Source organism: Corella eumyota, chromosome 1 (assembly GCF_963082875.1).
Source record: "Corella eumyota chromosome 1, kaCorEumy4.1, whole genome shotgun sequence".
NCBI lineage: Eukaryota > Metazoa > Chordata > Ascidiacea > Phlebobranchia > Corellidae > Corella > Corella eumyota.
The window spans coordinates 10,045,637-10,303,682 of NC_137490.1; the positions used below are offsets into that span (position 1 = coordinate 10,045,637).

The window sequence follows — 258,046 nt, forward strand, 5'->3', positions numbered from 1 at the left end:
TCTCACAACCCCTATTGTATTTTTTCGGATAATTATAACGACAGTGGTTCCAAAATTTGTTGAATCAATGTAATAAAATTAAGAAATATGTTACAATTAACTAGATTTATTTAATGATAACGCAATAATATATTATAAATTTAATATGTTATAATTGAATAATTAATATATAAAATATTTCCAAAATATTGTAAAGTTGTCAATCACGTGTGTTGGCCTATAACGTAAAATACTTATTTTTAATGACTTCACAAACAAAAAGCTTTTACTAGAGTACGCGAAATTAAAGAGAATTGTAAAACTTACAAAATATTTAATTGCACGTTTTTCAGTTTTGTATCCAATTAACTCTTTTTTAACTTTGGATTGTACAATATTGGCATTATTTATTTTGGTTAATAAATTAAAAAAAGTTTAAATCACTACTTAATAATTTTTTTTAAATAAATCAAAGCACCGCAGCAGGTGTCAATTATATTTAATTAAAAACACTTTGACCGTGTTATCGGTCTGCAAACAAGTTATTGATTAAAATGAAAATAATTTAATGAATATAAAAACAAAAATAGTAAGTTCTTATATTTAAGTGAGTTTTTTTAAAACTTAAAAAATATCAGAAACAAAAAGCCTAACTTTTTTATTTATTATATATACATAAACAATTATTTAACTTTAATTTTAAAACGAATGTTATAATACATTGTACTGACATAAAGGTTTGTAATATTTTTAAGATATTAAACTGTTTGATCCTGATATAAATATATAAAATTTAAGAATTTTAAATATATTTTAAATTAAAATATAAACTTTTTTATAATTATACAAAATTTTAACGATCAAACACACATTTATTGAAATGACAATTTATTACTTAACTAAGTTCGAATGCAAAAAAACGATTTTTACTTTTTAATAATCAAACGGTTATTAAAGTATAGTTAACAAAAAATGTAAATGTTTTTACCCATTTTCCGAGTTTTCATGTTATGTCACGCAAATAAGCAAACTTTAAAGGCAAAATAAAGATATTCAATTTTTATTAAATAAACGAGAGTTAAAATATAATTAACAAACAACAATTAACTTTTATACACATTTATATTTTTCACTTTAACACGGACAGCGAACAAGACGATATTTGACGAGTAAAACTTAATCCACCGTACGAAAATATATTATTGGATCGCGTGAATCCACTGATTATTAAATAGATCAAAGGATCGAATAGGTCGGAGGTGTTGATGGTTAATCTAAATGGGTGAGGGTTGGTGTAGGGGTTAATTTATGCGACCTTTTTGTTTAATTTGATATCCGTTAAATATACGTTCGATTCTTGTAATATCCATTTAATATATATTCAATTCATTCAATATAACTCGATCTTTTCGATCCGTTGGTTGATTCAGTGAGATTTATATTTGACAGGACAAGAGAAGACATGAACATTATTAAATCATTCAAGCGGAAGAAAGCGTTAAGGCCCGTTCACACGGCGTACGCAACGCAACGTAACGTAGTGTAAGATTTCGCAACCATTTAAAATGTACAGACCCATTCACACGTACGAAAGTTTGCGTAATTTACGTAAGATTTCGTAAAGTTTTGTAGCCGAAGCGAAATTTACGCAAGATTTCGTAAGCAGTAAGCCTATTTTTCGAAGCATTTTATTAATATTTGAAAAAATCCCTAGTGGTAATAAAAGTAGCTACTGTACTAGTAGCAGAAGCCTTGTTTTGTTGTTGTCCGAAAAATTCAAAATCTATGACAGGCTAACGTTTTATTTGAATCCAATTAATTAAACATCGTTTTAGTTCACTATTCCACCCTAAAATATACTAGGTCTACAATGACAAGGTTGAAAATTTACAATATGTTTAATTATGAAAAAAAGTACAAACTACGCGTACACCCACTAGTCAGCTAGTCTCCAAGTTGTGAAAAGGAAATTTTTTGCTTTTAAGTGTTTATTTAGATTTGCCAACCTTATTTTTAAATAAATTTGCTAAAATCCCAAACTAATTGAAGCAGGTAAAAACTGAAAAAAAAGCCAGAAATTTAAACAAGGTTTATTCTTTAGCATGAATTGAATTTTAGCATAGCAGACTAGCTTTTTAATATTTTGCCAATTTTTAATGTAGAGATAAGGGTAAAATGACGAATTTAGATTCATACAGTAATGCAAATTTAAATGAAATGTTAATTGTGGAGGTACAGGCTTATCCACAATTATATGACCCTTCTAGTCAGTCATTTCATGACAAGTACATGAAAATTAATGCATGGTCAGAAATTTCTGCCACTCTGGATTGTCCAGGTATGAAAATGGATTGATAATCACAAATACACTTAACATTTTGTAGTGTAATGGCAACACCTTCACTTTTTTGTGAAAATTTTTGGTTCGATTCCAAACAAAATGTTCTTAAAAAATTATTTTAGTTTTACTAAAAAATTTGCAATCATGTGTGTAGTATAAGATTTGGCACTAGGCGCAAATCCACATTTTTTCTGATAAGCCTATTGTGTAAATATTAAAAAAATAGTTTCAGTTTTGCAAGAAAAGTGGAAGGGTTTGAGAGACAAGTTTGTTAGGGAAAAAAAGAAAAAGGAAGTAGCTACGAAAAGTGGGTCAGCAGCTAGCTATGTAAAATATTGGGCACTATTTGGCCCAATGTCTTTTCTTAACCCCTACATTAAACCTAGAAGGTGGGCTGTTTATAGTAATTTTAAGGTTTTTTTTTATACCAGTTGTCACATATTGTTACTAAAATATAAAAGTTTTAGAACTTCAAGTAATTTAACATTTGATCCACCCCAAAAACAGCCTCTGGTGGATTTGACAAATTTTGAAATTAGTAATAATGATGTGAGTAATGCGTATTTACAAAACAGTTTATATGTGTAATTAGTAAGACTAGTTTTAATTCAGACTCTTATCAGTGCATTTACCATTTGGAAAGTTTTAACTTTTACCAATGCAATTTGTAATGCTCTTTTTTCAACAGCAGTTATAATTTTGAAGTGGCGTCTGGCGCAAACCAAACTTGTTTTAAAGACACGCCAGAGAAAATTCGAAGTCAGACCAAATTTTTTTAAAGACACGCCAGAGAAAATAATAGTCAGACCAAACTTTTTTTTAAGACGCGCCAGAGTAAATTCGTAGTCAGACCAAATTCTGGATATGATAAACGTTACCTAATTTTAATAAATATCGTACCACAGTGTTGTAAATTAAATACCCTTTAAAAATCATTGCTTTAAGTTAATTTATATATTATTTAGATTAATTAAAATATTGATTAAAAAATGTCTTTTACTATTCATAGCTTTAGTTTTGCCAGTTGCTACACGTCTTACGTTGCCTTTGTTTTGTTTAACTTTTTTTAAAGAGAATAGTTTGTTTTAATCGGCAAAATCCTATAATTTTTGGGTAATTTTAATGTTCTAAAATTGCTATAAAAATTAAGATTTGTTTTTAGCGTGTTTTTGCAAAGTTCTTTTAATTAATTTGTATTAACTTACGATATAAATACAGTAAAAAATAGTAACTGCATTTAAACTAATTGCTTTTTTGTATTAAAGTTTTGTATAGTTGTCAAATAGGTTATATTTAGTTTTCAAATAGGTTATATTAAGTAATTATAAATTAAAAGATTTAGGATTGAAACCTATCTAGTTCATGTTAAAAAAAACAACAAAAAAAGTTACGGTGTAATTAATAACAACTTTAGGCTTTTTTATTGTAAAATAAATATTTAAAGCATTTATTTAAACAAAAAAATATTCCATAATAGGCAGCATTTGATTTTATTTAACTAAAATCCCCAACATTATTAGTTTTTAATTAAAATAAAAAAGTTGCATAATTTAACTTTAATTGCAACGATTTCAAGTTAGATTTTCATTACAGATTATGCTGTTCGTATTAAACAAACGCGTTAATACAAATAAACTTTGGTTTGACTATAAAATATTGGTGGGTTTACTATAAAATACTGGCGACTTGACTATAAAATACTGGCGGCTTGACTATAAAATACTGGCGGCTTGACTATAAAATACTGGCGGCTTGATTATAAAATACTGGCGGCTTGACTATAAAATACTGGCGGCTTGATTATAAAATACTGGCGGCTTGACTATAAAATACTGGCGGCTTGACTATAAAATACTGGCGGCTTGACTATAAAATACTGGCGGCTTGACTACAAAATAACTTTGGTTTGACTATAATGTATATGCAACTTGACTACAAATTAAATTTTGCTTAGCTTTGAACCACTTTACTAAAGTGCATAACTGTAACATGTACGCTACTTGTATGTTTTTATCGTCGTGATGAACTGAAGAACTTTAATTTGGCTATATCCATTAAAATACATTAAAGTTTACAAATTGTTATAAATAATCGATATGTTAAATCGTAATCAATTTTCTGTACAGCCGTAAATGGACATTTCTGATATCGGCGAGGAGCATTTCTTATGTTCAGTCTGCAACATGCTTAAATCCCGTAATGTATTTTACTGCCCATTTCGCACTAAAAAACAACAAAGTAATAAAATTTCTAAAAAAATTTGTTATATCTACAAAACTACTATTCAGATACATTTGCATGACATTAAATTACCTTGGTTTGTTAAACAGCAAGTGACCCCAAAACAATGTTGTTTTGACTATTAATTAACCCTTGCCCGACTTTAAAACGAGTTTGGTCCGACTACAAATTTATTCTGGCGCGTCTTTAAAACAAGTTTGGTCTGACTACGAATTTACTCTGGCGCGTCTTTAAAACAAGTTTGGTCTGACTACGAATTTACTCTGGCGTGTCTTACACAACGGCATGGCGTGTCTCACAAAGCGATGTGGCGTGTCTTACAAAACGGTATGGCGTGTCTATATTTTTATGTTGGCGTGTCACTGAAGCCAAACTTAAGTCATTAGTTCGACTCTCTTTTTTTACCCCACTTTAATATATTCCAAGTACTGTCTCTTTTTTCACTTTAGTTTTTTTTTTAATATTAGTCTGTAGTTGAAGATCCATCTATAAGCTGTGTTGAAATATTACACACTTATTCTGAAAATGAAAACGAGTTGGTTACGTCCCAGCCATCTAAAAGGCGACGTGGACATAAGCAGTCCACCACGGAGTTTGAAGCGGCTATATTGGATTGCCTAAAATCTCCAGGTGTTTATGCTGTTTTTATTAAAAAAGGGAAGTTGAGGTTGGTGTGATTATAACCTTCTTTTAAATTTCAATAGATAAAATCGAAGATGAAGATTATCATTTTGGCCAAATAATAGCGGCCAAAATGCGTAGTCTTGGCAAAGAAAAAAAATCCAAATTACGAGTTAATATATTGCAAATGATTCACAACCTTGAATTTGAAAACTAAATTGAATAAAAAAATATATATTTTAATAATAATAAATAACAAAAGACATGTATGTTACATATAGACTATTAGGTTACAGCATTTATTTAATTAGAAATATTACGTTTTTTTTACATAAAAGTATTAAATTTTGTTTATAATTTGATCTTGCCACGAAACACAGCCATCACTAACAAAGTAGTTTAACATTTCTCTGACATTGCCAGCTGCAGCGGAATGGCGTCTTCTTTGTTGCGTCGATTCTAAAAAATTATTTCCTTCACTTCGCCAAGCCCCAGGTGTAACGTTTCCTCGACTATCTTCGTAGTCTAGGTCACACGAAGAAATATATTTTTTTTCCCTTCGCAGGAAATTATGAAGACAACATGTTGCCTTCACCACTGTATCCACCCGAGAAGTGTGTAAAGAAAGCGGACGTCTAAAGGCTCTCCATTTTGAAGCTAAAATGCCAAATGCATTTTCTACTATCCTTCTAGCTCTTGACAGTCTATAATTAAAAATTCTTTCAGGGTACCCCAAATTTTTTCCAGGATATGGACGCATTAAATTTTTTTCAAAGGGAACGCTTCATCCCCTACAAAAACATGGGGAAGAACCGTTTGAGAAAAACCCAATGTAGTATCGTTAGGCAAACCAAGTGTGTTGTTATCTAGTTTTTTTTCAAATAAAGAATTACAAAAAACACTGCCATCACTCTGCCTTCCATATGCACCGACATTTATATATATAAAATTGTAATCGGCGTCAACAACTGCCATCAAACAAATGCTAAAAGTTTTTTTATAATTAAAAAAAAGAGATCCCGAATTTATAGGCGCTTGTATTTGGATATGCTTCCCGTCAATACTTCCCAAACAATTCGGAAATTGCCATTTTTGGCAAAAATCCCTCGCAATATGAAGCCATTCATAAGGGGTAGATGGTGTTTTTAAATAAATTGGTTGAAGAACAGACCAAATTGCTTCACATATTTCGGGAATAATTTCCGAGACTGTACTTTTGCCAACTCTATAGGAATTGGCAATCGTGCTGTAGGAATCCCCTGTAGCTAAAAATCTAAAAAATATATACATTTAAATATTATTTAAGCTTAAAAGCCTTATTTACTAAAATTAACAAGCACCGATTTAATTTATTTCACCTTAAAGTTATTGCCAGCCTTTCTTTAACACTTATTGGCTTTCGCATTGGTGTAGTTTGTTTTTTTTGTTAAAGGGCCAATTAAATTTACCAAAGAATCAAATTTTTCTGGTGACATTCGAAAATCTCGCTTTTAAAACAAAAGTCGTTATATTATTTTTTAATATTTAAAAAAGGCAATTCGAAAACATTTTTAAAAGTCATACCCAAACTTTCTCTATTTTGAAGAATAGGATGAACGTGATACTTTCTTATGGTACCACACTTGTGATGGGATAGCAAAACTGCCAGGGCAACTTTTTGTTTTTTTGTAAAGGAACGCATTTAAAAAAAAATAATTAATAATAATTAATTACAAGGAGAAACTTTATGTTTGTTACCCAACTATGTACTATTGCAAAAATTAAAGCAGACGACAAGTGTAGCTTTCTTAGAAACGGCCGGTTGCTATGTAAAATAATATTCTACCACCTATTGGCCACGTAAGAATTCGTAACAGTCTGAACAAAAACTCGCAAAGTTACGTAACGTAACGTAGCGCTAAGCAAAGCAACCCCAGCCGTGTGAACGGGCCTTAAAACTTATAATCAAGCATTTCATAAACAAACCAAAAAAATAGTAATATTAATTAGCGAGAAATATATCTTTATTCTTAATAGCAACATACAGAATAATAATACCAAATACAAATTAAAATTTTAAAAGATTTAATTAATGACAACAAAAGTAATCCGTTTTCAAAAAAAAAATTAAACAATAAGAGTAATAATAATAATATTAATACTGTCTATAACAATATTTTTGAAAATCTAAGATTTTGAACCATAATAAAAAAAAGTATATTGCGACATCAAACGAAAATATAAATTAACTTTAATCCTACTTTTCAAGAAACCTCCTTTTCTACAAACCGGTTGAGTTAAAGTTTCGTTTGGCGTGTGGTACACGTGTCATTTTTTTCCAAGATTTTTTTTTAAATTTAAAAACCGTATAACATGGCAGCCGTATTATATACTTATCCCAATAACTTCAGGGCGCAGAAAATTTTAATTGCTGCACAATACAGTAAAAAGGATATTAAGTTAGCTGATTACGTGGCAGGAGTAACCAACCAAAGTGAATGTTTTCTTAAGAAATTTCCCCTTGGAAAAGTGCCAGCTTTTGAGGAGGGTGACATATTGCTTTCTGAAACCAATGCGATCTCATATTTCGTGGGCGATGACATCACAAGGGGGGGAAATAACGAAACCGACGTGTTAGAATGGATTGGAATTGCTGACAACGACATTCTTCCCAGTGCCTGCACTTGGGTTTATCCAACGTTAGGCATCATGCAATATAACAAGCAAGCAACGGAAAAAGCAAAGGTCACTACTAAATCTGTTCTTAACGTGCTAAATAATCACCTTTTAAGTAAAACGTTTTTGGTTGGTGAACGTGTTAGTCAAGCTGATATTTCTGTTGCATGTACATTGTTAATGTTATACACCAATGTGTTAGAGCCAAGCTTTCGAAGTGCCTATGGAAATGTTAACCGGTGGTTTGTTACTTTGGTTAATCAACCTGAATTTAAAGCAGTTTTAGGTGATGTAAAATTATGTGAAAACATGGCTCAATTTGATGCAAAAAAATTTAACGAAATTAGTGGAAAAGCAGCATCAAAAAAGAAGGAACCTGCAAAAAAGGAGGTAAATAAGGTAAAAACCAATGCAGCTGGAGATTCTCTAAAAGTACAACCTGAAGCTCCAGTTAAAAAAGTTGATCCCTGGGGTACTGCATCAAAGTGCAGTTATGATATGGATGAGTGGAAAAGAACATATTCTAACCTATCAGCTGATGAGTATATGACCTATTTCTTTGAGAAGTTTCCTGAAGAATATTCAATTTGGCACTGTAGCTATAAATACAATGATGAACTAGCAATGGGTTTTATGGCTGGAAATATGGTTAGTGGCATGCTTCAACGCATTGAAAAGCTAAGAAAATTTGGTTTTGGAAACATGATTGTATTGTCAGGGGCTGAAGGAAGCAAAAATAAATTTGAGATCGAAGGAATGTGGTTTTGGTTTGGTCAGGAACTTGCATTCGAACGATCCCCGGATTGGCAGACAGACTATTGTTATTATGATTGGAAAAAGTTGGATATTAAAAACCAAGAAGTGAAAGAAGCTGTCAAATGTTTCTGGAATGTCGAAGGTGATTTTGGCCAAGGCAGAACGGTAGTGGAATATGAAGTGTTTAAGTAAAATCAATGAACTTGTGAAAAGTATATCTACAAAAATATGAACTTAATCAAAATTCACTTTTTTTATTTTATGTTAAACATAGTTCCATCGTTTTATAGTTTCAAATTTGTCTGTTAGCTTAACTTTCTTTTGCTAACATAAGAAATCAGTTTATTACTTTTGATTATAGCCTATAAAATATTTTGGTGTCAATTTAAGGTTTAGATTAAATTTTGTTTAAAATTAAAGTAGTAATAAACTAAATCATGTTTTCGTGGAATGTTTGTAGTTTTTGGGCACACTAAAAAAAAGCTTTTTCAATTGCAGGACAAATTTTAGGTTTTAATTAAGCTATTTAAAAATCAAAATCATAAAAATGGACCCAGGAGGTCCAGGGTGGAATGATCCACCTAATCTAACTTACCAAGCTAAATCAGGCCAGACTGGAAGGCGAAATCTTTTGAATAAAAGAGTTTCCCATTTAACCAACCCCCCACCAAACAATCTTGTGGATAAATCAGTGTTAAATTCAAGTCTCCCCCCTCCAATAAGCAAAAATGTAAATGATTATAGCATTAACGAAGTAGTACCAAATATTAATAAAGTACCTAGTTTTTGCCAAACATCTATAAATATATTTGATCCAACTAAACCCAATGTTAAAAACAGTGGATCTACAGATAAAAATGAAAGAATTGATGCTTTAAATAACGAAACAACAACATTGGATGAAACTAAATCTATTGAAAAATGTACAATAAAAGAATTTGACTTGGTATCAGAACTACTTGCATTAACAAATCTTATTTCAAAAACCAATGTAATTAATCTGTGCAATAACAAATCTAATTTAAAAATCGTGGGTAAACTATATTGTTACTTTTTTTAAAAAATAAAATTTTTTAAATTATGTTATGGTTTGTACTACAATAAACTTAAAAAAATATTATTTTGTAGGAAAAAGAGGGCGCTGCTATTACGAAAAAAATAGGTATCTTAAAAAATATGATTGAAAGCAAATCTATTTCACAAGAGGTTTTAAACAAAATGAACAAGTTGGTAGAATTCCTTTTACTTGAATCCTACGATAAAGCATGGGATATACATGTTTTGCTAATGTGCAATTATGTTACAGAGGTAATAGAAAATAACTTCGTAGAACTATTTAAATTTGCTTTACTGCTTACTAAACACTACTTTGTTTTAAGGTTCGACAATGGATGATTGGCATTAAAAAACTAATTACGGAACTAAGAAAAAATTAAATTGTATTTTTATTTTGTTTTTTACTGTGAAATATTGTATACAAATTAAATAATTTGTATTTTCTTGTAAAAAAAAAACTTTTTTGAGTTCTTTTTATTGTGAAGATATATATTGCAAATTGAAGTATTTTCTAAAATAAGAATTGCCCAAAACTGCATTGATATAAATTCGGATTAACAATACTTGAAGCTAATGAAATAATATTTACTTTTATAAAAAAAAAAAAAATTATTTTATAAAATTTTTAAACCATGCTGAAAAAAGTACTTTTATAAGCTGCTTTGAGATTATTATTTTACAGTGTTTGTTAGGTGCAGAAAACTATTTATAATCAGTTAAGATTTTGTATCGGAATTTTAGTAATTTATACCGGTCATAAAAAAACATAAAGTCTTATACAGCATAGATAAAGAAAGTAAATAAAAACAGTTATGTTTACTTAAATTCAGATGACATTTAAAAAGTGCAATAAAAAAGTTAAACAACAGTTTAAACCTAACGTAAAAAATCGAAAATAAAACATTGTATCTTTGCTGATTGCCGTAATTTAAATAGGAAAAAACAATGAACTTTAATTTATGCTTACAAATAAAATCATAGGTTATAATGAAAAATGCATAAAATTTTTAAGAAATATTGCACAAATCTAGGTTGTAGTAAAATTCATTATTTGACAAAGGTTTAAGGGTAGGTGTAGAACATCATCAACTACACTATTTCAAAGAAAACATTCGAAAATTGTAACATAATCAGGCATCATACATGCCCTCCCCTGATTTGATGCGCACATTATCAATCAAATCATTAAAGAGATGAAAAAGTTTCTCAAATGAGGGTCGATTCTCTGGTTCTATATCCCAAGTTTGTTTCATTAAATCATAAACATCATGGGGACAACTTTGTGGACGAGTTAGGCGAAGACCAGTAGATACTTTTTCTACTACTTCTGTGTTACTGAGTGCTCGATATGGCATCATACCACCTAAACATTTAAATGTTTTTAAAAAAATTTGGATTTTAAGCCCTTTTTTGGTTTATTTTTTTAGTTAATATTAATTTATATTAAGACTTATTAGGTTAACCCCAAAGTAATATTAATACTATTTAGCTTAACCCCAATTTTAAGCTAAGCTTTTTCTAAACTTATTTATCAGTTGCATTTTGTGAATTTAAAGCAAGTAGGTTCATAAAAATAATAGTTGTTTACCACTAAACAGTTCCCAAGTTAAAACACCAAATGCCCAAACATCGGATTTTGAGCTGAATTTAGTATAGTTAAGAACCTCAGGAGCTGCCCATTTAATGGGAAATTTACTTCCAAGTGAACTTGTATATTCATCATCCAACACAAACCTTAAAAGGTAAAAATTTTACAACATTTGTTCTATATATATACACGCTTTTTTAATCAATTTTTTCTATGTTGTTGCTGTTAAAAATACCTAGTAAGGCCGAAGTCTGCAACTTTTATTGTCCTATTTCCACCAACTAAACAATTTCTAGCAGCTAAGTCTCTGTGAATAAGATTATGAGATTCCAAGTACTTCATAGCATCGCAAACCTAATAAATATGTAAAGGCATTTACATAATAGCCTTGAACATGATAAATAGTAATTTACAAGTAAATAAAAACTTAAAAAGATAAATCCTTTTGAAGTAAAAAAGATAAACCCCTTCTGTTAAAGCACATAATTTTATCCATCTCCAATTATGAATTCCTTAAGTTTAACCATGATATTACACAAACTTGATATTTAACAAATTATATTTACACACCAGTATTGCTATTCTTAAACCTATTAATTTAAGCCACCCTAAATAAAAGTGGGCACCAACCTGGTAGCACATATCCAACAATTCATCAGCATGAGTTTGCAAATGTTTGTGTTTTCTAATGTATTCTAACAAACAACCTCCCTCCATAAACTCAGTTACAATGCATATTGGCCTTTCCTTGGTAACCACACCATAAAGTTGGACCAGATTTGGATGGTTGAGTTTCCTGTAATATTAAAATGGTGGATTTTTTTTATAAAGTGCCTTATTAAAGTACTTCAACAAAGTAAAAGCTAAAATGATGTAATGTTATTAGTAAATTCCAAAGGTAAAATTATCCATAATACTGCTTACCTTAAAAAAAATTCTTCAGGTATATTACTACTTAAATTATGATACACTAAAAATATTTAAAACAAAAACAAATGTGCTTAATGTAACGGCGTTGAGTAATAATTAGTAACCACCTACTAAAGCCCACAACAGATTTACGTAACACATCATAAATAATAACTTTATTCCAATTTGATTAGGTATCTAATAGGAATATACTTAGTTCTGTAAGCTGTTCCGAATGATCTGAATTATTATAAATTGAGCCATTTTTTATTAAAATATAGATTGAACCTTGATCACTTACGTCATAACTTCCGCTTCTTCTATAAAGTTTTCTTCTTCCATTGTACCTTCCTTCATTATTTTAACAGCAACTGTTTGCTTGCCACGAACTTTACCCATTCTTACAACTCCAAACTGACCTACAATATAAAAAATTGAAGTTCATTTGAAACTAAATGAATAGTTTATGAGTTCATAACTGTTCGAAAATTAAAAGTACCTATTCAGGCAAAATAAGCCTGCATTTATATTTAAACAGCTCTATCAACAGGAACCAATTGAAAATTTAACGTTTTTGTTTTAGAAAAAATTGATTATATTCATTACAAATTTAATTACACTATCGCGATAGAAAATAACCAAAAATGGAAAATACTTAAGGTTTTTCATGAAACAAAAAACAACTTCATAAAACCTAACAGAAATTTACAGTTTTAAAATTCAAAATGAAATTTACCACTTCCAAGTTCCTGTAACATTTCTATGTCCCTTATGTCAATTTCCCACTCTGAATTACTAAACAAATGTGTGGGAGGTTGGCCATATGCATGAAGAGATGTGGGGGCCTGCCTTAATCGACTAATTAATCCTTAAAAAACACATTTACGTTTTAAGTGACTATATTACATACAAAAAATCTTAAAGATTAGCAAAAATTTATTGTTGCTTTTTATTTGTGTAAAAATAAAATAAATTTAACTGATTGGCAAAACACGTTTTTGCTTATATCCTTATAGAGCATATATAAATATATAAAATTATTTATTAATACTTAGTATTTACAATTTAAATCCTTTTTTTGTATGCAGAATCTATATCATTAATGCATTGTCCAAAAAAAAACAAATTACGATGAAATTTAACAACATATATAAATTTAACATATATTACCAACATATTAATTTAAATTTAAAGCTTTTTTTACATATAAACATAAACCAAAAACCAATGACCTAGCAAGATGTTTTAAAATTCTTAATAAGAGTATGGTAAACAAAGGCATATGGTTGTGATTTTATCATGTTTGTTAAAATAAACATAAAAACTCATTTAGGAAATATTTTGTGTTTAAATTTCATTAAACAGCATACATTCTAGTGTTGGTGAGCAAACTGAATGTTGATTTAATCAACATGTGTAAATATATCTATTAGTTTCTGTTTCGAAAATTTATTTTAACAAAGCTTTTTAGTTTATAATCATTTTTGATAAAACCATTATTGTGCGTATTTTTATTGTGTGTATGTTTTGTGTGCTTTATTACCTCCTGCATTTAGCTTATGATAGTTGATTAATTCCTCAATGGTCTCCATTGACTTTTTCTCTGACAAGTAATACAATCCTTGTAGATTGGTTTTTATGTGGTAATGTTTCACAACACTTGGACCATTGACACTTGAAAGAGGTAAAACGTAAAATATAAGGTCAGGTTAACATTTTACAGTTACAGTAAACATATTTAGGATTTAACACAAACAAATTTAATTACATAGAATTTTAAATGGTTAATTACAACACAAAAATAGGACTTTATATTTTTTTATATACTTACAGTCCACTTTTAGATAGCACAGAAAGGGTATAAACAACACCAGGTTGGGTAGAATTTCTTATTATAAAACTTCCTTCTTTACCATCTTCCAACAGTAAAGTTTCTGATCGACTTCGTGACATATCCTTTTGAAACCAACTAATGTATCAAAGTGGAATTAATAAAGCTTTAATATGTATAGTAAGTTTGTTATAAGCCTTTACGGACTATTGTTTATTTTTACAAACTATTTTTAGGCAGTCTAACAGATTAAAAAGGTACACAACAAACCTTTGATTTTCAATGTTGTTTAAATTTTTTTGGTCCTTGACATAGTTAGAAGGAACAAAACCACTTTTACCATAGTTGTTTCTAACCTTCCACCAATGCGCTCTATTAGTTTCCAAAACTGTGTATACTTCACCAACATTCAGAGCAATGTCACCTGGTTCTTGTGGCTAGAAAAAACAATACAAAAATTGCCATTTTGTAATAAAACACAAAAGAAACTTGAACTTGTATAAAATTCGCAAATTTTACACTTTAATGTCCAAATTAAAAGTTACTTAGCCTAAAGGAAATACCAGTTAAGCAATGTGTTACTTGTCTACTTACATGGTTTAACATTACCTAAAAAAAATTTAAAAAAAAAAAAAAAAGTAAAAACATACTTGGAAATCATAAATTGCAACAACCACTTTTTCCTCTTCAACAACTGGAATAGATGGTCTTGGTAAGGGGGCCGCTAAATATAAAAAAATGTTGCACCTATTAGAATGTAAATAAGAAATAAACAATAAATCAAACGCTTTCTTATATTTTTTTATTGAACAAATATATTCGTGCTAACAGAAACTGACGTAATAGAAATACAATAATATGATAATGGGCTGAGACTGTGACTAATTCCACATGCTTACAAATCACTTCCTGATAATACATCAATTAGATTAAACTTATATTATAAATTATAAGTTTTACTAAAAGATATTCTAACTAAACAATATCTACAAACGTAAAAACTAAATTAAGTGAAAACTAAAGTAAATAAAATTAAAAACTAAAAGTGTCTAATAAATAAAAATTTTAAACAAAATGAAACCAGCATATATACAACATAAACAAAAAACTGATAAATTAATACAAAACATACATGCCAGCGTAACACTTTGTTGCACATGCTTAAAAATTTTTTTTATTTCAGCAAGCCTTTTTGATAAACAAAATGTTAAAACTTATTACCAGGAATTGAAATTCTTGGTGGATTGGATGTTTGAGGAACAGATAATCCAACTTTAAAATTATTTGGCAGTGTATCAGTTTTTATTGGAAAATTTGTGTTATCATTTTTATCTGGTCTAGGTAGTCTTTTAGGGTTAGGGGGAACACTTGGCAACTGTTGCTTTAAAAAAGGCACAGGTTTATGATGAGGGTAACTATCAACAGGTTGATGTGATGAGTTAAACTGGTTGCTGGAAAATGTTAGATTACCGCGACTTTGCTGCCCTGGTGAAAACAGGAGTGGAACTGGGGGAGACTTGGAAATAATGTTATGTGTGGGGCTTAAATTGTGATGGCTGGTCCATTGGTTTATGCTTTCACTAATGTTCAATGAGTGAGGTGAAGGATAATTGAATGAGCCACCAGGTTCAACGTTTGAAAATGATGCATGTGGAACAGAAGATATTCTTCCACTAAACATTTGCTGGTCTAAAGTGTTTCTTCGAACATTAAGAGATTCTTGCTGTGAGGGGGGTATTCTTAATTTGTGAGCTTGGAATAAAATGTAATGAAGTACGAAAATATAGCAACAATAGTAAAAATTTACACAGAATGGTTTACATAAAACACTGATATATCAGATAATAAAAAATCATAACAGCATACACACAAAACCAAAAACTTTACCACACTTATGCAAGTTTGCATTGCAAATAAACGAAACTTTCAAATACACCTCGAAAAAAATATTAACAAAAATATGTTACTTTTGTATTTGAAAAGATATTATTTACATTTTAAAAGATTATAAAATCAATTTAGAAAGTGGGTATAAAACTTACGAGGTAAACTTGGCAAAGGCTTATTGTATTTTTCCTCGTTATGTTTACAACCTTTATTTGATTTTTCAGAATTGCCACAGCACTGCCATTTACCACTTTGATATATGCTTGGATGATAAAAAGTGTCTAATTCTTGTCCATGAAGACGACATGCTTAAAAAAAATTAACATAAGCAATAGTTTAAATAGCCTATGTGTTTCTATTTATTGAAAAAATTTAATATCATTCACAAAGCAGGTATTTACTATTTTTAATGGTTGATATCCATTCATCTCTATCAGTCTGAGAACTGGCACAGCAATAAAGAATAACACCATCATCGTGAATAATCTAAATAGTAAACATGCCTATATTTTATAAAGTCGAAACTATTCTGTTAAATTCATACCAGAATTAAACTAATTAATGGAATATCTGTAAAAGTCATGATAATAGTATGCTTTTAACCCTATTTAAATAACCTTTTAATACCATTCCTTTTAGTTTATTCTAGGTATTGCATTTATATTACAAAAACTAGTTCTTAACAAAGTAATATTCCTAATTAGATATCAATTTAGAAATAATAGTGTAACAACATACTTGTCTCAACTGTTTAAAAACAAAGAATTTACCTGAAAAACACTTGTCCTGCTTAGAGCTCCTGCAATTATTGGGCCAATAAATGAAATTGCAGACACGTTAAAACTTCCCTTTATTTTTCCTCTTTCCTACAAATTATTCAATAATAAAACAATGCTTTAAAGTTGTATTAACAGATTAACAGTTATTATATTGATTAATATTTAAATCAGTTAATTTAATCAGTCAAAAAAAAAAACATAAGTGTAGGATCAGGCTGTGAAGTTTGGTTTTTACATCACAAATAAAAATAAATTAAATAATTAACCTTTAACGTCCCTTCATAATAAGATAACTTATCTTGTGTTAGAACAAAAACTCTTTCTTTATAATTAGTGGGACCAATACTCTTTTTTTGTTGTGCCCTCTTTGTCATCATACCCATTTTTATTATCTGCTCTCTTCCATTGATCATACTTTCACTTTCACAAATTGAAATACATTAATTTACAAAATTTTTAGTACCTTATAATTTTTTACAGCAAAAAATTAGTTAAAAAATATCTATTAACGATGCAAAAACATAAAACAGGTTGTTTATATCCAAAAGATTTATAAGTTATAACTAGAAGCTTGTGATCGATAAAAATCCTAAGTCTAACAGCCTAAACAGGAAGCATTACGAGCTTTTTGTAGCTTTATACTGTTATTGTATTGTCGTAGTTGACCGCCCTACTAGAACAGAGTGTTGTAACCGAAGTATGAAACAAGTGCATCCGGATATTTAAAATTAAAAAGACTTCTAACCAATAATATATAATAAACACTGTTTGTTAATGTTTATTATACAATATTGCGTCTAACCTTTATTTTTTCAATATTAAAATCTGTTTAAACTGGATTTATTTTATGAAAATTATGTTTTTTTTTTTTTTATTTGATCATTTTTGATATCAATCTTTATAGGTTAATTAAGACATTCATTAATGGACTGAATTTTAATGCCTGAAATCAATATTTAATTCCTAATAAATAAACGAGCATTTGCAAATAATAAGCAAACAAAAATTAAATTTTTAATACGTTTTTAAATTACTAAGATTATTATATACTTAAATTTTTTAAATTTTACTAAATTTTTACTAAAGGACTAAATTTTTAATGCTTAATTTCAATCTTTAAATTTTAAAAAATAAACACCTATTAATTAGTAATTGGTGATCAATAAATTTTTTGTTTAATTCTATTTATAAATATAATAAAATTTATTAGTATTTAAAATAAACAATAATTTTAAATATATAATTTTTTAATGGTTAAATTATATTTTAATAAACAAACATGTATTAATATCGCAAGATATAACAACAACAAAAATTGAAAGCAAAGTATCAATCTTAGTTTTTTAATAATTAAACAAGTATTTAAATATAACAAACAAGAAAAAGGGGCATTAGAAATAAATGGCTTTTTAAACAAACATGAAGGCAAGGTATTATTAGGACGTCATTACAAATCACAAAACAGCTTTAGTCGGGCACCCACTGCTGCTTTACTTGTATTAGTTTAAGGCTGCGTTTCTACATACACATAAGCCTTTGTAATAAAAGCAATTTGAAAGCGCAAAAATTGCAAAAACGATTTAAGACTTGGTTGTCCAAGCAGAGAAATTACATGTTCACTTAGGCTTGATTTTATTCCAAACTTGTTGAAACGCGCATATTTACAAAGTATGTTTTTTGTTTAAACTGTAAAAGTAAATTATCGAAACTCATTGTTACTAAAGATCAGTGATGTGTTACTAATAAGTAAAAAATTAATCCCTTCCACATTAGTACCAACAGTTTTCTAAATTTCGGAAAATATTATTTATTTGTTCATATCATCTTAAAGTAATAGGTTTTTTATATTTTTTATTGGGGAAGGCTGTGCTGTTATGACGTGTTTAAGCTATCTGTAAACGCCGAGCTCAAGGGCAAATATTGTAGCAATAGAGCGGCTTGAACCCTGAAGCTTTTGACTCGTAGTCCGCTGCCATAACCGCTTAACCACACTTTTAGACTCCAACTTCGTTTATCAACTAAATGGCAAAATTTGATCTTGTTTCTCATCTAACGACTACTTCTACCAAAGTTATTCGAGCGCGCCAAAACCGAACCAAAAATTTAGATTTCATGGCTGCTTCACTAACACATAGTTAATCGTAATGTTACTTTCTGCCTACCAATTTTTAATTTTTATGTTTCGAAATTATCAATTTCGAATCATATTGTTGTCAATAATAATATTATTCAGATTATATTCGAATGTTATATAAGTCGTAAATTTTAAGTTATTTTCAAGCATTTACAGCTCTGAAATTTTAGTACGTTGTTTAAGATAAGATGATACGTAAAAAAATATTTTTCAAAATATTATTATGACTACTCTCTAATTAATTAATGTTTGTTTATCAAATTTAAAATATCGGTACGGGGTTGTTCAATTGTAATCAAAAGTGTATCATAATAGTAATAAATCCAAAACGAAGTACGAATAAATTTTGACATATTTATCAAAAAAAAAAACTTGTTTATTTAAAATTAATCAATTCAAAACAAAAATTTGTTTAAAAAAAATTAAAGGGAAAAACGAGTTTTTAAAATTAAATGTAATTTATAAGAAAAGGGCGCTAAGTGAAAAATAAATAAACGATTTCAAAACATATTTTATTTATAAAATAAATGGTGTTAACCATTTTATAATTAAAAAATATTAACATTCCGTATTATTCGGCCTTTTGTTAATTATATAATGTAATACCAAAACTTATTAATAATAAACAAAAATTAAAATTATACTACCAAAGAAAATCTTTGTATGTATAAAAACTAATCTTTATTTTTTATTAAAACATACAGAAATTTAAATATATTAAACAAACAAATTTTACTTTAAAAAAAATCTTTTTACTAATTTAGTAAAATAATAAACCAATAATTAAGATGTGCAAAACTATAATTTATATTTAAATTTAAAAAAACAAACAGGCATTAAAATTAAATCAACAAACAAAAATTAATTTTTAACCCGTTCTCAAAATATCCTTAACCTAAAATAAAAAACGAAAAAAAAAAACACACATTTGGTAAATAGTAATAAATAAATATTATAAAAAAAATTAATTACAACACAATACTATGAAAAACAACATACCGAAATTGTAGAACTTTATATAAACACTTTTTTTATTTTCCATAAGTAGAAAAAAATAAAAATACAATATCATATGTTTTGAATCAAAGATTTTTTACCATAATTAGTTACATTGAACCCAAAACAAATACAACACTATCTTTCTTGAAAACAACTTAAATTTATAATAATTTTGGAATTGTGTTTAAGAAATAGTTACATGACCTTATAAATGGCTACCGATCGGGGGATAAATATAAAATGCAACTTCTAAAACATCTTCTAATGACATTGCTGATTCCGAATGTTTCTTTTTCTTTATTTTAGGCCTATGCATACTCTATGAAGAAAATTTACCAATAATATAAAAAAGGAAATTTTTTTAAAAGTTATTGCAGTTTAATTTTAACTGTTATTTACTTTTTTAACAGCTTCAACTGCTTCATTAATTTGATCTTGAGATGGAAATAGATTACAATCATTGAAATAGGCTAAAAGTTCTGATTCTTCCACCTCATTCCAAAATTCTCTTTTCTTAAATAAAGCTTTAAATTCTAACAAGAATTGAACATAATTAAAATTAGAATTTTATAGTATATAACAGAAAAACAACAAAACCTGGAACTTCTTATAAATAAAAAACAACATTCAGAAAAGTAAACACAGTGGCTTGGTGTAGTTATTAAAACACAACAATGCATTTTCATTGTTTAAATGTCATAACAGCTTTCAGTTCTATGTGTATTTGCTCATGCTAAGTTTTACGATCAAGTCATATTATCATGATATTCAGAAAAGTAATATTGAGATTAATATGCATTTAATCACACTAAAACAACTTACTTGAAAGATGACTAAGATAGTGAAAAAACTCATGAAAAGTAAATGTTAAACTTGGTTTAAGTTTTCCATGCCGATCTTGTGTTCTTGTTAACACCTCACGATAGTTTATAACTGTTGTTGATAAGTCAGCACCAAGTTTTTCGCACTGTTAAAATTTTTGAGTTTTTGTCACTGACATTAAGTTTTTTATAACTAAGCTGCATAACACAATTTATGCTCATTACCTAGCACTTTATAATAATAATATACTTAAATAATTTAAAACAACTTGGTTATACTTTTTCTCTTATTTTTTTAAGTTGTTGTCGAATGAGCCAACCTCGAACACACTTTTGAATCTCAATGGCACTTTTATGAATTAATTCTTTATCTGGGAGTACTGGATCAGGGTGAAAATTCTAAGTTACAAATATTAATGACCATGACATTATAAGTTGGTATATTAAACAACATAACAGAAAAAAAAAGTAGTTTAACTAAAAATAAGGCTACCATCTAAGAATACCTCGTAAATAAATGTGTGTGGACCAATTTTGTTTATGTGACTCTTTTCTTCTTGTAGGTTTCTCTTTTCAAAAATTTTTACATTTTGAGCCTGATTTTTTCGCATTTCACCTTTTTCTTTAAGCTTATCTAAGTTTAGAATAACTTTGTTTTATCAAAAAAAAAAATTTTCTTTTATTATTTGTTCTTGTTCTAGTTAATACAACTTTTTTGTAAAAAATCAACATTAACCTTTGTAATCCTTTGCCCATTTTAATGTTTCTTTCTTAATTCCAGTAAATTTTCTCGCAGCCTTAACGCGGACTAAATGATTACGATAAGCACGTTGCAACATTTTAACTGCTATCTTTTCTTTTTCAGTGGAAGTTCTATGTTCTTTTTTTTCAGAGGCTTATTTTACAAGTAAAAAAAATAATAAAAGATTATTATTAGTTTTTTTTTTGTAATAACATAAAAATATGCTTTTTTAAAGATTTGTTATGCATTACAAAAATTTAAAAAAATTTACAAGAAAATAAAATCAAGCCCCCAGAATAAACATACCTGCGAAAATAGAGTGGACATCTACATTACGCTCTACTTGTTTTTGTCTGGTGTTAGCAACCATGTCAACAAGAGGGTCTTTCACTTGAGCTTCGCAAGGTATGGGTCGACCTGATACTGGTCTGGACAAGGCTTTGACAGCTAAAACTTCCTCAAATGTGATCATTCCTGATAAATCAGCATCATTGTTATTGTTAACCTTATCTGTGATTTGTGAATTCTCTACAGGAAATTTACTGTCTTCGAAAGATTTTTCAGTAAAAGTTATATTTTGAGTCCCACAACCAATAACTTTTTTGGCATCGTTTTTCACTTTATTAACAGTCCAATCTACATTTTGTTGTTCAGGTAACTCCCGAACCGAAATACCAGAAGGTTGTGAAGTTATTTGTTCTTCACAGCCTTTTATGGTATCATCTAATTCTGTAGACTTGTCTGTACTGAATTGAAATGTTTCAGTCCTGTTTTTCTCGAAATAATATTTTTCCATTTCATCTGGTGAACTTTTATTATTTAATTCCTTCTCTACTTTCGTTGCCAAAGTTACAACAATTTTAATACCACATTTCTTTATAGCATATTCCCTTTCACTGTCCGAAGAAAAACTGAGAAATTCAGAAGGACTTGAATCTTCATTATCTGAATATCTAGGGGAAGACATCTTGGAGTTATTTTCTGAAATTATATCACAATCATCATTAGGCTGACATAAGTTAACAAAATTATTGTTATTTTTATCATCATTTAATGTGGTTTTATCAACAACATGGGTAAACTCAATGTGATTTTTTAAATCGCCTTTTTTACTGTTATCAGTTGATAAACTGTGATCTTCTAAAGTAGATTTTTTTATATCTTCAGTCTCAGTTGATGAAAAATTTGATGTTTTTATTTTGAAGATATTTTCATTTCTATCTTTATTCATTATCACTACAGAGCCAGTTTGTTGGTCTACTATCAATGGTAAATTGTCTGCAATTATTAAAGCTTGTTCTTCATTAAAGGGTTTTTTAGTTCCATTTGTATAATTTTCTTTTTCCTGGACATTTTCTTGAGTTTTATTGATAACACTAGTCTCGGCTAAATTAATTTGTTGTCCTTCATCACCTTTTTCAAGTTTATCATTTTTATCGTTAAGTATATTATTATTATTATTTAAAGTTAGCTTGGAGTCTATGTCCTGATTTATATTGTTAGAAATAATAACATCTTCTTTTTTTAATAGTGGAGCTTCGGTAATAAATTGAAAACTAGTGTTTATAGCCTCAGCATCTAGCTTCTGTATGATAGGACCTTCGATGTTAACACCCTTGTCATCTGTAAACTCCACTTCTTTTTTATTATCTGTAGACTCTGCAATGTAGGATTTATCATTGCTTACGTTTACGTTTTCATCTAGTTTTTCATCTTCATCAGGGATTAAAGATTTCGGTACAAATTCATCATCATTATCATATTCTGAATTGGTTTCTCCATCATCTGTGTAATCAACAAAATCTGTATCTTCATCACTTGAATCCTCATAAGTATTTTCACTTTCTATTTGACTTTCATTTTCATTGACAGGAATATTATTTTCCAATTCATTTTCACTATTATTCCCATTTTGTGATTTTTCAACTGCGATATCACTTTTGTTGTCATGATAATTATCTTCTTCAAATCCAACTTCTTTTTCACAGCTCACTGATTTTAACAAATTGTTAGAAGATTGGGAAGAAATGGAGTTGGAGTGACTTTGAGTAGTTGAATTACTTTTTTTTTCTAGTTCATTGGTACTTTCATTTTCAGATTCAGATAGAGTCGTTCGATGGAAAAGTAAAGGATCATTTCTATACCAAATTAAAAAATGATAAATAATTAGTTTTAATGTTTATTACATTCCAACACATTAATTTTTTTTTAAAATTTAAAAAAAATAAGCACTGTACTAAAATAAGGATAGAAACTATTTTTAACCTTGGTGACAAGTCTATTTCATCCTTGGGGAAAGTATCTTCAAGCCCCACATGTCCATTTAAAGAAGGGGGATCATTAGAATAAGATCGATCTCCTGAAGAGTCTAATATTGCAGCACGACTTATCAGATCTGCATATGTTGTTCCCTCCTCCTTATTTGTATCCAATCCTAATCCATCCAATGCACCACCTTTTTTTGTTTAAATTACATTTTAAACGAGAAAAGCATGCTAGAGACTATAAATTTCAACAATATGCGTTTAAAACCAAATTAAATTGCTTACCAGAAAGCCAATCTTTAAGCCAGTTTTGTTCATTTTTATCCTCACCCCCTTTATTTAGTTTGTTTGTAGCACTCTCCACATCTTAAAAAAAAGATTTCACAAGGCGTAAAACAAATAATTCAATGCAAAAATATGAGAGTTGGTACTGGTAAAATAACTCTTCTTTCTAATATTACCAAGTAAAAGTAAATTTTTAGCATGTTAAATTACCTTCATAGCTCAAAGGACTATCAGACAAATCATCATCAATACATTTAGGAACTAGTTTGTCAACTGTTATTGCCACAGCTGCAGTTGTTCCACAATAAACACCACCTAACAATAACAATTTATTTAAAGTATGACTAATTTGAAGAAAAACATTATTTAAATCAAAAAAAAATAAATGCAAATATATGAAATTAAAAAAAAACTATCTATTACATTTGATATTGACAAATAATGCGATAATTGTACCTGGTGGAATGTAAGTAAGTGCACCCTTTTCTTGATCTGCTGGCATAGGCGCAACAATATTGATAAAAGAAAGTTGGGGAGGCTGAGTAATTGGGTGATTTGAAGTTGCTTGAAGGTCAAACTCAACCTTTTTCTTTAAAACTTGTAAAATATTTTATAAATTATTCTATAAATCACAAACCTTAGCTTTAAATAAGAAAATACAGTAAATGCTGCTACGCAGACTTTTCTTGGTATAAAAAGTTGTGTGTAAATAAAACCTGGTTTTGTTTGCAAAGAAATATTTCCTCCCGTTCTTTTCTTGGCTCTAAGCTGAGCTACATAAGAACTAGCAGAAGAAGAGCCGCGAGAGTTTATATCATTTTTCTTTTTTATAACAGACCTTAATTATAAACAATTTTTTTTAATAAAACAGCAATTATAGGGTATCATTAATAGTTAATTTCTAACTTAATATTATCTCATAGCCAACATCCATTTAAAATGTATTATACATACAGGAAAAAAACAAAAGTTTAATATTAAACTACCTGACTCTCATTGACTCAGCAACACTGCGATGCATTAAAGTTCCACTGGTGTGGTGACTGGCAGCACCCAAAGAAGGTGAAACCTCAGAATAGGCTGGGTAAGAGCCCCAAGATGCTGCTGTTCGGGGTCTACTTGCACCTCGAGTTGTACCAGCACTTCTAAGTGAAGGATGGGAGCTATCAGTTGCTTTAATATCATGTAAGTCTCTGGTTTTAAAATGGCGATAGACAGTTTGAACTGAAAATGTAAAAAATAGTTTTTTTTTTAGATAAAACTCATTTTTTGTTATAAGGCTAATAAATAACAGAAGGGGCTACTATATAAAAATTTATCCAACCATCAGTAATATGACGAGGAGTAAGCCTGGTAGAACATTGAGAAGGAAGACCAGTGACTGGGTTGCTTATTGCTGAATAAGATGACGCAGGACGATTGCTACCTACAAGTTAAAAAATATTAGTGTCGATATATTTCATATAAACGAAAATGGCATAAATAATAAAGCTAGAAAACTTACGTAGGCTTGTTTCGTTTGTTGTCAAGGTTTGATTAAACATATTTTCAGTTGGATTCTGGTAGGAAACAAAAGTTTAAATAAACCTGATATAGTTCTTGCACACAAATTTTTTTTAAAAGTGCCTTACTTTAGGATTACCTCAATGTTTAAATCTAGTGTATTTGTATTTAAACTTTGGTAAGGTACAACCACTTTTTGCTGAATAACATCACCTTCTTGTAGGGCTAGAACTGTTCCTGAGGCCTCTCTTTTGTCATATCCTGGCTCTTTTGTAAAAGAAACAGGAACCATTGGATATCTCCAACCATGATTTGGAGATGGAAGAGCCTGTTAACAAAATGTAACAGGCTAAAGTTAAAAAAAATGTTTTAACGCTTCAGTGTGGTTTATTTGTGATTGGGTAATTTAAATCAAAGAAACTGCAACTCAGTAAAACTTTACTTCATGACAATTTAAATCTTTAAGTTTTTTTTTATAAAATTTACTAGCAAAAAAATAGTTTTTTAGGATAGGTTGTCCAAAAGTTGTCATCAAGTAGATTCATGTCCCAGTTGAAATAATGTGAAGCTGATTTAAGATTAATTATACATTTTTATTAAAATCAATTTTAAACATGTTGTATTTGTTCAAAATGTAATTTATTTGTGTTAAACATAAATATCTGGGGATAAACATTTATAAATCAGTTGACAACGTGTTAATATGTGTTTACCTGTTGGTTAACATCATGCATTTGTTTTCCTGTTCCATCAGCAAGCCCATACACTGAGGATACAGTAACTTGATTGATGGAAGGTTGAACAATTTTAACTAATTTTGAGTGAGAAGGAAAGTGGGATACTTGAGGTTCAATTGTAAAGCTAGTTACATAAAGTTTGTAGTTAGATATTTAGTTTTATAACAAGGGATTTGTGGTAAAAGAAAAACAAAAGTTTGTCCAAAAAGTGCAAAATAAATAATCATTTTAACCTTCTATTTTTTGCTTTTGTAGGAGCTGACATACTTCTATTAGCATTTGCTTCAAAATATTTTTCTTGATTATTTTTACTGTTTTTTATTTCAGCAGGTTCTTGGTCCAAAAATTCTTTCAGGGACATGGTTCGATAGGCTTTCATATCACACTAAAAAAACTTATTAACAAGTTATGTGTTGAATTAAAATAATTCTATTATTATATTTTGTTTTATATATTTATCCTTAATTTTAAAAGGTTGCTTGGTAAGAGTAACATTTGTAACCTAGCATTAGCCCTTAGTTGTGTTAGGCAGATTCCAATAATGGTAAACATTTTGCTTGGTAATCAACCTACACGTTAGTTTTGATGTAGTTTACCCACCCTTCCAGTTATCATTAAACCAGTTGGTATAAATGACCACAATTAATAATTTGCCAAAAATTTGTTTCTAATTTTTTTAAAAGCCCATGAATTGAACCATATAACCATAAACCTCTATCAGATGATTTGATTTGGTTATATATCTGTTGGGTGAACAAATATAATAAATCAATAAAAATAAATTGCATTAGTTACAATTGTGTCTTGCAAATTCGTATTGAGTTTTGGTCCTTGAGACTGGAGAACTTGAGCTGTTTCCTTAACAACGACTTCAGTTTTTTTCTCAGGAAACTCCAAATAGTGTTGCCTAGTTCCATGTTTATGTTGAACATATTGTTGCATAAAAGCTTCCTGTTGTGTTGCATGCTGTAAAATACAACATTTTTTAATCCCTCTTTATTTGAAATAATATTTCACTGGTTAGTGTTTATTGTCCTAAAACTATTTTGTAGCTATAAAAATTTAAAATAAATTTAACAATTATAAAAGTTATATTTTTGCAAAAAATGGTAGTATTATGTGGTTAGATTATTTAAAAAAATTGAAATTTCCTGGAACCTGTGATATTATTGCAATTTTTTTTATAATACTAATACTATAAAAATACCTTATAAAACACTTAAAAACATTTTTAAATTTTACATCAGGATTATTAATTTAAACTATAAGTAAAAGTTAGTAAAACAAGTAAATTTGAGATTGTAATTATCTAAATAAAAACATTTGTGACAAATAATTTATGGTCTATGTTTTATTCAGGAGTTTAAACTAACATCTACCATATTTAAACCAAATAACTAAATAAGAAATATCATTTAAAATTAGCAATATATGTATGTTATCAGAGCCTTTTTAATAATAAAATTTATTAAAATTTAATAATAATTAGAAAAAAGGTTATTAATTTTTTTTATTTTTATAAAAACCTCATAACAAAACTGCTTAAACATCAATAAATTTGCAACTCGATTCGGATCGGTTATAACATTTTTTTGATCGTTTGTTTTCTTTATTGAAGGAAAAATTTGTTGCGTTGGAAGAGTGACATGAAGCTCTGTTTTTAAGGAACTACCTCTTCTCTGCTTGACTTCATTTTTGTGAATTAGTTTAGAGAGAGATGGTGTTGGGGAGATCTTAGCCCAAGATAATTCATGTTGCACCTTAAGAAAAGTCAGCTTAACTAATCTAACTCAACTTCTTTTTTATAAAGTTTATTTCTCACATTAAAAATAAGTATGTAATTAATTAGGTAAGCCCACCCTTTCAATTGCACTTCGTGTTCTAGGTTGTTTAGAACTTGGATTTAAAGAAATACTATTAGTTTCATTGCTACTTTCGGCATTTTCCATTTCTTTGTTTTGTTTTATTTTTGGAGGCGCTGTCATTGGTCGCTTTAGCTTGCAAGTTCTATTTTGTTGATATTTATCATCAAATTGTGCCAATGAAAAATCGAAATCATTGATAAAGCTCTGCAAATTTTTTTTAAATTAAAATTTTAACTAAGAGTCATTAAATAAAAACTAACAAAAATACTTTTTATTCACCTGATTTTTCTTGAATAAACTGTTATCAATACTAGTAAGCTTATATTTAGCACTTGGACTAAGTATGAATTGTGCATTTTTTGCTGTATTTTTATATTTCATCTTTTCTTTTAATTCATAAAGCTCTTTAAGAAAGCTTTCAATGGTCTAAAAGGAATACAATAATTTTAGATATATTTCAACTAAAGTGATGTATGATAGTTTATATACATTCATACTATACTTAAAATAAATAAATCAGTTGCATGGTACACTGGTTAACACAAAGTACTTGCAGGATAATGATTAATCTTATATTAATATACATTTCATCATAAAGAGTGGGTATATATTTATATATAAAAGTAATAAAGACACATACTACAAATCAGACATAATTTAATATGACCTTTAGTTGAGTTTCAGCTAAGCTTGTATTTTTTCTATTATGATTTCTTTTGGACTGTATTGAAAATGATCTATTTTTCTTTTCATATATTTCTTCCGTTATTTTTTGAGCCGATTTAAAATACTAAAAAAGCAATAAAATACATACATATTTAAATTTTTAGATAATATTGGTTTGTTTTAAAAAAAATCTTACCCCATCAGATTTAACAAGAACATGTTTGTTGCCTTGAAACCAAAGATATACTTTTTTCAATGCAAGGAGCTGTTGTTCAGCTGTACTAACAGATTTGTCACCCAAACTTATTGCAACCTCAAGTAACATTTTCTCAAGGATGGAATAAAATATTTGATCCTGACTTTTTTGATGTCTTATGTTTTTCTTGCCTGTGTTAAATTTATGTAAAGTAAAAACTATTAGTTTTTGCTTACATAATCTTGAGAGTTCAATTAATAAGGCTAACTGCATGGGACTTTTAAATTTACAAAAAACACTTCTACTTGAGTTATATTTAAACAACATATTGACAAACAAAATAAAAATACAAACAATAAAACCATAAAAAAAATTAGCTTGAAAACATTTTCTTACATTAAGATTAAAATTTTAATAAACAAACAAGCAATTAAATTCAATTAAACAACCAGAAATAGATTTATTTATTGTGTTATTAAGTTATTTATTTCTTGGTCCAATGACGAAAAATCTTAAAGCAACCTTAAATTTCAACAAAAAAACACCTGTTAATGGTAATTAGTAATATTAAACTTTTAAAACCAGAAAAATGATGTCACTATAATATCATAATACATAACAGTCTAAAATTTCAAAAAGACAAAAAGTTATATAGTACTGGAAATACTTAAATAAAGACTTTTGAGACCTCAGAATATAAAATTTTGAATAATAAGCTAACAATATGTTTTAAACTCAAACATTTTAAACCATAATTTTTATTAAACATTAACCACTTATAGTTATACTTTGTATAATTAATTTAAACATTGCAAAAATCAAAATACCTGTAATTGCCCTTACTGCGAGTCCATGTTTAAATCTTTCCAAGGACTTAACCATGCTGTCAAACTCGGCCACTTTCATAAGTCGACTGTCCTTTAACATATTTGTCTCCTTGTCAGAACCAATCATTTTAATGAATTAAATTTTTTTAATATTATTACAATTTGACATTACGATATAGCTTTTAATTTTTAAAAAGTTTATTCTTTCGACTAAAAAGCATTAAGGCATATTTAAAAGAGTTAAAATTTATTCAGCTTTTATACTGTTTAGTATGTAAAGTAATCTTAAAAACCTAAAACTTTGGCACTCTGGGGCAACCTTTTGTTATACTGCCCCAGTATTATTTATCGTTATTAGTTTTACATGTTGTTGTTCTCGTTTCTATATAACCAAATAACAATCTTGCCAATCAGTTTTAAGATTAGTAGGAGTCATACCTAAGGTAGCACATTACTCAAGAACTTATTTAGTTAGATGTTCGCCTAAACTGCTAAATAATATATATATACTGGTTAAACAGAATACACCCTAACCTATTTTAAATACATGCAAACTTTAATATTTTATAAAAACCTAATTATAATTAATATAAACATCTATATGACTTCACTCGTTTTCCTTTAAAGGAACATAATCTGATAATCAGATAATATGTATGTGACTGTAGTACAGCTGTAATTGTCATTGAGATATTTTGGCTTCGATTGTGTGACTATGATGACTAAACCAGCAAAAAGAAGGTGATAATAGGTTGGTTCGCCCGGCGTTGAGTTGTCACCAGACTAAATTGAAATAAAACAAATTTCAAAATTAGAAATTGTGGCTGGTCCTGTTTGTCTTTGTATAATTCTCACAACAATCTTAACATGGCGTACATGACAACCATAGTTTTTGGAGCATAACGGCAATAACGGTATCCGGGCATTTTACCAAATAAATTTATTCTCAAAAAAGCGAAATTCTAAAAAAATATTCAACTGATACTTTGTAAAAAAATTTAAATTCATTTAAAGGTTAAAATGTAAAGTCTGCTTTTTTAGAGTAATGTGTGGTGTATGAATTGATAACTCATGTAACTTGATGTAACTAAACTACCATATTAAACCTGTTTTTTGTTTATATTTGGTATTTAAATAAAGCTACATTTTAACTGAAAATATAAAGTCAAAAAAACTTTTCTACTACAAAATGAAGTTTGTTAAATATAGGAAAAACTGTTTTATTTTGGAAAAAAGACGCAAATTTTAAGCATAAACTAATCTACGCATGAAAAATTAAAATTAACTGTAAAGTAAATAAAAACTAATTTAATTTATCGCCATATTTGTTGTGTCCTCCGAATAACGTTTTTTAAGGGATAGAAGCATTTTTGTATTTATAACGTTTTTATTGCAAGGTTGCATCATAGATATTACATTGTAATATCTATGGTTACATCTACCGTGTTTTTTAAAAAAAAAATTAACCTTCACAAATAATAAAATTAATACGATTATAACAAAACGTTAGATACAAAGGTGCTTGTTTTGCAAAAATTAATAAAGTTGCAAATATTGTATTTATTGATAACAAACTAGTTGCGTAAAAACAGGCCTGACTTTTCTTAGCGGTAAATAGACCCGAACCCACTTTTTGTTTTGCCAACGAGCTGCAATTGTTAAATTGTAATTCGTAACATAAAGTTATTTTTGTATTTAGTTTGAAAAAGTTGTTGAAGAAATTGTTAAAAACATGAAATTGTTTTCGATAACTGTATCAGTTTAAAATGTTATATCTCATACATCATACCACTATTAACTACATATTATTTACGTTTAACAAAGTGGCAATATTTCAATTAAGTTTAACGAGCATTTGTTACAAAAAAGTACAAAAAGAAAAGAATAAATTCAGATATAAAGAGAAATTATTTCTTACAGTGTATAAAATGATTAACAACAAATGAATAAATATTTAAAAAAGAAATATACCATATGTCTTTTTTTATATAACAAGAAATATTTAAAGGGTTTAAAAAGTAACAAAAATATAAAAAAACGCGATCACTATCTTTTAACAACTTTTTAAAAAATTTTAACAACTTTTTAAAAAAGGTCTTTATTATACACTAATAAATTTTTGGAAAGATTTTTGAGAGTGAAGAAACAAATTTAAATATTTGTATGTAATAACTTGTAATGTATGTACGCAATTATATAATTAATCTATAACAGAATACATTGCAGATACGAATTTGCCAATACGAATTGTTTCTTTCTGTGGCGCTAAGCTCTCTCATACAGAGTTTTAAACCGATACTAAAAATATATTATATAGCAGTAAATTTAAAACATCCCTTTGTTCAGCATTTTCTTTTTCTAGCCTGGCGACCGAGTTTTCGAAGTTTTCGTCTATATTTTGTTCGCCATGGTAAAACCGATGTGTTTTTATCGATTGAAAATGACCGCCCGGAAAAGTTTCCCAATAAAAGGTACTTTCGCTTTTCACGAAGGCGAGGGCACATACACGCTAGATAGCGCGCTCGGACTTTAATGTTGACTGTTCTTCGTCCGAACCGCTTTGTTTTTTTGTATATTCGCATAACATTAAGTCTCATCTGGGCCCATTTTCCATTGTTTGTGATTAATTCAATTCGAGCTTCTACAACTAAAAAAGTAGTTTTGTTATTTTAACTGTACGCTAACAGATAAGTTTTAATTAATATTTTGTACAAGTTTCTTTAAGTTAAAATAATTAATAATCTAACTTATATTTTAATATAATTTACCAGAATTAGATATTATGATTTGGTATTACATAACTAAAAGTAGCTTACCATAATCCATTGCGCAGAATTTAGCGATATCAACCTTTACTGATGTAGAGGATTTCTTGCAGGTTGGGGCAGTGCATGTTAAAGCTATAGAATACAAGTACAAGTAGCATTAAATATTTTTTAACTAAAATATGGTTTCTATAGTCTAAAAAGCTTCAAATGTAACCTTGACAAACGAGATGCTTAAAAAACTTACGTGAGGTTTGTTCAGGTTTAGTAGGTGGATAAGGAATGCCTGTAAAAGCAAAACCTTGGATTAAAATTTTTTTTAATAAAAATAATAAGAAAAAACTTTAAAGGTTAAGGAAAACAAGTAAATATGAATTTGTCTTAATTTCTGCTAAACTTGATTCTTTCAACAATGAAAACTACAATCATTTCGTTTAATTAAATACATTGCGCATTTGTGAAAATTTGTATAAAGATTGTTTGACTAAAATTAAACATATACGCTTCAACATGCAGCCATGCAATATATAAATAACTAAGGATAAATTATGAACCCCGCCATGCTTATTCACCCATAACGCGCATAAAAATGCATTTAAATTATGTTATTGGAATGCTGCAGCCATTGTTATGAATCAAGTCTTACAGCGACAAGACAATAAACAAGTAATTAGTTATATATTTATTTTAGTATTTTAATATAATTTAAAACAAGTAAGACTATTACATTAAAACATTGCTTAAATTATTGCTATAATAGCTCATACACATAACAATAAAATAGCAAGCAGCGCCTATGCTTTGATTGGAATCGGATAGTAACAACCAGCGTTATTTTTTTTTCTTATTTAAATAAACCCAAATGTGTTTTTCTCATGTCCAAAAAAATCCCATCGACCTCAAACTGCAAAGACGCTGCTTGCGTGTTAAAACTCTTATTCTTAGAAAACGTACAAGGTGCTACGTGTGAGCGGGTCTGTTGATAGCCCTTCGCGCAACGGTTGCACTTTTTCCCGGTGACCCCATCTTTGCACGGACATTGTCCAGTGGCTGGATTGCAAATTTTTCCGGCAGACCCAACGAGATGACACCCGCAAGCTACACAAATATCCAATTAAATAACTTGCATTCAATGAGTAGAAAAATATTTAGTACGTTATGTTATCGTGTTAATTTAAACGCCACATGCAAGCGCTAGAAGTATATGATATTGTTTATAAATGTAAATACATTCTTACTAATCGAAAAAGTGCCCGGTAAGGATAAATACGTGCAGATGTAATATAAATAAAATGTCATGCTGTGGCAATCTAAAAAATAAACTTTAAAACCAGTGATAAAGTATTTTTATCTGCCATTTTGTCAGTGAAAACGTGCAAATAAGAAAACGTGCAAGCCTTAAATGCATTCTATTGCAAAAGTTAAAACAATACAATCGCCATATTGTTAAAAAAAAATCAAAAGAAAAGGGTCTAAATTTAATATTCAAGTAATATAAAATACATAAAACATATAAAAAAATGATGTTGAAAGAACCAGGATATCGGCAACTAGTTATAGAGATTATAGTTTAGAGTCTTTAAATTTGTCACTTTGTAGAAAGATGTACATGATTAAATTTTACAATTTCCGAATCGTTGATGATATAAACCAAAAATTAATATTTTATATAAATTTTTTGGGTGAAATAATTGTCAAATGCGATATTGCAACCATGCAGTTTTTGTGACTAGTGAACTTAATACTGCGCTTATATTTTTTTGGCAAAAATAAGCTGTGACATGCGTATCCAATAAATAGTTAAATTAAAAGCATTTAATTAACTGTAAATGTAGCTTACTATATTTTTTTATACCAACTAAACCGACTCGTAAAATAACAAAGAAAATATTATTTTTTTGAATGAAAGGTGGTTATGTCTAATGGAATGTTGTACACGTCAACGTTATTGAATAAAATATAAAAGAACGTCTGTTTTTGGTGGTGAAAAACACTAACAACCACCTGACTATTTTAAATTGTTTTTAATTCTGGTATTTTTAACTTAAGAGTATAATAGCGCAGAAAAAACCAACATTAGAGGCCCAGACGTATTGCTTATATTTACTTATCACCCCACGCAGGAAGCGACTGAGTTTCCGATACCTTATTCTTTGTCGTCAGGTGTGAAAAACATGGCCTTTTGTACATCTTAATACATATTACCCGCTAAGGGCTAAGATATAGGGTGTCAGATAACAAGGCGTAGGCCTAAACGCTATTCAAAACCTGCCTAACATAAGTGATTTAACCACCGCTAACTATGTAGCACTTTGTATCGCGTTGTTTACAAGGGCTGGCCGGCTAATTTCTCAGCTGCTGATTTAAATTACGTTGCTTTTTGTTATGCTCTTTCCCATGGTTTACATATCACTATTTTAATGTGAATTGTGTTAAAGAAATGTATGATCGAAAGTTGTTACGCAACATAACTGTTTCGGTCGCGTGAATTAATATAATTTTTTATGTAATGAACTATCATAAAATAACCTTATGTTTTTTTTTTAATTATTATTTTTTTTTATATTGGATTAAACAAGTGTATTTTAGATGCTATTTAAAAAATTATGTTTAAATAGTTTAATTGTTACATTTTTCTTAAACAATATTTTAATCGATGATTTTTATTTTGAGGTGGACGATTTGAATGACACTACTAAGTTTAAAAACTGCGCGAACATCGACTACCTAGTTAATGTTGAAATATAATAAATGTGTTTAAAAAAAGCCGAAAATTAAATTTTTTGGTAAAAGTTTAATATTATAAATCTTTTTTTAAACTATTTATAATATTTAAACTTATAAAAAGTCAAGTCGCTTTTTTTCAAATTCTTAAAACTTATTAAGTTATACTTAATAATTCAAGTAAAGATATATTTTTATAATCAATGCTTTACAAATAATGATTATTGTAAGTTAAAAAAATATATAATTCGCACAAACTTTGCTAAAAATACTCTACATTTACTTACGTTTGCAGGCACGCTGTGCAGAAAATCCATTGGTTTTGTTGTTTTTGTAATAATGATCTTTACAAAAATGACAAAAACGACCGGTAGTGTGATGGCGACATTGCTGGCAAACCCCGCCGCTTCTTCCACCCGATTTGTTAAAAAGTTCGGGATTAAATCGACATTTTTTTGCATGTTGGTTACAGTTACAAGCTAAAGCAACAATATTAATACCTTTATTTTTAAAAAGTTTTAAAAATGGGCTAAGTTAATTTTGTGTCAAAACGATAATTGATTGGCATACTAGTTTAGTGTTAAAATTATAACAAACAGGAAATGACATTTTAAATTTGCCAAAAATACTGATTTTCATAAATAATTAAATTAAAAGAATATATTTGTAAATGCCGTCTACGTGAGCTACATTCTGTTTGTATCGTGCCTAACGTTGTTCAAAAAAACTATATTATATTGTGTCATACGTGCGTGTCTAACCCAGGATTGCGTGTCAAGCTGAATTTATTGAAATTCAAGAGGCCAATAAAGATAAACACCAAACAAATAAATCCAATTTCAAACGTTATTTAACTTTATGAGTTGTTATATATTTACACAGTTTTCTATTAGTAAATTTGGACATTCAAATTTAGACTGCGTGCAATATGGCATGTTAATTTATAAAATAGTTTGTAATGTAATTAAGTTTGGTCACCCAAGTCAAGGCAAAATAAGTTTAAATTAATTTTTATTAAAAACTGTCGGAAAAGCCTTCACAAACAGAAACTGTTAAACGGCAGATGTCAATTTAAACTCAATAAACACTCGTGCTTTTTAATGTGTTTTTGTTAAGTAACGCGCGAGGACTATTGGTTTGTTTGTAAAAGTATTCCGATGTTGATAACAGTGCATTTAATAGCTGTCTGTGATAAATTTAATCGCTCCTTGATTGGCATTTACGGGCTAAGTGGATTCTTATGTCAGTTTTGTGCGCATTTTTGGACGCGAAAAAGTAAAGTTTATCGCCGCAAAGATAAAAAAATATTATTGTTAGACAGTTTTCGTAAGAAAAAATCCGGAAGAGAGAGGCTCGGTCAAATTTTTTTTAACATTAACGAGCGCACGTAAATCACATTTTTTGTTTGACGGTTTTATGGTTAATCGTTTTTGTTGTCGGCAATTGACTTTTAAGTTTTAGAATAATTTCCATCTGTGTTCGATCAGGCTGCTTGCCTGAACTGTTTAATAAATAACCAAACCAAAGCAAACATGTATAGTGAGAAGGATAGTTGAGCTGGCTTTTAACGACGCCACGTTTTAATTCGAAAGCTAATAAAGAATACATCATAATCAGACGGGACCTCATCTCATTAAACATTGGACGGGCCTCCTGTAATGAAAGGACAATTCCTTTTTGACGGGTTCCATTCATGGCAAGTACACTGGGGCACAACTTCAAACAAGACCCTAACAATGCCTTCGTGTGGGCAGAATAATCAAAATAAACAAGTGTGGGTGGAAAAAGGAAAAACGCTTTGTGCTAATGCGAAAACGAGTAGCTGGTTATATTGACCTTGTGTTTAGCGGTAAATGGAGTTAAATATAACGGGGTGGGTTTAGATAAAAGATGGCCAAATGTCGCTAACACAGATTTGCTTTAAAAACATGTTAACAAAGTTTTAAACATGTAAAACATCTGCGCTCGGATTTGTTACAGATTGACGCGTGAAACACAAGTCATATTTCTAGAAAGCCGTGTGAAAAAAGGAGTTCATAGTCAAACAATAAATAAACAAAATCTTTCATTGTTTAGCTGACGCTTACTTAAAACCGCGATGTAATTTATAAGATGTACATTTTAATATTTAAGCTTACCTTGGCATTCATTAGCGTTTTCTTGTGTGGCGCGTTTCCATGGTTTGTCAGAATGGAAGGGCTTGCACTTTTGACAATCTGTCCCAGCCGTACTATGCTTACAATTACACATCATTTTGCCATCTTTTATAGAGCATGTAGAAGCATGTCCGTTGCATTTACAAGTTCCTCCAATCCCTATATCATTAATAGCATAATACGCGCTCGACCCAATAAAACTTTCAGTCTCGGAAGATTTTTTTTGCAATGCAACAAGTCTTTTATAGCCTCGTTGACCTGCTGAGTCCATTTTAACCAACTTGGTTGCAACGCCGTGATCTTCGAGCGCCTTGACTCCACTTCTGCGAGTAAGTTTCTTACCGGTAAAACGGTGAGTCTTAGTTGTAACGCTGTTTACCTCTAAAAGCGATATCCTGATGTCAGTTGCAGTGACCCAATCTTGTAATATAAAGCTCCCTGCTAAGTTATTTTCGGAAGGTCGACCACTTGCTGGGTTAAATATAACCATGCCTCCTGTTAAGGGACGTAGACTGCTAAAATTTTCAGAGCATAAGACCTCTTGGTCTATAGTGGTGTTTAATTTATTCGGCATGTTAAATCGTTGTTGACAATTGCGGGCAAAATATTGAAATGGGACCCAAGTTCTCCCAAAGTCCATTGACTTGTAAATAATCATAGCCCCGGGTCTAGGTGAGTTAAAATCAAGAAAAACATATGCGACCTCATATTTATGTCCAAACGATATCGTGAGATTGACTTCTTTGCCTCTACTTTCTCCAAATATAGATTGAAAGGGTTTAGACTGCCAAAAAGTAAGGTTGCCGTTGTCGTGTATATCTGTTAAATAGCGAGCGGGGTGCGCGTTACGACCCCTTCGATCGCAGGGTTCACAAATTCTTTTTATAACCTTATTTTCTTCAACCAGGCGGCAAATTGTTTCTATAGCGTTTTCGCCGCATGTTTCAGACACAGTCACTGACTTTTTTTCGGCAATTCCTTCGAATCCAGGATTGCACTCTTTAGCTGTCCCATCTTCATTATAACAATCGTCCCTGTTATCTCGTCTTGCAAAGACGTTGTGTGAAAGTAACAAGAAAATCATAAAAAAACGATTAACATTTGATATTTTCGTAACGATGTAAAAGTTCATTGAAAATTGTTTATTGTGCGATTTGAAGACCATTTTACAATTGTTTCTCGTAGTGTGATTTTTATACTAAATAACCATTCTTACAAAATTTAGCAATAAACTTTTTTAATCAATCTGTAAAAAAACAGTAAATTTTTTAAGTGAAAATAATGTCAATCAAACGTTAAAAGTACTAATAAAAACTTTAACACGCAGTTAAAAAAAACAAATTAAAAACACTAAAATCACTCTTTTTCGTGTGTCGCTGCTCAGGTTTAAGATAAAAGAAATACTCTAAAAACGCTTAGCAGCTGTGGACGGGGACGTAAGCAGGTGCTACCCTTACAATAGCAACAATTCCCGGCTAAACACATCAACTCAGGATTAATTTTAAAGATATTTGGAATGGCCAGTTTTCAAGGGGCCTAACCTCGTTTGATAGCCCGACACTCATCTTTGCTTCTAAACGCGTTTTTTGTTGTACACACGAACTGTTCGAACGGAAATGGTCGCCATTTTGCCTGTGTTTGCTTTAATAATGAAGCGTGATAATAACATAGTTGTAAAGATCTAATAGCGTGGTATACTACATTTTTTTCTTTGTAAAAAAATGTCGATTTATAATATTATGACTCACTAATCCTGAAAATAAAACCTAATTACTGAAAATAAAACCTAAAAATTTTGCTATCCCAAAATAATGATAAAAAAAAAAATTGTAACTAATACGCAATGCTTACCAATATAAATAAATAATCTTGGGTTTGCGCAAAATTATTACATGAGTCTGTTAATTTTTCCTGAATAGACGCGTGTTAGTCCGCATAATCCTGCTAATGCACTGAAATGTTTGTTTTTAAATATCTCTATTGTGACGAACGAGGCCATCTTTTGTTACGTAATATGACATCTAAGTGTTTTTGGTCGTCATTATTTTACATCGAGGTGGCAAAACCGAAACGATTTCCGACATAATTTTGTTTTATTTGATTTTAAAACCTAATAACTTTTATAAAAATGTCTTATTAGTTCTTTCCAAAAAATATTTTTTAAGTGAAAACTTCAAACGCAAGATCTGTCTTTATGCAAACGCAAAACAAAAACTCGTGTTTAGAAGATTAGCCTAAAGATCAAATGACTAAGTTGAGGGTAAGATTTCTGCATCAGATAGAGGGGAAAGGGGTCAACTATAGCATCCGCCAAATAAAATATTTCCTACAAGCTACAAAAGTAAAACATTTTGTTGATGTATGCTTCAATAAAAAGGAGAAACGAAACTACAAACAAAATCTATTTTTGTAAAAATAAACTATTTTAAAAACTTCGGGATGTAAGGGCGCAAAATATTTATGTCAATTTTTCATTTATTAATTTTTATGGACTTATTCGTAAACTATTTTTTTATTGAGAGTTATTTTATTGGCAACTTCGGCATCACGTCGTGTCGTAGTAGTAAAATAACACCGAATAAAGGTCGCTATGGTTCATTGCAATGAAGTAAACACACATACTGCACCAAACAAACTACAACCGTTTATCTCGTCATTATAGAATCTATGTAATCAAATCACCAGCTATAATTAAACTTTATTCATGCTATGTCGTCCAGCCCAGCAAGTACAAAAAAATTTAAAAGCACCTAATGATTTTAGCCATAATAAAAAACACACAACACAGTCCCTTTCCGCTATATTGTCCCGTTTTGTTAGATCTCGAGCCTTATATTTTGAAATTCTTTAATTTAATTTTTTTAACCGTAATAACAATAACACAAAACAGGACAACCGAACTTACTTTGAAATAATACAAATTCATAATCATATCGTATAAAAAATAAGAACCTCGTCATACAAATAAAACAATTAATTTATTAAATGACAAACCAACACTAGTAAGGCTTTTAAAACATAAATTAACAAACGAGTTATTCGTTGATGGCAATGGCCAACAATTCTTTTATATCTTACAGCTAACGTTAATAATTTTTAGTATACAGTACAGTTCACAGACAGCGGTTATAAAACAAACATTTTTCTTAATATTCGCACTAAGATTCAGATTTATTTTTCGTAAACAATTAAGTGCACAACATTTTATCGTGGCCCATTACAGTGTTTCCAATTAAAAATAATGCGTACAAAATAAATATGTGATATATCAGGTCCTTTTAAAATCAACTCGCCAACCATTTAAGTTTAATCGACTCCGACTTTTTATGCAGCGTTTTATAGACTGTAAATGAGATTATGACTTGACCATTGTTAGTTGAAAGATTTTCAAGTGTATATAATTATAAGGTGCTATAAGTAGCAATTTTCACCGTCGTGCTAAAAACTAACTTATTAATTTATTGTTCGCAAATCACCGCAACTGTAAATTACGGGGCATAAAATGGACATTATAAAAGTGTACCTGTCACGTGATCAGAATTTTATTGCCCTTTATTATAAAAAATGAAATGTTATAGGTGTGTATTTAACAAGTGAAAGTTAAACAAAAAACAATCTTACTGCAAATACTTAAAATTGAAGTGTTTTAGGTAAACATTTATTTTCATTAAGTTTGCTAGTTTATCAACTTTTCATAATAAAAAGCTTCTTTAGTTTGAAGTGCGATGACGTTATTGCTTTGCAGCTAGCACCGAAGTCCTAAGCCGCTATACGAAGTTATGTACACTCGCAGTTAATATTTAGATTCAATATGCGCTGTGTTTGCACAGCCGTATTAACTTAACAAATACAAATCACGTTTAAAGGTCAGGATCTCGATATTGGAATTAAAAAACAAGTGGACTTTACGCATAATTTTTGATCAGGGAACTGTGACTACTGTGTGAAAAATTGTGTCTATACTTTATTTGCTAGGTCAAAGTTATGTTGGTAAAGCATACATCATTTAGCCAGTTTGTCATGCCTACTATTTCTAGACCTTCTACAATTACTAAGACAAACGGTAACATTGCTGTGAAACGTGATTCTTACACAATAGAAGTTACCGTTTAAGACATTTAAAAAAAAAACTCACAACTTGTCCATCTTGGACAGTTTTTCGTGATATGTTTAAAAAAATGACAGTTGATACATATAATAGCAAAGCTATCAATCCCATATCTGCTAAATTGATCCGTAAATACCCTAAAAATACCTATTTATTGAAACACCTGTTTTGGAAAACTGTTCGAGTTTTCATTAATTAGCCTGCGGCGGGCTATAGTCGCACAACGCGGTCTGCCACCACACAAAACTTTTAATATTAACAACTTAAACCTTGGCATTAAATCAATTTCTTCAAATTTAGTAAATATACTGACAAATTTAATCCGGCTTGTACACGAGTTAACCTTGCGTACAGCCTGGTAAATATCAATAAATACGCTTTTATAAACTGCCAATACCAATCAGCCTTTTAAGTTAATCCAATAAATCTGGTATTAAAGAACATCAAAAATGCTAGGCTTTCAGTCTGTCAATACACAACTTACATTTAGCCCGCGTTAAATAGTAAGTAAGAATTATATATTTACGTGATCTATTACTTTTTCACAAGTACCAGTAGACTGAGATACGATCTGAGCTATACAGGTGCGACATCTTTGATCTCTAAGTAACGACAAAGGTACGCTACAGCTGTGGTAACGGGGCTGAGGTTATATATTACACGGGCCCACAACTCTCTGAATGGGGCAGACATTCGCTCTGTCCACCCGTCTACGATCAATCTTACACCACACTTTTATTTGTGTTCTCATTATTTAACCAGTGACGAAAGACTACTCAAAGCGTTAAACACATATTTCTAACAGCAACTTATACCCTTTAAAAATAACACTACAATTTTTAAATCGTTAAATTTGTTTCTTAATTTAAATTAGATAAATCAACAAAAAGTTGGTATTACTAAACATTCTGTTCTACTAGTAACATCTTGGCCTTTCGTAATAATTCTAATACTGACGGCGTTTTTTTAATTGTTTTCTATCGAAGTCGTTTTTTTTTTCAGCATTCTGGTGGCCTAATGTTGCCAGTTTTGCATGACGAACCTGGCCGACGATAACGATCTATCTATAGAAACACGCGCGTTCGGAAACACTTAAATTGTTATCTATGGTCACCATCGCGAATTGTCCTTCGGTGTGAATTGACACACGAGTTAATACTTAGTCTAATCGAAAGAAACTATTAAATTATTATAATTATACACAAATTTCAGCTACAAAGTTAGCGCTGTATTTTTTATTATTTTAAAGCCATCTAAAACGCGAATAAACTTTTAATTTGATTTTAAGTTGAATAGCGTCAAAGTGGGATCTTACGGAGTAAGGGTCGTACTTCAAACTCGGAAAAGGCCCTCGACTTTATTTCCAGTTCACTTTAACAATAAAACGAGTCGGCAAAACAAAAACGCAGCTACGGCATTGAAACGCGACGTGGGCACAAAAATGATATGCTGATGCAAATACAAACTTAAATGCCAACTAAACTAACTTTAAACAAACCAGTAACAGATAGCGTAAAGTAGTAAAGAACAAACGCACAAAGCAAAAATAATCTTAATAATATTTTATATCTTTTATATCATAACATCAGTTTTGGTATAGATTAAGTAACTTGTAAAAAATAAAAAAACTCGCGGACTTCATTTAAGTGGTTGTATTCTAATTTTTCTAACTGACTGATACGACGACTACTCATTCAATCAGTTACGTATTCGTATAAAAAAGATTCTGATTCAGTCGTGCTTTTTTCTTTTTACGCAACAAAAAACGAACCAGGCAGTATTTATAAATCAAATCCCTTTTTCTAACAATACAAATGCTGAAATCCCGCTGCTGTTTGGGTTATGTAAACTAAAATACAAAATACATTTGGTTAATAAGGAAAAGGTCAAGTTATAATGACATTACAAAAACGGCTTAAAAATTTGTAAATTTTAATATTTACAATATCGTATTATTTTGCGCCAATTTGTCTGACTTTTTGTTTAAAATATTTTATAAACCCAGGGAATGGTTTTAAAAATTCATAATCATTTTTACAATGTTCAAAAAAAATATCATTTGTAAATCTCTTATTAGCAAACATTACACTGCTTAAATCTATAAGATGCCTTTTATTTAAGATACGTGTAGTCATTTATTGAATAAGTTAAAATACTTTGTTTAAGTTCAAAAACGTAATTTTGGAAGAGTATAATGAACACGCGTAAGTTAAAATAAATAATATCGCAATATGACGTCATTTAGGAAATCGTGAGTTTTGTTGGAAAACTTTTATTAAAAACCACTTTGTTGTCAACACGTCGTCTATATTGTGACACCCAGTCTGAGAATAAAAATCTATAATTTTACTTACGTAATTCCGTTACTACGATTTTAAAATTAAATTTTTAAAATTAATTTAAAAAGATGGCGGTAGATTTGTCAACTTAGGAAATTGTTATTATGGTTCGAAATCTTAGATTTCGAAACATATTGTTATTGTCATTATATTTATTATTATTATTATTATTATTGTTTTTATTCTTATTTGACGAATTTTGAAAGACGATAACATTTGTTCTTTAAAACTAAAAGTTCTAAATTTTTAGTATGTTTGTTATTATCCCAACGAATCGCAAACCTCCTATTAACGACATTTAATTATCACTAATTACTAATTAATATATTTTATTATTAAAATTTAAAGATTAAATTTGCTGAAATTTTAATATGTTGTTGGTATTATTATTTTGTATGTTGCTATTTAAAATGAAGATTTAACTCCAGCTAAATATCGTTTAATCATTATTTTAGTTTTTTATAAAATAACGAATCAGTGTGAGTTTAACGCTTGAATAATTTAATAGCGTTCTGGTCGCCGTCAAAAATCGTCCTTTTCGCTGTCTATTAAAGTAAAAAATATTCGTTGAAAATTTAAGTAAAATGTTAAAGTATAAGTCAAAAATGTGTAAAAATTTTTTTTTTTAACTGTTTTGTTATTATTATATTTTAATACTTGTTTGATTACTAAAAAATTAAGATCGGTATTTTGCTTTTAAATTTAGTTTACTTTTCTATTACAATATCAATGTATGCGTGTTCGTTTGTTAAAATTAGGTTTAAATATAAAAAAGTTCATATTTAAATTTATAATTTAATTAATAAACCTACTAAATAAATTATATTTATAAAAAAGAATCATTGTTTTTATTCTTATTTGCTCGAATTTTAAAATGATAACTTTTGTTTTTTAAAACTAAAAGTTCTAAATTTTTAGTATGTTTGTTATTATCCTAACAAATCGCAAACCTCTTATTTACGACACTTAAATGTCACTAATTACTAATTAATAGGTGTTTGTTTATTAAAATTTAAAGGTTGTTATTAATTTTTTAAATCTTGTTGTGAATGGTGTTTTGGACAGTCGTATTATTACAATATAACACCCAGCTGTTTTGTTAAATAAGTTATGACGTGTTCAAATTTTTTTAATAAATATTTTTTAGTAAAAAATTAAAAACTCTGAATTGCTAACGACACGTAGAAATATTAACAAAGCTTTAAAATATTTCCCGCTTGACGTCCAATGCCGAAAATGAGTTTGGTGATCAAAGTTTTGATTTCGTGGGAACTTTGACAAAAATGTCAAAATAAAACCCGTGGTTGACAGATCAACCATTTGTTTGTTAAATATTTTAATTCTATGAATTCAAAATTTTGAAAGAGAAAAATTACGAAACAGAATAAGAATGCCCCCATATTTTTTGTTTTGTGTAATAACTTGAAGCAAATCTTGAAATCAGTATAGAGAATGCAGTTTTGGACCAATTTTTAAGAGCATTTAATTGTGCTTCGATGGAGCGCAATTTTTTTAAAGACAATTGTAACCAGTGTTTTACTCAATTTGCACGCGATTCGTGAAAGTTATTGCAGGCCACAATATCTTCTTTACTGTTTAATATTCTTTGTTTTAAAGATTATTAAACCTGTGTTAAAGAATATCTATATTAAGGTTAACAAAAAAGTTGATTTTTGGGTAAAATGATTTTTATTAAATATAAATATTTAAAAGTAAAATATTAATTCTCAAAACTCGAAAAAATTTTAATACACTGTTGTTTTTGATTTTTGACAGTACGCCTAATATTCAAATATAAAAGATAATTTAGCGTTTAAATGATAGTTGTTAAGTTTATATGTCGCCAGATTTCATAAAACTCTTTTTCATCTTGTATTAATGACATTCTTGAATATCGTAAATTTGTGCTATAAAATTTATTCTGTCTATCATTCATCAAGATGCATTTAAGTTTTTTTCGATTTAGTGACAAAAACGTCGTTTTTTACATACATTCGTATTTGCGTTTTTATTTAAATTTTGTAAGTGAGTGTATTTTTAATATTTTTGTTATAAGTTTTCTATTGTTGTTGTAACCAAATAGTATAATTTGTATTTTATACAATGTTAAATCCCATAACATTTTGTTTTTCATTTATGCTAGTAATCAAAAATTAACGCGCATATTGTTTTGTCAACAACGTTATTAATGCGCTAGTTAAATTAGATGATAATGTATTTGTATATTTTCTCCCTACGATCGTGAAAAAGGCGATATGAGATTCAACTACACAATCTGTTATCCTAGTCAAAATTAAAAGCAAATATATATGCATTGTTATCGTAGTTCATTTAACTAAATATATTAAAACAGCTTGAGTAATTTATATTTCATATTATTGATGTTTGCAATGTGTCAACTGAATGTGTTTTACATAATAAGACATAGTTATTAAAAATTAATGAGCTGGTTTTTGAATGGAGTGCATTTAATTGTTTAGTTTAGCGGTTTGACTAAATGCGTGCAAATGCGTTAGAAATTTTGATTCAACCTCGTAGATCACGTGCCTTTTAAAACACAATTTTATGCTATGGAGTTTGGTAGGCGATGTATACTTATGTCCAACTTATAGGTCTACAAAATAAAAAACTGCCGTTTGTGGTGCGCCGGTAAATTATTACGAGAAAGTATAAGTTAAAAATTACGACCATATCACTATCGTAGGGCGGCCTATCAACTATTATAAGATGAAGCATAAAAAAATAACACCAGTGCTTTTAAATCCATCTTTATTAGACTGAAAAAGATTTAATTATCGTGAGAAACGTTGGTCACGCCAATACCAAAATTGTCACACAACTGAAAATAATTTTATGAATTTGCCGCCTACAACTTAGCGCGCTTTTATCTTTAACCTTAATTTTATTTTCCCAACACTTTTCCACGGTTTGCGGACAAGTTAACGTGATTTAAGGATTCTGAGTTTGCCTACTATACACATATGTCTACCTCACACACAGCGTGGCTCCGTCCAATTCCATTTCGTCGCCGAAAATTTTTTAATACACTTCTTTCACGTTTAAATAAGATAATCCGTTATATTTGACAACCGTTGTGACTGTGTTGTTGCAATTAAGAAAAGATAGCTCGCTGTGTTTTGAAAGTTTTTGACGAATTAGAGTGGTGTGCATTTAGCCAAGCGTTAACTGTACCAGCATGAATAAATAATGTTTTAGGCTTTTAATAAGTTGTCTTACTATACCAACCGTTCGTCTATAAACAATTTTTTCAAATGATCAACTTATCAACCAATCTGATAAACAAAAAATTACTCTTAAACAGGTGTGTTTTACAACCAAATCGGAATATTAAACGCTTTGCACATATTTATTAACCAAAACGTAATAGAAATTACGATTTTATTTGCTTTTTAATTTTAAACAAACTATTGTAATAATACTGTAACTTCATTATTTCCTAAAAAAACGTATTTCCATATAAAATTTAAAAATTGTTTTAAAATAGAAAAGTAATAACACTTACTCTTCCGTTGATTATTATCCACGTCCTTTATCATAGATATTACACTTGATAATGACGTCATAATGTGCAATAAGCGGTATAATATCACAGATAGCTTTGTAATACGAATACTTTTACTAGTACTAGCCTGTATTAAATAACGTGCTATCGCAAATATCTTGCACCTGTATGTCTGCCTAAATCGAATTACTACTTACCTAAAATCATTAACATATTTTAGACTAACGAAATTTTATATTAAACCTTAGTTGGATTGTATATATCCCAAGTAATTATAGTTAAAAATTATAAAAGCCTATGCTAAACTAAAACGTTGAGTTAGCAACCTTTTAAACTTAGGGGTCACAAACGAATTGCCATACTCTAAAAAGTAATAAACTTATTATTTTAACTGCTTTGGAACAAAAGCGCGAGATCGGCAAATATATAACTTTGCGGAGTCATTTAAATGACTTCTAAGTCGTGCGCGCACATACAAATAATTAAGATCTTTAATACCAAGCATAAGTTATTACCCACTATAAACAATTAAGATATATATATATATATATATATATATATATATAAATCATTAGTTTGCCGTAACAATACAAATAGATGTGTAAGTTTTATTAAATGGAGAAAAGAATGGTTGGAGAGCCGTAGTAACTTGTTCCATGGGTCTGATCTGCACGAAAACAGTTTGCGAAACCATACACAAGGCTATTAAAAAATGGTAAACGACCTAAGATGAGCACGGTTAAATGAATTATTCTTTGGTTTTATAATTTTAATTTTCTGAAATGCGTTTTCGCTGTGCTATACCATTGTTTATCTTAGTTTTATTTACGTACCAGCAACCCAGTATTACTCTTCCCAATTTGACATCCTGGTAGTGCGGCAAGTGCCAAAGTGATGTAAATATTTATATTATATAAACATAGAATTACACACACCCTTTTTTACACAAACCTTAAATAAAAATAAAGTGTGTAGGCTACGTTCATAAAACACTTTTTATGTTAATAACTGTGTAACTATAATTTTTTTTTAATTTTAAACACTTAATACCAGTAAACATGCAATCAAACTACACTACTTTGCAAAATCTTTTTAAATGCGTTATTAGTTTCTATTTATTACTGTCCTCTTTTTTAAACGCCTTTTAATTTTATTAAATCTAAAAGTATACTTCTTACCAATTCTTACGATACGTTGATCAAAAACTAATAATATTTTCTATTAAAAGTTTATTTTACGTAATTGTTTGTGTATTATTCGAGTAATATTGCTCAACCTAGCCAAATCGCGTAACCGCACACTACACTAAGTTTTTGCCCATCTGACTGTGTTTTGGGCATTTCCTTAGTTTTACTTCGGTTTGTTTTAGTAAACAATAAATACGAAATCCTATAAAAAAACATGTTATTAAAATAAATTCACCCACAATTATTCTATAACCAAAAGCGCAAAATAGACTTTTACTTTTTAAACTTCATGTGTATCATATTTGTTACGTCATAATCTACTAATGCAACACTTCTTAGCACTACATCTAATTATCTAAAACGTGTTTACTTATCTCGAATTAAAGCCAGTTTACAAAAAACTAAAAACAATAATGTGTTGGTTTTTAATCAGAACAACATACTAAAAATAAATTACAATTACAAATAAAGTTTTTTAATTTGCAAATTGGTTATTTAAAAAAAAATTAACACTCACATCCTTCACAGGCCGCTATGTTAATATTAATTTTCTCAACCAAACATAAAACTTTCTGTGGTCGAATATAAAAATAGTAAAGCCAAACTGAAAAACAAATTTTTGATGTAATTCAAGCCGTAAAGTTTATGATGCATTAAACTTTTAACTATCATTTTGTAAAATAATATTTTAGCCGCGGATGTAAGAATATGAATCATAATATTTTACAGTTTTCTTTGGAATTTATTTAAAGTAAAATATTAAAGCTTATTTGGACACAACGAATTAAAAAAATTAAAAAGGTAATTTATTATTTTGCTTACCTAGTTTGACAAGATCTTAAACAACAAAACTTTTATGAATTTTTACAGGTTAATAAAAAATTTTAAAATATTTTATGTTATAACCACAGCAAGGTCCTTTATTTAACTATTTAAACGTTTTTAGTTCAAACTGTACACAGTTTAAGATATTTTTTGCAAATTCTCTTTGGGTTAAATAAACTGTAAAAGGTCTCTAAAAACATCACATTCCTGTAACCCTAACTTAGTTTATTTTTCTGTGTTACAAAATCAACCACATTAGCTTACACGTTAAAAATTAAACATTACGAATTAAAACAGATTTAGTAGAACGTTTGAAAGGTGTAAATTACTGGTCTTAGATAGCAAAATAAATCGAACTACAATAAGAGCTATTATTAAACACTTAACATATTCGATTGTACACTTAACTAAGACACCAAACTTTAAGTCATCGATAAAAGCGTAAATTCGTAGACTATAAAAAACTATAAGGTTTAATTTAAGCCGTAGAAAAAAAAAAGATTTAACACATAACAATTTAAGTTTTTTTCTTAATTTATATGTAGTAAAACGGAGTTTGGTGTTTAGAATGTATATTTTTTTTCTGCGTAAAAAATTTTGCATTTCGAAGGAAAAAATAAAAATTGTTTTTTTTTGTTTTCAGCTTTGTTTAAATTTAGGCTTTATGTTAAACAAATTCGGTATTTTTGACTAAAATATTACAGCGTTTAAAATCCACACCTTAAAAAATGTAAAAATGAATTTGCCTAAAATACAGTTAAGTTATCAGCTAAAATTGAGTTTAAGGCCATTATATACATCATCGTAAACCTAACTTACCAATCACACCTTCACAAGTCAAGCTTCTATTGATCGTTCACTTTTGATGGATTGCAATTAAATGGTCAAGTATACTTCGTTAATACTGGCCACCTGTAAAAACACCTTCGATTGTCGCTAATAAATTATTCCTCGAGTTTTTTCACGCAAGAATTCGCCATTATTATTCGAATGTTTAGAAACGTAAAAAAACAAAAATAAACGACATGTAATCCAGCTTGTTTCTAAACTTGATCTATATCCATCTTCATTGGTTTGATTTCACGGCCAGTTAACATATATGGGGTGGTTTAATGATATTTTCGCTGCACCTGGCACAAGAATGTGCCAAAAATTGTAACTTTTATCGAAGGTTTTAATCTCGTATTGACGTTTTATACTAAAAATCAAACTATTTAAATTTTTTCTTCAAACGCTTAATACTGCCGTTCCAATGTACGTTTGTAAATTAAATTAAACTAACTGCTAATAGCTAAACAATTAATGACATTACATTGAAAACGCTAACTTAAATTTCTGATTGAAATTGACAGTCAAAAATGTACATCTTTGTTTTTTTCTAAAAGCAGACTAGTATCATTTGGCTATATCGATAATTAGATTAACCGTAAAGTTTACCATAAGACAGTTTAGTGGTGACCTCTGTTCTATAATTATACATAATTATGTCACCTTGAAATTTAATTATACCAGGTGTTTTTTACGGTTTGGTCGTGTATAAGACGCACGCTTAAAAACGAGACAATTCCCCTTTACTATTACGATATGCGACAAGCAACTACTTGATATGTAAACATCAATTTAAATTAAATAAAGTTTATTCGGAACTAAGTTATTTTTCAGACACCAACTTTATAATAAAACAAACATAGCATATTATTAAAGCCTAAAACAACTACTTGTAAGATAGATGTTAATATAATTCTGTCAACAACATTGCCATTTCAACGAAGATAATTGAAAAAATTACACTAACTGCCACGTTTACTTATCTTAAAAAGTATCCTTACTGTCTTTTCCATTATTATATTGATATGTGCTTGTCAACTTGTTGTTTCGTGTACAACAACTAATTACAAATTCAATACAAACATACTTAAACGTTACAACACACACAGCTTTAAGAACCGAGTAAACATTTGCTCCATGTAGATTACCAAACAAGACAGGCAACGCTAAAGCAGCTGTGTAAAGAATAACTCGAGTTTAACCTTGGTAAACAGTATTTATTTAAAAATTCTTTCATAACTTATATTCATTGGAAAAAACTCTAAAAGTTTAGCCTTTTGATTTTATACTAAATCAAAAACGACAAAGAGGAGTTAAAGCCTTTTCAGGTGTTAATTTTTGACATTTCTTCTCCACGTACACTTATATCGACAAAGCTTTAAACTATGTGTTATAAAAAAAAAACAGTTGCGATTTTTCTACGGAATTTGATTAAGAATGGGATAGTAGGCAACTGATGCCTAACTCGTGGGCGTAGCAATTGTAATTTGTAGAATTAGGCGTAATATTAAGGTTTATAAAGTGCCAGTTTGTGATTCGCACCTGCACATGTTATCACCTAAACCAGCAATTTGAACTCGATTTGTAGTATCATCTTGCAAGTTAGCACTACCCCTCATAAGTTACTGAACGCAAATTTTAAAGTTTAACTTATTGCCATTTTATTTCAATGTATGAAGTTTAAACTTTTTTAAAGGTGAATGGTAAAAAAGGTATTTTCTACGTAAAATAGTTACGCAACTATCTTTTTGTGTCAAATAGATGTTAATATAATGTCTGTTTCGCCTATTATTTATTTTTCGTTTTGATTTTTAAGATGACATTTCTAAAAAGTATAATGAAGGTAAACACTTTTTACTTTATACTATTTGAAAAAATAAGAAGCCAAAGTAAGTCAATTTTACTACAAAAATTAACGTTTAATATGACAAAATGTTCTTTTTAATTATGTTAATAGATTTTTTGGTTAAATAAGACTATCAGTTAAGTGCTTAATTGCTAATGCGGGTTTCCAACACCTGTTAAGATAAGATAAGTATGTTTAAATATTCATGTTTGCTCATATGGTATAAATTATTAATTGTGTACCAAGCGAATTAATTAAGGCTTATCAGTAATTAGCACCTTTTTAACACGTGAGAACTAGTTTACTATTACAATGCATGTGCATAAACTATCAGCCTTTTTTGTTGATGTTTTTTTTTTAAATCAGAAAAAAAGTTGTAATTTATCTTATTTTAACATTAACGTAGCTTGGATTTAATATTTAATCTTTATTTAATAAAACGTAATAAAATAAAAAATTGTCAAAATATCTTAAAATTTAAATATATTTTATAATTTATTTCGACACAAACTAAATTTCTGTTCCTGTACGTTAACAATCCCATCAAGCAAATTTTTTTTTAATTTATTAGACGAAAGGTGCTGTTGGGACATGTTTTCGATTAATCTGCAAACGTCAAGCTCAAGGGCTAATAGTGAAACATTGGTGGGAATCGAACCCTAGATCTTTCGGCTTGTATTCTAAGGCCATCTATACCACACTACCTGACTAAAGTAATGAATTTTTCATATCACCTTAATTGGATTGACTTTTGTATTTTTATAAGGAAAGGGTGTGCAGTTAAAGCTATTTGTAAACGATAGACTCAGTTGCCAGTTGTGCGGTTCAAACCCGAAACCTAAAATAATTACGATTTTTAACGTTGTTCTAAAAACGGTTCTATGCTGACACTTAGCGACCAAATTTTAATATTGTAAGACCGCGTATGATAGCACAAATGCAAGACCACGCAAAGGCGCTAGAAAAACATAATAACAAATTTTATTTGACTTTTAGTTTAAAAAAAAATAATAATGCCTAATTTTAGTAAAACAGAAAAATTAAAAATGATCACTTTTACGCCCATCGGTTTTATTTAAACTCCATACATTTGGTTTGGTTCAAACCAAATTAGTCCTACTATTCGCCACGTGTCGCACATAAGGATAGATCACGAGTCCAAATTCACGATGCTTGAGTTTTGGGTCCAGGTAATAATATGTTCGCGTTAATGTTTACGTAATAGCCTGGTTAAATAAATAAAACTAGTAAACTAGTCATTTTTTTAAATATTTTTTTCTGTTTTTTTAATCTTTTTCATAATATTTTTTTTATTTTAACAACTTAGGCGGTTACCAACAAATCGCTTGTCGTAATATGGTCAAAAATATTAGCTCGTGCCAAAACGCACCACAAATGGTAGTTTTTTAAATTAAAGACTCGTATATTAGCAATGGTTCGTATAATATTGTATAAAGTTTTTGCAGATTGAGTTAAATTTTATAAATTTATACCACAGTAAACTTAATTTTACATTTTGCTAAATATTTTTTTGTTAATTTATTTTTTATTTTTTTTATGTTTATTATGTTTAATTGTAACAAATAATTTTCTTACAATTACTTAAAATAATTTTTTTCCATTTTTAGCTAATTTGTTTTACAATTTTTATAGTTAAAAAATTAATTTTTTTTAAATTTTTTTATTTTAAAAAAAGTGTGTTTGACTGTTATTATATTAATATTACATAAAATCTTGTATATTAATTTCTATTTAATTTGCATTAGCTAACCATTAATTTGCATTAGCTAACCATATGTATTATTAAAAACTTTTACTTAATATTATAGTATTATAATTCGCATTTGCCTTTATTTATGTCAATGTCAAATATAAATAGTTTTAATTATAAGGATTTAGATGTAGCTAAAATGAGCTGTCATACAAAATTTCACAGAAAGAATAAGTTAAAACATTGTCACGTGAAAACAATTTCCTTGTTTGATCGATATTTCTGCGCAATTTAATGTCTAAGAAAATAGTGTAGTCATGCATATTTTAAAAGCAAAATCGTTGTTTAAATATTGTAATCTTACGAAAATACATTTTTATAAGGTTTTAAACGCATTGTTAATAAATAAACAATAAGCTTGATATTCAACAGTTCAACAGCAACTACATTATTGTACATGAAATAAGTTAATAATTTATCTAAACAAAAGCTATATATTACAACGCTTTCAAAATTAAAGAAAATGTATTTATTCTAGTTTATTGGGAATCAATAAAGTCACTGTTTAAGCATACATATGACGCTGATAAGAAGACTTACAAGCCGCCGGCGACCCACCACTCTTTGACGTCACAACTAAACAATAGTCCCATATTGTTGTGGCTTGTAGATTCGCTCGCATCAAGAAAAGCCGGAAACGTGACTGCCATTCTATTTTGATCTTGAAAATTATGCGTGTTTAAAATTGCTTTTCGATTGACAAAAAACAGTCACAATTTTGAAACTGACACATATTGTCACGTTTTATTTAGAAAGCGACATTTCCTATCAGTTTGATTTAAGTTAGGTTGTAATGATAGCACATTTTTGTTGTTTTAAAATTAAAATTTAATTAAAAATTATTAGAGCTGCGTTAACAATTGACAGGTTTTTACGTTGTGACTTTGTGTCGTTCGTTTTATCTTATACCTCTATTTCCTTTTTCTCTTCAACTTTCCCTAAACTTTTCAGGCTAGATCGAAAGAGAGAAAATTATTTCTTTAGTCGAGCTTAGCAAGTAGACCGTGTCAACTTTAGGAATCTATATGCTTTTAGCTGTTGTTATTTATGACGGCATTCACCGGCATTTTCTCTTTTTTTTACTGCCACAACCTCCGCTCGATAGGTCGATACGAAAAGAAGTAGGCAAACTAGAATTGTGTTTGCTTTGTCTGATTTAGGTTAAGTAAAAATAAAACTTAAGTTGGTCTGTCGGTTAAGTATTTTAAACGTTTAGTGCAACTCACGTTCTCTCATAAAATTGGTTTTAATTTTCGTAGCTGAAAATTGTTGGGTAACTTGAATTAGCTAATTGGGAAAATTACAAATATTTATATTATTTTGTATAATTATAGTTTAAAAGTTCTTTCAATTAGTTAATAATTGTTTTATGGGATATCTAGATATATAGCAGACTATTTGACTAAACTATATGACGTTGAGAACTCTTGATACAGAGATATACAACCACTCATATAAAGTGAATTTTAATTTAGATGTTGATTGTACATATAAATGATTGATTAATTATTAGACTTAATTACTTTCTGGGGGGAATTAGGTTCGTTTTTGTTTGAAATGCACCCAGTTGTTTATCATAAAATTTCCTTACCATTAGAAGGGAATCCAGGTGGAATCGATAAAAGCCATACACGGCAAACAATTGATAGACTACAATGCATACGAAAGGTGATCTACCAATTAAAACTTATAAATTAAAATATAACTACATTGCAATACTTAACACAACATTAAGTTGTGTAAAAACACTTAGTTATGCAAACATATATTTTGAAAATACTGTTTCCGTGTGAATTAATAGATAATATTTATTCAAGCACCTAAAAAATCCACAATCATTTCGACGTACGGCTGGTGAACTGCTAGATTGGTGTTTAGACCCTCGTGCTTTTCAAACCCAATTTCACCAATACTTAATGAGCTGTTTAATGGTAAGTTTTGTCTCTATATTTCTACTATAACATAACTATGTAAAGCATAATTATGTTTTTATTATCTGCAAGGCGTCGTGTTTATCCGCATTCCAATACTAATACGTTCTTATAGAATAGACTTGAATAATATCGATTAGGAGTCGGCAGGTGTTTTATTTAGGCCGACAAGCGGAAATATTAAATTTCTTAATGCTGACGCTCTAACAAGTCTCGTACTTATAAGGGTATTGTACAATTTTTTTAATACAAACAAATGTTTGTATTAGAAATAAATTTTTGTTTTAATTGTTTTTTTGTTTAAACTTGAAACGAAAAAACAAAAACTTAATATTACAATAATTTTTTTTTGTAATCATAACGTCACTGGAAGTGGTTTGTCAAACCCGAAATATTCATAGAAACTTTAAAAAAAAACAATTTTTCACAAATATTCACTATTCGTCATCTAAACGAACAAATATTGAGGATTTAAAAACAAAATGCATTCCAGAGCATTTACTCAGAATTTTTTTGTCTCAAGTAGTGTAGGTGGTCCTCGGCGCCATTCGTTCGTTTCAGTTTTATACAAGAATTTTTCTCTTTTTGTGTGTTTCACGTAATATTACTGAAAGGCGTAATATTTGTACGAGGTAATGATTCGAAACGGGTAAAAAGATTTTCTCGCCTTGTTCAACAAACTGATTAATCGGAAATATTTAACATATACAAATATAATGTTTACCTAACGGCGAATTATGAATAAAACTTTTTAAACAAAAAGTTTCAAAACAAGTGCTAGTAAATATTTTTTTTTGTACCCATTTTATTACTATATCGCGTAAAAGCAAAATATTGTTTTCTGATTTAACATCTCTTTAAATAATATATTGTTGTCTTTTCGTTAATAACATGAAAGTATAAGTATAAATAACAATAAAAATTCCACGTTCTGGCATTTATAAAAAAAAGCAATATAGTGACAAGGCAATTTAGCTAAAGGAAAACAAAGCAAATATTTTAGAGAAAAATTTGTTACCTTTTGCTCTCGAAATTTGAAATCAATATTACGTTAATCATGCTTATGGGACAAATATTTTAAGTTCAAAACTAGCGAAAATAATATTGAACAACCTAAAAGTTACAATATTAATTTTATAATTCTTTATCGTTTGATTTTACCATTTGTTGAAATACCGAAGTGCGCATTTATAAATAATTCTAATTTCTGGGTTAAAAAAATCCTGCTTTTTTTTCCTATTTTTTGGTATGATTTTAATTAATAACACCTTGTTATAAGTATAATATTACATACTTTTTTTAATTTGTTTAAACTGAAAACTGAATAATTCAATGTTTTAGGAGGTAAATGATGTGGCTGGCAAGCCTGGATATGACCTTGAATTATGTTTTCGTTTGCTTACAGTTTGTAACAAGCGAAGAGAAATGCTTCCCCCAAGTTCGTCATGTAAGTCATTTGGTTAACCTTAAAAAGTTCGTGGTAAAAATAACCGCCGAACGATGCATTTTGTTTTTTTTTTATAAAATTTCCTCTTTAAAAATTTTTAATGGATTAAATAATGATGACGTGTTTAAAAACCCTTATATTGATTATGTTAATATTGTTTTCTTATTTAATATTAATTTGATTTAACCATCACTTTTACACTTTGTTAGTTATAAGTTATTGGTTAAAACTCTCACTTAGTTTTGTTTGAACTAGCTATGCTGAATATTTGGACTCACAGTGTTTGTAAGTTAATGGACCTACAAAGGCAGCATCAACAATCCAAAACTATAAATAACTACCATAAAAATGCTCAATCACATCCTGGAAATGTAACAAATGAGAAATTTAATTATTCACAGAAAATGCATTGCCCAAGGTAACAAACAGAATACGACTCTTAAATCAAGTATATTAGGTGCATTTCGGAATTTTTACTCTGATTTGTCACTTTTCATTTTGTTGGTTTGCATTATATTTTATATGTTTTTGTTATTTTTAATTTATAGTACCCTACAAATAATTAAAAAATTGATAGATAAACAACAAAAATACTAACAAAATTTTTTAAACTTAACTTATAACTTGACTTATTTTTTAAGACCTTCAAACGACTGGAGTCAAGATCCACAAATTGGTATACAGCAACCTTCACTTTCAGTCATAACAACTGTATGGGGAATGTCGAAAACACAGACGCCGCCCGTTCATAGTCAATCAACGGCTGCTGCGTTTGCTCAGCCCCATATTGAGGTCAATATGCATAGCACATTTCGACAGCCTAATTCTGACAACACTAACATGTTTGGAAATAATCAAAGAAGGGTGGGACCTATTTTGGGCCAAGATCAAACTTTTGGAAATGATCAGGTTTGAGCTTTTATTGTTGCGTGTTTTTTTTCGTCAAGCCATAAAATATTTCAAATTTTTAAGTTTAGCTAAACGCCCTTGTAATAAAGCAGTAAAGCATACAATAAACACTGATTCTGTCTGTTGAATTAGTCTGTTTACATTGTTATATTGGTTATTTGATCAGGGAAATTGCAACGCGAATTTTTTACTCACAGTGTCTTGTGTTTACCAATTGGTTAAACATATCCTAGTTTATTAATCATTAACAAAATATGTGACCAATACATCGCAGGTTTGGACAGTCTACCTAACGCGCCAACATTCGATTTGGTATAGTTTTTTTTTTTTTGGAATCTCTAAATAAAAACATAGCTTTGTAAAAAGTTTTTTATGATTGTTAGGTAAAAGGGTCTTGCGGTTTGGAAGCGCAAATGTGATATCATATCAGTAAGCCATCGCCCGTCACGAATGATTGGTAATCATAATTGACAGGGTATAGGCGGGCTGATCGTGTTAAAAAGTTAAAAGTTTATTAAATTTTTAATTCAAAATATTGTTAAAATTATAAATTTATTTCAAATTTTTATTTTGTTTTATATGGCGGAGATAAGTTGTAGTAAACTAATAAAATTATAGATATACCGTATTTGGCCTTAAACTTAGGATGGTTACTTAAAACTGTCTGGCACTCTGCCTAATATACTATTCACAATTGTCTTAACTAAGGCGGCAAAAAAGTGTACTGATATCAATATGGTATAAAACTTTAAAATTTTCTTTTTAAATAATAAATTAATTAACAATTAAATGGTAATTTATTATTGTTTTAAAATCAAGTGTTAAGTTATAACGTTACAAGTTATGCCCACAGATTTCGATTTAAAAAAAATTAAATACCGAGTTTAGAAGCTCATAATAGTCATGTCGTAATAACTACAAAAAGTTAACTTTCACTTAATTAATTTGTATATATTTATAATTTAATTTGTCAATTTAGCAGAATCCACCATCAGCGGCTGCGGCCGCCGCGGCCATGGCTGCTGTCGCTGCGGCTGCTACCGCGACCGCTACTGCCACCGCCACTTTTATAAAGGGACAACAAGAACAAGACAACATGAATTCATATAACCCTGTATAAATATTGTTAGATTGGTTAAAAGTTCCAAGTTTAAACAACAAATTATTTATTTTAGTTTTTTCAACATTTTTTTTTCATTTCAACGTTTGCATTTGAATTAACTAAAAAAATATGAAAAAATGTTTGTTTTAATATTTTTTAACTTATGTTAATTTTTGGTATTTTAAGTCAAATAATGTGTACTAAAGACTTTTTTGTTTAGATGTACGGATCCAAAATAAACGACATGCACAATACTATGCACTCAATGATTGTGCAGCAACCATACCAATATAATAACCAACAATTAAACCATTTCAACCATAATATGAATGAAACACAAACCAGTAATTTATCATTTCAATATCAACAACAATATGCTGGAAATAATTATCCAAGTAGTCAGAAAAAGTTGAGCCATTATGGACCGTCATGTTATGAAATTAATATGTACGAGAACGCTCATAGATCACAACCTAAACAAAATGTAATTTAATTTACAGATTTTTCTTATAAAACTTTAATAATATTACCAGTTTCCTTAGCAATGTTTTGTGGCGTTTTCAATATATTTAAAAACTTATTTGGTTATAATTTCTGCAATTTTTGTGACATATAACATTTTAGTTTTAAACTAATTATGCTTTGTATAATAAACTAGACTTTTACTAAAAATGTTTCTTTGTAAGTCGTATAAATTATCTTGTTAACTGTTTAAAATTAAATGTTTTTAGTTTCACGGTAACAAACTCGGTGGAGTGATTAGCAATGGTTTCACACTAAACAGTGAAAACTGCAATCAACCTTCATCTAACAATTTAAACAACTATAAACAACCATCTATGTTCGTTGGACGACAGTTTTCGTCCCAATACTCAAACGAGGTAAAGTTATTTGCAATTAACAATATAGTTTTTTGCGTGTTAAAAACGGTCTTTATTTTGCATTTTCTTGCTTAATATTTTTTTTAAATGGTTTGTAAAAGGCATGAAGATATATTATTGTGTGCTTTTTAATATCAATTCAGTATTTACCCAGTAAAGCTATTTATAAACGTAGTTACAGCATCCTCCTCATGAATATCAGAACATTAATCGTATGACTCAAGAGGTGGGGAACCCAACTCCACCTTTGACACCTGGTACATCTAACCACGAATTAAAAAACTTTAATCATGGTATGAAATAAGTTTGTATTAAATGTTAAATGTAAAAATTTACTTTTTTAATACTAAAAATTAATTTAGATTTTATTGTGCAATGTTATATGTATAATAATATTTTTTTTATTTAAATTTTACCTGAAGTTTAAATATAAGATTTAGACATGTAAAATTAATGCAGGGCGCGAAGAATTGCGGCTTACCTTCCCTGTTCGAGATGGAATCGTTTTAAGACCTTTTAGACTTCAACACAATGTTCCAGTCACCAGTCATGCTTTTCATCTTAGACAAAATGTCTATGAAAAGCTATGTGAAAGGTAATAGCAGAAAATTTATTTTTACATAATTTTGCATATCTTAAATTATAAACTTTTAAATGATTAACATGTCGTTTTGGTTTATTGTAAATTTACCTAAAAATTTAGCTTACTGAATTATTCACCTGGCTTGAATGAATAATTTATGCACGTTTACTTCTAAAAGAATATTCCTCTAAATAAAAAAGCAAATTATGTAATCTGAACATTAGCATTAAGCCTCTGTACATATTATTTTATTTTAGGCCTGATCTCGACCTTCAATTTAAATGTTATCACCATGATGATGCTATGAAACATACAAATTGGCCTCACTCTGTGCAGGTAACTTAAATTAGATTATGCGATATATTTAAACCCTTCACTGGAAACTTATTTTATTTGTAAATATGTTATAACAAGTATTGCTGAAGTCCAAGCAGAAAAAAAAGTATAATTACATGTTTTAGGTCAACGTTAACGACAACTACCTTACTATACCCCGAGGAACCGACAGACAGTCGCACAAGCCTTTATATTTTAAGAATGTTAGTAAACCGGGTAGAAACAATATTAACATCGCGGTTTCTGCATGCTGTTGCGTAAGTTTTTAATTAATAAAGTTAAAAAATTGCCCCTCACAAAAATCGACATTTTCCAACGAAAAATTATTATTATTGTTATCAAATCCTATGCTAATTTCCTCAAATAACTATTTTATAGAATTGTTTTAATTTTTATTTTTAATACGAATTGCAAATGAGATTAAATGTTTTGCTATTTTATTTTTGCAGTCTCATTTTTTTGTGTTACAAATGGTTCACAGACCTAGCATGCGATTTGCTATAGAAAGTCTAATGTTTAAAAGTGTGGTTTCTAGTTCACAATGCATTAAGCTAAGTAAGTTTAAAGATTTTTATTTCCGCAATAGATTGTTACACATAATTACTTTTACTAACTTATTTAAAAAGGTGTTTTTATTAAATATATTACATATGCGCGAGTTTTTGTTAAAAATTGTGCATAACTTTTTAAAACAACAAAGTTTGCATTTAATTTTTAATTTCAAAATTTTCTGTTTAGTTCAAGAAAACTTTAGAAATAGTGCAATCACCGATACCAATTCTTCCATAAATCCTCAAAATAGTGAAGATTTTAATAAATTCAGTGCGGTAATATCACTACGATGTCCCATAACTTATCAAAAAATCAAAATACCTGCGCGAGGACAGAGTTGTAAACATATACAGGTGAGTTTCTTTTGTATTACAACAAGTATTGTTATATCTTTTATATATCAACCAACGATGGACCGAAGTAAATTAAAAATTACCATTTTTAATGCAATTAAAAAGATGAATCATTACGAACACTGTGATACACTTTTTATAAAACCTTATTTTTTAGATTTATAAACGTCTAATTTTATATTTAAGTGTTTTGATTTGGAGGCTTATCTTCAACTTAATACTGACAATTCTACGTGGAGATGTCCTATTTGTCAGTAAGTCTTCATTTTATACCTTTTGAGTAAGGGGATAAGTTTTTATATTTTTATTTGGGAAGTTTGTGTTATCGTGATATGTTTTAAGCGATAGTGATTACCGGTCTTAAGGTTGGTGTGGCGTTGGTGAGGGTTAAACCCAAAACCTTTGGGCTTCTAACCAAATATTGTGACCGATATACTTCACCAACAAACACAAACAAAAAATTCTAGAACTTCAAGTTGTAAAGTATTTTCTGATTGCCGCTAAAAGTTGCAAATGATTTGATTTTTCGTCGCCTGAGGCGCTAATAAGCAAATTAGTATATAAGAATTAGTATAAAATTTATTAAAAAAATTAAAGTAATTTTTATCATTTTTAGCAATAGCGCAATCCTTGAACATCTAAACGTTGATGAATTTATGCAAAATATTCTCCAATCTTGTAGAGATCAAAATCGATACCTAGTATCCATAGATTCCAATTGCCAATGGGAATTATTGCCCTTATCAAATTCTGAATATTCTACTGACAGTAACCTTACATCTTGGAAAAACGATTTGCACCAAAATCAATTTGTTCAGAATAATAAAATATTTGTAAAGCAAGAAAAAGTTTTATCAAACAAAACACCAACGAATTCGAGTCATTTTGTAAGCTCACTGAGTAACAAAGGAAACTACAAATTACCGGCTGACGTCGTTATCAAAAAAGATCCTGACGCGCCGCCAAGTACGTTATACCTTGACTATATAAAATTGTGCAAAAATTTACTGTCAACCAAAAAAAAACATTAGGTTTTACGCATGTCGTAACTTAGAGTGTTTACGTTTAGTATTTTACAAACTAAATTAAAAAAAAAAATTTTAATATATCGACTTAGCTTTACGTAAGACAGCTTTTAACAATGTTTCTTTGACTTTATTAATTGTTGTGTATAATTACAACGTTATTTAGGATTAACTAAACTCAGTTAAAGTTTTTATTGTGTTAAATATAATCAATATATTTTTTAGGTAAGCGGCTTAAGGACGTGTCGTCTCCAGGATTTAATTTGAATAATTTTCCAGCTCCAAGTCCAGGCAGTTATGCAACTTCCCTAGTTTACAAGAAATCCGACTTTTCCCTACATAAAGAAGGTTATATTTTAACACAAATTTAACGTCTAGTAAGGTTTAATAACTGGGTATTGTTTTTCGAAATTTTTCGATTTTTAAAAGCACTTGGTTTTGAAATTGCGCGACAGTACATTTGTTTAAAAAATCAACCGTTTTAAACTATTTTTATTGGAATTATGTTAGAATTTCCGCACAATTACATTAATGAAGATAGAAAACCCGTGTCGTTACCTGTTACTGAAATGGTTTTTGACTCTACTGAAAATATTGCCCGGCGTGATATAGTGCCTATTGAAAGAAAAATCAATCATTTCAGTCATCCTCGTTTGACGTCATCATTGTCGGTAAGTCACTAATTTAGAACTTTAAAATTTATTGTTTTGTTGTTTAAACAAGTAAATTAATAACCACAAATTTCTATTTTAAATTTAAAATAACGACATGGGTAAACAATTTAAAAAATAATTTACAAAACGCTTTAAAGTTATAACGAAAACTTTTTGACGACATTTTTATATTTATTTTCCCTGCTTGCTTGTAAGAATCAAGCTCCAGTTGGTAACACAGTTCCGAACAACAATCCACCATTAGCAAGATCCAACAGCTGCAATGCAAACCCTCTGCAAACAATTAATTTTAATCCAACTCACAGTGACGAATTGGGTTCTGATGTATTGGAATCATTGCTAGGCAACGACGTGATTACGTCGAATGATGCAGCTCTGACATCTTTTGCCCACAATTTAAGCAATTCCGAGAATCACGAACACGCGCTTAATGTAAGGGTTTTCTGTTTAAAATTAAACATTTGTTTGGTTATGACGAGGCCTTTGTGTGAAGTTGTTAAATCCAAAAACACAGATTTGAGGTACTGCCATCGCTGCGGTTTAAAGCATTAATATTTACAGATGACGTGAATTATATCTGAAATAGTGTTTCAAAGTTCAAAATCAAACAAATTTCGACATATTATATTTGCATTGTTTTTATTTTTTTGAAAAAGAAAGTCTTTGCATTTTGCAATATGTATCTATATTTATATATATCTATTTATTTTTTATGTTTTTAAAAATATTGACATACGAACAAAAATAACAGATTTATGGTATTTAATTAAAGTTTTTTTAAAGTTTTATAGCTTTATATTTAAGTTCAAGATTTTTTTATTTTTAGACTTTTAATGAAAACCCGACCAACGTATTTCCTAATTCGAATAACAACATACCTGATGATATATTATCTATGTTTGATGCGAGATCCTAAATTTTTATATGTTTGTCTTCGAGGAAGAATCTTCGTCAGGAAATTATTTTAAGTTCAATTACGTTATTGTGTCAATGATGTTCCTTTTTTATTCGTTTGCAATAATACAACAAATTACTATAAATACCTGGGCAATTATTTTAAGATGTTACATGTTTTTATTTTACAGAATGTGTGGCAATAACTGCGTTTACATAGATAGTAACCTTGTTTTGTTTTAAAAACCGACAAATTGTTTTATAAGTTATAGTCGTAGTAATGACTTTATGCAGGTTGGTTTAATAAGAACAATAATGTTCTCGTACGAGTGACTTTAGCCTAAACAAAAAATTCGGTCTGCGCATACCAAAAAATTCGCTTTGCACATTCCAAAAAAAAGTACGACACAAACTATTTACAACGTCAATAAACGCTTTGCACTTTAAGTACCTTTGGAAGCATTTTGAATGAGGTTAATAATTTTCGTGTTACTTGCTATCGAATTAATAATTAACAAAGTTACACTCGTCGTTAAATTTTATAATCACGCGTAAAAATTCGTTTAATGGCGATAGCACCAACACGTATACAATTTAAGAAAGAATTTATTTATTAAACTTTATTGTCGTATACGTAACTTCTGCTAAAATTAATTCAAATAGAGCGATTCCAAATATATAAGCAAACCTTACTGTCAAATTTATTTTATCGTTTACAAAAACCCCTTTCTAATTTTAGACGAGTTCGTAGGAATTAAGCCACTTTGTTTGCATCTGACCACTAACTAAACAAAACCATATTGTAAATCAATAAAGCCTAAGGGATAATACACTAACCAATTAAAAGGGGCTGGGGTACTGTATTCTATCAAATATATTGGTACAAACACCACGCTTGTTGCGCACGGTTTGACCCAAATTTTATTTATTAATTTGCGCATACAAAACGAGTGGTTACAAAAATATATATATAATATTTCTAATGACAACTTTGCTAAGATAAAATAATATTTAGTGAATAATAAAAGTACGAAAATTTTATGTAGGTAGCGAAAACATGAACTTTTTAAATAAAATGATGTAAAGAAAAATTACCCATAAAATATACAATGTAATTTAAAGAATTTATCGGCCGTATACAACAGCGGGTGACATTCCATCGCAGGGACTTTTAGTAGGAAAGCATTTGTTGAGAAGCGTTGAAGCAGACGGCAACTTCTTGGTCATTTCGCTTTCTGAACTATAATTTTGTACCTCACAAAATGGATCTACGGACTTGATTGTGATATTTTGATTAAACGACTGAGGATCATGATGATTTGTAAGATTTAATTTGTTCTCATCCGAATTGGGGTAACGTACGGACAAGTCTTCTGCACAAACAAAAATCAAGTTTCAGACACGTTTTTAAGATGTTTACAAGCTCAGGGTTTCTCGGAATTAAAAGCCTAATTCAACACGTTTAAATGTTGATATTCTAAAGGAGTAAACACACAAGTGTCAATTTAGCCTTCAATATTTATTGCAAGTACATAATAAATATATCTAAATAAAAATAACGAGGTGTACTTTACACAAGTGCCTTAAATCTGACATGTTATTCGTAAATAATTTGTCCCGTTTTAACAACTATTAATTTTTTATTAATAAATTATGTTGAGTCAGTTAAAAATACATACCGTAACGTTTCGGTTCAACCAAAATCTTCCTGTTTATACTTGACGAGCAAACAACACTTTCTCGCAATGCTTGTTGCGTGTTCTCATTTACTACAACTTTGAAGGAATAACAAAGTGACGATAAATTAGTCTCTGACGCTTCTGGACTCTGCAATGAAAATTTCGTAACAATATTTACTAAAAAAAATGTTGATAAACTACTTAACAACAGATTTTGGCAATGTTTTAAAAAAAATTTAATTTTAATGTATTAAATGCTCCCATTTACCTGATAGGATGTTTTAGAGTGTTGATCTAATTGTGAAACTGAGCTTTGGGTAAAATGTTCGAATCCGAAGTCTTGGTTATTCCTGGAACCTTTAACACAAAATCAATATATAAAAAACTAGTATTATTTGTAATATAAGCATTAATTGTAAATTTAAAACACCTTTTCTTACCAATCAAAAACATTTTTTCTTGAGGGAGAATTGCATTATTTTCTTGTTTAACGTTTGCTGGCATTGAACTGTAAAATGAGTTGTGTGTATTTGGATTACTATTTGTTGTACTTTGATGTGAGTCATCTGACATGTATTGATAGTCGTAATCATGAAGCGAAAAGGTATCGTTTGGCGAGATAATCGAAAAGGGAGCAGGAATCTCGCTGTAGTCCACAGATGGCATTGTACAAGAATTAAACAAACTTTGTTCATTAGTGTCAATATAGGGTTGATAGCCATTAAATTTTTCGGCATTAAATGATACTAGATAATCAGATTGTGTTTGATCTACTTGCATCACAGTTGTTGCAGCTTCTCCCAGACGATCGGCCACCGATATTTGGCTAGATTGCCACGGTTCTATAGCGATGAGTGGTGTTGGATAGTCAACTGCTTGTCGTTGAAATGGCATCGCATTGTGTGTGTATTTGGGCGAGGAGGAAAAAAACTTGTTTGGGTCTTGCACTGGGTAATTTGGGTAATAAGAAAGTTCATGATTCATTTCGACGCAAACTGGTAGGTAATCGTTGTTGAAATTGGCACATTGTTTTGGAAATTCTGTTTTTAAAAATTTAGGATTTTCTGCCTCGAAGAGACTCTGATTCTCGCGCTTGGACACTTTTCTTTTTCGGATCCATTCTAAAACATTTGTTCAATTTTAAAAAATCTTAGCTTCAACGAAATATAGATTTTTTACCATGTTTTGTAAAAATTTGGCCATAAGAGGTAGTATTATTATTTTATTACAATTGCCATATGTTAAATCAGAAAAATATTAAGGGCTGAAACGTGTGACCCGTTAAAATAAACAGCATGGCAAAACAAATATACTATAACCGTTTGTAATTTTTTGTAAAACATTATTAGCACAGTGGTTAAGCTTAAATTTAAAATAAAAAAATACTTACTCTTATTGCTTTTGCATTGTGACTTGGGAAGCATTTGATAAACTCGGTAAGCATCATCCCCCTTGCTTTTATTTAGATTAGTGAGTTTGTAAACATCGCGCAAAGAATTTAAGGCACATCTAAAGTTAGCTTTATGCTGTTTTACGTCGCGCGGGCTTGCACCTATTTCAACATATATGCAGATTTTTTATTAATTTAAAATTCGGGGAAATTTTTAATATATTTTTGTCTGATTTTGATTTATATAAGTTTAAACTGTTTAATATTTACCCAACGACGTAGTAATTTATAAATAATATAGATACGCTATTAAAAAAATGGTAACCTTTTTACTACACAAGGTTTGTGAAATATACGACATTTTTTTAAAAATTTATTGCCCAAACTTAACTACCGAATAATCTTACCTGTATGCTCTGACCACTCACGGAAGAGTCTCGCATCCTCGTCTTCTCTCCAACCGTGTCTAGCCCCGTGTTTCCACGGAATTCTGAAGATCTTTTGAGCTTTGTTTTCCCACACCAACCCTGGATATCTAGGGTGTCCTATTCTCATTTCCAACCAATCTCGTAACCTTAAAAATTCAAAATATTTTTACTAAATGTTTATTTTAATAAAAATTCTCGTTGTGATTTAGATTCGTAGGTTATTGTTTTAGAGTATTTAGCTATAGATAATTTAACTATATTATTATATTGGGATGCAAAGATTCGGTTGTGTATACTGTTTAAATATAAGTTATTTGTTGTTATAGCACCATGAAACAAAATTATTAGCTATGAAAACAATTTCTTTATAAATTGTTAAATTTATAATAAAGTTGAAAATATTAGTAAGTTGGCTTTTAAATCTAAAAAATGACGCTATCTGTATTACATTTTTTACATTATATGAGTATTCTTGTATGCAAAAACGATCGCTTTTAAGCGAGGTCCGGTAAAATAAGCTTACACATCATTGACTTTAAGCAAACAAAATACCTTAAACGTCGATGTTCTGCAATATTACTTCTACTTGAGCTGCATTGTGCATTTCTTTGTATATTGTTGTAAATTGTCATTTTGAAAATTTTTTTAGTGCATTAAATTCTATATATAACTTCCTTCAACCTAAATAAAACTAAATTAAAAAACTGTACACGTTCGCTAAATAATTTGTTTAAATAATTTTTTAATTAAAACTATTTAAATTATCTGCATTTTATTTGTCAGCCAGCGGTTAATTAAATTCTTTTGAGAAAGCTAGATATTCTTATCTCTTGGTTAATTCCAAACGTTAGCCAGGCCAAATAAAGTTTAAATACAAGCCGTTAACAGGTTAATAACTGGTTCAAAAATTTATTATATCGTAAATATTAAACAGTTGCTAAAATCCCTGTTTGACTTATGATTACCTTACGCGTAAGGTTTAAAATGACAAATTTATACGCTGTACCCGCTTTTAAAATCGATTTTAACCTTGCAAACATTATAGAGTACACAATCATTTTGTTCAAATAAACGATGTTTGCTTGTTTTAATAAAACAGTTTCGTGATCATACTATTAGGTTTCGGCAAAATGCATTAGTCTATTACGTCACACTCCTCTTTACTTTTATTTCCTTATTTTACAGCAAGTAAGTGCTCAAGTTTATTGAACTGACATGCATTATTTGAACAAAAAAGTTATTACGCTATTTAGTTTGTTGGGTTTAATTAAAAATATCAAATCGTAAGGCGTACTACACGATATTTTATTTTTACATTTACTAAATTGGGATTGATATTGCAGTACAACGATATCCTAATTCCTAAATATTACAAGATACGTTAAATAATTTTTGAATTTTCGCTACTTCAAAAACGTTTTACCTGTATGCAAGATTAGTTCGGCTATCCAATCTTGTTTTATAGCAGAAAGTTTTAAAAAGTTTGCAGGTGCCATATTTAATCATGTTATTATTATGGAAGCACCTGCTTTCGCATTTGTTAACAATAATATATTCAAACAGATGATACGATACCCTGTTGTTATACGTTTGATTAATCCGGGATATGTTAAGCCGAACCGAGTACACTAGGAATAACTTTCCGTTTTATGATAAGACACCTGGCAGTCACCTTTAAATGTTTAATTATAACTCATTAGTCAATAGCACGCTTGATCAGTAATAAAATAAAAATTTGTCATCAGCGAACCTGCGAAGTCAAAATTTAACCGGTAATTCTGCCTAAAAGGCGATTTAGATCCGAAGCTTTCGTTTTTTTCAGCTGTACAAATGGTTATGATTTATGAAATTATGTAAAAATAAAGTCGTGTTCAACTACTTATGTATTTGTTGTTATTCAGTTATGCCAATGAAATGTTAAATCAGTTGCATTGCACGTTGTAGTTGTTTAATGCGACATTGAAATAATGTTTTTTAAATGATTTGTCAGGTTAAACGAAAAAATAAATTTTCGTTTGTTTAACCAGAACTTCTTATCCTGTTATTACAAGTGAAAAAAAAAACAATTTTCGTAAGTTTAACGAGCCATACGTTTTTTTTCTTATTCCGTGATACTACGCCACAAAAAAATAAACTAAACGTTCAAAATAGACCTTCTCCTGTACAAGTCTGAAATATGGGGGTTTTAATATAAGATAACATTCCTTTAAATAACGCAATTTATTTTTTCTTAAACACCATTTTAACAATAATAGGATTTTGAAGTTATTTTGAAACCAAAAAGTATTTTTTAACAAGAAAATTAGCAAGTGAGGTTGTAAGGGTAAAATATCTGATGACGTTTTTTCACTTTAATTTGACTACACCGAGAATTTGAAGAAAATTTCGTCATGCATAAAATAACAACTTTAAAATTTATAAATAAAAATACATATTGCTTTAGAGATAATATACTACAATATTTTGCAGAAACATTTTCAATTAAAATTCTTACATAATTGCACAATCGTAACATTTTGTTAAAAACTTAAACATTTAAGTTAAATTTCGTTTTTGCAACGGAATAGTATTTATGTTCTTTAAATTTTTACTATGATTTCTTGTTTAATTTTGTAGATAGATAGTCACGTTGTCCATATATCAATGTAGAAGTTAATACCAGAGTTGCCCCAATAGTAAATTTCCTTAAAATTATTTAATACAGTAACCAAATGTTTTAAAAATTCTAACATTAGTTTTAAAAATTCTAACATTATTTTGATTAAACAAGTATATTATACATATTTTTTTCAGAATTTGGCAAATATTTTTTTTTAAAACTTAAATTAAAAATGTTATACCAAGTTGGTTCAAGATCATGGAATACAAAATAGGAAATTAAACTGGAGAAAATGATAGCCAATGAAGTTGCAAAACCTTTGATTACATTATCTGCATACTTTACTACACAAGATACAAGTACCCCACCAAACGTCTAAATGAAATATTTTTTCTGATAAATTTCCTAAAAAGTATTATTTACAGAATATAAAAAATTTTTGCCCTTACCCATTTTTTAAATTAAAATACTACAAATTAAATTAGTTAGTATTATAAATTTCAACATTGCTTATGTGGTTTGTTTGTTGCTAATTTACTTACATGCAACAATAAAACGAACACAACGGTGAAATTGTAGCCTTGAAATAAACCATTATTTTTAATTTGTTCTCCATCTGAATATATCATCGCAAGAAAGGAAAAGAAAATCCCAAAAAGAGCTAAAATAAAATCAATGAGATTTGGTCATTTTAATTAAAAATCGAATGTTTTATTTTTGGTTGTGACAATTTTTTTATCAAAGATAATTTAACAGGAGAAAAAAAAATCCAAAGTTCTAGTTTATAATATTGTAGTCTCACAGTTGTGATCCTACAGCTTGAGTAATAATAAGGTATATGCTTTTGGCTGATTTTCATGTAATAACCGTAAAACACAAACAAGATGTGCCCTATGCTTTATCTTTATTAATAGTCAGTCAATTTGGTACAATTCAGTTTGATTTTAAAGTTCAATGACAAAATACGTTTAAATTCAATTTAAATTCGTTTTTCAATTCGGTATTCAAAGGTTAAACATCTCACATAATAACATACACACATGTCCTATATACCTTATTCAAATAGAATAGAAGTTAGTTGTTATACACTTCAAAGAAATAACACTTAACATATACATGGATTACAGTTAACACTAGCTCATTGGGACCTCAAATCTATACAAAAATGTTATGAAAACTTACAAACATCCAAAATCACGAAAAAGCAAAATGACATGCGGGAATCACATCCGGGACACCAAGACATTAAAACATAGAGATACTAAATAATATAATACTAAATTTTTCTGTAACAAATATATTACCCATTTGAATGTTTCTTATCCACAATGTAAGATTTGTTTTCTTGAGTAAGAATTCAAAACTAATCCCAGCTAAACCACTGGTAGTGCATGCTGTCAGCAAGACTAATAGGCCAAACACGTGATTAGATAATGCAACCTCGGACTTATATTTTGTTTCTTCAGGAAACTAAATATAAATATACAATAATGTGTTAGAAATAAAAATTCTTTTTAGTAGTTTTTTAGTAAACAATCAAAAATTATTCTCGCACTTGGTCTTTTAAGTTGCCTATCTGAGATTTGGATAATATTCACCTTTTAATTTAGCAATTTTTTTTGTATCTTAATCCTCGTTGTGGGAAGGTCAAATGTGCAACCTAAACATAGAGTAACTTTAGTTACTCCGACCCAGTCTCCAGTTGCCTGTGTCAGTTTGGGATATTATAGATCAGTGGTTCCTAACCTTTTTCTAACCACGCCTCCCTTAAGTATTGATAATACCCTTCAATGTACAAAATGTACTTTTTCTCGATTTATCTAATTAACTGCAGTTTTATGACTACTGTAAGTTACCTCTTTCTACCGAAGTTAAGATCTGTTTATCAACTTTTTTTGTGCTAAATTTTTAAATTTGGATTTAGTGCTTTGCCCCCCTGGTTAAGAACCACGATTTTAGATTATAATTGCTCTCTAAATATGCTTCTGATTAGTGCTGGCTCAGCAGGAGTTTACACCGTTTATGGCGCCTTACTCAAGGGCATTACAGCATTAAAGCATTGCGGATTAAACCCACAACCTCATATGGTGTAGCAAGTGTTCTTACCACTACACCATGCTGCCGGTGAATTATTAATAGAACACTGTTTCATAAAATCAGTGGTGATCAATTACTGCTTACCTGGACAAGAGCTACCCCAATCATAAGTAAAAACAAAGATACCCATTGAATTTTCGCCACGGATTTTTTTAATAACAAAACAGAAAAAATTGCTGTTGTTAAAATTTTCAACTGATATGTAACCTGGAAACGAAAAATATTTATTAATTGTTTTAAATAGTTTTTTTGCACCACATACACTTGCTTAAACTTTTAATTAATTTTTTTATATACTTGGTATGTTGCTGCATCTAAATAATTTGCAGAAACAAAGAGAAGGTTATTTTGAATTGCATAAAGGCCGGCAGGAAATGCAATTTTAATTGTTTCCCACCTATTCTTTAATAAACCATCATATATTTCCAACTTTAGTCTTGAAAAATTAAACCCTGTTATAAAAATAAATTAAGTTATATATTCATAGTGCTCTAAATAGTTTAAAATAATAAGTTTGTAAACTAAATTTAAAGCCTCAAGCTTTTAAGAATTTTAATCATATGATACTTAAATGTATATTTCTTTAATTTTTTTTTATAGTTTTGCCACCTACTGACCTAGATGGTTTTAGGAAGATTTATCACTAACCTCCTCAGAAAATATTTTAAACCAGTTGGGTAAAAGGGACAATACTAAAGTCTGGGATGCGGTCTGGGATTAATTTTTTTTTCTGGGATTAATTTTTTTTTTAGTTTTGCCACCTACTGACCTAGATGGTTTTAGGAAGATTTATCACTAACCTCCTCAGAAAATATTTTAAACCAGTTGGGTAAAAGGGACAATACTAAAGTCTGGGATGCGGGATCTTATGTGCAGGACTGTATGTTCTTATGTAAACTTTAACAAAAATTTGCGGAATGAGCGACAAAATGACATTTTTGTACTTTTCTGCAGGATAAATGCTGTATTTATTTAAAGGGCTGAAGGATAATGCAGGATTGACTTTAAAAGCAAAAGCGATTATTAAGCGCAAGAGAGGATTAGAGAGGATAGGGAAGGGTATAAAAATTTTTTTCCGCATTTAGCTGTTTTTTGTTAACGTTTACATACTGACATTTGGCCTCATCATTTCCCGCATCCTGCAACTTTAACAAGTGTTTGCAATGATAAACTAGTAGAAATCTTATGTTTGGGCGATAAAATCAGTCTTTTTGCATATGATTAGACGATCTAATTTAAAGGTGGTGCAAAGTAGAGCTGATGTGAATTTTATAAATTATTAAATAACTAGCATCAACGACCTTTTTTGTATTAATAAAAAAATTGTTACCTGATTGCACAAAAATTACAAGCACACTTGTTATGATTTTTAAACATTCGCTAAGAAAAATCACAGTACTTGAAATATACCTTGGTCCTTCTACTTCGACTGTACGAGTGTATCTTAAGACCGCTACAATTAACGTGTTTTGTATAACGAGCAATAACAAAGCAACATATTTACGACTTATCATTTTCAAAACAAAGGCAAACGAAATGTTTGAATGTTACAAAACACCGCGTAATTCACGAAAAATTAAAACCGAGTATAAGATTGTTAATATGGTATAAAATATGCGAGTCGAACTAATGACTTAAGTTTGGCTTCAGTGACACGCCAACATAGAAATATAGACACGCAATACCGTTTTGTAAGACACGCCACATCGCTTTGTGAGACACGCCAAGCCGTTGTGTAAGACACGCCAGAGTAAATTCGTCGTCAGACCAAACTTGTTTTAAAGACGCGCCAGAGTAAATTCGTAGTCAGACCAAACTTGTTTTAAAGACGCGCCAGAATAAATTTGTAGTCGGACCAAACTCGTTTTAAAGTCGGGCAAGGGTTAATTAATAGTCAAAACAACATTGTTTTGGGGTCACTTGCTGTTTAACAAACCAAGGTAATTTAATGTCATGCAAATGTATCTGAATAGTAGTTTTGTAGATATAACAAATTTTTTTAGAAATTTTAATACTTTGTTGTTTTTTAGTGCGAAATGGGCAGTAAAATACATTACGGGATTTAAGCATGTTGCAGACTGAACATAAGAAATGCTCCTCGCCGATATCAGAAATGTCCATTTACGGCTGTACAGAAAATTGATTACGATTTAACATATCGATTATTTATAACAATTTGTAAACTTTAATGTATTTTAATGGATAGATATAGCCAAATTAAAGTTCTTCAGTTCATCACGACGATAAAAAACATACAAGTAGCGTACATGTTACAGTTATGCACTTTAGTAAAGTGGTTCAAAGCTAAGCAAAATTTAATTTGTAGTCAAGTTGCATATACATTATAGTCAAACCAAAGTTATTTTGTAGTCAAGCCGTTAATATTTTGTAGTCAAGCCGCCAGTATTTTATAGTCAAGCCGCCAGTATTTTATAGTCAAGCCACGAGTATTTTATAGTCAAGCCGCCAGTATTTTATAGTCAAGCCGCCAGTATTTTATAGTCAAGCCGCGAGTATTTTATAGTCAAGCCGCGAGTATTTTATAGTCAAGCCGCCAGTATTTTATAGTCAAGCCGCCAGTATTTTATAGTCAAGCCGCCAGTATTTTATAGTCAAGCCGCCAGTATTTTATAGTAAAGCCACCAATATTTTATAGTCAAACCAAAGTTTATTTGTATCAACGCGTTTGTTTAATACGAACAGCATAATCTGTAATGAAAATCTAACTTGAAATCGTTGCAATTAAAGTTAAATTTTGCAACTTTTTTATTTTAATTAAAAACTAATAATGTTGGGGATTTTAGTTAAATAAAATCAAATGCTGCCTATTATGGAATATTTTTTTGTTTAAATAAATGCTTTAAATATTTATTTTACAATAAAAAAGCCTAAAGTTGTTATTAATTACTTTTTTGTTGTTTTTTTAACATGAACTAGATAGGTTTTAATCCTAAATCTTTTAATTTATAATTACTTCAAAAAAATGTTTTTTTAAAATATAACCTATTTGACAATTATACAAAACTTTAATACAAAAAAGCAATTAGTTTAAATGCAGTTACTATTTTTTACTGTATTTATATCGTAAGTTAATACAAATTAATTAAAAGAACTTTGCAAAAACACGCTAAAAACAAATCTTTATTTTTTATAGCAATTTTAGAACATTAAAATTACCCAAAAATTATAGGATTTTGCCGATTAAAACAAACTATTCTCTTTAAAAAAAGTTAAACAAAACAAAGGCAACGTAAGACGTGTAGCAACTGGCAAAACTAAAGCTATGAATAGTAAAAGACATTTTTTAATCAATATTTTAATTAATCTAAATAATATATAAATTAACTTAAAGCAATGATTTTTAAAGGGTATTTAATTTACAACACTGTGGTACGATATTTAATAAAATTAGGTAACGTTTATCATATCCAGAATTTGGTCTGACCACGAATTTACTCTGGCGCGTCTTTAAAACAAGTTTGGTCTGACTACGAATTTACTCTGGCGCGTCTTAAAAAAAAGTTTGGTCTGACTATTAATTTTCTCTGGCGTGTCTTTAAAAAAAGTTTGGTCTGACTTCGAATTTTCTCTTGCGTGTCTTTAAAACAAGTTTGGTTTGCGCCAGACGCCACTTCAAAATTATAACTGCTGTTGAAATATGCCTGATACGCTTCCAAATATTTATTAACGCTGCCGTAAAAAATCGCTTTTAAAAAATTTTGAAAAAATATTGAAATACTCTTACGACTTTGTTGGTTAATTATTTTAACAGTATTTATTTTTTTTCTCAATTTTTTGTAGCAATAGTGCTTTGTTTTATAAAATATCTAAATATATAAATACACTACCAAATAAGTTTATTAACATTAACTAAAACAAGCGAAGTTTCTAATTTAAAAGTTTTTGGTAAAAAAACTCAAAAAAAAAATTTAAAAAAATTTAACATTTTAAATGTTTTTATCAAAATAACAGATGGTACTCATAAAGTTACAAATAAACTTGTGCAAATTAAATAGAGTTTAACGGGTTAAAATATTTGGAAACATGTGAATATTTCTCAAAATTATATTTTGTTGTTTCTGTTTTTCGTCAGGCGTTATTATTACCAATCAGCTGTTCGACGTGTTCTTATGTTTCCTGATAGTTGTTAAACTCTGCAGTTTTTGGATGATATGATTTGTTTAAATTATTAGTAAAATGAAAAGTAAAAGGACATTTTCAGTAACCAAGATTCGCCTAGTCTTAATAGCATATGTAGCTTTTCAATATCAAAATATGATGTGCATTTTATCGACGCAATTGTCGTTTGCACTAGGCGAATCTTTGGACGGTCCACAGAATTTCCAAGACATCGATTTCACAAGTATGCTTTTAGTAATAACTGTAATAATTTACGAATAGTGCAAAAAGAAAAAGACTTTAATTTATACCAAGCCATAATCCCTCTTTTTCTCTGCATTTTGCATTTTCTAAGTCGTTTTCAAATGTTTTCGTTTTTAATGTGGAAAAGTTGACTTAAAAGCCTAAACATACAATAATATAATTTAAATTAATTCAGTCTTAAGTTAAAAATGATAATTTAGGATCAATACAGCATAACTTAACATTCTTATGCTTAAGATTCATGCCATTATAATTTTTTCAATGGTTTATGATTATTTGTTCATGTTAACTAAAAATTTTCCAGTTTTATTGAAATTAGCGCTGTTTTTTGCCAGATATATCTAGCAAAACCCACAAGTTTTGCCATCAGACTTTATTATTCTGATTGATTACAAATCAATCTGCCAATTGTTTTTTTACTGCTATAAGCAGCTTACCCAAAAAATTTCAGGGAGAGCTAACCTTCTACACTATGCCCTGTTGTTAGTTTCAAACTGACCACCTTACCTCCTTTCACTTTAAATCATAAAATTAATCACTTCGATTAAGTTTTTTTTGAACTAATATATATATCACCTTAATTCATAGATATTACCTTTGTGGACATGTTAGCAAGACAGGCAATGGAAAAGCTTCACGATGATTTAGACAGAGATGATGATGGAAACGTTTCACTAAGTGAGGGAGCCCAGGTATTAATAAAGATAAACTAAAAATAAAATTCTATGTTTTAATTGTTAAAAAAATTTGCAGACTTTTTAATTTTGAAAAGCAATCCATTAAAATAAGTAAATCTACAATCTCAATAGTTTGTTAATTAACATTTCATTTGTCCCCCAAATCTTGTTATTAAAAGTTGACATAGAAAATATTAGTTGCCATAAGGTTGACCCTGTAAATTCAAAAAGCTGACAAGGGTCTAAATAAAAACATTATTAATTACACCTTATTCAATTAAAAAAAGTTTTTGGTTTATGCTTATTTTTCTCGTTGTCTTTAAAATAGGCTTATAGATATATAATAATGTTGACAACGACACTTTTTTTAATAAAACATTTAATTTGTGTTTAAAACAATTTTAATCAACTCTAAATAACTGTTAAATTTTATGAATTAAGCTTTTAAAATATAGGCTATTATAAAAAGACAGATATTATATTGTTATACCAATGTTAAGTATTTTTAATGTTGTTTTTAGTTGTTGTAGGTCAACAAATTTCATTCAACAAAGTTATATGAAATGTAGTAGTATATAAAACATATTATAGTATTAATATTAACTAAGATACAATTCAATTGGTTTTGAACTTCCTGGGTAGATTAAATTACAATGTTTATCATTAGTTTCCTTTTCATTAGGGAATAATTATCTTGTTTCGATAAAGTTAGGGTACTTTCTACATATTTGCTTTTAATAATGTTATATTTAACTTATATTTAAATACCAACTTTAAAAGTGGCTTTTAAATAAAAGTTTTGAAAGTCTAATAATGGCTATTGTTGGTTTCACAAAGAACATGTTCAAGTTAGTTTTTAATCCAAAATAAATTCTATAAGTTTTTTATTAAACCTAGTCAATAGCCCTATGGTCAACATTTTATTTGTCGAATTGCAAATTAAATTTGCCTGCAATAATTTGCAGCACAATTGGTAGTTTATTTATTTTGTAGACATGTAAGTTGGACATATAAATTACTAGGCTCGATTGTATAAAAAAATCTAAGAAAATACGGCAAAGGTGCTGTGTAAAAAAACTTGGTGATATGGAAAAAATGTTAAAAATACATTTAAACTTTGCCACTGTTATGTTTAATTTTAATTACTCTTCTTATAATCTTGTTTTTTTTAACTAAATTTTTAATAAAAAAGGCAGTGTTACTAATGATGGATGCAATGAAAAATTAAAAAGCTTTTTGTATTTTTCAGTATATTGAAGGACAGGAAAAGATAAAAAACACAAAAAACCATAATTTACCAGGGTTTGCCACTGATAAAGATGGTAGAATAACTGAAAAAGAATTCTGGGAAAACTGGGAAAAATCAGCAGGTTGGTTAGTTTATTTAAATTATAAAAATTTGATAGGTTTTATTAACTTCTGTGAAGTTTTATTAAATAAAATATTTTGAATTTTTAAAAAATAGAAAGTTAATAACACTAAATGCAATTAGTGCAATGCATAATAGTAGGACATATTTTATATTGTATGGCAATTTATACATGAGATTAAACGAAAAATTTTAATATGAATAGCTGAGTCTTTATGTAAATAGCAGACTACCAAAAAAATTAACGTGTCATTTCCTTTAATTTAAAATGCCACTAAGTGAAACCAGTTAATCCAAGATTAACCTTTAATATAAGGGCTAAACTTTTTTTAACATTTGTTTAGTGCACAACTGGACTGTTAGTCAGATGGTAGATTGGCTTCATAATGAGGTGGGATTACCTCAATATGGTGACACTTTTAAGCAATATGGTATTTCGGGTGCTGCAATGCCAATGCAAGTATTCTTAAAAAAATTTAATAAGTTTCTATAAGTGACAGCATTGTATGTTTGCTCATGTTGCTCGTAAAACTGTGTGGATTATTTATCTTAAAAACGCATTCGCTCAAGTCTACAAACAAATGTAATTAAAATATAAAAATTGTGGATTTTAGCCTTGCCAATAATTGCTCTATAGTTTTATCACTTGTTAATGGAGCAAAAGAACATAGACTTAAGTTATGGCTTAAAGCAATGGAGGTTGTGCTGTGTGGTTACTCGTCATGTAAGTGGAAGAAAAAATTACAAGCACAGTTCCAAACTCATAACATTTTTTTTTGTTTAAAAAGATTCCTTTTAAATATAGTTTAGAGTATTAGGTCTGTAAATTAGGGCCTGAAATACCACAAATTTAAAAAAAAACTAAACACCAAAAAGTTGTCTAAAACTTGAATAAATTCTTATACTTGAAAAAAGGTAGCTTCATAAATACTTTATAAACCAATTTAAAATTCAACTACTACTATAAGCATTTAAAAAACCTAAGTTTAAACATTGTTATTTTTTTTATAACAATTTATGAATTGTTGCTTTATTTGTAATATTTCAATTATAAATTGTGATATTTTGCAGTTTTACCCAACTTGATTGTGAAATTTGGCAAGTTGTGAGTGTTAAATTGATAACTCACCGCAGAAAAATTCATATTCGTTCGACTGATATAGTTTTGTTTGGTGCCCCTAAATGTAAGACTTTAGAGTGTGTCATTTTGCTTCTTGCCTTAGTCTTAATTTGCTTTACACTGCTTTAAAACCTTTAAATCCATTTAAATCTTTGCAAAAGATTAAAGTCACCACTTTTAATTATGAGTTGTTAACTATTTAGCTAATTTTAAATTTTGTTTAAAATATTTTAGCTGAAAAAAGCTGAATTTAGTTGTAGAGAAAAGTGATGAAATATATCTTTCAATTATGTGTTTTTAATTAAGCACCCTAAACAAATTTAATTTGATAAATATTTTTTTTAAATTTTATTAGAAGAGTGTGATTACTTAATAGATTTGATTTTGCATTTCTAATAGACATAAATCTATACCACAAATTGTAATTAATTATTTTATTTTAGATTTTATTCTGTTGGTTATTGAATAGAATATATATGTTATACTGACCTTAATGATAGCTTAAAGCAAAATACTTTTTGCCTTATATATTGTAGAATGTAGGAATTGTATTGTATAGGATATAAAGTTTGCACACTCTACTGTAGTTTTTAACAATAGCAATGTTTGCCTGTTTAAGGATTAATATTAACATAATTAAAGATGTAGATAAAATTGTATTTCTTAGTTTAAAAAAAAGTGGAATGTACTTAATCACACTATTTAAATGCTCACTCCTTTACATGCTACATTTTTCCTCATTTATATTGGTTAGTATATATCACTCATCATAATATGGTCGCAACATTTACCAGTGGTAATTTAAATGCCCTGCACCACAAACAGCATTTTTTATGATGTAAAAATTGCACTTTAATTAAACTTTACTATACAAATACTGTGCTTGCTAAAACCTATTTTAATTACTGATTATTTTAAATCACTCAAAAATCAAAATTACTAGTAGCATAATCATATCTTTTTACGTGTTAAACCATTCTTAGAATTTTTTAGTTTGGAACTGGGCTTGTATGAGTTTATAAAATTCTTTGTTTTTTGTTTTTTAACTAATGTTTATCATTTTGTATGGCATACAATTTTACACTCAAGGTTCATAATCTCACATTTGATTGTCAGATTTAAGTTAAGTAGCATTAACAATTTCCTAGATTTTAGTTACTTCAAATCTTATTTCTAATGTTTAGCACACTCCGGTTTGCTGAAAGATATATTGTTGACCATATCACTGGGTTTAGCTATTGGTGGTGTCATGTTTGCCGTTCATGTGCAAAGAAAAGCTGCTCTTTCTGTATCTGTTATGCAAGATAAATTGCTCAATTTACAAAAAGAACTGCAAAGTATTGATGATGAAGATATGTGGTATTAAAATTTATTTAGATTAACTTAGTTGTAATTAAAAGTTTTTTTGTTGAATTTTTTATTTTTAAACCTCACCTATGCTACATTAAAAACATAGTTTTAGCATCTTAAAAAAAGTTATCAAAATTTTAACCAAATTACTAAAACTTATATAAAAAGAAATGTACATGAATATAGTACTTTTATATCATATTGATTAATTTTATTGATATAACTATTTAAGGCATAGATAAATTGATTGGTTGTAAATGACTTGATTAATGTTTTGATTTAAGGATTAAAGAAAGGGATAGTTTTCATTCAATGTTTCCCAAAAATGCTGAGGTAAACTTCCGTTTCAAAGTTTGTTATATTTTATTAAATTAAATAGTAGAAAGAAAATCTGTTAAGTTAATAACAAAATATTAAAATATTACATTTATGCAAAATTTTTACTTTTAATCAAAAAATTTTAAAACAAATTTTAAACAAAAAAATGTCCCAAATAAATTTAATACATCATTTAATTTTACAAAACTAAGCTAAAATATTTAAAATATTAAAGGTGTCATCTTCTAATACTTCTCTTGAGAGTGATTCTACGATGCATTCAAAACTTCAAGAAGCTTTAACTGAGTTAGCCGACACTAAATCCTCTCTAGAGGAGGCTGAAGAAAGACTGAAGTTAAATTTTAAAAAGTGGACCCCTGATAAAAAGCTGATAAATTGTCTAAAGGTGGGTATTAGGGTTTCAATAATAAATTTGTGATTTTAGGATATTTGACTATATAATGAAAACAAATTATTAAATGTGGTTGTCGTCCTTAACGTTTTTTTTGGTCTTTCTGTATTTTTAAAGTTTTTTTGTACTTTTAATATTTTTAATTTAAAGTTATTATCATTAAAAAGAGTTTCTGTTAAAGGAAACTTATCAAGTTGAAATAAAATTTCATGATGTCAAAAGAGAAGAAGCTCAGAAAAAGGTTGAAGCAGCAAAGTCTCAGGTTTCTAAACTTTTTAAAGTATTTTACGCAAAGTTTATAATAATATTCTATGTTTATTTATTTATCCTTTTTTTAACTTACGTTTTTTGAAAATGTGTTATAAAAAATGCATGATATCTTAAATAAGTATATCTGAAGGAGTTTTTTTATTAGCAAGACATCTTTTAAAATGATAATTTAATTTTTAATTGGAAAAGGTTTATTGATTACCACAAATTTTGTGTAAGGTTTAAAATGTCAGCAACCTTTTTACTACTCTGTCATGCGTTTCCTGTTCATTTTGTCCAATCCATTTTATTAGTAACTTCCTTATAATAAGTGCACGCCTAAACCTGACTGTATAAAAAAAATTTAAAAAACTCGTTATATGACGGAAATGATTTAAATGGATTTGAATAATGATAAAAAGTTTTATGTTTGTGTTTTGTCTAATACAGATAATAAGATTTATCTTATTATAATGTTTTTCTTTTGCACAATTTTATTACTGTGAAAAGATTACTGTTTGAACTTTAACTTTATATACTGCAAAGTGAACAAAAAAATTAAACCTGTTATAGTTAAAAATATTTTCATGATATACTCAATCTTTGGTAATATGACTCACAACTTATATAGCAAAAAAGAATTAAGTAAAATTATATATTTGTATTTAATACAAATGTTAATTTAAAAAAAAATTTACCCTTACTAAAAAATAAAGTTAACCTTTCTTTTAAATGTTAGACTATTTTTTACCAACCAGAAAACCATAAAAAAACTTTAAATTTATGTTTATTTAGTTTCACAAAATGAAGCGTAGATCAGGAATTTTTAGCTCAGTCCAGTTTATTCATAGTAGACAAGTGGATCGCTTTGATTTGGAAGTCCAAACTGCAAAGTAAATTTTTCTTCTACTCTACAAATACCTGCATTAAGTTTAATTTAGACTAATTTTTTTTGTATTATTTTAACTTTTCTCATTTTAAGATTTTTAAAATAGGTTTCAAATATTTTGTAAAAATTTTCTTTTAAATTGATTCTTTTGCTATTAAAAGGTTTTTTGATTTTTTTAATATATTGTTTTTGTGACAGAGAAGCCCTTAGAGAAGTGCAACATGATTCAAGAGAACATCGTAAACGTTGGACGGATATTGAAAAACTTTGTAGTCACAAATTCACTTACAAACGTAAACTATCCTCTCCAATTACCATTTCATCGTCTAAAAAGCCAGAAAAAGTCGAAAAAAATGAAAAAGTTGACAAAGCTGCTAGTGGAGAGGGCTCCAAATCAGCAAGTAGTTTTTTTGTTTTATGGTGTAGATATTTCGGAAAAAAAATCGTTTAAATTAGTATAAGTAGAAGGCTGTTTTAAATTTTTTAGGATTTTTTGTCTTTTTATATTAAAGCAATAACCTTTTTTTAGCTGTATAATGATGTAATGTAGTTACATTATTATATAAGATAAGTAGCTTTAATGATAAAATAAAGTTTTACTCTATTTAGTGGTTTTAAAATAAAGTAAATTTTTGGAGTTTTTAATATCAAGTAAAATGTTTGATTTACTGAGTATAAATAAATTAATAATAGCTCACAGTTTTGGTTCAGCGCTTATTACAAAAAATTGTTTACCTGACTTAAAACCATTGTAAAAATATTGCCACAAAAATGCAACAAATAATTTTATTAAAAAGGTAATTTTATTTGGAGCAGGGCTGAAATTTCGATTGAAAATGTTAAAAAATATGCTTAACAAATTTCACATGGTAACTTTTACATTTTTTATTTAGTTTTTGGATAGATTAGTCTACCTTGATAACAATATGTTTTATTGTCTATTTTAAAAATTAAAATGTTAATAACATCCAATAAAAGTTTCAGAAGTCCTACCCACAAAATTAACTGATTCAAAACCAGTAATTCCTCACCCTGCTTCATGTCCCACATTAACCAACTTTACCGACCAAAGAGGCCGACGAGCTACAGAACCATTGTAAGTACAGTGGATAGCATCAATTAATATTACTTAGTGACAAAATAAATTTAAATAAAAATTTTCGAAGCTGTTGTATCAAAAAAAAAAAACTTTAAAAATATTTATAATTTTACTTATTCTTATAAGAAAGGGCTTTGCAGTCTAAACCATTATTGTGCTTCTTTTTAATAAATAAATGTTAAAATGACCTAAATGCTAGCACAGCAGAAGTTTGTTTCATTGTAGTGTTTTTTTATATTATACAGAATAGAAAGATCATCATCTGCTACTGAAGGAAAACTACCTTTAAAAGCAAAACAAAACAGTACACCCATTATTGTTGAAGAAAGCTACACTACTGCCTTAACAGAAAACAGCAAAAATTTGGTCAATAATCGTCAAGAAAATAATAATGTAGCTGAAACAAACAAAGCAGAAGTGTCTAAAGGTGATATTTCAACAAAGAAAGAAGAGATAAATGGTTCCATTAAACGTACACCATCATCTGTATCCACTCAATCACATTTACATTTATTAAAAGACAGTGGTCCTAATAGTCAATCACTACCTGACCTAACCATACCAAAAATTGAGAAAAAAAGCAGTAAATCGCCGACATCAGTTAGCAATTTTAAAATGAAAAAGGGATTTCCTAAAGCTTTTTTCAACAGTTTTCGAAAGAGTAAATAGACTTGTTGGTATAATGTGCAATGGGTATTATAGAATTATACATTTTTGGCAATAAGTTAATAACAAATTGTTTAACATTCCGAAATTGGACAGCTTATGTTAATTTTAACATTCCAATATTTCAAATACAAAATGGCTTTTACCAAAAATGCTAGCACATTCTATTTTTTAAAACTTTGTTTATTTTTTTGTAAATTGTGCTTTAATTTAAGATATTAAGATATTTGTTTTATGTTTGCACTTAATACTAACTGTTAAAATGCATAATGAAATATGCTTCAATGCTCACTAGTTTTGCTGTATAACTACAATAACGAAAATAAAAACAAATTGATAATCCTTTATTTGCATCCTGAGAAATAACAGGCTTATTTCCCAATTAGTATACACATTTGTATTTGCAACATAAAAATATTTTAGCTTTTAAGAATTCCCTTGTCTGGTACCTTCTCTAAACTTGATGATTTGTTACTAACAGTTGGCTGTAATTTCAAAATATTTTAGGTTTTTTTTGTTGTATGGGGTATACACTTCATAGTTTTTGTTTAATTACAAATTTATTGCCAAATGCCATTTATTGCAAAATGCCATTACTAAATTCTAAATATTAAATGCAATTACCTTAGATGTAAGTGTATGCCATTACACTATATGTAGGTGTATATAAAACTAATAGGCTATTATGAAACTTGGTTAGGAACAAACACGTCATTTAATGTATAAGCCTTTTTAATTGTTTATCTCTTAAATCGTAATGCGTGCATCTATTTTGTCACGTGACGTAATTATATAAGTAGTAGTTAAGGGTATGTGTATCATCTACGCAATAATAAACTAACAGGAAAGCCAGGTTACAAATAATTTGGTATTGATTTTTTTATTTACTACCCAAGCTAAATGTGTGTTAGCAAAAATATACCTCGTCCAAATCAAATAGAATTGTTTCGTTCATTTCAGTGCTAGCAATACTGACACGGCGGGCCTGCCTTCCAGTAGGCACTTTAAGCTCATTGTTTTTTCCAACTGATATGGAACTGTTTAAATAAAAGATGTCTTAACGTTTAATCTTTATAGCGGAGTTGCAAATGGTATAATTGTAAGCATCGTACCTGAGCCTTCAAACGAAATCAGCAACATATTTAAAAAAACTATCCCCAATTTAAAAAAAATCTACGTTTTAAATTTACCTTGGATCTTCGTACCAACTGTTTATACTTTGTCTACGTTGACTGCTTATGCTTGGTTTTCTTAAGGAATCTAAAAGTATGATCTATCACTTTATAAGAAAACTCATAACCTGATTTATATGGTTAGATATTCAAGTTAAATTATTATTTGTATAGTTTCATATCAAAAATATAATTTTGTTTCTTACTTTGTTCAATTGCCAAGGTGTTCATACTAACTTTTCTTTTATAATCACATTCTGCTTGTCCGATTCGATTACCGTGCCTAATTTTTAATGCGTAGTCGCCATGCTGCACACAAAAATCTTTACAGCAGTCTAAAAATAAAATTTAAAAATGTGGTGTTTTATGACACAATTTTAAAAACTTTTTGGCAAACCTTGTATTATGCTACAGGCACATCCCATTGAGTACATCAGCTACTATTGCAGCACCTCACAAATAGCCTTTGAGTTTTCACTCCGTGTTACTTCAAATTTAAAATTTATTTCACATTTTATTATTTTTATATTTCTACTGTAAAAACAAACAATCAATAAATTACTACGAAAAATACAGTTTTCAATTATATCGTGGTCAATTGTGACGTTATAATGAAAAGGCATTTAATAATTAGCAAACTTGTATTTTTATTTTCTTAAAAATTGTCGTTATTTTTAAACCTAACTTCTGATTTATAAGTAATGAAAATAGTGTGGTATATTAAATTCGCCTGGTAGTATTGAAATATGCTATCAGAGCTGCGCAACAAAAACAAACAACTGAAAATTAAGTTGCGAAAATTACGAGAAGATAGCGATCGAATCTATAAAGGTAACCAAAACGCCATTTTGGAATTAAATTCGATGGATAACAGTCGCCCGATTAACTCTTCTTCATCAAGGTAATTAATTAAGCGTACAGTACGTGGATGTGTTGTGGAAGTAGCTAGTATACTTTTCTATTCTTAGGTTGTGGTTATACCAAAACAATAAGTTAATAAAAAGTTAAAATATTACTCATTAATTAACGTTGTGCTGTAAAAGCTGCTTCAATAGAAAACGGTTACTAATTGTCCTTCAAACACAGTTTGTATAAATATACACAATCTTTCAATTAATTTATTCGCGGGTGTGAAAAGGCCACAGAAAACTACATATGTGAATAGTTTGCTACAAAATCAATGGTAAAATTAAACTGTATTAATGATTTTTACTGATTTTAGATATACTTCGTATGATGACACCATGTCTTCAAGAAACGCTTCCGCGCCCAGATATAATTCGTTATGTGATAAAGCAAAGGTAATACGGGGTGAAGCATCCAAGAGAATTGAAGGACTCTTACATGAGTGGAAGGACTATAAAGAAAAGGCTGATGAAGATATCAGGTTGGGCTTTGTGGTAAAGTTTTTTACCAGATAGGCTTTAACTTGTCAAAATGTGAACATCTTAAAAAATATAATACCTAGCTGTACTTATTGCCAGTGCCAGACTAAAATAAAAAACAAGGTTTATTTATTGGGTAATCGAATAAAAAATGTTGGTTTTGTTTAAAGACGCCGCACAAGAAGTGAACAGAGCGTTAGAGATTTGTTAAACCATAAAGAAAGAGAAGTCGACGAACTTACACACGAGTTATTGAATCTAAGGTCAATATGCGAAGATCAGAGACAAACAATGGAACGAACAACTCGGGATCGAGAAACTGAGGCAAAGTGCAGAGCAAGATGTGTCGAGCTTGAAAGTCAGGTAACAACAAATATTTTACAAACTTCAACAAATGCCATGCGAATTATTTAATAGTTTTCTATCAAAAAATATATATATATATCTACAACTTTATTAATTGTCCATTTTTATATCAAAATACAAACACTACAAACTAAATATTTTTATCTTATTTAAAATATTTAAAACTTGTTATTTTTTGCGAAATATTTCAGATTTCCAAACTAAGCTGCTTTAAATCTGAGCTACAAAGTGAGCTTCAGGTTTGCACTGATATCATTAAAAGTATTGAGACAGAGCGCGAGTCTTTAATTCACGTAAATGCGGAATTACGTCAGGTTAACGCGGAACAAAAAAGAAAATTGGAGATTTGTGAACATGACGTCACAGGTAACATAAAGTTTACGCGTTAAATCCCGCTTATGTTTTTTTAAACTAATTTTATAATTTAAGGTCTTCGAATCAAGTTTTAAACTCCATCATCCTCGCTAAATGTTTTTTTGTTGAGTTTACGGTTCTTCGAAATTTTTCTATACGCTAATTCTATATATACTCTTAACGTTTTTATTTTAACATCCACATTGCAAATATCACCCCTGTCACCTTATATCTAATAATAGGTTATTTTTATTTAATATTCGCAATAAAGAGGCCTTATACACATTCTTTTTTTAACTTTACGGTTCGCACACCTTGTTACTTTTTCGGTCCTACATTTTTTGTGGGAATGCAAGCCACAAGTGTTTTTGGTATTAACGATTAATGTTTATATCTTAATTATTGTTAGAAACACGAATGGAATTAGAGATTTTAGAAGATATGGTCCGAGCTTTAAATGAAAGAAAAACTGCTATTTTATCTAATAAGTTAGTAACATATTTTTATCTGTATATTAGACATACCAAATACGACTTTATTACCTTAAACAGTTTACTTAGTCGGTTGGTTAAATTAAAAAAAAAAAAATAATAAGTTAGTTTTACACTTATTTTTAAAGTTTATTTTTATTTGACTTTTTTTTTATTTTAAGTTTATTTAATTCTTTTTTCACAATTTTTACAGATCTTCTAATGATTACCTTATGTCAACAAGAATAAATGAATCTCCTCGCTCAAATGCACCTGATGCGCCAACCTCACCTAATGCCTTAAGCCGTACAAGCGTTGATCAAGTTCAATTTGACGAATCTATTGTTGCCAAGTCGCCTCAAGTATGTTTTTGTGTTAAATTAATTAAAACTTATAATTAATTGGTCCTAGTTGAATTTGAATATGTTATAATTCATTGTATTCAGACTATTACATTAACGCGTCCTCCCTACTGTTCTTCTTAATGTAATTTTATTTTTTCATTTATGAAATTATTGACCATATCAACAATGTAATGTTATTGCATAATGCATAGTCAAAATTGTGTGTCTCCACAGGAGCGCAAAAATTAAGTTAAGCAAGTTTATTATGTCATTTTTTTGTGAAAAAGTGTGACAATAAAGGTGTTTAAATGTTTTGTTTTAAACTAATTTTAACTTGAATAAACGAAGGGGAAAGGTAAGCAAATAGTAACTATCTTTAAAAAAATTTACTTAAATCAAGTAATTTATTTTTTTGCAGAACAAATCGAATACTAACAAAAATGCTGAGACAGTAAATACCCAGACATCCGCAACTTTATTTGCAGAAGATGATTCTTCTCGTGAAGTAACTGACAGAAAGTCTGCCATGTCGGCTCTTAAATCGTTACAAAAAGAGCATGCTGAAAAATGCAAGTATGTGATATTGAAAAAAAGTACAATAAACTGTCTACTTTACTATTATTTAATAAAACTATTCTTTTTTTAGTTACCTAGCAGAGCACATCAAAAAATTAAAAAATGAAAACAAAATTAAAGAGCACACAATAACTGAACTGCAAACAAAGAAGAATCCTCCAATACACAAACGTTAAAAACATCATATTAATCGAAAAAATATAAATATATACTTCTAGTGATTATGAGATTTAACTTTTTGCCAATTTTGTAAGTCTTGTACGTAGCCAAACTTCAATAAAATTTAGTAACTATGGAAAGCCACAAACAAATAAAGTGTGATTATTGAAATTTATGGTTTTGACAAAAACTAAAATGTTATGTACAGGTTAAAGTAACGTTAAGACTTATGTTAAATTATGTATTAAGATTGTGATTGAGCTATACAAATGTTTATATAACTGTATGACCATATGATGTATGATCATTGCCCACACAGAAGTTTATTTCCAATATAAAACAAGCTTATGCTATCTGGACGACGTTCAACCGAGAACATATTGATTGTTTTTAACTTAACATGTTGGTATTTAAACTATAGTTTTACAAAAGGTAGTTCAGTAAAATGTATTTTTTTTTTAATTTCAGGCAATTGTCCTTTCGGTCATATGGGCAAATATCATAAAAAATATACCTTATAGCGTTGTCACGCCTGAGTGCATAAATCTGACGAATTTAGCGACAGAGAGCGTCAATCGATTGTTTAGCAAAAGGGTCAAACACGTGTTGTTTTCAAGGTGAATGGGTCGTTTCGTAAGACATTTGCACTGCTTTGTTTTAAAACATTGTTTCTTTGTTTTAAATGATTAGTTTAGCGTATTAGCTTTGAATTTGTCACTAATATTTTATTACACTAAATTAGTTTGCCTTTTTTGTATTAGTATTAAGTTTAAAACACATGCAGACATGCACTTTTAATTGTTAAGCTTAGACATCAGTTATAGGTTTCTCTTTTCAAAATGTTTCATCATTTTTCAAGAACAGTTTATATAATAAAAAAGGACAACAGTTTACTAACAAATATATTTTTATATTACGACGTTTCTGGGATATTTATGTTTATTTATGTTCCATGTCGATATTTATTATGTTTAGAGTAGCCCAGTCTGCCAGTTATTGTATAGAAAATAAAAACAAATTTAAAAACCTCTATAGGTATGACATTGACAGTAAAAACAAATATGTCTGAAGAAAGTGAATCGAATTCTGGTAAGATTATAAATTTTATCTGAGTTTTACATTTAATTTAAGTTTTACCATTAAATCATAGTTTATAACAATAAAGTTTAATTTTTTGCTCCTTGGACTTGGTACTAGTTCTTAGACATGTAAATTAAAGTAAAGCTGGTTTGTAAATATTTTAGTAATTTTATTGTTATTAAACTTGTTTAAATTTTATGTTAGGCCTAATTGGCTAGTGGTAATTTGTTAATATTTTTAAATAAACAGACATCCTTATTAATTAATAATATTAAGAGTATACCTAGTACTAAAATTAAATATATACAAATTCAACAATTTCACTGCTAACAGACTAAATGTGTTGATTAAACTATAAAATAGCATTCTTATTTGTAAATTGTAGCTAATGGTGCAGTACAAACAAAATCTTTCAACTCCAATTTAAGTGGTGAAGTTGGAAGGCAGGAATCTGATGACTCAGCAATTCACAGCGATGATGATCAAGGACAGGAGGACAAATCAGATGATCAAGATAGCAACTTTGTGAAAGGTGAACCCATAGATGGTGGTAGTGAAACAGAAAAAGATGTCGTTGTTGTTCAAGACAGTTTATTTACTGTCAGAATTACTGCACCTGGTGTAGATACTTTTGAAGTCCAGGTAACTTTTTTTATAAAATAAACACATATATAGTACTTTTAATGCTATTTGAATGTCTTCAAATTAGTTAATATAACAACTATATAGGCCATACAAGTATGTTGTATTCTAATTTTGTGTTTTTGTTCGTGGCTAGACATGGAAGTTATAGCCCATATTATCTTCTGAAATGATAATACTTGTCAAATAATTTTTTTAAGGTGTCACCTCAAGAAATGGTGCAAGAATTGCATCAGCTTTTAATGGACAGAGAAGATACTTGCCACCGTACTTGTTTTTCACTTCAGTTGGATGGAAAAACTTTGGATAATTTTTCTGAGTTAAAAACTATTGAAGGCTTGTCTGAAGGAGCCGAGATAAAAGTAGTAGAAGGTAAAATAGCTTTAATGAAAATTATTATCTTCCTTTTAAAATATGTTTTAATTAGTTAGTTTTTTTTATAACTATGTTCTACCAACATTTTATTCCACTAAAGCAATTTAAAAGTTCATATTAAAAAAAACATTAAAATCAAAAAAATAACAACCAATTTATGCTGTGTTATGTAATAGAGCTCTACAGTGTAAGAGAGGCACGTTTGCATATGAGACACGTAAGAGAGTTACTTCACTCAACTGATTTTCAGGATGCTTTTAATGGTTCAGATGGAACAAGTTTATCATATGTTAATCAAGTTACCGAAAGTGAAATTTGCACAGGTTTAAAAATAAACATGTTCGCTGTTAATTTGGTAAACATTGTTTAATTTTCTGCAAGTTAAAGGAACAGACTTCTTAAAAGAAACCTTAAATTATTTTTAATTAATTATTAACACATAGAAGTACAAACTTTCTTTCCATATATGAGGATGTTAATAAATATATAAAATAGATGGTATTGGAAGTTCAAATAGCAGTGGAAATACAACACCAGATTCACCCATCAGTTTAAATGAAGATGGCCTTAATTCTAAAAATGTTACTAATTCTTCAACTTCTAACAAAAGAAAAAAGCAAGTTAAAATTGCTGATCAATCATCGGAGATGTCAGAATCTTTAGCTCCCCCAGAATATGTGATGCCAGGATGTAAGGAACGCTTTTTAACTCCTCTGCATCCACTTCCCAATTCAAAAGAACCTAAAGTAAAAAATATATTTAAACAAAATCAACATGCTAATTACTTAAAATTTTTAATTTATTTTTATTAAAAAAAATATTTTATTATATTTTTTTATATAATTTATTTTTTATTATTTTAGGTTGTTTCTTGTTTAAAAGTTCTTGCACCAAGTATCTGGAATCCCCCCCCTGGAAATAGAAAGTTACATGGAGATTTACTATACTTGTATGCAGTGATTTCGGAACAAAAACGTTTTCATATTACAGCTAGCTCTCGTGGATTTTATCTCAATCAGTAAACATTTATTCAATTACTTTTTGTCCTTAAATTTATAGCATTTTAAACGTATTTTAGTTATTAAGTAAATTTAAGGTATAGTCAATAGAGGTAATTATTGGACAGTTAAAATTGGAAGGTAATTAGTGGACACCATTTCAAATTTTTTTAGGGATTGCCACTTTTTACCTATAATTTGCCTTAACGTTGTCTACATCATGAGTTTTAAATAAATGTCATTTTTTTTAATCTAAACTGCCTGAAAAAAAAATGCGCACTTTTGAAATTTCAAAAAAAATATTTGTTTTTCAAAAAAAAATTTGTTTTTTTTGAAAATAAAGGCAAAAAGTAAGTTGTTAAAATTTACATAATTTTTGAATTACTAAATTTTCAGATTGGCAACCTTAACCAAAAATCCACTGATCTTTCTATAAGGCCCCAATTTAAACTTCTATCTTCATCACAGTCTATACTCATATTATTTTAAATGGGGGTGTTTATTGGACACTTGTGAATACATTTCATTTGCTTTTAAAAGCCCCAAAATAAGCCTTGTAGTCTATTTTAGTCACAGGTTTTATAAAAACATAAACAGATTTTAATTGCTTAGGTTTTCCAAGAGTAGAAATAAATTTAAAATAAAAATGCCAAGAAAATATATACCCTTCCTCAAAAGGCTTAGAAAAAGGTGCAATGCAGGAACTATTAAAAGAACACAAAGTTGTAGGCAAAAGTGTTAGAAATTTATCCAAAGAATATATCATACCAAAATCAATAGTTTAATATTATCTCAGTAATGAAGGTACAGAACCTCCAGAACATGGTGTAAAGCCTGTATTTAACACCATTCAATGCAAATAATTAAAAGAGTGTAGAAAAGATTGTGCGTCTGCTAAATTTGCTTTAACTTTAAAGAATATTAGAAGATTAGTTTGCTGGTATATAGCCTGCAATAAAATGGAAAGTGCTAAATGAAAAAGGCCAAGCTCTATGTAGACAATTCATTAAAAAAGGGAAATCTTTACTAGGGTAAAGTAACTAAGCAGTTTTTTAAAGATTCTGATAGTCCTACCAAAAGTTTGCTTATAGACCGCCTGAAGCCTAAAGTTATCCAAAAGATCCCCTTTATCGCAAAGATTTTTTAGAATGGGGCAATTGTTAACACTGTTCGATAATTACCTCTAGGGTGTCCAGTAATCACCCCATTTGTGTAGGTAATTATTGGACATTTTTGTAATTTTAGGCAAACAAGTGTAGATAGAGATTTGATCTATAATTTTAGGCAAACAAGTGAAGATAGAGATTTGAATAGTATTTTTTTTAATAATAAATAATAACACTATCTTAGGAACAAAAAATATTTGATTTAAAGTTTAAAACCAAAAAGTTATGACCAAGTTTGTCAAAATCATCCAATAATTACCTCCATTGACTTATATATAATTTTAGAAATTTTGTTTAGTTATTTTCTTAAGAGTGTAAAAATAAGTATTTTTGATTCAAAGTCCTTAAATTGGATTTAGAGAATTTCTGTTTTTTTGTATTTATATACAATACGTTACTAGCATAAACTCAAGATTAAAAATATGAAAGAACTAAAATAAGATTTAAAATATTTGTGACTTGAAGTTGATTTCAAAAATCAATTTTTTACATTCTTTTTTTAAATATTTTATTCAAATAAAATTATTTTATACAAATTAATATTTCAATTTTGCAGGAGTACTATGGAAACTTTCAACCCTAAACCAGCACCAGGAACTCACATTCACCATTCTTTAATCGAACTATTTAGCCAAATTTCACCAATATTTAAAAGAAACTTTATTGCTCTAAACAAGAAAAGGTTTAGTAGACATCCGTTTGAACGAATTGCTACTCCAGTACAGGTAAGAGTTTTACCTTCCTAGTTGCTAAAGTTTCAAATATTTATCAATAATATAAAAAAAGATCAGAATGAAAAGAATATCAAAAAATTGCTAGTAACTTTTTTCTTTTTTATTCTTGAACAAATTATTTTAAATGAACTTCTTTTTTTTAATGACAAAACTCTAGGTTCATAGTTGGACTGCTCCTTTGTTTGAACATTCAGTGGATCATGTTCGTGCTGAAGATTTATTCAGTTCGCGACTTATTATTGAAGAGCATATACCAGGACAGGTACTCAAAAACAATATTATTATCCAGATAACTACTTTCATTGATAATGGTATAATTGTTGTAGGTTTAGATATATATCAAAACTTTTTTCCTCACTTTTTTCAATTTGCCATTTTGTAATTTATAAACAACTTTGTATAAAAACACAGTTAGGGGATAAAAAAGGAATAACTAGCAGCGTGGTGTAGTGGTAAGAACACTTGCTACACCACCATGAGGTCATGGGTTCAATCCCCACTGATCACATGCTGTAGTGTCCTTGAGTAAGGCGCTATAAACAGTATGAACTCCTGCTGAGCCAGCACTTAATCAGCAGCATAATTACTGGGCAATTATAATCTATAATATCCCAAACTCCCACAGGCAACTCGAGACTGGGTCGGAGTAACTGATGTTACTCTATGTTTAAGTCGCGCATTTGACTTTCTCACATCGAGGATAAAGATATGTACAAAAAAATAAATGTTAAAATAATGTTTTCAGCAAACAAGAGATTGGAACGAAGAAATGGCAACCACTCGGGAGTTACCGAGACTAACTTTACCTGAACGATTGTTAAGGGAAAGAGCCATGTTTAAGGTAAATCTTTTATTCAAATATTGACAAATGTTTTGATCCAATATTGACCAATTTTTTGATCCAATATCGACATGATGCTTATGAAAAAGGACAGTTATAGTATTAATTAGCTAAAAATATTTTCATGGTAAAATTTTGACTTAAAGAAAGAGTGCTTTTTTATCACATTTAAGTTATGATATGGTCAGTATGTTCTGGGTTTGCTGACTATGCTTTATTATACTTGAACGTTTCTGTTTTTGTTACTACAAGCTGCATGTTTTAAATCATGAAATTGATTTCGTCATTTTTTCCCATCTTATTAAAATAATATTTATTGTATATCTTTTTTTACTTTCAATGATGCACCAAAAGCCTGAGTGTTAAGAAAAATACAATTAATGTACCTTTAATCACTAATCACTAGCCACTATCCAACATTATCATTACAGATTTGTTTTTTTTTAACAAAGGTTCACAGTGACTTTGTAGCAGCAGCTACACGAGGTGCCATGATGGTTGTTGATGGAAATGTGATGGCAATCAATCCTGGAGATCCAAAGCACATGAGAATGTATATATGGAATAATATCTTTTTTAGGTAAAACTAGCATTTTTTCACATACCTTTTTAATCAACTAAGTCAACTTAACAGTTTTTGGTGTAAAGGATTAGTTTAATATTTACAAATAGCACCTAAATTTTTAAAATGAAATAAATATTAATTAAAAAATTTTACCTTACCGGGGTTTTAAATATAAAATGTGGCTTTTTGTTATTTAACATTTTGGTTTAATTTATACCTATATTTTATACCTTTATTGCTTTTTTGGATTATTAATTAAAATAGTTATATATATACTTTGTGTGTGTATTTTTATGTTAAATCTTAAAAAAATTGTGATTTGTTTGTTTTGGTTTTGAAAAGTCTTGGGTTTGATGTCCGTGACCACTACAAAGATTTTGGTGGAAATTATGCTGCATTTTATGCTCCCTGTAATGATTTAAATGGAGTAAAGTCTTATAATATGTTGGATGTTGATGGTTTGCATGTACTAGGAACAGTTATTGTGGATTACAGAGGATTCAGGGTTACTTCTCAATCGATTATTCCAGGTTAGTGATAATTGTTTTTCTAGAAAAATAAATTGTATTTAAAAGAAATATATTAATTGTAAAAATACTAGTTTTAACATAGATTAAAAACCAGTGGTTTTTGGTTACAAAAAGTTTGGTAAACTTGGATTCATCAATTACAAATTAATATGGTGACATTTAAGCCTTGAACTTAAAACATTTTAGCTCATAATTAAATCTGGTTGTTTATTTTTACACAAAGTGAGTAACATCTGTTACACTTCCAACCAGTGATGACAAGCTAAATGTAACTTATAGTAGATGCACCTGAGTACTTTGGTATGCGCCGCTATTAAAAATTGTAAATCTTTAATTTAACTTGTCAGAATAGACCGAACATGACTAGGCAAAAAGTTAGAAAAATGTTTAAGGTTTCATAGGTGATGAAAACAAAAACGCTTTTTAAGTGGAATCCTGATATCCTGATTTTTAAGTGGAATCCGCTTTTTTAGTGGAATCCTGAAGCTTGTTGACATAGTCTTTGTAACATGTTTAATCAAAACAATTTTTAAGCCATAGATTTATTCTTAGTCTAACAACACAGCGAGTTAATTAATAACTGAATCTTTTAATTCACTGCTCTAAGTTGTCCCAGGCCAACGCACAGTTTGGAAAACATAGTTATAAACAAGTATATAACATACTAATCGTTCAAAAATGAAAGTATTTCAGTTAATACAATTTTTACAGTTTTTTTATCATAAATCCTATATTTAGGACTTGGTCTGATTTATTTTTAAACATAATTTCTAACTTTTCAGAAATCTGTTTTTGTTACTGGTATTTTACTTCTTTATTTAACTATTAAATATATATTCACGAATTGTATGATTAGGAATTCTTGAAAGGGAACAAGAACAAAGTGTAGTTTATGGCTCCATTGATTTCGGCAAAACTTCTCAAACAAATGAGAAATACACAGAGTTGTTGGAAAAAACTGTTAAACAACTTCATGTCTTGCCTCATACTATCTTGAGTGGAGATGAGAAAAAACCTGTCACTCTTCACAGTTCTCTTGAATGTAAAGGAATTATTGGTAAATAATTAAATAAAGTGTAATTAATATAAGAATGAATATTTTGCCTATTGTCTTAATTATTGTCAATTCAGAGGTAAGTTAATATCAATTAAAAGCTTAAAACATTTATTTTCCGTAACTTTTTTTAAATAGATTTACATAATTTCAATATATTTATTTATCATTTCAAACAGTTCTTACAAAAAACTGTTTTATTTGAGATTGTTATAAAAAGTTGAAACTGAATTTTTTATTAAATTCCTTCTGTATAATATCTCAACTTTTTTAAAGGAAATGATCAAAGACATTACATCCTTGATTTGTTAAAAACCTTTCCTCCTGATCGTAACTTTTTGCCAGTTGAGGGTGAATCATTATCGGAAGAATGTGAAAAACTTGGATTTCCTAAACAGCATTGTCATCAACTTGCTACTTTAAGACCAGAATTAATTGAGGCATTTATCGATCACCTGTAAGTTTAATAAAAAATATAGTTTTGCATGTATACCTAAAAATTCAAAATTTTAAATCCTCATAGATAAATATTTTGAATTTGTGATTGTTTAATTTTTATTTTGCAGTTATGTAATGTTTATGAGACATTGTGCCAATCAAATTGTTTCCATGAAAAGCAAGGTGTTGGCAGATAAAAAACTTCAAATTGAAGCCAACATTAACAACGGTAAGTTGTTTACATTTTTTGTTGCTTAAAAGATATGAATAAGTTTAAAAAATCGTGATATTAACCGATTCGATATTTAGAAAATAAGAATTTATTAACGTATTAATTTATTGACATATAGATCAAAAGACAGAAAATAATTCAACAGATTCAGAAGAAGATGCTGAAAATTGTAAGTTGTTTATAAATACTAAGTGTATGTATTACTATTACAATCAAAGTTTATCAAACAGTTTTATTCATGTTAATTAGCACAACTACACATATTTGGAAATTATCCAACAAAGTATTATTTCGATGTTATATAAAAAAAAAGGTTAGTAGCCTTTTTAATTTGTATACTTCTATAGTGAAACAGTGGCAAAAAGAGGCAGTACGATCAGCTTCTGAATTAGTTGGTTCGTATTCTGAAACAGAGTTTGATATTCGATTTAACCACGATATATTTTCACCGGGAATTAATCACAAAGCAACAAAAGAAGAAATTGAGAAACAGAAAAAGTTAATTTGTAATGCTGCTCAGTTTTTGGTGACCCACCAACTACCAACTTTTGTAAGAATTTTATAAAAAAATGTTTGGTATAAGAAGAAATTAGCGAAGCTTTTAATCAGTAACTTATAAATTTTTTTATTTTAGATCCACAATAGCGAAAATTTTAAAAACGTTTTTTTGTAAATATTATTTTTTTCATGTAAAAATTTTTGTATGTTTATTTACAAGAAAAATAAAATGTTTTTTTTACCCATTTGTGTCCTAACTTACAACATAATATCTATTAAAATGTTTTTAATAAACAAGTATTTAACTTGAAGATCAAAGACTGTTACGAGCATTCCCTAATGCCGACAGATGGATCTTCACTTACAGATGCCTTGCATGAGAAAGGAATAGGAATTCGTTATTTGGGAAAAATTCTTCATCAACTTGAAGATAAACTTCATCTTCAACATGTTTATGTAAGTTGTTTGTTTTTAGCAAACATTTATAATTGCAGAGTTATTTCTGCAGTTTTTGATTTTTGTACTAATGGCAATAGTTTAAATGGTAAATACAAAATTGGTGTCACCCTTTTCTATATTGTTTTTAAACATTGTATATAATATATTTTTTGTTGTGTCAAAGTGTAATTACATGCTTTTGTAGAAGCAACTTCGCTTTTAAATTAGTCTTGTTTAGAGAATTGCAATAATGGAGATAATAGTTCGTTCTGTCAAGCATATAATGAGACCCTATCTTCAACATGTTGATCAATTAAGTTTATCGACTGCTACTTCACATTTCTTTAACTGTTTTTTGGGCAGCTTTCCTAGTCCAACACCAAACTTACCTGAAGAAGAATTAATAAGGTAATAGAAAATGCTAATTTATTTAATTTGCAACGAAGTTAATTTATAGTTTGCAAGCTTTTTTGCTTTATTGTTCATTTTTTTTGCTACGATTCAGCACATGATTCATAATGCAGTTTATTAATTAGCCCCAAATTCAAAAAAAAATTTTGAAATACCATGTTTTTTTACGTAACAGCAACAAACGCAAGAAAAAGGCAAGAAAAACAAGGTTGCAGCAAAATGAGAAAACAAGTGGAAATCCATGGTATTTACTTACACCGGAATCATTGTGGATCCAAATTCAATCGGAAACCAAGGAATTTTATGCTCATGAGATAACTCAGGATAACATCGATGATGTGGTGGAAAAACTGGGAATCCAAAAAATTTCCTTGCTAAGAAGACTTTGTATTATGATGGGTATTCAGGTAAATGCGATATCCATAAAACAGAAATAAATATACTTTTAATTTATATATAATGGAGCTTAGTGGATGATGTCTATTTATAGGCATACAAAATATTGGTTGTGACTATATTATGATAAATAAAATGCAGACTTTAAAGCAGACCATTGACTAGGGTAAATAGTAATATTAATTGCATGTTTTTAAAAACAAATTCTTGTTGCACTTTAGATAGTGGTTCGTGATTATGCATTTGACAGCAAACACAAGACAACCTTCAGTGAAGATGATATAGTTAACATGTTTCCTGTTGTTAAGCATGCTGCACCCAGAGCAAGTGATGCTTATCAGTTTTATACAAGTGCTCAAGCTAAAGTACATCAAGGTACAATTTCTTTTATTTTTCAAGGCCTAGTTTGTGTGATACATTTAGCTTATACTTATTTTTATGCCTTAGCTCTATAAGATTTGAGAATATTTTTTTTAACAAATATTTTATGTTTCTAATTATTGCACTAATTTGTAAAAATTCTTTAAAGATTTGTAGGTTTTTAAAATTGTTCTTTAAAAAGTCTTCTATAAGTGTTCAAGTAATTTAATTTTCAATACAATCTTATATTGAAAGTGTAACAGGGTACGAATTAATGTTTAAAAAGCGATTCGCTAAAAATGAGGTCGCATTTTTAGGGCAATTATTAGGTTCAAGTCATAATCTTCGTTTTTTTGTAACACTTGACGCGTTGCGTGGCATTTTTAAAATGTAACGTATTGTTCAACAATCGTTAGGAATATTTCCCACGAAAAACGAGACATTTTTGATTACTTTAAAGCTGTGTTATGTATTTAAAAAGTTGCGCAACAACTAGACGAATTTGGGAGCGAAATTTACGCATTGCCAAAACATGGAAAGTTATTGTTTTATTAAATACCCTATAGTCCCCTACATTTACGCAGGATTATGTTGATGTAATTAAATTAGTGTGAAACCGGTTAAAAATAAATCGTAAAAAAATATACAAATACACACGAAAGTTTTATTATTGCCTGATTTTTTTTGGTTGATTCACTATTACTAATATATTTGTAAAAAATGATTCGCTAATTTTAAAAAACAATTTGCTTTTAGCGAATGGCGGCCCGTTATTTCTTTCCTTGTGTAAATTTATTGAAATTTTAGGTTACCTAAAGGAGGGTCTCGAACTATTTAGTGAAGCTTTGAATTTATTCAATAATGTTTACGGTGCTATACATAGTGAAATATCTGCTTGTTATCGTCACATTGCAAGGCTTAATTATATGATGGGGGATCATGCAGATGCTAGCAGCAACCAACAAAAATCTGTCATTTTAAGCGAAAGAATTCTTGGTATGTGTAATTAAACTTTTTCCAAATTTGTTTCTTTAGTTGCTTACTGAATTAAGTGAGTTATAATTATTTTTTATATTTTCTGCACAATTAGAAAAGTTTATATTCATGTTACAAAATTTTTGTATTAATAATATTTGATAAATTTAATGCTTGAATATTTGTTTAGGAATTGATCATGTTACCACCATTTCGGATTATGTCAGTCTAGCTTTGTATTGCTTCGCTCAGCGTAAGATAGCCGCTGCATTAAAGTTGTTATACCGAGGCAGATATTTGCTTCTTACCGTTCATGGTTTTGATCATCCAGAGGTTGCCTTAATTGATGTAAGTGTTTATCTTAAATTGCATTTTCATTGTCTTATGTGTGTTTTTTTTCTCTTTCGTTATCATTAGTTTAAATTATTTTTTGTACAGAGTAACATTGGCTTAGTACTTCATGGTGTACAAGATTATGATCTATCCTTAAGATTTTTAGATGAAGCATTAAAAATCAACATGAAATATCATGGGGACAAAAGCCTTAAAGTGGCACTGAGGTTTGTCTATTGTTATTATTTATTAACTACTAACTAGACTTCAGGTTATTAGAATATTTATATTAAAAAAATATAGTCTTAAAATGATTCTGCCAACAAGTAAAGGGAAACAGTGTTGCATTTGTGTTTTTCTAAAGGGAAACAGTGTTGCATTTGTGTGGCTCAAGGCCACCCTTTGGTTTTGTAGTCTGATGCCATGGTTGCTATACTGCATTACCAAACTGTTTTTTCTGAAATTAATTTAAAATTTAAAACTGTTTGTAGTCACCACCTTGTGGCAAGAGCATTTTCATGCAAAGGTGAGTTTAGGTACGCTCTTAACCATGAGAAAGAAACTTACAAATTGTACAAACTCCAACTTGGCGATAGTCATGACAAGACTAAAGAAAGTGGGGAGTGTTTACGACATCTCACACAACAGGCTGTGACACTTCAACGAACTGTAAGAACTTCTTCAAAAATGATCCTAAATATTTAAATCAATTTGTCACAAATTAGTAAACTTAATTTTGTTTCAGATGAACGAAATTTACAAAAATGGTTCAACAGCTGCTATTCCACCATTACAAGTAAATATTAATATTACACCTGATTATTATGTTGTAAAAAATTGTTAATACTTTTGTTTAATAGAATTATTATTTGTTGTTGTTTTTAGATCACACCACCCAGTATGCACAGTGTTTTAGATTTGATGAATGTCATTAATGGAATTATATTTATCCCACTTAGGTAAATTTATTTAAAAACAAAAGTTTGAACTATTTGTTTATAGGAAGGCTTAATATGTACATTTATAATTAAAACTAAATTATTTTTATGGTTCGAAATCTTAGATTTCGAAACATATTGTTATTGTCAGTGTATTTATTATTATTATTATTATTGTTTTTATTCTTTCTAGTCAGAATTTTGAAAGACGATAACTTTTGTTCTTTAAAACTAAAAGTTCTAAATTTTTAGTATGTTTGTTATTATCCCAACGAATCGCAAACCTCCTATTTACGACATTTAATTATCACTAATTACTAATTAATAGGTGTTTGTTTATTAAAATTTAAAGGTTGTTATTAATTTTTTAAATCTTGGTCAATTGTATATTATGATATTACTAACTCAAAAATAAATTAAAATTTTAATTTTTATCACTAATTGGTTAATAATAGGTGTTTATTTATTAAAATTTAAAGTTTGTTATTTATTTTTTAAATCTTGGTCAATTGTATATCATGATATCAGTAACTCAAAAATGAATTAAAATTTTAATTTTTATCACTAATTACTAATTAAAAGGTGTTTCTTTATTAAAATTTAAAGGTTGTTATTAATTTTTCAAATCTTGGTCAATTGTATATCATGATATTAGTAACTCAAAACTGAATTAAAATTTTAATTTTTAAACACTAAATACTAATTAATAAGTGTTTGTTTATTTAAATTTAAAGGTTGTTGTTAATTTTTTAAATTTTTGTCAATTGTATATTATGATATTAGTAACTCAAAAATAAATTAAAATTTTAATTTTTGACACTAATTACTAATAAATAGGTGTTTGTTTATTTAAATTTAATGATTGTTATTAGATTTTAAAATTTTGGTCAGTTATATGTTATAATATTTATAACTTGAAAATGAAATAAAAATTAATTCTTTTTTGTTTATTATATTTAAATGCTTGTTTGTTGATTAAAAGTTAAAGTCCGATATTAAGCATTAAACATTTGGTATAATGTATTTTAAAATATAAGTAGTTGAAAAACATATTTGAAAAATAAGTTTCAATTGTTTATCATATTTAAATGCTTGTTTATTTAATTTAAATCAAAAATCAATTTTAGGAATTTAAAATTTGGTATAATCTATATTCTGATATAAACAACTTAAAACTGCATTAAATATTAGTTTTGTGTGTATAGTATATATAAATGCTTGTTTGTTTATTCAAAGATATGTAATATTCTTAGTTAATGTTTATGCATATCTTTTTTTATTTATAGAAATTTATGTTAAAAATAATCAAATAATTTCGAACCATATTTTATTTATCAAATAAATCTAGTTTAAAATTATTGTTCTATTAAATTTTTAATAAATAATATTTGAATTTTTATTAATATATTGTACAGCCAAAAAGACTTGGAAGCCATTAGAATGGAAGTGCATCGCCAACAGGTTGAAAACAACAAATTGGTTGCCATAGCAACCAAATCAGGCACACAAGCTACAACTGTTAACAACGAAGCTAAAAAAAACATTGAAATTTTAAATTCCACAGATAATATGGTTGAAGCTGCATTAGATTAAATGACAGTTTTTTTTACTAAAAAACTAGAATTTTTGTTTAAACTTAAACTAAATAAACATGTTGTGCTTTTTTGCAACTAATAAGGGCTCCGACCTTTTTTTTTTTCACTGTTAATGTATTTCTAGTAGTGGGGTAAGTAATTTAAGCTGTTTGGTAATTTCTATAGCAAATGATTTCTTCTTTAGGTATATCTTTGTCAAAACGAAATGTCGGCAAAGTCGATGATTTATGCTATTTGTTAATAACAGAAAGAATATAACGGTTAATCTTGAATTATTTAAAACTCCACTTTCTTAAATGTTTTTTTTTTTTTTTTATTTAAAAAAATGCCTAAACTTATATTCCAATTAATTTTAGCTTGTTCATTTAAAAATGAGTTTGATAATTGCACAATAATCACATAAACAAAATGTCATAAAAAAACTGATAATAATTTTGTTTTAATAACCTTGTTTATTTTGTGTCTTTGTTAAAAGTTTGTGTTTTAGTTGTTGTTTAAGTTCTGTGTGTTGCATGCTGCTTTTGTATATATTTTGGCTTCGTGTTTATTATAATATCGTGAACAAATTTGTTCTCGTAAAATTTGAACTAATAAACGTATTCCAAAGCAAAAAGACTAATCTTTGACCCAAGTCTGACTATCAAGTGTCCTTTAAAAGTTCTGTTATAATGTCAGGTGTTTACATGTCCCGAAGCTTAAACAGCGTTTTTAGTTTCGTAAAAATGTTGTTAAACCTGTCTTAATTAAAGATTTCATGTGTATATTTAACTAATAAAACAAATTATTTTGAGCTTGCACAAAACCTTAAAATGAACAAATATGTAAGAAATATAGGGTTAATTTCTATATAGCAAGTTTTTAAAAATCGTTTTTAATGTTTTTAAAAACAAATGCCTCATATTAAAACATTAAGCTATGTTAACTTATGACGTCATTTTAAATTTTAAATTTTTCGGTGGCATATTAGCCATACTTCGGTTGCAACGCTCTGTTTATTTACGACAACAATAAATTTAATCGTAATTTAAATAATCAGTTAATTTTGTTGCTAATAAATGTCAAAATGGTGGTTTTATACCCGATCGAGTTTTCAGAATGTTATCTGGATTCTCCCTGGTTTCGACAAAGTATTCAGGATTATGAAAATGAACTAGAAAACACTAACATACAAATCAAATTTCTTATCAAGGCAAGTTTAATATTTTTTATATATATATAAATATTATTGACAGGTTGTAGCTTGATTTTAAGGATCTCTATTAGTTTCGCACGCCCTACATAAACAGGGTGTGTAACCGAAATACGGCACATGTAATTAAACAAAGAGGTTGCATAAATTAAACCCTTACCCTAACCCTCACCTATTCAGTTTACCCATTAACACATCTGACTCGTAAGGTGGACTAAGTTATACTCGTTAAAAATATTTCAACTAATTTTTAATGTCTGGTTGAACAATTGCCATACTTAGGTTATAACGCCTTGTTAAATTCGGGCGTGCGAAAGTAATAGAGATCCGATTTTAATTACTAAATTCTAAGTTGTTAAAAACATTAAACTTTTGATTACATTTTTATTGTAAACAAAATGCATAATAAAACCCATTCTAAAGCTGAAAGTGACAATTTACATTTATTTGCTCTTGGTGTGGAAAGGTTATCTTCATGCCATAAACACAGGGTAACTTCATGAACTTCAGTTCAAGTTGACTTTGGCAGTTTGGGATACCATAGATAATAATTGCCTGATAGTCATACTGCTAATTTATTTTTGGCTCAGCAGGAGTTTATATTATTTTTAGCGCCTTACTTATTGATACAGCATGAATACTACTAATCGCACCAAACATGCAATTTTTAAATCACAGAAGGACCAGTCTGGAAAGTAGGGCAGATTTCGATGAGATCTCATGCGTGTCAGCGTAAAAAATGACGTGACTGCGCGTGCGCGCGTACTACAATTTTCGGTCTACGCGTGCACGCGTGATTTATGTTGGCGTGCTTTACTTAAATCTGGCTTAAATATACAAGGCAAAAACGTTAATTTCGGGCGTGCATTTTTTACTGAAAAAAATCTCGTGCGTGCACGCTGCCCTACTTTCCAGACTGGCAGAAGGACATTGTGATCAAAAAATATGTTTAAATTATAACTAAAGCTGTTTGAAAAAAATTGCAATTAATAACATGAAGCTTACTATCTCTATTGACACTTTTAAAGACTTTTTTAAGATTATGCTAAATTTGTGTTGTTATCATTTTAACTCCATTTTTAAATTTTCCCAGTTTATATTAAATCGTTGTTCAAATATTTAAGTAACAAAGTTATGGTGTTTTTTCTATGAAAGAAAAGTGTGTTACTTATAATATCGTTGCATTAAACGTCATTAAGGTTAATTATAACTGTTGATTCGCAGTTAGTTGTTTTTGTTTTGAGTCACTTTACACATTGAGTAAGCAACTTCACTTCCTGCACAAAGGGAAGTTATTACATTGTTAATTGGCTCTAGATATTAAAGTGCCATTTGTTTTAAATGTGTTTATAATACAATAAACTGATATTTTAATCTCAATATATTTTGTGTATATCATTATGGTCTCAACTTAAAAACGACTTACAGAACTTCGTAAGATTTTTTTAGCATTAAACTAATATGTGTGTGTCAAATCGAATATGTATTTTTTTCCATCGGATGATTGTGTTATTAATTGCATAGACCTAGGCTATATTTTAAGTGTAATTGCATATGTATGATCAAATAAAAAGAAAAATTTATTAATTTTTAAATAAAAATTAAAACATATTGTTTTATTGCTTTCATGTTTATGTTCAATTTTTTAAATAATAATTGTATTTCAAATGTATTCAGGATGCTAAAAATATGATTTCTGCCTCTAAAACACAAGGAAAAATGATGAGTTTATTTAATGAAAGGTTACAAAACTTCAAGTTTAATTGTATTGGGGAAAATCTGACTGATGACGAAAAAAGAATTGGTAAATTAATTTTTTTTTTAAATTAGTTAATTTTTTTTGTTAAGGCTTATAAGGATATAAGTTTATTATTACTTGCCAGTATTATGGGTTTTTTAAATTGTATAAAATTTAAATTCACACTTTATGGATTTAAGTAATTTTTCAATACAGTAACGGTTGGGTGTTAAAATATAAAACTTATTGTAAGAGGTTAATTTTTTTGTAAAGAGAAGGGCATGAAGAAAAATAATAAATGAGTCATAACTGTTTTTAAAAAAACTTTAAAATTGAAAAGTGTTTATGACATCATGAAAGGAAAGTATGATGTCAAAGCACAGCATGTTGCTTACTGTTGTTAAATTACTTTAAGTAAATGACATCTTTTATTTAATTTTTGCACAAACACTAAACTTTTGGGTGCAAAATTAAAGTTTTATACAAATCAAATAACAAAGTTAGCTACTGTGTTTTAATTTAAAAAAGATTATTATTTTCACTGTGTATTTTTGGCTTTTTGTTTGTTGTTTGGGTTGTGGTTGACACAGTAGTCAGCTTAATTTATTTAACTAATTGGGCAAACATTGTTTCAACTTTGGATTTGTTTGTATAAGTTATCACATTAACCACGAATGTTATGTTTCAAATCAAAGGTTTTATGTGTTTTATATATGTTGTACTTCAACTGCCAATTTAAAAAAGATCTGGGTGTAAGGTTTAAATGTTTTTTATCCTTGGGGCAAATGTGGTTACTAAAACTACTAAACTTAATATAAATATAATCTAATCTGGTTTTAAAAAACGACACACCGGTATGTTTGATACAAACAGTTAATTATTCTGTATAAATTTTGAATCCTCAACTGTATAGTTCAATGTTAAATTGTTCTTAAAATACAAGTTTTATTTTTATTTAATATAAAAATGTGATAAATTAGTTAACTAATAGCTTTCTTTTCATGGGCTCACTTTTAATAAAAACATGTCTTGTATTAAAAAATTGCAGATATATAAAATGTAATTTCAACTTTGTTAGAAATTAAAAAAACTTGCCATGTTTTTAAGTGTGACTTCTTTTTTAGCTGGTTCATTAAATGAATTCGGTTTAATGTTGGAAGAGGTAACAAAAGAATGGGGAAACACGATTGATCGAGCTGAAAAACAACTTATTAGACCAATGGAGGAGTAAGTTGTTTCTCGAATGTTACAAATTTATTTTATTATTTTTACAATATTGAGTCAACTTATTATTTTTTTGGACTGGATTTTAAATATTGCTCCCATTTATATTTTAGCTTTCGGAAATTCCATATTCATAAGTTTCGGGAGTCTAAAAAACTATTTGACAAAGCGAGTGAAAGGTATTACAAATATCTTGAACACACTCTTGGATTGTCGCACAAGAAAAAAGATACACAATTACAGGTTACAAATAAATACAACTTTTTTGGTTTTAAAAATTGCTATTATGCTTGACTAAATTTCTTAGAAATAGAATACAATACACAAAACAAAATTTTTACTGCCTAGGCTAATATAGTTTTTTTTAAGAATAGCCAAACAAAAGCAGGTCATAACATCATGTTTTTAATTAACCTTTATTTCAACTACTTACAATCAATTTATTGTGACTTTATATTAAATTTAGTGCTTTTTTTGTTACCCTGCAATAAATACATTTTCAATATTAACTGTTTTAAATTTGTTGTAGGAATCTGACAAAGAACTGTTATTTCTAAAAAAAGTTTTTCACAAAGAAGCATTAAATTACGTTCACAAATTACAAGAAGTTCAGGAACGAAAAAAGTTTGAATTTGTAGAATATTTGCTGATGTTTATGCAGGTAAAAATTTAATTTTACTTACTTCAGTTAACATACTAAGAAAAAAGTCTTGTCAACATATTGTATTGTAATCATTAGTTATTTCAAAATTGAAAATTCCAAACAAAGTCAAAACAAGCATTTAAAATTTGTAATTTTTTTAAAACTACTTATGCTATTTTCTTACAAATAAAGTATATAATTCAAATTTTTAGTTTTATTATGATTTAAATAATTATTGTGTGATTTTAATCATGTATAAAAACTGATAATCATCACATGTTTTGTTTGTTGAATTATTTAAAACAATATTTTTTTTTTGATTTTTTTGAAACGAAACAACTTTTTTTGAAAATTTTTTTTTAATTTTGGATTTCTTATAGGTATACAAGAAATTTGTTTGTTATACTATTGTATGATTTTAGTTCCTGAAAATATTAATTTTTTTAGTATATATTGAATTGAGATAAATATATAAAATCAAACACTATTTTTTTTGTAAGACTTTACTATCTATGTATTTTTTCTTAAATTATAAAATGGATTGTTAAATATTTTCATTTTAAGATAAAATTGTCTAAATACTGTGCCTTAAATCCTATCTTAGTTAAAATATAGTTTGATGTCTTTTTTAAACATAATGAGGCAATTTGAGTCACAATTAAAGCGCTTTTATTATTGTGCTTGTGTTCATATAATTTATACTACCGTTTTTTTTTAAATAGGTTATTATTTTTTAGAAACAGCATTTTCATTTTATTATGTGGTAGTATATGATTTAACTAAATATGTTAAATAATGTTATAGGCCTATAGTTAAACCAGACTAATAGTTTAAAAACCTATTTTTAATGCAATGCAATTGAAAAAATTTTTGTGGCAAGCTAATTCTGAATTAGTGGATTTCATGTAGTACAGGTTTTATCATAAAATATTTTTGTTGAATGTGATATATAACAAATCCTCAGTAATTTATATAAAATCTACACTTGCATATTTTTGTTCCTTGTTATTTAAAAAAAACAAAATTTTAATAAAAGCGAATATTTTTGAAACAACTTTGATTGTTTATGGTTTAATGAAATAAAAGGTCACTTTACACTGTTTAAAACCACCAAAATAAACTATTATTATTTTAAAGCCAAAAATTAATCTGATGTAAAAAATAAAATAAGTTGTAAATTTTTATTACTTTTAAGGTCTACTTCAACTTCTTCCGGCAGAGTCATGAAACAGCACTGGATTGTAAAGAATATATGAGCGATCTTCAGGTAAAAACACTCATAAAAACAATTATTATAGTATATTACTTTTTAAAATGGTAGTATTACCTCTTCAAAAAAATTTATTGTTTTAATTTAGACTGACATGTTTTCAAAACAAACTGTCGATCGAAAAAAAATTAGTTGTTTATTTATATTTTATAGGCATGTTTTGATCAAAAATATTTTCCTCCCCTTTTTATAATTTTGAGTTTTTTATAATATATTCAACTTGAATTAATGATTATTTTTTTATCTTACACTTTGTCTTTTTTAAAAACTTTTATTGTCTAAATCTAAATTTAAATGTTTTTAGCTAGGTTTTGAAAAATAGTTTAAGCTATTTAATTTAAAGTTTAATAAAACTTTATTGGTTTTTTATTAGTGTAATTTTTTTTTATTAGTTCATCTAAGTTTTGCATTTTAGTCTTACTCTGTAGAAGGCCTTAAAATTTAAAAACTAAAAATGGAAATTTTTACAAAATGGTATTTATAAGTTAGCATTGTTATATTAAAGCAAACTTATAAAAAGTAAAAAGAACCAATAAAAAGTAAAATATGTTTACAAAAATAAACTAAAAATAAAGTTCGTTTATCAATGTTGTTGTTGAAAGGAATTAAACATTGATGATTAAATGAATTTATGATATCATTGTTTTGTATGGTATCATAGTTATACTCAAAATTATATTACCATAATTTAAATAAATGTTATTAATTTCGATAAATTGTTTTAAAAATCAAGTAAAAGTATTTTTTTATCATCAACAGTAAGCTTTACATTTTACATTACGGACTATATTTATATCACCTTTTTTTGTTAGCAATTTTTATTTTGCTAGCAAAGCAATAAAAATGGATCCTTTAAAATCTTCAATTTTTGTTACTGAAGAGAAAGTTATTTATTCTATTTTGTTAACGCAAATGATAAAATTTATTCGTTGTTTTTAAAATAGCTAAATGTCTGCTGTCGGCATGTGGGTTGTTGTGAAAAATGTATTTTTTTAATTTTAGGGAACACTGGTAATGACAAGAGAGCAATATATCGGCACCCTAGAAAAAACTCAATCACTTATGCAGAAAATGGAAGAAAAATCAGACAATAATGATGATGGCTTACAGTATGGCGGCAAGAGATGGTCCAGAGCAGGTTACTTGTTTCTAATGGAAAAAAATCCACTTAGTGCAAGGTAGTTTAACAAATAAATTTCATTTACCGAGTAATATAAATTTGTTTCCGTTCCCTAAAAGTGAATTTTAGCAATATAAAATTTTAGCAAATTTTTTATTTATTAGTCAGTGTATACAAAAATTTTATGCAGGTGGGATTTATAATACATCCTTTCCACAAAATCTTATATGCTTTGATTTCTGATTGCATGACATTTAACCACCTATTTCCGTTTATTTGTTTGTTCAAAATTAAAAAATGTCAAAATATCAGCAGTGATTGGTTCTAAAACATACTTAATTTACAAATATATACTTTATTTAATTCTACATTTTTTGTAATAAATTGCACCTTTATGGTTCTTAATTTAAAATAAAAGTTTTGATTTTAATTTTGGCTTGTTTGTAATATTGAGCCAATTTCTTTATAAGAGTAAACTTGTTTTGAAATAAAAGTTTTTTTTTTTGCATTTTATTTATTTTAATCGACCAGTGAGTCATTTTTTAACCTAAAAAAAACTATTTTAGATTAACTTCAAAATGGACCAAATACTTTTGCATCTATACAAAGGAAAACAAATTGTTTCAAATGATGTCCTCGCATCCTTCCAACTCTTCATCTGGAACAAACACAGGATCAAATAGTGGAACCTCTGGATTTTTACCTCCTGTGATTGTGTCCACTTGCACGAGGAGAATCACAGATACCATTGATAAAAGATTCTGCTTCGATTTGGAAGTTGAGGTAACATTTTCTTTTAAAAAATTTTAAATTTTAATTTAAAATTTATTGTAAGCCTAGTATTTTTAAAGCTAATTTAAATTTTTTTTTATTAAAATATCAATTTTTAAAAAGAGTAAAAAATCTATTAATGGGGATAATGGACTACAATTTATAGGCCTAGAAATTAAATAAAACTCCCATTTGTAGTGCGTGAGGTAATTATTGTGGCCAAATATTAGTTCAACCATATTACTCCAAGGTAAAGGCCAAATCTAGGGTGGGCAATAAACTAATGATATATAAAAATTGAATTTTAAACTGTTTTTGAAATAACTTTTTAAGTTTTAAATTTTTGTAGATAAGTTAATAGTCTTACATCTTGAGTAATGAAATATAAATATAGGACACAAGCGGTAAAGAGCAACAAATTACTCTGCAAGCAACATCAGATGTGGATCGCAAAAAATGGATGGAAGTAATGGGAGGAAAAGAACCACAATACATTCAACATGGAGTAAGATGTTGTGACATTAAAAAAATAATAAAAAGATTTAGCTTTTGACACTAAAAGCACATACTAAGTTTATGATGAATTTTTAAAATTGTGCATATTAAATTTTTAAAAGCTATAATTGGCCATAGTGACATTCTGTTTTGTAATTAAATTTACTTAAAACTATGTTTAAACTAAATAACTTTTTTAAATGGGTAATGTATTTGACTTTTAAATTTTATATTCACACTGTTATAAATGCAATATTACACATTTTAAATTGAAAAATTAAATTTTGGATTTTGTATTAGGATTTTAAGAAAAAGGAAAGCAGTCAATTTAAATTGGATGAGACGGGTTTCAAGTTTGTTAAAAACATCATAGCAGAGATAGAGCGCAGGGGAGTATCACATGAGGGAATTTACCGCTTGGTTGGGGTGTTATCTAAAGTTGATATATTAATTGCAAGGGTGGTTAACCCAGAGACAGCAGACAGGTTTGATTATTGGCTTGATCTTCATTTTTTCTTGATTTCTTTTATTCAAGTGGTTTAAACCAATTATTCGTTTTTTCTTTTTACCATTTACATTCAACTGTTGTAGAAGCGTTTGTTTGACTTTCTAAACATTTTAGTGTTGATTATTCCAATGAAGATGAATGGGAAATAAACACTCTAACCAGCACTCTTAAGAGCTCGTTTCGTAACCTTCCTGACCCTTTAATGACCTTTGATCTTCATCGAGAATTCATCAATGCAGCTAAACTGGAAAATCATGAGGACAGGGTCACAAGGTGAGTGCATTGTTCACAGTGAAAATTTTTTAAATTTAAAAAAAATAGTGAAAGACTGCTATGAATTTTTATAAAATGTAAATATGTTGACCTGTCTAAAATTTAAATAACTCATTTTTAAAATTAGTGGTAGTGTTATTTTTTTTTACAGCAGAGGACTTTTTTAATTGTATCGCTTTGATGCAAGAAAAAGTTTAATATTTTTCCAATTTTAGAGTTGCAGAACTAGTAAACAAACTGCCGGAAGAAAACAAAAAAATGTTGTCGATTTTGACCAAACATTTAAGCAATGTTGCTGAATTTCATGTTCAAAACAAAATGACCGTTCAAAATCTAGGTGTGTGTTTTGGTCCAACACTTATGAGAGATAGGCAGGTAAAAAATAACATTATATGTTTATGTCTCTATATGATATTTATGTTCAATTGATAAACTTACAAAAAAAACTTGCTATTTGTGGTGCGATGGTAGATTATCACAGGCAAATTTTGGTTGCGACATTTAAAATCTTAACCACAGAGCATCATCTAGCTTTGATAACAATCTAACTTTTACATAGTAAAATGTGTAAATATTTTACATCAACTGAAACTATTTATTTGATTTTAAAATATTATAGGAAACAGTTCAATCAATCATGGAGATTAAATTCTCCAACATCATTGTTGAGATCCTTATTGAAGAGAGGGAAGTAATTTTTGGAGAAGTTGCCAAAGTAACTCAAAATAAGACAAAGATCAAAGATGAAGAAGTTTCCCCTAAACACTTAAAACCTTATGTTCAAAGGTTGCCCTCTCAGAGGTAATACAAATAATAAGAATTAAAACAGTTTTAAATTTTCAGAACCTTTAAATGAATAATTTTATATATTACATTAAAATTGTTTTCTTTATCTAATTGTGTTGAATTTAATTTTTACCCTGATTAGACTTGTTTCTCCTAATTTAAGACTCTTGCTTGTAAATCAATTTTAAAACCTTTTTTTGTCTCTAAATTTTGATAAATCAATTTATTTATAAAATAGCTTTTACTAAAATGCAGTCTTAAGTATACATTTTATTGAGATCAATATTAAATAAGGTTTTGGGGTATGAAAAAAGAAGATACTCACAAAATTTTTTTTACAGGTTAAAACATCGTCCAAAAGCTGTATATGAAATACACAGTTTTGAACACTTACTTGAGGAGCCTAACTTGGAGGAACCTAAACTGGCACCTACCAATAGTAGCAGGTTTACAAGAAATAAAGCGATCAGAAGTAATAGAAATTCACCAAGTCCACACCGAGATGCATTTGAGAAGGGTAACTTAAAAATAACCGGAAAATATTTTTGAATAAATTGTAACCTTCCTCTTTTAATCATTTTTTAATTTAGTCATTAAAGTTTAATTTTAAACGCATTTTTTGGTATTTTGACCGGTTTTATTCCTTAGACTATTTAAAAAATGTTTGTTTTTTTAAGCTCAACAGAACTCTGGTTCGCCGACGCACGATGACAGTCTAACTTCATCGGAAGAAGACGAACTTAAGTTTTCCCCAATCGACCTTAAGTTGAACTTTGATGATGTAACTTCAACCCCTGGTTTGACCCCTGAAGTGTCGCCGATGTATGAAAACATGGCGGCCTCTAATAAAGCAGACCGCACACCGAAAGATGTTCGAAAAAACAAGGAGGAATGGGCTCCAGCAAAAGTCAAGCCAGTTGTACCACCTCGTACTTCCAGCTTTCTTGATAAACCCAGTGTAATAAACAACCTTAAACCGCCGTCTGATACCAAATCGACCGAAACGTCGCCATCTCCTGGTAAAAACAAACGCAGAGTGTCATCAATTACACGACGTAAACATTTATCAGTCCAGCCTAAGAACGAGGCTCTTTACACCCAAGTTAACAAAAATGCCAATCATAGTAACAACAAACCACCTGCCAAGCCCAAATCCTTAGCCGTTACTGCAACTTTGATGCAGAAAAAAAAGAAGTTTAAGGCGTCCATGAAAGGCGTGCTGACGTCACCGACAGCTCCTGTTAAATACACAAGGCGAAAGTTTATGAAAAATAATGGAAGCCAGTCGGTAAATACTTTTGTATCTCTGTTTTTTTAAACACTAGTCGATAGCCTACCCTACAATCATCATTTCAATTGTCGTTAAATGGTCGCAATTAACTAATGCTTGCGCGCGATAGTCCACTGCGCACCACAAATGGCAGTTTTATTTATTTGTACGCTTGTCCACTAAGCTTCATTATATATAGGTTTTACTTTTACTTTCGAAATTTTTATTTGTTATATGTGGTGTTTTAAGTTTAAGATAATCCGTTTTAGGTTGATGTTTTAATTTTTAGAACAAATCGAAAGGTGAGCAAGCGAAAACTTATCGCAAATCGCCAAATCCAAATCGACGTCCAATCTCTTCTATTATTCCTGCCGTTTTTCTTGCTGAGGAGCTTAAAGCTAGAGGGGCATCGGGCGATGAACTAGAAGCAGAAGTGAATAAAGATGATGACAACACGAAACCCCTGATTCGACCCCGCGCCTCCGCGCTGGTGACGTCACGAGACGCTGCGATGTCCTCGAACCACCTGGATCCGGCACCAAAAGCAAAGCCGGAGATTTATTCTACAGATACAGGCTCGTCGTCGTCGTCTTGTGTGTCTCTGATGACAATTGACGACGTCACTGTAACCAGTGAAGCAAGAACTTTGTATTTGTGCAAGGCAGAGCAACCGGGTGAGTTGTCATTTCAGCCAGGTAAATTACTTACAAATGTAACTTCGACCGATGAACCGGGTTGGATCAAAGGTGAGTTGAACGGGGAAGTGGGACTTGTTCCTATTAACTACGTCAAGTTTTTGTAACCTTATTTTTTTGTTGATTGTCTTTTTTTATTCTCTGGTCGCTGCGAGAGATTTTTTGCAGTATTTTGCCGTTAAAAACGTTTTAAAGGCTGCATCATATTGCATAACTTTTTGACTTCCATTTTTTTTTTGAAATTTAATGTTTTCCACTTAGTCTTTATGTTATGCAAAAATATTTTTGTAAAGTGCAGTTATATATGGGTAGTACTTAAATGTCAAATCTTAATAATATTACTTATTAAAATATTCCAAATAATTACTTTACAGAAGTAACGTTATACCCTTGCTTACCCTTATCTTATTCGTCCAATAGGCGACCCAGTTCAATTATTAAAATTTGACATGTTAGTAATCCGTGTTTATGGTAAAATTTAAAAAATTTGCGACTCAGTAAAAAATTATTATTTTTAAATAAAAAGATTTTTGTCAACAAATTCATATTTCTACGCGTGAATGTTTATATTTACCTATATATTTTTCTTTTAAAGTTCGCTAGCGTTTTTTCAACACGTCAAGCATTTAGGGATCTTAAAAAATAAGCAATTTTTTTCGTGTAATTTATTAAATCTGTACATTTTTTTTGCAAAATGCCTTTGCATTTATGTATATTTCACTTACATAAAAATGTAACAATTTGCAAAAATCTACTGAAATTGTCAAGTATTAGATAATTTGACTTTTAAATTGTAAAAATTGTATGTTTTTTTGAACAAATTAAACTGACGCTTTGTTGTTATTTTATTAATTCCGCTTTTTTTTTTTTATTAGTCATTACCATGTTTCATTTTATTTCATGACGCTGTATTTTTCACAATTTATTTTCTAAGTGCATTACCCAATATGTTGGATTTTCAGTAACAATAATGCAATAATTTTTTAAAGAAAACCGTCTTCCACATATTTATATTTAAACTAAGTTACTTATTTGTTATCACATTTTTGAGTTTTTTATTTTTTTTATTTTTGTTTTAAAGATCACTAAACACTTGGAATCATTTTTTTTTAACAATTTTGATTGAACATGACATGAAAATATCAGTTTCTGATACACACACATGCTTCTACTTGTAAATACGTTAACATATATTCAGAATTGTTCCATCTATTTCTTCTTAACAATGTTTTCATATTTCTTTGCCCTTGCGTTATTAATAATAAACATTTTATAAACAATTTTTTTTAAGTTTTTAAATTTAAGCCGGCAGCGTGGTGTAGTGGTCAGAACACATGACTTTACTACACGAGGTCTTTGATTCGATCCCCTCTGCTCTTGTGCTGTAGTGCGCTTAAGTAAAGTGCTATAAACGGTATGAACTCCCGCGAGTCAATACCTAATCAAAAATAAACGAAAATATACCAAATTGCCCGAATAAATATAAAAAATCAAGACATGCCTAGCTGAAAAAGTTGTTCCAAAATTTAAAGCAAAAGAAACATTTTTTTAAAGTTTCAACAACAACATTATATTTAAAGAATACTTACGTTCTTTGTCAAGTACGCAATAATGAGAAAATAGAGTTACCAATCACCAGAAAATTCTGAAAAAAATTAATTATAAAAATACTAGATTTCTAAATCTCACGACACGGTACGCTTTTTTTAAATTCTCCATTTTTTCACTTAATCATACTAAAAGTCATTTGAATGTAGGTGCGTTGTTTCTGCACAATTTAACTCAATAATCTGCAATTCCATGCTGTATCAACAGTCCAGTAGGTCCAGTCAAAATTATTTGCCCTGGTGTATGACAACACAATAGTCATAGTAGCACGTGGCGACAAATGTCTGTTTGAACTGATGACCTTTATTAATAAGGCGATTTCTTGTCAAAACAAACATGATTGTTCTTAATAATGTAAATTATTTATTTGTTTGTTTTAGTTTAAAAAATTTAATTTCACTAGACTGGGTGGCTTATTCTATTAAATGAACTGCATAATAGAATCAATAAAACATATAAAATTATTAAAAGATATCATTGCTTTATTTAAATATAGCAAAATTGCCGAATTTAAATAAATCCAAAGTTTATTTATTTTTGATAATTAGCCCAGAAAATGTCAAACTAACTTAAAAAAATTTTACTATTGTTTTTTTTACTATTGTAGTCCTTGGTTATAGTCGCTTCAAACCTTATTTTTCACCGTTAGTTTTGGACAGTCTTTTTCTGACGCCATTCCTTTTAAAATAAACAATCAATTTTTAAATTTCACTTTTGACATGACTGTTATTATGTGACTGAAAGATTTTGGACTAAAATTTGACCGGTCGTTAATATTGTTTGAATAACAAAGCTTGATTAGTACTTCTCCCTTAGTTAAAAGTTTACTGTTAACGGGGCTTTAAAAACTCAAATAAAATCAAAATCGTCGGTTTCGGTTGCAGCTATTGGATCGCTGTAGCAAAATGGTTTAGTCTGATTTTTTAGAGTGAATGAGAACAATAGTGAATGTGATTCCAAATTTAATGTTACTTTTAAACACTTTTAAATATGTTTAAGTGTAGGCAAGGCAATAATACAACACATTTAAAACAAACCTAGTGGTTGTGGTCTAAAAAACAACATTGTAAGTATGATATTTTAGACAGACTATAGCGCCAATTGTAATATTGTATGTCATTACATAAGTTTAAATACCGTCAGACATGTAGAAATCAAAAAGTAATGACAAAAGATTTAGCTGCAGAATGTTTTCTGTTTGTTAAATATTGCTTAATATTTTAGTATTCTCTTTTAAATCGGTTTTCTGTAAATACTCGTTTTGTTCTTGTTAAAGCTTTTTTAAAAACAAAAGCAATGAAAAAAACTAGTAACACGTTTTAAATTGGTTATTTATAGATAATAGTTACACCTACAGTTAATGAAGTTGCACCATTATCAACTCCTGAAAAAAAACTCTTGCGCCGTGGGAAAAAAGCTTAAACAACAATTAAAAGCTTTGGTAACAATGCAATTACCAAACCGCAACGTACTTTACAGAAATACCACTTGTCCATAAAATTATAAATTTGCTTAAAATTTGTATATAAGTTAATACACTTAGGCCTAATCACAGGTTCGATCATTTTTTGTCGCCTTAAACTGTGAAGCACTTAAACAATGTTTTTTCACACGTCTATAGAACCAAGAGAAACTTATACTTTTAATCTGAAATATTTTAAAGAATTTGAGGTTGGGAAGAAAAACGTAATTTAAATAATTTCATTGTCAGTATAAAAAATAGGAGGATTACGAAGGATTTTATAAAATTTAGAAATCCGTGCGTTGGTTGTAAAGTGAAATACTGCAACGCATTATTAGATTAGGGAGAGTAGCCTGCGTTACGTGGTTAAGTTAAACAGTTAATTGTTTACACGTAATGTTGATAGATGTAGTTAGTTACTAGTTACTTGTTGTTGCGTTGGTTACCGCCATTATTTTAGAATCTTTAGCTGTATTTACATGACAGTTTTATAAATCGTTAGTTAAGACAAGCGTTATCTTTAAGAAATATAAATTTATAATTTGTAGTAATACGAACAATCGCACTTCTACAAAAGTTAAGAAACTAAACGATTTTAATTTAATATTAACTTAAAACCAAAAATATAGAAAGCGAATATTTAAAATCCAGGTTTTAAAATAGATCAAATAAGCTAAAAGGCGGTAATTAAAATATGGAACACTAAATTAACCCTAAAGCCCGAATATAAAATTTTTAAAAATAATAAAGTTATTATTATGTTTAGATTTTACGTTATTATTTTTTTAAATGTGATTGGATAACGTTAAAGCTTTATTGCCTAACATTTGTTCATGAATTGGTTGACAATACTATTACCTGGAATTGGCAAGGAAAAGTAACGATATTTTTATTTTGCTTTTTCGAAATGTTTCCGCTAAGGTAACATGTGTTGTTTTGAGTTTTTGTTTTAAAAAAATCGTGATACAAGTAACGACCGGAAATAATTTCGTTTCAGGTCAACGCGCTTCGATTTTTTAATTGGCGACGAATTACGTTTTCTGTTTCCGTTTTGGAGCAAATAGAACACGTGCGCGATTTGTCGAAACGAGCAGCCAAGATCACATAAGGAAAGTTGTTTACTAGAATAGTCAGCACCTTAAAATTAAATAAATCGCAATTTTAACCTATTCATTCAAATAAAAATCTGGTAAGAAGTCAATAAAATTATCTAGAGATAACATTTTGTTGAAAAAGGCTTAGTTAAATAGGGCAAGTAGCGTTTATCGAACACAAGTAAATGTTGAATTGATTTGTGTATGTTAATATCTTGAACACTAGAAGTTTGACAGATTTAAGTAGTAAGACTTTAAATGTAAAGTCTTTGTTGGTTTTTGGCTTAATTTTTGGCAGCTGCCACTACGCACTGCAGTTTTTTATTTGGTAGCAATTTTAATGCAAAAATTTGAATTAAATTACTTTAACAACTAATAACATCCACATTAGGGTAATCTACTGATTTTTGTTGTTGTTTGGTTACTCATTTTCAAAGTTTATTTAGATTTTATGATATAGTTATCTCTTTTTTTTAACAATGAATTTTGATTACACCGGAGAAATCGGTTTTCCGCCCGCCGGAAATGCGGACCTGGACGCCGGCTTTTTACCGCAATATTCCGAAGACGAGGGGCTACAATATCCCACCCAAAACGAATCAGATATGCTTTCGCCTGTAAATTGTTCCGATTATAAGGAATTTATAAATGAGATGAATAATTTTGTGGCACCAAGCCAAGTTGCAATACCTATTGTTTTTTGTGTTATTTGCTTGATCGGGTTAATAGGAAATGGTTTGGTAAGTTTAAAATATGATAAAAAGCCGTTAAACTTAAACACTGTAAATTATTACAAAAATTGTTCACTTACAATTTTAAATTTACTGGGAAATTTTTTTGTCGTGTAGATGCTATCTCCAACTCTAAGTGATTGCCTATTAATTTCATGTTATTTTTTAAGGTTATGTTTGTAATATTTGGCAGTAAAGAAATGACGAAAACGGTTGCTAATATTTATATTTGGAACCTAGCAGTTGCTGACACCTTGCTTCTTATTTCTTTGCCTTTTACTTCAACACAAAGGGTTATCGATTTATGGCCGTTCGGCATTGCCATGTGCAAGGTAAACACTAAATTAAAAATCGAAATATTGATTTAATGTATATACAGTGTACATACGCATTTTTAACATTTTAAAAGCTATAACCGATTACAAAAATCGGATTATTGCTAAAAATCAAAACATAACTAATAACTTAGGCAACCGAATCTAATAAGTGACTTTGCAGACTATGACGTAATGTATTTAGAAAGACTTGCGTTTCGTCTTGCGAAATATAAAAACACTTACAAAAATAAAATAAACTTGACTTTTTTGTAAATGTAGTAAGTTTCAAGGCTTTGACTTTCTTAAGATTTAACTACATTTTAACTACTATTTACTTATACAATCTTAAACATAAATGTGTTTTATGGTTATATCAAGGTTTTGCGGTTTAACTTAATTACTTTTTGTAACTTAAATATAGATGAAAATTTTAGGTACTTTGCAAACAAATATAACTTTGCTGAAGCTTTTTGTGTTTTTAATAAATGTCGGTGCGTCTAAAGTGATATAGAATATAACATTTAATAAATATAAAAGTTAAAAGCAAGTAATAACAAATTTTAACTACGACAAAACGGTACAAAAAATACATATTTATAAACTAAATTATATTAAAAAAGTGAAAAAATTCTAACTACACCTTTTTGTCCACATTAGTTATTAAGTAATTCTTAAAAAACAAATGACTTTTGTTAAGCTTACTAAATTGTTTGTGTAGTAAATAAATAATTTAATCTTATTTTAATATAAACTTACTTTTTAAGCACTAATTAAACATTGGTTTGTTTCATTTAAAAGATTGTGGAGTCGGTGAAATATCTCAATCTTTTTGCCAGTATATTCTTCCTAACTGCAATGTCGGTGGATCGATATATTGCGGTAGTTTATGTCGTGGCTTCAAGCAAATGGAGAACAAGTCGCAATACATTCTTTGTATGTTTTTCTATAGAGTATTAAAAAACAGTTTTGTAAAAAAGAGATTTGTTTTAAGTCCAAAGCCCAGAAAAAAGTGGACATGGAAACGGGCTAATTATTATTAACGGGTTTCTTTTTTTTAGATTTGTATGGGCATTTGGGCAGTGTCATTAGTAATGGTGATTCCCCTACTTATTCACACAAAAACACACGGAGGTAATTTTTTAACTAAAATGTTGTTGTAATTAACCTGTGTTAACCTAAAATATATATATTTACATTTTTTTGATTTGATCATTGAATTGTTGCCTAAAACAAGTAATACATTGAACAAACACCTCTACTAATGCAGTGAAAATAAACATAAGCATTGTTGAACAAACTATAATAGGTCAGCTTTTTTTCTACGTGCCTAATAAATCGCATTACTGGTTATCAAAACAAGATTATTTATTTTTCGCGTCTTCAAAGCTTTTCTTTTTTTGTAGTCCGCAAATAATCTAATTTCTTTTGATGTTAAAATTGCGGTTTAATTACAATGTACGTGTTTTTGTTTAATTTGGATTTTAAACTAAAAAATAATAATATTTTGCTCTATCTTTGCGCCATAAATTCCCCCTGTTTACGTATAGTGCTTAATTTTTGTAATTAATTTTAAAATATTCGTTTGTTTATAAAGTTTTTTGCATAATTGCTTTTATATAAAAATACTTGGTATATAATAAATTGTTATACACAATTAAATACGTAATTAAAGCTAGCCTGGTGTAAATTAAATAAAATATAAAAATTTAAATATTTGCTTTTTAGGTAGATGTGGACTTGTATTTTTCCATGACCTTAAGCACGAACAATTAAAATTTTACGACTATTTGGAACCAACTACGGATTTAAGAACCTTAAAAGATTGTGACGACCTTTATACATACGATGAATTCTACTCATTTTCATTTGGCCAAAACCAATTAGATAGCAACGTTGGAAATATTTCCCCCGAACGACGTACCGGTAATTTTTGAATAAACATTTTAGCATAAATAAAAACTTTGTCTAACTATTATGAAAAGTTTCATGTCATAAACGAGTTAGTCCGAACACAATGCGCAAGATTCTATGTAAACTTGAAAATACATGAAAAAATATTTTTTAAACACTACCTAAGCCATCCCTGCATGAAACGTTAAGTATATTGTAATATACTAGTGTGACTTTTCAGTTTTAGCACAGGAAAGTGTAATGTGCGTTTCCATGTGTAAATTTATTGTAGTGTTTTGTATATTTTAAAGTGTTTTTATGTGTTTTTTTAACAGTCAAAGCGGAGTACCTAGGCATTTACTAAATTAGAAAGATCTTCTCGTTTTAATAAACAGTCCAGAGCGATATTAATATACATTTAGAACCTTTTATTATATCGCCACCTAAGTGTTAGCTAAATCACGAGCCGACCAAACGTTTTTGTAACAGAAGCATTTTGTTGGCCTAACTCAGTCTCAGGTTTGGCTTGGCATTTTCAGATTTTAATAAACCAAAAGAAACCAATTTATTTTATTATGTAAATTTGTATTTACCTAATTGGTGTACAAGGTATCGAAAAAATTTGATTTGACACACAATAAGAACCAAAATTTTACAACAAAAAATAGTTATGGTGTATTATCAAATTCACGTTACACTAGATACACAAGTAAATACATTACATTTTATCTTTAACCTTACAAGAGTTTAAATATAAATTAAAAGGTTAAATTTTTAGGCGGATCTTCTGGTGACTACAATTATGGAGAAAACAAAAATTTACACCTAAATCCTGTAGATGAGTCGAAAACTGAAAACGAAAAATTTGTAACATGTAGCTATGAATACTCCTCGCAAACACTTAACGTGTATCTGATATTTACATTTGTTATTGGATTCGTTGTGCCGTTTGTTATCATCACGATATGTTACAGCATGATTATTGTAAAGTTATTGCGCCCTTCGGAGACAAGGAGTCGATCTAAACAGGTTAAAACAAGCAACGACTAAATTATATTTTTAAAAACCTTTTTTTTAAATTTTTGTTATAACAGTGTTTATATGAAATAATTTAAAAATGCTAGATGACTTTTAGGCTGAAAAAACTCGCCGAAAGGTAACGCGGATGGTGGTGGCGCTAGTGGTCACATTTTTTATTTGCTGGCTTCCGTTTAATATCTGGCACCTTCTAAAAATTAAGGGTGTTACTGTTCCTGTTGGAACATGCCAAAATATTGATGACGTCACGTTCGTGCTTGGTTATTCAAACAGGTATTTAATAAACTGTTCACTTTAAAACATACTCAATTGTAAAATAGAACTTTTTTTTATTAATATCGCAATGTAAACAAGGTTTTATTACCGAGTAAAATTAATTATAGTTAAAATTGATTTAGTCTAGTTGTATAAATTAAGGACTTGTTCTTGCGGTAAACTGTAAAAACGTTAAATAAGAATAAACTTGTTAAATGCAAGAATCAAATTTAAAAAAAATTTAGTTTCTTGAACCCAATATTATATACATTCCTTGGACATAATTTCCAAGAAAGATTGCGGAAAAGCATCGCAATCTCACTTCGCTCCTTCTCCTTTACAACCTTTACTCGATTTACGACCAATACTATAAGGTAATAAATATTTTGATAAAGCTTTAACTTTTTACAAAATTATTTTTTTAAGTTATAATTTGATAAGATTATCAAAATTCTTAAATTTTAAGTAATGTTGATATATGTATAGTCGAGCCGAAACAGCGGGAGCATATAGTAGGAAAATGGATGCCAGTAATTCTGAACCAGCTGACTGTTCTATTAAAATTACACAACCACTTTGTTCGGTAAATTCATTATTATTGCTAAATTTAATCTCGGCTTCATTTTTTATATCATCTTAAAGTGATAAATTATATATTTTTATTTAACCCAAAACCTTGTGGCTCGTAGTTTGAAGTCATGACCGCATCATACTATTAAACCACTCGCTTAAATAATTTCTTAACATGGCACAAAAATTGACACCAAACCGTCACCAGTTGGTGAGTTAGATAAAAAAAGGTTATTCTTAAAAATAAAGATTAAAACCTGCATTTGCCAAACGTAAAATTTTTTTAAAGCAAATAAATTTTTGCTAGTTAATTTTTTATTTCTACTTTAACATGTAACCTGTTGATGATGAGTTTAACCTAATTTAAATTCGATTAACATTTTGAATAGGAAATTATCGGACGTTCGGATTTCCTAAGGACCAAATTAAATTGTTTGTTTCACTATGTTGCATTTTAAATCACGTTTCTGGTTTGTAACGGATACACCTTGGATACAATCTATTACCATTCGGTTTCCTCAATCTTTTAATTGGACTAATCTGTTTTTCGTCATCAAACATAAATTGAAAAATTATTGAAAGAATTTCTTAAAACAATTGGTAGAAAAGTCCTATCGATTTTTTAATTAAACGAAATTTCATAACAGCCAAAAATTAATTATTTTGTCGCTTCCTTATGCTGGTTGTTAAATATTAACGATTTTCAAATCAAATAACAAATAAATATTTTATGTATGTCCCACAGTGTGATAAAATTAACTAAAAATTGTTATTAAAGCAATGCAACGAATTGTTTTGGAAAATACATGACTATTTATAAACCACAGACAGTGATTAATCTGACGATCGAAGAGTAGGCGACACAAAGTCTAGTTTTGCGGCCAAGTCCAAATCTTTTCCCACAATCATTTTTCGTTATCCCGATTTGTAAATACATAAATTTTGAACCATGGGCGACAATAATCAACCAAAAAGTGACATATTGGAAAATTAAACCTCATTTTTAAAGCAAGTAGCAAATCGGATTAACACAACTTTTATTGTAGGTTAAAGAAGAGGAGTTTGAGTCGCGTAACACCCGACTATCCACTAGCGGCGCTACCACTAAGCTTATGGAAGAAAAGGAAACCTGAATAATTAAATCTTGATGCTAGAGAACGCATAACAAAAAGAGGCACCGGCAATGTTTTTCTCTGTTACGGAATAGGATTAGATTTTTAAATACACTTTTTATAATATATTGTCATTATACATCAGACAAAAACCTGTCTTGTGAAGAGTTGAGACACAACATGTTTATGTTAATGGGTTTGTTATTACATTACAAGATTTTGATTTTAAAAATAGTTTATTTTACTTTCAATCGATTAAATAGCAATTTAAAATTAAAATTTTAAAATTCCTTTAATAAATTTGACAAAATTATGTGTTTTTATATTTTAATCATATTGTTTTTCTGTTTATTTTCAAGTATATTCACATTTAAAGTTTTTTTTAAACATAGATGTTGATTATAATATAAAACCAATATAGTTTTATTTTTAATACTTTTTGTGATAAACTTAACAACTCAATGGTTTTTCAGGCGATCGAATATTTTGTAATTAGGATAATTGTAAAGCATTAATAATAAGGTTATATAATTTTTTGTTACAACATTTAAGAAATAACAAATCAATAGTTACTCTAAAATAACCTTTATTTAAATAGATTCTTTGCTAATAAATGATCTATAAAATTAAATATAAAAAATGTAATAATCTTTTTGTCATTTTTTGGCCCAAATTTCAAAATTCAGAAGCCAATATTACAAATTCATAAACATTTTGTTATGTATTGTTATTATTTACAATCGTTTACTCACTTCGACTGTTTGATTTTTGGCAGGTGTAAAAAAATTCAAATATCATTTCTCTGTTTAATCGAACTGTCTATATCATATTACTTTTAAATTTTTATTATCAAAAAATAATATGTTTGCTAAGGATTGTATTGTAGTCATTAAATAGCCAAAAAAATTTCTAAGTTGGGTAAACAGCAGGAATTAAAATTTTATTATTATTTTAAATACAAAAACTATAATATTTACCTCAAAAACAAAATAAAAAAACTAGGTACTCCGCTTTAACAGTTTACCGTAAAACACAAATAAAAAAACAGTTAACTCTGTTATTTATAATTGTAATATTAAAAACAGGTACGCTTACGGTTTAATGGTAAAATACTACAACGAACAATAAAACACATACAAAAACACTATAAAATACATTAAAACACTGCCTTCGTTTTACTATGTAATTTGTCCGCACAAAACCGCTACCCAGCCCGACGTTTTATTCTTACTGCAAAACCACGCGAAACATTCCAAGGCCTAATTAGGTTCGGGGCAACAAACCACGATAAGAGAGACGGTAACACAACAATAAAGTTGCACTTAGGGTACAAGACTACAGTATAAGGCACTAGGAACCTCTAGGCTTCAGACATAAAAACGTTTACGTTTCACTTCCATGAGTAAAAAAGCCTATCTTGCTTATAAAAATCTTAAGTCAAAAAAGTATTTTGGATAGGGCTAAAACTAATCAGCTATACTTACATTAAAGAACATAATGAACAATTGCGAAAAACTAAACTATTTCAAGAAAACTTTAATGTGGCAAATGAGCGTCATTTTTTACATTGTTATTCTAAGGTTTCGTATTAAAAAAAGAGTTGACCCGAAGATGTCGGGCGCCTATAATATTTAATTCAAACCGTCGTAACACCGCCATTTAAGAACATTCAAAAAAGGTGAAACAAATGCCTAATAAAGCATGTTTGTCTCCATTAATATTATGGATTGAGTATGTGAACCAATTTTGTTTTCCATTTATTTTGCAAGATGGTTATAATACAAGCAAAGCAATACATCAAATCTTTTTATATGTATATAATAAAAATAAAAAAATGTTAAAATATATCACTTTTTTAAACTTTTTGTGCTTTTTACATATAAAAATATTTTTTTAGATTAAGTTTATTGTGTTTTAGTAATTTCTGCCATTAATTAATGCCAATATATATAAAAAATATTATTAGAAAAAAGTTTAAGTAGGTATATAAATATTTATAACACTATTTAATTTTTTTTAATCAGATTTATTTTGGAAATTTCGTACTGAAAAATACATACCGAAATAAATGATGACGTCAGCTTACCGACGTAACGAGAGTTGGCTCCATTTAAAAACCAAAACCTCTTGGGAGCAGGTTTTTGACAAAAAGTGCCAGTTACGCCCAATCTCAAATGATTTTAAGCGGGAAAGCAGTCATTTGATATATTTCCGGTTGAAAGTAAATTTTAAAAGGTTTTACAAATTATTTCCGTTACAGGTCACTGCAGATTTTTCCACAGAGTGGATTTTGAAAATATTTAAATTTAGGATATATTACCAAGTTTTAATATTTGTTTTGTGGTGTGATGATCTGTTAGGTTTAATGTAAATCCAGCTGTGAATAATTGGTGTCAGACACTAATTGAGGCTATTTTTGGTTTGTAAAAATATGTGACATAATTAGGTTTTGTTTTTACATTTAAGTGCAGGGCACAGTTAATGGAAATTAAACTTTTACAACAACAAAAAACATGTGTTGTTGTTTAAAAAAGGAAGTTAGTTAATAGTTAAAGAAAAGTCACATTTTTGATTTTCTTGAGGAACAAAGTAGTTTTGAAAAACAGTGTTTGACACTTTGTTTACGCCGTTTAGTTTACTTGTGTTTATGTGTCAAGAAAATTTGTGATTTATAAAGTTTTCATACATTTTATAAGTTAAAAAACAGAGTATTCGTAAAGAAAGCTTTTACAATACAAAAAAATAAAGTAAAATGTTATTTTACAAACGTAAAATAGATCTGCTTTTTTAGATTACAATTTTCTTAAAGCATTATTGTTTCTGCTTATCACAAAATGAATAGCTACGACTACCCTGAATATCCAGGCTGGTCAGATTCCTCTTACAAGGGTTTATTTCCATGGGTTGAAGATCTTTCGAAGTTTCATATCAACATGAGCAAAGAAAACTGTTCACGTGAGCTAGAGATTTTCCTTGAAGCTAGCGAAACAAAAATAACGGTTCCTATTATTTATTCGATAATATGCTTTATTGGTTTAGTCGGAAACGCCTTGGTAAGAATACATTTTATAATGTTTTTGTGTTAAATTATGTATAGAAAGGCAATTAAACATATGGCTGTGTAGGGTTAAAATATTACATGCTTACAAGGTATTTTTAATATCTATTTATTTTCAATCAGGAAGATCGCGTTAACTCCATAGCCATTATTATTTAACGGCCACAGTTTTAAATCCAAATTGACAGGTTGAGATATTATTGATCATAGTTGCTTCATATATTTAATCTTTTAATTGTTTATTGCTCGTCAGAAGTTTATGTCGTTTAGGCCCTTATTTAAGACATGCTTTTTCTGGACAAGTGTTCGTTAAAGTTATTCAAGTAATCAAATAAATTAAAACGAAATTATGGCCTGTTATATACATTAAACATGGTAAAATTTTTAACAATCAGTTATATACTAAAATATTTATTTTTTAAGGTTATGTTTGTAATATTTGGAAGTAAGGAAATGACGAAAACGGTTGCTAACATTTATATTTGGAACCTAGCAGTTGCTGACACCTTGCTTCTTATTTCTTTGCCCTTTTCTTCAACACAAAGAGTTCTTATATCATGGCCTTTTGGCACTGGAATGTGCAAGGTATACTAATGTTCTTTTTATTATATTTTAAAATTAAACCCAAAGCAATCCTTTTAAATAAGTTGACTTACATTAGAATAAAAATTTCTAAACAATAAAAGTACATGTCAACTTTTTTATATCACCTTGAGATGATAGGTTTTTGTAGTTATATTACAAAGGCTGTGTTGTGTTTAATCTATCTGTAAACGTGGGGCTTCAAGGCAGATAGTGTGGCATTGTTGTGGCTCATACCCGAGACCCCTTTTTTCATATTCCCTTAAGGAGATAGGTATTTAATATTTTTATTGGGTAAGGGTGTGCAGTTTGGGACGTGTCTGAGCTATACGTGAACACTGGGCTTAAGAGCGAATAGTGTGGCGTTGGTGCGGCTTGTTCGATATCAATTATTAACTTATTAAATTTTTGTCTCGTAATTTTCGTATAATAAAGTTAATTTTGGTTTTCTTAATAAATAAAACTGCCGTTTGTGGTGCCGGAATAAATTAACGCAGACAAGTATTAATTGCGGCCGTCTACAATAATTATACAATAATTAAATACCAACCGTATGGCAGGCTCGACTAGTACAAAAAAAATTACAAAATATCTTTAAGTTTATTTATTTTCTTTTATTCTCAGCAAAACAATAATAACACATTAAAATTTCTCCAATATAATAATTTTAGATTGTAGAGTCGGTCAAGTATCTTAACTTTTTCGCGAGTATATTTTTTCTTACTGCGATGTCTATTGACCGATATGTAGCTGTGGTTTATACTGTTGCTTCTAGGAGGTGGCGCACTTCAAGAAATACATATTTTGTAAGTTTGTAGAATTAATACAAAATCCGATGTCATACTATCCTAAAAGTTAGATTACTTTTATTTTTCACAAAATACCTTTATTTAACTTTAAAAGCATTTTTTTAATAATAATACACACATACTTTATTGTGTTGTTGTAAGTTACACCATTATTACACATTCACTATGTAGTTGTTACAATAGTTTATAATGCTGAAGAAATTTTTGAATTATACTAAACTGTTTTTGTATAATTAACACCTAATAATAAGCGCCTTAAGTAATTTAAATGGGAACTCAATCCAAAAAACACAAAAAATTAATTAAAATCTCATTCCAAATTAGCCACTACCTAACAGTCACACAGCTTATTGAAAAAAAAATAACAGAATAAAAGGTGCAAACACGTGGCTATAATAAGAAATAACAGTGTCTATAAATGTTACAACATTTTCAGGCATTTGTAAATCTATCAAACAAATAATTTATTTATCGATTATGTTGTTCAACTTTAATACGTTTTTATTAATAAAGGTTTGTGCTGCAGTATGGTTAGTAGCTATGGTTATTGTGATTCCACTTTTTATGATAACAGGAATACATGGAGGTAAGTTTATACAAGTAAACTAGTAACGCTAGAGAAAAATTTAATAATTAATTGATGATATTTAACTAAACGTTAGTTTGTAACTTTTTCAAGTATATATATTACTTTTTTAAATTTTTTCAAGCATGTATATTTAGGTATTTGTACTCTTTTTTTCAATGGAGAGTTTCAAAGTAACGAAAATCTGTTGTTAGAAGATGATTATGACTTAAATTTGTGTGAAAGAATAGCCGCAGATGCCTACAATGACTACACTTTTCCTTCGATTGGGGGCGATAAAAGTTTTATTGGTAAAAATCATATTTTTTTCAGTATGTTTTGATTGTATGCAAATTTTATTGCAGCACATTGTTTTTAAATTTAAACTCCAGAGTAAGTTAATGACCTCTCCTTAAATTTAAAAATAAAATACAAAAAATGGCTTAAAACCAAAAAGTGTCATTAGGAGAAAAATCGAAAAGTTATTTATATTGTTTTGGCGTCAGCTCGACTCTTGGCTTAAACACTAAAGTTGATTTTATTTCTCAGGTGAATTTTCCGGAGATTATAACCTTTACAAATCTGATTACCCTGACTTAAATGTTAAAGCAATCGAAAAAGCTGTATCGGAAAAGTTGTGCAAACACGCTGATTCAAAGACCTTCCATGCATTTTTGGTTTTTACCAGTGTGGTTGGCTTTTTAATTCCGTTTTTAATAATATGTATTTGCTACGTCATGATTGTTGCTAAGTTACTAAAGTCGTCGGAAAGGCGGAATCGTTCAAAACAGGTAAAATTTTCAACAGGCTATTTCTTAACTAAACAACATTACTTACGCTACATTACAGAATTATTACTTGTTTATGTTTTTTTATCTGTTCAAATGTGTGTTTTAGCGTTTAGTTGACAGGTAATTTTTTTAAGGCTGAAAAAACCCGCCGAAAAGTTACGCGTATGGTGGTGGCGCTAGTTATCACCTTTTTTGTTTGCTGGCTTCCTTTTCATATATGGCATTTATTAAGATTAGAAGGCGTGACAAGTAATATGGATGTTTGTCATTTTATAACGGACTTTACATGTGGCTTGGGATATGCAAACAGGTGAAATAAATTTCAAATGTTCGAATTAAAACATAATTCTTATTTTAACTTCTTTATCTCTTTTTATTAAAGTCACACAAATTAGAGTTGTAAATTTTATTATATTTTAAAAATAGGATTTAGTATTTTTTTATTAAATTTATGTTAAAAATATGTACATTATTATTTAAAACTACGTTGATCAACGTTATTATTTGTAAATTGGTACATTTTTTCTAATCTTATTTAAAATACTGGTTTTTATGCAAGACATATATATATTAGTTCTCATGTTTTTCAAAAAAAATCTTTTTTTAAGCGCCCTAAATCCCTTTTTATATACATTCCTTGGTCACAACTTCCAGAAAAGACTTAGAAAAAGTATTGCTAATTCATTTCGGTCATTTTCCATGGCAACTTTTACCAAATACACGACAAATACTATTAGGTAAGTACCTAAAAAATAAAGATTTTTTTTATACTAATAAATTTTTGATTGAGTTTTAAATTTTAAGTCCAGTAAATTTTTTTAGTCGAGTTGAAGCAGTTGGCCAAACTAACAGTCGAAGAAAAGATAATAGTAATTCTGAGGGAGTTTGTTCTTCACTTAAAGTTATTTATCCTAACCAGGTAAATTTACATCGGTACTAGTGTTTTTGTGAAGTTATATTTACTTTATTTATTAAGTTTGGATTTTTATTGTGGTTGTCACTCTTATATTATTAAACTAGATATTAGTAGAATGCGATTTGTTATGTTTAATCTTAAATAATTAAGATATATCTTAATTTCTTTTAAAAACAGGGTTGCCTATTGTAATTTTTCTTTTTTTGCTTACTACCGTTTTCTATTGTCAACTTATAAACAATGTGCAGATTTCAGCATACATAATTATGAACAAATGTGGTTTTTACGTAATTGTTTTACTATACCCTAATAACAACTTTACACTTACAACATTATCATATGTGTTTTGTATTTACAACAAGACAAAAATAAGTGACTTAAAAGTTTGGTATTTGGCCCTATTAACCTGGCCCTTCCGCCTTTCACATTACAGAAAAATCTATAAATAAATATTTGAACTGTGCAATTCTATGTCAAATATACATAAAAAAATGAGCTTGTAGTATTTAATAGTTTCTACGTTTGATTCATTATTTAACCTAGAAAGAACTTATATGTTTTATATTTAGACCAGCAACAACAATTCGTTTGTGTCTTCACAAGAGGAGTTAAAACCACCGGTTCAAACAAGTGGACGCTATCTCAATATTCCTACTTCAGTTTAAGAATATTAAGCTTCAACTAAACATTTTTTACATGGCCGAAAATGTTCATACTTTTTTTTACAAGAAGTATGGCAATAGTTACTACGTGGTGTATCATCCTGCTTAAAAAATAACAAAACGATGTTTAATTTTTTTTGAACATATCGACAACATAAATGTTGATATGCTTAGTTGGTTTCTGACACCTTATATTTGGCCATGTGCCCTATGTGTACCATAAGTGTAAAGTTGATACTTTATCGTGATATTTTGCCCTGAGCCTAATTTGGCCTTCAAATGTTTTGTGTTGTGCCCTCCAAAAATAAATTCTGGCTTGGCATTGTAGTGGTATTTCTAAAACTTCTATGTGTTTGTCTGTTGTAATGTATTAACATCGAACCGTTACCGTACCTGTTTTTATAAATATATTCACAGATAGGGTTAGCTAAATTGGTTTCTCGGTGGACCGTTAAAGCGGAGAATCCAGGCCTTTACTAATATAGAAAGTCTTGTCTCGACAAACAGTTTAAGGCAATGATAATATACATTTAAAACCGTTATTATATCGCCACCTAAACGTTAGGCGCGATACAAAACTTTTAAAGACCAAATTAGGTCCGGGGCAAAAAATCCCGACAAGATATCGACTATACACTTAAGGTACACATAGAGCACATGACAAAAACTAGGTCTTTAGGAACCACAAACGCATGACAACATTCATAATCACTTGTTTACTTTTTTGTATTGTATTTTAAACCTAAAAACAAAAATTGCAATGTATTAATTAACAAAAATAAAATAAAAGTTAAATACGTATTTTTAACTATTAATTTTGGATGATATATACATAATATGAGTTGGCTACTGTATCGTATTTTACTTTTAATACATGTACGTTTACAATCAGTTTACAACTTTATAGACTTATGCCTATTTAAATGGAAAGCAAGATTAACACATACAACTAAAAAAAGGCTAGTTAAGTTTGATAACATTTCATGTAGAATTGTCAGAACTATAAAATCAAATCTTTGTAATACAACATTTTATTAAAAGTTTTGCAGGAACTGCGGCAAAACAATTAAATTAGAAAGGTTGCAAATCTGGCACCTAGCCGCAAAGCAAACTAGGCCTGAAGGGAAACATTTTTCACATACCTTTAAAATTGGTTTGTTCACTTTACGATCGTTTAAGCAGTGGGGCTTTAAGTCTTACAACTTTGTTTTATTTTGTAACATAAACGTTTTCAGATGTTAAGCATGGAGTTCCCTAGCGCCCTAAATTGTGGTTATGTTGTGTTACTGACTTTAAAGTCGTGATTTGTTAGCTTGAGCCTAATCGAGCTTTCAAATGTTTTTGCGTGGCGCTGAAGTTAAGTTAGTTTCTATCATCACACCGTTAGCGTAGCTGTTTTAAATACGAAAACATTAAACTGTAGAAAATAAATAAAAAAACAGTTAATAAAAAAATAAAAAATTTTATATTTACCGTTAAATTGTTTTGGTTGCAAATAAAATAAACTTGTTTTATATACTTAAACTAATTTATCAACCTTTCTGTTTCAATTTTTGTTTTGTGGTACAATTTTCTTAATAGATACCCGCTCGTATACGTTATTATTTTTTAGTTTCTTGGTGTTAAGAAATTTAGTAACTTTGGTTTAAAGACTTTAGTTGTTGTTTAAAGTTAAAAAAAACGGTTCAAATGAATTTTAAATCCCAATCTACATATACCTTATACACCAAAAAGTTATAGTCTTTTTTTGTATATTTATTTCTCGATATGAAAAGGTCGAATGCGCGACCTAAACATAACATCAGTTACTCCGACCCAGTCTCGAGTTACTTGTGGCAGTTTGTGATATTATATAAAATATAATTGCCCGGCTATTATGCTGCCGATTAAGTGCTGGCTCAGCAGGAGTTCATACCGTTTTTAGCGTCTTACTTAAGGGTGCTACAGCATGAGAGAAGTGTGGATTGAACCCAAGACCTCATGTGTGGTGTAGCAAGTGTTCCTACCACTACACCACGCTGCTGGTTTTTGCGAACTTGTTTTTGATAATTATTAAGTAACAAGTTTCCACTGTACGAATTTATAATTCTTCAAATATCTACAGCAATTGTGTCTGCCAAACGAAATCAACCACGGAGAGTAGCTATAAAACAATATGTGAAACATGTGGCTATATCAAGTTGTGGCCCTTGGTGTTTTGGTTAAGCAAAATTTCCGTTTCGTTAGAATTGTTAAGGAAATGGTTACACGAGCTATAACAAAATTAAACATATTGTCAGCTTACAGAGAAATTTTTTTTTGAAACCGGAGCACAACAGCAAATTTGTATTTCAATAATATTTTTGTTATCCATTTTTTTTAAAATTCAGTTATTTAGAATTGTTGGGTATTTATAGTGTTAAAAAAAATTGGATAAATTATGGACGACAAAAATGAAACAGATAAGATTGAAAATAATGAATATAAGAGTAGACAAAAGTGGCGTACCCGATTCGACTTTTTATTTATTACTGTTGGGTCCGCTGTAGGTATTGGAAACGTATGGAAATTTCTTTACCTTTGTTATCAAAATGGGGGAGGTAAGGTTTTTTTTTCTAAAAAATTCTGTTATAGCAGCGAATATATTTTTAAAAAGTTATAATAATTACGTTGAAGTTAAAATGTGTTATTTCAAGTATAAATCGTTATAACATCTTTTATTAATTTAAAAATTTAACGTAAATTGTGCATTGAGGTACCTAAAATAGGTTTTTTAGTAAATGTTTTGTTTATTAAATGTTTTGTTTTGGCTTAAAGGTGTGGAAAGATGCTGCATTACAAAACATCTATTCGCTATCAATATCGTCTGGGTCTATGGTCAAAGTTGGTAGCTATAACACCTTTCACCATAATTTTTACAGGTAAAGTGATCAAAATTCATAATTTTGTTTGCTTAATTTTAACCTGGATTTAAATACCAAACTTACTAGTGTTGTACAAATTTGATTTTTATGCCATTTAATAATATGACAACACATTAAACCTTAAATATTTTGGATACTTTTTTTAAATTAAATAACGAAATAGGCTGGTATAAAATATTAGTAACTTAACCGTTTTAATACTATTTCCTATTAGAGATTGTGTCATTCTCGCTTTAGTAAACAGCCTAACAAGCGTAATATCAGGATTTGCCGTGTTTTCAACTTTGGGTTTTATGGCCAAACAACAGGTAAGTAAAAAGTTTAAAATTTACAATTGTTACAAGGAAAGTTTGATCGTCTCGTAATTTAGCCTAACGTTTAGGTGGCGATATAATAAAGGTTCTAATTGTATTAAACCCTCACCCTTAACTGTTTATTAGGACGAGACGATCTCCCTAATTTAGTAAAGTCTAGGATACTCCGCTTTAACGGTCCACCGTAAAAAACAATTTAGCTAACTCTGTTATTTATATTAACATGTACGGTAGGTGTGTAAACTTACTTTTAATATACAGTAAAAACTACTAAAACAACACTTGCAATAAAAATATAAGAGTAATAAAACAGTATAAAAGCAACACAACTACACCTAGCCGCACCCAAGTCAGAACTGCTTTTGGTAGGCGCCACATACAACATTAAACGCTACAATCAGGTTTAGGGCAAGAAATCCCGATAAGGTTATCAATTAGATCTACTAGGGCATAAAACGGAATATCAGGTGTCAGGAGCCACCGACGCATGACAAAACAACTATGTTACACAATAAAAACATGTATAATTTATACTACTTAACCGGTAAACACTTAATCATAAAAAAATTACTCGATTTTATTTTGTAGAACACAACTTTAGATGTTGTAGCAGAAAGTGGCCCTGGTTTAGCCTTTATTGCTTACCCTCAAGCATTATCTATGATGCCAGGCTCCAATTTTTGGAGTTGTTTGTTTTTTTTTGATGATATTTCTTCTCGGGCTAGACTCTACTGTAAATAAGTATTTAAATGACTTTTTAGCCTTAAGTCGAGCAGATCAATTATTTGTTGAGCACAGTTTTACATTGCCAGTTCTAGACAATATTAATCTAAAATATTCTATATGTTTATTTTTACAAAAAATCTGGTAATTACTTGAAATCTTATTTCCAAATAGAGCCATTATGAATTACTGCTTTCTGATAAAATTAATAACCATGCATAGTAGAACAGTCGGTGAATTGTGGCTGCTTTGTCAACTTGTTTAACGTATTTTTTTGTTTGTTTTAACTAGTTTATATCAATTGAGGCAATAGTGGCTGCTATTTCTGATATCTGGCCCGTGACATTTTACCAAAAAAACAGAAAAACATTTCTTACATTTGCAATCTCCGCCTTAATATTTGTAGCTGCAATTTTTACAATAACACAGGTATAAAATTGGTAAAAACAAGTTTATTTTAAAATGCGTTTATTGTAATTCTTATAATGTAAAACAAACCTTACTAAATGAGGAATAAAATAATAAAATTAATTTAAGTTACATCAAATACATTAGGTTTTACATAGCAAAAACATTACGACAACTTTGCTTTTTATTCTCAAAGAACGGAATATATCTAATTTACATACTTTATAATTTTTCTTCAACTGGTTGGGGTATAATGGCTGCTGTAGTATTAGAGTGTTTGGCTATATCGTGGATGTACGGCTTAGATAACTACTATGAACACATGTGTTTAATGTTAAGATATATATAGACCACGCTTTCCGTGGTTTAAGATATGCTGGAAATACATTACTCCGATTGTCCGATTGTTTGCATTGTAAGTTTATTATTAAAACAAGTTTATATTCAATTTTTAAAAGGTAATAACTAAATTAAAAAAATTGAATACGATCTTATCTTCGATGTTGACGTTTTTGTTGTTTATAGGCGCTGTTTATTTATAGTTTTTATCTGTATGAGCCATTAGTTTACAATCGAACTTATGTTTTCCCGCCTTGGTCCATTGCGTTTGGTTGGTGTTTATCTTTGTTAGGATTTCTATGGATTCCTGGTTTTGCAATTCACTATCTTGTTCAACGTAAATGTAGATGCAAAATAAACAAAAAGATAAAGCACTTACAGTATGTCATATTAATTGTAATAAACGTTAGAAAGCTATGTTTAATATATATATATACATATTTGGGATGGTTCAATATTTTTTTTAATTTGGAAATTTTTCTGTATATGTAGGATCTAATACACTCCTACTATGGCTTAAACAATTATTAAACCCCAATAGAGTACGCTGTAAAGATGAGCATCGATAAGAAAGCCACACTTAATTAAAATACACAAAATAGTCGTGTTAAATCAAACTCGCTAACTTATTACCAAAACCTGCCCAAGGATTCAATCTACCAAATGTAATCTGTACAGCGGCTTTTAATCAGAATTGAAACTACAGGAAATGCGAAATAAATGCGACACAAAAATATGACATGAAACACAAACTATAAAGTATATAATCAGCAAATTAAGTATAAAAGCGAAAGTCTAATTGTGTGTTAAACCTTACTTCGGCCTTACTTATTTATGAGTTTTTACGTCCAGCGAACTGACCAAAAAGCTATATTGTCAGTTATTTAAAGCGAAATAAAATAGGAGAAAGCGCTTACAAACAATAAAGAAAATACAAAGCATTATCGATAAACAGAACAACAAGTGCGTCATAAATGACGATGGGGAGTGAAAAATCTCCCGCAGCTGGGATCAAGCCGAATGATTCAGCATGAAACGCCGAAGCTCACTAAAAGTGACCTCCCGCTAATAAATCATTTCAAATTTTTAATAAGATCGATAATGGACATAACAGTATATATTGTAATGTTTTTGTTTCAAACCCGCACTAAGATTGGCATATAACAGATTAATTTACAAACATTATTTAAACAACATAGAAACCAAATACAACCGTTTAGCGGGGTGTTTACCCCGCAAAACACAACTCTGAAAAAAGTAGCACGACGTAAGGTAAGTTAATTTCCGCTTAAAACGGTAACAGACAGATAATTACTTGTTGAGAAAATATAAAAGAAAAATACAAGCCAGACTTCCACGAATAACTGCAATAATCAGGTAAACCAACAGCGTCACGTTAGCCTTATTACACTCCCCCAATAACATACGCAGTACTATTTCATTTTATCAAGGTCTACAACGCAACGGGCGCGTTGGGCAACCCGCACTAAACGTTAGAAAATTTTTTATAATTAGCTGTTGTTTTAACGCTGTTTATACAATATATAAGTAAATAGTAGATTTAGAAATATCTATTACAGTATGGAATGTACTTATTGTTTGTTATTTATGTAATTTATTAGCACCTTTTTTTTAATTTTGTATTTATTAGAAACCGTCAAATTTTCAAGTTCAAATTTAGGAAAATGAAATGGAATTAATAAATCCTACCGTAGTAAAAGAATAACGTTTTATTGGAGTAATTTTTTTTCAATTTTTAAAATGCTATATTGGAAAGTTTTTTAATTTTGTAAGTGTTGTATATAGCACGTTAGCGTGGTTGACATTAAATCACAAAATGCCTTTAAAACCATTAAAAATGCCTGTCTTACTTACAATTTAATTTTTTATTTTAAATTGAAAATATTAAACACCAAAAACCAGAATACCATATTTTTGTGTACGTAGAAAGTACTAAGCTAGTCTAGTGTAGTAAATGTGTACAACCTCTAGCCACTTTCTACGTCATCACAAACATGGCATCTGTTATCTTTTTTTAATTAAATTAATTTTTTTTAAAGTTGTATAACTTAAAAAGTAAGTATATTAATTAAAGTTACAACCATTTTTGTGTTCAATGACCTAAGTTTTTTTCTTCATCTATTTAGAAAAAAACTAACATTAATGTAAAAAGCAAAGTTTGTTTAATGTTACAAAAGAGATATTATATTTTAATCTTTATACAATTAACTTCTTAAGCATGTTTACAACTTTTTTTTTTTAATTTTTGATTTAATATGTTTTCTTTTATGTTAGTTACATTATTAGGGATAAAAACACTTATACATAAACACAATTTACCTTTTTGCAAAAGTAAACTAACTTCGTTGCTTTTTTAAAGTTATTTCTTACGTATATAAAAAATATTTTCATATTATTATTATAGTTGGTATACGATAATTTTCTGTTTGTATAAATATAAAACATCTAAGCAAAACATTGGTTTATAATTAAAATAAAAATTTAGCAATTTAGAAATTTATATATTTTATGTTAAATGTATTAGCCTAACAAAATTGTGTTATTGTTTTCATAGCCTATGTTCAAATAGTACCTGTTTATAATGTTTAACCCCCGAATTTAAAAAAAAATGTTCGAAATCGTGCATATATATAATTGCCAATTAAAACATGCTATCCACGTTAAATTTAAACAACACATAAACATTTTACAACAAATGTTAATAATTATAGACATATAAATAATGATGGTCATATGAATTCATTTATAGGCCGAAAACCCAACCCGTTCTCGGGGCGGGACTAATTTGTTTGTTTACAAAAACTTCTTTTAAGCTTTAAAACGAAAAAGAATTCTTTCTAAGGTTAATTAAAATTGAGAAGATATTTTAAAATTACAATTTAAAAACCTTTTCGTATTTTCTATTCCTGTAAGTTTAAAGTTGTCAGGTAGTCTCACGTCGTTAAAAAAACACCTTACTTTTGTTAATTAGAATCATTAAAACGCCTGAAATTTATTTACAGACAAGCTTTAGTAAAAAAAATTTAATTAGGCTACATGATATAATACCAGCTTTAGTAGGAATTATAATTGGGGGACGTTTTGTTGTTACTGAACAAATTTTTTCCACGTAATTGTACAAAACAAGTGTTTTTTTAGTAGGAAATTTAATAATTGATAATGTTTTTTGTTCTTATCGGTTTAGTGTTTATTGATATAGGAATATAGGTAAATGTTCAAAAAAAGGTAGAATAAAGTGATTTAGCTCTTTTTTGTTTTCTAGTTGTCTTTACTAACTAAAGTTGATTGCTTACCTTATACGTGATGCATATTAATTGTTGTGATTTGGTTGCTTACTTGGGTTATTTACTCGAGCAACACAATCGGCAGTTATTTTATTTAAAAGCCTATAAAGCAGACTTCGTATACACTTAGCTTTATTCTCGGTAACAAAAGTTTGTACAATGATTAAGATTTAAGATTTAAAATTGCTGAGTTGACTCAACTATTTTAATATTAGGAGCATTGTTATAGTATGATATCAAGCAAGTAATAGACAAATACAAAAATGAAAGGTACTGTGGATTTACTCACGAATACATTATAGTCAAAGTGGATTAGCATTATACAATGAATTGAGTTAAATTAAAAATTGAAAAGCATATGCGCTTGATTACAATGTCATTAGTAGGCTAAATTCACATTTATTTGACACGATTAGTCAGAAGCATATCATTATTAAGTATTTGATTTGCTGCCAGATTAGGTTATTTAAAAAAGAAGGGTATGTAATGCAATTTATATTTTATTGTTTTTATAATACAAGAGTAAATTTATCAGTACTAGAACTCTCTTGTGTACAAAGCTTATTTAAAAAATTGGCCAAAAAAAATCTTTATCGATTAAATATCATTTTGTTAGTTAAAATATAGCGCGCATATTTTTTTAAATGAGAAAAAAAAGTAAACATTGCTAGCAATTACTAAATTGTTATAAAAAACAGTTTTTGTGTTTTAGCAATCATTAAAATGACTTTAACTGAAAGGGAGGTATTGGCTGTTAGGAAATCATGGACAAAATTATCTGCAAATGGTCTGGAAATTGTTGGAATTGTTATATTACAAGGGTATGTGACTATTAAAAGAAAAAAAGTAACTGGCTGGTATATAAAATATTTGTCGCCATTTTTAGGGCTACAGCCAATTTTATTAAAAGTAAAAACGTGTGTCTTTTGTTATACTTAAAATTCCAATACCTGTAAGTACATTAATTGTCACGTTTTCGTGCCATTGAACATTAAGGTGACATTATAATAATTTTGTTTCAGGCTATTAAACAAATCTCCGGAAACACGAGATTTGTTTCAAAGAGTTGGCGTTAAAAAAAACATGCCAGAAATATTGTCAGTTAATGACCTCCTTTCTATGCCAAAACTTAAGGAACATTCACAAAAGTGGGTTTGTTAAATTGTGTTAAAATTTTAAAGCTTTTTTAAGAACTATGTTAGGTCTAAATTGGTCGATTGGTCGTATTACTTTGCATGTCGAATTGTATTGCCATTTTAACGACCACAAACGACGGCGAAATCTTACGATTTTATATTTTATATTATTCGTACGCGTTTATAGAGCAAATATACCATGTTTGTTCACAAACAATAATTACTAAAACAATATTCGAAGGTTGCCAATAACAGTTTTTCTTATTTAACTTGACTATTGATTGTTTGTTTAAATCGATTACAGTCATGTTTTGTTCCAAATTTTGGTAAGTAATGTTGTTAAAATATTTCGAGTAATTTTTTAGACTTGCTGAAACGATAGATCTTGTTGTTGCAAATTTGACCAACACAGAGGTAGTAGTAAAAGCTTGTACCGAAATCGGAGAAGTGCATTTAAATTACGGGGTCAATTATAAACATGTCGATGTAAGAACTTTTATCTAACTTTTAGTTTTATTTGAAAATATAAACAAATTTTATTTTAAAAACGTTTAATCACTGTAAATTTAACGTAACCACATCACATACCTTTTAAAACTTTCCATTTTTCTATAGCCTACAGGCATAGTTAATGTTCAAAATACAATGTTATTGTTTACGTTTAATCTGGTTTAATCAATAGATCAAACTTTTTTTATCGTATTTTATTTTTATATAAGATGTGTTTAACTACAAACAAGTTCTCAAGTGTTTTGTTTATTTCTGCGAGTAGTCTGAGTGCCTAAAGGCTACATTCGCCGTAACAATGACGTAACAAAAAAGTTGCAAAATAAATCCAACTCAAATATTTTTTATTAAAAAGTAACAAACTGTTTTTTTTTTATTTACCAGCTTTTAGGACCGATATTACTCGATGTAATAGCAGTACAACTGAAAATAGAAAGTAACGACTTTATCATCAAATCATGGGCTAAAGCATATGGCGTGATTGCAAGTTGCTTTAAAACTGGATTAAACATGTAAAGTATTTTTGTAATAATTTATTTTATAGAAAATATTTATTATATTGTTTCTCGTTGTTATAAAATATTTTACTAATAGCTTTTACTATTTTGTATGCATAAAAAACAACGTGTTTGTAGCATTTAATCTGTAAAAACGGTATTTTATTGTTAATCAGTAGATCTATATTTTCACATTAATTTTTACGTCACAGCTTAGTTATTACTAAAACACTTTCTAAAATTACATATGTTGTTGCTTATTTTTTACACGTTTAATATTAAAAAACATAAACAAGGTTAAAGTAATGATTAACTAATCGCTTTACTTGATAATTTAACTTTTATATATTTTTTTAAAATAATAATTAACTTTTTATCTGTTAAATGTTTAGTTTGTTACCAAACAATTAGAAATGAGAAGTGTTAAATTTGTTACCAAAAAAACTTGTCATTACCCTGTTAAAATGTTTTTGTTTCGAGTAAATAATGATCACTGGGTAATAAAATAGTCATGGCCAAAAGAAAATAATTGCTATTGCGTTTTTTACCTGAGTATATACGTACTCCTTGCTAAAAAATAAAAAAAATATTATTCTCATTGTAAATGATACCAATTAAGCTTTCGACCCTAATTGCTTTGCTGATCTCGTTTAAAAGCCAATATTTTGTAACAAGTAAATTTTATTGTCACTGCGTTAAAATACTAAGCACTACATGCGTTACTAATTTGCAATTATGAGGCATCAGGAAAGTATTGACAATTTTCTCTGCTAACTAAAATTAACTGAAAAATACTTTCCCTTGAGCCCCTTCTTCCCTCCTCCCTTCCTTTTAGGGCTTGCCTTCCTCCCTGTCTTCTCTTTACCCCTTTCTTTTAGTATTGCCCGTAATATAATATATTTAACCCAATGTGCAAAAAAATTGGTAATAGTTTTTTGTTAGACCAAACAAAGTTTGCTTACTACAAACTAATTAGTTCTAATAAATAATTTCAAAAAATTGCATTTTAAATTAAAAGTTAACTTATTGCCTTGTTAATTTTGGATTTATACAGTGGCATCTTCTTCGTGAAACATGTTAGTGAGCAATCTCACCAGCCTCATTTACAGTCATAATAATAACAATCAAACCTTAGGTTTCAAATAAAAAAAATCTCACTTAACCATAAACAAATATCTAGGTTTGTTAAGAGTTGGTATTGTACAGTCACAATGTTTATTGAACCATTCTATTTAACAGTGATTTAATTTAATAAGTAAAAAATAGTAAGGAAATAATGCATAAAATTTTATGTTAAAATATGAAGACTGCAGTTACTTTTTTCAAGCGATGTAAAAAAGATTGAAAAAAATCGAAGCATTATTATTTTTATGTTATAATGATATAATTGTTTTAACTATAAATAAGTAAAACTACCAATGTGCATCTAAATTGTTTGTAGTTTTTTGTAAGAAAATAATGTGGCTAGCATAAAGATTAAGATCTTTATTTACATCAATCCATTTCACAGCACCTGCATCGTCACCTGCACTCAATGGTAACCTACCAACTCCTTTTCCTAAACCAAAAATATGGAAATTTAAAAGCATAAGTTAATAAAAAAAAAGTTTCATATATTTTTAAAACTTAATAGTAAAAACATGAAAAAATTAAATTTTAAATAATATAAATATTTGTTTTCATTTTCTCTAATTTTAAATTTATTTTAAACCTGCCTGAGTCATCATGAAAGTTAACAGCAACGGTTTCCATCCAAGCATTATCAGTATTTCTTGGATCATCTACATAACCCTTATATACCTAATAAACAATTACTTTTATTTTCTAAACATTAACCACAATTTTAAAAAAACGATGTTAGTAAAGGATTCTGTTAGCTAATAATTATGTTTTCGTTATAAAAACATATTAATTTATTTATTTTTTTTGAGTAAGTTGATTTATTAATATTAAATTAACATATATATATATTTGAACAAATTAGTAAAAAAATGTATGTATAAAAATATTGTGCATGTGATGAACACATCAATATAAAAAACATTAATTTCAAAAAATACCAGAGCTCCAGCTTTAAAAAGTTTTTTTATTTGCTCTTCTATTTCTTTTCGAGCCTCTGGTGTCGCTTCAAGAGAATTTAAAGCCTCTTCTCCAAACTCCCTTTTCAAAGTCACTGACACTCTCTCATTAGCATCAACCATTCCCTGGTATGCAAATTAAACTTATTTTATGTTTTATTTACCACCTAAACCATAAATATTTTGGTACATTTTTTTTTTCCTAAATGGATTAATGTTAAAGTTTTTTTACCCCTGGTATGGCCCATTCCTTTGAATCTTTTCTTTGTATTGCAACAAACTGAAGAATGGGATTCTTAGTTAAATGATGTTTAACAACATTTCCATTATCCCGTTTCCACCTTTATTTTATAATTATTAACCACAAATTTACACAAAACAGAACTACATTCTTTAAAAAAAATTAATTAACTTTAAAATTTCTTAATTTACCACAATTATTTAACATTGGGCTATTAATTAAGAATGATAATTAATATCACAAACTATTGACCTTGTAACTATGGGATCTGCTGCATGATTAGGACCCCATTTACCTAATAATCCTCTTCCACATAATCCTGTTCTTCCACATGGATTTAAAGGAACATTATCTTTAGTAATCTGAAAATTATAGAATAACTGAGGATTAGATAATAAGCATCAAATACAAAATGTTAAATTTGACAAATCTTACTAATTGCATAATACTGAACAATGTTAGTTTTTCTAGAAAAAAATAAATAAAAAACCTCTCATGGTATTGTCTTTAAAAAAAATTTACATTACAACAGAGCACAATAGTGTTTTATTTGCTAATCTTAAATTTATTTAAAATACTCTTTAACAAACTCACTTTATATTTTCCTTCAAAACTTTTTCTGTTTACCAAACCATCAACTTCATTATAGAGTGGTTTTTCTTTGCAATTCCTATTTCTTTGAAAATATAATTATATTGTAAGATAGGATTTTTGTTTCAAAGTTAGTAGGTGTGATTTAAAAAAATCATTATTAAGCTTAGTGTTTAATATTGTGTAACAATTTAGGTTTCACCTATATTTAATATGCTAAAATTGGGTATAACAATTATTTTATATGTATAGTATTTATTTATTACAAAATGCTGGCATTATTGTGTAGTAGCCACAAACTTGGTTTTACTAAAAAGAAAAAACTCTAAAAGGGGTCCGAGTGCTAAGACAAGCTTTTTACATTAAGGATAAAAAATTTTTAAATCTTTCATGTTAAGTTTGTTTTAAAAACAGTCTTACAGGTTAAATATATAATACATTACTTAAAATCAGGATCAGCCCAAACCGGAGCCTTTTTAACAGCAGGAGCTGTGTATTCAGCAGGATTATAATCTTTAAACTCTACATTCCAATCCACCTTATTATTTGGTATTTTACTTCGAGTTTGATTGGAATTGGGATAAACTTCGATTCGTGCTTAAATTAAATAAAAAATCAAGTTGACAATTGCAGTTGACACAAGTTTTAAGTCTCTTATTTGATTTATATCATAAGACAATTTTTTTTAAATTTGTGTGCCAAAAATGTATGCAAAATAATATTTATAGAATATTGAGTTAAAAAAAAACTAAGACCCTAACTAACCTTTGATGTGCACTGGACTTGCCATAGTAAACAATTTTCTTGAACTTAATTTTGCTATTTGACTATGAATCATAGAAAAATAAGTGTTTTGTGGTGTTTTTGCTCAGTTTTGGTACCACAATCAATTTTTTATAACCCAATGTGTGCAAACCAATATTCAATTGTAAGGTTGGGATTTGTAATGTGTTGCAAAACACTAATATTTGTTGTCTTCTATTTTACAATAAATGCAAAAAATCTTACTTTTAACTAAATCAAATGTCAATGAAATATTTGCACAATTTTTTTTGCTTTATCTAGCAAAAAACAACCTTATTAAAAAAAAAAAAACGGCGGGGAGTCGGCGATGAAATTCCCATGTATATAGTCAGCGCAAGACCATATTTTACCGATATTCAAAATAAAATTTTGCATAAAGTACAGTATATATTAAAGTTTTTATTAGTTATTACCTTAATGACATATGTTAGTTTTTAGAAAATTATTTTTTTTAAAAACCTTTTTTTAAAACGAATTAAAGACGGGTGCTTTTGGCCTGCAAAATTTTACGACTAATCGCTTTCGGCCTGCGAAATGTTTCATTAAACTGCGGGGAGCGGGGAGTCATGATCTATTTTCTTCAAATATCGTTTAGAAAGACGGCCCCCATTTCGCAAAATACGTGATATCATAATGCATCGTCTTGTGGCACCTAAAAGCGAGCGCTTTCAAAATTAGTTTTTTATAGGTTTTAGTTTGTAAAATTAAAAAATTGACACGCCAAAAGAAAGATAACATGTTCTTGCACATTATTTAAAAAAAAAATATTAATTTACTGCTTATTTTGTTTCAAATAGTGTCTAAAAAACTGTATATAACTATGCGAAAATAAAATTTCTCGCGGTAATTAAAATGCAAAAACCCCGCTATTTTGAAAAAAAAATTTTGGCCGAAGTGTCCGGGGGCCGAAGTGTCTGGTTACCGACGACGCAAATAGAGCTCCCTTTTTGATGATTGCCAGATAGCTGTGGTAATTGCTATAAAAGATTACAAAGCGGCAATAACAACTCGATGATTATAAACAAGAAACTTCATTAAAAAAATCAAAGTAGTAACTTCCGGCGTGAGAGATTTTGCTGGAGCGGATAATAATAAAATCACTGTTTCCAAATATTTTTAAATCGAAATGCGTAAAAATTTAAAAAGAATTGTAGATACACTTTTTTAACAGATTGACACTTATACATTAGTTTCTTTTATTTAACACTAATTTTTTATTTAGGTTGTGTTCGAACAATTTTGTGTTCGAACAACATCAATACAGGTATCTGAAAAAAGAGCCTACGGGCTCGTGATGAAACAAGAAAAAACAAAGTAATGGTTTTGACCAACGTAATTTGTTGAAATCGTTGACTAACCTATCAAAACGGTAAAAAAGCTGGGCAGGGCTATCAAGGTGTAGCGAAAACAAATGTGTCACATACAACTTAAACACATTTGGCCACAAAAGCTAGTGTAGAGTTACTAGATTTTATTGTTGTAGTTATTTTGGTTGTTTATTCGGTTTAATTGTTTAATTTGACTTGACCCCGTTTACCGACTCCATTTGTTATGATTATATTTGGTTTGGTATTTTGTTTAAGTTTTAGTTATAAACGACAAGACGTTAACAGTAATACTTTTATTGTAATACGGCTAAACACTTACACGGTTTGATTTAAAGTTACATTACAAGATCAGCTAGATTGCTAGACTGACGTTAAAGTTGAAGTACGGTTTGTAGGTCCAGTTATTGCGAGATGCGACGGTGGCCAACTATCGCTAGATTGGCCCGACGATGTAACGATGACAAACTATCGGTAGATTGGTCAAGAATATTTAAATTGTTCCAGTATTTATAGCACAACCGAAAGGCAATAAAAGTTCGTTCGTTGTAAAGCCGCTGGCCTTCTACGTACAGGTTACGTGGCTAATTCTCGTTAAGGGCGATTTTAGAGTGCATTGTTTGAAGTTGACGCCCGTTGTAACGAGAATAATTGTTGTACGTGTCCGGTCAATGACATTGAACTAGCTTGAACTTAGAATTGATTGTAATAGGCTTATTACAATTGATTCTACACTAGTTTTAAATGTGTTCGTTTGGCTCCATACGTTAACCATTTATTTCAAACTTTAAAAAGTATTAAAACATAACTTTCTGTCTACATTTTTTGATGGCTACTTGCCAAAAGGTGTCTGGCTTGACTACCATTGCCAGTATTTGCCAATAATTGTGGCTTGTACAAGTAAGCGCACTCCATCAGTAAATCTGTTAAAAACGAAATATTAAAAAATATTATTAGGGCGGGACCAATATAGATTTTTACTTACAAAAAAATTTTTAACCCTTAATATATATAAACCTTATTATTTGAATAAAATAATTTATATTAAAAAAGGGAAACATTCTTTAAGAAAGAACACACGTGTGAAAATTGGATATTTTTGATATCGTTTTTCTGGTTTTATGCAACACAGTTCGATAAATCGAAAAAAAAAAACTCATGAATATAACATGTGTAAAACTTGCATCTGTTTTTAACTGTAAACGAGCGTTTTAATTTTAACCTAGAAAGTAGGGCAGTTTTCTACAAAACCTCGTGCGTGCAAGCGAAAAAATTACCGTGGCCGCGTTTGCATTGTCTGATTGTCTGACTGCAGTGTTGCACGTTTCCCCAAATTTCATATTTCCGCCTGCCTGTGGTGCACTCGAGATTTAATATAATGTGCAAAACAGCCTGTAAATTTTATATGATTAATTTTTTTTAATTGAACTCATTTTTGGACATAATCTTTTGTTGAATAAGGTAATATCTTCATGTTACTGCATACCAGAACCTTTTGCACCTTGTACTATTTAAATAATATGTAGTGTTTAATTGCAATTTTGCTTTTTTATGTTAGATTTTTTAAGCCATTTTAAACATTTTGGTAACTTTTTACAAGTAACCTTAGTAACAATATGTTTGTGCTTAGATGTGGCAGCACTTAAGTTTTGTCTTGGAAAAGCTTTGCAAATGGGCTTATTTCTTATAAATCATTAAACATGTTAGAATTTTAATCGTTTATTGGTAAAATTATTTAAAACATATACTTGACGTAATTTTTAGCAAGCCTATCTACCAGTTCACATTAGCAGGTTTGAAATAATTTTAAATTCAGTGCTAAATCACAGAGGCATTTTTATTTTAAATACTAATATGAGATTAGTTTAAATTGCGTTTTTTAACTGTATTTTTAATTTTGGATCACTTGTACTTAACAGTTTTTAAAAATTCATTGGACTGTTAAGTACGAGAATGAATTAGCTAGGATCGTAAATTTGAAAGAAAGCATTAAGCAGGCAGGCCAGTAATATACAAAAGTTATTCTGAAAACTGTAAAGTACAAGTGATCCTAAATTTTGATTTTCAACAAGCTTGGCAAAAACAAGACAACCAAACTCTAGCACTGTTTGTCACAAGGTTTAAGCATCCATGTGAACAGGCTAAAGTGTCTCTTGCAAATATTGTGACATAAATACAATTTTTTGCCCAAATCAAGAATGCTGTAGTTATTTGAAGTTGCATTGGCATAATTTAAACAGAGGAGTTTTTTTAATTGTAAAAATGTTTGGTTAGAATTATGATTAAAAACTTAGTTATTTAAAAAAACAAAAAATCACATTCTGCTGAACAACCCTATTTAAAATTTAAGTGACTGACTAAATTATTTATGGTGAATTAAGTAAATTTTATTTATGACCGAGGCTTACTTTTACAATTTATTAATTTTTATGTCAGATTCAGATAAAAAAAAATATTATAAACCAGTTATAAAAATGTATTAAAGCTTATTTTTTTATTAGTTGTTAAACTAAGACAATAAGTTTTTTTTGCTTTCTTTTATATCAACATATTCTTGTATTTTATCTATTTAAAGAACTTATTGCAATACATAGATGGCATATTATAGCTTACTTAGGCAAGATTTAAATCTTGATGATATTAATGCATGGCTTTCTATGGCACCAACCAACCCACCTAAAAAAACATCGCAATGTGGAACCTTTCAAGCAAAAAGTTTTCAACAAGAAGATGCCAAGTATGTTTAAATTTGTTTGTTATTTGTGGCTATTTCACTACTTAAGCTTACTGAAATTATGGTGTTTTACTTGGGCTATTAAGCAGATATGTAAGTAAATATGTGTCAAAGCTTAAACAGAACTGTAAATTACCTGTTTTGTCATACATATGATTTGCATTGTATATGAAGATTAAAAGAAGTTTTAATACAATTTAGGTGCACATAGGTACTGAACATTTAGGCACTCACGATGGCCATGTTTTAAAAATGTTTTATTAAACACAAACACTATTGTGATATCTATTGCTTTTAATAAACAGTAAATTGTACCTTTAAATACAAATATGATGGCATCAGGGAAAATTTTTATTGATAAAATATATAGGTTATAATAGCATTAAAAAAATAATTTAACTAAACATCTCACTACAATTTTCAGTTACAATAAAGCATAAAATTATTCTTCAAGGTACATGGTTTTTTAAATAAAAAGTAATATTTATTAATAAAGTTATAATAAAATGTATATATATATATAATGGTAGCACTTTGTTAAATAATCTATTGGGAATATCATTGATCCTAATGCCTAATATTTAACCCGTATACCCATAGTTTTTTTTATGAGATTACATCAAAAATTCTAGGTTGGAATTAATGAAATATAAAGTTATATATAATGATTTTTTAATAAATGATAATCCCAGCCTACTTTATAAACAAAAATGTCATCAATGTTAACTTATTAACATTAAATAATAAATATAACAACCCAGTAAAAGATTAGAAAAGTGATTTTGTTTATACTAACTTTTTTGGTAATATATATTTATATATATAGTTTTGTGTATTAATACTTATTTACAAAATCACAATTCTTTTTTAATTTAACAAATTTTTGTTTGTTTTAAGAATGCATGATATGAGCATGAAGTCTGAAACCTCAGAATATCCAAGCCATTCTGGTAATTTCAAAAATAATTGTTTATATAATGTAGTCTTTATGTAGTTTTAGCGACATGGTAATATTTTTTTATTTAAACATATTTAAATAGTTAAAGATTAGTACTGATAGAAAAATTTTAAATTTGCAAATTAGGTTGAAATAACTATAATAATAATTATAAAATATTTCAAAATATTAGATTTTAATTCGAAGTTTCACAACTTATTGTAGAATAATTTACTTTATGTTTTTTTGGCTGTTTAGTCGCATTTTTATTTTAGAACTTTAAGATTTTATTCATAATTACAATATTATATAATTTTTTAATGACTATACATTGTTCCCAGGTTATTAATCACGCTATGTCACTTTGTTAAAAAAATGAACTCACAGGACAACTATGGACTTTAAAGCAACAAAATTTGGCTCATGATCAAGTTGATCTTAGATTTAGGAACAAAGAAAATTATTCACAGTAGCTTTTCATTGTTATTCAAAATATTTTTTTACTTTGCGGTTCATTGTTTTATTAGGTTTTAATGATAGAGGGGACTTTTTTGATGAGGAAACATTGTTAAGTGATGACATGGCACAACTTGATACTGACTCAGTTCCGCCTCCCCTTCTAAGAAGTAATCTTGGTGTTCACTTAAGCAACAAAGAGGTAGACAAATGTGTTTTTATGTTTAAACTTTATTATTAAAACCTTTCATGTTCATGTTTAAATTATATTTTCTAATTATTATATATAAATATGTTATTTTAATTGAAAATCAGAGTAGCCACAAATTAGTTATTATTTTGTTAACAACTGACCAGTAGCCAGATATGGTCTGCAATGATCAAGGCACTGGTCATCAGTACACAAATATTATCCAAAATGCTTCTATGTAAAGTCTTTAAGTAAGACACTTACTGTTTATTTTTATGTTAATTCCTGAAACAAACATGTGGATTTATGATTAGGTATTATTACCTAATCAATTATTATTAAAAAGCTGCAAAAGTAATCCAAGGCAAAGAGAAAAAAGTAACAAATGTTATTTTAGGAGTTAGCAAATCAGCTTTCTTGCAACACAGAATTATAAAAATAAGTATTTTCAGATTTATGAGCATTACAACTTTAATCACAATTACAATCAGGAACTGCCAACTACTAAATACAGAAAGGATATTTTAAGATTGGTAAATTTTAGCTGTTAATTGAAAAAGTAGACCTTAAACAATTTCTTTTGTATCATAAAAACTTTTATGTATATATAAAACTTTTATGTATATATAACAATTAATATTTTTATTTTTTAATGCATAATCAAGATTAAGGGAAACTCTGTGGTTATCATAAAAGGTTCTACTGGAAGTGGAAAAACAACCCAAGTTCCTCAATTTATTCTGGATAACTGTGCAAAGGTAAAATGTTTTATTGTTTTTAAAATTTATCGGTTTTTAATTTTTTGAATTCAATGCCATTAATAAGATAACAGCACTCTATTTATCTATTTTGGACAAACCTTAACAGCAATTTCAACAAAAAATTATCAACTGTATGTAAAATTTTCGAAAACAAAATACCACGAAAATACTTATTTATAAATTTTTCATAACATATATACACATATTTATACTAATATTCAAGTATATGGCCGTGGCCAGTGATAATAAATTAAAATTTTTGATTATTAGTTTTAAAAGTTTTGCATGGGTTAATATTTATGTGAAGCAGGATGATAATAATTTTTGTTTAGTTACATTAATTCTATTTTTTATATTTATTAAAGTTCCTTTTTTACTTTAATATATATATAAGATTTTTTTTATTTTTAGTAAATAATTAAAAATTATGTTTTATTATTTTTTTGTCAAAAAAGTATAACTTAAAATTTATGTTTAAATAGGATGGTGAATATTGCAATATTGTTGTCACTCAGCCTCGTAAAATTGCTGCCATCAGTATTGCAAATCGTGTAAGTGCTGAACGAAATTGGAAGGTTTGTGGATTTTTTTTGTTTTCTTTATTTAATGTTAAACAGAAAAAAAATAAATTTACATTCATAGGTTTTTGCAATGCATTTAACTTAAAAAATAGGTAAATCTGACAGTTTGGTAATAAATTAATTTATATTTTTATATCATTGGATAATTTAATTAAAAAGTTTAATGTATAACCAATTCCAGATACTTGAAAAAAACTGTGGCCTTCACATATGTAAAAACTAATCTTTTTGTATTTTAAAAGTTAAAATTTAAAATTTAACAGGACAATTTAAAACAAAAATAAATTATGTATTTCCACAGACGAGATTAGATGTCATAGTGTTAACACACCTAGTATTCATCTCAATACAGTTTGTAAATAATGGTTTACTCTAATTGATGCCAAATATTTTAATTGTGATCACAGTTTATTGTTTTTTTGAAGGTTGGCCAGTTGGTTGGTTACCAAGTTGGTTTGGATAAAAAAACAACTCAAGATACAAGGATAACTTATGTTACCACTGGAGTACTTCTTTGTCAATTAGTTAAAGCAAAACATTTAACTAATTATACTCACATTATTTTGGATGAGGTATAATTTTTTTTTTTTTTCGATATGATTTTTCTTTATTTTGTAATAAGATAACTGAGGACATTAATATTGATTTGCGGGGAAGCCAACTTTAGCCTAAACCTAAAGTAACATTTGTTATTTTAACCACGTCTTAAATTGTTTTTGGAAGTTTTAACTATTGTTGATCCTAATGCAAAAGAATTTGTTACTGATTTTTTGGGCTTGGCAGAAGTGAGTCTTATTCAGAGAGGTTTTAAACTTAAGACTTCATTTAACAAAAGTAAGTGTTGTAACTATATGCAGGTTCATGAAAGAGATCAAGAAACTGACTTTGCCTTGTTGGTTGTCAGAAAACTTCTTTGTTACAATTCTCAATCAGTGAAGGTAGTAAACAAAGTGTTTTAGCATTTATTTGTTTTGTTTTACTGATAAGTCATTATTTATATATGCTAAATATTACATATTAAGTTTTATATAGTAAATCATGTTGGCCTGTTGTTCATAGTTTAACCAATGTCATGTGAACTATCTTTTATTTAGGTATTGACCATTTTAAACTAAAAACTAACCCTTTTTACCAGGTCATTTTGATGTCTGCCACTTATAATACAACAGAATTTTCAAAATACTTTGGGGTACCTGTAGAAGGACAGTTACATCAAGCTCAATCAATAATTATTGAGGTAACTTAGCTTATTCCTAATACAAAGTACAAACAAATGTTATGTGCTTGGCATTATAGCTATTGTTGTTATCTGTCAAAAACATAAAAATTAATTGTAGTTAAATGTTTACAAATTGTTATTTAATTTATTTAGGCTACATATTTTCATTTATTAAAAAAAGTATTTGCCTTATGCTGTTCGATTTTACTAGATAAATTTACATCTTGAACCTTTTTAAAGAATTAATCTATGTAGTACCTTTAATATCACATTGAAAAGGAAATATATAATATTTTTAAATTATCATAATTTGTTATTTTTTGAGGGTGAACAATTTTCCTCAAAAGAAACTTTTGTTGAACATTTATCCTCAATGGGTCAACTACCAATACTGGATGTTAACAATCCTGATATTTCAGATGAAGCGTATGACATTGCAGCAAGGCTAATTGACCGCTTTGACAATATCGAAAAACAGGTATGCTCTACATAGCACTAAAACCTGTCATTGAATTTTTAAATTATAGAATTATTTTGTATTGCAATTGTTTAATTTTAGGTAATCAATTAGTTTTTATACCTCTCAGGTATTATTAAAAATATTGTTATTAAAGAATTTAAAAAATAAATTTTATTTCTTCAGGATTTGTTTAAAAACAATGGACCTGAATTTTTTCGTGGGTCAGTGCTTGTGTTTTTGCCTGGTTTGGCTCAAATTAAAGAGTTAGCTGGTATTCTTGAATACAATAAAGTTCAAAAAAATTACCAGATAATGCCACTGCATTCTTCTATAACAATGGAGGAACAACAACTTGTGTTTTCCAAACCTAGACAGGGATACAGAAAGGTAAACCTATAAATAAATTTTTTTTAGTTTTTTTTTTTAGTGTTAATTTAAGTTGCCATAATACGGTCACATCTTTCAACTAATATTTGTTCATATTAATTTGCCTGCCCTGTGCACCACAAAAAGCAGCTTTATATATTTTTGGGGCTATAAATCGGACATACATACATTACATAAACATATATATATATATTTTTTTTTTATTTAACTTTTACTAAGCTCATATTTATTGGTTATTAAACCTCTTGGCCTCACAGCATGGGATCTTGTGTTTTGTTGGACACTGCTTTTGTGCCATAGCACCATTGTGTAACGTGCCTATTAATCATTTTGAATATTAAACTATGTTGTATTTGTCATTTATTCAATTAAATTTATTTTATTTGAGATTGTTTTGGCCACCAATATAGCAGAGAGTTCTATTACTGTGCAAGATATCAAATATGTGATTGATTTTTGTCTTACAAAATCTTTGGTTTGTGATAAGGATACAAACTATCAGGTAATTACAATTAGAATAACTGCGATATTTTTGGCGATTATTTTTTTTTTTTATAGCAAATAACTGCGATATTTTATAGCAAATTAAAAAATAAAAAAAAACTTTTATAAAAATTTATATATATATATAATTATTGCAAAAAAATGTCATCACATTTTTGTATTAAGAGTCTACGGCTGCAGTGGGCTTCAAAGGCAAGTTTAAAACAACGAGCAGGAAGGACAGGTCGAGTGTCAGATGGCCACGTTTATCGCATGATCACTTCGGATTTTTATAAATATAATATTGATGAATATGCTGTTCCTGAAATGCAGAGATGTTCGTTAGAAAACACAATTCTTAAGGTCAATTTTTTTTGTTTTTTTAGTAATAAAAATGATAATATGAAAACCTTATAAAGTTATATTAAAAAAATAATTTTTTTATAGTTTAGTTTTTAATTTATGTGGTCACCAAACCTTACATGCATTTATTCCTTAATTAACAAACCTAAATTTTCTGTTCAACTTTTAAGATAATTTTGAATATTATCATTGGACTTATTAACTTTTGTTAAATCGTGCCTTTGTTAAAATAATTTTGTTAATTAAATTTTTAACTAGTAAACAACATTAACATTTTATAAAAAAAGGTAAAAATGCTGGATTTGGGATCGCCAAAGGAAATTCTTTCACTTGCCTTTTCTCCTCCAGATGTGCACAACATTGAACGAACTATATTGCTTCTTAAGGAGGTTTTAATTATTTTATTTTTTTTAATTATTTTAAATTAACTTGTTAAGTTTATTTTGCATTTATTATGATTAATTTTAATCTGAAAAAACATAAGCTTGAAAAAACTTTGTTTTTGATTTGTTACTTTAAGTATCACATTACAAAATGTTAAACTTAAAAAAAAATAAAAAAGACAATGTGTTTTTTTCTTTATAATTTTTTATATTGCATGTGACCTTGCATAAATCTAACTAGATTGTTGTTCATAAAACATTTTAACTAATTTTTTAGTCTGGTTTATATCCACTTTGAAAAATGTTTTATAATTAAGTGCTTTATGGGGTCTTTTGTTAAAAATGATATATGAAAATTTGTTTTAAAACAACTTCCGTTTAACAGATTGGTGCATTGTCTACTATCACAAGTCACAAAAGATTTGATGGAGATTTAACTTTTGTTGGAACAGTTTTAGCCTCGCTGCCTTTAGATATGAGATTGGGAAAATTGTTAATGATTGGATTTGTTTTTGGTTGTCTCAATGATTGCCTAATAATAGGTAAGACTTCAAGGTGGAATCTTTATACCAATAAAAGTACCAATTTAATTAAATATCAATTCAAGGTAGATTAATTATATTAATAGGTTTGTAATTTTTAGCATTATTCCATAGCCTAATTAGGTATAGCTATATTAAATTGTTATATAATTTTTTATCTATATTAAATTGTTATATAATTTTTTATTTGTTTTTAGCTGCTGCTCTTTCGAAGCCATGTTTTTTAGCTTGCCCCTATAACAAGTCATTGGAAGCATTTAAAATGAGGTTTACATGGAGCAAGGGTTCTTTTAGTGACTGTATTGCAATGTTAAACGCATATACTCAGTGGAAAACCTTAAAAACTTCCCATTTTTTTCGAAGGGCCAGGGATGAGATAGATTGGGGAAAGTAATTTTTTTAAGTATTTTACCTTAATTGCCTGTCTAAAAACTATATTTGATTGATAAAGTCTTTATATTTTAAATTACTTAAAAGTGTAATTTTTACTTCTAGTTCAATGTTACCACTAAATTTTTATTTTAGAGAAAACTTTTTACAAATCAAGAGAGTTCATGAGGTTGATTGTTTGGTTGAAGAATTAAAAGAAAGGCTTAGTCACTTCAACATTAAATCTCAAGATTCGTGGTATTGGCAAGACGAAGTAGATGAACAACAAAATCTTCTTATTTTAAAGGTAACTTTTTTTTTTAAATATCCTTTTTTAATAGCATTTAACAGGATTTTTACAATTTTTTTATGTTAATAGGGTATATCTAAGATATTGTATGTTTTTTGTGTAAATTTACCCTTGAAAAGGTCAAATGGTAGAAGATTTAACATAGAATCTAAACATCATGACTTAAACATAGAATCCTATCAGAACCTTGGCCCAGTCTCAAGTGGCTGTTGGCAGTTTGGAATAATAATGACTGATTACCTGATAATTAACTTGTTGGTTTTTAATTTGAGCTCATAGCATTTTTTTAATCAATAGTATTTTTTTAGATAGTAATGGCCGGTTCATTTTATCCAAACTATTTTGTGGAATGTGATGTGGATGAAAGTGCACGCGTGAAAGAAATGTCGACTCTGAATCCAAAAACTACAGTAATGTTTACTGGTTTACCTGCGGGTATGTTTAGTTATATGTATTGGTTTAGTTGTGTTATTTAAATCTAATTCTTTTAAAGATTCTTATGCTTTTATTATCAGTCACAGTGTATTATCACAATTATCATATTATCACAAGTTATTATCAATTAAGTGTGGAAAGGCCCATAGTCTCAATATTTAGTTATCTCAGTACTCAGATTTATATACATATAAGACAATCTGTAAATTTATATGTTTTAAAAACTTTATTTAGTATATCATTTGCATTGATTTTTTTTCAAAAATATTAAACCATATCCCTTTAATTTGCATTATTATTTTTTTGATTGGTAAGTATAGGTTGGATTTTTTTTTTAACAAAAAAACTAAAATCAGTTACTTTGACCCAGTCTCGAGTTGCCCTTAACAGTTTGGAATATTATATTATATAGATTATAATTGCTCAATAATTAAGCTGCTAATTAAGTGCCGGCTCAGGAGGAGTTTATATTGTTTATAGCGCCTTACTTAAAAAGCTACAGCATGAGAGTAGTTGGGATTAAACCCACGACTTCGTGGTGTAGCAAGTGTTCTTACTATTACACCATGTGCCGGTTTTTTCTCTTGCTTAAGGGTTGTATAGTAATAAATTAATGAGGATTAAACTAGTAAATCTAAGTGTTCTAACCTTAACCACTACACATAGTTTAATTTTTAAATTCTTCAGTGCTTGCAACAGCAATTATTTGTAACTCATTAAAAATCGTTTTTAGGAAAAGGCTTTTTGTACAAGGACTCAATTATTCAACAAACAAAAAATTGTGGAATTCAAAAAGCTGTGTATTATGAAGGCTCCAAAGCTTTTATTGAATTTGAAAGGAGTAAAGAGATTCCTGAAAGTGCTGTTCTTCCTGCTGTTTTTAACGCTTGTCGACTCCGGTAATTTTAGTATGAAGTCTTATCGATAAATTTATTAGTTTTTTTTTAGTGTTTTTCATATTAAAATTTATGTTTTTTTTTATTTAATTATGCTATTTTGTTTAAAAAGGTAAATTATTATCTTATTATAAAAATTAAAAAAAAATTATCTCAGCAACACAAATCGAAAATTAAGCATTTATCAATGTTACAAAGAAGTTGATAATAAACTTGCTAAATATCCAACTAATTTTCTTTTTGATACCTTGGATAAGAAACATTTTAAATATGAGACTCCGACGCCTGGTGATCCAGTAAGTAATTTTGTAAATTTATTTGGTTTCATTAACTAATTATGTCTAATAACTTTTTTTATATTGTAGCAAAAATGCTATTTTTGCTATTAATATACATCTACATTTTTGCAGAATTTATAAAAAAAAACTTTTTAAGACGCAACTTTAAAAAAGAATGAGGACAATACGAACTAGATTTTTTTTGACAAATAAATAATGGTTTGAAATATTCAAAAATAATTTAAATATTGACACTGTTAAAGCCATTCCTTAAAAAACTTTTACTGTTCAGAAAATTTGTTATCACCTTTACTTGTAAACACACCAACAATTTCTAGCAGTGATAATATTTTATGTGTCGTTTGCGATATATTCAATAAATATTAATTTCCTATTAATGATTACATGATATTGATAATCAAATTAATTAGAATCATATTTAACTTTCTAGCGAACAAACATGCAAAAGCACACGAATTTAAAACTATATTTTTCTCACCAAATGCGATAAATTTAAAATTAAAGTTATCATATCATGATTTACTATTTATTGATCATTTAACTTAATAATCAAATTTAAGCCATGTTTTGCAACAACTATTTGAATTTCTGCCTTATAAGCTTTATTTTAATCCATTGCCGCAAAAGGGTCGCAAATCTTTTCCTATACACCTGACTGTACATGCGCACAAAAACATTTTGAACCAATGTAAAAAGCGATTAATTCAATAAACAAGCGATTATATCGTAAATAACGATCACCAATGAACGGCCTTGAGCTGTATAACAATGTGTGACAATTTTAATTCTCTAGCACTTTTAAAAAAAGTTATTGTGCAAAAACTGAAAAAAAAATTGTAATAATAATACTGTTGATAACAATATGTTTTAAAATCAAAGATTTCGATAATAAAGATTCTTGTTGATTTTATTTTTTTCTAAATTTATAGATTTGGAATCATATCAGAGTTACTTACGTTGGTGCAAAATTATCGATTTGGGGTTATAAAATGTTGCCAAGAAATTTGGAGTTTATGCATCAAATTCAAACTGAAATTGCCAAAGCCATTTCTGAGAAGGTAAAACTTGAAATTTATAAAAAACTAAGTCCCCTTTCGTATTTCTACATTAATTTTTGGTAATGTATTTTTTAAATATTTTGACGAAGTGTTTATTATACTTTATTTAATTGTTTTTATAAGTTTATTTGTAAATTTATTATTGTGACCTTGAAATTATTTACTGTGACCTTGAAATTCTTGAAATTTTTTTTTAGATAAAATTACATTTAAATGATTATACTGATTATCATATTATATTATTTCATCGAAAAACTTAATTTATTATATACCCCACTTACATAAAGAAGGATTTTAAGTTACTGTGTTGTTGTAATTATGTTTTTTTAATTTTTTTATTAAAAAGTTACAAAACACGTTTCAGGTAATTATTTCTCATTATTTTTTCTCAATATAATTTTAACCTTTTTCAAAACATTATAGCAACAATCTTTAAAAAATGTTCATGTCGGAATGCTCGTATTGGCTCCATCAAAGGACAAATGTGGAGATTCTCAGTATTACCGAGCTCTCATTATCAACATCTTTCCCCTTAAAATTTGGTTTGTCGATTATGGAAATAGTTTAAGCTGTTCAAGTTTAAATTTGTTGAAAACAATTCCAGACTCTATTATGGGCATTCCCTTTCAGGTCAGCTAAAAAACTATAATTATTCTATTTTGTTTGTAACGTTTTTAGGGGAAGGTAATACTTAATTGTAGTTGTATGTTTTTTCATATCATCATATGGTGGTAGATTTTATATTTTTATTGAAATATGGTGTGCAGTTGTGACAAGTTTTTAAGCTGTTTGTTAACGCTGGGCTTAAGGGTGAATAGTGTGACATTGGTGAGGCTAATAATCTATTGCCATGACTGCTATACCACACTACAACCTTATTTATATATATTATTGATGTTATATACATATTAACCATTTTACGATTGCCTATTGTAATTAGCTTATATTTACATTGTTTGTTATTACAACATTTTTAATTTAAAAGTATAAAAAAGGTTTTTTGTTTTTAAAGTCAAATATTTAAATTTATTTAACTTATTGTTAATGGAGTTTATATTAATAAAGGTAATTGAGTTTCGCCCAAGAGGAATTGAGGTGGCAAAAAACATTTTGGATAAAGAATGTTTAAACTTTATTTCAAAAATAATTCAGAAAAGCAACTTTGTGTTGAAATTGAAGGTATTTTATTATATTTTTAAAATTAAACCCATTTGAAATTTCAGTTTTATGCTTTTAATTAGTACCGAACTCCAAAACTCTTTTTACGCTGTTATAGGTTACTTAAATAGTAACAGATTTGCTTAAACTTTTGTAATATGTTTTAAGATATATTCCGTTGTCGGAAATGTTGTAAATGCAGATATATTTACATCCAGTGATGAGTTTTTGAATGTGTTGTTGGTGGAAAAACAACTCTTTGTTAAAAGGCAAGAAGGGAAGTTATCTACTGTAAGTAATGTTGGCTTTTAATATTACATTATTTATTTTAATTTATTTCTTTATAAAATTCAAGTTTTAAGAAAAGTCACAAATCACTTATATGTTAAAATAATTTTAAGAATATGACTAATTGAGTTTATTTAAATTTTAAATTTTTACTAAATAATTTTGGACTTCACAATTAATAAAACAAAAACTAAAATTTGTTTAAAAAAAAATATTTTATTATTTTCTATTTACCTAAATTTTTTACATATTTATATTTTAATATAGCAATTTTCATCACATATTAGTTTGTGTAAAAAAACCTATTTAAATTTTATAAGTGTTTAATAGATACAAGTTGTATTACACAACCCAGTAGTTGTAATTACTCACAGTTTAAACCATGGGTATTTTAATCAACTGCTTCAAATGTAAGTTAAAAACCTGTTGTGTGCCTTTTATACACATTAACATTTATTTAATATTAATAAAATTGTATTTTTAAATTTTTTATAGAATAATCATAAAAATTGGGAATTAGCGGAAGAAAAGAAAATTAAAAGCGGTAAAGAATATTCTGACAAATATCGGGAAGATTGGACAGAAGTCAATGATGTGATAAGGGGAAGAAAAATTCCTATTTCTGATTTAAAAAAGGTAAAAAAATTTTTGCACAAAAACAATAAAAAAGTTATGAAACAAATTTTAAAATTGAAATTGATAAAAACGTTTTTTTTCTCTTATTATTTTTTATTTCAACAGTATGTAATTTGTAGTATTGAAACTGTAGATTAAATAGTGTATTAGATATTAAGCGATCAGTTAACTTTGTTTAAGTTACGAGATTGGTTTGTATTTGTAAATTTAATTAAAATATCAAGATTGATGTTTTTGGACCTCGGACATCTTTTGAAACAAGTTTTTCCTCCATTATAAACATCGGGGGCCGACGAAGAGTCAACATTGATCGAAGCGGAATAAACAATGTCACCATTAAATCAGAACCAAACAACACAAACAGGTTAGTGATTTTTGAGTTGTTTTGCATACCATACCTAAATACTAGTATATGTATATTTAGGAAACAAAAATGTTTTAAACTGCTAACGCAAATATATGTTATAGAAATATGTATCTAAATTAAAAATTGGCATTCAAACCCAAGACTGGAGGCAGTGTACTTTAATTATCCTGTAAGGACATTAGTATTTAAATAAATGGATCATATTGGTATAAAATAATTTACATCAAACTATGTAGTGTTTTGATGGTAGCCGCAGAAGTTGGAATTAATCAAACTGGAAGTACAATGTTGGCCAGGTCAGTTGAACAAATGTTTACAAGAAAATTTTATTTAAATTTAAAACTTTTCAGTATTTTAAAATTGATCAAAGTTTGACAGTTTTTACAAGCCAAATAAAAAATATAAATAATATTTGCTATAGAGTAGTAAAAAACTAAATAAAATGATTAAATAGTTTTACTTGTGCAGAAATACGACTTTGCTTCCAAATATACAGGGATTACAATCTCTTTTGTGTTTATTGTTTTCGCCTGTTATTGAATTACGAACAAATTCAACTGAAACTCGATATACGGGAGCCATTTGTGGTCTGGGTTCAATGTTGACTAGGTAAATGTAAAGCATTACAACACGCTAAAACAATAACAATATTTTTTTTTATTCTGTGGTTAACAAAGTAATAAATAGTTTTTGTGTTAAGATGTGGCTGGTGTTCACTGTTTTCAGATCATGATATTGAAGTTCAATTCGATGTTGACATTGGACCTAAAGATCTTATTGAAGTAAATATGAATTTTTAAATATGTTTTATGATATTTTCTTAAAATTGTCTCATTAAATTTTTTTAACACCAATTTAGTTATCAAGTTTGTGAAAATAAAAGATATAAACCTTATGTTTTTTTTCTTATATCAAATATTATTTTTGGTATTACTTATTGTAAATGCCAAAATCCTTGGTCATTAACAAAACTAGTTGATAGCCCGCCATAGGCATGTGCATTATACATACATACACTAAGCTACATTTTATGTGTGTAGTTAAATTTTACACCATAAAACGAACATTATTTTTTAGGTAAATGGAATTAGAATGATGATCAATATTGCTGTCGGTGGTACCGATGAAATTGCTAGATGGAACCAAAAAACGATTCGCAATGTTCAAAGCAAGATTCGAGCCAAGCTTTTAAACATTCTACGTAAAACTCGCAACTCGATTGAACCAGAACCTCCTAGAATTTCGTTTAGGTATGCACTGTATTTAGCTAATCTTTAAACAAACTGAAAACCACTATCTTTTGCTCTTATTTAAATTAAAAATAATTTGCGGCGTAGTAGTAAACATCACCACACAGGTTTTATGTTTGATTCCAGGTGCTGACTTGTCGTAACACACTATAAAATTAAAGGCTCTAAGATTACTCATTGTTCGCCGAAGAAAAATATTTAGATATAATTATATATGACGTTTTTTAAACCTATTTATGTACAACAACGGTTAAGTTAATTTAAATAGTCAAAGATTTAGCATAATGGCACATATCAGTAAAAAAATAAGTATATTTTTGGATTAAACTGTTTACAACAAAGTAAAGTAGTTAAAAAGTCGTCCTACAAAAACAACAAATCCACCAATAGTTTTTACTTCGTTTGATATGCAAAAAGGCATGCTTAGTTTTATTTTTCCGTTTTAAATTAGACAAATGTTGATTTGTCAGGTGGAATTTGATAGATAACGATAGAGTGGCTAGTCATGCCGTCGACGATTTACGAGCAAACAGGAAAGATTTTTATCGTCTTCACAACGCTGTTACTCTGAACACAAATTTGAATGACAGTTAGAGCAAGTAGATATGTCCGACATACTCTAAAAACTAATCATGATTGCTCAAAACTGTTTTTTGGTTTATATTTTTACTTTTCACTTATTTTCATAAACACATTTTTGTATTTTTTATTTGGTTCCAGGTATTTTCTTTCTATTATGTACTTTGCTTTACTATTGTTATTTCACGTGGTGCATTAAAAGTTTTAATAAATGCTTTCAGCAATAAACTATGCTTGCGTTTGTTTTAATTATAAAATGTTATTTGCTGGTGTAAACTTAATAGTAGGGCGTCAGTTTCAAACTCGAGCTTAATCAAGTTGCTTTTTTTCCTGTTGACGGAGTTTATTAACTCTATTCTATATCTAATGATGACGGTCGGCTACATTTCTGCTCTTGTTTGAAACGTCATGAATTCGTTAGTGAATTTCATCCTTAAATGGAAGTAATTCTTAAAATATAGAGTCATGCTTTTTTATATTGACAAAAAAATATTTTAAAGGATTAAGGTCTTACTCCGTCGGTTGTTATCTTATTCTTGCGGTTGTGATCTTGTTCCGGCCGCTGGGATCTAATTCCGTTGGTTGTGATCTTATTGCGTCGGTGGTGATCTTCTTCTGTCGATTACAATCTTAATATTGAAAACCAAAATGTATTCTGATATATTTGCTATTTGTTCTTTATACATCTATTTATCAAACCGTCAAAATAGGTATATTCTATAATTATCTGGCAGAGCATGTTAAGTAAAAAGTCACTTTACGTCATATGTAATATTCCAAAGAAAACCCTAATCTGGTAATTGGGCTTAGTCCTTTTGTGATCAAATACTTGCATGAGATTCCTAAGCGTCCCCGTAAATTATAGACCTTAAAAAACTATGGTTAAATAAAAAAATCTCTTAGTGTTTCCACTAAAAATATTTAAAAATAACTATTGTTTTTTATTAAATTTAATTTTAAATTGCAAAATCTAAACCATTAACAAAAATAACAAACAACCCACCTTTTGATGTTTTTTTACAAGTTGCTGAAGATTGAGACCATTCCTCACACTGAGTCCAAACACCACCTGCGGGTTCACTTGTGTTAGTTTTTGACACTACTGTGGCTGCTAATGTTGTGAAAATAGTTTTGAACAAAAAAAGACAACAAATCAATTAAAATAGTTTAGTTTTGTTAGTTTTTAATAAATATATTTTAATTCTTTTCAATGGAAATCAATGTTTACTGAGCCGTATAAGCTTTCTTTTATTCGGTTATCCTCGACATTACTTAAGCAATAAAAACATAAAATTAAAAGTTAAACTTGTGAAAAAGACTAATTGTTATTAAATGATATATATTAAATAACAAACTACAATAAAATTGCGATACTAATGATTTTAAGGCATTCTACCTTACAAATTTTGCAACTTGCTTTCGAAATCGAACTAGCTAGGGTTTCAGCTCGATTAGGGTTAGAGCAAACCAGGGTTAGCGATTCCAACAAAAATTAAATCGAGTACGCAAAAATATTAAAATAACAAAAAATAACTTTGTAAACACTAATTTAAAATTAATTTTTAACAACGTATATAAAAATACTACATTATAAAAAAAAAAATTTATTGTTTTGAATTTTATTATTTTTCTTCTTTAGTATTTAAAAATATAAAACTAACACTAAAATCAAAGTTTACACAAATATTATTAGCATACTATCTCTATATATCAAGTACAAGTGTAAAATCATCCTCTTTACAAAATTATCTTATTTTTAGCAATTATTAAATACTACAGTGCCTAATTTTTAAGAATGATAACTAATATTATAAAGTTCTTCTAATAATAACATTTTTTTTTTTTTTTTGTAAGGTATTGCCTCTCATATGCTAGGTTAGGTGATTTTTGCAGTATAACCAATATACAAGTATGGTAAAATTGCAGTGGAAAAGTTAAACAAAATAAAAATGGATTTCGTTTGTTATTATCCTGATAGATGGATGTAAGTAAAACTCAGTATTTTTTATTTGATTTAAATTTTTTTACAATTTTATTAGCTGGGAGCAAAAAATAAAGTAATTCATTTTTTTATTAAATTGGTCTTTTGTTTATTAGTAAAAATAATATTTATTTACTATGGTGTGGAAAGGTTGGTGTTACAGCCCAAACATAGAAAAAATATTTTGCCTCAAAACCGAGTCTTAAGTTAACTGTGACAGTTTAATATTAAGGGCGAAACAGCATAGAAGCAGAAAGGTCAGAAGCCAGGATTTTATGTAGTAAAGCCTAATGTTTTTTTACCATTACAACACACTGTCGGATTTATATGAATTCAAATATTTTTACAGTGGGTTATGCTATGCTCTACCAAGTGGTGCAGTTAACTCAATTTCATGGGAAGAAGCCACCAAGTTTTGTAGATTTTTACAGAAGTTGCAAGTAATATTAATTAGACCGGCAGCGTGGTGTAGTCGTAAGAACACTTGCTACACCCAATGAGGCTGTGGGTTTAATTCCCACTGCTTTCATGGTAGCACCCTTAAATAAGACATAAAAAAATTAAAAAAAAAAAAAAAAAAAATGGAAATTTTTTGCGTACTCGATTTAATTTTTGTTGGAATCGCTAACCCTGGTTTGCTCTAACCCTAATCGAGCTGAAACCCTAGCTAGTTCGATTTCGAGAGCAAGTTGCAAAATTTGTGATGTACAATGCCTTAAAATGAAAAGTAGTGCATTTTTAATGTAGTTTGTTATTTAATATATATTATTTAATAACAGTTAGTCTTTTTCACAAGTTTAACTTTTAATTTTATGCTTTTATTACTTAAGTAATATCGAGGATAACCAAAAAAAGCGTGTACGGCTCAGTAAACATTAATTTCCATTTAAAAGAATTAAAATATATTGATTAAAAACTAACAAAACTAAACTATTTTAATTGATTTGTTGTCCTTTTCGTTCAATACTATTTTTACAACATTAGCAATTACATTAGTATTAAAAACTACTATAAGTAAACCTGCAGGTGGTGTTTGTAATGAGTGTGAGGAATGGTCTCAATCTTCAGCAACTTGTAAAAAAAACATCAAAAGTTTGGTTATTTGTTATTGTTGTTAATGGTTTAAGTTTTGCAATTTGAAATTAAATTTAATAAAAAACAATAGGTATTTTTAAACATTTTTAGTGGAAACACTAAGAGATTTTTTTATTTAACCATAGTTTTTTAAGGTCTATAATTTATGGGGACGCTTAGGAATCTTATGCAAGTATTTGATTACAAAAGGAGTAAGCTCAAATTACCAGATTAGGGTTTTCTTTGAAATATTACACATGAAAAGTGACTTTTTACTGAACATAACTTGCTAGATTTATATAATATATCGATTCTGGCGGTTTGACAAACAGATATATGAAAAACAAATACCATATCGGAATACAATTTGGTTTTCAATATTAATTTTAAAAGATTAAGATTGTTATCGAAAATTTTTATTAACCCCATTACCCTAACCATCTTCTTGGAAACTCCCTTTAATTTCTAAAATCAATATAATATGACAAAAAAAACTTAACAAATTGTGTTTAAGGTATTTTGAACTGATCATAATAGAAGAGAGACTGCTGCGAAGAGAGACTGCTTCTATATAATTGAACATAGTTCAAAATCACATGCCGTACTTACTGTAACTGTGAATGAAAAAATAAAACAACTGGCTCCGAAACCCTAGGTGATTATTTAAAAGTTTAAAAACTTTAAATATTTCAGTTATTTTAAATTTTGTTATATATTTTGTTACTTTTGTATTGTTTATGTAATTTGCTCAATATATTTGTGTTTATTTTTTACAGGAAAGTTAAATTTAATTGATCTTGCTGGTTCAGATTGTGTTTTAAAAAGTGGTGCATCAGGAGATAGATTAAAGGAAGCACAAAATATTTATCACAGTTTGTCAGCACTAGAAGATGTGATGATCCATTCTTTAAAAAAACAAAATTCTCATGTTCCTTTTAGAAATTACAAACTTACCGATTTGTTGCATGATTCTTTAAGTGAGTTTCTTTTGTGTTTCTGTTTAAATTATTTAACAAACATCTTTATTTTTATGACATAAAAATTATTTTAATGGGTTTGTTTTAAAAGTTGTTAACTTTTTTTTGCGGTTGAAAATATTTAAACTTTAAATATTTGTAAAAGTGAAAAATAGCAAAATTGTCTGCCATATATGAATTTTAATATAATTTAAACGGGGAAGAGAAGATTCGGACTGCAAAAACAGCTGGGAGTTGACAACAAAGTTTCCGTGTATAATGTCAGCATAAGTCCATATTTTACCGATATTAAAAAAAAATAAAACACATAAATGTTCTATACATGTTTATTTTAATTGCAGAGCGAACGTTGTGAATGTGCACAATTACTTTTACTGCAAATTTTACAAAAACAAACCACTACAACATTTTTCATCCAAGAAGCAAGTTCAAAACCAACAATACTGCACTTCTAATAAATAGGCACACTCTATAATGGTAGCAACTAAAAACGTTGGAATTTTGTAAACAGTGCAAAATAAAATAATAAAGGATTTTACAAAAAAGGCAATGATTGCAAGTTAATAATATTTAAAATAAATTAAAAAAATATTAGAAGTCTAATATGTGAAATATCTATGTAATGAAATGTCAATCGTAGAAATAGACTTGCAAACAAACTATAAAAGGGGAAAAGTGCACTTTGATCATATGAAAATTAAAAGATTTTTGATCACTAAAGAAACAACCATGCTATAAATATACAAAATGTAAAAAATGGTAGTATTTAAGTAAAAACATAATTAGCAAAAAATATGTGAATTACTAAGTATATAAAATATATATATAAAATAAGATTGTTCTGGTAATATTTGTATAGAAGTGCAAAATAAGAAAAAATTAGCTACTTTTTTTTGACTGCTGGGCCCAACTCCACAAGCCTAACCCTTTGTGCAAATGTTAAAGAACAAATTGTTTCTCCCATGTTTTTCTCGACTGGTGAAACCTGGACAACCATCAAGGCTTTTCCGTCGTTACCTAGATAAAGGATATTTAATAGCATTAGATTATGTAAAAAACACCTTTAATAATTGTTTTTAAAACTATCCTTAATAAGAAAGGGACATAAAGTTTTAGGTTGGCAAAACAGTTAAATTTTTATGTCATAAAAATAAAGGTGTTTGTTAAATAATTTGAACAATAACATAAAATAGACTTACTTAGAGAATCCTGCAACAAATAAGTAAGTTTGGAATTTCTAAAAGGAACATGAGAATTTTTGTTTTTTAAAGAATGCATCACATCCCCCAGTGCTGACAAACTGCGATTAATATTTTGTGCTTCCTTTAATCGATCTCCCGACGCACCACTTTTTGAAACACGCTCTGACCAGCAAGATCAATTAAATGTAACTTTCCTGTGAAAAAAAAAAAATGTCTTGGGCAAATTACATAAACAAAACAAAATTAACAAAATATATAAAAAAATTCAAAATAAATGTACCAAAATAATCGAAGTTCCTTAAAAAAGAAATAGTAAGAAATAAAAACATTTAAAATAATGACCTAAAGTTTCGGAGCCAGTGGTTTAATTTTTTCCATTTACAGATACAGTAAGTACGGCATGCGATCTTGAGCTATGTTCATTCATACTGGTAAAAGCTGTCTGTCTACTATTATGACCAGTTTGAAATACCTAAAACACATTTTGCTTAGTTTTTTTGTCATATTATATTGATTTAATAATTAAAATATTATCAAAAAATCCTAATTTTTCTGTTTGTTCTTAAGTTTTATTTAGAATATTTTACAAAATCTTAATCAGAAATCTATTATTTTAAATTGTTACACAAAAGCTATTAAACTTAAATAGAAACTTTTAAATAAAAGTTACAACTTCTTGTATTTTTTCGTATTAACAAAGAAAAAATCATTACTAACTTTATTTACTGCATCAAGATCCTTGACTTGTATTGATTGAAGATTTTGAACAAACAAACTTCCATCAGAATTCATCTTAATATCCAACTTGTTTCCACTACTGCTTAGCAGGTCCCTAGCAATCAAAAAAAAATATCATATGTCATATTTTGCAGTTGAAATTTACCTGCACATTATTAAAACAAGTTGCCCAACAGTCAAGATTTTAATTGTCATACTAATTTTAATTGTCCTAAAAATGCCTGCTCTACAGTTAAGAACTTAATTGTTGCAATGCAGTTGCAACTTTCAACTAACATTTGCCTGCGATAATTTACCAAGCACCACAAAGGGCAGTTTTATGTATTTTCCAGTCATGTCGTCGACGATTTACGAGCAAACAGGAAAGATTTTTATCGTCTTCACAACGCTGTTACTCTGAACACAAATTTGAATGACAGTTAGAGCAAGTAGATATGTCCGACATACTCTAACTACCTAAAAACTAATCATGATTGCTCAAAACTGTTTTTTGGTTCATATTTTTACTTTTCACTTATTTTCGTACACACATTTTTGTATTTTTTATTTGGTTCCAGGTATTTTTTTTCTATTATGTTCTTTCTATTGTGTACTTTGCTTTACTTTTGTTATTTCACGTGGTACATTAAAAGTATTAATAAATGCTTTCAGCAATAAACTATGCTTGCGTTTGTTTTAATCATAAAATGTTATTTGCTGGTGTAAACTTGATAGTAGGGCGTCAGTTTCAAACTCGAGCTTAATCAAGTTGCTTTTTTTCCTGTTGACGGAGTTTATTAACTCTATTCTATATCTAATGATGACGGTCGGCTACATTTATGCTCTTGTTCGAAACGTTATGAATTCGTTAGTGAATTTCATTCTTAAATGGAAGTAATTCTTAAAATATAGAGAATTGCTTTTTTAAAATGACAAAAAAATATTTTAAAGGATTAAGGTCTTACTCCATCGGTTGTTATCTTATTCTTGCGGTTGTGATCTTGTTCCGTTGGCTGGGATCTAATTCCGTTGGTTGTAATCTTATTGCGTCGGTGGTGATCTTCTTCTGTCGATTACAATCTTTATATTTTAAAATAATATTGAAAACCAAAATGTATTCTGATATATATGCTATTTGTTCTTTATACATCTATTTGTCAAACCGTCAAAATCGGTATATTCTATAATTATCTGGCAGAGCATGTTAAGTAAAAAGTCACTTTACGTCATATGTAATATTCCAAAGAAAACCCTAATCTGGTAATTAAGCTTATTCCTTTTGTGATCAAATACTTGCATGAGATTCCTAAGCGTCCCCGTAAATTATGGACCTTAAAAAACCATGGTTCAATAAAAAAATCTCTTAGTGTTTTGACTAAAGATGTTTAAAAATAACTATTGTTTTTTATTAAATTTAATTTTAAATTGCAAAATCTAAACCATTAACAAAAATACCAAACAACCCACTTTTTGATGTTTTTTTACAAGTTGCTGAAGATTGAGACCATTCCTCCCACTTAGTCCAAACACCACCTGCGGGTTCACTTGTGGTAGTTTTTGACACTAATGTGGCTGCTAATGTTGTGAAATTAGTTTTGAAGAAAAAAAAACAACAAATCAATTAAAATAGTTCAATTTTGTTAGTTTTTAATAAATATATTTTAATTCTTTTCAATGGAAATCAATGTTTACTCTGAGCCGTATAAACTTTTTTTTATTCGGTTATCCTCGACATTACTTAAGTAATAAAAACATAAAATTTAAATTTAAACTTGTGAAAAGGACTAATTGTTATTAAATGATATATATTAAATAACAAACTACATTAAAAATGCGATACTATTGATTTTAAGGCATTCTACCTTACAAATTTTGCAACTTGCTTTCGAAATCGAACTAGCTAGGGTTTCAGCTCGATTAGGGTTAGAGCAAACCAGGGTTAGCGATTCCAACAAAAATTAAATCGAGTACGCAAAAAAATTAAAATAACAAAAATTAACTTTGTAAACACTAATTTAAGATTAATTTTTAACAACGTATATAAAAATACTACATTATAAAAAAAAAAAACTTTATTGTTTTGAATTTTATTATTTTTCTTCCTTAGTATTTAAAAATATAAAAGTAACACTAAAATCAAAGTTTACACAAATTTTATTAGCATACTATCTCTATATATCAAGTACAAGTGTAAAATCATCCTCTTTACAAAATTATCTTATTTTTAGCAATTATTAAATACTACAGTGCCTAATTTTTAAGAATGATAACTAATATTATAAAGTTCTTCTGATAATAATATTTTTTTATTATTTTGTAAGGTATTACCTCTGACATGCTAGATTAGGTGATTTTTGCAGTATAACCAATATACAAGTATGGTAAAATTGCAGTGGAAAAGTTAAACAAAATAAAAATGGATTTCGTTTGTTATGATCCTGATAGATGGGTGTAAGTAAAACTCAGTACTTTTTATTTGATTTAAAATTTTTTACAATTTTATTAGCTGGGTGCAAAAAATAAAGTAATTTATTTTTTTATTAATTTGGTTTTTCGTTTATTAGTAAAAGTAATATTTATTTACTATGGTGTGGGAAGGTTGGTGTTACAGCCCAAACATAGAGAAAATATTTTGCCTCAAAACCGAGTCTTAAGTTAACTGTGACAGTTTAATATTAAGGGCGAAACAGCATAGAAGCAGAAAGGTCAGAAGCCAGGATTTTATGTAGTAAAGCCTAATGTTTTTTTACCATTACAACACACTGTCGGATTTATATGAATTCAAATATTTTTACAGTGGGTTATGCTATGCTCTACCAAGTGGTGCAGTTAACTCAATTTCATGGGAAGAAGCCACCAAGTTTTGTAGATTTTTACAGAAGTTGCAAGTAATATTAATTAGACCGGCAGCGTGGTGTAGTCGTAAGAATACTTGCTACACCTAATGAGGATGTGGGTTTAATTCCCACTGCTCTCATGGTAGCACCCTTAAATAAGACATAAAAAAAAAATGGAAATTTTTTGCGTACTCGATTAATTTTTTGTTGGAATTGCTAACCCTGGTTTGCTCTAACCCTAATCGAGCTTAAGCCCGAGCTAGTTTGATTTCGAGAGCAAGTTGCAAAATTTGTGATGCACAATGCCTTAAAATGATAAGTAGTGCATTTTTAATGTAGTTTGTTATTTAATATATATTATTTAATAACAGTTAGTCTTTTTCACAAGTTTAACTTTTAATTTTATGCTTTTATTACTTAAGTAATATCGAGGATAACTGTTGACGGTTTTTCCTCTTCTATATTTAATGATGACGGTCGGTTACATTTATGCTCTTGTTTGAAATATTATGAATTCGTTAGGGAATTTCATTCTTAAATGGAAGTAATTCTTAAAATATAGAGTATTGCTTTTTTAAATTGACGAAAAAATATTTTAAAGGATTAAGGTCTTATTCCATCGGTTGTTATCTTATTCTTGCGGTTGTGATCTTGTTCCGTCGGCTGGGATCTAATTCCGTTGGTTGTAATCTTATTGCATCGGTGGTGATCTTCTTCTGTCGATTACAATCTTAATATTTTAAAATAATATTGAAAACCAAAATGTATTCTGATATATATGCTATTTGTTCTTTATACATCTATTTGTCAAACCGTCAAAATCGGTATATTCTATAATTATCTGGCAGAGCATGTTAAGTAAAAAGTCACTTTACGTCATATGTAATATTCCAAAGAAAACCCTAATCTGGTAATTAAGCTTAGTCCTTTTGTGATCAAATACTTGCATGAGATTCTTAAGCGTCCCCATAAATTATAGACCTTAAAAAACCATGGTTCAATAAAAAAATCTCTTAGTGTTTCCACTGAAAATGTTTAAAAATAACTATTGTTTTATATTAAATTTAATTTTAAATTGCAAAATATAAACCATTAACAAAAATACCAAACAACCCACCTTTTGATGTTTTTTTTACAAGTTGCTGAAGATTGAGACCATTCCTCCCACTTAGTCCAAACACCACCTGCGGGTTCACTTGTGGTAGTTTTTGACACTACTGTGGCTGCTAATGTTGTGAAATTAGTTTTGAACAAAAAAAGACAACAAATCAATTAAAATAGTTCAATTTTGTTAGTTTTTAATAAATATATTTTAATTCTTTTAAATGGAAATCAATGTTTACTGAGCCGTATAAACTTTCTTTTATTCGGTTATCCTCGATATTACTTAAGTAATAAAAACATAAAATTAAAAGTTAAACTTGTGAAAAGGACTAATTGTTATTAAATAATATATATTAAATAACAAACTACATTAAAAATGCAATACTATTGATTTTAAGGCATTCTACCTTACAAATTTTGCAACTTGCTTTCGAAATCGAACTAGCTAGGGTTTCAGCTCGATTAGGGTTAGAGCAAACCAGGGTTAGCGATTCCAACAAAAATTAAATCGAGTACGCAAAAAAATTTAAATACCAAAAAATAACTTTGTAAACACTAATTTAAAATTAATTTTTAACAACGTATATAAAAATACTACATTATAAAAAAAAAAAAAACTTTATTGTTTTGAATTTTATTATTTTTCCTCCTTAGTATTTAAAAATATAAAAGTAACACTAAAATCAAAGTTTACACAAATATTATTAGCATATTATCTCTATATATCAAGTACAAGTGTAAAATCATCCTCTTTACAAAATTATCTTATTTTTAGCAATTATTAAATACTACAGTGCCTAATTTTTAAGAATGATAACTAATATTATAAAGTTCTTCTGATATTAATATTTTTTTTTATTTTGTAAGGTATTCCTCTGACATGCTAGGTTAGGTGATTTTTGCAGTATAACCAATATACAAGTATGGTAAAATTGCAGTGGAAAAGTTAAACAAAATAAAAATGGATTTCGTTTGTTATTATCCTGATAGATGTAAGTAAAATTCAGTATTTTTTTTTGATTTAAAATTTTTTACAATTTTATTAGCTGGGAGCAAAAAATAAAGTAATTCATTTTTTTATTAATTTGGTCTTTCGTTTATTAGTAAAAATAATATTTATTTACTATGGTGTGGGAAGGTTGGTGTTACAGCTCAAACATAGAGAAAATTTTTTGCCTCAAAACCGAGTCTTAAGTTAACTGTGACAGTTTAATATTAAGGGCGAAACAGCATAGAAGCAGAAAGGTCAGAAGCCAGGATTTCATGTAATAAAGCCTAATGTTTTTACCATTACAACACACTGTCGGATTTATATGAATTCAAATATTTTTACAGTGGGTTATGCTATGCTCTACCAAGTGGTGCAGTTAACTCAATTTCATGGAAGAAGCCACCAAATTTTGTAGATTTTTAAAGAAGTTGCAAGTAATATTATTTAGACCGGCAGCGTGGTGTAGTTGTAAAAACACTTGCTACACCTAATGAGGCTGTGGGTTTAATTCCCACTGCTCTCATGGTAGCACCATTAAATAAGACATAAAAAAAATAGAAATTTTTTGCGTACTCGATTTAATTTTTGTTGAAATCGCTAACCCTGGTTTGCTCTAACCCTAATCGAGCTGAAACCCGAGCTAGTTCGATTTCGAGAGCAAGTTGCAAAATTTGTGATGTACAATGCCTTAAAATGATAAGTAGTGCATTTTTAATGTAGTTTGTTATTTAATATATATTATTTAATAACAGTTGGTCTTTTTCACAAGTTTAACTTTTAATTTTATGCTTTTATTACTTAAGTAATAACGAGGATAACCAAAATAAAGCGTAGACGGCTCAGTAAACATTAATTTCCATTTAAAAGAATTAAAATATATTTATTAAAAACTAACAAAACTAAACTATTTTAATTGATTTGTTGTCCTTTTCGTTCAATACTATTTTTACAACATTAGCAATTAAATTAGTATTAAAAACTACTACAAGTAAACCTGCAGGTGGTGTTTGTAATGAGTGTGAGGAATGGTCTCAATCTTCAGCAACTTGTAAAAAAAACATCAAAAGTTTGGTTATTTGTTATTGTTGTTAATGGTTTAAGTTTTGCAATTTGAAATTAAATTTAATAAAAAACAATAGGTATTTTTAAACATTTTTAGTGGAAACACTAAGAGATTTTTTTATTTAACCATAGTTTTTTAAGGTCTATAATTTATGGGGACGCTTAGGAATTTTATGCAAGTATTTGATTACAAAAGGAGTAAGCTCAAATTACCAGATTAGGGTTTTCTTTGAAATATTATACATGAAAAGTGACTTTTACTGAACATAACCTGCTAGATTTATATAATATATCGATTCTGGCAGTTTGACAAACAGATGTATGAAAAACAAATACCATATCGGAATACAAATTGGTTTTCAATATTAATTTTAAAAGATTAAGATTGTTATCGAAAATTTTTATTAACCCCATTACCCTAACCATCTTCTTGGAAACTCCCTTTAATTTCTAAAATCAATATAATATGACAAAAAAAACTTAACAAATTGTGTTTAAGGTATTTTGAACTGATCATAATAGAAGAGAGACTGCTGCGAAGAGAGACTGCTTCTATATAATTGAACATAGTTCAAAATCACATGCCGTACTTACTGTAACTGTGAATGAAAAAATAAAACAACTGGCTCCGAAACCCTAGGTGATTATTTAAAAGTTTAAAAACTTTAAATATTTCAGTTATTTCAAATTTTGTTATATATTTTGTTACTTTTGTATTGTTTATGTAATTTGCCCAATATATTTGTGTTTATTTTTTACAGGAAAGTTAAATTTAATTAATCTTGCTGGTTCAGATTGTGTTTTAAAAAGTAGTGCATCAGGAGATAGATTAATGGAAGCACAAAATATTTATCACAGTTTGTCAGCACTAGGAGATGTGATCCATTCTTTAAAAAAACAAAATTCTCATGTTCATTTTAGAAATTACAAACTTACCGATTTGTTGCATGATTCTTTAAGTGAGTTTCTTTTGTGTTTCTGTTTAAATTATTTAACAAACATCTTTATTTTTATGACATAAAAATTATTTTAATGGGTTTGTTTTAAAAATTGTTAACTTTTTTTTGCGGTTGAAAATATTTAAACTTTAAGTATTTGTAAAAGTGAAAAAAAGCAAAATTGTCTGCCATATATGAATTTTAATATAATTTAAACGGGGAAGAGAAAATTCGGACTGCAAAAACAGCTGGGAGTTGACGACAAAGTTTCCATGTATAATGTCAGCATAAATCCATATTTTACCGATATTAAAAAAAAATAAAACACATAAATGTTCTATACATGTTTATTTTAATTGCAGAGCGAACGTTGTGAACGTGCACAATTACAAAAACAAAACCATTACAACATTTTTCATCCCCGAAGCAAGTTCAAAACCAACAATACTGCACTTCTGATAAATAGGCACACTCTATAATGGTAGCAACTAAAAACGTTGGAATTTTGTAAACAGTGCAAAATAAAATAATAAAGGATTTTACAAAAAAGGCAATGATTGCGAGTTAATAATATTTAAAATAAATTAAAAAAATATTAGAAGTCTAATATGTGTAATATCTATGTAATGAAATGTTATTCGTAGAAATAGACGTGCAAACAAACTATAAAAGGGGAAAAGTGCACTTTGATCATATGAAAATTAAAAGATTTTTGATCACTAAAGAAACAACCATGCTATAAATATACAAAATGTAAAAAATGGTAGTATTTAAGTAAAAACATAATTAGCAAAAAATATGTGAATTACTAAGTATATAAAATATATATGCAAAATAAGAAAAAATTAGCTACTTTTTTTTTTGACTGCTGGGCCCAACTCCACAAGCCTAACCCTTTGTGCAAATGTTAAAGAACAAATTGTTTCTCCCATGTTTTTTTCGACTTGTGAAACCTGGACAACCATCAAGGCTTTTCCGTTGTTACCTAGATAAAGGATATTTAATAGCATTAGACTATGTAAAAAACACTTTTAATAATTGTTTTTAAAACTATCCTTAATAAGAAAGGGACATAAAGTTTTAGGTTGGCAAAACAGTTAAATTTTTATGTCATAAAAATAAAGGTGTTTGTTAAATAATTTGAACAATAACATAAAATAGACTTACTTAGAGAATCCTGCAACAAATAAGTAAGTTTAGAATTTCGAAAAGGAACATGAGAATTTTTGTTTTTTAAAGAATGCATCACATCCCCTAGTGCTGACAAACTGCGATTAATATTTTGTGCTTCCTTTAATCGATCTCCCGACGCACCACTTTTTGAAACACGCTCTGAACCAGCAAGATCAATTAAATGTAACTTTCCTGGAAAAAAAAATATAAATGTCTTGGGCAAATTACATAAACAAAACAAAATTAACAAAATATATAAAAAAATTTAAAATAAATGTACCAAAATAATCGAAGTTCCTTAAAAAAGAAATAGTAAGAAATAAAAACATTTAAAATAATGACCTAAAGTTTCGGAGCCAGTGGTTTTATTTTTTCCATTTACAGATACAGTAAGTACGGCATGCGATCTTGATCTATGTTCATTCATACTGGTAAAAGCTGTCTGTCTACTATTATGACCAGTTTGAAATACCTAAAACACATTTTGCTTAGTTTTTTTGTCATATTATATTGATTTAATAATTAAAAGATTATCAAAAAATCCTAATTTTTCTGGTTGTTCTTAAGTTTTATTTAGAATATTTTACAAAATCTTAATCAAAAATCTATTATTTTAAATTGTTACACAAAAGCTATTAAACTTAAATAGAAACTTTTAAATAAAAGTTACAACTTCTTGTATTTTTTCGTATTAACAAAGAAAAAATCATAACTAACTTCATTTACTGCATCAAGATCCTTGACTTGTATTGATTGAAGATTTTGAACAAACAAACTTCCATCAGAATTTATCTTAATATCCAACTTGTTTCCACTACTGCTTAGCAGGTCCCTAGCAATCAAAAAAAAATATCATATGTCATATTTTGCAGTTGAAATTTACCTGCACATTATTAAACAAGTTGCCCAACAGTCAAAATTTTAATTGTCATACTAATTTTAATTGTCCTAAAAATGCCTGCTCTACAGTTAAGAACTTAATTGTTGCAATGCAGTTGCAACTTTCAACTAACATTTGCCTGCGATAATTTACCAAGCACCAGAAACGGCAGTTTTATGTATTTTCCAGTCAAGTCGTCGATGATTTACGAGCAAACAGGAAAGATTTTTATCGTCTTCACAACGCTGTTACTCTGAACACAAATTTGAATGACAGTTAGAGCAAGTAGATATGTCCGACATACTCTAACTACCTAAAAACTAATCATGATTGCTCAAAACTGTTTTTTGGTTCATATTTTTACTTTTCCATTATTTTCATATACCCATTTTTGTATTTTTTATTTGGTTCCAGGTATTTTCTTTTTATTATGTTCTTTCTATTGTGTACTTTTCTTTACTTTTGTTATTTCATGTGGTGCATTAAAAGTATTAATAAATGCTTTCAGCAATAAACTATGCTTGCGTTTGTTTTAATCATAAAATGTTATTTGCTGGTGTAAATTTGATAGTAGGGCGTCAGTTTCAAACTCGAGCTTAATCAAGTTGCTTTTTTTCCTGTTGACGGAGTTTATTAACTCTATTCTATATCTAATGATGACGGTCGGCTACATTTATGCTCTTGTTCGAAATGGTATGAATTCGTTAGTGAATTTCATTCTTAAATGGAAGTAATTCTTAAAATATAGAGTATTGCTTTTTTAAATTGACAAAAAAATATTTTAAAGGATTAAGGTCTTACTCCATCGGTTGTTATCTTATTCTTGCGGTTGTGATCATGTTTCGTCGGCTGGGATCTAATTCCGTTGGTTATAATCTTATTGCGTCGGTGGTGATCTTCTTCTGTCGATTACAATCTTAATATTTTAAAATAATTTTGAAAACCAAAATGTATTCTGATATATATGCTATTTGTTCTTTATACATCTATTTGTCAAACCGTCAAAATCGGTATATTCTATAATTATCTGGCAAAGCATGTTAAGTAAAAAGTCACTTTACGTCATATGTAATATTCCAAAAAAAACCCTAATCTGGTAATTAAGCTTAGTCCTTTTGTGATCAAATACTTGCATGAGATTCTTAAGCGTCCCCATAAATTATAGACCTTAAAAAACTATGGTTCATTAAAAAAATCTCTTAGTGTTTCCACTGAAAATGTTTAAAAATAACTATTGTTTTTTATTAAATTTAATTTTAAATTGCAAAATCTAAACCATTAACAAAAATACCAAACAACCCACTTTTTGATGTTTTTTTTACAAGTTGCTGAAGATTGAGACCATTCCTCCCACTTAGTCCAAACACCACCTGCGGGTTCACTTGTGGTAGTTTTTGACACTAATGTGGCTGCTAATGTTGTGAAATTAGTTTTGTACAAAAAAAGACAACAAATCAATTAAAATAGTTCAATTTTGTTAGTTTTTAATAAATATATTTTAATTCTTTTAAATGGAAATCAATGTTTACTGAGCCGTATAAGCTTTCTTTTATTTGGTTATCTTCGATATTACTTAAGCAATAAAAACATAAAATTAAAAGTTAAACTTGTGAAAAGGACTAATTGTTATTAAATGATATATATTAAATAACAAACTACATTAAAAATGCAATACTATTGATTTTAAGGCATTCTACCTTACAAATTTTGCAACTTGCTTTCGAAATCGAACTAGCTAGGGTTTCAGCTCGATTAGGGTTAGAGCAAACCAGGGTTAGCGATTCCAACAAAAATTAAATCGAGTACGCAAAAAAATTTAAATACCAAAAAATAACTTTGTAAACACTAATTTAAAATTAATTTTTAACAACGTATATAAAAATACTACATTATAAAAAAAAAAAACTTTATTGTTTTGAATTTTATTATTTTTCCTCCTTAGTATTTAAAAATATAAAAGTAACACTAAAATCAAAGTTTACACAAATATTATTAGCATATTATCTCTATATATCAAGTACAAGTGTAAAATCATCCTCTTTACAAAATTATCTTATTTTTAGCAATTATTAAATACTACAGTGCCTAATTTTTAAGAATGATAACTAATATTATAAAGTTCTTCTGATATTAATATTTTTTTTTTATTTTGTAAGGTATTCCTCTGACATGCTAGGTTAGGTGATTTTTGCAGTATAATTAATATACAAGTATGGTAAAATTGCAGTGGAAAAGTTAAACAAAATAAAAATGGATTTCGTTTGTTATTATCCTGATAGATGGGTGTAAGTAAAATTCAGTATTTTTTTTTGATTTAAAATTTTTTACAATTTTATTAGCTGGGAGCAAAAAATAAAGTAATTCATTTTTTTATTAATTTGGTCTTTCGTTTATTAGTAAAAATAATATTTATTTACTATGGTGTGGGAAGGTTGGTGTTACAGCCCAAACATAGAGAAAATATTTTGCCTCAAAACCGAGTCTTAAGTTAACTGTGACAGTTTAATATTAAGGGCGAAACAGCATAGAAGCAGAAAGGTCAGAAGCCAGGATTTCATGTAGTAAAGCCTAATGTTTTTACCATTACAACACACTGTCGGATTTATATGAATTCAAATATTTTTACAGTGGGTTATGCTATGCTCTACCAAGTGGTGCAGTTAACTCAATTTCATGGAAGAAGCCACCAAATTTTGTAGATTTTTAAAGAAGTTGCAAGTAATATTATTTAGACCGGCAGCGTGGTGTAGTCGTAAGAACACTTGCTACACCTAATGAGGCTGTGGGTTTAATTCCCACTGCTCTCATGGTAGCACCCTTAAATAAGACATAAAAAAATGGAAATTTTTTGCGTACTCGATTTAATTTTTGTTGAAATCGCTAACCCTGGTTTGCTCTAACCCTAATCGAGCTGAAACTCTAGCTAGTTCGATTTCGAGAGCAAGTTGCAAAATTTGTGATGTACAATGCCTTAAAATGATAAGTAGTGCATTTTTAATGTAGTTTGTTATTTAATAACAGTTGGTCTTTTTCACAAGTTTAACTTTTAATTTTATGCTTTTATTACTTAAGTAATATCGAGGATAACCAAAAAAAAGCGTGTACGGCTCAGTAAACATTAATTTCCATTTAAAAGAATTAAAATATATTTATTAAAAACTAACAAAACTAAACTATTTTAATTGATTTGTTGTCCTTTTCGTTCAATACTATTTTTACAACATTAGCAATTAAATTAGTATTTAAAACTACTACAAGTAAACCTGCAGGTGGTGTTTGTAATGAGTGTGAGGAATGGTCTCAATCTTCAGCAACTTGTAAAAAAAACATCAAAAGTTTGGTTATTTATTATTGTTGTTAATGGTTTAAGTTTTGCAATTTGAAATTACATTTAATAAAAAACAATAGGTATTTTTAAACATTTTTAGTGGAAACACTAAGAGATTTTTTATTTAACCATAGTTTTTTAAGGTCTATAATTTATGGGGACGCTTAGGAATCTTATGCAAGTATTTGATTACAAAAGGAGTAAGCTCAAATTACCAGATTAGGGTTTTCTTTGAAATATTATACATGAAAAGTGACTTTTACTGAACATAACCTGCTAGATTTATATAATATATCGATTCTGGCAGTTTGACAAACAGATGTATGAAAAACAAATACCATATCGGAATACAATTTGGTTTTTAATATTAAATTTAAAAGATTAAGATTGTTATCGAAAATTTTTATTAACCCCATTACCCTAACCATCTTCTTGGAAACTCCCTTTAATTTCTAAAATCAATACAATATGACAAAAAAAACTTAACAAATTGTGTTTAAGGTATTTTGAACTGATTATAATAGAAGAGAGACTACTGCGAAGAGAGACTGCTTCTATATAATTGAACATAGTTCAAAATCACATGCCGTACTTACTGTAATTGTGAATGAAAAAATAAAACAACTGGCTCCGAAACCCTAGGTGATTATTTAAAAGTTTAAAAACTTTAAATACTTCAGTTATTTTAAATTTTGTTATATATTTTGTTACTTTTGTATTGTTTATGTAATTTGCCCAATATATTTGTGTTTATTTTTTACAGGAAAGTTAAATTTAATTGATCTTGCTGGTTTAGATTGTGTTTTAAAAAGTGGTGCATCAGGAGATAGATTAAAGGAAGCACAAAATATTTATCACAGTTTGTCAGCACTAGGAGATGTGATCCATTCTTTAAAAAAACAAAATTCTCATGTTCCTTTTAGAAATTACAAACTTACCGATTTGTTGCATGATTCTTTAAGTGAGTTTCTTTTGTGTTTCTGTTTAAATTATTTAACAAACATCTTTATTTTTATGACATAAAAATTATTTTAATGGGTTTGTTTTAAAAATTGTTAACTTTTTTTTGCGGTTGAAAATATTTAAACTTTAAATATTTGTAAAAGTGAAAAATAGCAAAATTGTCTGCCATATATAAATTTTAATATAATTTAAACGGGGAAGAGAAGATTCGGACTGCTAAAACAGCTGGAAGTTGACAACAAAGTTTCCGTGTATAATGTCAGCATAAGTCCATATTTTACCAATATTAAAAAAAAATAAAACACATAAATGTTCTATACATGTTTATTTTAATTGCAGAGCGAACGTTGTGAATGTGTACAATTACTTTTACTGCAAATTTTACAAAAACAAAACCATTACAACATTTTTCATCCAAGAAGCAAGTTCAAAACCAACAATACTGCACTTCTGATAAATAGGCACGCTCTATAATGGTAGCAACTAAAAACGTTGGAATTTTGTAAACAGTGCAAAATAAAATAATAAAGGATTTTACAAAAAAGGCAATGATTGCGAGTTAATAATATTTAAAATAAATTAAAAAAATATTAGAAGTCTAATATGTGTAATATCTATGTAATGAAATGTTATTCGTAGAAATAGACGTGCAAACAAACTATAAAAAGGGAAAAGGGCACTTTGATCATATGAAAATTAAAAGATTTTTGATCACTAAAGAAACAACCATGCTATAAATATACAAAATGTAAAAAATGGTAGTATTTAAGTAAAAACATAATTAGCAAAAAATATGTGAATTATTAAGTATATAAAATATATATATAAAATAAGATTGTTCTGGTAATATTTGTATAGAAGTGCAAAATAAGAAAAAATTAGCTACTTTGTTTTTTTGACTGCTGGGCCCAACTCCACAAGCCTAACCCTTTGTGCAAATGTTAAAGAACAAATTGTTTCTCCCATGTTTTTCTCGACTGGTGAAACCTGGACAACCATCAAGGCTTTTCCGTCGTTACCTAGATAAAGGATATTTAATAGCATTAGATTATGTAAAAAAACACTTTTAATAATTGTTTTTAAAACTATCCTTGATAAGAAAGGGACATAAAGTTTTAGGTTGGCAAAACAGTTAAATTTTTATGTCATAAAAATAAAGATGTTTGTTAAATAATTTGAACAATAACATAAAATAGACTTACTTAGAGAATCCTGCAACAAATAAGTAAGTTTGGAATTTCTAAAAGGAACATGAGAATTTTTGTTTTTTAAAGAATGCATCACATCCCCCAGTGCTGACAAACTGCGATTAATATTTTGTGCTTCCTTTAATCTATCTCCCGACGCACCACTTTTTGAAACACGCTCTGAACCAGCAAGATCAATTAAATTTAACTTTCCTGTAAAAAAAAACATAAATGTCTTGGGCAAATTACATAAACAAAACAAAATTAACAAAATATATAAAAAAATTCAAAATAAATGTACCAAAATAATCTAAGTTCCTTAAAAAAGAAATAGTAAGAAATAAAAACATTTAAAATAATGACCTAAAGTTTCGGAGCCAGTGGTTTTATTTTTTCCATTTACAGTTACAGTAAGTACGGCATGTGATCTTGAGCTATGTTCATTCATACTGGTAGAAGCTGTCTGTCTACTATTTTGACCAGTTCGAAATACCTAATATTATATTGATTTAATAATTGAAATATTATCAAAAAATCCTAATTTTTCTGTTTGTTCTGAAGTTTTATTTAGAATATTTTACAAAATCTTAATCAGAAATCTATTATTTTAAATTGTTACACAAAAGCTATTAAACTTAAATAGAAACTTTTAAATAAAAGTTACAACTTTTTGTATTTTTTCGTATTAACAAAGAAAAAATCATTACTAACTTTATTTACTGCATCAAGATCCTTGACTTGTATTGATTGAAGATTTTGAACAAACAAACTTCCATCAGAATTCATCTTAATATCCAACTTGTTTCCACTACTGCTTAGCAGGTCCCTAGCAATCAAAAAAAAATATCATATGTCATATTTTGCAGTTGAAATTTACCTGCACATTATTAAAACAAGTTGCCCAACAGTCAAGATTTTAATTGTCATACTAATTTTAATTGTCCTAAAAATGCCTGCTCTACAGTTAAGATCTTAATTGTTGCAATGCAGTTGCAACCTTCAACTAACATTTGCCTGCAATAATTTACCAAGCACCACAAATGGCAGTTTTATGTATTTTCCACTAAGCTTCAATATAAAAAGATATTACCACTAATACAAATTTTAACCTACTTTAAGGATTCATTGTATATTTCAACAAGTGACACAGTTACAGTGTAATCCCAATCTACAGATCTTTCGTTTGCTACTTGAAACAAGTCAGCCAATGCTCTTTGATTTATACCCGGATTCTCTTCTGATCCCTGGCAAACAAAAAATGTTTTAAAAAATCGTTATCATTTAGTTGACTTTTGTCTACCAGAATGTAAAAAATTTCAAAGATTAAATCACATATTTTTTTAGTTTTGTAACCTTGTTATAAATCAATTTATTAATTAACCTCCATAGTGTATGTTTTTCCTGATCCAGTTTGACCATAAGCAAATATACAGACTTGATATCCATCCATACATGATGTTACTAATGATTGAACTTCACTATAGACCTAAATATAAGATGTTAGTCAACCAATTTACTTCAGAGTTCAATTTTAAAGTTAAAAAACTAAAAAGATGTTTCTATAAGATATATACAAACTTGTTGTTGTGTTGAAGTGTCTTGAAAAACACAATCAAATTCAAAAGATTGACTTTTCTTTTGTTTGTTCTGTACATAAATAACCGAGTCATCTAGTTCATCATATTTAACAACATTTACACATTTTAAACCGTCTTCTTTGATTTGAGGTCGAGCACGAACAAAAACTCTTATATTTCCTGTCAAATTTTCAAATAAAGTTAAAGCATAGACACCCAATATGTTAAATTTTTTCCCAAATAGCTTAAGTAAACTAATTGGCATTATTTATAACATTATTTAGTAGAAGAAACAAACTGGTATATTAATCTTAAACCAGTATATTAATTTTGGTATTAACATATGTTACACTTTTTGTTTTTATGTTGATATATTATTAAAATAAACACAGTAAAAATGTCTTAATACTTAGTTAAAAAAATTTACCTTTTAATTGCAAGACTTGGTTGTGGTATTTTTTTCTTAGTTTCATTTCTTTTTGGTATCTAGTCATAAGGTTCTTAGCACCATCATTTAATTCTGATACAGCATTCATAATCTGGCCAATTTAAATATAAAAATTAACAAAAATAATGGGCACTTTGAAAAGTATTATTGGTCACAAACAAAAACATAGGCAAACCATATTTAAATTAATTGTAGGTACAAATTTAAAAAATAATACAGTAGGCCTACTTTATTTTTTGAATCATCTATAGACTGCTTTACTATTTTTGGAAATTTTTTAACTTCCTGTTCCAGTGACTTTCTATCCTGGGATAATTGCTTCATTGCTTTTGATAAAGTCCTAAAAAAGAAAAAATATCTGATTAAAAAAACTAAAATTATTTTTAACTTTGATTTTTGTTAAACATAGATTATTGTTTACCTTAAACATGTTAATAAATAAGAAGTTTTGTTGATATGAATTTTATTGACATTTTCCGCATTTAATTTTAAATCTGCAATTTCGTTGATATAAACTTTATTGACATTTTCTGCATTTAATTTTAAATTTGCAATTTCTTTTTCGTGAAATAACTTTAATTTGGTTATTTTATTTGTTTGTTGATTTTGCTTTTCTGAATTATCTGTTGCCATTGACAAAATCTAAATAAAAATATAATTTTAATAAACTACTTTAATATGTTCAAAATATGAAAAAAACTTTTTTGAATGAAACAGAAATTATAACTTTTAGTTATTCAGTTTTTTAATATGGTTATGTTAATATAAGATATTAATAAGAGACTACAAATAAAAAATGTTAGGTTTTTAATATAAAAACAATACATAGCTTGTTGTAGTTTTTAACCTTTTGTTCAAGATCTTCTTTTTCATTTTCAAGTAGCTGTAGCTTGTTGTTTAAATCCTTTGAATATTTTTGTTCTTGTGTAAGGAGAGATGTAATACTTGCTTGTTCTTCGACACCATTTTGAAGACTTGATTTTAAATTGTTTAATTCAAATTTCAAATTTTTTAACTAAACATAGAAAAGTATTCATTAAAAGTATTAAAAAAGTATTTTTAAGTTTTACATTTATATAAATAGCATCATATTTAAAGATTTATTGATATATTAATAATAGTAATTATTACTTTAAAGTTTAAACACAATGTATGGTCTACATTATCAAGTTATGATTATATAAATTATATATAAGAATTATTTTATAAACCTCTGTATTGCCATTTGATAATTGTAACCTTAATTCGCTATTCATGTGAGTTTGATTTTCTAACTCATTATTCAAGTTTGCCTTCTTTTCTTCTAATCTAATTTTTTTTTAAATAAATTGAAAATGTTCAAAAGCTTTTTGTTTAATTTTTTGTTAAAAAAAATTGTTAAATTTTTGTGTTTTTCTTTAAATTGTTTAAAAAATATTTTTTTAATATTTTGTTTTAATTTTTTACCTTTTAATTGCAATTTGAGCTTCTCCTTTTTCCTTGGCAAGCAAAAGTTCAATTTGAGCAATTTTATTAAGAAATTCTTCTTCGTTTTTTTGCATTTTGATTGATAGATCACTCTGGGTAGAAACCGATAATTCTTTTTGATGTTGTAATAAATGAGTTGTTCTTTGTAATTCACTTTGTATGGTTTGCAGTTTTTCGGCAGAAATCATTTTTTCTTTTTCGATTTTAACTTCAAGATTACCAATCTTTGTTTGGAGGTCTTTGTTTTTAGATTTTTGATTTTCGATATTATTGGAGGTTTCCTGTTTTATACTAAAAAAAAATCTTTAAATTATGTTTACATATTTAATATACTTAACCAAAAAACAATAAATATAACAATTAGTGTTAGAACATAACATGATGTTTGTATATTAAAAAATAGTTCCATGGGATTACCTGCTAAGCTCAGAAATACTATTTTTGTTTTCTGCTTTAAGTTTGTTACATTCTTTTTCAAAAACAGATTCTTTAGTTTTCAGTTTCATTTTTAAATCATTAATAGAATTCTTCATATTCCTTTCAAGCTGCAAATGTGTAACACAATACCAAATATTTTAATAGTTTATACAATTATAAAAAAATATCAGGCCACCTTTAATTTTTACCTCTGCATTGTTTTTTTCAACTTTTAAATTTTCATTGTTAAGAATTCCTATTTTTTCTAAATATTCTTTGTTTTTCTCTTTTAATTCGCTACAAGAAATGATGTTAAAATTATAAACATTTACATAAAAAATTTTAAAATTTTTTAAAAATAAAATTAAATACTATCCAACTCTCATAGTTTACCTCTTTACTTTGGCGAGCTCATTTCGTAAATACATATTTTTTTCTGATATATCCTCATCCATTTTAGATTTTTTCTGAAAAAATGCATAATAAGATAAAAACCTTTTTGCACTATTAATAAAAAAACTTAAAAAAAAACTCTTGATAAAATATATCATATATCCTTGCTTCACTTAACGAAATAAACAAAAAATAGCAAAACATATTGACTTTTCTAATATTTAAAATAAGATTTAAGTTAGTTTACAGACTTTAAAATAAAGTTTATTATGTCAATACCTTATTTTGTAGATTAGTTTGACTAATTTCATTTTGAAGAAGTTTAATTGTTTTCTCGAAATTCTCCTTATCCAACAAATATGATCTGTAATCCAAATAGAATAAAGTTCGGTTATTTCATAAAAGATCACTCTTTCTGCAAACTATCTAATATATTTAAACACATTGCTAAAAAAAAAGCATCCATGCCTTTCTGAATTTTTAAAATTATTCTCCATTCCCTCCTTTTCTAAAATTGTGTTTTTTAATTCTTTGTTGGACAACTTTAGTTGACTTAATTCACTTTGCAGTGTTCTCATTTTTCGTTCATGTTTTTCATTTTCTGATATTTGTTCCCTACAAATACAAAATATTACATTAACCATTTGAATTTACTAAACCAAAAAAAAATTGAGATAACAAACACCTTTCCAAACTCTGGATGTTTTCTTCTAGTTCTTCTTTGGCAATAACAAGATTTCTTAGTTCCTAAATATATACCATTAGTTTGTATGTTATTAAAATCTGTTGTAAAATAAACAAATGTGAATCCCATTTAATCTATATTTAAAACAGCGGTATGATTTGTGGTTAAAACAACTAATTAATAACCCAGTCCCTAAACCATTAAGCAACATCAAAGCCAAACATACAAAATAGACATTGGCAACTTGTGACTAATTGAGAATTATAAATATTATATTAAATGTGCTGTTTTGCATCAGACAATTTAAAAAATAAATAAAACTTTAAAAAATTGACTATTAGTAGCTAAACATTACTAGCTTTCTATTATGTTAAGCATTTTAAATATGTTAAAAAAAAACTTACAGTAACCTGCCCATTTTGAAGATTTTTACAATAAGCATCACTTTGAAAAGTCTCCTCTATCTATTAAAATATAAGTAAAAAAATCATTTTTTAAGTTAAATCTAAATACTAAATGAAAAAAAAATCATAACACTTTTTATTAAGTAATGCAAATTTGGCATTGGTTTGGTGTAAACCATAATCTTAATGCAAAAGCATGGTATTAAAATATATTGTTTATTAACAGAAAAAAAAAAGTATATATATTTTTAGTATTATGGATTTGTACAGTAACTGTTGGTTACTTTATTCAATTTAAATTCATAATCATCTTGGGTCCTAATTAATTCATCATGAAGAGAAGATTTTTCTTGGTGGAGTTTTTCAATATTGGAAACTAACTTTAACACACGATGTTCACTTTTCTCTTCAAAAATATCCTAGAAATTATACCATAACATTTAACAAATGACTTTGAATAAAACGGAACAAAATATAATACAAACAGTTATTAAACTAAAAAAACTGTTAAACAAGAAATTATAATTCCATTTTTCCTATATTTACTTTGTTATTCACTGTTATTATTAATATAACCTGTAAATCGATGAGTAGATTTTGTTTATCTTTTAAAGCTTCATCGTGAGCTCTTCTTAAAATTTTTATCTTAGTTTTCTTTTCATTTTCTACCTTAATACATTTTGACTTCATTTGTTGCAACATTTTTTGAAGACTCTAAAGATTTTTTTGTTATGACTGTTAATTAAAATATGCATTTGCAAATAACAAATCTTACAAAAAAGATAGCCTATACAAAGAAGATTCTTAACCTGATTTTTGTCATGTAGAACGTCTCTTTGTTGTGTACAAGATTTCAATTCCTTTTGTAAAAGTCTAAATTCTAATTCATTCCCTGTTCCAAATAGATTCTTCCCATCTGGAGAATCTTCATCACTTGAATCATCTGTTTTTTAAATACATTATATATTTAATTATGATTTCTATTAGAAGAAGACCAAACAATTCATAGGATAAAAAAGACATTTTTGTTTTTGGGGACCAACCATTTTTAACAATTACACAATGTAAATATATAGTTTAAAACAATTATTATAAAATAACTAGGTTTTTAACACCCTAAAATTGTAAAAACAATATATTAGATTACAACAATAAAAAAAATTACTTAATCTAAGAGGGGTTTTGTATCTTTTTTAAATTGGCTGTATTATTTACCTGATAAAGGGAAGTCATCTAAACCAAGTTCCTTCATTAAACATTCCCTTTTTAAAGGTGAAGGCTGTGGACGCTGTGGCGAATTTGAAAACTACAAAAAATTTAAGTTTAGCAAATAATAACTAAAGACTAAGCAGTAGTTAATTGCAATCAAGGTTTAAAAATCTTTTTACACAAAATAATTGACGAACTATTTAAAAACATTCAAAATTAGGAGGAGAGGGGGCAACTAAGACTTAACTACAGGAAGAAAGATAAGGTTACAATAGTTGAATCAATAGTTTTTAAGGTTCCAGTAAATAGTCGAAATAAATATACCAACCTTAGTGCCAATCGATCGTGAAAACTTCTCCATTTAAAAAATTTAGTCCTGTCAAAAATATTTAACAAGAGTTGCAAATGAGATAAGATACAGTTTGGGTTTAAAACACAACCAAGAATAGACAAGTTTTTGTATTATAAATTGATTACACGGCTCTCAAGTTAATTTCCTAAATTAATTTTTAAACTTTTCCAAAATCAATCATTATTGAACTGAGTATTTTGGTGTACAAAAAATACATTAAGTAGATATTTAATTGTCTTAAATCTAACTAAAAAGAGTTTATTAATTTGTAAAAAAACTTTGCTTAGTTTATTAAAAGTGGGCTCTTAAACAAGTACTTAATTAAACAAACCATATGTGTATCAACAAAAGCCTGGTTTATATATTCAGGTTTGTAATCCCCACCTTATCCTTAGTCCCTCAATTTTCCTTTCTCCTTGTTCAAATAATTTTGGCATCAAAGTAACCCATACAAGATTTAACTAAAAAAAATGGTAAAACCATACCTAAATAAAGTTATTTCAATAGAAGACATTTTTTAACATTATATTATTTAATAAAAGCCTAATATTAATAAACTATTATTTCCTATAGAGTATTTCCTGATCTCAAATAAGGTAAAAACTATATACAACCCTTCAATACAATTATACAAGTAAAACAAAACTGCCAGACTGCAGTAATTTCCTTTTAACCCAAGTTTAGTTCCCTCCAAAAATATTAAAAACAAATTAAAATAATTATTAATTCCATAGTTTTAGTAAAACCTTGATTGGCCCAGAATGTAATCAAATAAATTTGTGTAAAAACTTGAACAATCTAAAGCATTATATTCGTATTGGCAGATTGGGATTGGCATGTTTAAACTTTACTTTTAATAAAAAAAATTAAAATAAATACTATCATCTGATGATAGTCAGATAGTTAAATGCTACTGCATGCCAAACAAAATTTTTCTACTGCCTTTTCAATGCTAAACTTATAGTTTGTTATTTTTATCGTTAAAATCACCTTTGGTTAGTTCAACTTAAAATCATAGTACTTAAAATGACTATGTATTTAAAATGGCAATGTTGTCTATTTTAAACATTGTCACTTTCATTGATGCGTGAAAAACTAAAATAAAAAAGCGCGTCAGCTGATCTACGAATTTTTTATGGTGTGTCGCTACGCCATTGATCTTACGTTCATAAAATATCCAAGGTTTTAGGACCTTAAAGTGTCACAGATCTTATTATTTTAAAATAAAGAGATTTATGCACGGTTTTTAAGTTACAGTTTTTTTTATTAATCTTTGAGTTTATGATAACGTTTTAAACGTCTCAACGTGGTGTTAAAGTAGTTATTTCAATAAACTGCAATCAGACCTTTTTTTTCTTTTTTTCTTTGTCGGTCTGTTGTGGCTAGGTCCGGTTTACGTCATCATGTTGCCAATGCTGGGAAGTCGCTCTTTTTATGGATCGAAATTTGTTAAAAATTTTATCAAATTTGTACCAACAACTGCCAAGAAAACTTTTAATAACTTATTGACAAAATCAGAAACAAACTTTTACAGAACTATGGTATAGTAGACTATTTAAATATTAAAAAATGATTTAAATCTGACATAGTTTTGCCTGATTTATATGCAAAAATTGTATAAATAATTAGTAACACAATTTATACGGAGCCTATGCTTTTATTAATTTTGTTAGCTAAATATTAGGCTTAACTGGACTTAAAGCGATATTTAATGGATATGGGTTTATGGTAAACATAAAAGTTTTACTTTTGTTAAAAAGACGAGTGAACCTTTATTTCGAATTGAAACTGATAGTTTTGGGGATCTTAAAGTAGAAAATAGCAGATATTATGGTGCTAATACAGCACGATCAATGATGAACTTTAAAATTGGGGGACCAGCTGAGCAAATGCCGGTATTTAGAAAGATAATAATATGAAAAAATTTTTTGTAATTACATTAATAGGCAATTTGACATATATTTTATTTACATATAACTACTACTAAATTATTCCTTATACAATTTTAATTCCAGGACCAATCATGCTGTGTTAAGCATAGTTATTTTTTTTTAAATGATATTCGTGTGATTTGACATATTATTATGGCCCCTTATGTACTACCTCTATCTGTCTATTTCTAGGTTGTTAATAATGCTTCTTATTGACTTGTATTAAAAATACCTAGCCTATTACAAACCTTTTTTTTTTTAAACAGATTGAAGTAATTCATGCATTTGCTATTCTTAAAAAAGCTGCTGCACAAGTAAATAAAGAATTTGGTTTACCAGAAAACATCTCTAATGCTGTTATTGAAGCAGCTGATGAAGTAAAAATTTCTATAAATTAAAATTTATATATATAAAAATTAATTATGAATTGTTTGTTTAACAATAATAATCGATTAATAAAATGTTTAGTCTAAAATTGTGCCACCTTTTGCCCTATTAGTTCATTGGATAAATTTTCAATCGTTGCTGTAGTGTAGTGGTAAGAAAAAAACTAATTATATTATATTGTATCTAAAACTGCTAAATGCAACTTTAGACTGATTCTGGTAACAAATTTTACCTCAACTTAAGTTTTAAATCAATGGGATTATTGGATAAAAAAAATAATTGTATCCCAACAAATCTTGGGTTACCATGACTTTTTATTAACCCAGAATGGATAAGATATAAGCTGGCTTTTTTATTAGGTTATATCGGGAAAGTTAGACTCTCACTTTCCTTTAGTAATATGGCAAACTGGCAGTGGCACACAATCGAACATGAACGTTAATGAAGTTTTGGCAAATAGAGCTATTCAAATTCTTGGAGGAGAGCTTGGAAGCAAAACCCCTGTTCATCCAAATGACCATGTCAATAAAAGTCAAGTAAGTTTATAGATAGTTTAAAGGTGTTTTTTTTATCATGTAGTATATGCATCTCAAACTGGAAAATCTGACTTTTACAATTTCGGATCTTATTAACTATTTTTCTTAATGGTTAATCTGCTAATTGACTTTTGTTGGCCAAGCAGAAGTTTATACTGTTGATAGCGCTTAGTACAACATCATAAAGGCAGTGGGAATTAAACCAAAGACCTCATGTAGTAACGGCAAATGTTCTTACTAAACACCCTTTTAACAGATGAATATCTTTTGCACAAAAAACATATTTCTTAATGTATATATAGATTTTTTCCAAATTTCTTATTTTTTTCATTTTAATAAAAATAACAATTTATTGTTGAAAAAAGTTTATTAAAAACACTCTAATTTATGATTTCAGAGCTCAAACGATACATATCCAACAGCTATGCACATTGCAGTAGCCAGATCGGTTCAAATTACATTATTACCAGGAATAAAAATTTTGTTAAATGCACTTCAGGCAAAAGTTGACCAATTTCAGAATATTGTTAAGATTGGAAGAACACATACTCAAGTATAATTTTTGATAGTATTCCTTTTGTGTTATATATTTGTATTAAGATTCTAAAAGGTATATTTTATGCAATGTTATTTAAAAGCTTACAATATGAGATTGATAAGTAACTATACTTGAAAATATTTTAAACAAAAAAAGTTATTTGTAAACATGTAGTTCTACTATTTATTAATTTCTTTTTCAGGATGCAACACCATTGACCTTGGGTCAGGAATTTTCTGCCTATGTTCAACAGTTAAAGAATGGTATTGATCGTATTGAGTTGTGCCTTCCAAGAATTTATGAGCTTGCTGCTGGAGGTACAGCCGTAGGAACTGGTTTAAACACAAGGATTGGGTTTGCTGAAAAGGTTGCTTCTACCGTAGCCGATTTAACGGGTTAGTGATACATTTATGTGAAAATAAATATTAAACTAAATTTACTTTAACATCTATCAGTTAACTAAATTTTTATTTAAAAAAAAAAAAAATTCTAAAAAAATAATTTTCTCTCGATTTGTTAAATACAGTAACTAAAATTTAAAATCTTCCAGGGCTTCCATTTGTGACTGCCCCAAACAAATTTGAAGCCCTAGCAGCTCATGATGCATTAGTTGAAATTAGTGGTGCTTTAAACACTGTGGCTTGTTCCCTCATGAAGATTGGTAATGATATAAGGTTAGCAAAGTTATGTTACCTAACAAATTTTAAAAATACTTTTTAAAATTTAATTTTTATTATAAGTAAAATTAGTCTGTTTTTAGTTATGGTGTTATATTTCATTTTTTATCCTTCTAATTGTTTTTAGATTTTTAGCTTCTGGGCCCAGATGTGGATTAGGAGAAATTTCTTTACCCGAAAATGAACCTGGAAGTAGCATTATGCCAGGTGATAAAATATATATTTTTTCTGTTTTTTAATTTTAGAACAATATTTTAATAAATTATATGTTTATATATGTTTATTTAGGTAAAGTAAACCCAACACAATGTGAAGCAATCACAATGGTTTGTGCACAAGTTATGGGCAATCATGTAGCTGTATCTGTAGGTGGAGCTAATGGCCATTTTGAACTAAATGTTTTTAAACCTATGATGGTTTCGAATGTATTAAGGTATTGCTGTTAAAAAAAAGTGTTTTGCATATTTGATAAAATTATATATAAGCTTTGTCCACCTTTTTCAATGATGTGAAAAAGCCGACTTTACAGCCTAAATTTAAAAAAACATTTTCTTACCTCAACCGGATTTTTGTCAACAGTTTTGGTTATTATCAATAATGGAATTGATTTTTGCCTCGGTAAGAGCAAGTACTATTAAAAGCGCCTTCCATTAGTGCACCTACATTAAAGCTGTAAAAATTAGTCTCTGAAACACATGTAGGAAAGCCGCTGCTCAATATGTTACTTTTAACAAATTACTGTGTCCACCAATACATACTTGCTTATCATCAAACAAAATTAATAATTTCTGTATTAGATCATCTCGTCTAATTGGTGATTCTTGTGTATCTTTCGCTAAAAATTGTGTTGAAGGAATAGTTGCAAATGAAGACAGAATTTCGAATTTACTTCATGAATCTCTTATGTTAGTCACAGCATTGAATCCCCACATTGGGTGAGTTCTTTAAACATAATTCTAATTATTATACCTTTTTTAACTAGGGATATTATAGATTATAATTGCGTGATAATTATGCTGTTGATTAAGTGCTGGCTCAGCAGGAGTTTATACCATTTATAGCACCTTACTTAAGGGGGCCTCATGTGTGGTGTAGCAAGTGTTCTTACCACTACACCACGCTGCCGATTATAACCCTTGATAAATTTTTACTTAGGTATGATTCTGCTGCAAAAATAGCCAAAACTGCTCATAAGAATGGGACTACGCTTAAACAAACTGCATTAGATTTGGGGCTTTTAACTTCAGAGGAGTTTGATAAGTGGGTTCAACCTGAGGACATGCTTGGACCAAAATAAATTTTTTGGAATGATAAAATTATCACAGTCTATTTATAAAGTTCAGACTCATCATTTGTTTGAAAATCCTGGTTCAATGTTTTTTCTTTTTGATTATTAAAAATACAATAAATATTTCTATTGTACATGAAAAAAGAAAGAATTTTTTTAGGGATAATAAATAAAAGTGAAAAGTTTTCAATAAAAATTGATAATAAAAACTTAAAATTTTTTTATTGAAACTATATTTACATTTTTCAGTTTTTAGTCTCATACCAAGTAAATGTCTATTTTATTGTAAATATAAATAATATTTAAACAGTATGTACTGTAATAGTAAAATACAGTAAAAAAACATATATTTCATTAAAAATTAAGCTGTGCTAAAAATGTTTTTGAAACGATGATTTTAAGTAAAAAAGTCAAGTTTTCACAAAAAAATAAAATTAAAAACTCTGTTAAAAATATTATTAACATATACAGTTTCAGCAGTATTTTTTCACTATGTATAACACATCATATCTCTACTCTGATACAAACACATGTAAGCATCACACAATAATCTTCTCATATGTTCAGGCATAGCTTTTTGGTCAATTTCTAGCAGTTTATTATGATCCATTTTAAGCCATTCCTCAAACTGTTCACATGGTTTAACTTCTGGAATGTTATACCCCGATTGCTCACCCACACGGTCAGCCATACTGTCGAAGAAGCACCACTTTGCCTCATGGCCATCCCCACATCTAAGATAAAAAGCATTTATTTTATAATAAAAATGGGATTTTTTAAAAATAAAATCGCCTAATGCGATTTAGTTTACATTAAAAATCCTTTTTTGCGAAAAATTGGGAATACTTACATTACATTTACTATTTTATTTTTGTCCAACTTTAAAGTTTGAAGTATTTCCAAATTGTATTTCTACTAACTTCTAATTATGATCAATGTAAATAAATATAACTCTTCCAAACTTTACTTACTTGGCGAAGGAAACATAATGACTAGTTTCAATACAAACAACAGCATATAACTCCAAAAGCTGTCGTTCTACTGGTTTTTCTCCAACTTGTGCTATATAGGATCTATTTAAAAAATCATTATTTAGCATATTGAAATTAATTTTTATATATCGTAGGAAATGTTTTAAACCAACCTGTATTCATCACAAACTCCAATGTTTTTATACTTATGTTGTCTTCTCATGGGATGTTGATGACATCTTTCAGCACATTGTATACAATAAGAACTTATGTGATCCTTTTAAAAAGCGATATAATTTAAAAATTAATATATTAATGAAAACTATTTTTTATGAATCACTATCTTATTTTACTATTTAATTATTTTATTTATATTGTTATTTTGTTTTGGTATACTATACTTATACTTTTATATGATTAACAGTAATGCTATGAATATTAATAAAGTACTAGTAAACTTGCAATAACACCTGCATTGAACGTTCTATAGAGCATTGCTTGCATTCAAATTCAGCCAAACAACCGCACACAATGCAACTTCTTGGCAGTTTTTCCACCATGTCTGTTATATCCAATGTTAGGCTTGGAATCACACGGTTGTACATTTTGTAATCTTTCCCAAATCTGGACAAAAATTTTTGTTGTTATTTGATGTAAAATTGCATTTTTAACATATTTTGTTTAGTATCATATTTTTTTTACTTTAACAGTTAGTTTAAATATATAAATATTACTTACCTTGGCATTTGCACAATTAAGCAGACAGGAACATCTTGGAATTTTAAATCTGAAGCCAAAAATGACTGTTCAATAAGAACTTGGGTGCATGGCAATACCATTTTTTCGTCCTTATCAATAAATATTTGATAAAAATAACATTCTTGAATGTGGTTGGAGTCCCCTTGGCGAAGTTCAAATAATGGAGCAGCTTTAAACACCTGTAATTGAAAATTTGTGTCAAGCTCACCTATATTAGAAAGGTCTTATAGTAGTTTAAGCCTATGGTAGCACACTTACATGATTGAGTAAAGTTTGTAGAAATTCTTCTGGATCTTTTTCTTCATTGGTTAATCCAGTAACCGAACCTAACTCATCTAATAACTCTCGTAACAACATAACACGATCAGCTCTTACAAAATTGTTTTCCCTTAACGGGTTTACAATATCCTCTTTTAAGACCTTTCAACACAAAAATACGTATTAGAATTAAATCTTAACTATTTTTACAGTAACAACAATTTTAAGTTAGATATATTAAAATATAAGTAATAAACTCATTAGACTTAGACAATTTTTTTTAATATAGGTTATACAAAGAACCTTCTGAACTTGATTGTATTGAACAATGTCATCTTCATTGCACTTGCGATATAAAATACTATCAAGACAGTGGGAGTAGGCAAACATGCTAAAAAAGATTAATTGTTAAAATAATAAAAATATAAAAACACTTTTCAAAGTTTAATTTAAGAATAGGCTATTACCTAAATAATGTACTGTCAAGATAGCAGGAATTATAATGTCCTTGGATTCCCTTTTCCTTTCCAGTCATTTTATCAGTTAATTTTTTAGGTGGTTCAACTGTTCCTGGTATTCGTCGCGACGTAAAATTCCCAAAATGTTTCATCTTTTGTTTTGGCTGTGGTTTGGAGACTTGAAATAGGTCTATAAATTTATATGAGTACTTGATATTTTGTATACACTTAGGTACAGTGTTGTCGTATAAATGTTTACATAATCTACATATAATAAAGCTTGGTAGATGATTTATTCTTGTATATATTTATATGTCCAATATATATGCAAACAAATAACTGTCATTAGTGGTGTGTGAGTAAATTATGGCAGACAATAGTAAAATGCCGGCCATTGATCATTAACTACCAACCATGATACCTAGGACTAGTCACTAGATTTCCAACCCCATATTGTAATAGTAAATACAAAAAGAAATCAATTATCTGCCAAGGCAAAATTACCCAAAGACACGAACAATGATAAAATTACACTATTTGTTGCACTTGACATTTTTAATAAGTTAGTTTTTTTTTTTATGTAAAGACATTTCATTTATTAAAAATTTAACTTTGTAAAATTATACCTGATTGGTTAAAAAATGTTTGATCACTAAACCTGGAATCCTTTTCACAATACTTAAGTGGAACAAACAGTGCCCTGCCTGCAGAGCAGTTAAAATACCTAGTGCCACCAAAAGTACCATCGGTGCAACCCTGCAATGCATTTTCTAACTCAATCCCAGCTATCAAATCCTTTAAAATATAAACAAAAATGGGTGTGATTTTTTTTTTTTCGTTTTAGTTGGGAAGACTTAATGAAAGCTTAAACATTAACATATATTAACATTTTGTGGTAGTTTTAAATAAATGTGGTAGTTTCAAATAAATATTGCTTAGTTTTACTGCATGACCATCTTTTACTGATTAATGTTTTGCTTTGCTATAAGAAGTAGCAATAGCACCTTATCAAAGGACTCTAAAACAGAAAAGCAGTAGGAATATCGTACTTACACTAAGACAAAATTTCCCAATGCGGGCAAAATTTTAAATATGTTCATGTTGATATAGTCATGACTTCGACCAACTAGAGATTTTTCAAATGTAATTAAAAATCTTTTTAAAAGTGGAATGGTTTAAGACAAAATGAGATTAATATTTACCCTCACTGCACCATCTTTACCAACTTTTTCAATCCAGCGAATGACCCCATAAACTGTTCCAATAATCCCAATGTCACTTACATTGTTCAGCCCATTTGAAACCTCAACAACATGTCCTACCTCAAATAAGTTGCAGGGATCTAATAGAAAAGCAATAACTTTACATATGTAATTTATACAAAGTAATTTTCTTTTTAAAGTAATCAAAGCCTATTTTATTCTAAAACATAAAATTTAATCCAAATATTATTCAATCAATATATATTGAATAATTAAAAAAAAAATTGATCTAAAAAGTTTAAAAAATCTCAAACCTAGATATAGATGTGTTGGATCAGGTGTAGGAAATATCTAATAAAAAAAAAAGGTTAGGGTTTAAGGATATTTTAAAAAAAAGAGACATGTCCAGAGAGTTTTCTGTTTTATAATTTTATTTCTATAGATATATATTTATTTATCGTCAATGTGAGAAACCGGACTACACAAACTAAACATAAGTTTTTCTAGCTCCTGGTCTAGTCTCAGGCTTTTAGACTTCTAATTACCCTGCTAATTAGATTAAAAAAAAAGTGTGGATTAAACAGAAAATATATATTTGAACTTACAATTGGTGGCTTGTTTAAATTTTCAAGTTTTTCTTCTTTTTTTATTGTGCTGCTGTTATTTCCACTGGCATAAATATCCATGTTGGGATAGTCATCCAAATCAGATACAAGTGTGCCACCATCTGGTTTACCTCTTGTCATATGCTTAAAATCTGGTAACTTTTGAGGTCTTCTAGATATTGAGGCTTCAGAAATTAATTTTTGTGATGGATTTTTCTCGGGCTTTTTAGATTTACCATAACTATAAGGGTCGGAATAAGACTTTCTCATCCGATTAGAAGAATCTATTAAGGGTTGCTCAACCATGTTGGTATGTCGCAGAATTCGTACATATTCACTCTCCTGAGGAATTCAATCATAAATTAAAAAAATAATAACACAAATAGGCTTTTTTTTAAATTGTAGTTAAGTTAGTTTATATAATTATGTTAAAATAAAAAAGTTGAAGTTGTGAGTTTTTGCTAAAGTCATGGGTTCAATCTTCTCTGATTCAATGGGGCCAAAAACCAACTGAAATATTAGGTATTTTACAAGAAGATCTATATTATTTAAAACTGTCAAAGGCAACTCTAGACTGGGTTGGCAGAACTAATGTAACCCCAAATTTTAGCCAAACTTGGCACATTAATAAAAAGGGTTAATATTTTGAGCTTTTCAATAAATAAAATAACTTGACAAGCTATAAGCACAAGCATTAAAACCTAACAAAACATTCTATGAAAAAAAATTGGCAAAACTTGGGCATACCGATACTTTGTTATGTGGCACAAGAGCGGGAGTTAGATCAAAAGTGTGTGCAGGTAAAACTCCACTTAAGGGGACGAGTGCTGCATGGTTTATTTCCGTTTTAAACAAATGTCTTTTATTAAACACACCCCGTCCATTTCCGGTTGCATTAAAAAGTTCAATTCCAACATAGATATCAGTGGTTGGTAGCTCTTCTGGTAATCTCCCTAAAACAAATATAATTCTACTCTGTTAACGGAAAATAAAAAAGTATAATGCAAACTGTTTTACCTACACAGTGATGCTTTTATCATTTGTTTTTAATTGGGTTTTAAATAATGCCGTTTATCACAAATAAATAAAGCTACTATATGGTTAGTCAATATTTAAATATACAACTTTTACATTTTTATTGTTCAAACAGTCAATTTTCTTAATAATGATACTCTGATTACTAATAACAAATATATATTTAATAATATACATTTTGCAATAAAACAAAATTAAGCGGATTAAGAATATATATTTAAATTTGTCACTAATTATTGAGGGGGACAATGTTGATACCTAGAAATCTGACAATTCCCCTTTCTTGACTTTCTCTCCCATTAACTTGGGTAAAAATATAAACTTCCATCCCCAGTTGAACCTCAAGTCTCTGAAGTTCTTGTTTTGAAATCCCGATAATTGACTTACTTTGTGGTAATAAACTTGTTGATGCTTAAAATTTAATAAGGGTCTAAGTTTTATGATAAATTTTTTATTTTATGGCTGTTTAAATATTTTCTATTGCAGATATTTTTTTTTCAAATAGATAAATTATAGTTACTAAACAAAAATAAAATTTTTAAAACTTGATAAATAGGCTACTACTTCTCTTTAACTTTATTATACAAAAAAATTATAAAGTAAGTGCAATTTCATATTATTTTGCTTAAGAAATGCAAAATTGTGCAACCTGAACTGTTTGTCATGAATGAGGAGGATCCAGAATTTTTTATTTTTCTGGAAGTCTGTGACCTTGGAGCGGGTACGGGAACGTCCTGTGATTTTTGAGCAACCGAAGTTACCCGATTTAATGCAACAAACACCCCACAATCCTCTGGGCATTCAAAGTATCTAAAAATATATAATACTTTTAAACAATTATATTTAGGCTAGCAGAACAAATGCAATACAGAAACTAAATAGAATCATTTTGGTAGTAGGTTATGGTAGGTAGGGTTTAGTTTTAAAAAATATAGTAAAATAATAAAAGGAAGTTATTAATCTTTAAAATCTTTAGGGTTGAACTTTTTTATTACAAAAAAAAAGTTTAAAAAACTTAATAATTTACACTGTGTTCATTTATGTGTCAAAATAACAGCATATCAAAACCATAATAACACACACACCCACACCTATAAATTAGATTTTATTTTAATTTTTACATAACCCCTAATTGACAACTTTAATGCATGTTATTTATAATTCTATATAGATAAGGGGTAAAAAAAAAAAAAAAAAAAACAGTTGGGACACAGGTTTTCCGGCCCAAAAATATTTTTTTAAACTGCAAAAACTTAAGAGCTTCAGAATAAGACATTTTAATATTCGTATTAAAACAGGGTTTCCCAACAACTGCCAAATCAAATTTTTTAATTTTTACCTTGTAGTCCCCAATATGCCATTGGAATTTCCCTTTCCCTTTCCTTCAATTAATTCAATCCCAAAATATACTCCATGTTGATTGTTTGTTGGTCCCTTGTATCTTATTTTACCTATATAATTATAAAAATTGTTTACTTTTTTTATTTTAACATGTCCTTGAAATGGAAAGGCTAACTTAACAGCCTAAACATATGGTAATATTTGTTACTTCAACCCAGTCTTTAATTGCTTTCTTGTTTTGCACAACAGGTTTTAAAAACTGTGGTAAAGCCAAATGTCCTAACCCAATGGTTCCAAAAAGTATTTGTTATTAGGGTGAAATATTCTACTAAGTTAGCTGTTTAACCTTTAAATTCGCCTTGATGATGTGGGATTTTAATAAAAACTAAATCTCCAGGTTTAAAGTTTAAGCCATCTGCCAACTTAATTTTATTTTGAAAAACTTTAAATCTTTCTTTGCAACTAGAAATCGCAATAAGCAAATCCATTGTACTCTGTAAAAAATTCTTCAAGTTGATAAGTTAAAATCTTAAAAAATACATGTTTTAATCATAAATATTTTGTAACAAATTAATTAGTATCACGAAGTACCTTTGAAATATTGTCAACATCATTGATGTTACATTCAATAACATTTAATCCATCTATATCTTTGCAAATGACAATTTCTGGCAAAGGTGGAACACTGCTTCTAATTTCTTTTAAGATGGTACCTATTTAATAAAACTTTTAATATGAATATATTGTACATTAAATCTAATGACAATGCTATTATTTATATACATAGATTTTTAAACTATACATAGTTATTTGGTACACAAAACTTCGTTTTATTTATTTTTACCATAGGCCTATTAAAAATTCTTAACGGGAAGGAATACTTATTAAAATCTTATTATTTATTACTTGAGCTTTAAGCATACAATTTTATTTAAATGACAGGTTCAAAAAGGTTATAGTATTTATTTAAGTTATTAACACTACAGTAAAGGTGTACCTAGTCACAAATTGTTTTGGTTTTGAGGTAAATTTGATAGTTAATTAATACCAGATTTTAAAATGCCATAAGATTAATTAGTTTACACCAGTTATAGAAACTTAATTAAAGATGCTACAGCACAGTAGCAGTGGGATTCAAGTCTAAGACCTCGGGTGGTGAACCTACGTGTTCTAAACACTAGTCCACTACACTATGCCGAAAATCAAGATATATTATGATATTAAACCACGAAGTAACACAGCATTAATTACTTCCCTTGATAAAATAAATTACCTTTCAACAATTCAGTGAGACTTGAGGTGGATTCATCATATCTTACTTTTAAATCTTGAAGTACGCGATTAACACATAAATCTCTTGTTAGGACATAATATTTTTCTATTTCAAGAAAATCCATTACTTTTATTAGCAAGTTTTTAACCCGCTAAAAAGATAAAAATTAAAATCAAGTTGTCAAATTACATTGACAGAATGACAGTCTGACAGTGACAGATAATACACTAACTGCATTAGCCCCAGACTTGGGGTGTGGGTAAAACGCTGCCGGTAAGTTAAAACTGTGCCGGTAGTTAAAACTGTATCACAGATATTTTAATATCGTTTAAGGATATTTTGGTATCGGTTAATATACAGTAAAACTGTATCACGGATATTTTTATAACGGCTATCATTACTTAAAACTGTATTACAGATATTTTTATATAATCAATAAGATTGGGAGTAAAAAATCTTCCGCAGCCGAAAGATAGCATTAGACGCCAATGCTCACTAAAAGTGATCTCCCGCTAATAAATCAATTTTGAAAATTTTAATAAATTGATAACGGATATAACACAATATGTTAACTAATATACAAATATCTGTGATACAGTTTAACTATATATTTCAACCGAAATAAAAATATCCGTGATACAGTTTTTACTGTATAGTAGGAAATATAAAAATATCTGTGATAAACATATTTTAATACAAAAATAAATGTTATCTGCAGGTTTTAATATAGTAATTAGTACCAAAACATAAATTATGGGCAAGTTTTGCTGTACTAAACAGTTTAAAAGTATTCAGAACATTTAATTTTGAGCATAATTGCATATAAAAAAATATCTGGCAATATCCATAAGGATCCGGATTTTACCAACTGCCCCAGACTTGACTTAACAACATAAGTTAAAGATAAGATAGATAACTTTGCCTGTTTTTCTTAAGTTCAGTTATGCTAAATATAATTTAAGGAAGTACAATTTGATAAAAAAATTAATAATTTAATTGGTGAGTGATGACGTAAGTTTTATGTTTTTTCTTCGAAACTATTTCGATGCGGGAAATTCCCATGTAAAATATATTTTAGGGACTTTCATGTTGCGATGGTATCCGCTTATATAACTAAATAAACCGTTGAAAGAAAACCAAAACTTTAAAAATTTATGTTTTTAAATTTAGGTCGATTTTTAAAGAAGAACTTAAAATCCTTTGCTATAAATAAGTTAAGGTAAAAAGGGGTTATTAGAAGATGTTTCTGCTTGGTGGAACTGGGTTTTCTGGCATACGATTTTCGGTACCACATTTCTTTGGTATTAAGATTTTCTTACAGGGTTTCGTTTGAATAAGTCAAACTTTACAATTATTGCATCATAATAAAAGACATTTGCTCTTTAAATTTAAAAACCAAAAAATTATAAAAAGTTTAAAAAAAAATGAAAAATTTTAAAAATAGAAACTACTTTGTTTTATTGTCTTTTTTAATTGTGGCAAACTTAAAGCTATTTACAACAGCTACTAAGGTAGGTAAATTTTTTAAATCACCAGGCAGTACAAATGAAGCAGATTTCAAGAATAACATTATTCTAAACAAAGATATATTTTCGGGGATTCAATTTTTTCAACGACATTTTTTTAATCGAAGAAGTCTTAAAACAGAAAATTATTTCAATAAAACGTGGAATTTTAATACTTCACTAATAGTAAATTCATCAAATGAAAACAATGAAACTGTTATACAAGAAAATGCAGAAAACACCCAAGACAAAAAGTTGCACCCATATTTTGAAATGTTTCCAAATATCCAGAGTAATAAAACAAAAAATAATGCCACAAGCGCGAATAAAACAACCGAGTATTCATCATATGACGATGACTACAACAGCAACATAAGTGTGCAACAAAATCAGGATGAAAATGAAGAATTTATTAAGGTACGCCGGGTCCATATGCTTAGGCCTATAACTAAACCACCAGAAAACAAAAAAGGACATGTTATAACAAAAGAAAGGATTTTCAACTGCAACAATAATTAATACACATAGTTTTTGTATTGGTATACTATTAATCTTGGCATTAGGTTACAGGCAAAAGATTATTGAGTTTGACTTTTTCAATGTCACCCTATTTTCCTCTAAGCTTGGCGTTTACAGGTTGTTTATTCTTATAACAAAAACACACCACTTCAATATAGAAATACAAATAATACACGTAAAAATGGAAAATTAAAAAAATTGAGTAAAAATAAAAAGCTATTTATTTGAAAGTAATTTAATTTTTTTTTAAAGTCCAGGTATTTTCGTCCTGAAAATATGTCAGAGAGTGAAGTGGTACAACTGTTAGACTCACATAATACTGCAAGGTCGCAAATTCATCCTACTGCTGACGAAATGTTAAGACTTGTAAGCCATATACCTGACGTAGAAAAATATTTTAGTAAACGCATTTCTTTAAATTTAAGAAAAATAATATTTACCGTAAATGTCGCTTGACCAAGCAATTTCCATTCAATAAGATTGTGTAGTCTATGTATTTAAATTGTATTTATTATTTATAATTTAGTCGTGGGATTACTACTTAGAAGAAAACAGTTGGAATAGAGTAAAAGATTGTGTGTTCATGCTCTCGTCCGAAACTAACAGGCACACTGTGAATTTTAGTAACGTTGGGGAAAATATTTGGATTGGATGGGGAAGAAAAACGTTCAATCCAGAAGAAGTGGTTGGTTTTGGTTTAATTTTCCATCTTTAACGAGGGACGACTTTAATTTTCCATCTTTAACGAGGGACGACTTAAAAATTGGCATCGGGTTTTAGGCTTAACTCGCAACAACGCCAAAAACCTCGAGCATGTCCTTCTTAGGCAAACTGATGTTGCGCCCAAGTCACGAAAGCCCAGGGCGGGAAACTAAAATTAATAGAACAACAAATAAAATGCTGCAATGCAAATTACATAACGCGAATAAATACAGAAATACTACCTTAAATTTTTTTTATTTTACGTAATTTTTTATAAGTAGGGCACTTGGTTTGTTGTGGTGTAATGTTTAAAATGAGCTTGTTTAAAAACAACTCTTGTCAAGTTATTTTAAAGTGATAAGATCTTTAAGGTTTTCGACCCGGTTAATATTGCAATGAGTAGGAACTCCATATAACAAATGTTAATGTTAATTACAGATAAAAACCTGGAAAGACGAAGAACAATTTTTTGACCCCGCTTTACAGAGTTGCTTGAGCGGTGCATGTGAAAGTTACGTTCAACTGATGTGGTTTAAAGCATATAAAATTGGGTGTGCGTGGAAAACGTGCCTTAACTTTGAAGTATTTGGATACACGCGGGAAAATGCAATATATTTGGTGTGTCAATATGGAGCAAGGTAGTTTTAGTACTTTATGTTAAGTATTGTTTCAATAAAGTGCAACTCCGTTTGCTGTTAATGATCACACCATAATATTATGAAAAATATCTTTACATCTAATTTACCTACTACTGTGCCACAGCTCTTTCCTTTTTGGGGTAAAGAACTTGAATCATTATGCAAAAAAACATAACATATTTTATTTATGATTGCAAATCGCTTGTCTTAAAGAATTTAATAGATTATTATTTTTATGATACAGAGAAGTATGTAGGTTGTGGTTTAAAAATTAACAAGCAGTTTTTAGGGGAATTGAATTGCCATATCTTGCACATTATAGAGGAGAATCGTGCTCGTTTTGTGATAAGGAGGACGAGTGTGTTGACAATTTATGCAGTAAGAACACAAATTAATTTTGCTGTAACATAATGAATAACTCAGACTTAAGATTTTGAGTAGAACTTTGTAGTATTTCTACAAATTCTGATGTACTTATTTACTTAACTAACTTCGTAAAGGCAATGTAAAAAGAGACAAAACAACCGGCATTCAACCTTGGATTGACCCAACTGCACCACCATTTATTAATTCAGAAGCTTTAATGGCTATAATAATGGTTGGATCTCTTATTTTTATTACACTGCTGGCAACATCAATGATAGCTTTGACAGCTAAAATACATGCTTCAAGGTTTGTTCACTTCTTAACTCCACTTAACATTTTTTATAAAATAAATAAGTTTATTTAAAAGTTATACTATGTAATTCATAGGTATATATGTTATATGACGTTACACATTTTGCAATGCATTTTTGTGGCACTCATCTTTGATATAAACTGTTTAGAGAAGAACAAGCACCTATATCAGAATACAACGATAAACCATTATCAGTTGTAAGCCAATCTACAAAAGGACCTAACAACATTGTGGGTACACCTATCAACAAAACAAAAAGTAATCACACCATTCAGAATTATGAAGAGGGAAAGTGGATATAAATCATTTGTTTTAAAAACATTGTGTGACATTCATGGTTTTCTTACTACATTGGTCAATAATTTATTGTTTGATTTTAAAAAAATAATATCAAGATCATATAAATTTTTCTGTTTTAACAATAGCTGCTAGTCAAGAAAGTATGTATTCTATTTTTTTTTGGTTAGCCAGATTAAAAACAACTAAATAACTTGACATTTAAAACAAACTGCTAACCCAATTTTTTACTTACATATAAAACCACATTTGTCACGAATAGATTTATTGAATCGAATTCAGCAAATAATGCAAAAATTATCCGGACTTCTTTTTCATTTTGTTAAGCTCCATCTTGATAATGCGTGCCCTCTTTTGTTTTAACTTCATCAGCTTAAAACGATCAAAGTCATTCATCGCTGCTTTTCTTTTCTTGGCATCTATTTTTTTGGCCCAACTTGTGTTATTCCAACCTTCCGAAATATTTTCTTTTTCCCAAGCCTTTTTGACTATTCCGGTTCTGGCGCCAAAGGGAATTTCGATCTTAAACTTGGTTATCTGAATTTGCTTCAAGTTTACCAAACATCTTGATACGTCACTACACGGACCATCAACCAACAACCTATTTTGGTCTACTACATTAACAATTGCTGCCAACTTTCCTTTGTTTGGCCCCAGTGCAATATACACAACCCCGCCAATCTCAATAAATTTTTTATAAGCCATATTTTGGAGCAACTGGCCGACTAGATTGCGGAATAAAAAGAACCCGAAATGTTGTTTTTTCTTTCGGCGTGGAATTATAATTCTCACTTCTTTTGATACGTCAAATTTATCCTCCAACAGAATTTGTCTGGTCAGATAATGATATGGTAGCAGTTTTAAAATCTGTTTTTAACAGAACAAAATTAAATAATGCATTTATGTTAGTAAAAAGTTTTATTAATAATAAACTTGTTAAAAATTTGTATATTGGAAAGTATGTTAAAAGCGTATATTTATTTTTTCATAGCTGCAGATAATAAACTATATAAATTGCCTTTTAAAACGAAAATTAATACTACCAAAGCGAACTTTAGTTGTATAGTGTCAACTTAAAAGTGTAAAAAATATCATGATCTTTTTTACCCCACCCACCCATGTACATACCAATAATTATACTAGTCAGCTTTATTACACCAAGAAACAGGCTGGTTCTAGACTAAACTTACTGCCTTCGTCTATCTCGAAATGTACAAGTTTTTGTCTATGTTATGGTGAGTTATTTGTTGTGAAAGGGGAAGAGCAGGACGATGTGATTGTATGTAGATAGATTGTTAAACGGTGTGATTGTAATTTGTATGTAGATAAATTGTTAAGTTTCACAGTTTTCGTTGTTGCGTAGTGTTAGATTGTTTTGGTTTTTCTTTCAAGATATTTTTATAATAGATAAATATACTTTTTGTATGTTTAATAATATCTTAGCTGTATTATTTTATTTATACAGTTATATAGTTTAGATTATGGTTATAATTCTAGCTTTAATATTTTTTGAATCGAATGACGTTTACATACTTTGACACAATTAATTGCATATACTGACAGCTGAAGCTGACATGTTATATTAATTAAATGTCATATTTACAATAACTTGTCTTGATATAAAATATCATACAAGGTAATAATAATGTTACTTGCTGTTTTCACTATTCAGTAAACCACTTATGCAAAAGTAAAAATGAGCATACTTTATTAATTAAAAATTAATATACAGATCGTCTGCGATGTTTAAAAATATTCACACTTTGATTTTTGTTAATTTTAAAAGTTTAAATATGTATATATCAGTCTTAAAATTGTCTATTTATATTATATATATGTAAAAGTTTGATTAACTTTAGATGTTACATTACGATGTAGGTATTTAAAATTTTTTTATGATATAGTTAGTAATATGAATGCTTCCAAACAAGTAAATCCAAGTGTTTCTAGAAGTGTCTTAACTGGAATGGGAACTTATAATGTTCGTGCCACTGAGGCTGCGCGAGAAAAAAAACAATCCACTGTAAATATATCTGTAGTTTTGTTAGACCATTCTGAGGTTGTTTTTAAAATAAACAAACGAGATCGTGGTCAAGTTTTATTAGACCTTGTTTACCAACACTTAAGAGTAACAGAGCTGAAATTTTTTGGCTTACAATTTCTCAATGATGTTCCTGATACTATGAGATGGCTGGACCCATTAAAATCAATACGAAAACAATTTAAACGTGGTTACCCTTATATTTTATTTTTTCGAGTAAAGTTTTATGCGAATGACTTGGCAAGCATGAAAGATGAATTTACACGCTACCAATTATTTCTTCAAATTAAGTTAGATTTATTAGAAAAGAGATTACAGTGTCCTATTTTCACTTCTGCAATGATAGCTTCCTATGCTGTGCAATCGGAGTTGGGAGATTACAACCCTAAAGAACATAAAAACAACTACATTTCAGAATTTCATTTTATTCCAAATCAGACAAAAGAATTTGAATTGGAAGTGAGACGGTTGCATAAATTACACAGAGGCTTATCTCCTTCACAGGCTGAGTACCAATTTATAAAAAAAGCACAAAAACTAGACATGTATGGAGTTGAACTGCATCATGCTAAGGATAATAATGATGAAGACTTAGACGTTGGTGTGACATCTTCTGGTATGATTTTAAATCGAAATGGAATTTTTGTTAAAGAATTTAAATGGTCTTCCATTGTAAAAATTTCATTTAAACGCAAGCAATTCTATATTCAACTTAGACCAGAAAGCCTTGAGTCAAGCTTTGCTGATTTAATATTTAGTTTTTACATGGATAATTATCGAGCCTGCAAACGTCTTTGGAAAAGTTGTGTTGATTTTCATTCTTTTTATCGCCTAGATCGATGCATGAATAGTTCTTGTTCCCATCAACATCATTCAAATGAAACTTCAAATGAAAAATCAGAAAAACATAAACTTGGGTTTTTTACACTGGGAAGCCGTGGAAAAAAAGAACAGGATGATAATTCTTCAAATGACGTTTCACCACATCATGCCTATTTACGTACACGGGCTAATTCAACTAAATCCAAGCTGGCAATAAACGCCTCTTTAAATGGAGATGCAAAGACTCGTGAAGAAAAGGCTCCTCGTCGTTTAAGTGCACCCCCTTCTGTTTCTTTCGGTGTAGAAGGCACTGGTCTTACAGATCAAGAAATGATAGCTGTGTTGAAAGACCAGCAAATCAACAAAGCTTCTCCTGCAAATCACCTTGGAACACGAAGCCGTGAAGCCAATAGCGTTGACATACCTTCCCCAATTGCATTGCCAATACAATATCATTGTCCTGATCCAGAGTTAGCAGCTTCTTTTAGAAAACTTCACATTCGAGCTGAAGCAGTTGGAGATGGGGATAGTTTAGATGTTGATTCTGTGGAACCATTTGCTCCTAACAGTCAATGGAGTGAATGTAGCAGTGTAATCACATCTTTAACAGATAAATCAATTACTTTATCAGGTACCACTTCATCTCTACCCTTTCCACACCAACCTATGGAAGGAAATGGAATACCAAGTGACTTGGTAGTTGTCCGAATTAAACCAGATAAGGAAGGCCGCTATGGATTTAATGTTAAGGGTGGGGCAGATCAAAATATGCCTATAGTAGTCTCAAAAGTAGCAGAAAATTCGCCTGCGTCCACTTGTCACCCATATCTACGTGAAGGTGACCAAGTTCTTCAAATAAATAGTCGCGATGTCTTGTCACATACTCATGAGCAAGTTGTTAGATTTATTCGCTCCACTAGAGAGCCACATACTGGTGAACTTGTGTTGTTAATTCGACCAAAAGAAACGTTTAACTCAGCAAGCATTCAACCAGAACCTGAAACATTCTTGCAACCTTTAAAAGCTGTTGAAAATGATGATGAAGGAGCACTTTTACACAAGTCAATGCAATGGATAGAAGATATGCTGGATAGTGGTGAAATTCTTGCAAAGTTTGATGCATTGTATAGAAAAAAACCTGGTGCTACAACAGATGATGCTAGAATTCCTGAAAATTTGTCAAAAAATCGTTACAGGGACATCTCTCCATATGACAATACTAGAGTTTTACTGGAATATGGCACCACTGATTACATTAATGCCAATTATGTAAACATGCACATACCTGATACAAACTGGACCAATCATTATATTGCTAGCCAAGGTCCATTGCCAAACACCTCAACTGATTTTTGGACAATGATTTGGGAAAAAAAGTCAACACTAATAGTTATGTTAACCACTATTGTGGAACGAGGCCGACAAAAATGTCATCAATATTGGCCAGATGCTGGAATGTGTGTTCAATACGGACCATGGATAATTGAATCTGTGTCAGAAGAGGTTACAAATTCTTTTGCTTTCCGAGATTTTAAATTATATCAACAAACTGATCAGACAGAAGTTAATGAGGCTGAGGTTAGTTTTATCACACAAATGCAGTATATAGCCTGGCCCGACCACGGTGTACCAGACGATTCTAGTGACTTCTTAGAATTTGTTCTACGTGTTCGCCAAAATCGAATTGGAATGTTTGAACCATGTGTTGTTCATTGTAGTGCTGGAATAGGTCGAACTGGTGTCCTTATCACCATGGAGACTGCAATGTGTTTAATTGAGGCCAACCAGCCGGTTTATCCTATTGAAATTGCAAGAACAATGAGGGACCAACGTGCAATGATGATACAAACTCCAAGTCAGTTTAAGTTTGTTTGTGATGCCATTTTAAGAGTTTACAAAGAGGGACTTGCAAAGCCAATAAATGAAGAAGATTTTGACCCATCTAGTGGTGAAGAAGAAGATAAAAAAAGTATTGTCAAAAAGATTAATACTTCATGCAATAGTTGATAACAAAGACGGTAATGATATGTTTTGCCCATGTAGTTTTGCCATTATTTTTTCTGTTAGTAATGCACGAGGTACTTGGTTTAAAAATTGGGTATTTGGTCATTATTTTAGTCGTTAACAACAAAATTGTTCGGTTACTTAGTTTTTGTTATCATGCATTTTATTTAAATAAAAGTAAATAAAATCATAAAAAGTTAAAAAGCAGCATTATTCCACATTTTTTAATCTTTGTCACTTTGTTTTTAAAATTTAGTTTCATCATTTCTAATACCAATATTTACAATCAGATTATCAATAATTAAATAATGCACTTTTCTATCGATTGGATTAAAATAAATTTTAGTCTCTGTTATAAAATATAATTTGTGTACTTTTATTGAAAATTGTGTTTATTTCTAAACATAAAGATGTGGAACAGTTGCTATGTAACTATCAGTGTTTAAATGTATTGCACTTTGTTTTTTTGTACCCACTAACACAAGTTCCACGCAGTAGCAACCTTTTATGTAACGATGTGTGAGGCGTATATAGCGTATCAGTCAACAGTTGTATTGTTTAACCTATTTTTGAAATATGGTTTTATGTTTTCATCTTTTATACAAGTTAATTGTCTTGGGTCAGACTTGACAATAGCATGATTTCCTAAAAAAATGACAAAAATTGTATTTTTGACTACTATGTTAAAACTTATTTTACTAACATTGTTTAAACCTAAAACTTCAATTTTTTTATTTTTGAAGTGCATACAGGATAGTTAATGGTTCAAATCTGGTGCGAATACAATGCATTTTTCTGCTTCCATAATATACTTTATTTGACTAATCATTGTTTTTTACCATTTTTAATCATTTAATCCTAATTTAAAATGGTGATATTATTTATTGTTTTATTTATTTCTTAATAGTCACATTTAACCTTTTTGATTTGTGTAAAAGGTTTTCTTAATTGTTTGTGATAAATCTTATCACATATGTGATATATTGACTTGACATGTTTAATATTTAAGCTATAAACGGAAGATTTTTTTTAACTAGTTATCTTGAGTATTATTAACCAAACTTGTTTTTATTATTCTGTCAAGTTATATTTTTGCAGTAGGATGTTTTTAATGCTTTTTTTTAAATTGTATTCAAGTCAACCCTAAAAAAAGATTGTCAATACCATGTTATATTTTAAAAATAACTAAGCTACATTTGTAAAATGTTTTAGACAAAGGGTTGTTTAGGTTTATTGTCATCATTAATTACTCTAAGTATATAAAGTGCTTACCTTTTTTCTTACTTAGGATTTTTAATATTAAACCTGACCTTTAACATGTTACAATCATTATTTTTTTTAGTTTATAAATAACAATTAATATATCTCATTCATGAAAAAAACATTTTTTATTATTGCTATTATTTAGTTTTCTTCTGTATGCTGTGCATAAGTATAAATATTAATTAAAACAATTTAAACTAGAAATTATAGAATAATGCAATTTACTTGTGCAATGTAGTTGTTGTAATTAATTTTTAACAAGATTTGCATATTTTGAACACTGGATTTATCATCTTACAGTCTTGTAATTTATTTTTTATAACTTTAAATAATAACATACAGTTTACTTTGTTTTGCTTTCAGTTTTGTTGTTTTAATGTTTTATGTACAGGTCATTCACTAACAATATTCATGTTTTGCTTTTTTAAGATTTCTAGATTTTGTTTATAAAAAAGTAATAAGTTAGTATACAAATTAAAGTTTTACCCATATTGTCATTAAAGCAATAGCAGGAACAAGTGAAACTGCATTCTTTCTTTTACTTGAAACCATATTTTCTTTGGTCACTCTGGCTCTTGGGTTAGAAAATGAACCTAAAAAGTTTTAATCTGTTTATGCTATAGGTATTAAGTTATATTATGTTGTTTATTTACTTAAAAATTTATACTTGCAAACTCTTTTTTTAATGATGCATTATAAGGGGTGTTAATCATTTTGTTGTTAAATTCACAGAAAACAACTAGCTCAGCAAGCATTCAACCAGAGCATAAAACATTATTGCAACCTTTAAAAGCTGTTGAGAATGATGATGAAGGAGCACTTTTACACAAGTCAATGCAATGGATAGAAGATATGCTAAATAGTGGTGAAATTCTTGCAAAGTTTGATGCATTGTATAGAAAAAAACCTGGTGCTACAACATATGATGCTAGAATTCCTGAAAACTTGTCATAAAATCGTTACAGAGACATCTCTCCATATGACAATACTAGAGTTTTACTGGAATATGGCACCACTGATTACATTAATGCCAATTATGTAAACATGCACATACCTGGTACAAACTGGACCAATCATTATATTGCTAGCCAAGGTCCATTGCCAAACACTTCAACTGATTTTTGGGCAATGATCTGGGAAAAAAAATCAACACTAATAGTTATGTTAACCACTATTGTGGAACGTGGCCGACAAAAATGTCATCAATATTGGCCAGATGCTGGAATGTGTGTTCAATATGGACCATGGGTAATTGGATCTGTGTCAGAAGAGGTTACGAATTCGTTTGCTTTCAGAGATTTTAAAATATATCAACAAACTGATCAGACAGAAGTTGATAAGGCTGAGGTTAGTTTTATCACACAAATGCAGTATATAGCCTGGCCCGACCACGGTGTACCGGACGATTCTAGTGATTTCTTAGAATTTGTTCTACGTGTTCGCCAAAATCGAATTGGAATGTCTGAACCATGTGTCATTCATTGTAGTGCTGGAATAGGTCGAACTGGTGTCCTTATCACCATGGAGACTGCAATGTATTTAATTGAAGCCAACCAGCCAGTTTATCCTATTGAAATTGCATGAACAATGAGGGACCAACGTGCAATGATGATACAAACTCCAAGTCAGTTTAAGTTTGTTTGTGATGCCATTTTAAGGGTTTACAAAGAGGGACTTGGAAAGCCAATCAACAAAGAAGAATATAAATGAAGAAGACAAGTGGTGAAGAAGATAAAAATTTGTTGTTAAAAACATAAATATTTCATGCAATAGTTGATAAGGGGCCATTGAGAAATAATGAAATATGAATTTTAAGGATATCTCAGTATTGTTATTATGTCTTATTTAAATGTAAGAAAAAAATATTTAATTATAAAAAGTTGAAAAGCAGCATATTGTCACATTTGTTAAATTTTGTCACTTTGTTTTTAAATTTTAGTTGTAACACCATTTCTAAAATTTATAAAAATTAACAATCAAATAAACTAATGATTAAAAAACAACTTAAAGGTTGTTTAAATTTAATATCATCATTAATAATTGTAAATATAGAAAATGCTTTTTGTTTTTTATCTCATAATTGTTTGTTATTGAACTTAAACTTTTAAGGTGCCACAATCATTAGGTTTTTTTTGTTATTTGTGCATTTTAGTTGTTGTGATCTATTTTTAATACATACAGTTTAGTTTTACTTAGCATTTTATTGTTTTATGTCAATGTCATTTACTAACAATGTTCATGTTTTTATTTTTAGATTTTGTTTAAAAAAAAAGTTAGTATACATTTAAAAGTTTTGTCTTTTTTGTCATGGGAGCCATATTAGGAACGTGCGGAGCTGCACAGGTTTACTTGTTTCTAATAATTTCTTGTTTCTAATAATTTAAATTTTTTACTTTTTAATATTATTTTCTTATGTTAGTATTTTTCTTAGAAAATTGTTGTCTAGTTTTTGTAAATGTTACAATTTTTTTAGCTTGCTTGTTGCTGTGGGAGTGCAGCTTGTGGATTATGTTGCAAGGCCTGTCCATCATGCAAAAATTCAACATCAACCCGGATCGTTTATGCCCTCTTTCTTTTCCTTGGAACCATTGTTGCTTCGGTGATGCTGGCTCCTGGTTTAGAAAATCAACTTAAAAAGGTTTGTTCTGTTTTGTTACTGTTAAGTTATATTATGTTGCCTATTTACCTAAAAGTTTTGCTTAACACATTTTTTATTAAATTTTACATCATAAAAAGTGTTGTAATCATCTTTTAAAATTGTAATTGTTTTAGATTATTTTGCCTAAGTTTTTCTTAGTCAACATTGCACCCTTGTTCAATTAAAAGTATTTTTTAGATTCCAACATTTTGTAAAGGTGGCACAGTAGGTGGTTTGGTAAACTGTGATTCACTGGCTGGTTATTTAGCTGTGTACAGGTATTTTAATAATCAATATGCAATTAAATACAACTCAATAATAAAAATGACCTCTAACTATAAAATATCATAACATATATGATATTTTATATATAACAATGTTAGTCACTATTTTTAATAAAGCGAAAAAATTAAAAAATTTGTCAAATAGGCATTAGATTACATAGGATTAAAAACATTTTTGTGTAAAGCATAGATTGGTTTACATTAGTTGTGGTTAAAAGCTGAATTAGTCAGCGAGTTGTAACAAAACGTCATCACATCATGTGACTGTTTGAATCAATGAATTAAACTAAATGACTACAGGAAATGCATTATATATATTATAGTTATAATATTACACACCAAGACAATATATAGTCCATGCATTTTAATGAAATGACCGTTTTTAATTATTATATCAACAAAAAATTAGTACATCATATTTCAACAAATTAAAAACCAATTAAAACAGCTTAAAAACAAAACAAAAATGTTTAGATTTAATCTACAATAAACATTTTTTTTTATAGAGTGTGTTTCGCGATGGCCATGTTTTTCGCCTTCTTCACACTTCTGCTTATTTGTGTAAAAAGTAGCAAAGATCCACGTGCCAAAATTCATAATGGGTAAAAAACTTTTTTTGGGAAAATTGTAGAAATTTTAAGTAGTTTAAAACCTTCTTTGGTTTGTGCTTTGTATATATTAAGGCAAAATGCTTTTTTTTTTAATCAATTGCATTTTGTAGTATGTTTTAAGTCTTGGGTTGTTTATTTTCTAACTTTTTTTGCCTAATTTTGTTAAACTTCTTTATAAAATTAATTATTCTGTAGATTTTGGGGACTTAAATTTCTTATGTTGATTGGTATAACTATTGGAGCTTTCTATATTCCACAAGGGGAATTCGAGGTGGCATGGTATTATATTGGAATGGCAGGGGGGTTTTGCTTTATATTAATTCAGGTTTGTTTGCTTCTACAAACCAATCAATATTTAATGTTTGTTTTACTTGAATTATTGAGACCAAATTTCATTTTATATACGAGCCTGTTTCCTGTTCATATGGTAGTAAAATCGGATTATTTTTATATCACTGAAAAACATTTTACCGAATATACATTTGCCACAAAACGCCATTATATTGATAATTTTTAAAAACCTCCTTTTGTCCTAACACTTATTTCCATTAATTTTAAGAAAAAAATTTCAACCTAAATGCAATAACAAATTTTGTGTAAATTTGACATTTGGGAAATGTTCATTCGGTCAAAAGGTTTTGCAGTAATATTGGCATAAAACAGTGAAATCAACCTTAAAAACATTACACATTTCCCTAACATGTTAGTTGGTGTTATTGGTTGACTTTGCACATGCTTGGAATGATTTTATGTTGGAAAAACGTGAGGATGCTGATTCTCCAAAATGCTGGACAATTTTGCTTCTTGGTGCAACAATATTCAACTATATTGTCTGCATTGTGGCAATTGTGCTGTTCTACGTTTACTATGCACACGTATGTATTAAATATTTAATAAAATTGTTATTTGTGGAGTTGTTCATAGTCTAATATTATAGCATTGCATTGTTTATTTGTTTAAATTATTGTGTCATTTTTCTTAAAATATAACTTTAAAGTTTTCAATTTGTATTTTATTTTTTAGGGTGATTGTTCAACAAACAAGTTTTTTGTCAGCTTCAACCTGGTCTTGGTAATTGTTGTTTCAGTTATGGCTGTCCTACCACAAGTACAAGAAGGTAAAACTATTTTTTTTAAATTTTTTGGGGTTTATTGACCATTTTTACTGCATGGTTACCTTCTTTTTACTTTTGTAATCTTACTTTTTAACACCAATTTAAAAAAAAAAGTTTTGGAAACACTGATCTGGTTGTATTATAAGTTTTTAATGATGCTTGTTGTTATTGTTACACAATTTAAAATAGCTGTAGGCGATCATTATTTTTATACTAAAAATATTGTGATTTTAAAATGTGTGATTTTAAAGCTCAACCACGGAGTGGGTTATTGCAAGCCTCTGTAGTTTCGGTTTATTCTGTTTATCTAACATGGTCGGCTATGAATAATGAACCAGACCAAGTATGTAATCCAGGATTGTTGGACATTGTCAAGGTAGACTTTTTAAATCCCCTTTTTTATAATAACCCTCGAAACTTGTCATTAGGTCAACATTTGTAATTTTTTAGGTTTCTAAATAAACAGATGAATCAATGAAAAAAATTAAATATGCCCCACTTCAAAGATATTTTAAATTTGCCTAATTGTATACCTTTATCCCCAAAAATAAACATCACGGTTAATCTAGATGAGTTAAATTATTAAGTTAATTTCTATGAATATTGTATTTTAGGGAACAACTGGAATATCTGGTAATGTGACCACAGTTGCACCAGGAACAAGCTCCGGGAATTTATGGGATCCACAAAGTATTGCAAGCCTGTTTGTGTTCTTTGTATGTGTGCTGTATTCAAGGTACCTGCAAAGAATTAAATATTATTTAGATGATTGTTAAAAAATATTGTTTAGTTAAGAATAGAGTGGTTTTAATTATGTTTATATGTACTGTTGACAAATTTATTGCTTAATAAGTTTTTAAATTTACTAAAATTAAGGAGTATTCTGCTAAATCTTATCTTGTTTTGTGGTTTTTCATTTGTGTTGTTATATTATTTTAGTATTCGCTCAGCCAGCCAGAACAATGTCGATCGCTTGACTATGCGTGAAAATGTTATCCTGGATGATGAAGACACCAATGATAAAAAAGTTGGTCAATTTTTAACATTTTACTATTTTAGGCATATCTTTAAGGCAACATTAAAAAACTTCTTACTTTTATATTGCAACAAATGAGATATATAATGATAGAGTAAAGTTCTTAAAATTAGTCTATAATAAAATCCAATATTTTTATCAACATTTTTAATTTAATTTAAAAATTGGTTCTGGTTTTTATTTAACAGAATTTGGTAAAGGATGATGAGGAAGCAGGTGGACAACAAGTTTATGACAATGAAAGGGATCAAGTTGCTTATTCCTACTCTTTTTTCCACTTTATGTTCTTTCTTGCCTCCCTCTATATTATGATGACTCTTACAAACTGGTACAGGTAAGATCCAACTTGTTTAATCAGTGTTTGATAAAAGTTACAAATCTACAAAAATCTACTGTTTACATCTTTAATTTTTTTGTTGTATTATTTTGTATTGCACTTACAAATCATACTATGGTGTTGACATATGGTATTTATTAATAATATTTCGTATATAAAGTTCTAATATTTATACCGGCTGTGTGGTGTAGTGGTAAAAACACTTGCTACACCACCATGAGGTCGTGGATTTAATCCCCACTGCTCTCATGCTGTAGCGCCCTTGAATAAGACGCTATAAACGGTATGAACTCCTGCTGAGCCAGCACTTAATCAGCAGCATAATTATCGGGCAATTATAATCTATAATATCCCAAACTGCTAAAGGCAACTCGAGACTGGGTCGGAGTAACAGTTGTTACTCTATGTTTAAGTCGCGCATTCGACTTTCCCACATCGAGGATAAAGATATATACAAAAAATATATATATATATATAATACATTTTTAGACCCACGGGAAACAATGGGGTTGAGACAATATGGCCTGCAGTGTGGGTTAAAATATCATCATGCTGGGTATGCTTAGCTCTGTATATGTGGACCCTTGTTGCCCCAATTCTCCTATCCAATCGCTCATTTGAGTAAATTTCATTGTATGTAAATGTTAATCGTTCTTATGTAAATAACCATATTCATCTTTACAGAACTGTTTTATCATTGCTTTATGCGTTTCCATTTTTTTGTACATAGTTGTTTTTTGTTTACAAATGTGAATTAATTTAAGGATTTTTTAAAGTATTTAGCACATAAAAAATACAATAAATGGTCCTGTACATTGTATAATTTAATAACATTGTTAAATCGAGCATTTTTTAAAATTAAAATATATTCTTATTATTACGTTAATGAATTAAAAATATTACAATTCTATTCGTTTGTCATAAATGTTGTTTTTCTATTGTAAAAATAAAACTTCTGTCATAATTTTGTTTGACCAATCTGTTAATTAACCAATATATACGGCTTGCTTATTTATTTAATTAAACTGTACTGAGTTACAAGAAGATAAAACTATTTAAAAAAAAATATTTTTGTGTAAATCTATCTTAAGCCTGATTAGATGATTTATACTTCGACGCTAAACTCTTTATGACGTCATCTGGTTGTACGCAAGTTTGGTGGCTGTACGTTGTATGCGATCATAGCCGTGTCAGTTTTCTGTAAAAGTTAAAACATTCGAAAAAAAGCTTATAAGCTTCTCAACGCATAGTTTACCATTGCACAAGTGTTTTATTCGTTTAGTTGCAGCAATAAATAAAGTTTTTAAGCAAGTAGCATGGGTTTACATTCGACTGTTTATGTACAAACAATTACACTTTCATCGGTTGCCAAAAAAATCGACCGGAAGTCGGCGACAAATTGCCGCGATAAATATATATGTTTGTTTGTAGAATATTTGTTTTTTTTAAGTTTTTTTAACGGATTAAAGACGGGCGCTTCTGAGTTAAAAATCTGCGTTAAGATAATTAATTCTGAACTCATTTTACCGCTATTCGTTGGTTAAAGTTAGATTATGAGCAATTCTACAAAAAAAACAATCGCGTTTTGTAAACAAAAACTTTATTTTAAAAATAAAAAGCAATAAAAAACACGTAAACATAATAATAAAAACAAGAAAGAACTTAAATTAGAGCAAATCTCTGAAAATTGGCTCGCGGATATTCGGACAAATATTTAAAAAGGTTGTCATTTTTTTGCTTAGGGTAATAACAACAGAATATCCAAAATTATGATTATTATAATTCATTTATTACTGATATAATTATTTACCTTTTAAGTTACGAAGTCCGACTCGTTCTTAAGCAACTGTAGAGAGGATGAAATGGCATCTGGCTTCACCTTCGTTTATTAATATAATAATGCCATTCCTCGACATCATTGATGGTGTGAACGTAAACTGTATACACGCTCCATGATGAAGGATTCCACATTCGGTTATCGATCGAAAGTATCAAAAGAATTCCTTAATGCCCGGTAACCGTCCTTTTTTTCAAAAGTCGGAAATATAAATTTTGTAGCCACTGCCTTTTTAAAAATTTTGTGGCTTCGGTTGTCATTTTTATAAATAAATGTAAACCCGCCTTAAACGTAAGTATTTTCAACAATATAAAAATGGTATGGTATTTCTATAAAATCTATATTACAATATTGCAAAATAATAATAACACTATGTTACCTGTTTTATATTATCATCTTTTCGCACAAATGCATATATGAAAAAAAGCTGAACAAATGATTTTCTTACAAAGTTAAAAATTAGTCCAAGCACTTTTGAGAAGATTTAACTGCGTTTCTGTTGATAAAAAACATCTGAAATCTGGTCGTCCAGCAGCGGCGAATCAATTAAAATTGGGTCCATTGGTCGTCGGTCACTCCTATATGTATAACTTGTCCTTGTTAAAGAACTTAAAGCTGGAGGGGTCGGACAAGGTCTTCCAGGGACTATAAGTTCTTTGTTGCATGATAAACGGCTCCGTCAATAGTTCGCTAAACGCAAGCTACGTTTGCAATGTCAAACTATGCTTGAAAAAGCTTATAAGCTTTTCTTTATTTTATGACCACATCACAGCGTATAACTAACAAACTTGCCTACAACCCGGTGACGTCCTAGAGAGTTTGGCGTCAAGTTTATAAAAATATATAAACTAGCTGCATTTTTCCGTTGAGTTTCCTATTAAGGTATTGTTTAACAAATCTTATTCAACTTAGTCAACTGTGCTAAACTTCGTTATTCAAATCGGCATTGTTGATAATATTGGAACCCACTGACGTGACCCAAATAAATTGCTAATTTAATCATGTCTAAATTAAAAAAATTGTGTCTGGATGTTGCTTACCACTAACAAACAACTTATATTTATTTAAAGTATTTAACTAAGATGAAAATCTAATATAGAAAAAACGTGCGGTAAATAATTAAGCTCATAATAGGACACCTCGAAGATTATGTAACAATAATTTTGGCACTGTTCTGTTATATAACATATTTTTTTTAAAGAATTATGTAACAAACACGTGTGCAATAATTTGTGGTGCAATGGTGCAATACGTTATTTTTACGTTATTCAAATCAAATCTAAATGTTATAAAGGTACGCAAATACATAATTAAAAAAAATGTTTTAAATTATAGTGAATATTGTATTGTAAAATTAAGAACGCTGGGTAATTTTTTTAACACAATTTTTCACCATTATTTAAACGATGTAAATTTAAAAAAAAAATCTCAGTTGCGCTTTTTTTCTGTTAAGCTAATAACGTAAGCAAATTTTATTACATTTATTTAATATTTTAATTTATGCATAACAACATTACTTAAAAAGAATATGTACCTTCAAATTAAAATAAAAAGTTTGCGTCGTTTTTTATAAATTTATGGTATTTTGCTTGCACAATTTTAAATTAACCAAGCGTAGAATCGTTCGATCTTCTTTCCACTTTATCTGTTACGAAAAAGGCAAAAAATCGATTTTAAAAGTAATTTACCCGGCTTTGTTGCTTGTTGGTAACTAACAGATAGAAGAGAGTGGCGTGATGATCGTAGTAAGCGATGACGTCATGGGTGTGTCAAAATTTAAACATTTTCATTCATTCGTCTGTTCTGTCTGTTCGTATTGCATGAATTGCGGTATTTTAAAATTGATTAGATTTGTCGGCTTGTGTAAAATTTAGGAAAAAAGTCAAAATAAAGGGCTATTTAATAGATTTTAGAAAATATATGGACAAACAATATAAATCATTATTTTTTAGGTGTAAGGTAAATACAGAGATACCTGTGTTCAAAAAATTCAAAACCGACTGACTGACTAAGTGGTAAACCCAAGTGCCAGACAGGCAAATATAAAAATTAGGCTCTTAGGTTGTTCAAAGGTTGTGTGTTTTTTTCTGTCGAACAGTCAAGAAGTGTTTAAACTGTAACGTAACTCTGGTCAGCTGATTTCCTAATCACCTAATTGCAAGATGTGGCTTAAACCTAGTGTTCCTTGCCTTCTATTAAGTTTGGTATGTACAATTATAGTTTAAAATTTGACTTACTTTGGCATGTTTAAACAAAAAAAGTGCTTTGTCACTTTGCCATGGCCCACTTTTTATATAGCACATTTTATATTGTTAAAATGGATATTTTTATACTAACCATTTAAAAGTAAAAGTCGCTTTGATGTTATATTTACTCCACAGAAAAATTGTTTTACTAGGCAATGTTTTGTGTGTAATCACTAGTGATTTTGTGTCATAACGCACTTAAGTAAGGTATATTAAAATGTGTTTTAGTTTTACGCTATATTTTTTTTTTAAATAAATTCTGCTGCTTAATTACTTGTTTAAAATTGTTGGCAATATAAATATTATTTAAAAAGGCTCTAACTTATTTTTGTAAATTAGTTTTTTATGAGAAAATTTGCTGGGATAGCATTATTTAAGTCTTTCTTAATTCTGCTGAGTTGACATAAGACTGTCATTTCTTTGTGCACTTCAATCTGTGGTTCTTATTCCTTACTCAACATTTATTATTTTTTATTACAAGATCAGCAATAAGTTTAAATTAATTTTTGTATTAATTTACATAGCCAATAATTTTAAATCAAATATTTTGTAACCTTATTTCTAGATTACTTTTTGCTCCTTTATTGCTTTAATCGACGCAAAGTATATCCACAAGGAGGGTTATTGTATGATGTATGACGAGTGCGCAGTAAACACTAATAATCATGCAAAAATTGGCTGTGTGTATAACAAGAAAGCTCCATTACTTACTGACAAAAAGGGATTAGAATTACTTAACGAAATATGCCCATATTTTTATAAAGGTAAGCTTTTTTGCACAAATTAAATTTTTTGACATTTTAAACTTTAGTATTATTTCCTAACATTTTTACAAATTTAAGTTTTTTTTTTTTTTTAGTAAACGCTTAAATGCATAAAAAATAATTTAAAAACCTTCTATTTACTTTGTTATATTTTAGGTGATAATTCTACAAATGTATGCTGTAGCACTTCCCAACTTTATACATTACAAACCAATCTACGACTTCCTTTACAATACCTATCTAGGTGCCCTAGTTGTTACTCCAACTTTGTTGCATTGTACTGTGAAATGACCTGCAGTCCAAACCAAAGTACTTTCGTCAATGTTACAAAAACGGGTACTAAAGGTGTGTATTTTTGTTACAAGTTTGCCAACCAACTGTTTAAATATTTTTTAAAGGGTATTTTATGTTACCAAGTTAAAAAAAATTAAACTTATTGTTAAATTTTAGAGGACCCAAAAGATCATATACATGTTATACGCAATGGAACATATGTATCTGAATTAAATTACACTATTAACAATGCCTATGCTTATTCCATGTTTAATTCATGTGAACATGTATCCAGCCCTTCTACTAACTCACCAGCTATTAAACTCTTATGTGGACCTTATGCTGATGGCTGTACTGCCCATGTCAGTAAAAATTATTAACCATTAATTTAATATCATGAACCATATAATCAATATTCTTTGTGAGTGTAAAATCTTCTTAGCTGTGGATTTATAACTTGAAATTAAATATTTTTGAGTTTTTTAAGTGTTTTTTTTGTATATATTAGAAATGGATTACATATATGAATTCCCTTGATAATGGATTAACTCCTTTCCAAATTGATGTAACATTCGTTGATGACCCGAAGGTTGGAATGAATTATAACACTACAGCCTGTAATGAAACTTTGCCTGGTGGAGATGGTAAATTTAATTTAAATGTTTTTTAATCAATTGGCTTAAATAAGCACAATCAATAATTTCAAACTATATATATAATAAACAAAGGTAATTTTTAAGTTTTGTTTCATAAAAAAATACAAAAAAATGAATGATATGAATTCACTCTAAAGGTGATATTTTATTTATATATTGATTTTTAGGCTCCTGTAGTTGTAATGATTGTCCATCTGCTTGTGCTGGTCCCCCTCCAACTCCTCCTCCACCTTCTACCCCTTGGCTAATATTTGGTGTGGATGGATTTTATGTGGTTATGCCTGTTGTTTATGCTCTTTTCTGCATTGTCTTTGGTAAGAATACAAAATATTTTTTTTAATTTTTTCGTGGTGTTTAACTGGTTGTAGATAACATAAAAAATAAGACTAGTAGTTACTTGACATTTTTGCTGATTTTTTTAACAACTTTTTTTATACAATAGTGAATGTGGTGGTTTGGATGCACCTATGTTACAAAAAGAAAAATATTGCAAGAGATAGTTGTTGTACTGTAGTGGATGATAACACAGTTAGTGCAAGAGAGGATGATCTTGGTATAAGAGCTGTGGATGGGTAGGTTTCTCATCTTTTAATATATTTTAACCTTTAATTTTCAATCTTTACCATGTTCTTGGTAAAGGTTGTTTGTTTGGTGTTCGCATACAAATATTTCTATATATGATATAACATGCCAATGCAGATTAATATTACTGTATTTAACTGTATGGAGTGTTGTGGTACGCCTATATATATATATTTAAATACCACATATCTAATATTTGCTTTTAATTTAAAAAAAATAGTAAACGATGCTTTTTTTAGAAACTTGCCCAAACATCTTGATGACAAAAACAGTATTGGTTGCATTCAAAGATTTGGTTTATATTTGGAAAATCTTTTAAAAAAAACTTTTCGAATATGGGGAACATTTTGTGCCAGGCACCCAATTAGTGTTTTAATTTGTGGTAAGAACATTGGCTGAGTCTATTTACATGAGTCTATTTCATCAATTCTCCTGTATGCTTTTGTCATACATAAAATTTAGTTTTAGTCTTTTTTGCTTGTTATTTATTATAAATTATTATTGTGCATTTTAAAATGTTAATTTCATGATATTACTAAAGATAGGTTATGGTCCGGAAATGCACATTAGAGAAATTTTAATATTTCGAGTGCAAAAGTGCTGACTATTGTTTGTTACTTGACCTATAAGTCTTGGTTTGTCTTGTTACATTACATTTCTGGCTATTTTTAAAGAAAACTAAAGTCCAACTTTTTTCTCTTTTTCTCTTTATTTTTTCTCTTCATTAAAAACTCACAATTGTTAAACAACAAGCTTTAGTGTTTGATGGTTAATCTTCTTTTTTATTTTTAAATAGGCCTATATTTTGTTAAATTATAGCTTTTTATTTGTTTATATAATAATGCTGTCATCACTAATTACTATAAATTAACTGAGCTTAAAATTTTAGACTTGCCAAATCGAGTTATTTAGTTTTTATTTCTAGTTCAATTTTAGACCTCTAGTTAGAATTTTAGCCTTTAAGTATAATACTATTTTTTACTTAAACAGGCGCAGTTGTTGTAGCTGGATGTTCTGCTGGTTTAAAGTATATGACAATTACAACAGATCCCGTCGAGCTTTGGTCTGCACCTACAAGTAATGCTAGACTTAATAAAGATTATTACGATCAACATTTTGGACCATTTTACAGGTAGCCAATCCTATTTGTCTCCTTGTGATATAAGTTTTGACTTTTTTATTTAATGCAACATTATTAGCCTTTTGTTAAAATTTTTTTTTTGTTTAATCAATTTTATGTTTATACATGAATTGCAGTTAATTATTAACTGTTACACCATTTTTGTACAAAGAACAAAGTTTAAAATAACATTTACAACAACTGGTAAATTATTAACATATTATTTGGTGTTCGGCAAGTTAATAAAAACTAAGACAAACAAGATTGTATCTTTTGTATTACAGAACAGAACAATTAATTATCAGGGCACCTCACACTAATAGATCTTTTTATCTTCCCTATACTGATTCAAGTGTTGATCAACAAAATATTTCATTTGGTCCAATCTTTCACAAACATATTCTTGAAGAGGTATTCTTGTAATTTCAGTTTACTTAAATAATTATTTATGATTATTTTTTAAGTATCTTTACTTTTTTGGTACACCAAGTAATCAACTTCAAACATTAAGTTAAATATCGAAAGCTTTAAAAAAATATAAGTGATTGTTTGAATTTAAGTTACATAAATGAAATTCTTTTTTAGATTTTAGCCCTTCAATCTTATGTAGAAAACATAGTAGCTCAAGATAACGGCCAAACAGTTACGTTAAATGACATTTGTCTTAAGCCCCTTGCACCCTACAATAACAATTGTACAATTTTATCCGTTCTTAATTATTTCCAAAATGAATTTTCGAATTTGAATATGACTACTTGGTCAGAAGGCCATTTCTATATGACTGCTGATTATCATGACCATCTAATGGCTTGTACAAAGTTAGTCACTTTTTTGTATCTTTTGTTAAGTTAATTGTTTTTATGTACAAATTTATCATTGGTTAATTTTTTTAATTGTAAATATATTAAAAAAAGAATTTTTGTTGATCTAAGTATATGTTTCATATTTTATTCTTAAACAAATTATTAATTTTTCCGAAATCATAACTTTTAAGTTTTGTATTTTTACCAGTGGTGCGGCCACAATTGATGATGCCACTAAACTACATATGTCTTGTCTTGGCACTTTTGGTGGTCCTGTGTTTCCTTGGGTAGCATTAGGTGGATATGATGCTAATAATTATCTTAATGCTACTGCTGCAGTTATTACTATTCCAGTTGTGAACTATTACAATAATACTCCTGCACTTAATAAAGCGCTTGCTTGGGAAAAAGAGTAAGTAATGTTATCACAATTTTAAATTAATGATTTTTTTTTTCTAGTTGCATTTATTTTGGCAATTTAAAAAAAACTTGTTAAAAATCTAAAAATTCCTTCTTCTTTTTGCTAAAAACTAATTTCAGTATTTTTTTTCAATGAAGATTTATAGCGTACATGAAAAATTTTGCACACAACAACCCTGATAGTAACTTAACTGTTGTGTTCTCTTCTGAACGATCAATTGAAGATGAAATAAACAGGGAATCAAGCGCTGATATTATGACAATATTAGCTTCTTATCTTATTATGTTTGCTTATGTGGCTATTGCACTGGGAAAATTTGGAAACTGCAACTTTGGAAGAATCTTTGTAAGTTTTTATATTTTTGGGGCAATATTAATCAACTATTATATTAAATTAAATGTCTTAAATTAAAACTAATAATTTGTCATGAATGATTATATATATCTGTCAAAAAGTATTTATGTACCTGTCAAAAAGGTAAATATTAAATCAAAAATGTCAAAAAGGTAAATATTTTAAAAAAATGATTAGTTTTATGTACATACATATATCTTTTTTATTGAAATAAAAAAGAATGAAACAAAAAAAAGCAATAGTAAAATAAAAATAAAAAATTGTTTTAGATTGAAGCCCAATTAACTGTTGGTTTATCAGGAGTATTAATTGTACTATGCTCTGTTGCCATGTCACTTGGTATATTCAGTTATGCTGGCATTCCTTTAACTTTAATTATTGTTGAAGTAGTTCCATTTTTAGCACTAGCTGTTGGGGTGGACAATATTTTTATTTTAGTTCAACATGTGCAAAGGTATGTGCTCTTAGTTACTGGTACCTACATAATTTTAGTTATGTTTTATTGGCCTTTTTTCATATGATTTATTGACTAGATTTGAGTAAATTTAAAAATTTTATGCTCCTAGTTTTGTAAATCCTGTATCCTTTTTTTTAGAGATGAAAGAAGACACAAAGAAAGTGTTGAAGAACAATTAGGAAGAGTTTTGGGGGAAGTTGCACCAAGCATGTTTATGTCTTCACTTTCTGAAACTATTGCATTTTTCCTAGGTACTTATTACTACCAAATCGTTTTTTAATTTATTTTCGAGCATTGCTTTGTTTAAACATGCTAAAATAATTTTTTATTAAGTTAACTTATTGTTGTTAATTAAAAAAAAATATAAGATTTTAAACTTTATTTTTTTAACTTGTCTTAATTATTTCCTGTTTTGATAAAATTTAAAGGTGGTTTATCAACAATGCCTGCAGTTCGAACATTCTCAATGTTTGCCGGCTTGGCAGTTTTCTGTGATTTTCTTCTTCAGATGACTTGTTTTGTTGCTATATTAGCTTTGGACAGCAAACGTCAGGTAAGATTTACCAATATTTTTTTAAAAGTGAAAGTGATAACAATATTAAAAGTTGTTTATGTGTATTGTGTTGTAATCTAAAATAAACTTTTACAAATTTCTAACAATATTACCAATTTAAATTAAAGGCTGGAAATAGATATGATTGTTTTTGTTGTATTAAAAATGATGAAGATGAAGAGTTTGAAAATGATGGAATTTTGTATATATTTACAAAAGATTTTTATGCTCCCGCTGTTTTGTCGAAAACAGTTCGGCCTTTAGTCATGTTATTCTTTGTTGGTAAGAATTGTGTTAATTAAGCTGGGAAATTTTTTTTTATTGGGAAGAATTAAAAGAAAATAAATTTAAATTTTATGTTTAAACAGGCATAGCATGTTTCAGTGGTGCAGTTTTACACAAAGTTGAAATAGGTTTAGACCAATCCTTATCTATGCCAAGTGACTCTTATGTTTTAGACTATTTCGACGGAATAAATAAGTAAGTACAAGAGTAAACATGGTTTGTTTGAATTATCAATAATAAACTGTGTCAAGCATTTAATTTTATTTTGCAAGGTCTTTTTTAATTGGTTTAAAAATATATATATTTAAAATGGGCATTTCTGTTCACAATAAACAAAAAAAGTTATTAAACGTTTTATTAATTTTTAACAGGTATTTATCTGTTGGTGCACCAGTTTATTTTGTTGTTCCTGAAGGACATGATTATTTGTCAAAACAAGGTGCAGACCAGATATGCGGTGGAAGTGGTTGTAATAACAATTCACTAATCACATATATAAGTCATATGTCCAAAATGCCTAACTAGTAAGTAAATATTTCTCTTATGTAGTATGATGTTTTTAACTGAAATAATTTTTATTTTTTAAGCATAAGCACCATAATGTTATGCCCAAGCAGTAAAGACTATTTAATTTAGTTTCCTTTAAAATATTCAGTTACAAAAGAAATTTAAGTTATGGATCAATTGTACTTAATGGTTCTCAGAAAAACTCCCAGACTTTGCGGTCCTAGGTATTTTCTTTCGTACTTTACGATACTGCCTAATTCTCTTTCATCATTTATGGTCCTACCTATTTTTTTCTCGTACTATACTGACTTAGCTCTCATGTATTTTACGGTCCTAGCTAATTCTATCTCGGATTTAATGGTCTTCACTAATTCTCTTCTTTACGGTCTTAAAACTTTTTAAAAACCGTTAAGTACAAGTGATCCTAAGTTATTTATTTAAAGTTTTGTTAAAAAAACCAACATTTCCTATAAACATATTCAAGTTTAGTAAACAAACAATCTTGAATTCTTTTATAGTTCACACATAGCATATCCAGCTTCTTCTTGGCTTGATGATTATTTTGATTGGCTAAAACCCCAAACTCAATGCTGTAGGTTTGATGATACAGGCAACTCTTCCACATTCTGTAATGCCACAGTATGTATTTTTCTTTATTTATGGTTTAAAATTTAAGTTAAAACATATTGTCAAGTTTTAGTATCCTTTTATTATATAACGGTGATTTAAAAGCTGTAAATTTTCTGTTATAATATTTTTCGTTGTTAAACGTTTTAAATTTAAACAAAAGGTTTAAAATAACATTTGTGTTTAGTTAGTTTAATTATTTATATTTAAACCTTAATTAATTATTGAAATTAAAAGTTTGAAAAAAAGCATTTACATATTGATCAATATCCCATCATTGATATTGTTCAGAAAACAAAAAAAAACGAAGTAAATTTTTTGTTTTTTAAAAATTTATAATTTGGGTCAGTTATTTTTTTTATATCAAAAGCGTGAAAACTTATTTTAAGAATTTGGTTTGTTTATCATATATTTAAAGTCAAATATGGAATCTGCAGATTTTTATATTAACTTCTTAGTTGTTCACAGTAGTTTATATTTAAATTATTGTTTTATTATTCAAGGTTGTATCAGACACTTGTCAATCATGTAGAAGTGGGAGTGAAGTCACCAAACAACCAAGACCAACACCCGAAGAATTTATGAGATTTTTACCGTGGTTTTTGCAAGATAATCCTGAGCTAAAGTGTGCCAAGGGGTAAATAAAATTTTCTTTAACACAAATTTTTATGTTCTGGTATTTAGACAAATTAAAATTTTTTTAAGAACTATATCAACTAAAACTTTTCTTGGTCTTAAATTAACAAAGAAAAGTGATTTAATTAAACTCTGTTCTATTTTAATATTAAAATAAAATAAGTTGAATATAGACAAATGGAAACTCACTTAAATAGTTTAAAATATTTGAATACACCTTCTGCTTTCCGAAAAAATTTTTGTAATAACACACCAACAATTTTAATGTTTTAGTGGGCATGCTGCATATGGATCAGCTGTTAATATAATTGGCAAAGGAAATGAATCAAAAGTTGGTGGTATGTAAATTTTATTTTTAGGATATTATTAAAAAAAGCTTGTTACATTTACGTTATGTAAAACTTTTCCGCTTTTATTTACTAGATGTTACATGCTTTTACTTATATTTAAAAATTGTATACTGTTTAAATCTGCGTACTTTTTTTTAAGTGAAAACAAATTTAAATATTATTTTTTTAGTTGTTAAATACTTAAATTTTTTTAATTTAAATTTATTTTTTTAGCAACACAATACATGGCATATCACACTGTGGCAAGGGTATCTTCTGATTTTATCGGGTGCCTTAAACAAGCCAATGCAATTGCAGCTAATATTTCACAAAGCCTCAATCAAACAGTGTTTCCTTACTCTATATTCTATGTGTTTTATGAACAGTACTTGACCATTGTTAATGACACTATATTTAATTTAGGTAAGAAATGCTTGGCTGTACTTCCTTAATGTATCTGGTTTAAGATTTTTTAATAACGTCTTAGCATAAATATATGATTGTTTAGTTTTTGTCTTAAAAGTTTTTACTAACTATTTTTTACTTTAAAGGAGTGTCGGTTGCGGCCATTTTTATTGTTGTGTTTTTACTCCTCGGATGGGATTTTTTATCAGCTCTCATTGTTGTTTTTACAATTCTTTTAATTTTACTCGACATGTTTGGTATCATGTTTATATGGAACATCCCTTTAAATGCCGTTTCGTTAGTTAACTTAGTTATGGTAAGTTTTATGTTAAATGGCTTTAGCAAAAAAAACTGTCTAAAATTATATTGTATTTTACAATAGGCTTTATTGAAACTTGCTTACCGTTATTGAAATTTTTTTTATTATTTAAAGCACGTCATCAAGTATAAATTTAAGTTATTAAATAAGCACTTTTAGTTGATAACAAATATGAATTCGTTTAGGCTGTTGGTATATCAGTAGAATTTTGTGCGCATATTGTTCGAGCATTTGCCTTAAGTCAACGTCATACACGAGTGGGTAGGGCAGAAGAAGCTCTCGCAGAAATGGGCAGCTCTGTAAGTTTACATAATAAAAAAAAAGTTTTGTAAAAATGATTTTAAATATCTAAAGTTGATTTACTTTTTTTAAATCTAATATGTGACAATTTTGTTTTTAATGTGTTTAGGTTTTTAGTGGAATTACAATAACAAAGTTTGTTGGAATTGTTATTCTGGCATTTAGCAAATCCAAGATCTTCCAGATTTTTTACTTTAGAATGTACCTCGGTGTTGTTCTTTTAGGATTCGGTCATGGTCTTGTTTTTCTTCCCGTTTTACTAAGTTATATTGGTATGTAATTTTTTTGTTTTTTTTAATAAGGTTTTGTGTTGCAACAAAGCACGCCTTATGATTAATTATACCCTTACCATGCCACAACATTGTTTACATTTTCTATGTATTCTTATAGCAATTTTTTCTTTATTAACCCATCAATTAGAATTTTTATAAAACACTTATTACTTGATATAACTAGTAAAGTTGAACCCAGGAATTGTAGTATCACAATGACTATTCGCACGTCAAATTAACCATTATAGTACAAACCTTAAATTTAAACAAGTTTTTAAAAAATATATTTAATAAACAGGTCCAAAACGTCGCCATTCATTATTTAAATATAGTCAGTTTATGAATGAAGAAAGTTGTGACATAAATTCTGATGATCGACACAGTTTTTCAAGAGTTGTTGAAGGTGATTCCAATAGTTTAACTGATTCAAACCAAAAGTTGATTAACTCAGTTATGGCTTAATTTAAACAGGATTTTACTTTCCATACCTCCATTTTTAAATATATTCTGAAAAATGTTAATGTATATATCAAATTATTCATTCCCGTGTATTCTTTGTACACAAATTTGGGTAGAATAAGATTTTAATTTCTGTTTTAACTGTTTAACAATAATAAACAAAAGATATGCATTACTTGGCTCTAATAGTGCTTATTGCTATTTGAAAGAAGCATTTTGCCGATTTATATTAAAAAAAATTATTAGCAAATAATGCCGTTTTATTGTCCCAATTATAAAAATTATGTTACACCTTTTACAAATTAAGACAAGTTGTACTAAATCTTAATCCCTTCTAAATAACCATGTGTTGTGTTTTTAATCTAAATCGCTGAGCATTGTCACAGTACTTCTTTGTGATATGTACAGATGATTATTCAGGTTAATTGCAAAATATTTTTTTATTTTTACTGTGAAAAGACTCTAATTTGTTTTTGTTGTGTGTTGTACATTACTTATTACCTTATGCTTTAAAAAATTAAATTTAATAAACGAATAAATAATGAAGTCGGTTACCACCGAACTGAACTATTCAAATCTTTTTGGTGTTGTAATGAAACCATATTTGCTGTACATTGTTAAATGAAAAGACAATTTTTCGCTTTAAGACAGAATGGAGACGTAAGGTCATAAACTAGCAATATCTATATTGTTCGCTTTTTTAATACTTAAAATCAGGTCATTTATCTCATTTTTGTTTGTTTGTAAACTATTAGTTACTTTAAACTATGTGTTTTTGAAGATATAATTCTTGTTTGTTTTTTATAGTTAAAGATTGGTTTATACATTTAAGTTTAGTCTAATAATTTAAAAGTTTAAGTTTACTACATAACAAATTTGATTTTCAAAGTAAATGAAGATATTACTTTAAAATTTTAAGTAGGCTAATTGCTTACTGTGATAAAAAACAAGTTATTTTGCAGAAATATATTTTAATGTCGAATTGTTGCAAAAAAAAATTTAAAATAAAGAACACAACTTTAGGTGCTTGTTAAAATAGTTTTTAAAATAAGTTTGTGTTTTTCATCTAAACCAGAAATACAATTAATATTTTCTTCAACATTTCTTTTTGGTTCAAAAATAAGTAATTCTTTGGTTAACAAAACTATTGCACTTTTCACTTGCGAAGGAACATTTTTAATTTCCAACTTTGAATTACAAAAATATTCACAGATTTCTTTTAATATTTTGGCAGTATTTTCTTGTGTTTCTTGAACATCTACATAACAACAACAACAACAGAAGATTTATTCATTACAAATTTAAATTTTTTTATAAAACTTAAGAAAACACTTTGTACTTTAAACTGTTATTACCAATAGTTCGTTGGGCCGCAATAACAGACATTCTTAATGAATGTAGAAACATGGAAAAATCTAAGGTGCATAGTGGATTTATATCAACCTGAAATAAATAAAATAATTTAAAATAATATACGATTCCATTAAAATTAATTTACCAATTCAATTTGTTTAAGCTTACAGTTTTGGAATGTGTATGATATTTAATTTTCACTTCAACATGGCCAAATAATCGATCTTTTAACCAAGAATTTACATTTGCCATCGACATTCTTTCACATATTGAAATCGCCAAATCTAAAACCTTTTAATGAAAATAGTAGCATATAATTTATATCCTAAAATAAAATAATAATTGGGAATGGTTTAAAATTAATAAAGCAATTTTTTATATTCGAATATTTATTAAAAAATTTTTATGTTAAAATATTAACTGCTGTTGATGTTCCAGAAAAAATTAGAATTTTCATTGCTTCAACAACTTGGTTACAATTATAAACTTGAATCTTTTCCTTAATATAACTCAAGACATCGGGGTAAATCACTCTGGCTGCCTCTCTGCAAAAGAATATTTAAAATTTTTATTCAGGCAAAATTATTGAAAAAAGAAAACAAAAATCCTTACATAACGTCTTTACTTAACAATTTACTCCCGGATCGAAGTTCTTCTAAAAATCTAAAAAATTGGAAAATTTGTTGTTTAATATATTTTTATGATTTTTAAACATAGCGTTATTTTCATATTTATATTGTTAACAATAATTTGTTTTATTTTCAGGGCACAATTTGTTTCAGCAATAACTTATATTTTAAATCAAATCTTTTTTAGCAAATTTTTTATATGTATCATGACTAATTTTGGTCACCAAAGGTGGCTTATTATGCCAGAATGCTTCATAGTTAACTTACATAATGACTTTTTCATTTGTAGTAAAGCAATTAGTTAGTAGTTCACTACATATGTATTTAATGCAGTTAGACTGACATCTTTGTGATACAAAAGTTACAGAGTTTTTTAGGGAAAGTGGCTGGGTCTGGAAAAAAACCATCTCAAGGTTTTCTTGCAAATTCTTAAAATTTAAAACAAAAATTAATTATAATTACTTTAAATTATTATTTATAGATGCAAAAACAATTTAAAAATTTTAAATTCTTAAAATAATTGTAAGATTTTTATAATTAGGAAAAACACCTACTAAACTTTGTGGCAGTTTCTGTGATGAGGGTTTAATTTTTTTTGGTCGCTGTCGCTTATTTACCACCATACAGTTTGACTTTAATAATGTTGTTATCTCATTTAACTTGAAGTTCATTTGGTACAAAAGTTTTTGAGTGATAATAAATTCTGCTGCATCATCAACAGTGTTTTGATTAAGCTTTAAAAATATACAGCGATTGAGAGTTTTTAAATAATAACATTATAATGAATCAAACTAAACATGAAAAAAACATATGAAATACACCAATTTTTATAATTTTAAAAGTAAACTTAACATTTTTTACAGTTAATGTTGTCGATGATACTGTTGTTAACAATTGATGTAAAGTGTTTAAATCTAATAATTGTAATTCGAATAAAGATCCAATTGATGTTGTAAGAAAAAAGTTTAACTTAGAAGGATTGCAATTTAGATATTCAGCTGAAGTTGATCTAATGAAAAAATAAAATAAAAATTAAAAATACATTTATTTTACATAATTTAAATAACCTTACATAATTAATCCTTTAAGTTATATAGATATTTTAAGAAGTTATTTCTTGTTTTTTTTAATATTTAATGCTTAGTTATATAAGTAAAACATTTTACACACCTATATATTGCACACAAGTTGTGGAGTAAAGTATTCAACTCTGGACTATTAATTAACATTGAAGAGGTCTGTGATAAAAATTGCACTATCCATGGCACAGTTAACAACAAATGACCCTTTTTTAAAGCTTTTTCCAAAGATTCTAATACAAACTTAAATGCTGATGCCTCAATGTGAGACAAATCATTTTTTAAGCTATCTGAAAAATAGTAAATTAAACAATTTTATTAATTACAAATGTTTTGCACATAATAAGTTAGTTTAGTAAGTTTAAATTTAAAATAAGGTTTAAATTTAAAATTGTTAACAGTATGACGTGAATAAAAGCAGATTTTAGCGTATAAAAATAATAATAAACACAATTTCATATATATACCAACAGTTCACGAAAATATTACAAAAAATAAAATATTGTTATAAAAAGAAATAAATTAAATAAATATTAAAAAAAAAATTTGAAATAGTTTTTTTTTTGTTACATTAGAAAACAACATTAATTGGGTATAAGTTGTTCATAGGACAAAACTAGATATTCTAAGATCAGTAGTTAATCCTTTATCAGATTCAATTTAATATTTTAATGTAATTAAAAACCCTTACCTTGATGTTCTTTATGGGGCAAACAAACTGTGTACCCATAAAAATATCCGCAAATCCTTAAACTGTTAATTACTTTAGCTATATTTTCATGGTCTCTAAAAAAACATTAATATTAGAGAGGTGAGCTGGACTTCTATAAATATAAAATATAAAAAAAAGGGTACCACAAATTACTGCTATTTTTATATACCTACGTTTTAAAATAGCAGTGTTTTTGTGTTTCAATTTCACAATTTAGTAATTCATACTCTTTCATTCGATCTTTTAAGGAATCGCACAAATAAATATTAAAGCTGTAGCTATCGGCAATGGAAATAAAATCTAATGTTAAAAAATGATTTAAATTAAAGATGAAATTAAATAAAATTTGTTTACAACATTGTGAAAAAAATATTTAGAAAAAATTATTAAGAAAAAATATTAAGATTAAAGCAAACCTTTAAAAAATTTACACTTGTCAGAAAGCCAACACTGACTAGATGATTGATTTGGTTTGAAAACCCTGTTTTCCAATTTAAGAATTCGATCCAATTCCCCAGGAAATGATGAGGCGATAATATGAGGAGAGTTTATCCATCTGTCTTTAACTAAATTTCCTTTTTGAATTCCAACATACATGAGATGATCCAAAAACAATCTACATATAGAAATTAAGACTTTAAATAATTAATTGTTTATTTTTAATTAATTTAAGGTTGTTACCTTAAAAATGGTTCAAATGTGGAATACACCCTTATTTGATTAATCAGCCATCTTAGTTTTCCAATAAAATCTTTTGAAAAGTCCCCTAAAAAAAGTAAAAAATCTCAACAAAATATTAATCTAAAATATTGCAAATTATTTTTTTTAACCTTCTTGATATTTATTATTCCATTCTCGGATAATAAAATAAAACATGTCTCTTTGTTTTCGAAATCCATGAAATGAATAATCAGAAATAAAGTTACTCCGCCCATCAGTTTCTTCTTGGAAAAGAATTGAATCCAAATTCCTATTTTTCTACAACATAAAGATTTTAAAAGAAAATATTGAAAAAAATTCCTTTCAGTAGATCATAAAAGTTAAAATTGTTAAAAACCCAATTTCTAAAAAAAACTTAAAAAGTATTTTTTTAAATCTTTGTTATGGAAAGAAAACAAACTTTAAAATGTCAAAAAATATTAATCATAAAACAACTAAAAACTTTTACATATGTAGCAAAGTTTTCTTGTGGTTGACATTTATTAATATTATTTACTTGAGCAAGCAGAGTGTGATGGTTTTTCTAAAAAAATAAGATTTATTAATACCTATACAACATGGTTTAAAATTATGAAATTTAGTAGTACAGAATGCTCGCATTATCGCTATAAAAAGTTTAACTTAAAAATGGTTTTACCATTTTAATAAACAAACCAATGATTTTTTTAAAATAAACATACAAAAACACATTTTATTATTTAGGTATGGTTAATTAAAAACAATTAATTTAATATTATTAGTATGTATAATGAATGTTATATTTAAAAAAATAAAAATAGTAATAATCATCTTAAATTTTAGTCAATAAACAACCTATAGATTACATAAATTTTTATTATAAAAGAGACTTTGACAAACTTAAATATATAATTACATCTTCACTTAAAAACTTTTGTAATAAATTGATTGCTTCATCACTCAATATGTTCAAAAAATTAGAAGATGCAAGAATGCTTAAAGAATTTGCTGCAAAAGTTCTTGATTGAACAGAACTTAAAATTAATTTTTCAAAATCACTGCTTTCTGAAAAAAAATTAAGCCTTAAAATCCAAAAATTACATTGCTTTTTTTTAGAGTGAAGATACAGTTTTTACCATTACTTTTAAAAATTTTAATAGATATAGATTTGGTCGTGATTAAATTACAAACTTTAAATTTTACACACTATTTATTGGTGATATAGTCTCATTAACATCAATCATTAGCATAAGCATAAGGTTATGGATTTCAGCTACTATGCTTGGTACAAAACATTTCATAACCCAGTGGCTGTAAATTGTGGAAAACCTGAAAAATTAAACTAAATTGAAAATAAATGATTAAAATTTAGAAATTTAATTGGCTTCAATTGTAAAAAAATACTCACTTTTCAAGTTTTTTGATTTCATCTTTTGACAAAATTTCAGTACAAGTAACGACTTTTTCTTTGGGTAATGGTTCACTTGATTGAATTGGACTTATATTTGTAAGTTCGTACCCTTTAGCAATATCAGGCTAAAAAATCACTGTAATGTTATGCTGTTACTCGTAATGTTTATATATTCAGTGTCAAGGGATAGTATTAAGTTTAAAATTTGAATTTAATTTATACCTTTTTAATATCGATTTCCGCTTTTTCAGCAGAAAATATTCTTGTTGTGAGCAGTAACTCTCTCTCCTTTTTTAAGCTAACAGCATTAGATACTCTCTGTTCTTCAACACATTTGCTTGGGTTTGTAGTTTCACCAAAAAGTCTACATTTTTCTTTCTTTTTTGTATTTGTAGATTCTACCATTGTAGGTGTAATTCTTCTTGAAACTCTATTAGTTGAATTTAGTATTGGTTTTATAACAGGCACGTTCATTTGTGGAGTGCCATCTAACCCAGGGAAATCTAATGAGCTTGATATATCAAAAACTGTTTTTTGAGATATTGGGTTTATCCTCTTTTCTCCTCTTTTGGATTTATAACTGTTAGCTGATCGATGACCTGGTGAATATTGCTGTGAATTTTCAAATTTATCTTGTGTTGAATTAAGCGATCGATTCTTGTTTACCGATCTTCTTTTCTTTTTAGTAGAAGACTGATTAACATACACTGACTTGATATATTTTTGTTGCGATTGTGAACTTAAATTGGGGGTAGAGGAAGAAAAGGTTTCATTTTTTATTGTGGGTTTGGGAGTACTAATTAGTTCCAATTTTGTGTTAACAGGGTTTTGTTTATACTTTTCTTTACTTTCTATACCCTTTTTTGTATCGTATAACTTAATTGTTGCAGTGTGAATGTGTTCAATAACATATGCAATAAATTCTGGGTTGTCAAAATTTTTAGAAGCCTCTTGTAAATTTAGCGAAGTGTTGGAATTTAAACACTTCATAAATTCGGGAATCTTTGTTGGTGCTTCATCAGACATTATCACCATTTTACTACAATCTAAATCAACTCCTTTAAAATTTAAAATTTACATATTGAGATACCAAAACAATGGTAGACAAGTAAGTTTTAATTCCATATATACAATACAAACAAGATCATAACCTTTTTAATTTACACAAAACAAATACAAATATATAATGCTATTTATGTTTAAATATACTGTTTATTTTTTTTAAATATAGACTACTGTTGATTTTTTTTAAGCCCTGCTATCTAATTTGTGTTTTCATAAAGGTTAATGTCTTACAAAAATAATTAAATCTTAATCTACAAGTAACACAAAAATTAATAAAAGTTAGAACTTAAAAAAACATAAAATTTTAGCTAAAAATTATCACTACACTGCATATATCATTTATGTAAAAATAAGTGTTCAGGCGATAGTATATATATCTAATCACAAGTAACTTAAAACTAATAATGGTAGTATTCAATAAATTATTCACAATGTGATAAAATAAATGATTAAACAAATTAACTATTAAATTAAAACAACATTATATTACATCCCTATTTTACTTTTTTCGAATTTTCCTTGTTTTTCTTGTCATCTTTCTTGCCAACATTTTCTACTGCGGTTTCATCAAACAATGAAACATCTACAAATATGGCAAATGCAATTTTTTCCAGCAATGCAAATGGGTCAAATATAATTCCAAACTTTGAGGTTAAAACAATTGCATAGATGATTGATGATTGGTATAAAGCTAATGTTGTGATTGGAGTTTCAATGTACCCACTTAACTGCAGAGTATATAAAGCAGAGAAAAACAAACATAGTTTAGTAATTGTTGCAAAGGAAAATATTTTTATTGAACTTTGATTCCATGTGCTATTTATTAAACCACCCAAATTCTTTAAAACGCCACCACCACAGGCACCAAACATGCCAATCACTGTACAAAGTAAAAATGATGATGGGTAAACACCAATGGCTAGTTTAACAGATTTAATAATTTTGCGTGTTCGAATCATTTCTTTCAGAAGCGAAATAGTAAGGTTAATTGGGGTCCAAAGCATAAATGAGGAAAACATACTTTTGGGACAATAAAATACAAGCCACCAAACCAAACTAGCCAATGCAACTGATTGTGTGTTAGCCAAAGGAGTTAAAACTGGATTTCCCACACAAAAATTTACCAGACAACCACCACCGAAGCAGCATAACAGAGAAAAAAACCATGTGGCAAATGGTTGGTCTCTTGCTTTTTCCACATTCCATTGTTGCTTGACAGATAGGATTACTACTGTATAATGACTTATTTCACAAGGTAAAGACAAAGATGAAGAAAGCAATGCATCCATTTGCAAACCAATTGTTTCCACCATAATGAATTTGTATTAACCTAACTATATATATAAATTTTAAATCTAAAAGCAGTAATGAAAAATTAAATTTTTTGATTAACAGTTAAAAAAAACTTTTTATCACATAAACTTTGTATTGTTATAAACTAATACTTTTTTTCCAGCTTAAAGAAAGCACCTTACTTAATCTATAATTTTTCACTTCATAGAAAGTGTTGGGAACTTTTAAATATGTTAAAAAATCTAGATCCACTGCATAAATGTATTAGTGTCTTTTAAATGCAATGCATATTGCTTTTATAACAAACAGCGAGAGTTCCTGTTCTACAAAAAAATATCAACAACTCGAGTGTCGAGGAAATACCAAATTATTAACCACGTGTCTAATGGCATAATGCCATAAATCATTACTTCTTATATACAAGTCTAAAATACGAGTCTATAACTGCCGACAAGCATTTATATATGCACGGTGTCAAAATGTCACTGCGACACCAAATCACTTGGCAGCTGCAACGGCGATCCGCTGGTAAAAATTATCGAGTTAGCTAGGCTGCAGGTCAGGGAGTTATTACCATTACCACATTCTTTCAAGAACTTTATTTTAAATGTATAATAAAGAAATGTAAATGATGTGCAGACAAATAGGCAATTTTGTGTTAAAGTAGGCCAACATTAAAAAACTTGACTTTAAATTTATTTATACAAAAGCAAAAAGCGTTTAGTTTATTTTTGAACTTGTTTTGAACTTTGGGAAAAGGCGAGTTTTAAAAACGGGTACTCATGTACTCTGGGGGATTATGGTGTCACAATAGCATAACTGTCGCATTGAAAAACTATTTTTAATACGTATAGAGTAAAAATATAGAGTAAAAAGATCTTATAGAGTAAGAATTTTTATATTGTTTTGCCTTATTTTATTGTACATATTTATGTATGTCTAACCTGGATTCTATTTAAATAAGACGATTTAGTAAATAAAACTTTATTTATATTATAAAACTGAGTGACATTCGAGCAAAACCTGTCACAATATTTTTTATAAATAGTTTGTTTTTTTTACATTTAATAAATGAAAATTTCACCGCAAAATATTTGGCTTAATATTAATCTCATTGGTGGACACAGTTAGTCAAAAAGGTAACTTCGTTAAGTGGTAATTCGTTACACGTTACATTAACTTCGTCAATTGATTAATTAATTTAAACGAAATTTAACAAAAGGTGTTAATAACCGAATTGAGAAAATATATAAAACACAATACAACAATAAACACCTAACTTATAAGTACAGAAAGAAGTTTTTTTGTATTAAAATTCTGAATAGAAAAAAAGAAAGAATAAAAAATACATTAACAATAATAGTATGTTCTGAAATTTGGGTTTTTAAACCATGATTTATCTAAAGTTTGTATTAGTTAATTTACATATTTATGATATTAGTCAAAGATTAAATTTGTTGTGTAAAATTTAGAAAAATCCTTGACAACACTTAAATTTAGAATTTCTAAGTTTTTTGACATCCGGGGTTCCTTTTGTTGTAAACTGTGTTCTAAAGTGCATCGTTCTTTTAAGCTAAGGCCGTTACAAATCGGCGACGTGCATTTCTTCATAACACCATCCTTAAATATAAATTATGACTTCCGAAAAAGCTTGTGTGTACGCAGCACTTATTCTGCACGACGACCAAGTTGAAATTACGGTAAGTAAATACACAACACTTTGTGACTCTTTATTTCAAAAAATATTTCTACTGCATTAAGCGTTGTTATATGATAGCCTATTCTATAATATATTCAAGAAAAGTTTAGCACAAGTTATATATAAATTTTTTTAAATTAGAAACTGTTATATTTAGACCCTAATAAATTCTTGCAACATTTTGATTGATGCTAGATTTTATTTATATTTTCGCGCTGTGAAAGTAATTAAAAAATATCGCGATAATGCCACGGGAAAAGGGACAAAATCAATTTCATGATATAAATCATGCCATAACAAGTATTTATATAGATAAAGATTTTATTTATGTTTTGGCATTGTCACCAACTCCATAAATGCATGATGTTGGTGTTTAATGGATTACGGTGGTAGTTTGTTATAACTAAAGTGCAGTTTTTATGCAGTTGAGTTAGTTTTACATAGATTACAACATGAAAATTTGTCACATATCAATAACTCACTAATATTTGTAGTAACATTTTAAAATTTTTATACCTAATAAATAAATTTGTATTTTTTGAATCTTTGTGTTAATTAATTCACAGTTACTTAATTTTTCCTTGCTATTTTGGTATTTCTGGGTAAATATTAACTGACTGATAACCCTTTTTACCTCTTCAAGTGCATTTTGCTTTGTGGTTTATTTATGTTTTTAAAGAACAATTCTGTAAAAAAGCTAATAGAAGTATTTAGGTATCGCCAGGTTGTCATTTCACTTGATCATAAAGTCTAGAAAGCCAATAATACCTTGATTAAATCAGTTAACTTTGTAACCGAGTTTTGGGCAATTAATGTTTAAGTTATATTATGAAATTAACAGCTCTATTTAGCCAATCATAATTTACATGTGTATGCTTTCTCGAATTTGCTTTTTTATAATTTAAAATGATTGGTTTACAGGCAGAAAAGATCAATGCCATCATTAAAGCCGCAAATGTTGAGGTGGAATCATATTGGCCAACTCTTTTTGTTAAGGTAAAAAAGGTGTATTTGCAACTATTTTACGACTTTATGCAGTGATGAAAAAAAATAAGCTTTTGAGATTTTGTCATTGAAAAATATTTTTCTATCCCTCTGAGCATAACTTAAATTTTTTTAAAAATATGTTTGTCAAAAAGTTACATTAAAATAAAAATATATATTTCTTAGGCATTGGATGGAATTGATATAAAATCACTTCTCTGTAATGTTGGAGTTGGAAGCGGTGCTCCTGCTGCTGCTGGGGCAGCAGCAGGTGGAGCTGCTGCAGAAGAGGCACCTAAAGAGGAGGAAAAGAAAGAAGAGTCCGAAGAAGAATCCGATGATGATATGGGATTTGGTCTATTTGATTAAATTCAAAATTTAATTTTATAGGTAAAAATAAAAGCAAGGCACAAGTTTAAATTTTAATGCCATCATTTTTTTTAATTAATTAACATATTTTTTTTTAATTACAGGTTAGTCTTCTTGTGGAGCAATTAACAAGGATATTTATTTACATAAAAATAAAATAACCTGCGCTAAAAGAATATTGTTTTTATTCAAGTATAGAAAATGTTAATATATTGATAGTTTTTTTGCAGGTAGTTGTTATGTGTCAAATAAGTTTAAATGTCAAAATGTATTCATTATTTAACTAGTTAGCTAGCTATATATTTTAGTTTAAATAAGCAATAAAGGGAATCTTAATATTTAAAAATATCTGACATAAATCATGGTTTTAATACCTACCCTTGCATTAGCCTAAGCGTTATATAATTTGTTATAATAATATATGCGTATTCTGTCTTAACTGTTTGCAAAAGCATCTTCTAACAACATTTTTAACAGCAAGTTTGTGCCATGATGGCTTTTGTTATATTCTATTAATTGTTAACAGTTTTAATATAAGTAATAAAAGTGTAGGAAAAATGAAACAAAAATATGTTACCCAACAAATCCAGATTTGAATCATTGAGTTGGTATCTTAAAAATATAAAAGGCTATATATTTTTTCTTCAAACCAATTTCTTTTCGTACAAATACAGTAAGCATTTAGACAAAATAAAACTGCACAATAAAAGTTGTTTTCCTACAACATTGTATCATTAGGGGATAATTCAATTTATTTTGATAAGTCATTTTACTTGGCATTTTTCCATATTTCAAAGTATGTAATTAAAGAGTAGTTAAAACCGGTTTTAAAGTTTTTTGAGAAACATTTGTAGTAAGTCTAAATAAGCCAATTTTATATCTGCAACTTGTTCCAATGGGGTATTGTGACGTCACAATTAGAAGTTATCAATGAAATTTCACGCGTAAGGATTTTTAAAGGTCACGAAACATGGTGGAAATTTTTTATTTTAAATATTTTTTGATAAATATACGGTGGAAAACAACTGCTGACATATTAAAGCATCGTTGCGCAGGTAAGTTAAAATATGGCCTAAAGTAATTCGGTTAAATATTAATCGATTGGCGTTTCCTTATTGTAGGGTCAAAAAGAGCGTAGTAAACATCATGCTAACGTAAATGCAAGCAAAAATCGTCTTTTAATCACACAGGCCAATTATTTAAATCAATTACGCTTATTATAAAACTTAATAACAATAAAAATAAATAACGGTATTTGCAATTTTGGTCCATTGGTTTTTAATTCACGATCATCTATGCATCGGCACGTCAATGAGTTTCACTAAAAAGGTATGTTGTAATTTCTAAATAAAGTTTATTTAAAGTGATAAACCAAAATAAAATGTATTTTACATATATAAATTAATGCAAACAACCATTTTAAAAGAGAAACACACAGGATTTAATTGTAAAGAGTGTTCTGCTGTTTTTAATGCCAACAGGAATTTTACAGTATAAAGCATTGTTCATTTTCTATATGTTGTATTGGAATATTTTATCCATTTTCTGTAACCACTTTTTTTGTTAAAAATTTAGCCACACCAAAAAGTTACAATAAAATGGAAAAACCATAATTTTATTACTTTTTCAAAATGGTTGCTAAAGGCAAAGCTGTAAAAATGCGCCTATTACTTAAAATTAATATTTTGCCCGAAGAAGAAATTAAACTATAAAAATGTACACATAAAAATAAATTAATAATATTACCGCAAAATAAAAAACAGCAAATACTTGTAAACTATTGAATCACGTGTTGCTAATTGCTTACTTTTTTAAACAAATATTTTTTACCTGCAAAATAAAATTACACTAACAATGGACGGTGAGGATAAATCAGAAAATTGCTCATGGAGTAAAGCTATATTTTAACATGATCTGAATTATTGGAACAATTTACATGTAATCGGAAGACATAATTTATTGATTTAATTTGAGCGAACCACTGCAACAATTTTTTTATGGTGTATTTTAATTCAGTTTAACTTTTTATTTGACTAAAATTTTAAATATGTAAAATAAAAAAGAGTTTTCTAGATAAAGAAAGATGAGATGTTTACCTAGTATTTCGCCTACAACAATAATTTTTTAGGTTCCTTATCTTTTTTTTTATTTCTGATGTGGAAAGATCGTTTTTCTTGACTTTACTTTATTAGCGAGTTGGCCATCCAGTGATTAAAATTCCATTGCATAAATACAAACTGTGTGTTAAAACCTTTCCGCATAAAACAGAGACTAAAATAGAATGACTAGCCGGATAGATTTGTGCTAGTAAACCACTTTACTTTACCCTTTCGTACTTGGTTTCGCACAATTGCAAAATTTCATTATTTTTAGACTATTAAATAGACGTACGATATGACGATAGGCATTTAAGTTTCTTTATATTTTGACAGAAACATGTTTTGCTCGGTTTTACGTACACTAAGTTTTTTCTTGTGCCTTGAAAGGTTAGAAAAAATTAAAGTAGCTTAATTCGACTGAAAATCTGGCAGGCAAGATCAGTCTGCTTAATATAAAGGGTAACAAAAATGCGAAAAGAGGTTGTGTTGTAGTAAGGTTAAAAAAAAATAAGGAGTATACAAAGCAGGAAGTGTACCTTAAAACTTTTTTTAAAGGAATATAAAAAGGTTTTATAATAAATTTTATTATTAATTTGTTTGATTTTTTTTTTTAATATTTTTTAATCAAAGTTATTTAACTTTTTGCCTTTCTCTATTTCTACCATGCAGAAATAACTAATTTATTTATTTATTCTGCAAGATTTTTGTTAATAAAATTATTAATTCAACTTTGTTTAAAATATTTATTAAAAAATGAGAATGTGTGCATGCCCTTGGTTTGTTAATTTTTAAACTTATAAAACTTGGTTTAAAATATCTAATATTAATACATTGCATCAAAACATTTTAAAACTTTTCTTTCTGTAGTTAAACTGTTATTACAACATAGAAAATCTCTAGTAGAAACTAATGACAAAAATAAAAGATGAGGTATTATTATTAGTTATACCCCAAATCTTGTGAGGTTCAGTTAATAAAATGTTGCTGGGGGTATTTAAGTGTAACCTTTACTCACAACACATTTTGTTATTGCCAGAAGTTTTTACTCGAGATCTGTTTTCACGAAACAATTAAACACGACTTAATATTTATAGATTCTAACTATTTATTTTATTATTCTGCAAATAACTCTTTGTTAAAAGTTTTAATATTGTTTTTGTGTTAAAAGTCATGTAGCAATTTACTCTTGATTAAAACAATAATAATTTGTAATTTATTTATGTTGTTAAGTAAATCTTTTAAGCCTATTAATGCGTAGTTAGTTATTATGATTATATGCCATGTGTAGAGATGTGATTTCATATGAACACTAATACTTTGTTTTACTATACAGTAACTATGTGACGAAACAGGAAGTTAACTCCGCAAAAGGAGAACTGTGCCATCTCCTTTATATCTCTGTTTGTATAGAAATAATAAAATTAGTAACTTGCCATTTTGCCTAAGGTAGAAATATGTTTTATTTAAAGCAGTTTTGACCTTTTTTATTTTTATTTTAGGTCTAGTATAAGTAACAAGTTCAATAATAATGTTGTAATTATAATACAAAAAAAAACAGTAATATTTTAAGTAAATCATTTAAACCTAATAAAGAATCCTTGGTCACATATTTGTTTAAGGTAAGTCTTTGATATGTCATCTTGTTTTAGTTTTTTAACTAACATTTTCGTAATGACTGTAATCTATTTAAAATTTAGTTAAAAAATATATTTTTTTAGCTTGAGTGTGCAGTATAAATGGCAGTCCCAGCAGAGCAGACTGCATACAAGTTGGTGGTTGTAGGAGGGGGTGGGGTAGGAAAAAGTGCTCTAACTATCCAATTTATTCAAGTAATGATAATGATTTTTTGTTGATTTATTATTTACATTTTTGGTTACATTCGTCAAAATTATGATTTATAAAAAAAATTGATACAATAAAAAAGGATCAAAATTATATTTTTTTATGTTGTGATAATATGTGATTTTAAGTGTTTGTGAGATTGTAGGTAAAATTGTCATGAAAATGCTGACTTTTAACAGTACATTGTGGATTAAGTTGTTAAAAATATTGTTTATTTTTAAAGTCTTATTTTGTTACTGACTATGACCCAACAATTGAAGACTCATATCGAAAACAATGTGTTATTGATGGAAAAGTTGGAAAACTAGATAGTAAGTATTTACTGAGTTGAATTTATTAATAGCCTAATTGTTATTTATTACTTGTATTTTTTATTGTACCAGCATTTTTCTGACAAACTAAAAAAAAAGGGGAAACTGAAATATTTGACGCTTGCATGTCACATGATCCATTGTCATATGCTGACTAGCTTAGAGAAATAATTCTTTTTTGCTATTTTTAAGTCATTGTTTTATCTTTTAACATTTTTTGAAACTTTTGTCGCATTTAAGACATATTTTTTATTTATATGTATTTGTAAAGTAGATTGTATTTGGAAAATCATAACAAAGCAAGGTTATAATGATAAATTGGGAACTAAACCCTGATGACTCTAAAAGTAACTAACCATTATCAAAAAAATCAGTACTCTAAAAAAAAATTCCAGTATAAATAAAAATAAACACTGCAACTTCATGATCCTTTCATAACTTCCACATATAAGAATCTTTATTTCTGACAATACTTGTTTGTATAACTTAACTTAAATTTACTTCAGTTTTAGACACAGCTGGGCAAGAAGAATTTAGTGCTATGAGAGAACAATATATGAGATCCGGTGAAGGATTTCTGTTAGTGTTCTCAGTAGCAGATAAATTAAGGTACAAGGAAGACAACATTTTTACAGTTTAAATTTTTTTAATCTTTAGTAAGACAATATAAGATAATATTTCCAGCAGCGTGGTGTAGTGGTAATAACATTTGCTACACCACCATGAAGTCGTGGGTTCAATCCCCACTGCTCTCATGCTGTAGAGCCATTGAGTAAGGCGCTATAAACGGTATAAACTCCTGCTGAGCCGGCACTTAATTAGCAGCATAATTACCAGGCAATTATAATGTATATTATATCCCAAACTGTTAAAGGCAACCTGAGACTGGGTCGGAGTTACTAAAGTTACTCTATGTTTATCTATCAAATCTATGTACACCTTTCAATCATGAATAAAATAATTTTGTTAAAGATACAGTTGGTTTTTAAAGTTAATAAAACTTTGTTTTTTAGTTTTAATGAAATCCACAACTTTCATAGACAAATATTAAGAGTTAAAGATAGAGACGAATTTCCTATGATTTTAGTCGGAAATAAAAGTGATTTGGAATCACCACCCAGATGTGTAAATATCATTTCCATTATTGTTTTTTTGTTTTATTTGTTGTTAGTATCCTAAACAATGCTAAATACATGTTTTTTATTAACAATATGAGCTCATTATTGCAACATTACTGCTAAAAATAAACTTAAATTACAATTTTCTAAAAATAGTGTCAATAATAAAACAAAGGTTAAATTTTTTTAATTTGTTGGACAAAAAAAAAACATATAATCCTAATTAAATATTTTTTAAAAATGTGTTTAACTGTGCACATTAAAAAGAAAAAGTTATTGTGTTATTAAAATTCTTGGCGTCTGGTTTACTAACTAATACTTTTACTACTAATTTTGATTTAACACTGTTTAAAACTTTCTTTAATTCCAGGTAACTCAAAGTGAAGCGAAAGCAATGGCAAAAGAATTTGGGGTTCCTTACATTGAAACGAGTGCAAAGTTAAAGGTTAATGTAGAACAAGCATTTTATGATCTTGTCAGAAGTATAAGGTATATCCCAATGTTGCTCTATTTATCAAAACAGTTTTATGAAGGCGGGGTAAAAGCAATAACATCAACAGATGTTTGTTAGTATGTGTAACTGTAATTGATCTTGTTAATAAAAAACTATTTTACAAGTGTGTAAGTATAGTTGTGTTATAGCTTTTTAATAACACAATGTATTTCTATTTAAGGCGGTTTCAAATATACTCTGAACCCACTAAAACTGAAGAAACTGATTCCTCACCAGGCTGTTGTGTTTTACTTTAAATTAACACCAACCTTTTTAACTAAGTGATTAAGGATAAATTGAAAAGTTATGTACCATAATAAAGCTGTCTAGGTCACTTTACTGTATATGTGCAAACTTATGCTATTGCACTGTCATACTCTATTTCATTGAAAGGATTAAAATATTGTTAAAATGCAGTTTTCACCTGACAGATACAATTTTAAAGGCAAATTAAATGTTCCATTTCATGAAAGTTATTTATAAAAAATATTTTGCCATTATTTTGATGATTATTTATCTAATATATGTGAACATGACAGAAATGACAACATTTTTTTGTTTTCTGTATTTAATCTGTGAAGGTAATCAAAAAATAAATTGTTGTTTATTATATGAGACATTCCCCAACTTAATGTCGTAACTATGATATTAATCTAAAGTGCTATGACTTTGATCTACCTGTGCAATTGTTTGTATTTTTTATGAATATTGTTACAATGATAAATTTATTATCATGTAAAATTTTTTTTTTTATCAACCATTGAATTTTCTTATTCAAGTTAATAAACCAAAATGTTTTACTAGTTAAAACTAAAAGTAGCTTATATAATTGTACATCAATTTTTTAAAATTTTCCACTGGAAAGTTAATTTAGATAAACTCTGGCATTTGCACGGATGTAGCACAAAATAAAAACAATTTTTTTATGTTTCGGCATTCTGTAGTTATCAAATTTTAATGATGAAATGTGCATTTTGTTTTCATATTATTTTTATATCCTTCGTTTTATATTAAATATTTTTTTGAATCACAATTATTGTTGATTGCCAGTGGTTTTAATGTTTCAATATATTTGTTTTTACAAAAAAAGCTGCTTGCAAAATTTACACTATATAAATTTCGTGGTTCTGAAAAAAAGTGCACATTACAATGTGGGCTTTCTATATGTGTCCGCCTGTGTTACATTCCTTTTAACAGAATTGTAAGTTTTTAAATTAATTTTACATAACAATCCAAAACATATTTCTTCATTTAATATGGCAACATTTCATTATAACAAAACAAGTTTTGTTTCTTGTATCTTTGTATTAACAGTTTTTTTAGTGATTTAAAATAACTTAATTCTTGTTTAAATAAAACTATTTATTTATTTTAGTTCTTAAAAAATATGATTGTTTGTAAATGTAGCTGTGTGTTCTAACCGTGTGTGGCTTATTTTCTTTTATTCAGATCATTCTAGCCACTTTTTATTATAATAACCCATTTTTGCAGAAAACAGTATATTATTATCATTACTTTTACTATGTTTAAATTGTTGTTATTGTATTGTTTATGTATTTTATATTGTATGAAAAAACATGCCTATAGTCTAAAACCGGGATTTGTCTATGGGACCATAAGCAGCATAGACAAGTGTAATTGGAGTTAGGAGGATTCTTTCTGGTAGATAAGGTTAAATTCATATATATTCCAACTTACCAGAAAACTCAGTTTAGATTAAAGCGGTATGTGACAAGTATCCGGCCGGACCAAAAACGTTGTCCAGTGTTCGGTTGTTCGGTGTTACGTTGTCCATCTAAAAAAACAAAGAAAAACCGTTGTGCAATGTAGAACTATCTTCGAAAAAGCTTATTAACTTTCTATAATAGTTTAACTTTTATAGAAAACTCGTACGACTCTAAAACAGCTTAAGACCGCATAACGTATAGCTAACAAATCTGCGTACAACCCGGTGACGTCATAAAGGGTTTGTCGTCGAAGTTTAAAACATCGAATCAGGCTTATTATAGGCCCGAAAATATTTTTAAACTTTTTTTTTTTTGTATATATCCATTCTCGATGTGAAAAAGTCGAATGCGCGACTTAAACATAGAGTAACATCAGTTACTCCGACCCAGTCTCGAGTTGCCTGTGGCAGTTTGGGATATTATAGATTATAGTTGCCCGATAATTATACTGCTGATCAAGTGCTGGCTCAGCAGGAGTTCACACCGTTTATAGCGCCTTACTCAAGGGCGCTACAGCATGAGAACAGTGGGGATTGAACCCACGACTTTTAATAAATACAGTTTTAATAAATATATTATCTAACCGTATTTTGCTGTTGATTTCCCCTTTTAAGCGTGACTAGTAAAACACAATATTTTTAAATAAGGCGGGTTTTGAAAAAATATTGAAACAAATTTAAATAAAAAAAGGTAAATTTTATTTTTAAGTAAAAACCAAAATAACTGTTGATACAAAAAATTCAAGTCATGTTAAAATATTCCATAACAGAAAATTAAACACAGATTTGATTTAACAAAAACGGGCCCAATATTTAGTTTTCTACATAAAACTTTTTTTTTAAATAATATTTTAAAAATAAATCCATTTTCTCTAAAATACAACTCGTTTAATTAAAAAAAGACAGTGTGGTGTAGTGGTTAGAACCCTAGATTTGGGTCCTAGGTTAATTCTCCACTGCTTTCATGCTGTAGCGCCCTTGAGTAAGGCGTAATAAACGGTATGAGCTCTTGCTGAGCCTCATCAGTTAAATTCAAATATATAATATCTGAACTGCAAAATTCAACTTAAAATTGGGTTTAGGTAACTAGTGTTACTTTATGTTTAGGCTGTAAAATTGGTCCGAATAGAATTAACAATCGAGATTGAAAATTAAAAAAAAAAAATTTAAATACTGTTGTGTAATGTTTTAATAAATGACTTTAAAGCGACTCTAACCCGAAACCTTTTAGTTTCATATTCTGGTCATGACCAATATCTACCCGTTGCCAATCGAAAACCATTTGACCGAATGTACAATTTCCCGAAAGCCAATGTTTGAAAACCCCCATTTTATCGATTTTTAAATCCATTTTTTTTAATAAAGTGCATTTTTAGGCAAGTTTTGATAATATAAGATTTATAGAAATTGTCGCATTGCAAGTAAAATGGTAAGGTTGGCCATACCGTTTGTGGTCACATGTGTATTAGTAGAATAATTTTCGGTAATATGACTTTTTTTAAATAATTGATATTGTTTAG

The 258,046-nt window shown here is 28.4% G+C and overlaps 26 protein-coding genes, 3 long non-coding RNA genes and 2 pseudogenes across 41 annotated transcripts; 19 read left to right on the forward strand and 12 right to left on the reverse strand.

Annotated features, from left to right (window-relative positions):
• Nucleotides 1-7,453: 7,453 nt before the first annotated feature.
• Nucleotides 7,454-9,090, forward strand: LOC145763701 (elongation factor 1-gamma-like). The gene has a single exon (XM_082575207.1). It carries the CDS (start codon nt 7,535-7,537, stop codon nt 8,783-8,785), a length of 1,251 nt encoding a protein of 416 aa, XP_082431333.1. The 5' UTR covers nt 7,454-7,534; the 3' UTR covers nt 8,786-9,090.
• Nucleotides 9,091-9,135: 45 nt separating this feature from the next.
• Nucleotides 9,136-10,325, forward strand: LOC145763702 (steroid receptor RNA activator 1-like). Of its 3 annotated transcripts, none has more exons than XM_082575208.1 (3): nt 9,136-9,623; nt 9,722-9,901; nt 9,973-10,325. In XM_082575208.1, exons 1-3 carry the CDS (start codon nt 9,141-9,143, stop codon nt 10,027-10,029), a joined length of 720 nt encoding a protein of 239 aa, XP_082431334.1. In that variant the 5' UTR covers nt 9,136-9,140; the 3' UTR covers nt 10,030-10,325. The 3 variants fall into 3 exon arrangements, with proteins under 3 accessions (XP_082431334.1, XP_082431337.1, XP_082431336.1); XM_082575211.1 differs by having other exon boundaries at nt 9,136-9,539; XM_082575210.1 differs by having other exon boundaries at nt 9,136-9,584; nt 9,973-10,320.
• LOC145763700 (tyrosine-protein kinase ITK/TSK-like) lies at nt 10,141-17,137 on the reverse strand. 2 transcript variants are annotated; one of them, XM_082575205.1, is made up of 15 exons: nt 16,910-17,137; nt 16,635-16,730; nt 16,266-16,350; nt 16,020-16,172; nt 15,199-15,729; nt 14,628-14,701; nt 14,248-14,414; nt 13,978-14,115; nt 13,690-13,820; nt 12,883-13,014; nt 12,448-12,565; nt 11,868-12,033; nt 11,473-11,591; nt 11,238-11,383; nt 10,141-11,012 (listed from the first exon to the last, which is right to left on the reverse strand). In XM_082575205.1, exons 1-15 carry the CDS (start codon nt 17,054-17,056, stop codon nt 10,780-10,782), a joined length of 2,436 nt encoding a protein of 811 aa, XP_082431331.1. In that variant the 5' UTR covers nt 17,057-17,137; the 3' UTR covers nt 10,141-10,779. The 2 variants fall into 2 exon arrangements, with proteins under 2 accessions (XP_082431331.1, XP_082431332.1); XM_082575206.1 differs by lacking the exon at nt 15,199-15,729 and having other exon boundaries at nt 10,146-11,012.
• A 2,676-nt stretch (nt 17,138-19,813) lies between these two features.
• Nucleotides 19,814-29,884, reverse strand: LOC145763699 (uncharacterized). Its single transcript, XM_082575204.1, has 25 exons — nt 29,683-29,884; nt 28,856-29,046; nt 28,661-28,783; nt 28,273-28,419; nt 27,988-28,197; nt 27,655-27,888; nt 26,924-27,094; nt 26,362-26,513; nt 26,105-26,252; nt 25,531-25,719; nt 25,393-25,447; nt 25,213-25,314; nt 24,875-25,112; nt 24,605-24,726; nt 24,345-24,485; nt 24,099-24,203; nt 23,889-23,969; nt 23,605-23,794; nt 21,646-23,477; nt 21,334-21,492; nt 21,104-21,231; nt 20,877-20,996; nt 20,599-20,743; nt 20,176-20,309; nt 19,814-20,095 (listed from the first exon to the last, which is right to left on the reverse strand). The coding sequence occupies exons 1-25, from the start codon at nt 29,807-29,809 to the stop codon at nt 19,982-19,984; spliced, it is 5,358 nt and encodes a 1,785-aa protein (XP_082431330.1). The 5' UTR covers nt 29,810-29,884; the 3' UTR covers nt 19,814-19,981.
• Nucleotides 29,885-31,696: 1,812 nt separating this feature from the next.
• On the reverse strand, nt 31,697-38,561 carry LOC145742684 (netrin-3-like). 2 transcript variants are annotated; one of them, XM_082560464.1, is made up of 6 exons: nt 37,310-38,561; nt 35,459-35,650; nt 33,402-33,545; nt 32,695-32,733; nt 32,499-32,582; nt 31,697-32,329 (listed from the first exon to the last, which is right to left on the reverse strand). In XM_082560464.1, the coding sequence occupies exons 1-6, from the start codon at nt 38,490-38,492 to the stop codon at nt 32,025-32,027; spliced, it is 1,947 nt and encodes a 648-aa protein (XP_082416590.1). In that variant the 5' UTR covers nt 38,493-38,561; the 3' UTR covers nt 31,697-32,024. The 2 variants fall into 2 exon arrangements, with proteins under 2 accessions (XP_082416590.1, XP_082416597.1); XM_082560471.1 differs by lacking the exon at nt 33,402-33,545.
• A 16,675-nt stretch (nt 38,562-55,236) lies between these two features.
• Nucleotides 55,237-64,568, forward strand: LOC145752904 (zinc finger MIZ domain-containing protein 1-like). The gene is made up of 20 exons (XM_082569274.1): nt 55,237-55,422; nt 55,572-55,685; nt 57,027-57,132; nt 57,388-57,550; nt 57,774-58,041; nt 59,021-59,155; nt 59,364-59,627; nt 59,875-60,024; nt 60,200-60,317; nt 60,484-60,619; nt 60,865-60,943; nt 61,069-61,200; nt 61,393-61,498; nt 61,682-61,848; nt 62,035-62,102; nt 62,465-62,814; nt 63,099-63,221; nt 63,384-63,544; nt 63,743-63,979; nt 64,374-64,568. Exons 1-20 carry the CDS (start codon nt 55,312-55,314, stop codon nt 64,461-64,463), a joined length of 3,078 nt encoding a protein of 1,025 aa, XP_082425400.1. The 5' UTR covers nt 55,237-55,311; the 3' UTR covers nt 64,464-64,568.
• Nucleotides 64,569-65,864: 1,296 nt separating this feature from the next.
• Nucleotides 65,865-66,623, reverse strand: LOC145763794 (uncharacterized). Its single transcript, XR_014288454.1, has 4 exons — nt 66,561-66,623; nt 66,389-66,477; nt 66,121-66,268; nt 65,865-65,918 (listed from the first exon to the last, which is right to left on the reverse strand). It is a non-coding gene; the product is annotated as an uncharacterized LOC145763794 (long non-coding RNA).
• A 3,557-nt stretch (nt 66,624-70,180) lies between these two features.
• Nucleotides 70,181-74,219, reverse strand: LOC145754658 (UDP-N-acetylglucosamine transporter-like). Its single transcript, XM_082570759.1, has 7 exons — nt 73,965-74,219; nt 72,932-73,086; nt 72,719-72,841; nt 71,842-72,007; nt 71,080-71,198; nt 70,779-70,912; nt 70,181-70,622 (listed from the first exon to the last, which is right to left on the reverse strand). Exons 1-7 carry the CDS (start codon nt 74,146-74,148, stop codon nt 70,529-70,531), a joined length of 975 nt encoding a protein of 324 aa, XP_082426885.1. The 5' UTR covers nt 74,149-74,219; the 3' UTR covers nt 70,181-70,528.
• A 2,529-nt stretch (nt 74,220-76,748) lies between these two features.
• Nucleotides 76,749-85,878, forward strand: LOC145750861 (stromal interaction molecule homolog). Of its 2 annotated transcripts, none has more exons than XM_082566943.1 (13): nt 76,749-76,997; nt 77,606-77,709; nt 78,944-79,064; nt 79,408-79,519; nt 79,678-79,787; nt 81,368-81,542; nt 81,818-81,866; nt 82,087-82,257; nt 82,445-82,525; nt 83,308-83,405; nt 83,600-83,802; nt 84,380-84,497; nt 84,746-85,878. In XM_082566943.1, the coding sequence occupies exons 1-13, from the start codon at nt 76,832-76,834 to the stop codon at nt 85,167-85,169; spliced, it is 1,932 nt and encodes a 643-aa protein (XP_082423069.1). In that variant the 5' UTR covers nt 76,749-76,831; the 3' UTR covers nt 85,170-85,878. The 2 variants fall into 2 exon arrangements, with proteins under 2 accessions (XP_082423069.1, XP_082423062.1); XM_082566936.1 differs by lacking the exon at nt 79,678-79,787 and adding an exon at nt 80,135-80,247.
• A 1,206-nt stretch (nt 85,879-87,084) lies between these two features.
• On the forward strand, nt 87,085-90,009 carry LOC145759050 (uncharacterized). Its single transcript, XM_082572820.1, has 8 exons — nt 87,085-87,239; nt 87,561-87,725; nt 87,894-88,086; nt 88,281-88,455; nt 88,853-88,931; nt 89,128-89,275; nt 89,676-89,830; nt 89,904-90,009. The coding sequence occupies exons 1-8, from the start codon at nt 87,085-87,087 to the stop codon at nt 90,007-90,009; spliced, it is 1,176 nt and encodes a 391-aa protein (XP_082428946.1).
• Nucleotides 90,010-90,965: 956 nt separating this feature from the next.
• On the forward strand, nt 90,966-105,161 carry LOC145740679 (clustered mitochondria protein homolog). Its single transcript, XM_082558506.1, has 27 exons — nt 90,966-91,081; nt 91,458-91,714; nt 91,915-92,086; nt 92,266-92,412; nt 92,585-92,835; nt 92,953-93,107; nt 94,810-94,978; nt 95,145-95,249; nt 95,733-95,828; nt 96,281-96,408; nt 96,736-96,923; nt 97,780-97,980; nt 98,254-98,434; nt 98,544-98,644; nt 98,766-98,816; nt 98,995-99,197; nt 99,458-99,601; nt 99,822-99,991; nt 100,170-100,401; nt 100,612-100,765; nt 101,558-101,746; nt 101,916-102,073; nt 102,164-102,285; nt 102,550-102,727; nt 102,804-102,854; nt 102,944-103,017; nt 104,412-105,161. The coding sequence occupies exons 1-27, from the start codon at nt 91,030-91,032 to the stop codon at nt 104,587-104,589; spliced, it is 4,107 nt and encodes a 1,368-aa protein (XP_082414632.1). The 5' UTR covers nt 90,966-91,029; the 3' UTR covers nt 104,590-105,161.
• A 426-nt stretch (nt 105,162-105,587) lies between these two features.
• On the forward strand, nt 105,588-117,816 carry LOC145740680 (rho GTPase-activating protein 26-like). The gene is made up of 16 exons (XM_082558507.1): nt 105,588-105,780; nt 107,458-107,584; nt 108,643-108,745; nt 108,856-108,985; nt 109,272-109,403; nt 110,581-110,652; nt 111,658-111,833; nt 112,342-112,558; nt 112,941-113,051; nt 113,342-113,526; nt 113,664-113,822; nt 114,038-114,197; nt 114,442-114,623; nt 114,950-115,125; nt 115,286-115,896; nt 116,168-117,816. Exons 1-16 carry the CDS (start codon nt 105,655-105,657, stop codon nt 116,678-116,680), a joined length of 3,180 nt encoding a protein of 1,059 aa, XP_082414633.1. The 5' UTR covers nt 105,588-105,654; the 3' UTR covers nt 116,681-117,816.
• A 3,371-nt stretch (nt 117,817-121,187) lies between these two features.
• LOC145748076 (somatostatin receptor type 2-like) lies at nt 121,188-127,327 on the forward strand. The gene is made up of 10 exons (XM_082564935.1): nt 121,188-121,477; nt 121,639-121,800; nt 122,584-122,718; nt 122,844-122,916; nt 123,511-123,708; nt 124,454-124,704; nt 124,811-124,986; nt 125,214-125,342; nt 125,455-125,551; nt 126,585-127,327. The coding sequence occupies exons 1-10, from the start codon at nt 121,217-121,219 to the stop codon at nt 126,669-126,671; spliced, it is 1,569 nt and encodes a 522-aa protein (XP_082421061.1). The 5' UTR covers nt 121,188-121,216; the 3' UTR covers nt 126,672-127,327.
• Nucleotides 127,328-129,445: 2,118 nt separating this feature from the next.
• Nucleotides 129,446-134,734, forward strand: LOC145748092 (somatostatin receptor type 2-like). Its single transcript, XM_082564936.1, has 10 exons — nt 129,446-129,703; nt 130,132-130,293; nt 130,962-131,096; nt 131,613-131,685; nt 131,823-131,975; nt 132,214-132,455; nt 132,590-132,765; nt 133,064-133,192; nt 133,278-133,374; nt 133,941-134,734. The coding sequence occupies exons 1-10, from the start codon at nt 129,485-129,487 to the stop codon at nt 134,034-134,036; spliced, it is 1,482 nt and encodes a 493-aa protein (XP_082421062.1). The 5' UTR covers nt 129,446-129,484; the 3' UTR covers nt 134,037-134,734.
• A 1,869-nt stretch (nt 134,735-136,603) lies between these two features.
• Nucleotides 136,604-144,184, forward strand: LOC145759143 (sodium- and chloride-dependent GABA transporter 2-like; annotated as a pseudogene).
• A 1,192-nt stretch (nt 144,185-145,376) lies between these two features.
• On the reverse strand, nt 145,377-148,881 carry LOC145748496 (ADP-ribose pyrophosphatase-like). Its single transcript, XM_082564965.1, has 8 exons — nt 147,841-148,881; nt 147,519-147,672; nt 147,079-147,160; nt 146,737-146,846; nt 146,476-146,584; nt 146,226-146,369; nt 145,881-145,965; nt 145,377-145,723 (listed from the first exon to the last, which is right to left on the reverse strand). Exons 1-8 carry the CDS (start codon nt 147,911-147,913, stop codon nt 145,578-145,580), a joined length of 903 nt encoding a protein of 300 aa, XP_082421091.1. The 5' UTR covers nt 147,914-148,881; the 3' UTR covers nt 145,377-145,577.
• A 2,917-nt stretch (nt 148,882-151,798) lies between these two features.
• On the forward strand, nt 151,799-166,567 carry LOC145750186 (ATP-dependent RNA helicase TDRD9-like). Its single transcript, XM_082566156.1, has 31 exons — nt 151,799-151,941; nt 152,836-152,888; nt 153,403-153,533; nt 153,974-154,054; nt 154,187-154,279; nt 154,765-154,857; nt 155,289-155,435; nt 155,721-155,801; nt 155,999-156,100; nt 156,408-156,560; nt 156,726-156,929; nt 157,318-157,431; nt 157,599-157,775; nt 158,063-158,164; nt 158,544-158,700; nt 158,898-159,090; nt 159,226-159,376; nt 159,688-159,814; nt 160,548-160,713; nt 160,868-161,006; nt 161,939-162,067; nt 162,491-162,697; nt 163,133-163,246; nt 163,394-163,516; nt 164,009-164,149; nt 164,374-164,513; nt 164,753-164,812; nt 164,985-165,125; nt 165,217-165,298; nt 165,594-165,766; nt 166,237-166,567. Exons 1-31 carry the CDS (start codon nt 151,799-151,801, stop codon nt 166,358-166,360), a joined length of 4,041 nt encoding a protein of 1,346 aa, XP_082422282.1. The 3' UTR covers nt 166,361-166,567.
• Nucleotides 166,488-167,502, reverse strand: LOC145750192 (uncharacterized). Its single transcript, XR_014283669.1, has 4 exons — nt 167,349-167,502; nt 167,107-167,212; nt 166,860-166,974; nt 166,488-166,777 (listed from the first exon to the last, which is right to left on the reverse strand). It is a non-coding gene; the product is annotated as an uncharacterized LOC145750192 (long non-coding RNA).
• Nucleotides 167,503-184,330: 16,828 nt separating this feature from the next.
• LOC145763350 (uncharacterized) lies at nt 184,331-186,253 on the forward strand. The gene is made up of 3 exons (XR_014288411.1): nt 184,331-185,251; nt 185,373-185,570; nt 185,912-186,253. It is a non-coding gene; the product is annotated as an uncharacterized LOC145763350 (long non-coding RNA).
• Nucleotides 185,894-194,719, reverse strand: LOC145763349 (uncharacterized). Of its 4 annotated transcripts, XM_082574784.1 has the most exons (27): nt 194,702-194,719; nt 194,043-194,172; nt 193,688-193,735; nt 193,366-193,456; nt 192,960-193,093; nt 192,727-192,864; nt 192,435-192,569; nt 192,151-192,210; nt 191,747-191,808; nt 191,530-191,676; nt 191,341-191,425; nt 191,062-191,135; nt 190,878-190,965; nt 190,669-190,796; nt 190,231-190,542; nt 189,996-190,092; nt 189,632-189,799; nt 189,206-189,426; nt 189,013-189,124; nt 188,764-188,875; nt 188,338-188,516; nt 188,141-188,245; nt 187,873-188,003; nt 187,471-187,585; nt 187,123-187,252; nt 186,775-186,972; nt 185,894-186,591 (listed from the first exon to the last, which is right to left on the reverse strand). In XM_082574784.1, the coding sequence occupies exons 3-27, from the start codon at nt 193,718-193,720 to the stop codon at nt 186,455-186,457; spliced, it is 3,192 nt and encodes a 1,063-aa protein (XP_082430910.1). In that variant the 5' UTR covers nt 193,721-193,735; nt 194,043-194,172; nt 194,702-194,719; the 3' UTR covers nt 185,894-186,454. The 4 variants fall into 4 exon arrangements, with proteins under 4 accessions (XP_082430910.1, XP_082430907.1, XP_082430909.1 ...); XM_082574781.1 differs by lacking the exon at nt 194,702-194,719 and having other exon boundaries at nt 194,096-194,680; XM_082574783.1 differs by lacking the exon at nt 194,702-194,719 and having other exon boundaries at nt 193,688-193,856; nt 194,096-194,680.
• Nucleotides 194,720-194,932: 213 nt separating this feature from the next.
• On the forward strand, nt 194,933-199,225 carry LOC145763352 (putative fumarate hydratase, mitochondrial). The gene is made up of 11 exons (XM_082574787.1): nt 194,933-195,252; nt 195,472-195,606; nt 195,909-196,019; nt 196,389-196,565; nt 196,963-197,118; nt 197,306-197,498; nt 197,654-197,777; nt 197,908-197,987; nt 198,069-198,213; nt 198,578-198,715; nt 198,936-199,225. The coding sequence occupies exons 1-11, from the start codon at nt 195,115-195,117 to the stop codon at nt 199,075-199,077; spliced, it is 1,539 nt and encodes a 512-aa protein (XP_082430913.1). The 5' UTR covers nt 194,933-195,114; the 3' UTR covers nt 199,078-199,225.
• On the reverse strand, nt 199,144-207,508 carry LOC145763351 (ubiquitin carboxyl-terminal hydrolase CYLD-like). 2 transcript variants are annotated; one of them, XM_082574786.1, is made up of 19 exons: nt 206,971-207,508; nt 206,289-206,410; nt 206,044-206,191; nt 205,696-205,807; nt 205,006-205,166; nt 204,615-204,767; nt 204,069-204,274; nt 203,322-203,663; nt 203,031-203,067; nt 202,717-202,856; nt 202,141-202,309; nt 201,524-201,692; nt 201,360-201,447; nt 201,057-201,218; nt 200,778-200,977; nt 200,510-200,663; nt 200,213-200,316; nt 200,040-200,141; nt 199,144-199,802 (listed from the first exon to the last, which is right to left on the reverse strand). In XM_082574786.1, exons 1-19 carry the CDS (start codon nt 207,092-207,094, stop codon nt 199,559-199,561), a joined length of 2,937 nt encoding a protein of 978 aa, XP_082430912.1. In that variant the 5' UTR covers nt 207,095-207,508; the 3' UTR covers nt 199,144-199,558. The 2 variants fall into 2 exon arrangements, with proteins under 2 accessions (XP_082430912.1, XP_082430911.1); XM_082574785.1 differs by having other exon boundaries at nt 201,524-201,704; nt 206,971-207,507.
• A 4,050-nt stretch (nt 207,509-211,558) lies between these two features.
• On the reverse strand, nt 211,559-212,065 carry LOC145756357 (large ribosomal subunit protein eL14-like). Its single transcript, XM_082572361.1, has one exon. The coding sequence runs from the start codon at nt 212,013-212,015 to the stop codon at nt 211,608-211,610; it is 408 nt and encodes a 135-aa protein (XP_082428487.1). The 5' UTR covers nt 212,016-212,065; the 3' UTR covers nt 211,559-211,607.
• A 1,112-nt stretch (nt 212,066-213,177) lies between these two features.
• On the forward strand, nt 213,178-219,572 carry LOC145740762 (tyrosine-protein phosphatase non-receptor type 4 pseudogene; annotated as a pseudogene). The gene is made up of 2 exons (XR_014280909.1): nt 213,178-218,063; nt 218,173-219,572. The product of XR_014280909.1 is annotated as a tyrosine-protein phosphatase non-receptor type 4 pseudogene (transcript).
• Nucleotides 218,485-219,024, forward strand: LOC145759236 (tyrosine-protein phosphatase non-receptor type 4-like). Its single transcript, XM_082573050.1, has one exon. The coding sequence runs from the start codon at nt 218,485-218,487 to the stop codon at nt 219,022-219,024; it is 540 nt and encodes a 179-aa protein (XP_082429176.1).
• Nucleotides 219,573-219,669: 97 nt separating the features above from the next.
• Nucleotides 219,670-224,456, forward strand: LOC145740763 (serine incorporator 1-like). The gene is made up of 12 exons (XM_082558602.1): nt 219,670-219,783; nt 219,914-220,078; nt 220,277-220,356; nt 220,869-220,964; nt 221,169-221,298; nt 221,681-221,848; nt 221,997-222,090; nt 222,339-222,463; nt 222,702-222,823; nt 223,027-223,114; nt 223,312-223,457; nt 223,950-224,456. Exons 1-12 carry the CDS (start codon nt 219,748-219,750, stop codon nt 224,083-224,085), a joined length of 1,386 nt encoding a protein of 461 aa, XP_082414728.1. The 5' UTR covers nt 219,670-219,747; the 3' UTR covers nt 224,086-224,456.
• Nucleotides 224,457-227,253: 2,797 nt separating this feature from the next.
• Nucleotides 227,254-238,253, forward strand: LOC145740761 (NPC intracellular cholesterol transporter 1-like). Its single transcript, XM_082558601.1, has 27 exons — nt 227,254-227,501; nt 228,109-228,307; nt 228,464-228,652; nt 228,758-228,942; nt 229,089-229,224; nt 229,404-229,550; nt 229,679-229,808; nt 230,058-230,200; nt 230,809-230,950; nt 231,223-231,349; nt 231,524-231,756; nt 231,950-232,153; nt 232,300-232,507; nt 232,786-232,970; nt 233,112-233,224; nt 233,402-233,526; nt 233,655-233,808; nt 233,895-234,006; nt 234,183-234,335; nt 234,837-234,957; nt 235,449-235,582; nt 235,855-235,919; nt 236,145-236,333; nt 236,462-236,631; nt 236,820-236,933; nt 237,044-237,206; nt 237,505-238,253. The coding sequence occupies exons 1-27, from the start codon at nt 227,460-227,462 to the stop codon at nt 237,666-237,668; spliced, it is 4,047 nt and encodes a 1,348-aa protein (XP_082414727.1). The 5' UTR covers nt 227,254-227,459; the 3' UTR covers nt 237,669-238,253.
• A 372-nt stretch (nt 238,254-238,625) lies between these two features.
• LOC145749505 (uncharacterized) lies at nt 238,626-244,696 on the reverse strand. 3 transcript variants are annotated; one of them, XM_082565306.1, is made up of 19 exons: nt 243,750-244,696; nt 243,525-243,652; nt 243,324-243,445; nt 243,033-243,181; nt 242,655-242,681; nt 242,269-242,416; nt 242,120-242,204; nt 241,855-242,054; nt 241,612-241,738; nt 241,418-241,512; nt 240,818-241,016; nt 240,500-240,656; nt 240,202-240,381; nt 239,915-240,075; nt 239,631-239,681; nt 239,440-239,563; nt 239,187-239,309; nt 239,021-239,108; nt 238,626-238,923 (listed from the first exon to the last, which is right to left on the reverse strand). In XM_082565306.1, the coding sequence occupies exons 1-19, from the start codon at nt 244,560-244,562 to the stop codon at nt 238,685-238,687; spliced, it is 3,216 nt and encodes a 1,071-aa protein (XP_082421432.1). In that variant the 5' UTR covers nt 244,563-244,696; the 3' UTR covers nt 238,626-238,684. The 3 variants fall into 3 exon arrangements, with proteins under 3 accessions (XP_082421432.1, XP_082421424.1, XP_082421417.1); XM_082565298.1 differs by having other exon boundaries at nt 240,509-240,656; nt 242,607-242,681; XM_082565291.1 differs by having other exon boundaries at nt 242,607-242,681.
• Nucleotides 244,697-244,745: 49 nt separating this feature from the next.
• Nucleotides 244,746-245,940, reverse strand: LOC145749527 (trimeric intracellular cation channel type 1B.2-like). The gene has a single exon (XM_082565317.1). It carries the CDS (start codon nt 245,903-245,905, stop codon nt 245,087-245,089), a length of 819 nt encoding a protein of 272 aa, XP_082421443.1. The 5' UTR covers nt 245,906-245,940; the 3' UTR covers nt 244,746-245,086.
• A 1,466-nt stretch (nt 245,941-247,406) lies between these two features.
• On the forward strand, nt 247,407-249,405 carry LOC145753305 (large ribosomal subunit protein P1-like). Its single transcript, XM_082569717.1, has 4 exons — nt 247,407-247,585; nt 248,506-248,580; nt 248,755-248,958; nt 249,042-249,405. The coding sequence occupies exons 1-3, from the start codon at nt 247,520-247,522 to the stop codon at nt 248,935-248,937; spliced, it is 324 nt and encodes a 107-aa protein (XP_082425843.1). The 5' UTR covers nt 247,407-247,519; the 3' UTR covers nt 248,938-248,958; nt 249,042-249,405.
• A 3,128-nt stretch (nt 249,406-252,533) lies between these two features.
• LOC145763899 (ras-related protein R-Ras2-like) lies at nt 252,534-256,379 on the forward strand. The gene is made up of 7 exons (XM_082575452.1): nt 252,534-252,655; nt 252,755-252,865; nt 253,102-253,189; nt 253,696-253,798; nt 254,203-254,314; nt 254,678-254,796; nt 254,982-256,379. The coding sequence occupies exons 2-7, from the start codon at nt 252,773-252,775 to the stop codon at nt 255,055-255,057; spliced, it is 591 nt and encodes a 196-aa protein (XP_082431578.1). The 5' UTR covers nt 252,534-252,655; nt 252,755-252,772; the 3' UTR covers nt 255,058-256,379.
• Nucleotides 256,380-258,046: the final 1,667 nt, after the last annotated feature.

Coding starts and splice junctions, on each gene's coding strand:
- LOC145763701 (XM_082575207.1), top strand. CDS start 7,535: ATGGCAGCCGTATTATATACTTATCCCAATAACTTCAGGGCGCAGAAA.
- LOC145763702 (XM_082575208.1), top strand. CDS start 9,141: ATGGACCCAGGAGGTCCAGGGTGGAATGATCCACCTAATCTAACTTAC. Junction 9,624..9,721: donor ACAAATCTAATTTAAAAATC/GTGGGTAAACTA, acceptor ATTATTTTGTAG/GAAAAAGAGGGCGCTGCTAT. Junction 9,902..9,972: donor TGTGCAATTATGTTACAGAG/GTAATAGAAAAT, acceptor CTTTGTTTTAAG/GTTCGACAATGGATGATTGG.
- LOC145763700 (XM_082575205.1), bottom strand. CDS start 17,056: ATGATCAATGGAAGAGAGCAGATAATAAAAATGGGTATGATGACAAAG. Junction 16,173..16,265: donor GATATCAACCATTAAAAATA/GTAAATACCTGC, acceptor ATTTTTTTTAAG/CATGTCGTCTTCATGGACAA. Junction 12,566..12,882: donor GTTACAGGAACTTGGAAGTG/GTAAATTTCATT, acceptor TTTATATTGTAG/GTCAGTTTGGAGTTGTAAGA.
- LOC145763699 (XM_082575204.1), bottom strand. CDS start 29,809: ATGATTGGTTCTGACAAGGAGACAAATATGTTAAAGGACAGTCGACTT. Junction 26,514..26,923: donor CGAATTTGCAAGACACAATT/GTAACTAATGCA, acceptor AAGTTTTTTTAG/TGTGATATGAAAGCCTATCG. Junction 24,486..24,604: donor TTCTTTGCAAACAAAACCAG/GTTTTATTTACA, acceptor ATATTTTACAAG/TTTTAAAGAAAAAGGTTGAG.
- LOC145742684 (XM_082560464.1), bottom strand. CDS start 38,492: ATGGTCTTCAAATCGCACAATAAACAATTTTCAATGAACTTTTACATC. Junction 33,546..35,458: donor TGCACAGCGTGCCTGCAAAC/GTAAGTAAATGT, acceptor ATATTTGTGTAG/CTTGCGGGTGTCATCTCGTT. Junction 32,330..32,498: donor ATTCTGCGCAATGGATTATG/GTAAGCTACTTT, acceptor CTACTTTTTTAG/TTGTAGAAGCTCGAATTGAA.
- LOC145752904 (XM_082569274.1), top strand. CDS start 55,312: ATGCACCCAGTTGTTTATCATAAAATTTCCTTACCATTAGAAGGGAAT. Junction 63,222..63,383: donor CTTTTCCCTACATAAAGAAG/GTTATATTTTAA, acceptor GAATTATGTTAG/AATTTCCGCACAATTACATT. Junction 63,545..63,742: donor GTTTGACGTCATCATTGTCG/GTAAGTCACTAA, acceptor CTTGCTTGTAAG/AATCAAGCTCCAGTTGGTAA.
- LOC145754658 (XM_082570759.1), bottom strand. CDS start 74,148: ATGATAAGTCGTAAATATGTTGCTTTGTTATTGCTCGTTATACAAAAC. Junction 73,087..73,964: donor TGTAATTTTTGTGCAATCAG/GTAACAATTTTT, acceptor TTTTTATAACAG/GGTTTAATTTTTCAAGACTA. Junction 70,913..71,079: donor TGTTCGTTTTATTGTTGCAT/GTAAGTAAATTA, acceptor TATTTCATTTAG/ACGTTTGGTGGGGTACTTGT.
- LOC145750861 (XM_082566936.1), top strand. CDS start 76,832: ATGAAAAGTAAAAGGACATTTTCAGTAACCAAGATTCGCCTAGTCTTA. Junction 82,526..83,307: donor TTGAAGCAGCAAAGTCTCAG/GTTTCTAAACTT, acceptor ATGTTTATTTAG/TTTCACAAAATGAAGCGTAG. Junction 83,406..83,599: donor TTGGAAGTCCAAACTGCAAA/GTAAATTTTTCT, acceptor TTTTTGTGACAG/AGAAGCCCTTAGAGAAGTGC.
- LOC145759050 (XM_082572820.1), top strand. CDS start 87,085: ATGCTATCAGAGCTGCGCAACAAAAACAAACAACTGAAAATTAAGTTG. Junction 88,456..88,852: donor TTGTGAACATGACGTCACAG/GTAACATAAAGT, acceptor AATTATTGTTAG/AAACACGAATGGAATTAGAG. Junction 88,932..89,127: donor ACTGCTATTTTATCTAATAA/GTTAGTAACATA, acceptor CAATTTTTACAG/ATCTTCTAATGATTACCTTA.
- LOC145740679 (XM_082558506.1), top strand. CDS start 91,030: ATGACATTGACAGTAAAAACAAATATGTCTGAAGAAAGTGAATCGAAT. Junction 98,817..98,994: donor AGAAGAAGATGCTGAAAATT/GTAAGTTGTTTA, acceptor ATACTTCTATAG/TGAAACAGTGGCAAAAAGAG. Junction 102,286..102,549: donor AGCCTTAAAGTGGCACTGAG/GTTTGTCTATTG, acceptor AACTGTTTGTAG/TCACCACCTTGTGGCAAGAG.
- LOC145740680 (XM_082558507.1), top strand. CDS start 105,655: ATGGTGGTTTTATACCCGATCGAGTTTTCAGAATGTTATCTGGATTCT. Junction 108,746..108,855: donor CTTATTAGACCAATGGAGGA/GTAAGTTGTTTC, acceptor TTTATATTTTAG/CTTTCGGAAATTCCATATTC. Junction 112,559..112,940: donor GCTTCGATTTGGAAGTTGAG/GTAACATTTTCT, acceptor ATATAAATATAG/GACACAAGCGGTAAAGAGCA.
- LOC145748076 (XM_082564935.1), top strand. CDS start 121,217: ATGAATTTTGATTACACCGGAGAAATCGGTTTTCCGCCCGCCGGAAAT. Junction 121,478..121,638: donor GGTTAATAGGAAATGGTTTG/GTAAGTTTAAAA, acceptor TTATTTTTTAAG/GTTATGTTTGTAATATTTGG. Junction 125,552..126,584: donor TTACACAACCACTTTGTTCG/GTAAATTCATTA, acceptor CTTTTATTGTAG/GTTAAAGAAGAGGAGTTTGA.
- LOC145748092 (XM_082564936.1), top strand. CDS start 129,485: ATGAATAGCTACGACTACCCTGAATATCCAGGCTGGTCAGATTCCTCT. Junction 130,294..130,961: donor TTGGCACTGGAATGTGCAAG/GTATACTAATGT, acceptor TAATAATTTTAG/ATTGTAGAGTCGGTCAAGTA. Junction 131,686..131,822: donor GATAACAGGAATACATGGAG/GTAAGTTTATAC, acceptor ATGTATATTTAG/GTATTTGTACTCTTTTTTTC.
- LOC145748496 (XM_082564965.1), bottom strand. CDS start 147,913: ATGATTCATAGTCAAATAGCAAAATTAAGTTCAAGAAAATTGTTTACT. Junction 146,370..146,475: donor AGGAATGGGCCATACCAGGG/GTAAAAAAACTT, acceptor TTTGCATACCAG/GGAATGGTTGATGCTAATGA. Junction 145,966..146,225: donor TTTTTAAAGCTGGAGCTCTG/GTATTTTTTGAA, acceptor ATTGTTTATTAG/GTATATAAGGGTTATGTAGA.
- LOC145750186 (XM_082566156.1), top strand. CDS start 151,799: ATGGCATATTATAGCTTACTTAGGCAAGATTTAAATCTTGATGATATT. Junction 156,101..156,407: donor CTCAATCAATAATTATTGAG/GTAACTTAGCTT, acceptor TTATTTTTTGAG/GGTGAACAATTTTCCTCAAA. Junction 158,165..158,543: donor CTATATTGCTTCTTAAGGAG/GTTTTAATTATT, acceptor TCCGTTTAACAG/ATTGGTGCATTGTCTACTAT.
- LOC145763349 (XM_082574784.1), bottom strand. CDS start 193,720: ATGGAGAAGTTTTCACGATCGATTGGCACTAAG. Junction 193,457..193,687: donor CACGATCGATTGGCACTAAG/GTTGGTATATTT, acceptor AATTTTTTGTAG/TTTTCAAATTCGCCACAGCG. Junction 190,543..190,668: donor AGTATTTCTGAGCTTAGCAG/GTAATCCCATGG, acceptor ATTTTTTTTTAG/TATAAAACAGGAAACCTCCA.
- LOC145763352 (XM_082574787.1), top strand. CDS start 195,115: ATGTTGCCAATGCTGGGAAGTCGCTCTTTTTATGGATCGAAATTTGTT. Junction 197,119..197,305: donor TTGGAAGAACACATACTCAA/GTATAATTTTTG, acceptor TTTCTTTTTCAG/GATGCAACACCATTGACCTT. Junction 198,214..198,577: donor ATGGTTTCGAATGTATTAAG/GTATTGCTGTTA, acceptor TTTCTGTATTAG/ATCATCTCGTCTAATTGGTG.
- LOC145763351 (XM_082574785.1), bottom strand. CDS start 207,094: ATGGATTTTCTTGAAATAGAAAAATATTATGTCCTAACAAGAGATTTA. Junction 204,768..205,005: donor ATTCATGACAAACAGTTCAG/GTTGCACAATTT, acceptor TTAAATTTTAAG/CATCAACAAGTTTATTACCA. Junction 199,803..200,039: donor CATTATGTTTCCTTCGCCAA/GTAAGTAAAGTT, acceptor TTTTTATCTTAG/ATGTGGGGATGGCCATGAGG.
- LOC145756357 (XM_082572361.1), bottom strand. CDS start 212,015: ATGGCTTATAAAAAATTTATTGAGATTGGCGGGGTTGTGTATATTGCA.
- LOC145759236 (XM_082573050.1), top strand. CDS start 218,485: ATGCACATACCTGGTACAAACTGGACCAATCATTATATTGCTAGCCAA.
- LOC145740763 (XM_082558602.1), top strand. CDS start 219,748: ATGGGAGCCATATTAGGAACGTGCGGAGCTGCACAG. Junction 220,079..220,276: donor TAGAAAATCAACTTAAAAAG/GTTTGTTCTGTT, acceptor AGTATTTTTTAG/ATTCCAACATTTTGTAAAGG. Junction 223,458..223,949: donor ACTCTTACAAACTGGTACAG/GTAAGATCCAAC, acceptor ATACATTTTTAG/ACCCACGGGAAACAATGGGG.
- LOC145740761 (XM_082558601.1), top strand. CDS start 227,460: ATGTGGCTTAAACCTAGTGTTCCTTGCCTTCTATTAAGTTTG. Junction 234,007..234,182: donor TATTTCGACGGAATAAATAA/GTAAGTACAAGA, acceptor AATTTTTAACAG/GTATTTATCTGTTGGTGCAC. Junction 235,583..235,854: donor GAGCTAAAGTGTGCCAAGGG/GTAAATAAAATT, acceptor TTAATGTTTTAG/TGGGCATGCTGCATATGGAT.
- LOC145749505 (XM_082565291.1), bottom strand. CDS start 244,562: ATGGTGATAATGTCTGATGAAGCACCAACAAAGATTCCCGAATTTATG. Junction 241,513..241,611: donor AAACACTGCTATTTTAAAAC/GTAGGTATATAA, acceptor ATGTTTTTTTAG/AGACCATGAAAATATAGCTA. Junction 239,682..239,914: donor ACAAATGAAAAAGTCATTAT/GTAAGTTAACTA, acceptor CCAATTTTTTAG/ATTTTTAGAAGAACTTCGAT.
- LOC145749527 (XM_082565317.1), bottom strand. CDS start 245,905: ATGGTGGAAACAATTGGTTTGCAAATGGATGCATTGCTTTCTTCATCT.
- LOC145753305 (XM_082569717.1), top strand. CDS start 247,520: ATGACTTCCGAAAAAGCTTGTGTGTACGCAGCACTTATTCTGCACGAC. Junction 247,586..248,505: donor ACGACCAAGTTGAAATTACG/GTAAGTAAATAC, acceptor ATTGGTTTACAG/GCAGAAAAGATCAATGCCAT. Junction 248,581..248,754: donor GGCCAACTCTTTTTGTTAAG/GTAAAAAAGGTG, acceptor TATATTTCTTAG/GCATTGGATGGAATTGATAT.
- LOC145763899 (XM_082575452.1), top strand. CDS start 252,773: ATGGCAGTCCCAGCAGAGCAGACTGCATACAAGTTGGTGGTTGTAGGA. Junction 252,866..253,101: donor TAACTATCCAATTTATTCAA/GTAATGATAATG, acceptor TTATTTTTAAAG/TCTTATTTTGTTACTGACTA. Junction 253,799..254,202: donor TCAGTAGCAGATAAATTAAG/GTACAAGGAAGA, acceptor TTTGTTTTTTAG/TTTTAATGAAATCCACAACT.